This window comes from Pelobates fuscus, chromosome 2 (assembly GCF_036172605.1).
Source record: "Pelobates fuscus isolate aPelFus1 chromosome 2, aPelFus1.pri, whole genome shotgun sequence".
NCBI lineage: Eukaryota > Metazoa > Chordata > Amphibia > Anura > Pelobatidae > Pelobates > Pelobates fuscus.
Window position 1 is genome coordinate 36,396,156 of NC_086318.1, and position 288,358 is coordinate 36,684,513.

Sequence of the window (288,358 nt, forward strand, 5' to 3'; positions counted from 1 at the left end):
GTTTTAGTCACCCTACTCTTTGCCTACCTTTTGCCAGGAGGATGACTTCCCTGTGGTCCATTGGAGATGTAGCACCGACTAAGAACTGTACTCAGGGGGCTGTCATGTGCAGTTATAATGTATCAGCCAATGTAAACTGATGCAATTTGTTTTTGTTTTTGACTCTGTGTTGTATTGAAAAATTCTCACGAGGCAAGTAAAAAAAAAAAAAGTCATGACACATTTCATTTTAATAAATAAAGAAAAAAAGTTCTAAGTACAAAACAGAGTTGAGTGAGGTAATTCAAACTTTATTAAGCTTTCTTCACTGAAAAAAAAAGATGTTTATAACACAAGGATCCTCAACATCGGACATGGTATGTCCTGATTCAGTTACAGGACATATTCTATAAATATGGAAGAAACAAGTCCTGTATGTTGCAGGTTCCTGTACAATAAACTCTTATTTTATCAATAAAGAAGGCTTTCTAAAGCTTGAAGCTTGGATTGCTTCACCTATCTTCATTTTCTACCGAGACCTTTTTTCCATATTTACAATGGTGTTTACATTGTTATGTATGCTCGTGGTGGATCTACTAAATGAAGACTTGAGCTCCAGATACAATTTCCCTATTTATGTTCCAATATGATAGATTTGTTTTGAATAGAATCAGTCCCTATGATATAATTAAAGTCCACATTTTTGTAGACATGTAATATTAAGTATTTTTGTACAGTTTGAAATTGAGACATTTTTTTGTGAACAGTTCTCTCTTTTGAAAATATTTAGGCTCTTCTAGTAACACCACTCTGAAGAAATGTACTTTCTGCATGAGTTACCTAGTTCACTGTTTATTTTTGTTTTATATTTATTTGTGGTCCTGATAATTATTTTTGCAAAGATACCATACTAGAAGTGACCACAGTAAAGCATAAATATGAGAAAACCCTCCTTAAGCAGTTTCATTATAATGTTTTATGTATCTTCATTTTTGGGTTAGTGGTTAGTGCAATATAGCTAAATGGCGTGACTTCAAACAGGAACAGTTAAACTGAATCCATTATTTTTTAAGCTTTAAAAAGAAAACAAAAAATGTGTAACTACTTATAAATAAATGTCAACACCATATATAAAAATTCCCATACACCTTAAAGGGACATTCCAGGCACCCAGACCACTTCTGCCCATTGGAGTGGTCTGGGTGCCAACTCCCACTACCCTTAACCCTGCAACTGTAATTATTGCAGTTTTTTATAAACTGCAATAATTACCTTGCAGGGTTAACTCCTCCTCTAGTGGCTGTCTTTTTGCAATAATTATAAATACAAGATGTATACAGTGAGCAAAAGTGAATAAGTGTGATAGCAAAGAATGCTGTAGACCACCTGAGTGGGGACCCCTTAGACCACTCTAACAAATACAAGAGTTAAATACATACAATGATGGATCACACGTCTTGATGCGTCTAAAAAGAAACATAAAACCATATAGTGTAATATTGTCAATTTATATAAAAATATGGATTACGTAGAGATTATGTACTCACAAGCCTCATCGGACTTCAATATACACCATCAATAGACACTATCAGCCATTTGGCTACACTGGACTTTGGACCTATTTAACCCTGCAGTCCATGTTTTTGTATTTTCTCTAATAGTCCTTTTTTTATTGGTTTTATTATATACCCTGAATAAAGCTCGTTGTGAAGAAATTCCATTTACTCAGCCCAGCTTTATTTCTATGCTGCTTGAGAACTACAAGAGCATCCAGAAGACGGACGGGGACATCCCATTTAAAAGTCCCACTGCGTTACTCATGGGAGCCATATGATATTATTTGGCTCCAGGCTTGTGAGTACATAATCTCTACGTAATCCATATTTTTATATAAATTGTCAATATTACACTATATGGTTTTATGTTTCTTTTTAGACGCATCAAGACGTGTGATCCACCATTGTATGTATTTATTTTTTTGCAATAATTACCTTGCAGGGTTAACTCCTCCTCTAGTGGCTGTCTACTAGACAGCCACTAGAGGGCACTTCCTGCATCATAGCAAAGATTTGCTAGAGCGTCGCTGGACGTCCTCACGTTGTGTGAGGACCTCCAGCGTCGCTCAATTCCCCATAGGAAAGCATTGAAAAGCATTGTCAATGCTTTCCTAAGGGGAGACCTAATGCACGTGCGCGGTATTGCTGCTCATTAGGTTTCCTCAGCCGGCGGGCGGGATCAGTTTTGCCCACCGGCTGACATAAATACTTGGAGGAGCTACGCTGACCCGAAACCACCGCCGAGGGACATCGGCCGGGTCTCAGGTAAGTGACTGAATGGGTTTTCACCCCTTCAGCTACCAGGGGACTGGCACTGGAGTTTCCCTTTAAGTGCCCTGCTAGGGTGATCATAAAACTGTGCGTGCTAGAATATTTATTAAGGCATTTGGAAAACATTACTTGTTATCTATTCCTGCTTGCTTCGGTGCAGTAGGGTAGGGTGTGGAACTGCACTCTCTCCCTTTAAGTAGTATGTAGCTGGGTGCTAGAGACCAAATGCTGAGTAACAAAATAGAAGAAATGTCCAGACACTCCAAGGTACAAACCAGGCAATTTTATTGAACCCACTCCATCACAATATTTCGACCTACACAGTCTTTGTCCGACAAAGACCGTGTAGGTCGAAATCTATTAAAAATATGAAAAGACCTGCCATATGCCTTCCTGCTGTTAACAGAAACACCAAGATGAGAGAGTTGATGCCCGTGAGTAGTTCCTTTAGTCCCAAACCCTTGTATACAATATGGCACGTTGCCATGTTGTCCGAGAAGCAACACACCATATTCCCAGACCAGCAAGCTCCCCATTTAACTGCTGCTGCCACAATTGGGTAAAGCTCAAATAACGCAGAGGTGTCCTTAAACTCGGGAATCTCAGTAAATTCCCCAGGCCATTTTCCCCACATCCATTCATTGCCAAAAATTGCGGCAAATCCAGAAGTGGCCGTGGCATCCGTCCAGACAGACACAGACCTATCCATCCACACTGGAATGAAAATGCTTTTCCCATTCCAGTGCAGCAAGAATTCCCTCCACATGCGTAGGTCAGCGGTGGCATGAACGTCTAACGTAAGGCGGGAGGAATCAGATTGTAATAGGGGAAATACGCTAAGTAAACAGGATACGAACGCTCTCCCTTGTGGAATAATTTTCATTGCAAAATTAAGTGAACCCAACAAGGATTGCAACTCCTTCCTATTACAAGAACCCCCTGCTAGGTAATGGTTAATGGCTGAAAGGATGCGTTCAATCTTCTCCCCGGGGAGGCTAGCCTGCATATGCACTGAGTCCAGCACCACCCCCAAGAAGTTAATGTTCGTATCCGGACCTTCAGTCTTTGTGGGTGAAATAGGTACTCCTAGTTGTGTGAACAGTCGTGTTGTAGAAAGGAGGCTACTGGGAGGTAACAGGTTACTTTCTACGGACAGAAAATCATCTAGCTAATGAATAACGGTGGGGCATTTACATATGTTAAGCAGCATCCAGCACAACGTCTCAGCAAATATATAAAAAATCCTGGGACTGCTCTTAGAACCAAACGTGAGACGCGTGATAAAATAATATGAGCCATGCCACTTAACACCATGTAAATGCCACATTGATGGATGGATAGGGAGCACCTTAAAAGCGTTCACTATGTCTGTTTTGCTAAGCCATGCCCCCACTCCAGCCGAGAGGATGGCCGTGATGGCATGATCTATGGTTGCATACTTGACAGAAATTTCTTCAGATGGAATAAGCGAATTAAGACTTGGGATAGGTGATGCATGGGGAGCAGAGAGGTTGAGAATCAACCTTTGCTTATTGGAGGATTTACTCGTGACCAGTCCTATGGGGTTAGTTCTCCAAACCGCGAAAGGCGGGGAGTCGAAAGGGCCAATTAAAAACCCATGGTCAATTTATTTCTGGAGAAGTAGGTCAATTGTGTCGGGAGCTGCTTGGGCCATGTGCAAGTTCCTACATTCTAAGATTCCAGTAGGCATATGAATAATACCAGTGTGAAACCCTGTCACCAGGAATTCTATGAGATGTTGAGATGGGTGACCACACAATAACTCTTTCAGCAGGGAGACATTAAGAGACTGCTTAGGATATAATTTATTTGGACACATTACTTTAGAGTGAGCCCTGAAACATTGGGAGCAGACATGAAGTAGTCTGCAGGCACTGTATCCGCAAGTGCCAGTGTTAAAGTTGTTACAAACTTGTGATTTTCCCAAAAACACTATCGCGTCCCAGCTTATCCTTCAGTACCTTGCCTGTTCTCCCAGTGGGCATCATATTGGTAGGGGGGGAATAAGGCATTCACCTCTGGTGAGTTAGGGCACAGATTCGCCGTGTGGGAGTTGGAAGAACAAATGGCACAAGCTGGAGTTTTGAGGCCTGCAAAGTGTCGTCAAAAAAGCTCCATATCAAGCACACCCCAATCAGCTTGATAATTAAACTGGGATAGAGCAGCCGACGCCTTTGTGGAAAAAGCACGGTGGTAGTCGTAAAAAGACGTGCAACTGTACTTGTGCCCCAAATCCACCAGCTTGTGGAGATAGAGATCCAATTCTTTCCTCCTATCAGGATATACAGAGCATATCACGTCTCTGTAGATCCCGAAAGCCAACACAAATGCGGGTATGGATAGTTTGCGATTCAACCTAGGGTCCCTAGATTTTAACACGACCGGCACGTCCCCATATGTATAAGTTTTGTTTTCAAGGACATCTTGAGAGGCAATGAGAAGTGATACCAGATTGATATCCTTCCCTTCCAAGATGTCCTTCTTGATGTTAGCAGGCACAATGTGTGCCGGGTTAATAATATGCAGGTCTTTCAGACCAGTTGGAATGTTACCCGGTAGGGGGTATGGGCGAACCGTAGCGACCGGATTCCCCATTGCTGAGGGTGACCGTTGCTGGCTATCTGCATCCATCTTATCAAGTTTGGCAGTAATACGACCCAAAGAGGTCAGGACTGAAGACAAAACAGTATGTAGATCAGCCAACTGGCTGCTACTAGACCCTTCACCCGCCCCTGAGTTATCAGTATTCAGCAGTCTATATAATTCGGCTTTCCTAGCCGTAGCTGGGAAAGGAATGTTCCTCTTTCTCAGTTCAGCAGTGATCCTAGGAATGGTCCATGCCCTGAGTGATGCAGGGCTTGTGGTGTCGTCACCCAGGGATGGAGTGACTGATCTAGTCGGTGTACTGGGGATGGACAATTCTTCCCCACCTTCAGGTAGTTGTGACATGCTACAAAACAAAATAACATGTTACCTGGGGCACTACCCAACTGGCTGATGCAACTAATGCCAAACGGCAAAACGATTAAGTAATAACGTGTCAGGTGAGGCCTTGCTAGTTGCCAAGTGGCTTTGAGAGGCACTATCTATGATTTGGCTCGTGTGGGGTACGTGGCCATTGACATTATGGTGGGGTGATGGCCTCTCCATGACTTGTAACAGCATAAGACAGAATGGGAGTGACAAGTGAGGCCCTCTCTATGCAACCAAGCGAGGCGGCTACCTATGTATTGGCCCGAGGGAATGCCGTACCTCCAAATGAGGATGTGTGTTGGCCTCGCGGGACCACTAACGTAAGGCGTAGAAGGCCAGAAAAATTACCTAGAGGCTCCTATTCTTACATGCCAGTATACACCTGTACTATGAACCCGAAAGGGTAGGGAGGATGGGGGAATTACCGAGATAATCATGACGTACCTGATGAGCAAATTGCAAGGTAGTAGTATAAGGTGAAACATGCGCTCTGTAGTAACCTACAAAAGTAATTGGGAGTTTTCAGGGTTATGATAATATGCAACCCTCATACCCCACTGCTAACAAGATACCTACCGGTATATATTCCAACAGTAGGAGACTGGAACCAAAACTCAAAAGGAGCAAGGATGGCCTACACCTAGTAATGCAGAAAATACACATGAGTACCCTGGCCTTGTGAGAACATGAGAGGATAATAAATCGTGATTACCAGGTGAAAAGTTGGTAGAGTAGCAGCACACTGTGGATGCTGTCGAGACTGAAGCATAAGAGGTTTATAATCACTGAAATGCTATAAATCACCCAACACTTGAATATCTGCCCTGTACACAACGGCAGACATTTGATACTTCTAGCTGGGTACATATAAGGTACGTGTTTGGACATGAATGAACTAGAGACAGGAAAGTGAACACAGAAAAGCAAAGGTATTCCACCTCTTGTTACCACCATCCTGATTAATAGAATTATTTAAGATCTTACAAAACTACCATATAAGTGCCACACACCTACAGATGCCCATTCAACCCCACCAGCCAGAACCATCAGTACCAGTAGTGGTTTGTGATCTATCTTTATCTATCTTGTGATAATGCCCAGAAACCAAGCCATAACCATTATGACCACCAGGGGTCAGTCAGACATTCTAACTTAAATACAATATTAAAATGTAACTACAAACTGCCGAAAGAAATAAGATCACCAGCTATAATAATCCAGCCACCAGAGGTCGCCCTAACACCTAAATCATACCAACTAAATAGGACAGTGTTTGGCAAACGAACGGCCTAAGAAAGCAAGAATTCATAACCTACCCCAACCGAATGAACCCTGTACCCTAACGGTTCGTCAGACCCCATTAACCGAATAACTTTGCCAATGCGAGCATTCAAATAATTGCTATCAGAAACGGTATACTGCATGCGCCCGTCGACCCCCAATGACGTCATCGGCCGTGCCGTTATTGCAACAGCCGTAACTTACGATTTGCGACAGGATGCCGAGCCTAGAAGCCCCACGATACTGCTTGTCTGATTTCAAAGTCAGACAGCCGCGACCGGCAGAACGGGAACTGTTGTAACCTAGGAGGCTGCCCACGAGCTGAAGATAAGTAAAATGGGGTTTGGGTCAGACCGGAAGTGACGACCACACACACACACAAATCACCAGACCTAAGACGGTAGTGAGGTAAGGGCTGGTGCTCCTTAAGAAGGGGAACCAAGCCCCTCCCACAACATCAGGCCCTGCCTTATATATATATATATATATATATATATATATAGTGTGTGTGTGCTTATGTATTACTCAATCATTAGACTGACAGGTCTCCCTCCGGCCGCCAGCAGCCTAATTGCGGCCGCACCAGCTCCTCCCTCTTTACTCCACTCGGACTGACACAGGCTGGTACAGTCGGAGGGGAAAATCATTTAAATGAAATTAGCCTCATGATTTGGGCTGTCAGCCCAGCCCCAGGTGCCGCGGTCCACCGGGAAATGTCCTGGTATCCCGGTGGGTCAGTCCGGCCCTGATAGTAATCATCATGTTGATGATTAGTGCTATCATTGTAGCGGAGAGCCGATCTTGCACAGCTATTCTCCACTAGAGATCCCAGTGAGGCTCAGGAACAAGGTGATGTTACGTCCACAGGCAAGGTTTCCAGCAGGTAAAATAATACAGCAGTATCCCCATCGCAATCCCAATAACTGGAAGACACACAGTTTCAGGAGTAGTCTGACAAGCTTTATTCCACAGTTCCTTATCAAGCCCTCTCCCATGCAAGGGAGGAGGTTCTAACACTTAAGACATTATCCAATCTCTAAGTAGTAACCTCCCACAGATCTCCTCCCCTCCTCTAGCATCATAATCCCCTTATTGTGTACACAGTTTTCCCCGAGTTTTGGATGTACCCTAAATACTTGGGGTACATCCACAAATCCAACATCCCCAGATAGCTCTATTCTGGGGGACCAACATACTTAAAAATTAGCCCATTCGGATGAATGGTTCGTGAGATATGGGGTTCCAAAGATTTGACCGACCGCATGGGTAAAGTATCCGAAAACAGTTCCATGCATTTTGGCCCTGCGGTCGGTCACAAACAAGGGAATGAAAACAGGCGAATTGCCTGTGTTATAGAGCCTGGAGAGGGTCTGAATGAATTCCCTTGTTTATGGGGCTCTTTCTACCGAACGGCGGGTCATTCGGTAGTTTCCATACGAATTTCTGGAAGTATGGAGGTCTCAGCGGTGTTTGCCTAGTCAAGTGTCCGATTTTAGTTCCAGACACTCGACGGCAAAACACCGCTGTTCGGTAGTTTAAGATGGCCGCCGCCACGTGTTTGTTTCCCGAATGGCGGCCACCCAGAGGACAAAGACCACACTGCACTGATTGCCAATTACCTGTTTGCAACATTGTTGCAAACGGCAATTGGAGGCACACTCATTCCTGGGTGGTCTGGTTGTTCGGTAGTTTCATTCCCTTGTTTTATTTGAATGATTCTACCGAACAACTAGAGGAATACAATTCTTTACATACATTTAACTGTCATTATACCCGGATACCATGCTTTCTATACATGTACATACACATTAAACCAGCCATATGACCAAATACACTTATTCTCATACATGTCGTGGGACAGCCCGGTACCAATCCGCTACACTGCTCCCCCTTGCCCACAAGCCGGCATACACAGTCTGATCCAACACGGATCGGCTTGGGGATGTCCGGGGGCTCACGGATCATTTCTCTAAGTCAGTTTGTCTTGACAACCCGTCAGCATTTCCATTCTGCTTACCCGGCCGGTACTGGATATTAAAGTCAAAAGGCTGTAGCGCCAAACTCCAGCGCAGCAGCCTGGCGTTGTCTCCAGCCACCCGGTTCAGCCAGACTAACGGGTTGTGATCCGTGAGCAAGGAAAAGGGCTGTCCATATAAATAGGGTTGTAGCTTCTTTAGGGCCCACACCACAGCCAGGCATTCCTTTTCGATGGCGGCGTAGCTTACTTCTCGAGGTAACAGTTTGCGACTGATGTAAGCCACTGGATGTTCTCCGCCATCGGCCCCGACTTGACTCAGTACTGCCCCCAATCCAAACATAGAAGCGTCTGTGTGAACAAGAAAACGTTTAGTTGGATTGGGAGCTGCCAAGACAGGGGCATTTATCAGTGCATTTTTCAATTGTTGGAATGCCTGCTCACACTCCGGGGTCCAGTTTACTTGGCGGGGAAGGTTCTTACGGGTCAGGTCAGTGAGGGGTTTGGCCAGGGCGCTATAATTGGGAACAAACTTCCGGTAATACCCTGCTGTCCCTAGAAACGCTAAAACCTGGGTCTTAGTCCTAGGGGTGGGCCACTGGGCTACAGCCTCTACTTTGGCGGGTTCGGGTTTTTGTTTACCGCACCCTACTCTATGTCCCAGGTATTGTACCTCAGCCATGCCGATACTACACTTGGCCGGCTTCAAGGTCAGACCTGCTTCCCTTATCCTATCTAGTACAGCTCCGATGTGAGCTAAGTGTTCCTGCCACGTATTGCTAAAAATAGCAATATCGTCCAGGTAGGCACATGTATAGTCCTGGAATCCATCTAGGAGTCGATCCACCATCCTTTGGAAGGTGGCTGGGGCGTTTTTCATCCCAAATGGCATGACCTTAAACTGGTACAAGCCAAATGGGGTGACAAAGGCCGACTTCGGGATGGCGTCTGGGGCCAGGGGGATTTGCCAATACCCTTTACACAAGTCAATAGTGGTGAGGTATTGGCCCCTGGCCATTCTGTCCAGTAACTCGTCTATCCGGGGCATCGGATAGGCGTCAGATACAGTCTTCTCGTTCAATCTCCTATAGTCCACGCAGAAGCGGGTCGTACCGTCTCGCTTTGGTACGAGGACTACAGGAGATGCCCAAGGACTGTCTGAGGGTTCAATCACCCCCAGTTGGAGCATTTCGTCGATCTCCTTACGCATGTTTGCCCGTACCGCTTCTGGAATGCGGTATGGCGTCTGGCGCATGGGTAGTTGCCCTGGGGTCTCGACCCGGTGAGTTGCCAGAGGCGTGTATCCAGGTACATTAGAGAACGTGTCGCGTTTCTCTTCCAATAGTTGCTGTACCTCGATCCGCTCCTGTGGGCTCAGCCGATCTCCCAGCGTAACCTCCCCTAAATCTCCGGACAGCTGCCCATCCCCCAGCAAATCGGGGAGGGGTAAGCTGTCAAACTCTTCCGTGTTAGGGGCACAGATGGCGGTTACCTCCTCAGTACGCTCGTGGTAGGGCTTCAGCATGTTCACATGGAGCATGCGTCGCCCCCCAGTCCCTGTGCAGGGGCCGATAATATAGGTGGTATCGCATCTTTGCTCCACCACCTTATATGGGCCCTGCCAGGCGGCCTGTAACTTATCATGTCGGACAGGTTTTTAAATTAGTACCTTCTGCCCGACCTGAAAGCTACGGTCCCTGGCTCCCCGATCATACCATGTACGCTGGCGGGTCTGGGCCTCCTGAAGGTTTTCCCGTACCGTCTTGGTCAACGCTTTTAGGCGGTCCCGAAAGGCTAACACATATGGTAGGATGGGAGTGCCATCTGTGCTCCGGTCTCCCTCCCAATGCTCTCTAATAAGATCCAATGGGCCTCGGACCCTCCTTCCAAACAATAATTCAAACGGGGAGAACCCTGTGGATTCCTGCGGCACCTCCCGGTATGCAAATAGGAGGTGCGGCAGGAATCGTTCCCAGTCCTTGTGGGTCTCTGCGAAGGTTCGGAGCATCTGCTTCAAGGTACCATTGAATCGTTCGCAGAGCCCGTTCGTCTGGGGGTGGTAAGGGGCGCTGATAATAGGCTTAATGCCACAGATCCTCCAGAGGTGTTGGGTGAATTCTGCGGTAAACTGGGTACCCTGATCCGAGATAATCTCCCTGGGTAATCCCATCCGGGAGAATATCCGCATGAGGGCATCCGCGACCGTCTCAGCGTGGATGTTGGTCAGAGCCACTGCTTCTGGATACCTGGTGGCATAATCTACGACCGTTAAAATATACCGTTTTCCTGACGGGCTAACTTTATTGAGGGGGCCTATCAGATCCACCACTATTCGGCTAAAAGGTTCCTCTATTATGGGTAAGGGGTGAAGTTTAGCCTTCCTGCGATCCCCCCTTTTTCCCACTCTCTGGCAGGTATCGCAAGTCGTGCAATATCTGCGTACTTCCTGGCTAATCCCTGGCCAGAAGAAACTCTGGGTTAGTCTGTACCTGGTGCGACTAACCCCTAGATGTCCGGATAGCGGAATATCATGCGCTATCCGGAGTAATTCAGCCCGGTACCGCTGTGGTACCACTAATTGTCTCCTCGCTATCGGGTCTAACCCCGTAATCTGTTTGGTTGTTTCCCTGTATAAAAGTTGTTTATCCCAGATAAACTTCTCTCCCTCCGCCCCGGGGGAACCCGTGCCAACCTTGTCCCTATACACCTGAAGCGTGGGGTCTGTTGCGACTTCAGCTACAAATTCATTAGGTGGAGCCCAGGGGACACATTCTAGAGGGGGGGTAGGGTTGCTTACCTGGACCTCCGGCAGTGTGTTGTGGTCCTGGGTGCGGGCCTGTTGTCGGGTGACTACAGGGTTGACCTCTCCTGTGGTGGGTGACTGGGGCTCAAAAGCAGAAGTGAGCCTCCCCAGATCGTTCCCCAATAAAACCTCCGCCGGTAAATGTGGCATCAACCCCACCTCCACTTCCCCTGCCCCCGCTCCCCAATGTAAATGTACCCTTGCTGTAGGTAGCCGGTACACTGCTCCCCCAGCTACCCAGACGGCAACAGTTTTGTTCAGTTTTGCCTGATCTGAAATCAGGTGGCTCTGTACCAAAGTGATGGTGGCTCCCGAATCTCGTAATCCCCGGACTGCTGTACCATTCAGATATACCGTCTGTCGATGGTGCCGTAGATTATCCACATTGGCCTGGACCGGATCTGCCTCGTGCAGTACCTCCCATTGTTCCACAGTAGTAATGGGGACTGCGGAACCATACGGGGTGGTGACTAGGTCCTGGTAGTGGTGGGCTGCGGCCGCCCTGGGTGGAGGTGGGCCTGGACGAATCCAGGTGGAACGGTCCCGTAGCTGTGGGCATTCCCTTTTATAATGTCCCCACTTCTGGCAGTGATGACAGGGGCCAGCGGTGGGTTGTCGGAACCGGGGCTGTGCAGCGGGTGGTGGTGGTGGTGGTAGCGGTCTCGGTGGAGCTGGGGTGTAGGTGTTTCCCCCGAATGTTTTGAAGGTTGCTTTTGGAGCTGCAGGTTTTTGTGACCTGCGTGCATCCAGGTAGTCATCCGCTTTCCTAGCAGCCTCGGTAAGGGAAGTAGGGTTTCTGTCCCTTACCCATTCCTGGACCTCATTGGTTACTCCCGCATAGAACTGCTCCATCAGCAACATCTGTATTACATCCTCCATAGAACGTGCCTTGCTAGCTTGCACCCACCCGAGCGCTGCCCCCTGTAATCGGCATGCCCACTCTGCGTGCGAGTCCTTCTCTGCTTTCTTTAGATCCCGGAACCTCCGCCGGTATGCCTCGGGTGTTATAGCATACCTGGCGAGTATAATTTCTTTCACTTTATTGTAATTCCTTATTTCGTCATTAGGTACAGTCCGATATGCCTCTGCTGCCCTCCCGGTTAACCTTCCGGCCAAAATAGGTACCCAGTCCTCTGCGTTAATTTTATGCAGTGCACACAGTCTTTCAAAGTCTTGCAGGAAAGCGTCTATATCTTCCTCTGCCTCCACATATGTTTTAAAAGCCTGGTATGGTATTTTAGGCTTACCTTCCTGTGGCACATTAATTGCAGAGCTTTGTTCTGGTGCTTGGGTCCTTAGGATGAATTCTTGTACCTCGGCCATTGTCCTGGTAACAATTTCTGTTGGGGGGTTTTCCCCATAAAAGGATAGCCTGAACTGAACCTGCCTCTGGAATTCCGATCCTTGTGGTGTTCCTCTCGGCTCCCTCTGTGCCGGAACTGAATCGCCCTCCATTCTGTACTCTGCCATGAGTTCTGTAACAAGTACTGCTTTCTTCTTATTGCTGGCTTGTATACCCCTTGCCTCTAGGAGGTCCTTTAGCGTGGAGCGTTTTAGCGCAGAAAAATCAATCTCCATCCGTACTCCATTTACGCTTGTTCCTCTGTGAGTTTGGATCCCAGCGCTGCCAACCAATGTAGCGGAGAGCCGATCTTGCACAGCTATTCTCCACTAGAGATCCCAGTGAGGCTCAGGAACAAGGTGATGTTACGTCCACAGGCAAGGTTTCCAGCAGGTAAAATAATACAGCAGTATCCCCATCGCAATCCCAATAACTGGACGACACACAGTTTCAGGAGTAGTCTGACAAGCTTTATTCCACAGTTCCTTATCAAGCCCTCTCCCATGCAAGGGAGGAGGTTCTAACACTTAAGACATTATCCAATCTCTAAGTAGTAACCTCCCACAGATCTCCTCCCCTCCTCTAGCATCATAATCCCCTTATTGTGTACACAGTTTTCCCCGAGTTTTGGATGTACCCTAAATACTTGGGGTACATCCACAAATCCAACATCCCCAGATAGCTCTATTCTGGGGGACCAACATACTTAAAAATTAGCCCATTCGGATGAATGGTTCGTGAGATATGGGGTTCCAAAGATTTGACCGACCGCATGGGTAAAGTATCCGAAAACAGTTCCATGCATTTTGGCCCTGCGGTCGGTCACAAACAAGGGAATGAAAACAGGCGAATTGCCTGTGTTATAGAGCCTGGAGAGGGTCTGAATGAATTCCCTTGTTTATGGGGCTCTTTCTACCGAACGGCGGGTCATTCGGTAGTTTCCATACGAATTTCTGGAAGTATGGAGGTCTCAGCGGTGTTTGCCTAGTCAAGTGTCCGATTTTAGTTCCAGACACTCGACGGCAAAACACCGCTGTTCGGTAGTTTAAGATGGCCGCCGCCACGTGTTTGTTTCCCGAATGGCGGCCACCCAGAGGACAAAGACCACACTGCACTGATTGCCAATTACCTGTTTGCAACATTGTTGCAAACGGCAATTGGAGGCACACTCATTCCTGGGTGGTCTGGTTGTTCGGTAGTTTCATTCCCTTGTTTTATTTGAATGATTCTACCGAACAACTAGAGGAATACAATTCTTTACATACATTTAACTGTCATTATACCCGGATACCATGCTTTCTATACATGTACATACACATTAAACCAGCCATATGACCAAATACACTTATTCTCATACATGTCGTGGGACAGCCCGGTACCAATCCGCTACAATCATGATACAGCAAAATTTGGAGTCATCGATGAGGGAGAGGGCACTCCTTTCTCATCTGCCTCTTTTGCCTGGGTTTCCAGTTGGTTTGGTGCTTTCTTGATCTTGCTCGCATGGATCCATGTTGGGGTTTGATTTTTAGCACAGCCGTGTGGGTAACAGCAATCACAGTGGATGGAGGTCTTCGTCTTATTAGCTTCTTGATCAGAACCTGGTCTCCTGGATTGAACAGGTGCATAGGAGTGTCACATGGGACAGGAAGAGACTAAGATACAATGCCTGTGCATACACTCAAGAGCCCCCTATACACACAGAAAACAGCCCCTGTGCATACACTCTAAAGCCCCCTGTACATACACCTTAAAGTCCCCTACACACACAAAACAGCCCCTAACTACACACTGTAGTTTACACATACACACACACACACAGAGTACAGCCTATGTTAATATACACACACGTTACAGTCCATATATATTCACATGACGACCTCTAGATATGTATGCATATGTATATGTAGATGTACATGCTCACTGCAGCCCCTATTAAATATATGCACACTACAGCCACACACACCATAGACAAATGCATACACTACATCCTCCTGACACACTAACACTTTCTACAGCCCCTAGACACATAAACACACTGAAGCCCCTACTGAAGCCTGAATACACGCATGCACACAGCAGTCCCTATACAAACACACACTACCCTGTACACACAAATTACAGCCTGTATTCATTAACACATGCACTACTTCCCCTGTACACACACAAGCACACAACAGTCCCTATGCACACAGAACACCCTCTGCATACACTGGCCCCCACAGACAAATGCACACATATGCTCTCTCTTTTGACAACCCCTTGACATACAGACATAAACACAATATTTCCAGCCCTTAGATGCACACACTTTACCGCCACTGGAAACACATACACACTACAATTCCTAACCATACCTCAATACGCTTTCCTAGCCCTTTTGTCCTCTGGTGTCACAAGCAAACACAGCGCAAGCTTGTTAATAAATTTGCTTGCGTTGCGCAGAACAAATACAGGGCATATGGGCTGCCCTGGAAGAGCATTGAACCAACATGCTCACTGTGAGAGGGGGTGTGCTTGTCATTGGTGATGACAAAACATCCCCCTCTAGCCCCACCCCCTTCTCACTGGCCGCTGGGAATAAAAAATGCCTGAACCAAGTTTCTTTCCTAGGTTGGCCCTGCTTGTGTGACTTGCCGGGTGTCGTCCTTCTTACAAAGGAAAGCTTTAGGATATTTACTAAACTGGTCCACAATGACCAGCAAGCCTTTTGCTTTTGCCTTATGTGTAAAGTCAATCTATAGTTGCGGCATAGACCCATCTGGCAGAGGTAGGTGCTCAGGTTTGCCATACATAGTGCCACCAGGGTTGTTCATGGCACATGTAAGATGTCTGAATGGAGTCTCAACCAAAACTGGTAAGTCTTGTATTACATACCTGGCTTGCAGCACCTTCAATGTATGATCTGCCCATATGACCAAAACCATGAAAATGTAGAATGGACAATGTGGCTGCGGCCTTAAGTATACCTATGATGGTCTGACCAGAGACCATATTGGTCACGAGTCAGACCATGAGATGTTCAGAAATCAAGATTCGAGGCTGAGGTGGCCTCCAAGGGACAGGTATCTTGTGTCCTCACGTTGTCCCCTGGATGCCCTGAAGTGGCGTGACTTATGATCTGCCTTTCCACAATTGTAACGTACCTGTGGATTTCCTCCAGGAGTAGGATTCTGCTTTCTGTCCTTTAATTAGGGGCATTCGCTTATGCAATGACCTGCTTTGTTACAATGCCAACATACTTGCAGTATTTTAGAGACTATCTGCTAATTGTTCAGTGACACAGCCCTGAAGGTTTTTGGAGAGCCAAAGCACTCTGCTGCATCAAACTCAATGCTCTTCTATACCAACTTTTTAATGCTTGGGGCATCCCATTAAGTGTTCGCTCTGTTAAAAGCCTGTGTTGCCTCAGGTGACATGTTGTCAAGCAACATATTAGATAAACATACCTCTCATGTCATCTGTTGCAGGACACTCATACCTACTGGCAGACATACACTCAGTCACTGACAGACACACAAACATATACTCACTGACACACTGAGAAACAAACACACACACTCACAACAGACACCCACACACTCACTGACAGAACCACACAAACAGACAGACACTCACTGACATAAATACACTCACTCACTGACAGACATACACACAGGCAGACACTCACTGACACACACACACACACTGACTGACAGACACACATGCACAAACAGGCAGGCTCTCACTGACATACATACACTCATTCACTGACAGACAAACACACTGGCAGGCACTCACTGACATACATACATACATACATACACTCACTGACAGACAAACACACAGGCAGACAATCATTGACTGGCAGACACACACACACTCATTGACACAAAGTCACCCAATTTTATTTTTTGAGGACCATCGAGCCTCCCTACGTCCATGGGGTCCAGGACAGCTCCTCACTCCTCCAGTGCACTGTTTAGTATGCCAGGGCCGGAATTATGTCATATTCCACCTCCCAGCATCACAGAGGGTGTGCGAGGGAGGAGTGAGAGGCTGCAAGAAGAATCACCGCCTGTCTTCTCTTCCCCCTCTCCTCCGGTCATGGGCATTTGTTGGCAGAGCAGGCACCTTCTCTGCCTTACCTAGCACAGATCTGGGGGTGCCCTGAGGTCGCCAGATGGCCACCTCCTGGCCCCCCTGTAACCTCTTTGCGCCCCCACCTTCAGGCACCTTGAGGATCACTTGGCACGTCTGGGGGCGGCTCAAGAGTGGCTCACGCAGCGCTGTGGCTCCAGACAGGAGCAGCCCACCAGGGAACATCCCAGTGGTCACACCCAGCAGGTTGGTGCCCTAAGTGAATGTCTAGTTCGCCTAACTGTTACACTGGCTCTGCTTATGAACAACCTCTTTATCAGGGTCCAATCAACTCTATGTGATGGTTTTCCAGTCCATGTCATCTGTCCCAATATCCTGCAGTTGCCCTCTTAAAATATGCAATGGCTGGATTTGGCAGTTTTTAGCAACCCTTTGCCCAGGTGGACATTTGATTAATGTCAGGAAGTTTAACAACTTATAGGGGGCCTTTACACTCTGCCTTTGTTGTCACCGTCCTGTTCTCAAATTCTGCCTTATTTTTTACATTCTCTGCACTTTTCTCCTGTATTTCTAGTGGGGGTATATCAGCCCACACATCCTTACTATCTCTATTGCCTGCTGACTGTAATGAACGATTTTGCTGGTTAGTCACAAACTTCCTCATCATTTTTCTGTAAACGTACAAAATCCTTTAAACGGTGGTACCCTCCCTGTAAGGGCTGAGTTATGAGGTGCTCCGGAGCCACCTTTATGGTTCCTGTAGTGACATCTGTGCCTACAGTGGAATCATAGAGTTGTGGTGGGGTAACTGGGTCAATTTTTGTTGGGTTTTGGATCTGTCAGACCCCCTGCCTATAAAAGGCAAGCTTGGCAAACACTTTTTCACATTTTTTAATGTAGTTTTTGTCCCACGATGGGTTTGGGCTGTACTATTGTTCGAGCAGCCAGTTTATAAAGTGTAAAACAAAGAAAAGGAATATTGCCTAAATATGGGTATATCAAAAGTAAAACAAATTCAATTTCATCATATATTTAATAAATAATGCACCCTGTTGTCATCAAACCTTCTAGTGAAAAACTTCTAGTGAAAAGGTCTCCAGGTGGACATCTGCTGCCTCTCCATCTGAGCATGAGCTATTGCAAAAGTGGTGTTGGTGAAAGACAGAGTGTAAGCTGATCTAAAAGGTTGCCATTCCACTACAATAGGCCTTTTTTTTCCTAATTTTTTTCTTTTTTTATTATGGATGCATCCTGTGTGTGCCTGGACATTTCTCTTTTTATCTATTCATTTACATAACAACTAATGTATTTGTTTGAGATGTGTTAACATGGGTGTGGACTGCAAAGTAAGCCTCTTAAATTATGTAAAAATCAAGTAAAAGCCATGGAGAATATAGTTTTATTTTATATCGATTTTATTTTAAATATATATTCAAAACAGATTTTTTGATGTCGTGCATTAAAAAAAAAAAAAAATACCACTAAAAATTGTCAAATCTATTTTTATAGTTTTATTATTCTTTTAAATTAACATATTTGCACATTGCACTGGGAACACTAACATGGTGGATAACGCAATTAAAAGGCTGTCTTTATTTGGGGCCAGAGAACATAGAAAAACACCAATCAGCGCTGTAACGTTTCAGACATAGCTTTAATCATAGAGTTACAATATGAAAGTGCCACATATCTATAAAAATCCATAGTGCTTAACTACCAGTATACCCATAGTGTTTAATTAACATTATCAAATGATCATACGGTACACCCACAAATGCAAATGAGCACAGGTATACACTGTGTTTCAGACTTCACACTGAACTTCTGCGGGTGGATGCTGTGCTAAAGATACCATCAGAAATCCATTCACATAAGTAATCAAACCCGTGATATTGCACAAATTCTATAACGCACAGGAGGTGTCACAATTCCAATTTCAGGGGTAAGATTGACATCGGTTACCCCAGGAGGCAGATGGAAATAAAATTTTTGTAGAAGATTTGTAAAAAAGAGGAACAGCTCCATTTGTGCAAGATTTTCACCAGCACAGACTCTACGACCTGCAATAAATATAAATAAATTAGAAAAAGCATTTTGCAAGTTTTTATATTCACCTAACCATAGTTAGGTATATTATTCGGATATGTTTTAGAGTCATGTGGTCATTGCTGTATTACAAAAACAAAAACAAAACAAAAAAAAACATTAAGGAACAGCGCACACAAAACTACAGTTTGACATTTTAAAATTTTACAAGGCTTCTTAAATTCATCTCAACAAACAAACTCAGTTCCACCATATGGCCATATCATGTTAAGCCCACCATTGCATCACAGTACCCAAATATTGCTATGTCCTGCGCTAATTTTAACATGGGAGACAAACAGGTTAAATAGTGCTAGTGTGTAATGATTATGACGAGCTAAAGAGCATTCAATTAATCAGTTGTAAGGCCATTGTGAATATATATCATGTGAAATTAATGTGATAAACACAATTAGAAAGATATATACAGTACCATAGCTAAATAATTAAAATGATGGTGCTTTTATGCATTTATTCAAAATGCATATCATGTCTGCTCTATGTCAAAAAAATATTGTTAAAGTGACATTTCTATCCAAAATCTCCTCAAATGTATACTTTCCAAAGGGGCATCTGAAGTAGAGGGATGAGGGGAGGTGCTCATCCCAAAAATAATCTGGTCTGGACTCCAAACATACAAAAATATGAAATAGGGGTACACCTGGAACATGCATTTCTCATCGGAGATGCAACCGTAAAGAACAAAACTTATACAAAATACAGTTTTATGGAAACGCACACGAACACAAATATACAGGAGTAGAGGGAATATATACAAGTCATCAAATTAAAATATGACAGGTACCCCGCCCCTTTTCCAATGAAGCTACACCCACAGATGTGTTGCCATGCCCAATGATAGAAATCTGGAAAGTATATAAGTTTTAAGATACCGTGATAAATATATATTTAGTTGATGTCTGATATATCAATATAAACCTGTGTAGCGTGAAATTATGAGTGTACATTGGTGTACTATGCACTCACTTTTTACTCATCATTTATATAGTTTCAAAATTGTCTAAGACACGGAGACATGCACCTGAAGCTGTATCGCAAAAAGCCGCAAAAATTCATACCAACGAAAATCAAGACCCAGAGACAACTAAGCTATCCGTTACACGTGTGAATACATAAAAAAAAGCAGCGCTTATTGAGGCACCCAAAAATTCTGCGTGTGTGAGGACCCCAAACAAAACAGTGTGTGGAGAGCGCAAAAACGTACCGGGTAAGTCAACAAATATAAAACCAAAACAATCAGTTTTGCAACAAATCAAAAATGTGTCTATGAAACGACCTGCTACAACTGTAGATACAGCGTTGCAACCCTTAAATAAGAGAAATAGATCACACAAGACATCAAAACATGACCTAAACATGCAATTTGTTAATGACGTATATGCTCCTGGCTCCAATCGATTTACAGTGTTCAAAAAAATATCGTGTTTTGGCATAAGGTGAAAGCAGCCATACAGGATGTCATCTTTGATTTAGCCAAATCAGCAAACGTTGGTGAATTCAATGAAGTTGTGCTCTCAGCTTAAAAATTGATAGTGTGAGCGTGGCCTTTAGGCACGGTTATAGCATATTAGCACAAGCTAGGCACGGCAACACCTGTACATCAGAGAATGATAGCACAAGTTTACAACGGGACTTTGTATGCGGTTCATTAGAGTGGTGGTCAAATGAGATGTGGTTTTGGCCAAGCTTATTGACTGTCATTATCTTGTCTATAAACAAGCTTCGGGAGCTAATGGGTGTGAATGTTGTGACTGATGCGATATGGTCAAATCTCATACTCAAGATAACAATGATGGACAGTGCTGCTGATGATTAAGAGGGGCCTAATTTTGTTGAAGATGAACTGACTAGGCATGACTGGCTGTGGTTTAGTACGCAATTCAAAATTCCATAGTTTGAAAATAGGTACCAGGCCAAGATCAGTGCCTGATTACAGAACTAGATCTGTTAGGCGGGCTGTGAAAATACTGAGATGTGTAATGAGGTCTACAACAAACCATGGCTCGCACGGTAGTATGTGTACGCCAGCAAATGGTTCTGTGACTAACAAAGCTACAACAACAATGTCACACCCCTCAAATGCTGTTGTGACTAGTACAACCGGGGGTTCCAAACTCTGAGCATAATTCCCCTGTGGATATGCGGCCACATTTGCTAAATCCCAATAATGATGACAATCTGGTACACCAAGGGCCTCCAAGTCCTAAGAGTAGCCTTGATGTAGATGTGCAACAAGAAATGAAGAATCCCCTTGATGATGTTGTTGCTCCAGTATTTTTAGAGCATGTTGAACAACATCGAAGGGATCTAAACAATTTTAATGCTGTGGAGTTTTATGATCATTTTTGTATTGTGAATTTAGAGAGATTGCCCTCATTTGTTGCAGCAATAGAGTTGATGCATGATGCTATTGAAGGGACTTTAGACAGAATTTTACCCGGTATAGGGCAAATTATTTTGTTCAATTAAGATTGACTGCTGATGGCCTCTGTAGACCTTTGTATTCTATTAGAAGGTCTAAGGAGGGCATAAATGCGGTGGATTTTTTAAATGATCTTGCAAATTTGCTTCAAAAAAATGCAGAGATTATTGGTTGCGGTTCTTTACGATTTTGTGTTATCATTGTTAGGAATAGAGCTGGGGGTGTAATGACATGTAGACGTCTCAGATCAACACCCTATAGTCGCATTGTACAGACTAAAAGACAATGGCTGTTTGATTTTAATAATAACAATAATAACTTGTGTCTGGCAGCTAGTTGTTAAGACACTACCAGCCTAAAGGAGTGAAACCGCCGCTTAGTAGAGCTTCCCCTTTACAGAAATGCAGGCACGGCTGTTTTAGAACTCCAAACTCCCGAACGGAATCAGGGGAATGCGCCTATCTCCCGGACAGCATACTTACTAATAATCCAAACTCCCGAACTGTATTCCCATTAACTGCTGCTAACCGACGAATCAATATAGCATCCAAGCGGCTTACGTTCCCAGCAGTCAGTCTCTATCCGTGTATAGTAAATCCCCCCAAACACGAGACCAAGCTCCATAGTTGAGGGTAAAACAAGATCTGCTTTAATGAGGGCTACCTGCCCGGTATTTATGCAGGTCTCCCACCTGGTGGACACTCCCCTAGGGGACCAGATGGAAGACTGGGACACATATTGGACAGTAGCCAATCGCAGTGGCTCAGGGTTAAGCACCCCCCTTTACATACATAAATCCCTCCTCTCTATCCTGGAGATAATTGGGAAGGAATCTAATTATCTCCAGGGATAGAGGCAAATCACCATTTTAAATACAACTGTAAAAACACATACAAATATATAATTATACAAATACCGAATGCTTCGTGTAACGTATCCCCAGATAGCCTGGATCTGAGTGCATATTTATACCGAATAGCGCTCAGATCCAATGCGCATAGTTCAATCGCCATGAAGTCAAAGTCTTTCATATGTCTTTCGGTATACGATTGACTCCATGGGATGGCTATCTGGGTTAAGTTCATGCGTATGATCCAAACTCCCGAACGGACCGGTGTTCGTATGCCTCAACGAAAACGAAGGGCGACCGGTAGCTTCAGCGGTGTTCGGTAGATAAAGTGTCCGTTTATAGTTCCATAGAATCTTCGCCGAACACCGCTGGTCCTTCGCGTGTTTTAAATGGCCGCCACCTCGTGGTCGGCATACGAATGACGACCACCCTGAATACGGTTAGAATGGAGAGGTGTCTGCGGTTAACCACAACATTCTAATTGGGGCCAAGAAGTTAACCAGCAGCACACTTCTCTCCTGCGTGGCCGTCCGTTCTGTAGTTTTAATCGGTATCTTCTGAAACACACGAACAGGGGCATACGGACAGGTAAATTGACGAAAAAAGGGGCAAACAGACGAACCAGCAATCTCAGTCTATACAGATGGATCTGTCACACTAGTCTACGTGCCCTTATAGATAAAGAAATACCCGCTGATGCTGTGTTGTTGGAGCAAGCCCAAAGTATTCATAAAGCTCTGAGTATCCCTGATGATCACTTAGTCAGCTTTAGCGATATACCGGCTTTTGAGAATCATTTGGATGTCACCATTAAGATTCTCTATCACAACCATGGTGCATGGGGGTATTTTCAGTCAGATGCTATTGTCAAGAAGAAAGTATTGTTCATCTATCACGAAGGAGAACATTATTATAGCATAAAAAAAGATTAAAGCATTTATCGGGGCCTCTTACTTTTGTGATTACGGTCATACCCCTTTTTATCACAAAAATGTTCATTCCTGCCGTTACTTTTGCAAGGCGTGTCACAGACAGAATTGTGTGGATTTTACAAGTGAGCTCCCCAGATGCCCCTGCTGTTGCACATTTTGTCATTCTAAACAGTGTTTAGAGCTACACAATGAGCTTGCCAACTCTGGTAAAATATCCTGTAAAAACAAAACATATTGTGATTCGTGTGGGCGTTATGTTGTGATGGAAAATCATGAGTGTGAAGGTCTTAAGTGTCAGGTGTGTTATCAGCCAGTGGCCATATTGATGATCATGTTTGTTACATGCAAAAATGCAAAACTGATGATACCATAGACAAATACATTTTTAACGATTTTGAATGCATGCAGAAGACAGGCATACACATACCAAATTTTATCTATGCGGCCCACTTATGGTAAATGGTAAATTACTCTGTGTTACTGTGTTACTGTATCTGATTTTGGTATCCGGTTTATGGACTCGTTAAATTTCCTACCCATGAAATTGAGCAAGCTACCGCAGGCCATGGGTTTCGAAGGTTGCAAAGGTTATTTTCCACACTTTTTTAACACAGTGGAGAATCAAAATTATATCAGCCCAATGCCCTCTGTTGACTATTATGGTATTGAACAGATGATGCCTGATGAAAAAAGTCATTTCATGGACTGGTATAAGTCAAACCAGCACTGTGAATTCAACATTCCAATTGAACTTAAATATTGTATTGAGGGTGTTAATATCCTGAGAGAGGCATGCACCTGCTACAGAGCAAGTGTTATGGAAATGACAAGAAAATAAAAAACTATTAAGGGTGCTATTAAAGGTGCTCGTGGTCCTGAAGTGGTCATAGATTATATGACCCTTTCCAACTCACTACCCTAGCCTCTGTATGCATAGCCATGTACAGATTCAAATTTATGCCTAAGAACACCATCGCCATTATCCCCTCTGACAATTACCATAAAACTCAGAAGGGGTTTTCTACAGCATCTATCCAGTGGCTGATGTATGTTGAACATACAGAGAAGGTCACCATACAACACACCTTATAGGGTGGTGAAAAAGTTGTTGGTAATTGTAGATTATGCTAGCTTTAGTGTACCTATAATCTTAATTTTATTAATGACAGAAGTCTCTCTTTACTAGAACTCCACAGCAGCACAGAAAAACAACCAATCAGAAAAAAGTTAGGCACTATAAAACTCCCCTCCCCATGCATCATTTCCTCTTTCAAGCTGCGACAAAACAGAATAAAAGGCAGAAAAACATCATGGGGAAGAAACGAAGTCCTAGATACAACGATGTCCACCTTCCGAGAAGAGTCGTCAAACCAGATAACGTTGATGGACTGTAAACTGAAACGAGAGAAAAACAGAATCAAACAGGATGATTAGCCAATGAAATGTACTCTGAATAAACATGCAGGTACCCAATGTGGCAACCAAAATTAACCTTAATATGTAGATATCCCAACCCTATTATGAAAACAGACATAAGAAACAAGCAACAGGTAGCAGAGACAACAAACAGTTGCATACGTACCTGATAATCTAAACTATAACATTAAACAAGGGAGGGATAAGAAAGGGTGGGAAATACTCGCCTCCTGTCATTAATAAAATTAAGATTATAGGTACACTAAAGCTAGCATAATCTACAATTTTATAACATGACAGGAGGCTTCGTATTTGCTGTTTTAACGCTCAGTTCACCAATCCAACGCTGTTTGTGTCGCTGGTACCTATTCCAGGAAATAGAGTAATCCTAATTGGACATCCAAGTACGATAAATGACAGACGGATCAAAGAAGATGCCAGCCAACGAAGCATCTCAAATACGGAAAAAAAAAAAAACACCATCCATTGATGGATCCATTGTACGTGGTGTTGTGACCTGTTTCCTAGTAGTCTGTCCACGAGCTGGCAAACTGACCTATCAGCCATATCCCTGTAGTTATGTGTAGTTATGTCTCAACTCATGATCCATAAGGTGGCTCCTCCGCTCGTGCCAGGGTCAATATTCCAAATGGACTGTGTAATCCTCGGACGCAGTAGAGAAAAAGGCTCCAAAGGAAATCCATTCAGGGTTCCGAACTGAACTTGTGTGGAGGAACGGTGGTCGACTATTCTGGGAAAGGGAATCCCAGAAATCTGCAAAGGAATGGGAAATGCAAACAGGAACGCAGATTTCCATCCAGAAATGCCCTCGTCCAAGAGTGAAAGATGTCTGTGTAGGAGTCGGGGCACACCAGGTACCTCCATAAAGTCTCGTAGGTCTCCTCGACGATAGTGGGCAAGTAGGTTAGCGCGAATCCAACAAAACGGCTCCCGTGAAGGATAAATAGAATATAGACGGAGGGTCCTCCATCTCCGAACCATGATCACCAGGTATGCGCTCCAAGGAGAGGGGGCTGTCCTGCCCTCTTATCCCAAGATCTGATGACCGGGGAGGGCAAGACAACCAGGGTTTCCGGTCTTACCATGTGATCCATACGTACGGTTCTACCTTCAGACTGGGTAATAGGCCTTCCTTAATCTTGTGACCCAAGCAAGGCAGAGCCCGTTTGCTCCATGAAGGTCTCCGTATCTCCTGATATCTTGACATGGGAGAAAACAGAAAGCAATTCCCTGTATTATATGGTGCAGAATATACCAAAAACCTGCATTCTCTCAATACCGGAGGACCATCCATTAGCCGAACCATCTCCAGGAGTGTGTGTAAATTAGTGGGGGTCTCCCCCCGTTATACCTCTATGCAAATTTCTTGCGTGTGTCACAGCGGTCCGGATCCAGTAGATCCATTACCGGAGATAGAATAGAGGGATCCAGTCTAAATAATGATATCTAGCATGACCAGGCAGTCCTCTAGAACAAAGTCAGTAGCATGGATGACATCTCTAATTGAATGCAGGAGGGACGCCCCTCTATGTAGTCATGTCCTGCACAGGAACAAGCCCGTGTGATGAACAAATGGCCAGCGCTCGAGTGTATGAGAGAGCCGCGCTCTCTACTAATGTGATTGCATACCGAGGTAGCGTCTGACTGCTAGCCTGAGCGGGCCGCACCCGTTAACAACCAACAGCAGAGTCTACATCCATGACTCTCTATGAGAATGTTCCTCCAAACCTGTCCTCTGTATCCAGCCCAGTATCTGGTTGAGGTCGAGGGAGGGGCTGCGCCCTCTAATAACAGACAGTATCCGGTTCTGTATCTAAGAGTGTTCGCCCTCTGTTCCTGAAAATAAACATACTTGTATCGAGATGATGGAGGGCCGCACCCTCATGTGATGCAAACTAGAGTCCCTAGCGACTCAGGGCGGCCAAACAGCAGGGCACACCTCTATAAATGTCAGCATAAGGCTGAGGGCAATCTTCGGAAACAACGATGGAAAACTATCAACCAACTATCCGGATCCCATGCGTGCGCGCGGGGTCCAGGAAGACCGTTGTAGTCTGAGGAAAGCTGGAGACGTTCTCCGCAATCCACGAGTGCCCGGGAGGTCGGAGGAGGTCAAGTCAGGCCTCTCGACGACCCGAGCGAAAAGGGAAAGGAAGTCCTGAAAGAACAAAAAGGCAACAATAAAACGTAGATAAGAGTAAATACACCAATTCTATCTCAGATAGAAGGCAAATAGCAGGCCGGAAGGTAATAAAAGCAAGTCCCACTGGACAGGGCCAGGAGCTAACCGAACGCGGGGGAAAAAAATACAGACACCTATAAGGGTTCCGGGAGGCAGAAGCAATATATATAGACAATATAATATGATATCAAAAAATAATATGACTAAATGCAAAATACATAATATAGATATAACTGAATACTATAAACAAAAAATATATAAATATAGATATAATGATAACATCATGATTAAATTAAATAAATATGTATCCTAAAGAAATCCTAATAAAACCCAAAGCCACCCACAATAAGCAGGAGGCAGTGGTACTCTGACCTGTACTGATGCACACATACAGTATGAGGAATGCTCTTTGATAGGCACTTGGTGTAATAACGAAATGCAAATGTCTTTGGATAAAGGATACATATTGGGCAAAATCTTTGAAATTTGGCATTTTCCTATATCCACTAAAACATTGTTTGACAAGTACATCAAAGTTCATCTCAGAGATAAGCAGGAGGCATCAGGCTATCCTAATTGGTGTACCACTGATGAAAACAAAATAAGTATGTTCATTACTATTATGTCAAAGACGGGGTTATGTTAAGACCTGAAAGGATAGAGGTAAACCCTGCAAAAAGGCAAATTACTAAATTATTTCTAAATTCTTTATGGGGTAAATTTGGACAGAAACCTAATTTGCAAACCACTAGTCTGGTGTCTGACCCTGATGAACTTTTTGGCTATGTATTTTAACCACAATATGAAGTATCATCTTTAGATTTCATAGATGACTCCACAGCCATGCTTAGCTGGAAAAATGCAAAAGGTTTGGAAGGCATGGCTCGTAACATTAATATTTTTATTGCGTGCTTTACCACAGCCTACGCCCGTCTTGAACTGTATAATATCTTCAACCGTCTAAAGGAAAGATGTTTGTACTATGACACTGACTCTGTTATTTTTGTTAGCAAAGACGGAGACTGGAACCCACCTCTAGGTGACTATCTAGGTGAACTAACTAGTGAGTTACCGACTGACACATACATTACAGAGTTTGTGTCTGCAGGGCCTAAAACCTATGACTACAAGTTGACGACTGACAAAACAACTCTTAAGGTGAAAGGTATAACACTGAATGCTAGCAATGCTATGCTGATTAACTTTGACAGTTTGAAAGACCTGGTACTGGACTATCCACTATACCCAGGGCCTGATGACGGAAAGGTATTATAATACAACAAACAGGAATCATCAGAAACAAATTGTGTTGGCGGATAGAAACACACCCACTTCGCAAAACCGTGTGTATAACAGTGTGTATACACTAAAAGACTATTGACAGACAACTTTACAACCCATCCATTTGGAAACTAATTACACACAATGGACACACCCCTGCAACATCCTTTTTCATGTATCTTAGCGGGACCTTCTAGCTCAGGAAAAAGTTATTTTTTTAAACAACTTTTACATCATGCTAACAATCTTTTGTCGCAGAATCCTGATAACATTGTTTGGTTTTATGCTTGTTGGCAGGGTCTTTATGATGATTTATTGCATACAATCCCTAATATTCGTTTTGAAGAGGGTTTACCCATTACATTTAACAATGATGATATGATGATATGCATTCACCAAGTACGTCCATCACAGGAATCTCAGTATCGGGTCCAAAATGTATTCTGTCAAGGTAAAAAAAGCAGAACAATAACTTTAAACACTAACTATATGGTACTTTTTAAGAACCCTAGAGATAAGCTGCAAATTAACACTCTAGCACGCCAAATGTATCCTGGAAAATCACAATTCTAGAATCTTTTGAAAATGCTACTAGTAGATCATATGGCTACTTGTAGATTTGAAACCAACAATCCCTGAAGAGTACTGTTTAAGAACAGGTCTTTTCCCACCTGCCCTGCCGGCGGTATACATTTATAAAAAAACATCTAAAAAGATATATAAAGTTATGCGTGTTTCATTTTCTACAGTATCTCATCGACTGTAAACATGTTGCTGAGAATAAAGTGCCACTGGGATATATTAAAAACTTTAATCAAAGTATCTCCGGCTCAGAGAAAAGCCATTTTATGTTCAGTGTCCCATGATTTAGTCACAGCCATATGTGAAATCGTGCTCAGTACCCTCAAAGGAAGAATACCTTTATCACCGCAAAAAAAGAAAGTGGCAAAAAAATATAAAATCATTGTGTAATAAAAAAAATCTCAATTGTTAAGAAGAAACAGATGGTTAAACAGTCTGGTGGATTTATTGGTTCTCTGCTGGGTTTTGCTATACAGCTTCTTACCGGTCTTCTCTCTAACCGATAATGGAATATGCTGAAAAAAATTTATTTGGTTCCAAAAAAAGAGTTAGATCTAATACAAAAGAACACTCACAGACTCATGAGCAGAGTCAGAGTGCTAACACAAAGACTTGATGCAGATATTATGTCTCTACTTCAAAGTAAAAATGTGCCAACAGCTGAGAAGATATCCAGGTACACCACAATACTGCAAAAATATTTACTACACGCAAAGCAGAGTGACAGGGAAAAGCTGAACTTAACACTTATTACCACCGGGAGATTCCACACCTATGGACACTCATCAGCCACCAATTACTGAACCCTCTCATGTTTTGCAAATAATATTAGTAGTGAGGTACTCCATAATGTTTATGACCGCTATAAAAAGTACTCTGAACTGTTGCTTACCAGAATGACGCATGCCAAACACGTTGCAAATTGGAATGATAAGGGAGAGTTTGTTTATAAAAAGGAGGAGGTATCATTAGAAAAAGAGACACTGAATGAGCTTTGGGAGAGATAAGAGGAAAACCATGAGAGGACAAAGTCACAGAGACCAAGCGATTGAAGAGTTTGAAGAAAGAGAGCATGATCAACGGTGTCAAAGGCCGCTGAGAGGTCAAGAAGAATTAGTATGGAGTAGTAGCCTTCGGATTTAGCTGCGATTAGGTCGTTAGTAACTTTGATAAGGGCAGTCTCTGTAGAGTGGAGAGGGCGGAAGCCAGATTGAAGGGGGTCAAGGAGAGAGTTGGAATTGAGGAAATGAGACACACGGGTAAAGACAAGTCTTTCAGTGTGCCTTGTGTCCCCATGTCTCCCAATGTCCCACTGTCCCCATGTCTATGTCCCAACTGTCCCCATGTCTCCCAGTGTCCCCAAGTGTCTGTCTCCCAGCCAGTGTCCCCAGTGTTCCCTAGTCTCCCAGTGTCCCCTAGTCTCCCAGTGTCCCCTAGTCTCCCAGTGTCTGTGTTCCCATATCTCTGTGTCCCTAGTGTCTTAGTGTCCCCAAATGTTTCAGTGTCCCCATGTCTCCCAGTGTCTGTGTTCCTAGTGTCTCAGTGTGCCTAGTGTCCCCATGTCTCCCAGTGTCCCTATATGTCCCAGTGTCCCCATGTCTATGTCCCAACTGTCCCCATGTCTCCCAGTGTCCCCAAGTGTCTGTCTCCCAGCCAGTGTGCCCTAGTCTCCCAGTGTGCCCTAGTCTCCCAGTGTCCCCTAGTCTCCCAGTGTCTGTGTTTCCATGTCTCGGTGTGCCTAGTGTCTTAGTGTCCCCAAATGTTTCAGTGTCCCCATGTCTACCAGTGTCTGTGTCCCTAGTGTCAGTGTCCCCATTTCTCCCAGTTTCCCTAAATTTCTCCGTGTCCCCCTGTCTCCCAGTGTCCCCATGTCTCCCAGTTTCTCCGGTTCTCTCAGTGTCCCCATGACTCTAGTGTCCCCGTCCGCATGTCTCTAGTGTCCCCGGGTCTCTCAGTGTCCCCGGGTCTCACTGTGTCCCCAGTATCCTAGTGACATGGGGACACACTGAGACATTGGGAGAAATGGGGACACAGACACTGGGAAACTAGGGAACTGGGCGACATGGGGACTCTGACACTGTGATACATAGGGACACAGACAGTGGGTGACTTGCGAGACTGAGACACTGAGAGACAGGGAGACACTGGGAGCAATCCATCTATACAGCAGAATCAAACTGTGAGTAGTTTGTTGGTGATTTTACAGAAATTTCTCTGATGTCACTCCTTGTGATTTACATCATGTGATGTCACGCTTAACTAATTAATTATACAAATGATTAAGGCTGGTATATTTTTCCAAGAAAGGTGGCAACCTTAACTACTCTTCCCATACTCTTGCTTAAAGGAGCACTATAGGGTCAGGAACACAATCATGTATTTCTGACCCTATTATGTTAAAACCACCAACCTGGCCTCTTCTTGCCTCCCTAAATATAATAAAATATTACTTGTATTCAAGTCTGCAGCTGCTGGCTCTGCCTGTGAACAGACTGTCTGCTGACATCATCAGAAGTGGTGGTCTGAGCAAATTACAATACTTCCCCATAGGATTGGCTGAGGCTGTCAACTAGGCAGATCAGGGGCAGAGCTAGCACAAGTCCAACATAGCCCTGGCCAATCAGCATCTCCTTATAAAGATAAATTGAATCAATGCATCTCTATGAGGAAAGTTCAGTGTCTGCATGCAGAGGGTGGAGACACTGAATGACAGTGCTGCACACTAGGCAGTACTGCCCCAGGAAGCACCTCTAGCAGTCATCTAAAGAGCGACCAGTGGAGTTATTTTCTCTGAAAAGACAGTGTTTACTGCAAAAAGCTTGAATGGAATGATTCTACTTACCAGAACAAATACAATAAGCTGTAGTTGTTCTGGTGACTATAGTGTCCCTTTATGTTTGGAAGCTTGAGAGGGATGTATGGGAACAAAACTTGTGTGGACTGGCTGACAATAAAATTAGTTTAGGTAATGCAGACGTTGGTCTCTCTAACACTGTGGCATGTCCCCTTTATTCTACACTCACCTTTTCTCTGTCTCAGACTATATACCAGGAACTTCTGCCTGCTAGTAAGAAGGTAAGGAGACTAGTGGACCAGCGAGTGCTAGGGTACAGTCCTTAGAAAGCATGGAGTGAGCGCATCATTAGACACATTTATGTCAAGCTCAGGTGTGCTGCCTGCATAGTATGCCCTTAGTTGGACAGCCTGCAGGATTGGCGGGCAGCCTGACATGCATTCATGCCAGGCTGACCTTCCAATTCTTTGGACAAACATGCCCCTTTCTGGGCATGTTCACCCCTTTTGGCAGGTCTAGTCACGTGATTCGCACCAGTGGCACACCCTTTTACCGCGCCCATTGATTTCCTGCTTCACTGGACACTGCTGTTAGGGGGTATGGATTTACTTATAAGATGAACGCATAAATTAGAGGGAGATTAGCATAGAGTATGTGTTTTCTTATTGCTGCATCCTTTGAGTTTCCCTCCAGCACCATGTCCATCAGATACATAATGCTTGGGAGGTATGACTGTTTTAGTGTTTTTGGTCAATTCCGTAATTAGGCCCATCATAATTGTCAGCTCCAGGCCCACTGGGCTCTTAATCCGGCCCTGATCTTATCTCGTACCATTTAACCCCTGTATTACAATTCAACTTTGAATTATATAATATAATGTGTTGGCGTGTTTGGAAATACAAAATATATAAAAGGCATGCTGATTGCAAAAACAACTTGTTTGTATGTGGATTTGCTACTCTAACCTCTTCCCCTCAATAAAGTGAGGTTTTAGCAAGTTCTAGTCATAAGTGCCTGCATGTGTTTGAGGCAGAGTAAACAAAACCACCCAAATGAACTCAGTCCTGGAGTCTCAGAAAAAACAAAGGTATTAAGGAATAAAGACATTTGCCTAGACATCGGTCTGTCTCATACAAATCCCCTGCAAGGGCAAAATACAGTTGCCTATTAGGCTGTAATTTAACTAGATTGTATATGCTGGTATGTTGTTTGCACCTCTCTATTATAAAGAGTGGACATGCATACACCGTCTTTCTCTCGATACAGCACATTTATTACATTCAGATAAAAACATTGATATTTTCTTATTCTTTTAAGTACCTGCAGAAAATGGTATAAAAGCCTCATTCTTCACAAAATCCCCTCTTGAGTCAAGAAAATGATTTGGATTAAATTTTTCTGGTTCTGCAAACTGTGTCTTGTCACGAAGAACAGAGTATAACAAAGGGACGATATATGTTCCCTAGAAGAAAAAATATCAATATTAATGGAAGTAGAAACAGAATGTCATTGCATTAAGTGCTGGAGAAGATAATGGTTTGGATCATTGAAGGAATTTTTCATTTGTGTAAATATGGTGTAAATAAGTTGGGTTACATTGCGGTTTATAAAAAAAAAAAAAAATGTCCAAAACTACTCAAGCAATAGTTTTGAATAATAATACAAATGTGCAAATAGATGTATTTAAAATGCAATGTGCCAATTAATCATTTTCACAGTGTGTCATTCAAGAAAACCCCTTTCAAAATTCATGAAATTGCGCTCAAAATTTAAATGGCATCAGAGTGGTTAAAAAGTATATGTCTGTATATAGTTAACCTATATGTCTGTCCAAACAATGTATCTTTTTTATATTAAAGGGACTCCAATGCCAGGAAAACAAACACCACTGAATTTTTGGAAAGACCTCAAACATACAGTCACACAATTGTAGATCGACATATAGCCCTATAAAGCGATGAGGTATACCAGGTTGACGAAATTGCCTTCAAGAATGTCTTCTTTAATGGAAACTGGAACAGAGTGAGCTGGGGAAATAGTGTGTGGTGTAGCAGGGGTGGGGGGACGGAGGAAAATTGATAGTTACAGTACACATCCCCCTGTGTTTACAAGCACCCCCCCCCCCCAGTGTGTTTGGGGGTGCTTTTACTGTAACTGATGTGCCAGGTGAGTTGCCTGAAGTAGAGGGGACTGTTCTAGTTTTGACATTTGTCATTTAGAGCCTGTAAGGTCGACAGGGTAGAAGACAACGTGTCTTGCATGTCAATCAGCGGAAACGGCATAGGGAAGTAGGATATATATTTGAAAAAAATATATTTTCTTACCCCTCATGGGTTATAAATATTCCTTATTCTCTGGTCCTCTACAAGAGGCCTAGGAGTCTGAGGGTTCTGCACAGTATCTCAATTGTAAAGAGAACTGCACTCTTCTGGTTCTCAGCTGTTACGCCTGGTATCTGTTGAAGCCCCAAATAGGGAGTCAAAGCTCCAAGTGCTCCTTTCACAACTGGGACTACTACATCCTTTGTAGCTTCTCTTTAAGTCCTTGGTATTTGACCACATTCTCATGTTCCTTCTGCCTGATATTATAGTCATATAAAATATACAATCTATAAAAGAAAAGAGAACGCAATAGAGTAATACTGTAACTCCAAATAACATTGGAGAATATATTGCACTCACAAGAGTGTAATTGATTGCAGGCACACAAAAATGGCTCTAAAGATAGAACCTTATTTCTTCTCTTTACTCACATTAATATGTGTAAGGGAAGGAGAGAGACATAAACATACTGCAACAATGTTGACAAAATATACACCTTTATTTGAATTGAGATACTGTGCAGTACCCTCAGGAACCTGAAATTGCCTTTTTCTGAAGATGGCATCACAAAAGTATCTTTCAAGCAACTGAGTGTATACAACCATTCTTAATGAGAGATATCGGCTCCACTAAAGATCTCCACGAAGCAAATTCTTCTGGATCTCTCCTACAGTGATTGTGAAAAGTGGGTTTCTTGCAATAACAGATGAACACATGTCTCTGTAAACACATTTTCTCCACCATTGATAGCTGTGGACAACTGATTGCAACATGCTGTTGACTATAGCTTTCTTTGCCTTAAACCAAAGGCTATCAGAAAGATGCCATAAATTACATGATGTACTTTCAATGTCAATACTACCACAAGGAGAAGACCATTTCAGGCTCTGGGCAAATTGAGCCGTCTTGCTGTTTTGCATAGTTTAATAGTTACAATTTTATAATGAGGAGCTGTCTCCTGTTAAACTCTAGTTTGTCAATGACATTTGTGTAGAGTGTGATGTGAGTAGTAAAATAAATAAGAAAACTTACTTTTGGAATAAAATATCCCTTAAAATTGACATCTTTAGTCGTTTCATGAGGCAAATTCATGGGTACAATGCTGGCAAATCTCTGGATTTCATGTATAACAGCGTTGGTATACGGCATTTTGAAGCGGTGATCATATCTAGGAGGTGAAGTTCCTATTACCCTTGAAATCTCATCTTGAACTTTTTCTGCAAGCAATTAAAATATATAGATTTACTAATTCATAAAAAAAAGAAAAATCAAATATTTGGCAATAATTTCTACCATTGTTTGCAGTTTATTCAATAAAAATATTTCACGTAAAATTTCACGTAAAATTTGCTATATTAGATTATAGCTTAATAGTGAATAATGGACATTCTTGAGTCTCACTGAAAATAAATTAAATATATTATGTTGTAATAAAATAACATTTGGTTTAAACTCACCATTGATTTTACAAAAAATTGTTCAATTCAGTTTATGGTTTTGCATGTAACCAAATAACCAAAAAAAAAAAGTGTTAAATGTCCAGTTACAGCTGTGCTTCCCCAAAGTGACACAACAGTGACACAAAGTAATACAGAAAATAATACCAAACCAACATAGCGTGCTTAAACCGGATTGGATTGAACCTAGATTTCAGAAAGGCTTTTGACACCGTTCCACATAGAAGGCTCATCAATAAACTGCAATCTTTAAATTTGGATTCCAATAGCAAGATTTTTCAGCTTGTGCCGGTATTTCTATTTTTAGATTGATAATACACTGCAATACCGGCGTCGGCCAGCAGATACTGTGTATGGAGAGAGACGGGGTAGGTAAGAGCTGTGGCAACTGAAATTTAATGTGGATAAGTGCAAGATAATCAGGGCCGTCTTTAAAATTGATTTGGCCTGGGCAAGAATTTGATGGGGCCTCCTGACCCCCACTCCCTGACATGCAATCACGCTCTCCACTTCCCAACGCAATAGCAGAACCATTTTCCCATGCTTGCAGAGTCGTATTTAGCACTTGTGAGTTGTGTTTGTGTGTTTGAATGGAAGCATGCTTCTATGTGTATTTTTTGTTTGCTTGTTGTTACGGTTGCCTCCAGGCTGGCTGGAAGTTGGACCGTAGAAAAGGATGCTCCTAGCGCTCACCAAAGGACCATCAGCACCGCAGCCACCATAAGCACTGAAGACTCCACGAACCACCACTGCTGGGCTGGTATCTCGCCGTCTGCTCTGCGCCCTGGACCTACGACCAGGCTCCAGGTTCCAATAGGCAAACCTCTTCCTTCTGTAGAGCGAAGCAGGATCAGGTACAAGAGCTCAGTAGCTAAGGGAGTATGAAGAGCATAGCAATCCCTGTAGTGATTATAGCTGTCCCCTACAAACATGAGTCAAGGATGCAAGTTAGAGGGTCAGCAGAGGTCTGAGGTGCTGGAACACCCAGCCTGGTTTTTATTACCATTTTGTAAATACAGGACCACCCACAGGGCGGGACAAAACAACCAATCATACACGTAAATCATTAAAACCACTCCCAGTAATTACACACAAAATCCTCCCCTATGTCTGTGATATAATTATGCTACACAAGGGATTAACATAATTATCACAGACAGTAAAAATACAGTTTTCACACATACACTGTAACTTTAAAACTATACATTCAATCTCCATAAAAAAATACATATTTGAACTCAGCACACTTCAAACATAAACACTTCCAAAAATCAGCCAAATCCCTCCAGTGGATCAAAAGTTAGCTGGAGGTCCCTTTATGACCGACCGCAAACACAATTTCCTGCCCAAAACAGTTCCATAGATTTGGGCTGTGCGGTCGGTCAATTTCATGCAGAAAAACGACTAAGTCCCATTTCGAACGGGACTTAGTCTCTGGAGCTGAAAAACGAAGTGTAGGAGAAGGTAAGGGTCAGCGGTGTTCGTTAAAATGTGTCGCCGATTTCATTTCCACAGAATCTTTAGCATACACCGCTGACCGCATTCAAATGAACAAAGATGGCCGCCGCCACGTGCAATTAACCTGCAGTAACCTCACAGCCTGGGAGGTAAATTGCCTGCACACTTTAACTTCTGGGTGGTCCGCCTGTGTGGTACTTGGTTCAGTAAGCCCTATTTACTGAACCAAGTGGGAGAGAGCCAGGGGCAAGTTATTTTACAGGTCTGGGGACATAGTCTTAAAGGGGCATTGATCAGCAAAGTCACAATATGTCCCCAGACAGTTCTTAAAGGGCCATACACACCCAATAAAAGTTAAGTTTTCAGGGGCACAATCTTACAGGGGCCATAGTCATGAGGAAGGAGGCTGGCAAATAGGCTTCTCCACAATCCAGGGAAGCAGGGCAATTTTCCATTTAAAGGGCCAGTTACAAATGGCAATCTATAACACTTGTTTTTTTAAATGCTGGGGTGTGTTTATATATATTTTTGGTGTTTATGTATTGTTGACATTTCAATGCAGGACTGTGTTTGTATGTAGTGTTGAAGGTTGAATGCAGGGGTGCACTTGTGTGTAGTGTTGGTGATTTGAATGATGAGATGTATGCACATGTACACATAGATTGCCACACACACACACACACACACACTGAAACACATGCAGATACACAGACATAAAAACTGACACTCACACTAACACACATGCAGATACACACTGACACAGATACACACACTAACACATACAGACACACAGACACACAACCTGACACACATACATAGACATATATACAAACACTGACACATATGGATACTCAGACACACTGATGCATATACTGACACACATGCATACACAGATAAAAACACTGACTATATACAGATGCACACACAGATATACACACGCAGGTACACACACTGACAACATACAAATACATACAATGATAACATACAGATACACACACTGACACACATACAGACACGCGGATACGCAACCTGACACACATGCAGATACACACAGACCACATAGAGAAACAGATATACTAAATACAGATACACCGATATACATACTGACAACAGAGATACACACTGACAGACATACTGATACACACACACAGACACCCTGACACACATGTACAGTTTACATTTTTACACACTGACAGACATAATGACACACTGACATACTGACAGACAAACTGACATGCACACTGACGGACAAACTGACACGCACAGACAGACATACTGACACGCAAAGACAGACATATTGACACACAGACATACTGACACAGACAGACATACTGACACACAGAGACATACTGACACACACAAAGGCCCTGACAGACATACTGACACATGCACAGACATACTGACACACGCACAGACACATACTGACACACAAAGAGACATACTGACACACACACACACACAGACACCCTGACAGACATACTGACACACACATACATACTAAGACTCACATACTGACACACACAGACACCCTGAAAGACATACTAAGACACACACAGATATACTAAGACACACACACACACACACACATAAATGGTGACACACACAGACACCCTGACAAACATACTCACACACATACACACATACTAAGACACACAGACATACTGACACACAGACACCCTGACAGACATACTGACACACACAGAAATGGTGACACACACACACACAGACACCCTGACAGACATACTCACACACATACACACATAGTAAGACACACACACACATGCAAAGTTTACATTTATAAAGGCAGCCTCCAGCCTACCTTATGGGTTGCCTAGGGTCCAGTGGCAGGCTGAGGTTGTTGGGAGTGTGAGGCTCCTGCACTCCAGCTCCCTCCTGACGGCCTCCTCCTCCTCCATCCTGCGCGGCTTCACTCTATCTGGGAGGAAGTGACTCATGGCAGTCACTTCATACCAGCCTGCTGCGTTAAAACAAGGGGGCCCGGTTGCGCTGTTAAAGGGCCACAGCGCACAACCGGGCCCTCTTAGTGTGTGGGCTCCCGGTGCAACCACAGCTCTGGCGGGCCCAGGGGGCAAATAAAAAAAAATGTGGGCGGACAGCGGGGCCCACGGAGTAGCTGCTTTGGGCCCCCCAGGAGTGAGTGGGCCCGGGGCAGCTGCCCCGTTTGCCCCGCTTTAAAGACGGCCGTGAAGATAATGCACCTTGGACATAAAAACCCAAGGGCAGAGTGAAGGATATTTAATAGAGTCTTAACCTCAACTTCTGAGGAAAGGGATTTAGGAGTAATTATTTCAGATGACTTAAAGGTAGGAAGACAATGTAATAGAGCAGCTGGAAATGCTATCAGAATGCTTGGTTGTATAGGGAGAGGTATTAGCAGTAGAAAGAGGGAAGTACTCATGCCATTGTACAGAACACTGGTGAGACCTCACTTGGAGTACTGTACACAGTACTGGAGACCCTATCTTCAGAAGGATATTGATACCTTAGAGAGAGTTCAGAGAAGGGCTACTAAGCTGGTTCATGGATTGCAGCATAAAACTTACAAGGAAAGGTTAAATGATCTTAACATCTATAGCTTGAAGGAAAGACGAGACAAGGGGGATATGATAGAAACATTTAAATACATAAAGGGAATCAACACAGTAACGAAGGAGACTATATTTAAAAGAAGAAAAACTACCACAACAAAAGGACAGAATCTTAAATTAGAGGGGCAAATGTTTAAAAATAATATCAGGAAGTATTGCTGTACTGAGAGGGTGGTGGATGCATGGAATAGCCTTCCAGCTGAAGTGGTAGAGGTTAACACAGCGAGGGAGTTTAAGCATGTGTGGGATAGGCATAAGGCTTTCCTAACTATAAGATAAGGCCAGGGACTAATGAAAGTATTTAGAAAATGATTTGACAGACTAGATGGGCTGAATGGTTCTTATCTGCCATCACAGTCTATGTTTCTATGTTTATATGAATCTTTCAAATTATATTCTACAAAATAATAACAGAAAAAACATAGTGCTGACTATCTGGTAAAATTACAAAATTACATTTGAAATTTTATCAAACTTGTTATGGGTAGTTTTCTGGCATGCCCACCACTACTAAAGTAAGAGTTTTTAATCTTTAATTCTAATAAAGTCACTATGATATTATTCAATTGAAGGTTCCTGCCCCTCCTTTTATCTCCTACTTATATAGAGGATTTATACACCCTCATGGGCGTCTGCGTGTGGGGGGGGGGGGGGGTTAGATTTTTCAGCTTGTGCCGGTATTTCTATTTTTTTAGATTGATAATACACTGCAATACCGGCGCCGGCCAGCAGGTACTGTGTATGGAGAGAGGCAGGGAAACTACATCTTATCCCTGCTTCTCTTTCTTGACTGAATCTGCAGGGGAGCAGCACAGAGAGCAGGTAGCAACTCCGAGACTGCAGAGACAGCCTACAGTTTAGGTAAGTGAGGGATGGGGGGGGGCAGTCTACAGATCAGTTAAGGGAGGGATGGGGGGGGGAGACAGCCTATATATCAGGTAAGTGAGGGATGGGGGGAATAGACAGCCTATATATCAGGTAAGTGAGGGATGGGGGGGTGCAGCCTACAGATCAGGTAATTGATAGATGGGGGGCAGCCTACAGATCAAGTAAGTTAGAGATGGGGATATATACCTGCAGATCAGGTAAGTGAGGGATGGGCCGAGGGGGGACAGCCTACAGATCAGGTAAACAAGGGATGGGGGGACAGCCTATAGATCAGGTAAGTGAGGGATGGGGTGGCAGTCTATAGATCAGGTAAGTGAGGGATGGGGGGCAGCCGATAGATCAGGTAAGTGAGGGATGGGGGGCAGCCGATAGATCAGGTAAGTGAGGCACGGGGGAGAGAGACAGGCTATAGATCAGGTGAGTGAGGGATGGGGGAAACAGCCTACGGGAAGGGTCAGCAAGGAGCAAGAAGGTAAAGTAAGAGAAGGAGCAGAAAGGAGAAGGAACAGAAATAAGCAGGAAGGGACATCAAGGAGCAGAGCGGGGGAGCAAGAAGCAGGAAGGGGCAGCTTTAAAATGTAAAGAAAGTAAAGCAGCACAAAGGTAAAGTAGAAGGAGCAGAAAGGGTCAGCAATGAGCTGGAAAGGGTAGCAAGGAACAGGAGGAGCACAAAAGTAAAGTAGGAGAAGGAGCAGAAAGGAGAAGGAACATAAATGAGCAGGAACAGAAATGAGCAGGAAGGGACATCAAGAAGCAGAAAGGGTCAGCAATGAGCTGGAAGGGGCAGAAGGAGCATAAACATAAAATAGGAGAAGGATCAGAAATTAGCAGGAAGGATCAGCAAGGAGCAGGAAGGATCAGCAAGGAGCAGGAAGAGGCACCAAGGAGCAGGAAGGGGCAGCAAGGAGCAGAAAAGGTCTGCAATGAGAAGGAAGGATCTGCAATGAAAAGGAAGGATCTGCAATGTGAAGGAACGGTCTGCAAGGAGCAGAAAGGGACAGAAGGAGCACAAAGGTAAAGGGGCAGAAAGAATCAGAAGGAGCACAAAGGAAAAGTAGGAGAAGGAACAGAAAGGGACAGCAAGGAGCGCAAATGTAAAGTAGGAGAAGCTGCAGAATAATAGAAATGAGCAGAAAGGGTCAGCAAGAAGCAGAAAGAGTTTGCAAGGGGAAAAGACAGAAGGAGCACAAAGGTAAAGTAGGAGAAGTAGCAGAAAGAAACAGGAAGGGACAGCAAGAAGCAGAAAGGGGCAGCAAGGAGCTGGATGGGGCAGAAGGAGCACAACGCTAAAGGAGAAGAAGGTGCAGAATGGGGCACCGAGGAAGAAGGAAGGCACATCAAGGAGCAGAAAGGGTCAGCAATGAGCTGAAAGAGGCAGAAGGAGCACACAGTTTAAGTAGGATAAGGAGCAGAAATGAGCAGGAAGGGTCAGCAAGAAGCAGGAATGAGCAGCAAAAAGGAGGAAGGGTCTGCAAGGAGAAGGACGGGGCAGAAAGGGTGGCAAGGAGCTGGAAGGGGCAGAAGGAGTGCAAAGGTAAAGTAGGAGAAAGAGCAGAAAGGAACAGGAAGGGACAGCAAGGAGCAGAAAGGGCAGAAAGAGGCAGCAAGGAGCACAAAGGTAAAGTTGGAGAATGAGCAGAAAGGGTCTGAAAGGAGCAAAAAGGAATCAGAAAGAGAAAGGAGCAGAAGGATGCAAAAGAAGCAGAAAGGCAAAGGAGCAGAAGAAGCCAAGGAGGAGAGAAGACAGTATCAAAAGAAAAAGAAGACTGTCAAATTAAGGAAAAGAAAAGGAGATTGGAGCAGGAAGGACCTCCACTTTATTCTGGACACCACATTATAAGGATTTGGTACCTCGGTCTGGCAGGAAAACTTTGGACCTTCTCATCTACCCAGGTAAAAAACAAATATAAGTGCTAATGTGTTCACTTTTATTTTGTCAGGAAGCACAGAGTGCTGCTGGGTAGGGGTGTTGCTGATTGGCTAGCGCGGTCAGCTGGCACTCTAAGCCAATCAGTAGCTCCCCATTCATAAAAAAGTAAAACATTTTTATGAACCGGGAACTAGCGATTTGCTTAGAGCGTCAACTGACCACTCTAGTCAATCAGCGGTACCCATGCCTGACGTCAATCTGCACTTCCTGACACTCAGTTTCAGAAGCCGAATAACACTGAGCGACCTTGAGATCTGGAGGTGGAGGAAGCCTTTAGGGTTAAACCATTTGAGAGCAGTTTAACCCCTTAAAAGGAAAGAGAGCACCCAGGGGCTTCCTGGCATCAAAGCAATTTCAATTAGATGAAGTTGTTATGGTGACCAGAATGTTCCTTTAATTTGCTTAAGTGTCAGGAATACATGTATATCTGACAGCATAGTTGTGAAAATGCTATTACCCCTGGATTTATGCGATAATGACTATGCCCCTTCCCTTTCATGACACTGTCAAAAAGGTATCAAGCATGGATGTCATTACAATTATGTCCCCCCTTGCAAAAATTCCTGCGGCCGCCCATGTACACACTCCGTCATACCCATTCTCTGGAAACACCTATTTGAATACCACGCTGTAGGAAATATCCCTCTCCAGTGAAGCACTTCAAACCCAGAGTCAGGGGTGATGGGGCTCTGGTACATGTGAGTTTTCTCCCAGATACCCCTAAAAATTGCAGATTAAACATGCATACTGTATATTTTATGAAAAAAATGGGGTATGCAACTCCATCAGGGCATAGTGGTAAGCACATGAAGGACATGAATGTATATATGAGGTGTTTCTATGTTGCAGTCAGTTCAGCTTTCCATATTTTTGATAATTGTTTAAAATGGAAAACATGTCAAACAAAATGATAAGTATTGTTATGGATATGTAACTTTTAAATAATGTTTACGTGCCTCCAACATACAGTGATGGCTGGAGAAGTTTTAAGATGGTGGGTGCCAGACTCCTTCTCCATAAATTGTACTCCTCTTTATGCAGTGATACAATACAGAGAGCTGAGCATATATAATGACACAATACAGAGAGCTAGACACAAATAATGGCATTAATAAAATACATAGAGTTTAGTAGAATGCAAAGATAACAAACCACAAACAGAACTGAGCTGATCACAACACAAAAATACCCATACAATAGACAGACGCGGGTAGACTACAGAAATACTCAAACAGGTAGAGCTAAGTAAAATGCAGAGAAATAACACGTAGAACTGGGCACAATGAGGATACTCATATATATCCCACTATAGCTCTTTCTCTCTCTTTTCTCTCTCTCTGTCTAGCTTCCTCTCAATCTCATTTTCAGTATACTCATGCTATGATTCTTTAACCCCTTAAGGACACATGACATGTGTGACATGTCATGATTCCTTTTTATCGCAGAAGTTTGGTCCTTAAGGGGTTAAAGGACCACTATAGGCACCCAGACCACTTCAGCTCAATTAAGTGGTCTGGGTGCCAGGTCTCTCTAGTTTTAACCCGGCAGCTGAAAACAGTTTCTCTGTGGTGTATCCTGGTTTTGTGCTGCCCTAGGCATGACAAAACTCAGGCGCGCCTCCCCCCCCCACCGTCCCCCCTTCCCTGACTTCTAAATACACACACACACATTCACTGACAGACACAGACACACATACATTCACTAACAGACAAACACACACTAAGAGACATACACACACACTAACAGACAGACACACACACACACACACAATAACAGACACACACACAAAATAACAGACACACACACAATAACAGACAGTTAGGCTCCCGGCATCACTCTGAGGCGCGCAAGGGAGCTGAGCAGAGAGCTCACTAATCAGTGCTTCCTCGCCAGCGCTGCCCACACGCCCGGCTTGTTAGTTAGCCACTAGGCTAACAAGACATTTGCCTGGGCATTTGGGGGCGGCTTTTTTTGCCGCCCTCTGGAAAGTGCCGCCCAAGGCCTTGTTTGCCTCTCGGCTAATACGTCCCTGGGATACACCCCAGGCCTTGCAAACCCCTATTTGTGGGACTTATATATTAGTCATTGTACAAGCACCATTCCCTGCAAAGGACAGAGCTTATAACAATGATTGAAAGGGAATTAAGATGAAGGCACACAGTTAAAGGGTAAAGAGGTGTGGATTTCTACATTTAAATATTTTCATTCACATATAACAAAAACTTGTTCGTTAAATAAAGGTATAGGTAATCATAATATTAAAAAAAGTCTGGAAAATTACAATGTTGTAGCCTAAAATGTGAAATTCATGTTGAATTCCCAACACTCTTTAATGAATATCCAAATAAAGTTTATTAACAAAAAAATAAAATAGATTGAATTCAAAACCAAATGATCAAACTCAAATTGAAATAACTTATTTGGCAGTTTTAGCCCAAAATTAGCAATTTTGGTGTTTAGTGAATAAACCCATCTGATTTTATAATTGTGGTTACCATTACCTTGAATTTCTGTGTGTTTAACCATAAGAAGAAGACCCCAGCGAATGGTTGTAGTAGTTGTCTCCATTCCTGCAGAGAATAAGTTTCTTACGAGACTGATCAAGTTTAGATCATCAAAAAATGTTTGGGGATTCATTTCCTCCTAGAAAAGAAAGGAACACATATTTGACAGTGCAGCATTATAAAAAGTAATAATCTTTTATTTTTCGTTGACTATCGTTTGTAAAATAACATTACGAAGATGGCATATTACTGTTCATACAATTAATTTTACCAGGACTTATCAGGATTATTCACTAAAATGAGAATTCAAGATGATAGCCCTGCATAACTAACTGGGTTATTTAAAACTGTGAGAATTCAAAGTGAATTTCAAATCTAAGACCAGAGTAGCTCTGGCCCTATTCTGGCTGCTTGGCTGACATCATCAGAAGTGGTGTTCTGAGACAATCACAATGCGGTTACATAGGAAAGTAGTTATGTTGCGAACATAAAATTTCCGGTTCGCGAACGGCAAATGCGAACTTCCGCAAATGTTCGCGAACCGGGCGAACCGCCATAGATTTCAATGGGCAGGCGAATTTTAAAACCCACAGGGAAAAACCCCTTTCTGGCCACAATAGTGATGGAATTGTTGTTTAAAGGGGACTAACACCTGGACTGTGGCATGCCGGAGGGGGATCCATGGCAAAACTCCCATGGAAAATTACATAGTTGATGCAGAGTCTGGTTTTAATCCATAAAGGGCATAAATCACCTAACATTCCCAAATTGTTTGGAATAACGTGCTTTAAAACATCAGGTATGATGTTGTATCGATCAGGTAGTGTAAAGGTTACGCCCGCTTCACAGTGACAGACCGAACTCCCCGTTTAACGCACCGCAAACAACCGCAAACAGTCCATAAACATATACATAGGCAAGAAAAGGAAAATAAAAAGACAGAGCGTAAACCGGACCTTAGAATGGCCGGACTAATACGCTAGAGACAGAGAATGGTCAAAGGGAAAGCCGAGGTCAAGGAAGCCAGAAAATACACAATACCGTTTACACAAGTCAAGTCAGGGAAACCAGAATTCAGAATAACCAGGGAAAAGCCAAGACCAGGATACCAGGAAATCAGATTCACAATGATAAAGCACTCTCAGGAAACAAGGAACAGGAAACCACGACAGGGCAAGGTACTGGGGTGAGCTAGGGATTTAAATATCACGCGGTGGGCCGGCAGCCGCGACACCCTGTTACGTCCCCCTCATCAGGCCTTTTTTAGTCGAATGTATCGCCCACTGTCAGTCCCTTCGGGATCCATCCCTCATTCATCTTAATAAAGGTGAGGTAATCTAGACTTTTTTGACCTAGGCGACTTCTCTTCTCTGTGACAATACCTCCTGCTGCACTGAAGGTCCTTTCTGACAGGACACTTGAAGCGGGGCAGGCCAGAAGTTCTATCGCAAATTGGGATAGCTCAGGCCACAGGTCAAGCCTGCACACCCAGCAGTCAAGGGGTTCATCGCTCCTCAGAGTGTCGATATCTGCAGTTAAGGAGAGGTAGTCTGCTACCTGTCGGTCGAGTCGTTCTCTGAGGGTGGACCCCGAAGGGCTGTGGCGATGCGTAGGACTTAAAAAGCTCCGCATGTCCTCCATCAACAACACGTCTGTAAAGCGTCCTGTCCTTGCCGGCGTGGTCGTGGGAGGAGGAGGAGGATTACTTTCACCTCTTCCCCTGTTAGATTCCCGTTGTGCTGTGACATCACTCTTATACGCTGTGTAAAGCATACTTTTTAATTTATTTTGGAACTGCTGCATCCTTTCCGACTTGCGGTAATTTGGTAACATTTCAGGCACTTTCTGCTTATACCAGGGGTCTAGTAGCGTTGACACCCAGTACAGGTCGTTCTCCTTCACCTTTTTTATACGAGGGTCCCTCAACAGGCACAACAGCATGAAAGACCCCATTTGCACAAGGTTGGATGCCGAGCTACTCATGTCCTGTTCCTCGTCCTCAGTGATCTCACTGAAGGTATGTTCTTCCCCCCCAGCCACGTACAACACCACGGGTACCAGATAGGTGACAACGAGCACCCTGGGATGCCTGTTGTGGTTGGTCTTCCTCCTCATCCTCAAAGCCACATTCCTCCTCTGACTCCTCTTCCTCACAATCCTCTTCCAGCGTTGCCGCAGGTCCACCAAGCGATGCTGATAAGGCTGTTTCTGGTGGTGATGGTGACCACAACTCTTCCTCTTCACGCTAATCTACGGCCTGATCCAGCACTTTTCGCAGGGCACGCTCCAGGAAGAAAACAAATGGTATGATGTCGCTGATGGTGCCTTCGGTGCGACTGACTAGGTTTGTCACCTCCTCAAAGGACGCATGAGCCTACAGGCATTGTGCATGAGCGTCCAGTAATGTGACAAAAAAATTCCCAGCTCCGCAGAGGCTGTCCTAGCACCCCGGTCATACAAATTCTCGTTAATGGCTTTTTCTTGTTGGAGCAGGCGGTCAAACATTAGGAGAGTTGAATTCCATCGTGTCGGGCTTTTGCAAATCAAGCGCCTCACTGGCATGTTGTTTCGCCGCTGGATATCTGAAAAGTGCGCCATGGCCGTGTAGGAACGCCTGAAATGGCCACACACCTTCCTGGCCTGCTTACAGGACGTCCTGTAAGCCTGGGTACTTACGCACAAATCCACCTGTGCGTTCAGGGCGGACAGGAGTGCTGGTCCGGTGTGACTCTCTGCTTTCAGGCAAGTCAACCCCAAGACGGCGTGACACTGCCGTATAATAGTACCTGGGGAGCTGGGGGGGTGCCGTTGATGTGGAGCAAGACGCAGCAGCAGAAGAGGACTCAGGGAAAGGAGGTTATGGAAGAGGATGGAGTAGGAGGAGTAGAGTGTCACCAACTCCTCTGCAGAGCCACGCATTCCATGCTTGGCAGCTGTCAGCAGGTTTACCCAATGCTCAGTGTAGGTGATATACCTGCCCTGACAATGCTTTGCAGACCAGGTATCAGTGGTCAGATGGACCTTTGCCCCAATACTGTGTGCCAGACATGCCATTACTTCCTTTTGCACAATCGAGTACAGGTTGGGGATTGCCTTTTGTGCAAATAAATTTCGTCCGGGTACCTTCCACTGCGGTGTCCCAATAGCTACAGATTTTTTGAATGCCTCAGACTCCACCAGCTTGTATGGTAAAAGCTGGCAGGCTAAGAGTTCAGTCAAGCCAGCTGTCAGACGCCGGGCAAGGGGGTGACTTTGTGACTTTGGCTTCTTACGCTCAAACATGTCCTTGACAGACACCTGATTGCGGGCAGATGAGCAGGAACTGCTCAAGGCGAGAGACTGAGTGGCGGATGGTTGAGAGGGGGCAAGGAGGACAGCAGTGGTTGACGTGGCTGAAGATGCTGGACCAGGAGGAGGATGGCAGCTTTGAGTTTGTGTGCTGCTTGTACTCATGTGTTGATCCCATAGGCGTTTGTGATGTGCGATCATGTGCCTACGCAAAGCAGTTGTACCTAGGTGGGTGTTGGACTTTCCACGACTCAGTTTCTTTTGGCACAGGTTGCAAATGGCATCGCTGTTGTCAGAGGCAGACACACAAAAAAATGCCACACTGCTGAGCTCTGTAATGATGGCATTCTGGTGGTGGCAACAGCATGCGTTGATTAGCGTGCTGTCTGGCTGATCCCGGGTGCCGATGCATGCTGTCTGACTGTGCCACTAGCTCCTTGCAACGACCTCCCCCTGCTTCCAACTCGTCTCCCCCTCCTCCTCTCTGTCTCCCCATCTGAACTTTCCCCCTGTTCTTCTTCTGTTCTAGCGGGCACCCACGTGACATCCACAGACGCATCGTCATCATCAACCGCTTCACTTGTATCTGACAACATCATCATCACACCATACGTCCATGTGTGTAATGCTGCCTGACTGAGACATATCCCTGTTATCTACATCCTCTGGCAATAATGCTTGCGCATCACTCATTTCTACCAACTGATGTGTAAATAACTCCTCTGATATACCAAGTGAAGCGGCTGTGGTGCTAGTGTTGGTGGTGGCGGCAGGCGGGCGAGTGGTAACTTGAGAGCTGCCCGGAGCTATGCTGGAGGAGGATGGTGCGACAAGGTTCCGAGCGGAAGCTGTAGAAGATTGGGTGTCCTGTGTTAGCCAGTCAACTATGTCCTCAGAACTTTTCAAGTTCAGGGTACGTGGCCTCTGAACAATGGGCATTATTCTAGGGCCAAAGGGAATCACAGCACCACGAACACGACGGCCCCTGCGGAGTGGCCTGCCTCTGCCTGTCATTTTTTTTTCGATTAGTGGTACTATGCGTGCAAGCTACTGTGACAACAGATATGAGTGGCACTGTGCAGTGGCAGAAGTTGGCAGAGCAGATGATGTAGGCCTGACACACACGCTTGCAGACAACTAACTGCTATTCAATCTATTACAGTCAATTTTTTTTTTTATTTTTTTTATTGTACACTACTGTTAAACCAGATATGAGTTGCACTGGTGTGACACTGTGCCCTGGCAGGCCCTGAAACGCACACGTGTGAAGGAAACTGACTGCTATTATATTACAGTCCAAAAAGTTTTTTTTGTTAAATGCAAGTTATTGTGACACCAGACATGAGTGGTGGCACTGTGCAGGCCCTGAAACGCACACTCGTGAAGGAAACTGAATGCTATTATATTACAGTCACAAAAGTTTTTGTTTTTTTTTCAATGCAAGCTATTGTGACACCAGATATGAGTGGTGGCACTGGGCAAGTGGGCACAGTATACGCTGTGAGCCTGACACACAGGCTGGCAGGCAGGCAACTGCAATTACATTACACAGAAAAAAAATAGAAAGAGAGGAGGGGTTACACTCTTCCTGTGGGTGGGTGTAATATTTGTAAAGTACAGTGATTGGTTCTGTATATTCTGTTTCAGTCTTCCACAAGGTCCCATGTGGGAGTGTCTTGCTGGAAGACCATCATAAAAGGGCTGAGTTTGGCCATCAATAAACACATTCGTTTTACCCCTTCATGAAGTCTCGACTCATGTTTGGGGAATTGGGAGCTATAATCACTACTACACTCTTTTCAGCTTGGATTTCGGGAGACGCTACAAGGATCAGCGCTGCACGGATAGCAGGATCCTTTACACTGGTGGCAAGCAGCGGGATTTTCTCCCGAATGGATATACAGAACCGAATTAAGTAGTGAATAGCATCCTAGCGACACCGGTACCATGGATTTATAATTAGGGCAACGCTAGTATCCGTACAGTGCCCCTGGCTACAGCAGCATGGAATCAGCTAGTTCCTGGACAGCGTTCCATGAGGAGGAGCACCCGGATTACAGGGATGCAGCCCGGAAAGGCGAATGGCACGAGGCCATGGAGGACGTGCAGCGACAACGGAGCGAGAGTCTCCCCAGCGAGGAGCAGAGGTTGCGAATGGATTGTCGCTGCGAAAGCCTCTGCTGGGGGAGCAGCCCCTGAAGGAGTGGGTGTCGGAGCTCGAGACCCTGGTATGGCAGGAGACCTGGTTAGAGGCACATACCAGGCACTATGGTGGGACACAGTGCAGCAGGCTCCCTGGAGGAAGGAGTACCACAGACCCGAGGGTGAGGATTACAATGGCCCTGGTCTATTATGGGAGTCATTTGACGAAATGGATTTTGGGAGCACGGGAGAGTCCAGATTCTGGGATCTTATGGACTACAGGAGAGACCTACACAATTGGCCTCCCGAAAGGGGGGTGAGAGCAGATCTGACATTCCTCTTCAGAAGGGAATGGGAGCTGGAGCAGGACTACCAACATCTGTTCAGCTTGGTCCACTCACAGCCTAACCTGCAGCACTATCACTGGCAAGACCCAGCTGAGGTACACCCTGCCCCTCTACCAGCTGCAGAGGTAGGGGACTTCATAGACTGGTCCGGGGAGGACCCACAGTCGGCAGGTGGAGATGGGACCGAGGTCTCTCTACCAGCCCTACAGGGATGCTGGGAAACCTGCCCAGATCCCCAGTGGCAGTGTGTGGTTCAGGGAGAGGAGACAGTAGGTCTCCCTCCCCAGCGGCAGCCCATGTCACAGAGAGAGGAGACTGTCGGTCCCTCATCTCAGCAACAACAAGCATCACTGGGAGTGGAGAGGGTCGCTAACACTACCCAACACCAAGCAGCGTTACAGGGAGAGGGGACAGCCAGTCTCCCCCTCCAACATCCGGGCAGCTTACAGAGAGAGGAGACAGTTGGTCCCTCTCCCCACAGGCCGGTTGTGTCACTAAGAGAGGAGACTGTCGGTCCCTCATCGCAACAACAACCATCATCACTGGGAGTCAGGACAGTCGGTCGGACTCACCAGCGGCAGTGTATTGTAAAGGGAGAAGAGGCAACCGGTATCTCTCCCCAGCGGCAGCTTACCCTACAAAGGGGAGACAATCTCCTGGACGATGAAGGAGGGCCCATGGTCTCTACACCCAACCTACAAGGATGCTGGACGTCCTATCCAGATCCCCAACTACCCCCCCCAAGAATACCAGGAGGAGGAAGTAAGCGATGTCTCGCCTCCCCAGCCAAGTTGCGTCCAGACTACCCCAGCCGAAGCGCTGACATCGGGGCAGAGCGCAGCTGGCCTCTGCCCCCCGAGCCCCCACAGTGTCTTGCCCGGTAGCAATAGAGGGATCACCTGGCGCAGTAAAGGTGTGTTGTGGGTGGGCTACTCCTGTACTGATTTATTGTGGGTGGGCGTATCGACTAACTCAGGTACTGACCGACAGGTCAGATACCTGGTTAGTCTCCCCCCCAAAGGGGAGATGTGTGACAAAATGGCTTTTTTCACTGGGTTTGCATGTGACAAACTGCCCTGCCCCCCTGTCTCTTGGAGGAGCCGGATTGCTAGCCTCCTACCCTGGGATGCTGGCCCGTTAAGTCATGGGGTCTTAAGGCACTTGGGACAGAGCCCTCTGTCTCTGGATCACATTGTTCGCCTTACTTGCTTGGATTGTACAGTTCCCCTGTTACACTCGTATGTGGGTTCGTGCAGTTTAACTTCCATTACAGCTGGACTAAGGCTGTTCGTACCGACAAACAAACTGCCGAAGGGCCGACCAGCCGGTCTGCGGAGTGTGCTGCTTGTTAGCCACCCAGAAGCTGCGGTTAACCGCAGCTTAATTGTCAAATGCCTGGGTGGCCGGCGTTCGTTTGCCGAACACGTGGCGGCGGCCATTTTAAAATCGCCGAATACTCAGCGGTAGTTTGTCGTCGACGCTCTGGAACTCTTTTCGGGTACATTTGCACAGACAGCTGGTGAACTTAAACTTTACTCGACGTTATTGAGAACTGTGTTCGTGGGATCTGAGCGCTATTCGCCTATTATATACGCTCAGATCCAAGCTATCTGGGGGGGTGTGGAACACGGGGACTTCGTTCAGCGAAACATGAGATATTGATTTTAATACAGTTTTGTTAAAAGGTAAAAAGCACATGTTTCTCTCTGCCCGGAGATAATTAGGTTCTCTGCAACAACTTAAGTTAATTATCTTCAAGGTAGAGAGGAGGGGTAAGTTAATTATCTCCAGGATAGAGAGGAGGGGTTACACTCTTCCTGTGAGTGTGTGTAATATTTGTAAAGTACAGTGATTGGTTCTGTATATTCTGTTTCAGTCTTCCACAAGGTCCCATGTGGGAGTGTCCCTGCTGGAAGACCATCATAAAAGGGCTGAGTTTGGCCATCAATAAACACATTCGTTTTACCCCTTCATGAAGTCTCGACTCATGTTTGGGGAATTGGGAGCTATAATCACTACTTCACTCTTTTCAGCTTGGATTTCGGGAGACGCTACAAGGATCAGCGCTGCACGGATAGCAGGATCCTTTACAGATGCTGTCCAGGAGGTGGGAGGGTCTGGGAGGGAGGGTCTGCTGCTGATTGGCTGGAATGTGTCTGCTGACTGTGAGGTACAGGGTCAAAGTTTCCTCAATGATGACGAATAGGGGGCGGACCGAACATCGCATATGTTCGCCATCCGTGGCGAACGCGAACAAGCGATGTTCACCAGGAACTATTCGCCAGCGAACCACTCGCCAGCGAACCGTTCGGGACATCACTATAGGAAAGCATTGGATTGTCTGAGCTTGTCAAGAAGGCAGAACAGGGGCAAGGCCAGCAACTCCTCATAGAGATCCATTGCATAATTTTATCTCTATGAGGAACGTTCAGTGTCTCCATGCAGGAGGTACAGACACTGAATGACATGCTGCACACTGTGCGCCATTGACCCAGGAAGCCCCTCTAGTAGCAATCTGAGGAGTGGCCAGTAGAGTTATCACTAGGCTGTAATGTGAACAGTGCATTTGTTCTAAAAAAATGTTTTATCCTTTTTGAGCACGGATATTCAGTGGGATTAATTAAAACCATCAGCTTCACTCTTGACTATTCTCTCTTTCAATAATATTAATTCATGTGTTTCTTTTACTCAATAAATATCAAAAATTACTTTCCCATGTTTATCTTTTTTTACACATTGGCTTTTGTAAATGCCTTCTACTGTATCTGGAATTTCTCAGTCCAGCACTTTATTGTTTGTAAAATGCTATACACATTGTACGTTATCACACTGTTGCATTAAAGCCCTGTGTGAAATATTTCTTATTATCCCCCAGAGGAAGCCTTCACAGCTGAAACGTGGGGGTTTAATTTCTCCTGCTCTTGGTCAGTATGCCTTAATGTTCCCTGCGCGGCTTAGCAAAGGGCTGACAAATGTCTCGTCGACAATTTGTTGAGCCCTCTGTATGTATGTATGTATGAGATATATATATATATATATATATATATATATATATATTTATATACATACATATACATACACACACACACACACACACACACACATTTTATAACTACCCACCTACTTTTGTTCCCGGCCCTTTATATGCCTCCCCCAAGTATGAATCCTGGAGACGCCACTGCCAGATACACACACAAACACACAGCCAGATACACACATAAATAAATATAAATTTACATATTTTAGACACCCTCCTGTATTCTAACCTTTTGGACACAGAAGGGTGGCTTCCCTGATGTTCAGTGGGACCTGGATGGCCAAGGCTGACGTGAGTTTGAGGAACCAAGTTCCTACCTCAGTCCCTCTCGTCCTGTGTGTGTGCATCCGTGCCTCCTCCCGTCTGTGCCTCCTCCACCTCCCCATGTGGTGCTCTGTCACTTGGGAGGAAGGGATCCGGACAGGGGCCTGGTCTGGAGCAATCTTCAAGGGTCGGGGCCCCTGATTACATCAGGTGCTGCAGTCCACCGGGAAAGGTCCCAGTATCTCAGTGGAATGTCCAGTCCTGGTTGTGGGCAAGGGGCTCACAGGGCAGCTGATTTGAACCCCCAGGAGTAACTGGACCCAGTGCAGCTCCGCCATTTACCCCACGGTAAAGACAGCCCTTACTTCTTGCAATGGATGACTAAACCTAAACCTAATGCTACATTTTGTCCAAAAAGCACTCATTGATCCATTTGGCCATTTTTATTTTGCATTTACTTTGTGCCATACGGTTATCCCTTTGTTCATTCTATTCCATAAAACCTGAATTTTCAGTCTAAACAGCCACGACTTTTCAGAGTTTTACAAACAGTACTCCATTAAGGTCTGGAGCCACACACCACTGTGTGTGATTAGTATACCCTTTGAATGTGACACTTTACCCCACTCCCTCTAGCATGTAAGCTCATTGAGCAGGGCCCTCAACCCCTTTGTATCTGTGCATCAAATTTGTCTGGTCACAATTACATATTTGTTGGTTCACCCATTATAAAGCGCTACGGAATTTGATTGCGCTATATACTTATAATAATAATAGTAATAATAACTAGAAAAGCTACAATTTCTGGGGAAATTGTGTTACGTGTTTTTGCCTCCACCAGTAGTCTACAACTGGAGTGGGCGGAAAATAGGGTGGAGTGGCTTGAGTAACTGTTGTGTGGTTGGAGTGGCTGGAGTTACTGTGGAAAGATTGGACTGGGCAGAGTAACTTTATGAAGTGGGCAGAGTAACTGTGTGGAGTGCTTGGAGTAAAGTAACTATTTGGAGTGGCTCAAAATATATTTATTAAATGTGATAGTGCTCACTTTTGTGAATATATATGTGAGATAATAGTAAGTGGTCTTGCCATGCAAGAACACTTAATAATATATATGTGAGATAATAGTCTTGCCATGCAAGAACACTTAATCAAATGGGGGTAAAAATAAAGAGATTGGGGAAAAGGTGCTGATGGAGAGAACAGGAATTGAAAAAAGTTGGTAATAAAGAGAGAGGCAATCAATGGAAGATGGGGGTGGCAGAAAAAGCCTGACTAACTGGGAGACAGGAAAATGAGGTTGGTGGTTGGGAGGAATTTTGACGAAAGAGCTCTGCTGTTTAACACGTGACCTAGCCCTGAGGTAAAAATCCTATTTATAAATGAAAACCAAATATCAGGGATGTGAAGCAAGGCAGCATTGTATGAACATAGAGTGCTCCCTCTGTCATTTACTCCCGGTGTTAACAAATGCAGAGATTCTCAGGAAACATCAACAAATGCACAAAAAGTAATGATTCACAAAACACACACACAAAAAAAAAAATAACCGTCACTTCTTACAGGCAACAGGTGTTGGTTAATCTCACACAGTTATTATCTCTCCTCTAATAACATTTGGCTGCATTGGAGCTCATGTGATTGGTTTTCCCAATATGTAAATGTAGCAGTGAGTCAATGTTACACTTTGCACAGTTAGACACTGTTATTGTGGGAGCCCTCTCTCTCTCTCTCTCTCTCTCTCTCTCTCCTGGTTAGAGCACTGCTAAATGAGAGAGAGGGAGCACTCACACTGAGACCGCCACCCGGCCGGGGGAGGAAGGTGACCATTGTGAGGAAATAGGAAGCAGACAGTATGAAAAGTGTCCAGCCGGGAGCGAGCACTGGAAGATTGGGGAGAGCAGTCCAAGAGCGCACCGGGAGACTGTTGAGAGCGGACCAGGAGCGCGCATTGGGAGACTGGTGAGAGCAGGCTCACAGTTATAGGAGAAAGGAGGAGAGAGCAGGGGCACGCAAGCAGCTGTGGGTCCGATCTCTGCTGCTGCCGGTAAGTGCCCGGGTCACTGTGTATACATAGACTGGGAGTGGGGTACATGTTACATGTGGTGATTGGGGAGTGACATGTATGTGGGTCCAGCACGGGGGGTAGCTGTGGAAAGGTTGGACTGGGCAGAGTAACTTTATGGATTGGGCAGAGTAACTGTGTGGAGGGTTTGGAGTGAGTAAAGTAACTATTTGAAGTGGCTCTGCTGGCTGCTCACACACCTGAGTTCCTATGGCAACTCACTCTACAGCAAGCAGTGGCATCTCTAGGATTCATTTTTCGGGGGGGGGCGGCGCTCATGGTGGGCCAGGGACAAAATAAGGGGGACACATTTAACCCCGCCTCGCTGCAGTTTGACCCTGCCCATGCCGCCTGTTAAGCTCTGCCCCCGACACAATGTGTGTGTTTTTTTTTTTTTATAATCACTGCCATATAGTGCCATAGAAACATTCTCCCATTCAGCTGCACTATTTCAACCATGATATAATACACACAGCCCTGTATTATACAGAGAGCAGCACTATACAGGGAGCACTGACTGTCCCAGGATATTATACACACAGACCTGTATAATACAGAGAGCAGCAATTTTAATTTAAATTTTTGTTAGACTGCTGAGTACATACACACAGTACACTAAATACGAACACGGAGAGACTGTTGAATACACACACACACAGATTTCTGAATGCACACAGGCTGATTTATACACGTACACACACACAGACTGTTGAGTCCATACACACACACACAGAGACACACACAGACTGCTGAGTCCATACACACACACGCAGACTGCTAAATCCATACACACCACAGACTGCTGAGTCCATACACACAGACACACATACACACACACACACAGAGACTGCTGAGTCCATACATACACATGCAGACTGCTAAATCCATACATACACACAGACAGACTGCTGAGTCCACACACACACACACACACACACACACACAGACTGCTGAGTCCATACGCACACAGACTGCTGAGTCCATACACACACAGACTGCTGAGTCCATACACACACACACACAGGCTGCTGAGTCCATACACACACAGGCTGCTGAGTCCATACACACACACACACAGACTGCTGAATTCATACAGACACATGGACTGCTGAATCCATACAGACACACAGACACAGACTGCTGAGTTCATACACTCACAGACAGCTGAGTCCATACACTCACAGACAGCTGAGTCCATACACACAAAGATGGCTGAGTCCATACACACAAACACAGAGATACTGCTAAGTCCATATACACACACAGACACACAAACTGCTGAGTCTATACACACACACACACAGACTGCTGAGTCATTACACACACACAAACTGCTAAGTCCATACACACACAGACTGCTGAATCCATACACACACACAGCCTGCTGAGTCCATACACACACACAGCCTGCTGAGTCCATACACACACAGACACACAGAAACACAGACTGCCGAGTCCATACACACACACAGATACATAGACTGCTGAGTCCATACACACACACACACAGACTGCTGAGTCCATACACACACACACACAGACTGCTGAGTCCATATATACACACAGACACACAGACTGCTGAGTCTATACACATACATAGACACACAGACTGCTAAATACACACACACAGACAGACACACAGACTACTGATTCCATACACACACACACACACACACCCACAGACTGCTGAGTCCATACACACACACACAGACACACCGACTGCTGAGTCCACACACACAGATACACAGACTGCTGAGTCCACACACACAGACACACAGACTGCTGAATCCACACACACACACACACATACTGCTGAGTCCACACACACACAGCTGAGTCCATACACACACAGACTGCTGAGTCCATTCACACACACACACACACAGCTGAGTCCATATACACACACACACACACACACACACACACATAAATACAGACTGCTGAGTCCACACACACACACACACACACACACACAGACTGCTGAGTCCTCACACACACACTGCTAAGTCTATACACACACTGCTGAATCCATACACACACACACAGACACACATACTGCTGAGTCCATACACACAGACACAGACACACAGACTGCTGAGTCCATACACACACACAGAGATACACACAGACTGCCAAGCCCATACACACAGAGACTGCTGAGTCCATATACACACACAGACACACACACTGCTGAGTCCATACACACACATACTGCTGAGTCCATACACACACAGACACACACAGGCTGCTAAATCCATACACAGACACACACACACAGTTTACTGTGCACACACACACACACACACACACAGAGACTGCTGAGTCCACACACACACACAGACTGCTGAGTCCATACACACACACAGACTGCTGAGTCCACACACACTGCTGAGTCCATATATACACAGACACACACTGCTGAGTCCATACACACACACACACAGACTGCTGAGTCCATACACACACACAGACTGCTGAGCTCATACACACACAGACACACATACTGCTGAGTCCATACACACACAGATACATAGACTGCTGAGGCCATACACACTGAGACTGCTGAGTCCATACACACACACACACACACACACACAGACTGCCGAGTCCATACACACACATAGACGCACAGACTGCTGAGTCCATACACACACACAGACTGCTGAGTCCATACACACACACAGACTGCTGAGTCCATACACACACACAGACTGCTGAGTCCATACACACACACAGACTGCTGAGTCCATACACACACACACACACAGACTGCTGAGTCCATACACAAACACACACACAGACTGCTGAGTCCTTACACACATGCAGACTGCTGAGTCCATACACACGCAGACTGCTGAGTCCATACACACGCAGACTGCTGAGTCCATACACACGCAGACTGCTGAGTCCATACACACACAGAGACTGCTGAGTCCATACACACACAGAGACTGCTGAGTCCATACACACACAGACTGCTGAGACCATACACACGCACACACATAGACAGCTGAGTCCTTACACACACACAGACTGCTGAGTCAATACACACACAGACACACAGACTGCTAAGTCCATACACACAGACACACAGACTGATGAGTCCATACACACACACACACAAGCTTCCTCACTAGCAGGCAGACAGACAGACACACACATACACACACACACACACACCTGAGCATATTAAGCCTGTCACTGGAGGCTGTTGCTGGGGGTCAGACAGCCATCTTCTTGCCTTTCCAGCAGTAGCGAGGTCTGCTGCTTAACGGCGGGGGTGGGTCTTATGTGTGGGAGGTGGGGCTTTGTTTGGGGGCGGGGCCTCCTCTGTCCTGCATTCCCTCGGGCTGTAACACACTGTTACAGTCCAGGGAATATAATTTAAGCACATGGCCAGCAAGTTGCCGGCATTTGGGAGGGCACAAGGGGGGGGCACAGCATGATGTAGGGGGGCCATGACCCCCTTTGCCCCCCCCTCCCTTAGCGATGCCACTGCAAGAGCAGAGAAGAGCGGTTAAACACAAACTGCTCCAAATTGCTCACTTCACTGGTGGTTGCCAGCTTTAAACGGTCGTAGTTTTAAAAGGATTTATAAATCCTACAGCAAAGAGCTTTATAGTGTGAGAATCACAAGACCCAACCCTACATTTTGATGCATAGTATGTCTCTGAAATATTAAAAATGAAGGCACAGTCGCAGTTTAGAAATTGCCCTTCAAATTTGAGGTGGCTAGAGTGGAGTTTCAGTGAATGTCAATGGACGGCGTGAGTTGCAAACAAATGGTCATATTGTGAAAACTATCAGTACTTTCTTTTGTGCCAGCAGGGATAGCTGAACATTTTGATATCAGATTTGTGTAGGTGGGCTTGAAAATGAGGGAGTGGTAGCAGTTTAGAAATCATGTCCTGATTTTTCAGCTCCCACTCTAGCTTTTGTCAGCTCCCACTCTAGTTTTGAACATTCCGCCATTCATTCCTATGGGACCAATTTCGTCACAAAAGCGACAATATTTCGTGAACCATTCGGCAAAACGTTCCACAAAGTAATAGCACGCTGATCAAGCCGCACGTTTCGGTATATTACTGTCTATGTAGTGTAAAACTGTGGGAGGAGTTAGGGTGGTAAATTTGGCTATAATAATAAGAATAATATATATGTGAGATAATAGTAAGTGCTCTTGCCATGCAAGAACACTTAACAATAAACCATGAATTACAAAAACGAATTTTTTTAAAGTCAATTTTTCTCACATACTATAAATATCAAAGTGTAACATACCTCTTTTTGTTGAACAAGATATGCATCAATAAAACTCCTCTGATCATTTGCATCTAATTCTTTCACATGCTCGATAAATGTCTTCCTTATAAAAGCATGTATCTCTTCTATGTTCTTCACAAGGGTTTTATGACTTCCAGGAAATAGATTAAAAAAACTGGGAGACAAATTATACATCTGGAGAAGGAAAACAATATATTTAAAAATATCTATCTTTCTCTGTCTGTCTGTCTGTATATTTTTCTACAACCAATATATCCTTGGTAATTTATATTATTTATAACTTACCCATTTACATATGGAAACACTGCCTTTACCAGAGATGTGCCAAACTATTATATGTATAGTCAATGTACTATAAATAAATGGAAGGGAAAATTCCAGAACAAGGCACTTGCCCCATCTTGTGGACACCTATGACTCTCTGGTAATCACTATTGCTCTTTTTGTGATATTTATACCAGGTCTTCCAAATCTGCAGATTTTGGCTGGTCAGTCCCTATTTCAGGGTCCTGTCCCACCATCTGGGTTTGTTCCCTTGTGTCCTGCAAATTACTAATTATGTATCATTAGATGTTAGGAGCACTGCAACTGCATGAATTGCATAGTCCTCCCTTACTGACACTGGTCTGCATAATTAACAGTCAACCTGGTGTACATTCATGCCTATTCTTTGGATGGACTTCCCTCATTTACAGGATATCAATGTTAGAGGATATGTTATAGTACAAATAACTAAACAAGAAAAGAACCTCTCTTAAATCTAAGCACATACATATACTATTGTACAGGATGAATTAGGTTTATCAACACTACAAAAAACACTGTTAAAAAGCATTGTAATAAACTGCACTGTCTTTAATTTTGGGCCCCTCTATTGCAAGGATGGAAAAAAGCAGATCTCAATCTGTTGTACAAGTACCACAATACTTTGTCAGCTGGGGATCTACTATTTGCTCATCATTACAAGTTTGTATTTAGCACGGAGCAGTATTTGTATGTTTGCATTTAAGCATTTTTTTGTATTGAGTACCGTGTTTCTCTGAAAATAAGACCGGGTCTTATATTAATTTTAATCACAAAAAACACACTAGGGCTTATTTTCAGGGTAGGGCTTAGAGCCAGTCTGTCAGCCGGTGTCCGCGCTGTGTAACCCCCCCAGAGACCCTCACCTCCCCCTCCCTGTAATATTCTCCCCTCCCTCCCTCCCTGTAATACTCTCCCTCCTCCCTCCCTGTAATACTCCTCCCTCCCTGTAATACTCCCCCCTCCCTCCCTCCCTCCCTGTAATACTCCCCCCTCCCTCCCTCCCTCCCTGTAATACTCCCCCCTCCCTCCCTCCCTCCCTGTAATACTCCCCCCTCCCTCCCTCCCTCCCTCCCTGTAATACTCCCCCCTCCCTCCCTCCCTCCCTCCCTGTAATACTCCCCCCTCCCTCCCTGTAATACTCCCCCCTCCCTCCCTCCCTCCCTGTAATACTCCCCCCTCCCTCCCTCCCTCCCTGTAATACTCCCCCCTCCCTCCCTGTAATACTCCCCCCTCCCACCCTGTAATACCCTCCTCGTCCCTCCCCCCTCCCCGTCCCACCCCCTCCAATCTTCTCCTCACATCCCCTGTAGCGTGGCTGAGCTCCTCTCCGGTCTGCGAACCGGCCGGACTGACAGGAAGTGCACACTCAGTGTGCACTTCCTGTCAGTCCGGGCAGGTCGCGGACCGGAGAGGAGCTCGGCCACGCTACAGGGAAGGGGAGGTGAGGCAGTGCGGCAGCCGTCTGAGCGCTTTCTATAGAGCGCTCAGGCGGCTGAGGCATTTAAAGGGCCGGCAGGCGCCGGCCCTCCCTAGGTCTTATTTTCGGGGTAGGGCTTATATTGCAGCCCACCCCGAAAATTCAGCTAAGGCTTATTTTCGGGGTAGGGCGTATTTTCGGGGAAACACGGTATGTGTGTGTGATTGTAGGTGTGTATTTGTGTGTAGTGTGTGTTTTTATGTATTGTTGCCAATTGAAAGTAGTAGCTTACTTGTGTGTAGTGTTTTCCTTTGAATGTAGAGGTGTGTTTTTAGTGTTAATGTTTGAATGCAGGGTTGCATTTGTGCGTTGTGTTGGATTTGGAATGTTGAGATGTATGCACATATACATATACACTGCAACACATCTGGATACACACACTGACACATATATCCACTGACACATGCAGATACAGACACACACAAATACATACAAGTACACAGACACACATTCAGGCACACACTAATACACATACAGATACACAGGAGCTGACATTTTTTTTTTATTACTCTTTATTTTTTGTTTGTGCATGAAAGTACAATCTGGCCAGCTGCGCCCCAATAGCTACAGCCAGCCGTTCATTAAACATAGGATGATATGGTATAACAAATACAGTGCATTACGTAAAGTATTATAAAAATTAACAAGATTAACATCATATACAAGTAGTGTGAACAGATTATGATGTGAAGTCTAGTTTTTCCATTCTTGTTGTGGCAATATTGTCTTATTGGGGAGTTGCAGGTATAAGACCTATCAGGCTAATGAGGGCCATCTATTCGACATGACTAGGTACATTTATGATACTAGGTACATTTATGATGCTGGAAGGAGTTGTTTTGCCTTAACTCAAGTCCGTAAGATGTAAAATATATCATGTATGACCTACAATCTGGCGCCCTGTCTAAGTTGCAAGAGTCACTCAAATATATTGAACCTGCGTGCAGAGCACATCACGAATACGGTGGGACTGTTCCCCCGAGTGACCCGCGGAGGTGACTGATTTATGCATATTTCCCCAGGTGCGTCAAATACTGAAGGGGGCAAAAAAGGGTATGCGTTCAAGACTAGGTAAAAGTAACAGCCGCCATTGCGCGCCAAAGGGATTACAGAAAATCAAAACATGGCAGGAGTTTTGGTGACCGCCATGCCGTAGCATGAATTGCCAGTCTACCAGGCTGTCAAAACCGCACCACAATTATAAACTTATGGAGAACAGTATAAGTTATAAAATATTATAGAATGGCCACTCAGGTCCCTCCAGATTTGCTATATGATGAGGTGCATCACATTACACTAGTTAGGAACCTAGTTCCATCGAAGGTACTTTACTATGCGATCGGAGCAGCTGGTCATGTAGGGAAGTATTTATTGCATGCGCATCATTTGAGTTAGTTTCCACTAAATAAGCATAAGCACAATTTTAAGGAAATCTTGCACTCTACAAAACAATATGCCTAATACCAGTCAAGTGGATATATATCACATACATTTTCTAAGATCAGGATTACTAGATGCCCAGCGATTTCACTTTGCTAGGTTGGCAGGTGATCGGAAGGTAAAGATTAAACAGATACTACTGCTATTCATAACAGGTTAAGTAACAAGCTCCCTGGTTCATTTTTTAGTGAGTTCTCACTGTGGGGTACTAAAGGAGTCAGGAGTGGACCCCTGAGTACGTGACACAAAGGCTTAGGTGGGCATAAAGAGGTCATAAAGCCATCCAGCCAGTAGGTTCTCCTTCCAAATCTTGGAGGTAGTCATTTGTTTTAGAAAAAATGACGGCCTCTGAGGAATCCTCCGTGTGCAGACGTAGGGGGTGGGTGCACGCTTCTAAGAGCGTGGAGACATCGTCTTTCCACAACCTAATGGCTATTCTATCAAGATTTATGTTCAACCAGGGAGCCACAAAAACAGTGAGCTGCTTCCCATTCTTTATCGAAAAATTGAGAATATTATACAATTTAGAGGGCGACTGGTGTAAAAAAAAAAAAAAAAAAAAAGATAAATAAGAGATATAATAACATAAAAGTAAAAGTATATGAGTGTGGCGATGTGGACTGTTCACTGCTGTAGGGAAAGTCTTGGTGTAGTCGTGGTGTGTGATTAAGGTTAAGTCCTGGACAGGGGGTCAGTGTGGGCGTCCGTGGATCCCCTGGGGTAGTTAAAGTCTCGCTTACCGCCCATTACTCCGATCTGTGGTGGGTGCAGGGCTCTGTTCTTTTGCTGCGTGTGGTCGGCCTCTGTGGTCTGTTTCCGGGCCCGGCTGGGTCCCTCTGGCGTGATGCTGGCGTTTTCCCTCCCTGTAGCGGGGGATTGCATCTGCAGGTGTAGCGCCCTCAGGAATTTCGCAGGGTCCTCATGTGCCGATAAAGTGAGCACCGCTTCTCCCTGTTGCACTATGAGGGTGCCCGATGCGCCCCACCTGTACCTTATCCCCTTGTCACGGCGTTCCCGTGTCACGGGCATGAACCTCCGCCTCTCCAGGAGCACCGTAAAAGGCAGGTCGTTATAGATCTGGACGGGGTTGCCTTTCACCAAGGTTGTAGGGTTGTTTCTGGAGCGGGCTAGGATTGCACTTTTCACGGAGATATCCCACGTTACTGCTATGATGTCCCTTGAGGCGTCTGCCGGTGCCGTCGGGGCCTTTCTAATTCGGAATGCCGCCGTAATAGGTGAGGCTCCTGTTGTGGGACGCACTCCTAATATTTCTGCGACCGTGTTGGCAAAACCCAGTACCTCCTCCACACCTCCACATTTGAGAAAGCTTCGGCGAAACGCGTCAAGTGAGGAAGAATTTTGGACTTGTATACAGGACTGGTTTTATAGTGTATTATTCACTTTTTATTTATTGTATTAAAGTATATATAATTTTTAAACCATCCAGTCATTTTTTTTTTTTGTCCTCCTTCCTATTTAATACTGCTTTGCTGCTATACCTGGGTCCACTATATCCCGAGGTGGGGATTATTCCACCTGAAATTCTCCAAACTAGAGCAGGTCGTTGCTGTAGTATATGTAAGTAGGATCATCTACTCTTACTACAATATTTTATATTTACGTACTATACCATGTGGCGTATTCTACTCTTGTTTTTCATATAACGAATACTTACACCTATAAACTCACCAATGATCTGGAACCTCAAGAAATCCATAGACGAGGATTATTCCGTCCAAGCTCTTAACACCGAGCTGATATAGCTCCTCAAAGTGTGAGTGTGAATATAACACCTTTGTTCTTGTGGAATTATATCGTTCATACATACTGTACCATTATTTGTATCTTTGTTTCTCCTTTTTTTTTAAGTTACTCCGCTGGTCAGTATTTCTACTAAACGTATGTACAATTTCTGATCTTTAGCGCTGTTCACCTTTCTATTTTATCTGTCCATTTATCACAAGGTAGAGGGAACACCTTGTTGGTGAACTGCTGCTCACCCTTGAGAAGAGAGCGCTTATTACCCTTTTGCATTGCAAACATGTGAGAGGCCTACTAAAGGCCTATACACCGGACATACCGAAAGAGATGTTACTCCTGGACCGAGTACACAGAATCCCAAAACCACGGCACCTGCCATACACCATACCAAGGGATGTACTCACAAGAGTACATTACTTTCATATTAAAGAGTTAATTTCACGCATGAGCAGGAACAAATCTACACCACATCCAGATTATCCCATGGTGAAGCTGTTTGCCGACCTATCTGCTACAACTCTGAAAAGAAGAAAAGATCTTTTGCATATTGCTGATAGTTTGCGGGCAAATGGTATGCGATTTAATTGGGGATACCCCACAAAAATGATTATTTCGAGAGAAGGAAAACTGCACACAATCTCCTCACCAGAAGAAGGAACAAAGTTGCTGCAAACATGGGGCATAGCAGGCAATGTGGCGGAGAAAACAACAGCATCTTCCCGTAGGCTGCAAGTGGAATGGTACACAATACCTGCAAGGCGAAATGATCACAATCATTGATAAGTGAAGTAGGCGACCCGAATGACAAGCGATAGCAAGCTACACAGGCATACGACATGCCTCAAACCTCTGGAGAGAGGCTTTGATGAAACGACCATCTAATACCCGAACCAAGACAACGAACACAGCAGGCAAGGACAACTGACACTCGAGACACGAGGGACATGTGTATTAAGAACATTTCAAGATCATCAACAACTAACGAAGACTACGCTGTTTTCTCCCAAGAACACAGCGAATATTGATATGGAACTGACCAAAAGAATGAAGATGCACACTGAACAAATCAGAAACAGGGACATTGACTGCTTAGAGGCTCAGGTATCGCACTAGCACACATCTAGACGTACACCCATCAAATACCCTATACTATATATATATATATATATATATAAAGTAATCTAAATATAAATTTTCTAACCCCACACATATACACATATACGGGAAATTAGGGATGCCCCAGACACAAAGGGGAGTTGACACACAGGAGCTAAGATGGAAGTCCGTCCAGAGAGGAGAGGTCACTAACAAATTATCCTCTGAATGGCAAGGTAGGGAATATTATGACATAAAACCCCAGAGAAATTAGCATAACCGCATCAGGCACCACACAATGAACCAGAGATCTCAGATACCAGAAAGGGCAATGTAGATAAATGGTCAGCACCGGTCAGATGAAAACGGGCTACCTAACCCACACAGCTACTAAGATGATGCATAGCCAGGTGACATCAGATGATTAGGACAAAAGTAACAAGGTACATACATAAGCGGTAACATGAGAAACTTAAGAATATATATATATATATTAATCCATGTATGCTGTCATATTAACAGAGAATAGGATCGAAATCTATGTGTGGGCTGTCGGAGCTATGATAAATAGTTCTGACAACTATAGGTCATGGAAATACATATGTTCGCTAAAATGTTAAAGGTTATGATTGTAAAATGTTAAATATTATGATTGTACTATTATACTATAATCATCTCAAGAGGAGATGTAAATTAGAGGTCTCAGGTCACAACATGTCCACTGGTTATCTCTCAGAGACCATAGTATGACATGCATGGGTCACTACTCACATCACCAGGTCCTAAAATACATAAATACAACATTGAGGCCGTTAGCCACCCGAACAGATGTCTCGATATCTACCCCCCATGGCACCGCAGCTAGGCGCCATGACCCCAAAAGGGGTAAGTTGTAAAGATCCAAGTTATATCCCCTCCGGTCGTCCGCTGTTTTCATATACCCTCCAACTTCCCGGCACACACATTGCTCCTAACTTTGGAGCGCTATGTAACAAAAACTTAAGAACACCATCTCAGACACATTTATGGGATGATAATTTAAAGAAGATAACATTCCAGAGAAACACAGTAAAAGGATGTAGTCAAATTAAGAACCTCATAGGCGCTACTTTACTACTAACAAATGAGTATGAACATACAATCTCATAATGTAAGGGGACTTAACACCCCGCACAAAAGAAGAGTACTTCTGGAGGCCGCGAAATGAGCACACATTGATGTAATGTGCATACAGGAGACACACTTCAAACACAACAACATCCCAGATTTTGGCACCAAAGATTTTCCCACTCAATATCACGCGACCCACTCCTCCAAATCTAGGGGAGTATCTTTCCTCTTCCACAAATCCCTCACGTTTGAATTATTGCAAGTTAAAAAAGATCCACAAGGATGCTATCTCATAATTTACTGCAGTTTTAATTCAGTTAAATACACACTAGTGGGGATTTATAGCCCAAATGTGAATCAGAGGAACTTTCTACCTAAAGTCCTCAATAAAATCCCATCCACACAAAACACATCAATGATACTATGTGGAGATGTGAATCATGTATTGCACCCAGTAGCAGACATATCACTCGCCCATGGAACTCCCGGGACAAAACTCCTTACACAGCAATGCAAAACACTAAATAAGCTACTATTAGAACACAATCTATATGATTTGTGGAGGATACACCACCCAACTGAAAAGGGATACACATACTTTTCACAAGCCCATAAATCCTACTCCAGAATAGACTTGATCCTAGTCACTACCGACATTCTACAAAGAGCAACAAATAGTGAAATTGGGGATATTGTGTGGTCTGACCACGCCCCAATGTCTGTATCACTACAGGCCAAATTTGACCATAGAGGAAAAGCCCCATGGAGATTAGATGATACTTTGACCAACCATCAGGACTTCTGCACACAACTAAACCGTGACATAAGTGAATACTTCAATAACAATACACTACCTGAATTAACACCCACAACGACATGGCAAGCTCATAAAGCAGTAGTTAGAGGAATTTTCATTAGTAGGGCATCCTACCTTAAAAAAAATTAGAGAACAAAAATATCTTGAATTACTGAAAAAACTAAGATCTACAAAGCGCCCAACACTCCAACCCTAAAAACAGAACAAGCGAGGGAAATAGTCCAAACCACAAAACAAATCAACGAGATACTATTAGAAAAAACAACACACACACTTCAAAAACTAAAAATATGCAATTATACGCAAGGCAATAAGGCCGGAAAGGCTTTGGCATCTCTCCTGAGGCATAAACAAGCCCAATCAAAAATCCCTACCTGCATAATCGTATAGGGGGAAAAAATATATGACCCACAGGAAATCCTTGCAGAGATGGCTAACTTTTATAACTCCCTATACAACATACCGCAGGACTCCCAGACACACCAGCCATCCACGCAGGAAATCCAAGGCTTCTTATCAAAAATATCCCTACCTAGCCTAAGAGAGGTTCAAAAAAGGGAACTCAGTGACCCCATCACCCTGCCTGAAATTCTACAAGTAATAAAATCACTGCCTCACGGCAAATCGCCAGGCCCAGATGGTCTAACTAACTCTTACTATAAAACATTTAGCCACATCATAGGACCACATCTAGTGGACACATTTAACCATATAGTACCTACAGGAACTATGCCGCAAGACATGCTGATGACACATATAGTTATGTTGCCAAAGCCTGGCAAACCACCAAATAAACCACAAAATCTACAGCCCATATCCCTGTTAAATACAGACACCAAAATATTGGCCAAACTATATGCCACACGAATCACAGACATAATACCCACAATAATCAAACAAGACCAAGTGGGCTTTGTAAGAGGCAGACAGGGGGCAGAAGGTACAATAAATTTATATAACCTACTATACACAAAGCAACAACAAGGGGAGCAGTGTATTCCTGTCGTTAGACGCGGAAAAAAGCATTTGACAGGCTGATCTGGTGCTTTCTAAGAGAAACACTGCAGAAATTTAACTTCCCACAACAATTTTTAAAATTGATAGCGGCACTGTATTCCAAACCCTCGGCTAGAGTAACAAATAGCGGATTTGTATCACCGCCCTTTAATATTACTAACGGAACCAGGCAAGGATGCCCACTGACGCCACTCCTTTATATCCTAGCCCTGGAGCCACTGTTGCAGGCCATCAGGGACGAAACACTAATCACAGGCATCACAAGAGGGGGGGAGGGAATACAAAGTAACAGCATTTGCTGACTATGTAATGTTATCATTAACTAACCTGATAACTTCCATCTCAACCTTTAATAATATCCTAATGAAATACAGCGCTTGCTCATATTACAAGTTAAATGTGACTAAAACACAAGCAATGTGCCTACATACAACACCAGAAGCAGCTAAAACACAACAACAAACCAGCACCTTTGAGTGGAGACAAGACCACCTTACATTCTTGGGCATCAAATTCACGACCCATGCACACAAACTGCTCAAAGCCAACTACACCACACTATTAAAAATCAACTCACAAGCTGGAAAAATAAATACATCTCATGGACTGGCAGAGTGGCTGCTGTGAAAATGATGATTCTCCGCAAACTCCAATATTTATTCTGCACCCTACCCATACAATTACCCACAGCATACATTAGTGACGCACAGAAAACACTTAACTCCTTTGTATGGGCCCATAAATGACCTAGAGTCGCGGCAAATATACTTTATCTAACACATACAAAAGGAGGTATGGGACTTCCAAACCTAGATCTATACTATAAAACGGCAATTGTAAGCACATTAGTAGCAGCGTTTCACTCACACGCCACGCCCCCAGCGTGGGTACACCTAGAAGCGTCGAAACACAGAGGGCTATAAAATTACGACAATAGCAGGAATAACCAAAATACATAGAAGAAGATTCCATAATATCCTTCCCATAACTTCCTTGACCCTGAAAGAATGGGATAAATACACAAAATTCCTCAACTTTAATAAAGACCTACTTCCAATAATGCTACTACGTTCTTTCGAAATCCTGATCCCACAACTAAATATTCGACGATGGGCCAACTTAGGCCTAACACATACACACCAGCTCATACACAAAGATGAATACATTACCTTTACCTCACTACAAAAGGAGTATAAATTTCCACCCACGGCTGAATTTGCATATAGACGGATAATTTCATGGATCAAAAGACATAGTGGGCCAACACACAAAGCAACTACAAAAGGGAATATGATAGCATTGGGACAACTATGTAAAAAGGCTAAAAAAACGCCTGGCATACTTTCCAAAATATACAGCAGTTATTTACCCATAAAAGAAATACGAGATATGACTTTCGTAAAAAAGTGGGAAAAATATATAGGAAGGCAATTACCAGAAGAAGAATGGCAAACAAACTTTGTAGCCCACAAACACTTAACACTATGCACATCCCAGATAGAAATGTCTAGAAAAATGCTTTACAGATGGCATATGGTGCCCACCAGGTTGAAACACATTGACCCGACGCAAACAGGAGCTTGTTGGCAATGTGGTCACGACACAGGTGATGTTCTACATATCTGGTGGACATGCCAAGTCATCACCAAATTGTGGGAAGATACAAAGTCCCTTATACAGAAAATAGGGAATATAGACATACCATTGAACCCAGAGGTATTTCTTCTGCAACACATACCACAGAACTTACCTAGATCCCAAAAATATCGCATTTTCCACATCACCATAGCAGTCATTACAGCCATAGCCAAGGCATGGCTACAAAAAGACCCACCAATATTAGACACAATTATACCACAACTAGATACCACCAAACTCTATGTAGGCTCCACCAGAGCATATAGAGCGCCACAAAATTTTTGGGTGTGGGACGCATATAGATATCCCACGAAATGAAACACACAGAAATTGAAAGACGCAATAAGGACGAGAGCCGCAGAAAAGACATAGGAGACCAGGCCTGTTATAAAACCAAACCAGCCTGCAAGAAAGCATAAACAGCAATCATACATACTCTAAACACAAGATCATCCAAAGCTTAAACAAAAAATACCGGGAAACTGTTACCCCTCCCTCTCCCATTCTCCCACCCCACCTAGCACCACCCCTCCCCCAAAGTTTTACGTTTTTTTACGGTTTTGTACATATAAGGTAAAAACGGGTGCGGACAGACGGACAGACATAAGCAAGATTATCTAGGTGCATCAACAATGCCCCAGGTCAATGAACAATATACACACAACAGGCAAAGACACAATAGAACAATATACTAAGAAAGGAATGTCCACTAAAGTTACAATTTACATACATATCACGGGATTCCATTTGTATGGAGATATGGCTCAGTAATGCAATACAAACACTACTACGATTGGTGATAACACGTTACTATGCCTAGACCAACATTTAAGGTAAAAGGTTGCTCCGCACAATTTATGTACCCTGTGTACTTGGAAAAAATTGTAAATGCTGTGACGAGTGTAGAAACTAGGAAAACTAACTGCTTGTTTGTATAATAGAAACCACGGGCAATGTGGAGTGAAATGGAAATTGTATATGCCAACAATGTATGTCTGATGTTTGTACCTTATAAACTGCAATAAAAAAAAAAAAAAAAATTGGATACAGGGTGAAGAAATTACAGTATTGTCTTCATCATTCTCTGAATTGTTACGCTTTTCCAGTGTCTGGCTATAGTTATTTTAGCAGCAAGGAGTATATGAATAATCATTATTATGGACTCCACATGCTGCCAGTACACTTTTAATTTTAGACAATCCCTGTTTGTTTGTTTTTTTGCATTTTATTACGGTTTGTACAGTAGTACACTCCTTTATCATTGTATGATTGTAACATGAGCAAAAATAAACAAATAGGGTATGCATACATGGTAGTACAGGCTTGGCGCAGGACGCAGTGGAAAATGGTATATGCAACCGTGGAACTCCATACATCTAGTAAATGGTGTTGCATCTTAGGGTAGCATATACACAAGGTCACTGTCGACTATGTAATGTGGGGATATCCCGAGGTGCAGCTTACCTAAAGTCGCATTGGGGTCTCGTGGTCACTGGGTCAGTCATCGTGTCTGTGGGGCCCCTCTAGAGTGACCCATAGCTCGTTGTCTCTGTCTCTGGTGCTACTGTTATGTCGTCATGTCAGCTGACCCCCCCCCCCCCTGTCGTAGTCATAGATAGTGTTTGTGCATGGGCACATTGGTCTGTGGGTTTAGGGCACAGGCAGTGGATTACCCCATCTCTGTCATGTAGTCCCATTGCTGGAACTATGTCCCATTTGGTCGGATATCCCAACCTTACCCGCTTAGAATTTGTCCCCCAGCCTGAGGTGTAGACACTAGCCTCAGATTATCTCCCCCTATAAGGGCAATGATGTAGAGTCATCTATTGCTGTCAACTGTATGCCGTCAAACAATCCCTGCTGCCTCATATGTAGATGCTGTATTCTTACGTTCACTAGGACTCAGATATAGGTCCCCCAAGTCCTACATACATATCTTTTCATACCAGTGTAGTAAGCTTTGGTGTCTTTTGTTGGAGATACTTCCACATACTGGCTCTTTTTAAACTAGGATTCGTAACATGAGATGAAGAACCAGTAACCTGAAGCAACGTAAAATGAACATAGTGAATCTCCAGCTGGAGCTGATCTTAGACCTGTTGGTCGCAGTCTTATTGGTCATCAGGTTACAGTTCCTTTGTCCCGAGCTTCTGTTCCTTCTTTTTACCCAGCTGGCAGCTGCAGTTGTCACAGGAATGCCTCTTTGTCCCCGGAGGATGTCAGGGTCAGGTTGGTGTCTCCATGTGTGACAATCAGCGAGCTGTCTCCTTCCTCAGTCATCCAGCTATTGGGTTTAGGAGCCTTTTTTCCAGCAGTGCAGGGAATGGTAGGTTGCTAAACACTGCTACTGTGCAGCCTTCAAATATGAACTTCCCTTTGTCTCTGGAGCGGGCCAGGACAGCAGTGCGAACCGCGACATCTCTGGTTACCACTATTGTGTCTCTTGGCGCTCCGGCTGGCGCTGTCGCTGCCTTGTGGATCCAGAATGCGCTGGAGATCATTGTGGGGTCAGCGCCCCCCTTGAGGCCCATGAAGGCGATTAGTCTCCGTATAAAGGGCATCAGCACCTCTTCCCTTATCTTTTCTGGGATGCCGCACATGCGGAGGTTCCGGCGCCTGTGGCGGGGGTCTATCGTTGAGACCATCCTGTTGAGTCTCTGTACTTGTTGGGCCAGGTTCTCCACTTGCCCTGTGGTGACCTGTAGCAGTGCATCCCGGGTGCTCTTCCTGGATTCCACCACCTGGACTTTCTGTCGGAGGGCTCCCATTTCCTCTTGCATCCCCCTTAGGTCGGCCTTCCACACGTCCCGTAGATTCACCAGGAGTCTTTTACCATCTCCTTTAGTGTCCGGGGAGGCATCCTCATCCGATTCTACCTCCTGGGAGTCCCCTCCCGGTCTCAGGGAGGTGAGTTCTTCCTCATCTTCATATGACTCCTCTGAGACTTTATCCTCCTTCCAAGGGTCCTGTGCCATCTTGGGAGGATCCGGCGGAGCAGGCCTCTCGAAGGAAAGCCTGATATCGGGCATTTTAGGACTTTCTCGGATAGGAAACTTGCGGTGTCTGCGCCCCATTTTGTCATCTGTTGGGGGTATCAATTGTGTGTCCCCCTGAAGCTCAAAAGGTGTTTAATCATCGAGTTTTAGAGTTTCTGGTGCAGAGCTCAATAGGGACACGTCCATACTGCTGCTCTGTCGGTCACGCCACCCATGATAACAGTTTTAATAAAGTCAACTTTTGGATTTAGAAATCTGTTTTAAAAAATTGTTTAAAGATTAGTAAATGTAAGTAATTATATTAAAGGGACACTATAGGGTCAGGAACACATACATGTATTTCTGACCCTATAATGTTGAAACCACCATTAAGCCCCCCCCCATGCCCTTCTTGCCACCCTAAATATAGCAAAATGTTACCTTTATTCCAGTTTGATGCTGCTGGCTCTGCCCCTGACCTGCCTGCTTGGCTGAAATCATCAGAAGTTGTGTTCTGAGCCAATCACAATACTTTAAAACTGTGCTTGTCAAGGAGGCAGATCAGGAGCAGAGCCGGCACAAGCCAAACACAGCTGGCAAGGTTTGGCTTTTCTGCTGGCTCTGCTCCTGATCTGCCTTCTTGCCAGTAAGCATCTTCTCATAGAGAGAGCATTAAATCAATGCATCTTTATATGGAAAGTCCAGAGGGTGGAGACACTGAATGGTAGTGCAGCACTGACCCAGAAAGCACCTCTAGCAGCCATCTGAGGAGTGATCAGTGGAGGTATCCCTAGGCTGTAAAGTAAACATTACCTTTTCTCGACCCCCTCCCCCCCGCCAAAAAAAAAACAAAATAAAAAAACTGTGTTTACTGCAAAAATGCTGAAAGGAATGATTATACTCCCCAGAACAAATACAATAAGCTTCAGTTGTTTTGGTGACTATATTATAGTGTCCCTTTAATATAGAAAGCTGCCACTTTTGCCCCGGCTAAGGAATATTTCTTAGACGATCACATAATTGTAGAGAAGAAGAGATGGTTAATTAGTAAATGGATATTTAACAAAACAAAACCAGTTTTATAAAAAGGGACATGATAGGTAGAATAATGCAAGTTTTGTGAAGTTAATCTCAAAGTCAAGAAATATTTATTAATATACAAGATTAATGAGTTAAGATGAGATGACTTAGAAACATAGAAACATAGAAACATAGAATGTGACGGCAGATAAGAACCATTCGGCCCATCTAGTCTGCCCAATTTTCTAAATACTTTCATTAGTCCCTGGCCTTATCTTATAGTTAGGAAAGCCTTATGCCTATCCCACACATGCTTAAACTCCTTTACTGTGTTAACCTCTACCACTTCAGCTGGAAGGCTATTCCATGCATCCGCTACCCTCTCAGTAAAGTAATACTTCCTGATATTATTTTTAAACCTTTGTCCCTCTAATTTTAGACTATGTCCTCTGGTTGTGGTAGTTTTTCTTCTTTTAAATATAGTCTCCTCCTTTACTGTGTTTACTGACTTAAAATCTGAACAGATCCCAATGGTTTGTCATTTTAATTTCCCAAAGTTATTTTTAAAATATCGGCACATTATAAAATCAGAATGTTATTTGGCACAATTTGTTGAAGAAAAGCCAAGTATTATTGTGACAAAACTTGTATATTTATTAGTTATAGTCTCAGCTGTATTGTATGCCCTATGAAAAAATCCAGAGGATTAAGGCAATTCAAACATGTGTTTACGGACAATAGGTCTGGTGCTGTATGCCTAACTTTTGTTTGAAGTGTTTGGTGATCTGGATGAGAGGGAGAACTAGCCTTTCCCTTGGAATTTACAATGGTATTGTGTCCTGCTATAAGAACACAGAACTCCTGGGGATAATTAGCTCAACCAAGTTTTCATTCTCCAGTCATAACTCTGGTTTCCCAACCCAGTTTGTATTCTAATTGGTGTAAATAATCTGTAAATACATTTCTGTAAACAAAAAAATCCAATTAATCCCCATCTATGTTGGAGGCCAGCTTGAGTAAGAGCCTGAAATAACAGAGTAGAGCCTTACACTGCTGCAGGGTGTTCCAGGACAGATCTTGAAAGAGAGTTAACTCCTGGGCCTCAAAGAGAATCTGTGGCATACTTCATGCCTGGTACATGATAGCTTTCTTTTCTATAAAGCTGAGCAGGCAGTATTTCAAATCTCTGGGGGAGAGGTATCGGGTGGCTTCCCACCTAAAGTTGGGTGAGACTATCAAATTATATTGGTATATCTAAGGGACACCCCAACATAGTGTTAAAGAGTAATGTCAGTGTGGAGACTAGGGCTTGATGTAGGATGTTCTTCAATCTTTCCCAATTCTCCAGGTTGCCCAAGCATGGCCAACTGTGTATCAGACTCTGCCAGGAAAGAGTCAGTGCTGGACAGCCAGGCCTGCACTTGGCTTTATTTCTCCTCCAGTAAGGCCACTCTCTCCCCAATCTGTAAAGTGGGATGTAGGATATTTGTGATTCTAGGTTTGCTTTTGTGGGAACAGTGCAATGTCTGATCAAAGAGCCTGCAGGTTATTGGCCATACATTATTAGATATCACACTCCAAGATATAGAGACAACACACAGGACTTGAGGCAGGCTCCTGATATATTTAATTTTGACTGGCTGTTATTCTCTTCCTTTGGAGGATCACAGAGGAGGACACATGATATACATGTAATACTGGAGTCACTAATTAATTCACACTGAGAGGGTAAATTTGCATGTATTTAGTGTGCTCTTTAACTTTTTTGTTTAGTGTGTTTTGTATTTTTAGGTGTGATTAATAGATAATCTCTTGAGTGGTTATATTTGCTTGTACGTATATGTTTATACTTATTGTGGGTGTATAAATTGGAAGTATAATTTTAAATTGTGAAGGTTATCCAGTTTACTACTAAAGACATTGTAACATACTACATTACCAAAACCATTGGTGATCCCACCAGCCTGACATTGTCATTTGTCAGACTCAAAAGTCTCATAAACATTGGATCTTCATACTCCATGCGATATCCAAGGGTTATTGACACGATTATGTTTGCAATCGCTGCATTTGTGACCACAGAGCAATCAAATGGCTTGCCTAAAAACAAGATATAGGTGTTAAGCATACTTTAGATAGCTTGGACTTGTGTTTGTGAATAGTCACCAGTCTGTATGAGCAGATGGTCATCTAATTTTTTTAGTTAACATTTTTCTCTAAATTCTCCTCTACATTTCAGCATAATGCTTACATACAGCAAGTACACCAAAATCATACATTTATAAAATGAAGGTACATAGAAAGCATAAGAGAAATACCATTCATTCGTCCCCATTCCTTAACTGTTATAAGAGGTAAGATTGCCTTTTTCAGGACAATTACAGACATCAAATTAGTGATATAGGATCCAGGCCAATAGATGTGATTCTCTTTAAGCCGGTATTTAAGGCTTAATTAACTAAATTTTGTTTTGTAAAGCAAGACTCTGACATTCCTGTTAACTGCAAACATATTTAAAGGGACACTACAGTCACCAGAACAACTACCGCTTAATCCCTTAAGGACGGAGGCAATTGTACACGTTCAAAACAAACCCTAGAGTTTAACTATATATGACTGTTTATCCATAATTTATCTCACTCATATTACTAAGTGCTCCCACCCTTAATATATATATATATATATATATATATATATATATATATATATATATATTTATATTAAGGGTGGGAATTTCAATATTTTATGGATTGTAGAAGATGCAAAAGTTGGTTGAGGTGTGCCGAAACCAACGAACGAGTAGGTCTGTAATAAAAGAGTGCCCACCAAGGTGAAATGTAATATATAGATGGGTGTAGGTGGGTGGGGTCAATCAGCTTGAACGGCAGAGGTGAGTAGGGGCTAGGGGTTTAAGTAGGGGCCTTAACTCCTCCCACAAATTCAGGCCTAATGGCCTTTTAACTTGTGCTCGGAATTTCAATCGGTTATGGATTGTAGAAGATGCAAAAGTTGGTTGAGTTGTGCCGAAACCAACGTACGAGTATAGAACATAGAAACATAGAACGTGACGGCAGATTAAAACCATTCAGCCCATCTGCCCAATTTTCTAAATACTTTCATTAGTCTCTAACCTTATCTTATAGTTAGGATAGCCTTAAGCCTATCCCACGCATACTTAAACTCCTTTACTGTGTTAACCTCTACCACTTCAGCTGGAAGGCTATTCCATGCATCCACTACCCTCTGAGTAAAGTAATACTTCCTGATATTTTTAAACCTTTGCCCCTCTAATTTAAGACTATGTCCTCTTGTTGTGGTAGTTTTTATTCTTTTATAAAGAGGGCAAAAGGAGGATACAAGTAACCACACTTTATTGCAAGTTTACAAAGCTAGACTTCTGAAAGCTTGACGTCGACGAAGCCCTCTCTCTGGTCGTGGTATGTAAGTATTGTAAATGGATGATTTCCAGCGGCCCAGTCACTTGATGATGTGTGTTTGAGCTTGATGTGGAAGAAGCTGCGCCTATACGGAAGGAGTAACCGGAGAAGGAAGCTGTGTTGTAGCCCAACCTTGACAGTAGAGTCCTAACGTGAGAAGTGAATTTCATGTGGTGAGCGGGTGCCCTTGGAGTAGCAATAGAGGAGTGTCTGGTGAATGTGTGTGGTAGGATACAAGAAATAAGTCAAGTACTTTGACTGGACACCAGGCATTCTCAATAGGAAAGAGAGGAATGATAGTGGGATGATTGGTGTGGTTAGTCTTAGTGGAAGGTAAATAAATGACATACAGTTGCAAGAAAAAGTATGTGAACCCTTTGGAATGATATGGATTTCTGCACAAATTGATCATAAAATGTGATCTGATCATCATCATCATCTAAGTCACAACAATAGACAACCACAGTCTGCTTAAACTAATAACACACAAAGAATGAAATGTTGCCATGTTTTTATTGAACACACCATGTAAACATTCACAGTGCAGGTAGAAAAAGTATGTGAACCCCTAGACTAATGGCATCTCCAAGAGCTAGTTGGAGTGAGATGTCAGCCAACTGGAGTCCAATCAATGAGATGAGATTGGAGGTGTAGGTTACAGCTGCCCTGCCCTATAAAAAACACACACCAGTTCTGCTTTTCACAAGAAGCATTGCCTGATGTGAATGATGCCTCGCACAAAAGAGCTCTCAGAAGACCTACGATTAAGAATTGTTGACTTGCATAAAGCTGGAAAGGGTTATAAACAGGCCCGGACTGGCCATCGGGCACACCGGGCAAATGCCCGGTGGGCTGCGGTGGCCATGGGCCGAGGCCGGCAGGGGAAGGTCCCAGGATCTCCCCTGCCGGTCTATGCAGGGCCGGCACTATCCGAGCGCCGGCCCCGCTGTTTTCAATGAAGGGCCGGTGAGGAGATCATAGATCTCCCTCACCGGCCCCCTTGGAGACACATGCAGCTGGGGAGGGAGGTAGAGGACCCGGCGGAGCTCTATCTTGCAGCTCCGCCGGGTTCCTCTCGCGAGATCCGGCGCGTTGCCATGGCAACGACCGGATCTCGCGAGAGTGAACTCTAGCCCTCAGGCTAGAGTTCACTCACCACTGGACCACCAGGGATGGTGTCGGAGTGCCGGTCCCCCCCACCCACTCACCAGCATGCCGGTCCCCCCCTCCCAGGCTAAAGGTAAGAAGGGAGGGGGGGGACATAATGCCTACTCTTTTTTATTTTATTTTACCCCCCCAACACTCAATCCCTTCTAACATTCACACACAGCACACACATCACTATCACACACAGCACTCTCACTCCCATCACACACAGCACTCTCACTCCCATCACACACAGCACTCTCACTCCCATCACACACAGCACTCTCACTCCCATCACACACAGCACTCTCACACGCAGAACTCTCACACACATCACACTCAGCACTCACACACATCATCCACAGCACTATCACACTCGGCACTCTCACACACATCACATTTAGGACTCACACACACATCACACTCAGCACTATCACAAAACACATCATACACAGCACTCTCACACACATCACACTCAGCACTATCACACTCGGCACTCTCACACACATCACATTTAGGACTCACACACACATCACACTCAGCACTATCACAAAACACATCATACACAGCACTCTCACACACATCACACTCAGCACTCACGCACATCATCCACAGCACTATCACACTCGGCACTCTCACACACAGCACTCTCACACACATCACATTTAGGACTCACACACACATCACACTCAGCACTATCACAAAACACCTCATACACAGCACTCTCACACACATCACACACAGCACTATCACACATCATCCACAGCACTATCACACTCGGCACTCTCACACACAGCACCCTCACACACATCATCCACAGCACTATCACACTCAGCACTCTCACACACATCACACTCAGGACTCACACACATCACACTCAGCACTATCACAAAACACATCATACACAGCACTCTCACACACATCATACACAGCACCCTCATACACAGTACCCTCACACACATCACACACAGCATCCATCATACACACATACTGCACCCCTCACATACACACCGAACCTCCCCAACACACTGCACCACACACATACACAATACTTCCAAATATATATATATATATATATACATATATACACACACACGCACACCCCTATACACACACTAGATTCCTTGTAAGCAAACACATACTACACCCCTAAACACACACTCTCTACAAACACTACATCACATATACACACACGCACACACTATAGCCTGTATGCACACACTTGCTACATCCCCTATACACACACATTCTCTACAGCCCCTAGCCACATATGCATTACATTACACCACAAACACAACACGACTAAAACCGACCTTATTACACAATACCACACCACAATCAGCTCACTCTATACACACACACACACAATCCCACAAGCAGGCTCCAAACACAGCACGATACTCTTTCCTGGCATTTTTGTCTCCTGGTATCCATTTATAGAGACACCAGAGACAAGTTGCAAGGAAACACAGTGCAAGCATGTTATTAAATTTGCTTGCACTGTGCAGAACAAATACAGGGCTTTTTTCTCATGCAAGAGCTCTTTATCAGAGCTCTGCGCATGGTCTGCCCTGGCCTGCACTTTGAGAAGGGGGCGTTTTCTTAGTGGGCCGCTGTGATAAAAAAATGCCCGGGCCGAATTTTTATCCCAGTCCGGCCCTGGTTATAAAAGTATCTCCAAAAGCCTTGCTGTTCATCAGTCCACGGTAAGACAAATTGTCTATAAATGGAGAAAGTTCAGCACTGCTGCTACTCTCTCTAGGAGTGGCTGTCCTGTAAAGATGACTGCAAGAGCACAGCGCAGACTGCTCAATGAGGTGAAGAATAATCCTAAAGTGTCAGCTAAAGACTTACAAAAGTCACTGGCAAATACTAACATCCCTGTTAGCGAATCTACGATACGTAAAACACTAAACAAGAATGGATTTCATGGGATGATTCCACAGGGATGTTAGCATTTTACCATGGACTGATGAACAGCAAGGCTTTTGGAGATACTTTTATAACCCTTTACAGCTTCATGCAAGTCAACAATTCTTAATCGTAGGTCTTCTGAGAGCTCTTTTGTGCGAGGCATCATTCACGAAAAGCAAACCCAGAACTGGTGTGTGTTTATTATAGGGCAGGGCAGCTGTTACCAACCTCCAATCTCATCTCATTGATTGGACTCCAGTTGGCTGACATCTCACTCCAATTAGCTCTTGGAGATGTCATTAGCCTAGGGGTCCACATACTTTTTCCACCTGCACTGTGAATGTTTACATGGTGTGTTCAATAAAAACATGGCAACATTTCATTCTTTGTGTGTTATTAGTTTAAGCAGACTGTGATTGTCTATTTTTGTGACTTAGATGATGATCAGATAACATTTTATGACCAATTTGTGCAGAATTCCATATCATTCCAAAGGGTTCACATACTTTTTCTTGCAACAATATACAGTATCTCACAAAAGTGAGTACACCCTTCACATTGTTGTAAATATTTTATTATATCTTTTCATGTGACAACACTGAAGAAATTATACTTTGCTTCAATGTAAAGTAGTAAGTGTACAGCCTGTATAACAGTGTAAATTGCCAATGGTTTAGACATTAATCGCAGTGTGTTGAGTTATTTTAAGGGAACCTACCCAACACTATATCCCGGGTTGGGATTATCTCACCCAAGTGCTTACATCTGAGCAGGATCTACTACTCTACTAAATGTGAGTAAAATACTCTTATCTTTATAATAATTACTGCATTTATAACAGTGAACACTATTGTTTGCCATTTTTATCTTTTCTATATCAATTTATATATTGAGACACCAACCCCCAGATCTACATATCCTTCAGTGGGGATTATATCTCTGCATGCCCAAGAGGGCTGCACTCACCTGAAAATGCATATTTGTAAGGGTGCCGTTATGGCCAATTCATACAACATACAAAATCCAGCGCACTCGCTCATTTACTAAACAGCAATTTCAAGTCTCACAGAATGTAATAGTTTTATTAAAAAACACCTAACTTAGGCAAAAAAGGTATTTTGAAATAAAATGTTTTACATTGAAGGACGACTGCACCCAGACCACTTCAATGAGATAAAATGGTCTGTATACCAAGAAGAGTAAGTGGTATGAGTGCCAATAGTAATCATTTAAAAGGAAAGCTCACTGGAATACATCGTAAACAATCACACTACTATCTTAATAGTGTATCCTATCACATCTTCTGTTACAAGAAATTATTTACTGTACCTTTAAATGATTGAAATTGCTGAATCAACTTATCACATTCATCAACAATTTTTACTTCTATACTGCTCTTTCCCATTCCAAAGTCACGTAAGGTGGTAATAGTAAATCGCCTCATAACTTTCCAGTTTTCTCCATGTGAGAAAATAAGACCTGTAATTAGAACTATTATTAATACACAACAATCACTCTGCTGAACACAATACATGAAGGACTAAAGAAAGAAGAGAACAGAAAGATGTCTATTCCCAAAGTTCTGGCTCAAGACAAGCTACATGCAGTCTTCTTTAAAAGGGACACTGTAGGCACCCAGGCCACTTCAGATCATTACCCTTAGTGCTGCAATGTTAAACATTGCAGTTCCAGAGAAACTGCAATGTTTACATTGCAGCTCTAAGTGAGCCTCCAGTGGCTACCAGCCAGCCTACGCATTAAAGCCCATCCATCACGAGAGGGAATAGGGGGGGCAGAGCATCAGCTTAGAGCTGAGGGATAAAGGTAAGTTAAAGTTTTTAACCATTTATTTACCGGGGGAGGGGGAGCGATAAGACCTGGAATACAACTTTGTATTTCTTGCACTACAGTATCCCTTTAAAGACAGTATAAATAAATATATATAAACACACACAGACACGAGATTGAATTACAGGAAACAAAATAGCAGGTCTCAGAGTTTTTGCTTTAAGTCAAGTCTGTAAATTATTTAGAATTTTTTATATGTTCTGTTTAATTAAATAGTTTTCCTAACTGCTAAATTATATTGTAATCAAATTATATTGTATTGAATTATTTCATTAAAATCCAAACATGTCAATATTTTGTCATTGAAAAAAAAAAAAGATAGTTTTTCTTGCCTTTTCCATTATCCACATGTTTAAATATCGGAAGAGTGGCCCTCCCACCAAACTCCTCTGCATGGTTCACCAGTGCATCTTTTACAGTCTTGTAACCGGTCAAAACCACCATTTTCTTTGTTCCCAGTTGTATAGAGAATATTGAGCCGTAATCTTTGGACAGCTAAAATAGAAAACAAATTACTAGGCAGTTATTAGGCAGTAAATAGAATGATCCACACACTGTGTAAAAAAAAAAAAAAAGAGCTGGCCCGTCCATAGAACATTGTCCATAGACCCCAGGCGGCACTCTGTCATCATCCAAGGAGCTGCACCGCACAGGTTGGGAACCTGTGTGAAGGTCCTTCAGATGGCCCATGCACTTAGGGTCACCCGATGAACATATGCAATGAGGGGCCTGGTCGTGCACTGCGGTGCTCTAACAGCGCAACCAGGTCCTTTTTATCCGCATGGAGAGCTGGGTGGAAGTGACGTCGAGCTGAGCGGGAGCCACGAGGATGGGGCTGGACAAGGAGAGCAGGCCCCCAACTCACACCAGCCACAGCCAGCAGAAGGTAAGAAATTGCTGGGTGGCTTAATTTTTTAATGTATCTATGTGTTTGTTTGTATGTGTGTAGTATGTGTGTGTGTAGTGTATGTATCTCCTATGTGTAGTGTGTGTATTTGTAGGTCTGTGTGTAAATCTGTATGGATGTCAATATATGCATGTGTGTCAGTGTTTTATACATATATTGACACACATGCAGATACACAGACACACATACAAACACTCAGGGCCGGCCTATCCATTGGCAGCAGTGGAGCACTGAAACTGGGCTGCCTGCAGGGTGAGCCCTCATTGGACTGGCCTGCATGATGGCCAGGCAGTCTGGTGTGTATTCATGCCAGGCTGCCCTGCCATTAACTAGGGCGGACCTGCCAACTTTACACAGGCCCTGCCCCTTGAAGGTGTAGCTCCTTGCCTGATTCGAAGTACGCCTGAGTCAGGAGGTATAATAATGTCCTTTTATTTTACAAAAAGTTCAGATTGCAATAGAAATGGGCACTTTTATAAACTAACCTTGATAAACACTCCTGGTTGTTAATCAGGAAAGCAATCCTGTTACTTCCTGGTTGTTTAGCTCAGTGGAGCTAAACTCAAGAGACAGCAATTGCCCATAGCACCTGCCTTGCAAAAACATCTCATTGACCTGCAGTGGGAAGTCTGTGATTGAACAGCCACAGAAAGTCTGGCTGGGTAAGAAAAGATCTGTAGCTCTGCAAGCTGTTTTTAGGTATACCCCAATTAAAAAAAAAAAAAAAAAATGCATGCATGTTTTCATTAGGAGTATATCTATTTAAAGGTTGATATGCAGTGGAATATATATTTTATAAATCATCTACATAGTAGACACTCCAAGCACCATAACCACTACAGCCCACTACAGTGGTTATACTGCCAGGATGCCCTAACATCATTCCAAAGTAAATAGTCAATAAAAGGTGACTCACTAAAGAGGGAATTTCAAATGTAAGGTCAAAAAAGCTAAGCTGTCTTTAAATTTTATATTCACTTTAAATTCTCTTTTTAGTAAATAACCCTGTAAATGAGAATAGTCAGGAATTGAGAGTGAATTCAAAGTGTATTTCTCAATTAAGCCCAAGATATCCAAACTAGAAAAAAAAAAAAAAAAAAAAAATCAGATATGCTTCCAGTTATTTTGATCTTAAAATGTTACATTCACTTTGAAATCCCAAGAATTGCGTATAAGAAAATCTCAAATGACAACATTATTCAAAGTATTTTAAACACAGGCAAGTCATAGGGACTTCCATAAGGTACAAGCTATTCCCCATATAACATTAAGAGAAATTGGATTATTCCCCACCATGAGGTACTTGCAGATTAATAGCTTTATTTTACATTGACTGGTAATATACAGCTATATAGGTATGTAGGTGCACCAAGGCAGTCATTTTTAGAAGTCTCAGCTACAGTTGTGTTTCATAATTGTCTTTGCCTAACTTGTGCAATTCTGCTTTCTATTTACAAACATTCAGTGAATACAATTGTGTGACAATCTGACTTTTTGTGCATGTTCATAATTTTTGTATTTACCTCCATTAATGTTAGATATGGTCTCTTTAAATCCAGGATGTGTAGATTTCCAATCAGAGGTAAAGGCGTGGGTCCAGGAGGGAAATTTCCTTTTGTAGACATCCATCTCCTCGAGGTGTTGTAAATAAAGATAACTGCTATAGCAAGCAGAAAATACAATATTATAGAATACATAGCATCCATACTTTTTAGCAGGGTCAGTAGCAGCTTATAATTAGAGCTGGTTAGACAAGTACGAGTACCTCCAGTACCTGTAAGTCTAAACTTTTCCACACCCCCATCTCATCTTTCACATACCTCCCATTCCTCATAATTAACAGTATTCTGCCTCTAGAGCTGGAATTGTAATATAACCCCTTAATGAGAAGGAATTTTCACGTTTCTACACACAAGTCATATTGTACCTGTTGCAATATGTTCTGGTTCAGCTGTGACTTTCCTCTTGAATTTAGTACCTTGTATATATTTTATTCTGGTGTTAAAGTGATGGAAGATCATTCTATAATCAGAAGTCGTACCTAAAACCAATTAGTTACAATAATTCAAACAACTGATTACAAGAGGGTAGAGAACACAGTTTTTAATACATTTTTCTAACCTTTTTACAAAACATTTCCCAATTTCAATTAAAATTTTAACAAGATTTTCAAAAGTCAAAATGTCATTTAGCAATCAATTATTAAAACTTGGCACCCAGTAAAAACTAGGTAAGTAGCAAATCATTGTAAAAAAAAAAAACAAGTTTATCCCCCTTACTGGGGAACAAGGCAGGGTTTCTGCAGGCAGCATCAAAGGCTGTAGTAGTTATGAATATTATTAATAAATAAATGGCAAAATCATATAAATGAACCAAACAAACTGGGCCAAATAATTTTTTGTACAAGTCTAATAACAAGAGAGGGTGTTATCCGTTAAGCAGTCAGAGCCAGGTATTAAGTCCAGAAAGAGCTTAAAACATAAACAGGTTTTTAACAAACAAAAGATTAACGTTATGGAAAGGATCTGTGGAAACAATTGATTGGTTTTAAATAGGGAGGATTGGCTCTGATCTTTGGGTGAATATGAACTCAACAGCAGCACCTGTGAATGCAGCACATTAAACAATTAATGTAAACTCGGCAAGTAACTGCTAATGAGCATTGATGGATTCCTCTCAATAGAGTAAGTTCATTGGTGGCACAGCAAGTTAGAGTATGGCCTTTAAAAGTGGGACATAGGGTTTCAAGTTCCTACTAGTGTCAGTCTGGGATTGGTTCTTCTTGGTCTTCCCAGGTTGGTTTGGTCAGGGGGCTTAGTTCCTAAATTCCCACTATTAATTTCAGGTGTAGTTATATATCACTTATAAATATGTTTTATACCAACTATAAGGAGATAACTTGTAAATAAAGGATACATCAAAATAATTTAAAGAATTAAGTAAAAAAAAATGACAAAAATAAAGAGTGGTGATTTAACCCCTTCAGGACGGGTGACGGCCGAGGTCCGTCATCCTGGGAATGCCCTTAACGACGGGTGACGGACCTCGTCCGTCACGCGGTAAAATTAACGCAGCGATCGCGCAGTGCCGGCGATCGCGGGGTTAACGCTGTTGCTGGGTCCCTCTGAGTCAGGGGCAGACCAGCAACAGCAAATTGCGATGTCCCAGCACATGTGATCGCTGTGACAGCCAGTCACAGCAGTCACAATACTGCTGGGATATCTGATCCGCCTCCCTCCACCTCTTGTGGGTTTGTGAAGTGGAGAGAGACAGATCGTTGCAACATTGTGTCCCAGAAGAATAGTGAATATCTTTTAAAGGTTCCTAATCCCTTTCCCCTTCCTTTAAAAAAAATATTAACCCTTTCCCTGCTGCTTGATCACTGCTAGCAGTGATCAATATACAGGTCACAGTACTTTACTGTGATCTATTTTTTTTTTTACACTTACACAGGGTTAAATGTATTTTTTTTTGTAACCCTAAGGGGTTCAATTTTATTATTTTATTTTATTAATTTGTGATTTAGTTAGTTGGGTGGGTGGATTTAGTGGTAATTGGGGAATTTAGTTAGGGGTTAAAAAAAAAAAAAAGTTTAGTTATTTAGTTAAAGTTTTCTTAGCTGTGTTAACTGTATTAAAATGTTGCACAAGTATAGCGCAGAGATGGCTTATGCCCTGTTAGCCGCCGACTCAGAGGCGACCGACACTGCCTCAGAGAGTGACGCAGGGAGTGATGCAGGGGACAGGGACTATGTGCCAGATACTGCAGTAACATCAGAGGAAATTGCTGATTCCCCTAATGTTCATTATGGCGAAGATGACTGGGTACCCCCTAATAATTTTTCGCCAGACATCCCAGTGTTCACTGCCAATCCTGGCATACAGGCTGACCTGTCTGGCTATAATGCGCTGGATTGTATGGAGCTGTTTTGGGGGGATGATTTTTTTGGGGCGGTAGTTACCCAGACGAATCTGTATGCGGAGCAATATCTTGCACGCAACCAAGACTCCCGAATCGCCAGGACAGAGAGATGGTACCCAACCAGTGTGCCAGAAATTAAACAATTCTGGGCACTGACCATGTTAATGGGGATAGTTAAAAAGCCCACAATTAGAATGTACTGGACTAAAAATCCTATTTTTAATACCCCCATTTTTTTTCCCAGACTATGCATATGGAGAGATATGAGGACATACTGCGTTTTATGCACTTTAATGACAATATGAAGTGCCCCCCAAAAGGTCATCCGCAGTATGAATTTCTTTATAAAATACGCCCTCTAATTTCCCACTTGAATGAAAAATTTGCCACTATTTACACCCCCAAAAAACAAATTTCAATTGATGAGTCCCTCATGAAATATAAGGGAAGACTGGGATTTAGACAATATATCCCATCCAAAAGATCCCAGTATGGGATCAAATTGTATAAATTATGTGAAAGTAGCAGTGTCTCTGTATACACCTTCCGTGTATATGAAGGAAGGGATAGCCACCTTGATCCCCCAGGTTGCCCAGATATAATAGGGACAAGTGGGAAAATTGTCTGGGACTTAATAATGCCATTACTCAACAAAGGTTATCACTTATACATCGATAACTTTTATAACAGCATCCCACTCTTACAAATGCTGTACTGTTTTGAGACTGTGGCCTGTGGCACTATCAGGAAGAGTCGCACAGGTTTCCCAAAGGCTCTAGCAGAAAAAAAAATAAAGGGGGAAACAGCAGCTCTCTGCCAGAATGAACTGCTGGCACTCAAGTACCGCGATAAAAAGGAGGTTTTCATCCTAACTACCATCCATGGGGAAAACACTCACAGGGTCGCAGTTCGTGGCAGAGAGGAATATAAACGGCTGCCAGTCTGCATACAGCAATATAATCGGCATATGGGGGGAGTTGATCTGTCCGATCAACTAATGCAGCCGTATCTAATCATGCGCAAAACCAGGGCATGGTATAAAAAAGTGGGCATATATATAATGCAGACGGCAGTCCACAATGCCTTTATTATTTTTAAAAAGGCAAATGCTGAGCTGAAATGCACCTTCCTTTCATTTCAATTTCAGCTCATTTCTGGGTTACTTGAGTGCCACAGAGGGGGACCATCAGTGGAGCCTAGCAGAAGAATGGAGGCAGGTCACTTCTGCTTCAAGATTCCATCAACCCCCAGAAAGAAAACCCCCCAGAAAAGATGCAGGGTGTGTTACAAGAGGGGCGTAAGAGTTGAGACCAGCTATTACTGCCCTGATTGCCCCTCTCAGCCCGGCCTATGTATTGGCCACTGTTTTAAAGTTTTCCACACCCAGGCCGAATAAGCAGACCAGTTTTGGGGTGTGATTTTAGTTAACTGTCTGGTTACCAAATCTTGGCTTTGTCTCCCGTTTATCCTGTCTTCTCTGATCCTTGACCTCGGCTTGTCCTATCGTTGTTCCATTTCTCTTTACCCCTTTGACCTCGGCTTGTACCTTGACTATTCTCTGCTTGTATAGCCCGGCCATTCTAAGGACCGGTATTACAAGTGTCTGTCTCTGTGTTCTCTCTCTTTGTAGTCTGTCTGTGTTTTGGAATCCGTGACAGCGTTGCCCGTGACACAGATTACTGGGTACTACCTCCAGATAGGTTTAAGCCAACTATTCCCCCTTTTCACAGCAAATAGTATGCACTTGTTCATAATTTGAATTGATGAGCTGCTTATACTTAAAAATATATGTGGTCTTTGAGAGGTAATTTGCAGTCCTGGGCTGCTAAAATAACACTTTGGCCCAGCATCCACTTTTGAAAAATATGAAAGTGGTGTGTCTCCAAGGTGCCCCTTCAACATCCACATAACCCTGAAAAAGGTAGACATGGGGGTATTGTTGCACTAAGAGGACATAGCTGAGCAACATATTAGGTGTTATACTGCCATAGAACACATAAGGATTGCAAAACATACAGTAACATCTCCAAGTGTGTGTCAAAAAGGCAGAAAAAAATGCTAATTGCAACTAGACTTGGTACAAACTAACAAAAAAATGATCCTACGCTAAGGTTTAAAATATGCCTTTTGAAATGCCCTGGGGTGTCTACTTTAAGAAATGGTAGGCCTTTGTGGGGTAGCTTGAACTTAAAACCTGCTAAGATGCTTGGAAATTGCACATGGGCCGAGCATCAAAATTCAAAGTTCGGTAAAAACTGATATGGCTTGGTCTCCAATGTGCCCCTTCAACATCCACATATCCCCGAAAAGGGTACACATGGGGGTATTGCTGCACTAAGAGGACATAGCTGAGCAACATATTAGGTGTTCTACTGCCATAGCACACATAAGGATTACAAAATATACAGTAACATCTCCAAGTGTGTGTCAAAAAGCAGAAAAAATGCTAATTGTAACTAGACTTGGTACAAACTAACAAAAAAAAATGATCCAACGCTAAGGTTTAAAATATGCCTTTTAAAATGCCCTGGGGTGTCTGCTTTAAGAAATGGTAGGCCTTTGTGGGGTAATTTGAACTTAAAACCTGCTAAGATGCTTGGAATTTGCACATGGGCCGAGCATCAAAATTCAAAGTTCGGTAAAAACTGATATGGCTTGGTCTCCAATGTGCCCCTTCAACATACACATATCCCCGAAAAGGGTACACATGGGGGTATTGCTGCACTAAGAGGACATAGCTGAGCAACATATTAGGTGTTCTACTGCCATAGCACACATAAGGATTACAAAATATACAGTAACATCTCCAAGTGTGTGTCAAAAAGGCAGAAAAAATGCTAATTGTAACTAGACTTGGTACAAACTAAGAAAAAAATGATCCAACGCTAAGGTTTAAAATATGCCTTTTGAAATACCCTGGGGTGTCTACTTTAGGAAATGGTAGGCCTTCGTGTTTTTTTTCTTTTAACTTTCCAACTGCAATAATGCCCCAAATTGAAGCATAGGCCAATTAAATCCATTTCTCAAAATTGTACTATAAATACTGAAATGGATAGGTCTCCTATATGGCACTGTAGCTTCACAAAATAGTGCCAAAGACATACAATGGGGGTGTCATTTTACTCAGAAGACTTAGCTGAGCATAATTTGGGGGGTTTGAACTTAGTGGAACATGTGAAATATACAAAATGCCTAGCAAAAATGCAATCCATATGTAAAAAACGCACAAAATAATTTTTTACCACATAATTTGGCATATATTGGTGAAAAAATGGGGGCATGTTAAGGCACAATGTGCACTTTATGAGATACCCTGGAGTGTCTACTTTTACAAATGGTAGGCCTTTGTGGTTTTTTTTTGAACAGTCAAACTGTTATAATCAGAGGCGGCTCTCTAATTAGGCGGTTTAGGCGGCCGCCTAAGGCCTCGCGCTGGCTGGGGCCTCGCGGCCGCCTAAACCGCCTGTGGGCAGAGTGTGTCAGGTCCTCGGTCAGTGACCGAGGACCTGACACCAGGAGGGGGCCCGGCGGCTTGCCCGGTATGCCGCCGGGTGCGAGGCCCCTCCTGGCTGCCCGGCCACCATCGCAGACACTGGTCTGCAGCTCCGCAGTGTGCAGAGCTGCAGACCATGTGACTCGCGAGAATTGGCCAATCAGAGCGTTGCCGCGGGTTACTACGGCAACGTTCTGAAATCTCGCGAGACTACATGGTCTGCAGCTCTGCGGAGCTGCAGACCGGGAGCAGTGGCCACCGGACCACCAGGGAGCCCACTGGACCACCAGGGAAATCAAGGTAGACTCACCATCACCCCCCACAACACTCAGCCTCACCCCCCCAGTCACCATCACCACACTCAGCCTCACCCCCAGCCTCGCCACCCCCACCACCCTCAGCCTCACCACCCCTAGCCCCCACCACCCTCACCATCACCACCCCTAGCCCCCACCACCCTCAGCATCACAGCCCTCAGTCTCACCCCCAGCCCCCCTCAGCCTCACCCCCACCCCCCTCAGCATCACCCCCCTCAGCCTCACCCCCACCACCCTCACCACCCCCACCACCCTCACCACCCTCACCATCACCCCACCACCCTCACCATCACCCCACCACCCTCAGCATCACCCCCTCACCACCCTCAGCATCACCCCTCACCCCCCTCAGCATCACCCCTCACCCCCCTCAGCCTCACCCCCCACCACCCTCAGCCTCACCCCCCACCAACCTCACCACCCCCCACCATCCTCACCCCCCTCACCATCAAGATTATAATATGGACAATAATAGTTAGTTTGAGGCTTATGGCATAAAACCTTTGCAGAAAACACATTGTCTGTTCTTGTTAGTTAATTAATAAATGATTGCTGCCAGGAGAAGGCTGGCAAGGAAGGTGGGGTGCAGTTGCACCCAAGCATTTAGCATTTAGGGATTCTGTAATGCAATGTCACAGTTAAGTCCTTCTGCTGATTAAAAGTTGCAGTAAGTGCTTTGGTATCTTTATGATCAGTGCACTGCAGGAGAAAGACAGTTTGCAGAAACTGAATAAGCGCTATATCTAAAGTCCACTATCTTAATTGCATGCATGACAATAAGGACCCACAGACCAAGTTGCCATCAAAAAGGGAGGGCAAAATCTCAAAGTTAAACACATCAAAGAGAATATCTTGTCCAGAGCAAACTTAAAGGAACACTATAGCATTAGTACTTATGTGTATTCCTAACTCTATAGTGTCGTGTGGCCATTTAGGACCCCAGCTTCAATTATAGGAAGAAGTAGTATCCTTTTCTCCCTCAATGCACCAGTATCCCCAGGAAAGCTCCACTTCCCTGGCTAAAATTATTGAGATTGTTGATCTCCGCTAGTCCAGTAATTTCCCAAAGTAAAGCATTGGTATGCTAGTGTGTATGCATGGCAAAATTGTGTTTTGTGCCAACCAGATGGTCTCTCTGAGCTCAGCTAATAAACAAAAGCAGGGTTTTACTCTATTTCATCAGAAGCCCCTCTAGTGGCTGTCAATAGCAAGAAATCAGCACACCATTGTCTTGTAGACTCCTTGCAATAGCCACCAATACAGCAAAAAACAGCAAATGTAGGAGATTTAATCCACTACAGTGGACCAGGCAACATTTTTACCTAATATGGTCTTTGTTGAGCCTAAGCTAACTGCAGAGTGCGCATTTCAAATACCCTTAATTACCAAATTGTAATTACAAAAGCCACCCAAAAGGTGAGAGGAAAACAGTGTAACTTAGAATTTAACCCTTTATAAATGAATTAACAATATATAAATGAAATACAAAATACAAAAATGGGGTTTGCAGATTTGTTCATTAAATGATCCCTTCAAAGGGAATGTAGCAATAAAGTATATAGATATGGTTTAGTGCTACATTTCCCTTGAAGGGAAAGTCCACTACACAAATAAAAAAAATAAAAAATATTGCATGCATTTAATTATGCATATCAAAATTAGTAGAAAAAAGTGTTCTGTGAGTAGAAAAGGTGCTACAAATAGGAATATTTTGCAGTGCTTCTACACCTCCCACATATATACATGCATACAAAAACACGATTGTTGGAAGGCCAAGCTGCCATCTATCTATAGAGTGGAGCACATCTAACGGTGGGTGTGTACAATAAAACACCTACCCCTATTTGGGGAACAGCAAATATTTTTGGGTGTCCTAAAAAAAAAAGATCTCTTTTGCGCAGATAACTTTAAATTTGTAAGATCCCTATGTAAAGTAGTGATGGTTCAACTCAGGTGGTTCTTGTAGTAGTGTACTTAGGTGACACAATACCCCTTCCAAATTATGTGATACATACTCTCAAAGAGACAAAAAATTGAAAAATAGGAGATAATGCTCCTAGTGTTATACAGTTGACTTTCAGGTAGATTGCATATACCATAAATGACTGCTCACATTTGCTAGAGCCCAAGGGACCTGGCTCTAGGTATATTCACTTGTGTGCCTATTATGGTGGCACAACCCTTCTTTTGGAAGCAGACAGTTGGGTAGCTTGAGGGACCTTTATAGAAATTTATTGAACACTAAAATCACAAGTAACATGACAAATAATGACAAATTGTCAAAGTGCTTCAAAGTCCTCAGGCTCTTAGTCTCCTGAGATGTGTTTCACCCGTCCACCGGGCTTTCTCAATCAGTGTTATGCTGCTTCCTCTTCCTGGTTTAAAAACCCTCCTCATACTTTCCCATTGGTTAACAGTACGTTACGATGTCCAATCGGATTAGGGGCATGTGAATGTTAATCTTGTTTCCTACAATTGCCTGATTGCATATTTGAAGTGATGGACCGTATCTATTCATGTCACTTCATTATTACGTTCCACCATTTTTATTGAGGGCAAATTCTCTATCTCTGCGCTGACAACATATAAATTAAATGTCATGCTGAGAACAGAATATTCTCAGCTCTATTGTGAGGATCAGTATTACATAAGAGTTTTAGTTTCCCCACCATATTTGCCAGTGCAAAACATATAAGGTAAAAAAATGGGGGTGGGGGTGGGGGAGTGGGGAGGTGAATAAAGATTTAAAAAAGAGAATAGGTTACATTCCTTTTATAGTTCTCGGAGGGGACTGCTTGCCAGCCTCTTACCTCAGGACTATGGGCCAGGTCAGCAACTATAAAGACCCATATTTTATTCCCCCTGGTTCGGCACTTTCCATAGAACCGAACTCTAGCTCACTGGCAGCCATTTTCATGAACCAAAACCGTGACTAAACTTCAGGACGACTTAGCCGCGAATGCCCTGGAACTATTTTGGGCATGGGATAATGCGTGTGGTCGGAATACAGGAAATTCTTAAACCCCTGAACTGATCTGGGTGATTTTTGGATATGTTGGTCACTCAGGTGAGGACTATCAGGGGATGTAACTTTTGTGGGGGATTTGTGTGTTTTAAGTTATTTTGGGAGGTTGTAAAAATTTGTGGGTTTTTTTGTGTTTGGAGATAATTGAGTTTAGCATAGTGCTTGACTCAATTACCTCCCAGGCATAAGTGAGGGATTTACCTATTTTGTATGGGAGTGTCCTAGACCTGAGAGCCAATGTGGATTGTGGATTTATTTCTACTGTGGTTTACTCTCCGGTCCAGGGGGGAGTGCCCCTTGCATGGGGACTGTCATAAAAGGCCAGTTGTGGCTACCATTAAACGAGATTCGTTTTACCCTTGATGAAGTCTAGGCTCATGTTTGTGGGATTGGAGCGCTATATTCACACTCTGGGGATTGCTATAATCACTATACTCCCTTCGATCACAACACTTGCTCTTTTAAGAACAGCCTGCTTCGTTCTTCGTGGAATAGGAGAGGTCTACCCACTGGAAGACGGAGGTACACGGTCGGGTTGCGAGGCGGTCAGTTACAGATTGCATTCTATTTTTAAAAAAAGTTTTTAGCATATGAAGGAATATGTGGCAAACCCCTATATAGGGCTGTTTGGAAGATGTATTTTTATAAATCAAAACATTTAAAATGTTTATCAATTAAAAATATACCAAAATGTAAAAAATATTAAAGAAGGTATATAACTAAAATATGGCAATTTTCATTTGTTGTTGATCACAATTCCCTCCTATGTTAGACATGCTTATGATAACAAACCCATGGCCATTTCTCTCTCGAAACGCCAAAACATGTTCATGGAGGTGGGCCAAGTTTTGTGTATTTTTTCCGATACCAAGTACCAACGATATAATATTTTCCTTTGTATTTGTAAGTGTTGGGCGCACGATGTTATGCCTTTATGTGCTGTGTAAGCTCTTTTCCACTGCGCCGGGCTCAACTCGGTGCCTAATTCTTTGTGCCAAGCTTCTTTGTAGTGATCAAGTGTTATTGGTTGGCTGTGTAGGATCAAGTGGTAGCATATAGAGAGAGGTTTTATGTTGGGCTTATTTGATAGGCATATATTTTTGAACTTTGAGGTTGGTTCGCTTAACGCTTTCTCGGGATTCATGGGTGGGTTGTTTGTTAGTAATGATTTTACTTGGAGGTAAGGAAATAGGAATTTTGTGGGTAGAGTAAATTGTTCCTGTAGGCATGGGGAGGTTTAGAGGAGTCCCCCTTGGTATAGGTGGAGTATATGGGTAATGCCTTTTTCTGTCCACAGCTTCTAGTTAAAAGTGGGGATTATCAAGCTTATAGATTGTAGGGGTGCTGCCATCTTTATTTTGGGGTGGTTAACCAATGTTTTCCTCACCCCGTCCCAGGCAGGGCCGGACTGGTCCACCGGGATATCGGGAAATTTCCCGGTGGGCCGCGGCACCTGGGGGCTGCACTGACCATGTATGTGCCACCGGGTGGCTGGTCCGGTGGCACAAACTCTGAGGGGGCAGGCCGGCGGCCGCATTCCACGCTGGAGCCGCCGGACCGGGTGGCAGCCTCGCCGGTCCAGCGGCACTCCAATCAGGCTGTCACTAGTGCTGACTCGCTAGGGGCTGAAGGAGGAGGGAGGAGCATGTCTCTGTACCATGCTCCCTCGTGGTTCCCACAATTCCCAGCACAGAAACCGCGAGGGAGCATGGTACAGAGACATGCTCCTCCCTCCTCCTTCAGCCCCCAGCGAGTCAGAACTAGTGAAAGCCTGACAGGAGTGCCGCCGGACCGGCGAGGCTGCCACCCGGTCTGGCGGCTCCAGCAAAAAACCCTACTCACTACTCGCAGGTAAATGGGAGGGGAAGACAGGAATAAAGAGACACAAGGGGGGGGGGCAAATAAAATAGAGGGGCACAGGGAAAGGATGGGGGAAAGAGACACAGAGGGAGAAAAAGTGGGAATAGAGAGATGGTGGAGGGAGGAAAAAGAAACAGGGGGAGAGAGAGAGGAAGGGGGGAGAGAGAGAGGAAGGGGGAGAGAGAGAGGAAGGGGGAGAGAGAGAGGAAGGGGGAGAGAGATGTGGGGGAGATAGAGAGAGGGGAAGAGAGATGTGGGGGTGAGAGAGACAGAGAGGAAGAGAGATGTGGGGGAGAGAGACACAGGGAAAGGGGGGAAAGGGGAAAGGGGGGAGAAAGCCTGACAGGAGTGCCGCCGGACCGGCGAGGCTGCCACCCGGTCTGGCGGCTCCAGCAAAAAACCCTACTCACTACTCGCAGGTAAATGGGAGGGGAAGACAGGAATAAAGAGACACAAGGGGGGGGGGGGCAAATAAAATAGAGGGGCACAGGGAAAGGATGGGGGAAAGAGACACAGAGGGAGAAAAAGTGGGAATAGAGAGATGGTGGAGGGAGGAAAAAGAAACAGGGGGGAGAAAGATGTGGGGGAGAGAGAGACAGAGGGGAAGAGAGATGTGGGGGAGAGAGAGACAGACAGGGAAAGGGGGGAGAAAGAGACAGAGGGGAAGAGAGATGTGGGGGAGAGAGATACAGGGAAAGGGGGAGAAAGAGACAGAGGGGAAGAGAGAAACAGAGGGAGAAAGGAGAGAGACACACAAGGGGAGGGGGAGAAAGAGCCCCGCCCCCACGAGGCTCTCCCCTGCTCAATAATGTCGCTTTATGGTATATATGCAAATTTGGGACACCCAGACCACCGTCTGCCACCAGCCTGTATAAGATTTTAGCGGCTACACAGCATTTTTATTGTTGCCATGTGAATTTCAGGAGTAGTGAGGTGACTGATTTGAGGTAAGTTTGGGGTAGGGGTATTTGTAGTGTTCTGAAAAGTTATAGTAATTTTGATAGCAATGACATTTTGATTGCCGCTATGCGCCCCAGCCATGAGAGGAATTTTCCCTCCCATGATTTCATGGTATTTTCAAAATCTTTCAGGAGCCTTACATAGTTTGCGTGGAAGAGTCCTGCAGGTTTTTTTGTGAGTTTAATTTCTAAATATGTTAAATGGTCTGACCTCCAATCTAGGGGAAATGTCTTTTAACCTGTTTCTAGCTTCCTTCTCCACTCCTATTGTTAGACATTTAATTTATAGTAAGAGTAGTGGCCAAAGAGAATAATTTGTCGCATTAAATTGGGCATGGTTATGAGCGGTTGTGTTAGAGTGAGAAGAATATCATCTGCAAAGATGATTTATATTCTTTGACGCCCAGGGGATTTCCATGGATGTTCGGATCCGATCTAATTTTGGAGGCCAGTGGCTCCAAGGCCAGTACAAAGAGCAGAGGAGAGAGAAGGCATCCCTGTCTGGAGCCATTGGTAACGTTTATTTTCCGAGAGGGGAATCCTGCATATAGGAACTGTGCGGTTGGCATGCTGTATAGGGCATCTACTGCTGCTATGAATTGCGAAGGGAAGCCGAATTTGTGCAGTACTCTATTTAGAAATGTCCAGTTTAGTCTATCGAAGGCCTTCTCCGCATCTAGGGACACGAAGAGGCCCTCCACTCCTAGTTTTCTAGAGCTGTGCATGAGGTCTAGTACCTTGCAGGTATTATCTGAGCCTTGTCTGCCCTTTACGAACCCTACTTGGTCGTCATGTATTAGGTCTGGTAGGATATTGTCTTGAAGATTTGCAAATAGTTTGGCATCTCTATTGAGTAGGGAGATCGGGCGGAAATTTGGGCATGTGATTGGAGGTTTCCCTGGTTTGGGGAGGGTGGTAATATGTACCTGCAGGAGTTCTGTGGGTAATTAATGTTTATCTATGGGGTTATTGAATAAGGTAGTTAGTGCAGGGGATAAAATATCTGCGTACAGATGGTAGTATGTGTTTGCGAATCCGTCAGGACCCGGGCTTTGCCTGTGGGGAGGGTTTTTATTGTGTCCTTTACCTCTTGTTGAGTGATGGGGACTGAGAGGGCATCCCCTTTTGTGAGAGGGTTGGTAAGTGGGCATCCTTTAAGTAGTCATCAATAGATGCGGGGGATGTTAAGGGCGTTAGTGGGTCATTTTTAAGGTTGTATAAGGTTTCATAGTATGTGGTGAATTCGTCGCTTATGGCTTTTGTAGCAACTATTCTGTCTCCATTTGGTGCCTCTATGTGTGCTATTTTGGACATGGCCTGTCTGTCTCGAAGTCTTTGAGCTAGTATCTTGCTCGCTCTATTACCCTGAGAGTAGTGTGTGGCTTTTAATTTTCTTAGTGAGTATCCTACTTTGGTACGTGCTAGAGTCTGTATCTTGTTCTGTGTTTCTGAGTTTTGGCTTTTTAACTCTGGGGTTGGGTTTGTTTGGTTTAGTTTATTAAGATCATGCAGTTGTTTGCACCAGGTGACCTGTTGGGTTTGGGACGTCTGTTTGAGGTAGTGGGCTCTTTTTATCAGTTCCCCATGGATAACCGGTTTGTGGGTTAGCCAGGTGGATTCCGCAGCAATCTCTGGTGTGGTATTTTCTTTAAAATAGTTTGTGAGCGTGTCTTTTATGTGTTTCGTGAATGTTTTATCGTGTAATAGTGTTTCGTTCAAAGGTCAAGGGCTTCTATTGTGGCTTTCAAATTTGTCTTTTAGTTCCATGGTGATGGGCGCGTGGTCCGACCACGTAATTGTCGCTATGAAACAATGGAATACCTGCGTTAAGTGTTTTCCCTCAGTGAGGAACCTGTCGATGCGGGTGTAGGAGTTGTGGACTGAGGAGAAGAATGTAAAGTCTTTCTCTGTGGGGTGTAGGACCCTCCATGCGTCATAAAGGTTATGTTCATCTAGTATTTTCTGATATGTTTTGCATTGTCTCCTGGCTGGGGTTCCTCCCTGTGTATTTGGTCCTTTTGATGAGTCTAAGCTGGGGTCTAGAGTGTGGTTAAAATCTCCACATATTATCAACTTTCCCTTCTGGATAGGCGCTATTTTAGCTAGTGTTCTGTGTAGGAAGTTGCGTTGTTCTAAGTTGGGTGCGTATACGTTTACTATGGTGTAGGTGATATCATTAATGGTGCAGATTAGTATGATATAGCGGCCTTCCCCATCTATGACTAGGTCGTGTTCTGTAAATGCTACTCAGTTGCTTATTAACACAGAGACCCCTTTCATTTTGGATTTTGCCGTAGCGTGATATTGATGTGGGTACGCGAGGGGATTAAGGTAGGGTGATTTGGTGAAGTGTGTCTCTTGGAGACACACTACATCATGTTGGGATTTTTGAAGGTCTTGTAATAGGAGGTGTCGTTTAACAGGGATGTTTAGACCCCTGACATTGTGACTATATATTTTCATAAAGGGAAGGCCTGGGTGAGGTGCTGTTCATGTTGCTGGAAGCATAAGGTTTGTATTTCCCCTGAATATTTCTGTATGGCCTAGGAGGTGAGTCTGTCGTGATGTATGTAACTAGTGGTGCAGTGGGGTGTATACTTGCAGTTAAGGCATACACAAGCTGTGGAATTTCCGTGTGGATTGTATCCGTGGTGAGTCGTGTCCTTCCTCTACACATCTGTAACGGTTCTGAAGCTCACTTGGAGACATCCCCTCATAGGGTCTAGGTTGGTCTAGGTGAGGGAGGGAAGGTAAAAAGGTTATAAAAGTGAAGAGAAGAAACAGTGCAGTTAGTACCGCGGAGCCCAAATTGGGCTGAGTACACTGAGTAGGTACTATGGAGGTTGGCAACTTCAAAGACATAAACAAAATATAGTAGGCGACTAGCCCTAAAACATTTCTAAACAATTCTGCAAATCCTTTTTTTTTTTTTTTTATATTACAAACCTAAATCACAGACTTGAAGAGGTGTTGAGCTTATAAGTCAAGTCAGGTTGTATAATACATTCATCCTGACTTGTGTTAACTTTGGCAAATAGGAGGGTGGTAGACCTTTAGTGACATGGTCATTGGCCAAATTTATCTGGTGGCTAAAGGAGTGTCTGGTGAGTGTCTAGCGTGTGTGCAATTATTCAGGTGCTTGGCTCGTCTGCATCCTCCTTGATCTTAAATGCTAAGAGTAACAAGACAGCCCTTTTTTTTTAGTTAATATAAACATATGTAATGAATCTGTGTGTGTTTTTTGAGGGGGTTTTCTCTGTGCTTGCAGGTGTGAGTGTGAGGTGTGTGGGATGTGTTGTATGGGATGGGGAATTGTATACTGATACCAGATGAATATGTCCACAATCAGGAAGCATCGCTTCTCAGTCCTTAATCTGTAACACCCATGTCTGGATATAATAAATTGATGGATGAGTTATTTTTTTGCTTTCTTCCACTATTGTTCTATCTGCTGCGGTGAGGTTGCATGACCAGGCTGTTTGCGGATAGGTAAACCCCATTGCCTTTAATCCTTCTTCTAATGTTGTCGCGTGGGTGAAGGCTCCATTACGCTGTATAATCAGGCTTAGCGGGTGCCCCCATCTATAGGGTATATTGTCAGTGATCTCCTTAAAGTCCCTTCTCCATTGTAGGGTGGCTGCTGATAGGTCTGCATGTATCTATAAATGGTTATATTGTGGTGGAAGGTTTGTGCGGTTTCTTGCAGCTTTCAGTATGATGTGATAGTAATGTAGGTGAGTCAGTGTGTCCCTTGCTGTGTCTGTGGGTAGGAACTTCGGCTTGGCTACACGGTGAGCCCGGTCAAGAAGTATCATATCCGTCGGCATGTCTGGTATAAGGCTCTTGAAAAACCCTGTTAAGAATTCAGGTATGTCCGCTTGTGTTACTGATTCCAGGATTCCCCGCACTCTCAAGTTTTGCCGCTGTGATCTATTTTCAAGATCAAATAGTTTAAGTTGGGCTGAGGTGAGTTGCTTTTCCAGGGCTTGAACATGGTCTGTTAGATCATTGTGGGCTTCTGCGTATTCGCCCATGCGGTGCTCCACGTGGGCTGTTCTTTCGCCCGGCTCCTGGATGTCTTTACTGAGTGCAGTGACCAATGCTTGAATATTATTCAGCAGTTTATCAGACATTTCTTCCAGGCATGCTCTCAGGATTTCTTGTGTCACAGGGAGATTCCCTGGGTCGGATGAGTTTTGCAGGGGGAGAGTGTCGTCTCCGCAGCCATCTTGGTCTGCCTCATGCTGGCCTTGGGTTTTGTTTGGCGCCGATCGCGCTGTGAAAAAGCCTGATTTATCCCCCATTCAGGAATTTTCTTACCCTTTTGTTGTGCCATGCCTGTGGGGCAAGTGGAGGTAGGTGTTTAGTCACTGTTGCTGGTTTAAGTCGCTTTGTGGGCTAATCTCGGAGCGGAGTGCTAGTGCAGTGCAACCATCCGCTTCAGCGTTCAGGCCATGGACCCCCCCATTGCTTTATTTAAAAATGTATCCTTTATTTAGAAGTGTAACCCTTCTGTTAAAAAATATTTTTTAATCCTAAGTGCCTGTGTTTTAAAATCTTGATTGTCTGAGCAATTTCTCTTGATCCTCGGCATTTGAGCTTTAGGGGGTTAAGTAGTCACAGAGAAAACTGACAGCTACTCTCTTCTATGTAGCTGTTTAAATCAACTTGTTTGAAATACGTTTTGGTTTGTATTGCATGCCCCCCAATATAAATATCTAAGTCCAAAAAATTTGCGGAAGTTATGTCTAAATTAGTTTGTAAAAGCTGCAAATCTCTTGTCTGCCGCCTTTGCAATCCATCCTATTCTTCCCCCACCTAGACTTTATGTGGTTGGCCAATCTCAGACATCCCATTGCAGCTCAAAGAGAGTACCACCATGTCACAGTCATTGCACACATTAACTCCTCACCCACAATCACACAACTCACTTACCCCTCACACCCAGTCACACTGCCAAAATTCACCCTGTCACACTTACTCTGTTAAGTCAACCTTTCCCACTCACTCGGTCACTCAACCTGTCATACTCACTCTGTTGCAACCATGTTGCCATAGTCAGCCTTGTAAACACACAGGCACCCATAGGCACCACCCCACATCACAGACAGTAATTATTATACTTATACAATCACCCCTCACAAACACCACAAAACCTGACTGTGAACACAATGCACACAGCAAGACCACATGCACACAACACACTGCAAGCAGCTCCCTCCACACATACACAACCAGACACATATATACTCGCGTTGTGCCCTATTTATTTTGTTTGTTCTATATGTTTTCATTATTTCAATAAATGTCTTATCTGCCTTCCTTGTGGTTTGAGCGGTTCTTGGAAACTACCATGATGAGGAGTGGGAGTAGACTCTGGTCTCGAGGTCCCTGTTTTGCAGTATACAATATATTCCTGTGCCAGAGCTGACTTATAATAGGCTCTAAAAAGACTGAGTAATCCATTAGGAGTGATATGTATTTTGTATTATAGGTACAAAATACATGTCTATGATGTGCCTTTTTTGTCAATTTGTTTAGATTTTTACTTTTTTCAACAATATAGGAAATGTGGTAAATATATATCTATTGTTTGTACTCTCACTAACAGTTGTGGACACATTCTATATATCTTTGATTGCTCAGGTGAGATAAACAGCACTGTGTTTATGTTAATAGCACCTTGGATTCCCTTTATTTATTGCTAATTTTGGTACCAAGAAGATGCCCCGTCTTCTGTTCCCCTTTAATAAAACTACTGACTACATAGGAAACTTGTGCAAAGTTGGCAAAAAAATAATAATAATTTATTATTTTATTTATATTTGATTGTATTTTATGATCAGAGCAGTGGACTTTCTCACAACCCTAATGATATTTTAAAAACAAGTTATTTCTTTATCTTATTTATTTATTGTGCCCCTTCTTATGTGTGATTTATTGAATAATGCCTGTTTTAGTTTCTCACCCAGTACAGGATTTCCCATTAGGCAAGCCTCTTAAATAGGCTGGTGTGGAGAGATAACTACCAGGAGCCCGGACCAGTGTCCTCTGTAGTCCAGTCAGCCTTAATAGCTGCCCTGCAGGAACAGTTACAGTGAGTGTAAAACTCAATGCTGTTCCAGCTTTTCTGTCTGTGTGTGAGGCTGGTAGTATACACAAAAATGTCCCGCACTCTTTCACACAATCCAGATACTTCTGGCCCAGGGTTGGTAAATCCCAATTTAGCAGATATGAAGAATGTCAGGTACAGGTACTCAGGATATCACACAAAGCAGATTTATTGGAACAAAGAGCAACGTTTTGGCCTGCACAGAAGCCTTGTCAAGCGTGTGTGTGAGGCTGGACAGGAGGTGGAAGGGATCACTTCCTATTTGCCCACCAGCAGCCTCTCTGATATCATCAATCTGACTTGTCTACAGAAGACATAGGAAGGTGAGTACTTTACAAGTAATTCTTCAAAAACAGGCGTTAAACTACAACTTTAACCCCAGTAAAGCTGGTCATTTTCTTAACACTAAACACCCTGTGTAATTTAAACCTAATATTAATCCTTCTATAATCTTAAACTCTCCTTTACCCTAACCACTTCTAACATTATGTTTAACCTTGCATGTATTTACACAGCTGCATAAACTCACTATACAGTCAGATTCAAACACAATATATTATGAGCAGAAATATACACATACATACATTTATACATATGCAGTTGCCAAATATGAATATGCAATATCCAGTCTGTTAATTGGGATGTGCATGCACCATATCTCTCAAGTGTCCTCAACATAGCTGGATTAATCATATGTTGATCTATGGTGGCTGCTTAGGCTCCTAAGGGACAGACAGTAGCTTCAGAATCCATCAAGATACTTGACCAAGCTGAGTCCCATTTGCCATATTGATACAAAGAATGAAGAGGACCCCAAAATAGTAACCTGCATAGGGCCCTGTGGGTTCCTAATCCTTCCCTGGTCCACAGTTAGAAAGCTCCATCCTGAATTAGGGATTCTGTTTAGTCATATCAAGTTTGTTTCCTTTGTGTAAAAGATCTTGTGACAACAAGAGTAATGACACCCTTTTCCCTAACTGATTGGCGGTAGTCGAAGCCCTCTTTTGCCCCACCCACCTATTTGTACCTTTTCCATATCTTCCATTGTTGGACGGCATTAAATATATCCAAGAACACTATGATTATGGTGCAATCTCACAATGCTTCCGGTGATTTAGCTGTGAGAATTGTGAAACACATTTATATATGCATGCCTTTTACTAGCCAGTGTAACTGTAGTTAAATGTATATATATTTAACATAAACACAATTTATGTTTAATAAATATATATATATATATATATATATATATATATATATTGCTAACAAATTAGTAAGCATAAAGCAGAAGTAAAACTTTATTGTTGATAAAGTGTATACATTTCACTTTTATGTGTCAGATGCAATTTAATGGTTTTGGTTTCCTTGTGAGCGAGATATAATACAGATCTTTTGAGCTACTGGAGGGGTAGTAAATCCAATTGCTGGCTTGATTTCAGTTATAGAATCCCCAGGAGCTGGATGAAAACTGAAACTTTGCATGAGACTGGTAAAAAAGAGGAATAACTCCATTTTTGCAAGTGTTTCTCCTATGCAGACTCTCTTTCCTGAAAATTGATGAAAAGGGTATTTTAATGAAAATAAATATGATTACGTACTCATTATATATATATATATATATATATTTTGTATGTATATATTATATGTATCTATATATTTTAAATGTATATATATTGGGATAATATGTTCCTAATATTCCTGTGCATTGCAAACAAATTTGATTTGGTCAAATCAATTCTCGATTCATCCAAACAATATCTGGTGGTTTGAAATTCGTCCTAATTATATTTTTGGCTCTGATTAATGTTTCCTATGCAAAGAATTTGAGAAAGAAACAAACCAGAGATCAACAGGACTAAACACTTAATATAAGCTATTGAATGCTCAAAAGTAACCAAATGCTCATAATTATGAATATTCAAACTACTTGGTTGGAATTTAGTCAACTGAATGCCGACTGGAATTAGGTTCATTTAAAGGCTGTGGAAATGAGCGTATCACTGTACTGCCAAATGTATATGTTTGGAAGTATAAGCAAGTTTTTTGCACTCTTTTGGTTCATCTGAAAAGGCTTTCCTGAATTGTCTGCATAGATGAAATTCAGACGAGCCAAACTGCCATGTTGGTTAAATTCAGATGAGCCAAAATGCTGTGCCTGTTGAATTGAATCAGATGCACAAGTCTACTAATAAGTTACACTGAGTTTATAAAAGTGTAACTTGCTATTTTGTAATGTGAAGCAAACATGAAAACCATATAAAATGTAGACCTGTGCACCACCAGAAAATTCTATGTGGCCGTATGTCAATACAGCTCAGCAGAACTTCAGTACCAAAAAACGGATCCGATAACCGAACCAAATGAACCAAAAGAGAAAGAGGGAAAGAAAATGGGCCAGTCAGTGTACTGCAATATATATATATATATATATATACAATGAGGGAAAAAGTGCTAACTTTGACCGTTTTCCAGCTGACAAAGAAACGATCAGTCTATAATTTTAATAGTAGCTGTATTTTAACAGTGAGAGACAGCATAACAACAAAAAAACCAACAGAAAAACGCATGTCAAAAAAGGTATAAATTGATTTGCATGTCAATGAGTAAAATAAGTATTTGACCCCTTCGACTTAGTACTTGGTGGCAAAACCCTTGTTGGCAATCATAGAGATCAGACGTTTCTTGTAATTGGCCACCAGGTTTGCACACATCTCAGGAGGGATTTTGTGCTACTCCTCTTTGCAGATCCTCTCCAAGTTATTAAGGTTTCGAGGCTGAGGTTTGGCAACTCGGACCTTCAGCTCCCTCCACAGATTTTCTATGGGATTAAGGTCTGTAGACTGGCTAGGCCACTCCAGGACCTTAATGTACTTCTTCTTGAGTGTGTTTTGGGTTATTGTCATGCTGGAATACCCATTCACAACCCATTTTCAATGCTTTGGCTGAAGAAAGGAGGTTCTCACCCAAGATTTGACAGTACATGGCCTCATTCATCGCCGCTTTGATGCGGTGCAGTTGTCCTGTCCACTTAGCAGAAAAACACCCCCAAAGCATAATGTTTCCACCTCTGTGTTTGATGGTGGGAATGGTGTTCTTGGGGTCATACGCAGCATTCCTCTTCCTCCAAACACAGTGAGTTGAGATGATGCCAAAAAGCTCATCTGACCACAACACTTTCACCCAGTTCTCCTCTAAATCATTCAAAAGTTCATTGGCAAACTTCAGACAGGCGTGTACACATGCTTTCTTGAGCAGGGGGACCTTGTGGGTGAATAAGAAGTAGATTAGTAGTGGAACCTTGCGCCGCTGCAGGGTTTCAGTCCTTCACAGCGTAGTGTGTTACCAATTGTTTTCTTGGTGACTATGGTCCAAGCTGCCTTGAGATCATTAACAAGATTATCCCATTTAGTTCTGGGCTGATTCCTCATCGTTCTCATGATCAACTGAAACTCCAAAAGGTGAGATCTTGCATGGAGCACCAGACTGTGGGAGACTGAAAGTTATTTTGAGTTTCTTCCATTTGCGAATAATCGCATCATCGTCACCTTCTCACCAAGATACTTAGCGATGGTCTTGTAGCCCATTCCAGCCTTGTGTACATCTACAATCTTGTCCCTGACATCTTTGGACAGCTCTTTGGTCGTGGCCATGGTGGAGAGTTTGGAATCTGATTGATTGATTGCTTCTGTGGACAGGTGTCTTTTATACAGGAAACAAGCTGAGATTAGGAGCACTCCCTTTAAGAGAGTGCTCCTAATCTCATCTCGTTACCTGTATAAAAGATACCTGGGAGCCAGAAATCTTGCTGATTGATAGGGGATCAAATACTTATTTTACTCATTGACATGCAAATCAATGTATAACTTTTTTGACATTCAATTTTTTTTGTTATTCTGTCTCTCACTGTTAAAATACACCTACCATTAAAATTATGGACTGATCATTTCTTTGTCAGTGGGCAAATGTTCAAAGTCAGCAGGGGATCAAATATTTTTTTCCCCTCACTGTAATAAAATCAACATTGTGTTGCTGTCTCCTAACAATCATTTCATCTTTTTCCCATCAATCATCTCTTTTTTGGCGCCATGGGAAGAACTCTAATTAACAAAACTGTCCAACCGTTGTTTGGACGGATCGTAATTTGTTTGAAACTGAATGCACAATTCTATTCCTATCATATATTATGTGTACCCTCTATGGGATAATAGAAAATATATATCACCACGTATGTCACCATCAAAGTGTGACATACGAAGCATGGATAATATTTGTTGGCCTTTCTGCTTTTTTCTGTTGCTGGTTTTGTTTCTGAGCCAAACATTTAAAATTTCGATTACTACTGTGAGAATTATCAGGAATTTAAAGCTACTTAAATTTAAAGTAAACATTACGAGACCTGCCTTCATCCAACAAACCATCAGCCGAAACTAAAAATGGAAACTTATTCTTCACTAAGCACTCCTTATCTTTGTTCTGATGGTAAATAACCATTTATGTGTTTTGTTTTGTGTTCTATCAGTTCTTGCATTCTGTTAAATTTAATGATGAATAATACCTGCTGAGAATGGCATAAAAGCAGAATTCTTGACAAATCTTCCATCTGAGTCCAGGAAATGTTCAGGGCAGAAAGATTCAGGATTTTCAAACTGAGTCTTGTCATACAAAACCGATTCAAGCAATGGAATAATATAGGTTCCCTAAATAAAACATGGTTAATTGTAAATTCTCATGCTTTGTTTGATATAAAATCTCTTACTGATTAATTTTCTTTAATGCACAATTGAACAAATGTCAGAGTATATCCTAATTTTATTTCTGCATTATTTGTTTCACACAGCAGGGCTTTACAAGGGGAAAACTAGACACACAAAGGGGCTGGGAGGAGTAAGATACACAAAATGTGGGAGGATGTAAGAGTCATACAAAAAGGGGAGATAAGAGACACACAAGGTGGGTTGTAAGAGATACACAAGGGAGGTGTAAGGCACACAAGGTGGAAAATATGAAATAAGATACACTAAAGGAGATAAGTCATTTACAAGAGGGGATAAGAAACACAAAAGGGAGGTTAAGAGGCACACAGGTGAAGATGTTATTTGTTTAAGGGGGAGGCAGCGGAAAAATGCATCTTTGCCTATGTACACAAAAATCCTTGCACCGCCCCTGCTTATGATTAATCATGTATGATCTTCTCACTCAAAACACATGGATAATGGGAAGATAAAAACCATAATGCATGTTTACCCCTTAGTTAAATCAATTGTATGCCTCCCCATTAAGGCTTATAATTTTAAGTCTTACGCTTCTAGCCAGGATTTAAATATGACTCCCCACTACAAACCTGAAGAATCCATGTCACACTCACTAGGGTAAATTGCTTCTTACTGGGGCAAAATTTGCACTTGCCAATGGGTTTTGGCTAGTGGATATTTTGTCCTTGTCTCCATCCCATAGTTTTTTGTGAGAGCTGTGTTGTCCACCTTTCACCCACTACACATTAGGTGAAGTAACTAAAAAGGACCAAAAAGCTGGTCCTTCCCTGAAATAATGTACTTTCATCCCTTGAAACTGAGGTTCAGACAGGAATGGGAGTGCGTGGACTGCCAAGCATTGTTTAACGTATACACTGTTGATTGTGGTGTGAGAAACAAGGAGGGACAATATTGCCAGATTCATCCAAGTTAAAAGGAAATATGAGTGGCTCCTATTTATTTAATTTATATACTTTAACGATTTGTTCTCAATGAAAATAGATGAGGATGTATCTATCGGTTGCATTCCTAAGCACTTATTGTGATATTTAGAGTCATTAGGAATAATCCAGATCAATTCAAAGGTAATTTAGTATATTTGAAAAGATAGTAATTTAGCGAACTGAACATTCTAGTAAACCAATATAAACAGACAATGGTAACTAGATGTTGAAAAAAATCAAGCCACCTAATTTGACAACTCAAAATGTAAATATTTTTCTACATTGAAAGAGTTTGCCCCAATAGCAGATCATCCCGATCTTTTGCCAAAGCATACAGGGTTATTTACTGAAGTAAGTATGCAAAAGGATATTTCAAATTTAAGGCCAGAGTAACTGTGCGTAACGCATAGTTGACTTTTTTCAGTTTAGCTATTTTGACGCTTAATTTAAAAATAACTTTGAATGCTCACATTTGTGAATAGTCTTATTAGTCACATTTTCACGTATGTACACTGCATCACAATGGATAATGACTCAATTTATGTTACTATATATTCTTACCCGTTGTAGGTGGTAACCTTGAAACATTATGTCTTTTGTAGTTTCTCGAGGAAGGTTCATTGGCACAATATTTGCACGGCGCTGTGTTTCGTGTATGACAGCGCTGGTGTAAGGCATGTTAACTCGATGCTCATATTTGGGTAAGGATGTCCCAATCACGTTGTCAATTTCTTCATGTACACGCTCTAATAAAAGTTTAAAAGGCTAGTGATAAGTGTAATCAACCATAATATTATTAATGGTCTAAAAACAAGACTTTTTATATTCCCATTTTAAACTTCATTTTCCTCCTATATTTAGTCAACTGAATTAGGAAGAATGTAAAATAAATTACATAGTTACTAAAGTACAGTTGAACCTGAAGCTTGATTGAGAATTCTGGGAAATGTATCTCACCAGCATCTGCAGTGATAAGAGTAGCCACCAATTTTACAGATCAGTAGTTCTTTATGAACATAACTATTATTATACTTATAACTTCCAAATTTTAAAATGCATATTTTTTACAAACTCCAAATATTTTTACTAAAAAGATCCATGAATATATTTGAAACATGGGGTGAACAGTACAGAAATAGAATAAAACATACATTTTAATTTTTCTATGTTTTTTTCACTGTAGTCTCACTTTTTGTACATTTGTTTGATATTGCTATTGTTTTATGTATGTTGGCTTATTTTCCTCTCTCTTATCCTCTTTTCACAAGTAAGAAAGAAATGCAATCACAGGTCTTACCAACAAGTGCTAAGTAACCAATAATCAGTGTATTAAATATATACTGTTTATATATATATATATATATATATATATATATATATTTATTTTTTGTGGTCGGAAACATAATAGTAATATATGTGATTTGGGTTAATGCAAAGCTGGTTGGGGTGTGCCGTAACCAATGTGTGGGTAGGTTTGTAATAAAAGAGGCCCCACCAAGAGTAATGGTATTAATAAATAAAGTATTAGGGATTAGGTGGGTGGGATGACCTGAACGAGAACTGCCCATGTAAGAGTGTAATTGGGTTTTTTATAGGATAACATAGATTAAAACTCCTCACACAAATGCAGGCCTAATAGTGCTCAGAAACATAATAATAGTGATATACGTGATTCGGGTTAATGCAAAGTTGGTTAGGGTGTACCGTAACCAACGTACGGGTAGGCCTGTAATAAAAGAGGGCAAAAAGGTATCAGAGAAGAACACTTTATTGCATCAAATTTACAATGCCAAACGTTTAAAAGCTTTCCTCATATCTTTCTCGGGATAAGGTATATACCGATTGTTGACTGAGGATTTCCATCTCCCCAATATTTTAATAATATGCACTGGAGTGTCAGTGCTGAAAGCTGTTGAAACTGCCCCTATTTTAAATGAATGACCTGAAAATTATGCCGTATCGAAACCCAATCTCAGGAGTAGTGTTCTAATGTAGAATATGAATTTAGAAGTAATCAGAAGGATTCCTTGCAGTGAGAGTAGTGGTGATTTGTGTGTCACATGACTGGGTGTGGGTAAGTAGGAGTCGAGTATTTTTTACTGGGCACCACTGGTTCTCAATTAAATAGTATAGCGAATGGATGAGTAGTTCGGTGAGTTTTAGAGGTCTATAGAGAAAGTATATAGTGATCTTGATGTTTAGTGATCTCTGATATTTTTAAGCTGGAGATGATGTCTGTCTATTTAGCTACTGTAAACTCTCGGGTCTCAAAAAAAACGTAGAATGCTATATAAATAGCGGTTTTAATTACTTGATTTGTAGGACTGTCGAATAGTCGTGTGTCAAGTAATTCAGAGCGGGCTCGGAATATCTGGTCATTGATCGGTAACCTGGATGAAGGGGTTATATCTGTTTTATTGATACCCCATAATATACTTTTAAATGGGATAGGACATGAGAAAAGGTGTGTGATTGGTATAAGTGGTGAGTATGGGATGTTGAATCCCTGTGAGATAAATTTTGATCGTGTTGTGTACTAATTTAAGGTGAAGGTGGCAAAAAGAAGAAAAGCTATGGAGAAATGCTCCTGGACGTGAAATTCAATGGCAAACCTTTGATAAACTGACAAAGCCCTATCATAAGCAATCTTTGTGTTATCAGAGACTGCAGAGCGTGATAATGACCAAGAGTAAGACAGAAGACTGGCTAACCCTTCACAAGCTGTTGGAATAGCTGAGCTCTGGACAGGAGCCTGTCTGATGTGAGGTGAATCTGAAAGAACACCTGAAATTGAGAGCATGAAAGTGCATCTGCCAATTTATTATTAATGTCTGAAATATGCTCACAGAACAAATAAAATTGGTACAAGGCGGCAAGCCAAGTCAAAGTTCGGACTAACTTCATAATGGTCAAATGCATCCTTGTTGATGATTGTGCATGCCGCAACGTTGTTGCAGAGACATCTAATGGCCTTTCCTGTCCAAAGCTGACCCCAAGTGTGCGCAGCTGCAACTATGGGGTAAATTTTAAACAGGGCAGAGGTTTCCTTGAAGGCCATCTCAGCAGGCCAAGGCCAATAGGGATACCTAATGTGGTAAAAAAAAAAAGGCATTTGTGCTGAAAATACTTTGAGATGTCTGTGTACAAGTTTCTACCAGGAGAAGTCGTTGAGGTAGTGAATCACCGTGTGACATCGAACGACATTAAGGAGCAGCAAAAAGAGTGTTTCTGTAAAAATAACAGTTTTGGGCTGCTCCTGGAACCAAAAGTAAGTCTAGTTCAAAAGTAATAATTATCCCTCCACTTAACACCGTGAAACTTAACGCCACAGGGACGGGTGGATTGAGAGCAGCTTGAAAGCAATAGAGATGTCAGTTTTGCTAAGCCAAGAGTGCCTACCAATGTGTAAAATGGCCTGTATAGCGTTATCGACAATGGTGTAATGGAGGGAGAATTCTTCTGCAGGGATGAGAGAATTTATGGTTGATGTATGTGAAGAATAAGGAGCCAAAATATTAATATTAAGTCTTTTTATCAGAAGATTTGAGAAACAATGGGGTTCGTGCGCCATGCCTGAAAATGTGGTTGGGAGAAGAGGCTTAATACAAAACCTAGATTGACTTCTTTGTCCAGTAGAGTATCTACTGCTGAGGGATCGGAATAGGCTGACAACAGATTGGAGAATTCCAGTGTGCCTGAGAGGAGTCCCATGAGACCTGTGTGAAAACCTTTCGAAAAACCATACACCAAGAATTCCACCAAGTGCGGTGAGGGGTATGAGCGTAAGTGATATCTGAGATTGTCCAAATTAACCTCCGTAAGTCATTTCTTTGGAAAAATCTTGGAGGGGCACATAGATTTTGCATGTGCCCTTAGACATATTGAGCAGATGTGCAACAATCGACAGGCACTGTAATTGCAGGTACCAGCATTAAAATTGTTGTACAACTGTGCTTTCCCCAAGAAAGTGATGGGTATGTGCAGGGGTTGTGGATGTGAATGGATCGGCTTTGGAGGGGCACAAGTTTGAGGAGTGGGAGGAAGATGAACAAACTGCACAAGCAAGGGGCTTCAAGTCGGCAAAATGCCTGCAAAACAGCTCTGTATCCAAGTTACTCCAGTCGGTTTTAACATTAAACTGGGTCAAAGCTGCCATGGCTTTGGCAGACACCGATTTGTGATAGTCATAAAAAGAAAAACTCCTTCACTTGTGCCCTATATCCACCAACTTGAGTAGGTAGAAATCCAGTTTCTCCTGCCTCTGAGGGTACACGGAACATATGACGTCCCTGTAAAGCCCAAAGGCGAGTATGAAAGTGAGTATGAAAGTTTCTTATTAAGTCTAGGGCCCATAGCCTTAAACACCACTGATACATCCCCATAGTTTTAAGTCCTGTTCTCTACAATGTCATGCAAAGCAATTAGCAGTGAGACTAAGTTAACATCCTTACCCTCAAGAATGTCTTACCTGATGGAGGTGGGGATCAAATGTGCAGGTGTGACAATGTGAGAAGTAGAGGCCAGGGGAGAATCCGTGCTCAAACTACTCTGTAAGACTGCCACGGTGGGGGAAGTAACCTCCGCTGGAATAGCTGCGGAGGCCTGGGGAATAGGGTGAGCCATTTCCAGCACTGTCAACCGATCATTAATGGAGGCCCTGCACTTCCCCTATGCCATCAAAACTACCGCCGTGAGAACTCGTACAGGGTCTGGGGTCATTGGACTGGGTGAATAGGAGCCTAATGAGTTCTACCTTCCTTGCAGTGGCTGGGAAGGGGATGCAACTTCTGCACAGCTCAGTGGTTAGTTTAGGTACAGTCCATGACCTCAAGAACCCGGTAGTAGCAGGGCTGAGTGACTCAGCAGGGGAACTGGGATGTGTGGGAGTGCAGGGGCTAGCTGGGTTTTCAGGAAGAGTCTTCATGTTCAGAAGCTTGAGACATGCTAAAAAGTGACAAAATAAATAATCAATGACCCATACAACTGAATATCAACGTGTAGAACTGGTTGGTTTATTTAGTGCCGTTAGGCGAAGAATTAATTTACCCCATGATAGATGAGGCCCTGTTAATTGCCAAGTCGCAGAGAGAGGCTCTAGCCACCAAAACATTGTGGTGGGGAGTTGGCCTCTCAGTGACGTTAAAAGAATCAACATGCATGCCCATGAAAGGTGTATCCCTACTAGGACCCTAAAGAAGGGTGTGCAGGGCTATAACTATGAAGTAGGGCCATGGGCAAACCTCTGTGGTCAGGTAGGTATTTTGGACTCGCTGGTTTGTAAGTTTAACAGACACAAAACTAGAGGCCAGCACCTGAACCTATCAGTCAGTTCTCTATCTCTGTACATGGGCTTGACCCTGCAAGGGCTAAAGTGAGTGGAGAAGGCACATACCGTAATAAGTAAAAGCGTAGTCCATGACAGAAAAGTATAGATGCAGGAAAAGTATACATCTATAGGAGTAAATACAGAAATTACTAATTGAAGTAAGTAGTGGAATATCAAGAGAGAAAAATAGGAGAAGATAATCCACATACCAAAAGTGGTCAGCAGAATACTTCTCCGTAGAATTCTCCTATGTTTATTCTTTTAGAGATCCATGGTAAAATTAATATGTATACCTATGAGTAGTGATGTCCCGAACGGTTCGCTGGCGAATAGTTCCTGGCGAACATAGCGTGTTCGCGTTCGCCACGGATGGCGAACATATGCGATGTTCGGTCCACCCCCTATTTTTTTTTGTGGCCAAATTTAATAATACTAAGTAAAAATTACTTAGTATTAGTAAATTGTGCCCCTACTCGCAATACCGCGAGTAGGGGCATGTCTATTAAACAGTGAGCAGCCTGTGGATGCTCACTGATAAAAAAAAAAAATTGTCCCCCCTCCCTGAGCGGGTGGGGGCCCTAAATACCAATGGGGGGACCTATTGTCCTTCCTCCCGGCCCCCACCCCTGAGCGGTGGGTGGGGGCCCTAAAATTAAAAATAAGGGGGGACCTACTGTCCCCCCCCAGCCCCCACCCCTGAGCGGCGGGTGGGGGCCCTAAAATTAACAATAAGGGGGACCTACTGTCCCCCCCCAGCCCCCACCCCTGAGCGGCGGGTGGGGGCCCTAAAATTAACAATAGGGGGGACCTGCCTAGCCTAGTGAAGTCTATGGCGGTTCGCCCGGTTCGCGAACATTTGCAGAAGTTCGCGTTCGCGTTATGGCTTACAGTTTATGAAAACCCCAAATCCACAATCTCAGTAAATTAGAATATTACATGCAATCAATAAAACAAGGAGTGTACATAGAACAATATCGGACCTCTGAAAAGTATAAGCATGCATATGGACTTGGTACTTGGTTTGGGCCCCTTTTGCAGCTATTACTGCCTCAATGCAGCATGGCATGGAAGCTATCAGCCACGCCGCAAGACCAGAATGCTTCAATAGCGGCCTTCAGCTCTTCTGCATTGTTCGGTCTCATGTCTCTCATCTTTCTCTTGGCAATGCCCCATAGGCGAGTTTGCTGGCCAATCAAGCACAGTAATCCCACGGTCATTGAACCAGGCTTTGGTGCTTTTGGCAGTGTGGGCAGGAGGTCCTGCTGGAAAATGAAGTCAGCATCCCCATAAAACTTGTCTGCGGAAGGAAGCATGAAGTGCTCCAAAATCTCCTGGTAGCCGGCTGCGTTTACCCTGGACTTAATGAAGCACAGTGGACCAACATTTGGCTCCCCAAATCAACACAGACTGTGGAAACTTCACACTGTACTTCAAGCATTTTGCAGTGTGTGCCTCTCCATTCTTCCTCCAGACTCTGGGTTCTTGGTTTCCAAATGAGATGCAAAAATTGCTCTAATCAGAAAAGAGGACTTTGGACCACTGAGCAACAGCCCAGGTAAGACGCTTCTGACGTTATTTGTTGTTCAGGAGCGGCTTGACAAGAGGAAATCGACATCTGAAGCCCATGTCCAGGATCCGTCTGTGTGTGGTGGCTTTTGATGCACTGACTCCAGCCTCAGTCCACTCCTTGTGAAAGTCCCCCACATTTGAATGGCCTTTTCCTGACAATCCTCTCCAGGCTGCGGTCATCCCTGCTGCTTGTGCACCTTTTTCTTCCACACTTTTCCCTTCCACATAACATTCTATTAATGTGCTTTGGTACAGGACTTTGGGAACATCCAACTTGCTTTCCCTCTTTATGGAGGGTGTCAATGATGGTTTTCTGCACAACTGTCAGGTCAGCAGTCTTCCCCATGATTGTGATTCCTACTGAACCAGACTGAGAGACCATTTAAAGGCTCAGAAACCCTTTGCAGGTGTTATGGCTTACTTAGCTGATTAGAGTAGGACACTGTGAGCCTATAATATTGCACCTTTTCACAAAATTCGAATTTACTGAGATTGTGGATTGGGGTTTTCATGAGCTGTAAGCCATAATCATTGCACTTATGACAAATCACGGCTTGAACTATCTTGCTTTGCAGGTAATGCGTCTATCTCATATATTAGTTTCCCCTTTTACGTTGCATTACTGAAATAAATGAACTTTTGCATTATATTCTAATTTTTCGAGTATCACCTGTAAATAATAAAGAACGTAGAAAACTGTTGTGTAAGCATACCCCATTAATATGCAATTTATAAGCCAGCCAGGAAACCTATTTTAATAGATAAGCCCCTGAAAATAGGTGAATTGATCTATCAACGAATATAAACCAGGCACCCAAAATGAAGAGAACAAGACTTCTGAACTATGCGAAATGAAAATCAGGAGAACCCCAGCATACCAATTTGTCCCCTAGAAAAGTACAGATTCAATATATAGCAAAAAAGTACCAGATAAACATACTTTACAATTATCTGAAGAACTGAGAGTTTCTCACGAACTGAGCAATGCTCAACCGTTCAGAAGGAACATACTGAATGGCAAATAAAACACATGAATAGTCTAAAGTTCCCCTTCACCAGAGCCCAAAATAACTTGAATGCCAAGGGGAAACAAAAACAAATATCTGAACAAGAAACATAATTATAATTATGCATATATTAGGACTTAAGTATATGAATGCAAGAGGCAAAGTGCTGAATAATTAGAACCCTTAGAAAAGTGAAATGGCTAAGCGAATGTTCGGTTATACGAATTACGGGGAAATCCAAAAAATCCTCAGACCAGCGAATGCCGGTAAGACATGAAAGCTCCAAAAGGAGCCAAACAGAACACCTCGTGTTACCTTGCTAAACAGCAAGACTGGACTCAGGAAGCAACCGGCAGCTGGAGGCAGCTGTTGGTACGGAGAGCAGTCGATTTCATGGAGGCAAGTAATACAACCCTGGAGCAAGGTGAGTTCAGGAAATTTTGGCATAAAAGAGCCGAACCGGAAGTCCAAGTGGTAACCTAGGTAACATATCACTTAAATGAGAATGGTCCAGGTAAGAAGGTAAAATAATAATAATTATATATATATATTATATATATATTTTTTCCTGTTTGGTTTTATGTAGGTAGATTTTGAACTTGCTCAGTGTTATTTCTTGTATAGACCTTTTAAGGAGCCATCTCCACTCTACTCTGTCTCCAAAATGCCAGCTCTTGGCGATATGAAAACAATCCTTATAAAGTGCTTAATGTCCAAATTGTTGTGCTAAAGTGTAAATGCAATATACCCGCCGTGGTTAAAGTGCATATGTTATAATAGATATTTTCAAGCACACTATACCGGTGTTGTGACACCGTAAATAGTAAATATTCTGCACACATCTTTTACATTTTTTGTATTTTTAAGCGCTACACTATAATTCTATATTTTTTTGATGTTTTCAAAGTGTTTTTTTGGTTTACACAAGATAGTGGTTAACAGCTCAAAGATTTAAGGTATACTGACACCAAAATATTTTTTTTATTTAAGCGCCTTCTATATACTATATCATTAGTATCTTGGAGATATGAGGCCATGCTGAGAAGAGAATATCTGTTGAATTTGACATATAGCTATTTGGTAATATATGTAAACGTTTTAGAGACCCAGGTTTAGCCAGTCTGCTCTACAGTGGTAAGGTGCACCTGTAGACATCAAGCTCAGTTATTTTTTTTTCAGCACAAATGGATAATCACATAACTGTATCAGTGTTTTCTTTTGGAATTTCTTGAATTGCAAAAACTGTTTCCATCAGTTATGGAGTTGTGCAAAAAAGGTATTGATAAAGACAGAAAATCGTAGCCTTACTTTGTATATCAGGGTATTTTGTCATGAACAAAAGGACCCATCGTATTGTGGAAGCTGTAGTCTCTGTTCCTGCAGTAAATAAAGTTACGATGATACTTAGTAAATTAGCTTCATGGTAAAAGGAGTTGGGATTGGCTTCCTCCTAAAATAAACAAGAAGGATGAAATGATAATTAGTCATCAAAATATATTAGTTCAAATTGGATAAGTTATTAAGACATGCAATGGTGTATAAATACCTTTTCAAAATGTGATACATATTTATTGTGCCTATGCCACGTGCTCCTGGAGGAGCTTGCTAGCTAGCCTCCTGCCCTAGGACTATGGGCCGAATTCAAAGACCCTGTTTGGGAGTTAAACCTCCCCAGCCACCTTTCACTGGGTGCCCCTGATTTGGAACTTTCCCTTTTTTTTAATGGAACTGAACACTAGCTCCCTTGCATGAAGAAACCCACGAATTGTCATCAGCGGTACTTAGCTGCAATTGTCATGGAACTAAATTCATCATGAGGACTTCATGGGTTCTCGGTCACCTCAGCGGGACTAAGCCGTGAATGTTATTGAACTATTTTTGGCAAGAGGTGACCGTGCGGCTATCGGACAACTTGATCCAGGATTTTGAATGACTTTGCAAACCACCAGGAGAGCATTTTTTGGAAGGAAGGTGTCAGGGCTCCGCGGGCAGCTGTGAGGGGAGGCTGCAATCCTCTCGCAGCACTCACCCTCGGTCCGTCGCCGCCTGCGGTCCCCTCTCCCCTTACCGGTCAACGAGCGGCGTCCTCTCCTCTTGACAAGCCACTCGCGTCCTCCTCTCCTCCTCCCAGTGGCAGCATGTCTAACGCTGCACGCTGGGAGCCGGCACTGTTATCTGAACGCCGGGGTCACTTACGTGACTCGGCGTTAAAGCTACAGTGCAACAATCACAGTGGGGGGTATAGATATCCCCCACGTGTGATTGTTAATTCTGATTGGAAGTTATCCAATCAGAATTAAGATAAGGATATATATACTTACTTACCTTTCCTGTCTCTCAGTGCCCTGTTGTGGTCTTTGCTTACTAGTATTGATACCAAACTTGTGTTTCTGGCTTGTTAAAGGGACACTATAGTCACCTGAACAACTTTAGCTTAATGAAGCAGTTTTGGTGTATAGAACATGCCCCTGCAGCCTCACTGCTCAATCCTCTGCCATTTAGGAGTTAAAACCCTTTGTTTATGAACCCTAGTCACACCTCCCTGCATGTGACTTGCACAGCCTTCCATAAACACTTCCTGTAAAGAGAGCCCTATTTAGGCTTTCTTTATTACAAGTTCTGTTTAATTAAGATTTTCTTATCCCCTGCTATGTTAATAGCTTGCTAGACCCTGCAAGAGCCTCCTGTATGTGATTAAAGTTCAATTTAGAGATTGAGATACAATTATTTAAGGTAAATTACATCTGTTTGAAAGTGAAACCAGTTTTTGTTTTTTCATGCAGGCTCTGTCAATCATAGCCAGGGGAGGTGTGGCTAGGGCTGCATAAACAGAAACAAAGTGATTTAACTCCTAACTGACAGTGAATTGAGCAGTGAAATTGCAGGGGAATGATCTATACACTAAAACAGCTTTATTTAGCTAAAGTAATTTAGGTGATTATAGTGTTCCTTTAATCTGACTTTGTGACTTTCTCCTCCCCTTTGACCTCGGCTTGTTTCTCGTTATTCTGTCTTCTGGTTCCCCTTACTCGGCTTGTCTCCTTACTATTCTGTGTGTGCTTAGCCCGGCCACTCTAAGGTCCGGTACTGCACCTTTTCTGAGTGTGTGTGTGTGTGTTAGCGTGTTGGGTTCCCCGAATCGTGACAGAAGGAGCCTGAGACTAAGGGGCACAAATGCTACATAAGAACCAGTCGGAGCACACTATATTTCAGACTCAGGAGCTCCCGAAAGTTGACTGGCCAAAGCACCAAATACCCTGGAACTGTTTTGGGCATAGAACCCTGTGTGTAGCCAGTCATAATTTTAACACAGTGACGTTTCCCCTAGACTGCATGGATGTGAGCGCTATTGTGTGGTTATTATATATTTTATGATGTTTTGGGGTATTTTTATGTTTGTTTGCCTCTCTGTTCCTGGGAGATAATTAGTTTACAAGGATTTAATGTAATTATCTCCTGGGCAAAGAGATTTATTGGAGGGGCTTGTCTTGCATTGAATGGAGACCCCATGCTGGGGGCTGTTTATAAAAGCAGGCAACTTGGCCATAATAAACCAGTTCCTTCACACCCTTTACTCAGTCTCGACTAGTGTTTGGGTGTACCAGCTATACAGCTATACTCTCTGCAGGAGAGCTTTAATCACTAGAAGCTGGATCCAGGACCCTGTTCCAGGGTGGGAAGTGACGGCGAGACCCCGGCCAAGTTGCGGCGGCTAAAGGGTTGGACTGCTGACGGTGTCCCGGCGAAAGCTAGGGAGCGTGCTTGGTGGAGGTACCCAGTCTGGGTACCATGTGGTCCGCCACATTTATATATTAAAAACATGACTTAATATGAAACACAGACCCCATATCAAGTTCAAGATGCATTTGAATTTTAGGGGAAAAAAATAACATAACTGTATTATACCTAATGTTTTTGAAACACTAGTTTGTATTCATTAAACAGTGAGTTCAGTTCAGTTCGGTACATAAATAACTCAGAAACCAGAACAGCAGGTAAAAAGGATTATGACTGTGCTGATAATCCATGCACAATAACCACTACTGCTCTGTGTAGTGGGTATGGTGCCAGGAGTGCCGGGACCCGCTCCCCGAGTAAGTAGTCAAACCGTTTAAGTACAGTTTGACAACTTACCTGGGGTCTGCTGGGATATGGGGCTGTAGTAGGGTATAGGAGCAGTGGTGCAATGTGTGAGGGGTGCAATGTGTGTGAAAGGTTCAGGGTGTAGGGTGCGTGGGGCAATGTGTGTATGGGTGGCTGTGTGTGTAGGGGAATGTGTGTATGGGGGTCTGTGTGTGTGTATGGGGGGGGCAGTGTGTGAATGTGTATGGTGTGTGTGGGCAGTGTTTGTATGGGGCTAGAGTTCACTCTCACCACTTGGACCACCAGGAATCCCTGGTGGTAACAGTGGTGAGAGTGAACACTAGCCCGTAGCTCCAGGGCTAGAGTTTCCCTGTGGCACTCTCCCTCACCCTCTGTCTCTCTCTATTCACCCCTCTTTCTCCCCTTGTGTCTCACTCTCCCCCCTCTGTCTCTTTCTCCCTCCTTTCCCTGTGGCACTCCCCCTCTGTCTCTCTCTATTTACGCCTCTTTCTCACCTTGTGTCTCATTCTCCCCCTCTGTCTCTTTCTCCCTCCTTTCCCTGTGGCACTCTCCCAACCCATCTGTCTCTCTCTATTCACTCCTCTTTCTCCCCTTGTGTCTCACTCTCCCCCCTCTGTCTCTTTCTCCCCCCTTTCCCTGTGGCACTCTCCCTCCCCCTCTGTCTCTCTCTATTCGCCCCTCTTTCTCCCCTTGTGTCTCACTCTCCCCCCTCTGTCTCTTTATCCCTCCTTTCCCTGTGGCACTCTCCCTTCCCCTCTGTCTCTCTCTATTCGCCCCTCTCTCCCCCTTGTGTCTCACTCTCCCCCCTCTCCCTGTGGCACTCTCCCCCGCCTGTCTCTCTCTCTATTCACCCCACTCTGTCTCTCTCTCTATTCACCCCCCTCTGTCTCTCTCTCTCTATTCACCCCCCTGTCTCTCTCTCTCTCTATTCACCCCCCTCTGTCTCTCTCTCTATTCACCCCCTCTGCCTCTCTCTCTTCACCCCCCTGTCTCTCTCTCTATTCCCCCCTCTGTCACTCTCTCTCTATTCACCCCCTATGTCTCTCTCTCTCTATTCACCCCCTCTGCCTCTCTCTCTCTATTCACCCCCCTCTGTCTCTCTCTCTATTCACCCCCTCTCTCTCTCTCTCTATTCACCACCTCTGTCTCTCTCTCTCTCTATTCACCCCCTCTGTCTCTCTCTCTCTCTCTCTCTCTCTCTCTCTCTATTCACTCCCCCCTCTGTCTCTCTCTATTCACCCCCTCTGTCTCTCTCTCTTCACCCCCCTCTGTCTCTCTCTCTCTTCACCCCCCCTCTGTCTCTCTCTCTCTTCACCCCCCGTCTCTCTCTCTCTTCACCCCCCTCTGTCTCTCTCTCTTCACCCCCCTCTGTCTCTCTCTCTCTCTTCACCCCCCCGTCTCTCTCTCTTCACCCCCCTCTGTCTCTCTCTCTCTTCACCCCCCTCTGTCTCTCTCTTCACCCCACCCCCTCTGTCTCTCTCTCTCTCTTTTCACCCCCCCTCTGTCTCTCTCTCTATTCACCCCCCCTCTGTCTCTCTCTCTATTCACCCCCCCACTTCCATCCCCCCCACCCACCTGAGAGGAGTCAGGGGGCAGGCCGCATTGCACGCTGCAGCCTCGCCGGTCCGGCAGCACTGTTAATGCTGAGGGCTGAAGGGGGAGGGAGGAGCATGTCTCTCTACCATGCTCCCTCGCGGTTCCCACAATCCCCAGCACGGATGCTGCTGGGGATTGTGGGAACCGCAAGGGAGCATGGTAGATGTCAGGATCGGGACAGGGATCCAACACGCAGAGTACAAACAGGAGCTAGGTACGTATACCAGACCTTAGAATGGCCGGACTAACGTAAGGAGTAAGCAAAGAATGGTCAGAGGCAAGCCGAGGTCGAGGGAACGAGAGAGCAGGTAAGCGAGAGACAAGCCGAGTCAAAAGGATAATAGAGGTAAGCAGAGTAGAACAATACAAGCCGGGTCAGAACCAAAGAGACAAATAGTAATAAGAGCACTGAGTGACTAGACTAACTAGAACCACGACAGGGCAATGAACCAATACACAAAATCCTATTTTATACCCTGGTTCTAAATTGATGATCCCGCCCCCGACGAGTCCTGATTGGTGCTCGGGACTTGATTGACAGGTCGGAACGGACTGACGTCATGACGTCGGCCACTGAGCGCCACGTCACAAAAGGAGGCGGGTAGATCGCGGCCGGCGTGCAAACGGCCGAGAGGACCGCGAGGAACGAGTGATTCAACCCCTCTGAGAGGGCGGATGTCTAAGTCTCTCACCTCCTCCGAGGTAGAGACAACAGGTACCCTGACAGTACCCCCCCTCTCAGAAACGCCCACCGGGCGGAAGGAACTGGGGCAAGACGGAAAACGAGCATGAAAAGCCCTGCGGAGGCGAGGAGCATGCACATCCTCCTGAGCCACCCAAGACCTCTCCACAGGACCATATCCCTTCCAGTCAACAAGATATTGTAACTTCCCCCGAGAGATTCGAGAATCAAGGATGGAGTTGATCTCATACTCCTCCTGGCCCTCAACCTGAACAGAGCGAGGAGAGAACACAGCGGAGGAAAATCTGTTACAAACTAAAGGCTTCAACAAGGAAACATGAAAAGAGTTAGGGATGCGCAAGGCAGATGGAAGAGCAAGGCGATACGTAACCGGGTTAATTCGAGTAAGAACCTTGTAAGGGCCAATGTAACGCGGAGCAAATTTCATAGAAGGCACCTTCAAGCGAATGTTTCTGGTACTCAACCATACCCTATCCCCTGGAGCAAACACCGGAGCCGCCCTTCTACGCTTGTCTGCGTGTTGTTTGAACAACGTGGAATTATGAAGGAGAATTTGTCGAGTCTGATCCCACAACTTCCTCAAATTGGCAACATGAACATCAACCGACGGTACCCCTTGGGAAGAGGAAACAGACGGAAGAATGGAAGGATGAAAGCCATAATTCATGAAAAAGGGACTAGAGCGAGTAGAATCGCAAACAAGATTGTTATGTGCAAACTCCGCCCAAGGAATCAGACCGACCCAATCGTCCTGGTGTTCGGAAACAAAACAACGCAAATATTGTTCAATCTTTTGGTTGGTGCGTTCAGCAGCTCCGTTAGACTGGGGATGATAGGCAGAAGAGAAATTCAATTTGATGCCCAATTGAGAACAAAAGGATTTCCAAAAACGGGAAACAAATTGGGGACCTCTATCAGAAACAATTTCGGATGGTATACCATGTAAACGAAAGATTTCTCTCGCGAATATCTCAGCCAATTCGGGAAAAGATGGAAGTTTAGGTAAGGGCACAAAATGAGCCATCTTAGTAAACCTGTCAATCACCGTGAGAATAACAGTCTGTTTTTTAGAGGCAGGCAAATCGACAATGAAGTCCATAGCCAAACAGGACCATGGTCTCTCGGGAATTTCCATGGGGTGCAAAAGCCCACATGGAAGCGTATGGGGTTGCTTAGTCTTCATACAGACCTCACATGCCCCGACGAAATCCCTAATGTCCTTACGTAATGAAGACCACCAGAAATCTTTAGAAATCAAGGAACACGTCTTGCGTATGCCAGGGTGCCCAGCCACCTTACTGTTGTGAAAGCACTGCAACAGTTCCAGTTGTAGTTCAGGAGGAACGAAGTACCGTGCCCCAGGGACCTGTCTGGGAGCAAGATGCTGTACCTTCATGATCTCGGCAAGCAACGGAGAGTGTATCCTGAGACTCGTGTTGGCGATAATATTACACTTGGGGACTACAGAAGACAAAACCGCATCAGATATAGTAGAAGGTTCATGTTGGCGAGACAAAGCATCGGCCTTAGAGTTCTTAGAACCAGGTCTATAAGTGAGCACGTAATTGAAATGAGTGAGGAACAAGGACCAACGAGCTTGCCTGGCGGACAAGCGCTTGACCTCCCCAATATAGGATAAGTTCTTGTGATCTGTCAAAATAGTAACAGGGTGCAAGGTCCCTTCCAATAAATGTCTCCACCCCTTTAAAGCCATAATAACCGCTAATAGTTCCCTGTCACCAATGTCATATCTGCTTTCAGGCCCAGATAATTTCTTGGAAAAAAAACCACATGGATGTAACGGTTTATCCACACCTAACCTTTGGGACAAGATAGCGCCTATACCTGTCTCCGAGGCGTCAACCTCGAGTAGAAAAGGCAAAGACGTATCAGGATGAACTAAAATCGGTGCTGATGCAAAAAGCTCCTTGAGTGTCTTGAAAGCAACGAGAGCTTCAGTAGACCAAGTCTTAGTGTCAGCACCCTGTCTAGTCATATTAGTAATAGGAGCAATAATAGAAGAGTACCCTTTAATGAAGCGCCTATAATAATTGGAGAATCCAATAAACCTCTAAATGGCCTTGAGTCCCCTGGGCCAATCTAAAATAGACTGGAGTTTAACCGGATCCATCTTAAACCCGTCTCCAGAAATAACGTACCCAAGAAAGTTTATCTGAGATTGGTCAAAACTACATTTCTCCAATTTGCAGTACAATTGTCAGGATCAGGACAGGGATCCAACACGCAGAGTACAAACAGTAGCCAGATACGTATACCGGACCTTAGAATGGCCGGACTAACGTAAGTAGTACAGTAGAGAATGGTCAAAGACAAGCCGAGGTCGAGGGTAACAGAAGACAGGTAAGCGATAGACAAGCCGAATCAAGGGTAACAGAGATAAGCAGAGTAGAGCAAACAAGCCGGGTCAAAACCAAAAGGGATAACTAGAAAACACGAGCACTGAGTGACTAGAACAAGCTAGAACCACGACAGGGCAATGAGCTAACGAAAGAAGCACTGTTAAATGCCCTGTTCAGATAAGTAGACACACCTCCGACGAGTCCTGATTGGTCCTGAACTAATTGAGTGACAGGTCGTTCCGGGTTGACGTCCTGACGTCGACTTCCGGACGTCATGCTATAAAAGGGAGTCACTCCCTCGCGGCCGGCTTTGCATGACCGGATGGACCGCGAGGAAGAGGGAAATCAGGCCGTCCGGATGGATGAACGACTAAGTCTCTACCTCTCTCGGAGGTAGAGACCTCAGGTACCCTGGCAACAATCCATGTTGTAGAAGTTTGCGCAGTACCCTTCTGACCTGTCCGTGGTGAGTCTCAATCTCTTTAGAGTGTATTAGTATATCATCCAGGTATACAATAACACAGTCATGTTGAAATTCCCTAAGAACCTCATTAATAAGGTCCTGAAATACAGCAGGAGCATTACAGAGCCCAAAGGGCATTACCGTGTACTCATAATGCCCATAACGGGTATTGAAAGCTGTTTTCCACTCGTCTCCCTGTTGAATTCTCACCAAGTTATACGCCCCTCTGAGATCTAACTTGGTGAAAATCTTGGAACCTTTGAGACGATCAAAGAGCTCAGTAATCAAAGGAATCGGGTAGGCATTTCTAATAGTTATTTTATTCAAGCCACGATAATCAATGCAAGGCCTTAAAGTACCATCTTTCTTGTTCACAAAAAAAAACCCGGCCCCGGCAGGGGAGGAGGATCTCCTAATGAATCCCTTGTCTAGGTTCTCACGAATATACTCCTCTAAGACCAAGTTCTCCTTAGTGGATAAAGGATATACCGTGCCCCTCGGAGGCATGGTACCAGGCAGGAGTCTGATCTTGCAGTCAAAGGGCCTGTGTTCAGGTAAAGTGTCAGCATTCTTTTTGTCAAAAACTGCCTTTAAATCTAGGTACAGAGACGGTATTTGTAAATCTGTAGAATGGGTAGGAGTAGCCGGTGCGTCAACTACGCAAACCGGTGAGACCTTCTGTAAGCACCTGCTCTGGCAACCCTGACCCCAAGAGGCTATCTCACCCAGTTCCCAATCAATAATAGGGTTATGTTTCTTAAGCCAAGGATACCCCAAGACTATTGGAACAGAAGGGGATGAAATAAGCATAAGGGATATACCCTCCTCGTGTAAGATACCCACAGTTAAGTTAACAGGTATGGTTTCACGAAAAATAACAGGTTCAGATAAAGGTCTACCATCTATGGCCTCAACGGCCAAGGGTGTATCCCTTAGCTGGGATGGGATAGAGTGGTTAGTGACAAAGGCTTGGTCAATAAAGCTTTCAGCTGCTCCGGAATCTATCAAAGCTAAGGAAACAGGTAGCAGAAGCCTATGATCTTTATAATCGTGTATAGAGGACAAGATAGAAACACCCAAGGCCTGTCCTCTAGAGAAACTTAGGTGCGAGCATTTCCCGGGCGGTTAGGACAGTTTAGACGTAAATGGCCTCTTACTCCACAATACATACACAGCCCCTCCCTTCTCCTGTACTGTCTCTCATCTTCTGAGAGACGAGTATTGCCTATCTGCATAGGTTCTGGAAGAGCTAAAGTTGTAGATTCAGGACTTTGGAATGAGGGAGCTAGTCGAAAGGAAGGTCTACGGGTTCTATCTCGAGTGTTCTGCCTCTGTCTTAAACGTTCATCAATTCGAGAAATAAAAGAAATTAAATCTTCCAAATTTTCAGGAAGCTCTCTTGTGGCAATCTCATCTAGAATTTCGTCTGATAGTCCGTTTAGAAATACGTCCATATAAGCCTGTTCATTCCACTTGACTTCTGCTGCCAAGGATCTGAACTCTAAGGCATAATCTACAAGGGTTCGGTTATGTTGTCTAAGACGTAACAGTAGTCTAGCTGCATTGACCTTTCTTCCTGGAGGATCAAAAGTCCTTCTAAAAGCAGCGACAAAGGCATTATAATTATAGACTAACGGATTATCATTCTCCCACAGAGGATTAGCCCATCTCAGAGCTTTATCAATGAGTAGAGTGATTATGAATCCAACCTTCGCCCTATCTGTAGGGTAGGAGCGGGGTTGTAATTCGAAATGAATACCTATCTGGTTTAAAAAACCTCGACAAGTCTCCGGAGAGCCACCATAACGTACAGGAGGAGTAATACGGGAGGAAGCACCTACTGTGGCTACCTCTAGGCCTGAACTTACAGGAGCGATGGAAGTAGTACGCATCTCTTCTGATTGATTACTAGAACGAGATAGTAACGCTTGCAGCGCTAGAGCCATCTGGTCCATTCTATGATCCATGGCCTCAAATCTAGAGTCAGGAGAACCGACCTGAGCGTTAGTACCTGCAGGATCCATTGGCCCTGTCGTAATGTCAGGATCGGGACAGGGATTCAGCACGCAGAGTACAAACAGGAGCTAGGTACGTATACCGGACCTTAGAATGGCCGGACTAACGTAAGGAGTAAGCAAAGAATGGTCAGAGGCAAGCCGAGGTCGAGGGAACGAGAGAGCAGGTAAGCGAGAGACAAGCCGAGTCAAAAGGATAATAGAGGTAAGCAGAGTAGAACAATACAAGCCGGGTCAGAACCAAAGAGACAAATAGTAATAAGAGCACTGAGTGACTAGACTAACTAGAACCACGACAGGGCAATGAACCAATACACAAAATCCTATTTTATACCCTGGTTCTAAATTGATGATCCCGCCCCCGACGAGTCCTGATTGGTGTCGGGACTTGATTGACAGGTCGGAACGGACTGACGTCATGACGTCGGCCACTGAGCGCCGCGTCACAAAAGGAGGCGGGTAGATCGTGGCCGGCGTGCAAACGGCCGAGAGGACCGCGAGGAACGAGTGATTCAACCCCTCTGAGAGGGCGGACGTCTAAGTCTCTCACCTCCTCCGAGGTAGAGACAACAGGTACCCTGACAGTAGAGAGACATGCTCCTCCCTCAGCCCTCATCATTAGGTGTGCCGCTGGACCGGTGAGGCTGCAGCGTGCAATGCGGCCGCCTGCCGGCCGGCCCCCTCAAAGTGTGTGCCACCGGACCGGCCACCCGGTGGCACATATATTGCCAGAGCAGCCCCCAGGTGCCGCGGCCCACGAGGAAATTTCCCGGTATCCCGGTGGGCCAGTCCGGCCCTGGCAGTGGTGGAGGAAGAGGTGACAGAGGCATTTGAACTCTGAGAAACCATGGCACTATTGCTGATGGTGGGTTATGGAAATATGAATTGATGATGGTGAATCTTTTCTAATTACAATAAATTAGTTATATGAGTGATTGTATATTGTGTAAACTAACAGGACTTTATTCTGGAAATATATGGGTTAGTGCTTGGTGCTCAAACTATTAAAAGGCACTAGTGATGTACCGAACTGTCCGCCGGCGGACAGTTCCCGGCGAAATTAGCTTGTTCGTGTTCGCCGCGGCAGGCGGACACATGCGCAGTTCGATCCGCCCCCTATTCGTCATCATTGGGCAAACTTTGACCCTGTGCCTCTCGGTCAGCAGACACATTCCAGCCAATCAGCAGCACTCCCTCCCTTCCACACCCTCCAACCTCCCTCCCAGCATCAATTTTAGATTCATTCGGAAGATGCATGCTTAGTGAGAGGAGGGAAAGTTAAGCTGCTGCTGATTAGATAGGGAAATTGATAGCTAGGCTAGGGTATTCAGTGTCCACTACATCCACTACAATGAAGGACTCATCTGATCTCTGCTGTAAGGACAGCACCCCAAAACTATAACATCAGGCTGCTTTTTTTTTTTTTTCCTGTGTAATGTAATTGCAGGTGCCTGCCTGCCAGCTTCTGTGTGAGGTTCACATTGGATACTGTGCCTACTTGCCCAGTGCCACCACTCATATCTGTTTTAACAATAGGTTAAGCTTTACATTTAAAATAAATATTTTTTTCCACTGTAATAGAAGAGCAGTTGCCTGCCTGCCAGCTTCTGTGTGAGGTTCACATTGGATACTGTGCCCACTTGCCCAGTGCCACCACTCATATCTGTTTTAACAATTGGTTAAGCTTTAGATTTAAAATAAATATTTTTTTTCACTGTAATAGAAGAGCAGTTGCCTGCCTGCCAGCTTCTGTGTGAGGTTCACATTGGATACTGTGCCCACTTGCCCAGTGCCACCACTCATATCTGTTTTAACAATTGGTTAAGCTTTAGATTTTAAATAAATAATTTTTTTCACTGTAGTAGAAGAGCAGTTGCCTGCCTGCCAGCTTCTGTGTGAGGTTCACATTGGATACTGTGCCTACTTGCCCAGTGCCACCACTCATATCTGTTTTAACAATAGCTTAAGCTTTAGATTTTAAAGAAATCATTTTTTTTCACTGTAATAGAAGATCAGTTAGTTGTCTGCAAGCGTCTGGGTGTCAGGCCTACTTCAGCGTGTGCTCTGTAGACCTGTTCCAGCGTGCTTTGACAGTTGCCAATCATATTTGGTGTCTCTATAGCGTGCTTTTAAAACCAAAATTTGTTTTTCACTGTTATAGATTGAATAGCAGTTACTTGTCTTCAAGCGGGTGTCTCAGGCCTACAGTGTGTGCTCTGCAGAACTGTTACAGTTCACATTGCCAATCATATCTGGTGTCTCTATAGCGTGCTTTTAAAACCAAAATTAGTTTTTCACTGTTATAGATTGAATAGCAGTTACTTGTCTTCAAGCGGGTGTCTCAGGCCTACAGTGTGTGCTCTGCAGAACTGTTACAGTTCACATTGCCAATCATATCTGGTCTCACAGTAGCTTGCACGCATAGTACCACTAATCCCCCAAAAAATGACAGGCAGAGGCAGGCCACCCCGCAGGGGGCGTCGTGGTCGTGGTGCTGTGATTCCCTTTTGCCCTAGAATAATGACCAGTTTTCAGAAGCCACGTACCCTGAACTTGAAAAGTTCTGAGGACTTAGTTGACTGGCTAACACAGGACACCCAATCTTGTACAGCCTCCGCTCGGAACCTTGACGCACCATCCTCCTCCAGCTTAGCTTCAGGCACCTCTCAAGATAGCACTCACCCGCCTGCCGCCACCACCAAAACTAGCACCACAGCCGCTTTACTTGGTATGTCAGAGGAGTTATTCACACACCCGTTTGAAGAAATGAGTGATGCGCAACCATTATTGCTAGAGGATGTAGATAACAGGGATATGTCTCAGGCAGGCAGCATTAAACACATGGAGGTACGGTGTGATGATGATGATGTTGTACCCGCTGCTGCTTCCTTTTCTGAGTTGTCAGATACAAGCGAAGCGGTTGATGATGACGATGCATCCATGGATGTCACGTGGGTGCCCGCTCGGCAAGAAGAAGAACAGGGCGAAAGTTCAGATGGGGAGACAGAGAGGAGGAGGAGACGAGTTGGAAGCAGGGGGGGGTCGTCACAAGGAGCAATTGGCACAGTCAGACAGCATGCATTGGCACCCGGGGTCAGCCCGACAGCACGCCAATCAACGCATGCTGTGTCCACCACCAGAATGCCGTCATTGCAGAGCTCAGCAGTGTGGCATTTTTTTTGTGTGTCTGCCTCTGACAACAGCGATGCCATTTGCAACCTGTGACAAACGCCTATGGGATCAACACATGAGTACAAGCAGCACGCCTACTCTAAGCCGCCATCCTCCTCCTGGTCTAGCATCTTCAGCCACGTCAACCACTGCTGTCCTTCTTGCCCCCTCTCAACCATCCGCCACTCCGTCTCCCGCCTTGAGCAGTTCCCGCTCATCTTCCCACAGTCATGTGTCTGTCAAGGACATGTTTGAGCATAAGAAGCCAATGTCACCAAGTCACCCCCTTGCCCAGTGTCTGACAGCTGGCTTGTCCGAACTATTAGCCCGCCAGCTTTTACCATACAATCTGGTTGAGTCTGAGGCGTTCAAAAAATTTGTAGCTATTGGGACACCGCAGTGGAAGGTACCCGGCCGGAATTTCTTTTCACAAAAGGCAATCCCCAACTTGTACTCGATTGTGCAAAAGGAAGTCATGGCATGTCTGGCACACAGTGTTGGGGCAAGGGTCCATCTGACCACTGATACCTGGTCTGCAAAGCATTGTCAGGGCAGGTATATCACCTACACTGCGCATTGGGTAAACCTGCTGACGGCTGACAAGCAAGGAATGCGTGGCATTGCAGAGGAGTTGGTGACACCGCCACGAATTGCAGGCAGTCCTGCTGCCACCTCCTCTACTCCTCCTACTCCATCCTCTTCCATAACCTCCTCGGCTGAGTCCTCTTGTGCTGCTGCATCTTGCTCCACATCAACGGCACCCCCCCAGCTCCCCAGGTACTATTCCACATCCCGGATACGGCAGTGTCACGCCGTCTTGGGTTTGACTTGCTTGAAAGCAGAGAGTCACACCGGACAAGCACACCTGTCCGCCCTGAACGCACAGGTGGAAAAGTGGCTTACTCCGCAGCAACTGGATATCGGCAAAGTGGTGTGTGACAACGGAAAAAATTTGATAGCGGCATTGAAGTTGGGCAAGTTGACACATGTGCCGTGCATGGCACATGTGTGTAATCTGATCGTACAACGCTTTGTGCATAAGTACACAGGCTTACAGGACGTCCTGAAGCAGGCCAGGAAGGTGTGTGGCCATTTCAGGCGTTCCTACACGGCCATGGCTCACTTTGCCGATATCCAGCGGCGAAACAGCATGCCAGTGAGGCGCTTGATTTGCGACAGCCCTACACGTTGGAATTCAACACTCCTAATGTTCGACCGCCTGCTCCAACAAGAAAAAGCTGTTAATGAATATTTGTATGACCGGGGTGCTAGGACAGCCTCTGGGGAGCTGGGAATTTTTTGCCACGTTACTGGATGCTCATGCGCAATGCCTTTAGGCTCATGCGTCCTTTTGAGGAGGTGACAAACCTAGTCAGTCGCAGTTGTGTGTGTGCGTGTGTATGGCTGTCTGCCTGTGTGTGTGTGTGTGTGTGACAGGGTGAAGATTTCTTGCACATGGGTGTGACAGGGTGAAGATTTCTTGCACAGGGCGCCCAAAGGCCTAAGGCTGGCCCTGCGCATGGGTCAGTGGCTCTGCACCAGACTTCCCTCCAATTGATCAAAGTTAAAGGATTTCAAGTGGACTGATTACAATTACAGGGCCTCTAAAGAGTCCTGTATTGTTATTTGTCGTCACTACCTTCCCGCGTCGGGAGTGGGTCATTTGCGCCCCTGCTGCCTTCCTTGCATGTGGTAGCTGTTTGTCAGGGATTTGTCAATCCATATCTGCCAAGTGACCCTATGTAGGGGTAACAGTCCCTATTCTGCTCTGTGTCAGTGTGTATCAGGGGTTTTGAGGACAGGTGTCAACCCATATCTGCCAAGTGACCCTATGTAGGGGGAACAGTCCCTATTCTGCTCTGTGTCAGTGTGTATCAGGGGTTTTGAGGACAGGTGTCAATTCATATCTGCCAAGTGACCCTATGTAGGGGGAACAGTCCCTATTCTGCTCTGTGTCAGTGTGTATCAGGGGTTTTGAGGACAGGTGTCAATCCATATCTGCCAAGTGACCCTATGTAGGGGTAACAGTCCCTATTCTGCTCTGTGTCAGTGTGTATCAGGGGTTTTGAGGACAGGTGTCAATCCATATCTGCCAAGTGACCCTATGTAGGGGGAACAGTCTCTATTCTGCTCTGTGTCAGTGTGTATCAGGGATCATTAGGATAGGTGTCAATCCATATCTGCCAAGTGACCCTATGTAGGGGTAACAGTCCCTATTCTGCTCTGCGTCAGTGTGTATCAGGGGTTTTGAGGACAGGTTTCAATCCATATCTGCCAAGTGACCCTATGTAGGGGGAACAGTCCCTATTCTGCTCTGTGTCAGTGTGTATCAGGGGTTTTGAGGACAGGTGTCAATCCATATCTGCCAAGTGACCCTATGTAGGGGGAACAGTCCCTATTCTGCTCTGTGTCAGTGTGTATCAGGGGTTTTGAGGACAGGTGTCAATCCATATCTGCCAAGTGACCCTATGTAGGGGGAACAGTCCCTATTCTGCTCTGTGTCAGTGTGTATCAGGGGTTTTGAGGACAGGTGTCAATCCATATCTGCCAAGTGACCCTATGTAGGGGGAACAGTCTCTATTCTGCTCTGTGTCAGTGTGTATCAGGGATCATTAGGATAGGTGTCAATCCATATCTGCCAAGTGACCCTATGTAGGGGGAACAGTCCCTATTCTGCTCTGTGTCAGTGTGTATCAGGGGTTTTGAGGACAGGTGTCAATCCATATCTGCCAAGTGACCCTATGTAGGGGGAACAGTCTCTATTCTGCTCTGTGTCAGTGTGTATCAGGGCTGGGCTTTGAGGACAGGTGTCAATGTTAGGTGATTTCTGCCCTTTATGGATTAAAAGCAGACTCTGCATCAACTGTGCAATTTTCCATGGGAGTTTTGCCATGGATCCCCCTCTGGCATGCCACAGTCCAGGTGTTAGTCCCCTTGAAACAACTTTTCCATCACTATTGTGGCCAGAAAGAGTCCCTGTTTTTTTTAAAATTCGCCTGCCCATTGAAGTCAATGGCGGTTCGCGCGGTTCGCCGGTTCGCGAACATTTGCGGAAGTTCGCGTTCGCCGTTCGCGAACCGAAAATTTCGGGTTCGCGACAACACTAAAAGGCACACATCAAACTGAACTCTTGCAGCAGCTGCTAGCTAGATACAGCAGAAAGCTTAACCTAATCTCACACTTCAATGACCCAGGCTAGCAAGGAGAAAGTTTTTTTTTTCCATGATCACTGAAAACCCCACTCACCCAAAGAAGGATTTTCTTTCCTCCAAACAGTTAGCAAACAAGAATGAAAAAAAAATTAACAACTGTTTATTGGTAACAGGTTCTCACACTAGGATTAATGGCAAATTACTAACTTCTGATCTTCTATCTCCCATTCAAAATTGTTGCCGCTATAAAGTTGCTAACCAGGTACAGCAGAAAGCAAACCTAGTCTTACACTAGTATCACTGACCCAGGCTATCTCCTACTCCTACACAGGCACACCAACCTCCTTGTACCCCTGTATTGGTAACTTCACTTGATCTGTAAATAAAATCAATATGTAGTGACTGTCCCCTAACCATCAATCATATTTTTTTTTTTATTTTTTTTACTACTGCTTGTGGATAGGAGATCAAGCCCACATGATTAGGCAGCCATCTTGTCCATAATGGTAAACTAAGCTGCAACCCACAAGAAAACAGCCTCTTCTCTATTGCGTTTCAATTTTTTCTGGATAAAAAAACAAACTGAACATATTCAAACTTGCGTGAGTCATTTCCCCAAAATTCTGCCATCTGGTAGCTTGGATATTTAGCTGATCAGTCGAATGGCCTGAATTTGGCCAAAATACAGTTTGGGCCCAAAATATATCTACAAATCTAGTAGAAACTAGTAAATACAATTTTTGCATAACTTTTATCTGGAATCACACAATTTTAATGACAGTCTCTAGTAAATTAAAGGTTTTGTGGATACCAAATCTCATACACACAACTTGCACCAATATACAGAAAGACACTTATTTGCTTCTATCCATGCATTGCCACTCCCACTGGTCATTACACCCAGATCCCATATTTTGGATTAAAAGGTCATCTTTGATGTTACCTCTTGCTGTCTGACAAGGAAAGCATCAATAAAGCTTCTTTTGTCATCTCTATCCAGTTCCTTAAGATGCTGTAGGAAGGTTTTCTGAAGAAAAGAGTGAAGCTCTGAAATATTTTTTTTAACTTTTAGATGGTCGCCAGGAAGGTATCGTAACAGTGGGAACACATTATATCTCTAAAAATATAGAGCAGCATGTATTAGGAAATTTACAGTAGTGAAGTTCTTTATGTTACAATATTGTAAAGCACTGCAGAATAAGTTGGTGCTATATAAATGCCAATAATAATAATAATAATAACTCAAACATACTTCCTTCATTATATTGAGTTATAAAAATGACACACATATTCACATTCATCTAGGTTCTTGACAAAATCATAAATAATTCTTGTTATGTACACCAAGAATAACATTTGGAATAGCTAAAATCTTGTTTTAAATACACACACACACACACACACATATATATATAAAAAAAAAAAATATATATATATATTTATTTTTTTTATTTATTTTTTTGTTACATTAAAGAAACAATTTAGGCATCAATGATCTCTACACCTTAATGTTGTGGATATGATTCCAGGGATGCCTTGGCACTCTTTTAAGGTAAGTAGTTAAACTATTTGAGAATAGTTTATTAACTGATCTGGGGAGCAATGAGTGCTGTCTGTTACCTTCTCTCTAGATGGAAGCTCCTGAATTTAGCTAAGCCTTGCAATACAGAGAGGAGATCATTGACTTAGAGAAACAGTCTTGACTCATGAGGCAGCCTTCAACAGCTGGGCTTACCTCAGTAGAGCTCATGGAAGCTCTTGGTATGATGGCACAAGGCAGACCCCAGTTCACTTGTCAAATCATTCCCAAATGGTTTGACAATTTACATTTGGAAGGCACAAGGGCTCTCCTAGCACTATGAGAAAAAAAAAAGTTACCTGTACTGAAGGACTTCCAATCAGTCTCATATTTTCATTTACAAGATGCATAAGTCTACGTAATGTGGGGTCCTTGTAGTCAAAACGGTGCCCCAGCACAATTGATGTAATGATGTTTCCAACTGCCAAGTTTATTATTATAGCTAGGTCAGTGGGCTTTCCTGCCAATAAAAAACATAAATGTTAATATAATTAATATTATTTACAATTTAAATATTAACAGTACTAGTTAGACAAAACTAATTTCCAAACAATGCTTGTACCACATGATACAGAGCATTCAACAATTTCACATTGGTGACACGTGTAGACACGTGTACCTTATGTCCACAAACATGTAGGACTTTTTAATTAAACATATACATTATTTTAAACATCATACCTAAAAAAAACACAAGAGCAAGATGGTTATTTTTGCTGTTCACATATGTCAGAAATACCTAAACAATATAATTAAAAGTGAAAATCAATATAGTTTTTGTAATTTTCTACTTGTTATACCCTTTTCTTCTCCTTTAATTTCTATCTTGCTTGCTGAGTTCGCTCTTGTTGCCCTCAGGTTTCTGCAATCCCCACATTATAATGCTGGATTGGCCCACTCCTATTTAACATAACTACTAAAATAATATCCCTAAACATCAAGGGCCTAAACTCCCCGCAGAAGTGGAGAGTACTATTCAGGGACCTCAAGCCAACACACGCTGACAAAGCATTTCTACAGGAGGCGCACCTCAATTGAGCCCACATCACACTACTGAGAGACAGACACTTAGAATATACACTGTACCAGCAGTAAGCAAACACAATGGAGTACTGCTTCACAAACATTGCCAAGTACAGGTGACTAACATGCTAACCAATGGAGAGGGACAATATCTTCTGGTTTCAGGCTCCATGTGTAGCGGATGACCCTAGGCTGTCCTATAAATTTCATGTGAATAACTGTATTCGTGTACATTGCCAATTTCTATGTGTTTTAAAAGAAGTGTATTCCTCTGATTGTTCGGTAGAATCATTCGAATAAAGTAAGGGAATGAAACTACCGAACAACCAGACCTCCCTTGTGTGAAGTGTGCCTTCAATTACTCAGGGCAACAATGTTGCAAAAGGGTAATTGACCATCAGTGCAGTGTGGTCTTTGTCCTCTGGGTGGCCGCCATTCGAGAAACGAACACGTGGCGGTGGCCATCTTAAACTCCCGAACAGCGGTGTTTTGCCGTTGAGTGTCTGGAACTAAAATCGGACACTCGACTAGGCAAACACCGCTGAGACCTCCAGGTTTCCAGTATTTCGTGTAGAAACTATCGAACGGCTAACCGTTCGGTAGAAAGAACCCCTCGAACTAGGGGATTCATTCGAATCCTCCTCAGGCTCCATAACCCAGACAATTCGTATGTTTTATTCCCTTTTTTTTGACCGACCGCAGGGCCAAAATGCATAGAACTATTTTCGGATGCTTTTGCCATGCGGTCGGTTAAAACTTTAACCCTCCATAATTCCCGAACCCCTGGTCCGATCTGGGTGATTTTTGGATATGTGCCTCACCCAGATCAGGGCTACCAGGGGATGTAACATTTAAAGGGGTAACCCTATGTTTAGGGGTACATCCAGAAACCCAGGGAATTTGTGTCTGTAATAAGGGGATTATGATGTAAGCTGAGGGGAGGAGATGTGTGGGAGGTTACTAATCCCAGATTGGATACTGTAGTAATTGTTGAAAACCCCTCCCTTGCATGGGAGCATGCTTTATAAGGCACTGTGGAATAAAGATTGTCAGTTCTGCTCCTAAAACTGTGTGTCGTCCAGTTATTGGGATTGCGGTTGGGATATTGCTTTGCCTGCTGGAAACCTTGCCTGTGGATTTACAATTGCATTGTTCCTGAGCCTCACTTGGATTTTAAGCGGAGATAACTAGGAGAATATTGTACCTCCGCTACTTTGGTTGGCAGCGCTGGGATCCAGACTCACAGAGGAACAAGCATAAATGAAGTACGGATGGAGATTGATTTTACTACGCTAAAACGCTCCACGCTAAAGGACCTCCTAGAGGCGAGGGGTATACAAACCAGCAACAAGAAGAAAGCGGTACTCATTACTGAACTTATGGCAGAGTACAGAATGGATGGCGATTCGGTTCCCGAACAGAGGGATCCGGGAGAAACACAGGAACAGATGGAGTTCCAGAGGCAGGTTCGATTCAGGCTGTCTTTTTATGGGGAAAACCCCTCAGAGGAAATTATTTCAAAGACTATGACAGTACAGGAATTCATCTTAAGGAAACAGACGACAACAGCTCCAGAACACAGCTCTGCAAGAAATGTACCACAAGAAGGTAAGCCTAAGATACCATACCAGGCTTTTAAAACGTATGTGGAGGCAGAGGAAGATATAGACGCTTTTCTGCAAGACTTTGAGAGACTGTGTGCACTGCATAAAATCAGCGCAGAGGACTGGGTACCCATTTTGGCTGGAAAGTTAACTGGGAGGGCAGCAGAGGCCTATCGTACTGTACCTAATGAGGAAATACGGAATTACAACAAAGTGAAAGAAATTATACTGACCAGGTATGCTATAACACCGGAAGCATACCGGCGGAGATTCAGGGATTTAAAGAAGGTGGAGAAAGACTCACACGCAGAGTGGGCATGCAGATTACAAAGGGCAGCACTCGGGTGGGTGCAAGCTAGCAAGGCACGGTCCATGGAGGATGTAATCCAGATGATGCTGATGGAGCAGTTCTATGAGGGAGTAACCAGCGAGGTCCAGGAATGGGTACGGGGCAGAAACCCTACATCCCTCACCGAAGCTGCCAGGAAGGCAGATGAGTATCTGGATGCACGCAGGCAACAAAAACCTGCAGCTTCAAAAGCCACATTTAAAACCTTTGGGGGAACCACTTACACCCCAGCCCCACTAAGACCACCACCACCACCACCCGCTGCACAGCCACGGTTCCATCAGCCCACTTCTGGCCCCTGTCATCACTGCCAGAAGTGGGGACATTATAAAACGGAATTCCCACAGCTGCGGGACCATTCCACCTGGATCCGTCCGGGCCCACCACCACCAAGAGCAGCAACAGCCCACCACTACCAGGATATCGTGGCCACACCATATGGTTCAGCCGCTCCCGTTACCACCGTGGAACAGTGGGAGGTACTGCACGAGGCGGATCCTGTCCAGGCCAATACTGATAATCTACAACATCACAGACAGACCGTATACCTGGAGGATAAAGTCAGTCGGGGGCTACGGGACTCGGGAGCTACTATCATCCTGGTACATAGCCACCTGGTGTCAGATCAGGCCAAGCTAAGTAAAACTGTGGCCGTCAGGGTAGCCGGCTACCTACAGCAAGGGTACATTTACATTGGGGAGCGGGGTCGGGACACATGGAGGTGGGGTTGATGCCGCAGTTACCGGCGGAGGTGTTATTGGGGAACGATCTGGGGAGACTCACATCTACTTTTGAGCCCCAGACGCCCACCACAGGAGAAGTGCACCCTGTGGTCACCCGACAACAGGCCCGCACCCAGGACTACAACACACTGCCGGAGGTCCAGGTAAGAGACCCTTCCCCTTCCTTAGAATGTGTTCCCTGGGCCCCACCTAATGAATTTGCAGCCGAAGTAGTAACAGACCCTACACTTCAAGTATATAGGGATAAGGTTGTCACAGACTCACCCGGGGGGGAGGGAGAGAGATTTGTCTGGGATAAGCAGCTTCTATACAGAGAAACAGACAAGCAGATTGTTGGGTCAGACCCGATAGTGATGAGGCAGCTAGTGGTGCCGCAGCGGTACCGAGCTGATTTACTCCGGATAGCGCATGATATTCCGCTATCCGGGCATCTGGGGGTCAGTCGCACCAGGTACAGACTGACCCAAAATTTCTTCTGGCCAGGGATCAGCCAGGAAGTACGCAGATATTGCACTATGTGCGATACCTGCCAGAGGGTAGGGAAAAGGGGAGACCGAAGGAAGGCAAAGCTACACCCCCTACCCATAATTGAGGAACCCTTTAGCCGAATACCGGTAGATTTTATAGGCCCCCTCAAGAAAGCTAGCCCGTCAGGCAAAAGGTATATCTTAACGGTAGTAGATTATGCCACTAGATATCCAGAGGCAGTGGCTCTGACTAACATCCACGCTGAAACGGTCGCGGATGCCCTCATGCGGATATTCTCCCGGATGGGATTACCCAGGGAAATTATCTCGGATCAGGGTACCCAATTTCCGCAGAGTTCACCCAACACCTCTGGAAGATCTGTGGCATTAAGCCTATTATCAGTGCCCCTTACCACCCCCAGACTAATGGGCTCTGTGAACGGTTCAATGGTACCTTGAAGCAGATGCTCCGAACCTTCGCAGAGACCCACAAGGACTGGGAGCGATTCCTGCCGCATCTCCTCTTCGCATACCGGGAGGTGCCGCAGGAATCCACAGGGTTTTCCTCATTTGAACTGCTGTTTGGGAGGAGGGTCAGAGGTCCCTTAGATCTTATTAGAGAGCATTGGGAGGGAGACCGGAGTGCAGATGGTACTCCCATCATACCATACATGCTGGCCTTCCGGGACCGCCTGGAAGCGTTGACTAGGACGGTAAGGGAAAACCTGCAGGCGGCCCAGACCCGCCAGCGCACATGGTATGATCGGGGAGCCAGGGACCGTAGCTTACAAGTCGGGCAGAAAGTGCTAATTTTAAAACCTGTCCGACATGACAAGCTACAGGCCGCCTGGCAGGGACCATATAGGGTTGTAGAGCAGAGATGTGACACCACCTATATCATAGGCCCCTGCACAGGGAATGGAGGGCGATGCATGCTCCATGTGAACATGATGAAGCCCTACCAGGAGCGCGCCGAGGAGGTAACCGCCATATGTGCGCCCAACTCTGAGGAGTTTGACAGCTTACCACTTCCTGATTTGCTGGGAGATGGGCAGTTATCTGGGGATTTAGGGGAGGTTGCACTGGGAGATCGGCTGAGCCCACAGGAGCAGATCGAGGTACAGCGGCTATTAGAGGAGAAACGAGAGACGTTCTCTAATGTACCTGGATACACCCCTCTGGCCACTCACCGGGTCGAGACCCCAGGACAACTACCCATGCGCCAGACCCCCTACCGCATCCCAGAAGCGGTGAGGGAAAACATGCGCAAGGAGATCGATGAGATGCTCCAACTGGGGGTGATTGAGCCCTCAGATAGTCCATGGGCTTCTCCTGTAGTCCTTGTGCCGAAGCGCGATGGTACGACTCGCTTCTGCGTGGACTACAGGAGATTGAACGAGAAAACCGTGTCAGATGCCTATCCTATGCCACGGATAGACGAACTACTGGACAGGATGGCCAGGGGCCAATACCTCACTACTATTGACTTAGGGGCCAATACCTCACTACTATTGACTTTACCAAGGATATTGGTAAATTCCCCTGGCCCCAAACGCCATCCCGAAGTTGGCCTTTGTCACCCCATTTGGCTTCTATTTTTAGCAATACGTGGCAGGAACACTTGGCCCATATAGGAGCTGTACTAGACAGGATTAGGGAAGTTGGTTTGACCCTGAAACCGGCCAAGTGTAGTATAGGGATGGCTGAGGTACAGTACCTGGGACATAGAGTGGGGTGTGGCAAACAGAAGCCCGAACCCGCCAAAGTAGAGGCCGTAGCCCAGTGGCCCACCCCTAGGACTAAGACCCAAGTTTTTGCATTTCTGGGGACCGTGGGGTATTACAGAAAATTTGTCCCTAACTATAGTGCCCTGGCCAAACCCCTCACTGACCTGACCCGGAAAAATCTGCCCCGTCAAGTAACCTGGACCCCGGAGTGTGAGCAGGCATTCCAACATCTGAAAAATGCACTGATAAATGCCCCTGTCTTGGCAGCTCCCAATCCAACTAAACGATTTCTTGTTCACACAGACGCTTCTATGTTTGGATTGGGGCAGTACTGAGCCAAGTCATGGCCAATGGCGGAGAACATCCCGTGGCTTACATCAGTCGCAAACTGTTACCTCGAGAAGTAAGCTACGCCGCCATCGAAAAGGAATGCCTGGCTGTGGTGTGGACCCTAAAGAAACTGCAGCCCTATCTGTATGGACAGCCCTTTTCCTTGCTCACGGATCACAACCAGTTGGTATGGCTGAACCGGGTGGCTGGGGACAATGCTAGGCTGCTGCGCTGGAGCTTGGCACTGCAGCCCTTTGATTTTAATATTCAGTACCGCCCGGGTAAGCAGAATGGAAATGCTGACGGGTTGTCAAGACAAACTGACCTAGAAAAATGATCCGTGAGCCCCCGGACATCCCCAAGCCGATCCGTGTTGGATCAGACTGTGTATGCCGGCTTGTGGGCAAGGGGGAGCAGTGTAGCGGATGACCCTGGGCTGTCCTACAAATTTCATGTGAATAACTGTATTCGTGTACATTGCCAGTTTCTATGTGTTTTAAAAGAAGTGTATTCCTCTGATTGTTCAGTAGAATCATTCGAATAAAGTAAGGGAATGAAACTACCGAACAACCAGACCTCCCTTGTGTGAAGTGTGCCTTCAATTACTCGTGGCAACAATGTTGCAAATGGGTAATTGACCATCCGTGCAGTGTGGTCTTTGTCCTCTGGGTGGCTGCCATTCGATAAACGAACACGTGGCAGCAGCCATCTTAAACTCCCGAACAGCAGTGTTTTGCCGTTGAGTGTCTGGAACTAAAATCGGACACTCGACTAGGCAAACACCGCTGAGACCTCCAGGTTTCCATTATTTCGTGTAGAAACTACCGAACCCGCCGTTCGGTAGAAAGAACCCCTCGAACTAGGGGATTCAATCGAATCCTCCTCAGGCTCCATAACCCAGACAATTCGTATGTTTTATTCCCTTTTTTGTGACCGACCGCTGGGCCAAAATGCATAGAACTATTTTCGGATGCTTTTGCCATGCGGTCGGTCAAAACTTTAACCCTCCATAATTCCCGAACCCCTGGTCTGATCTGGGTGATTTTTGGATATGTGCCTCACCCAGATCAGGGCTACCAGTGGATGTAACATTTAAAGGGGTAACCCTATGTTTAGGGGTACATGCAGAAAACCAGGGAATTTGTGTCTGTAATAAGGGGATTATGATGTAAGTTGAGGGGAGGAGATGTGTGGGAGGTTACTAATCCCAGATTGGATACTGTAGTAATTGTTGAAACCCCCTCCCTTGCATGGGAGCATGCTTTATAAGGCACTGTGGAATAAAGATTGTCAGTTCTGCTCCTAAAACTGTGTGTCGTCCAGTTATTGGGATTGCGGTTGGGATATTGCTGTATTATTTTGCCTGCTGGAAACCTTGCCTGTGGATTTACAATTGCCTTGTTCCTGAGCCTCACTTGGATTTTAAGCAGAGATAACTAGGAGAATATTGTACCTCCGCTACACCATGGGTTCTCGGACCATTCACTTGCTTAACCTTTACGCCACTAACATACTAGATTCAGGGTTTTGGGTTGCCATCGTGGACATAATCGGCCCTCTATTATCTGACATGATCTTCATAGGTGGGGACTTATATGCAGTCTCATGCCCGGCAGTGGATAGAAGCACTAAACCAGGGGAAATTACATCACAAGGTAGAGGAAGTCAGGACAGACTGTTCAAAAAGTTCATGGAAACTTATAAATTAGTCGACATCTGGAGAGCACATCACCTCAGGTGATCGACACTACACCTTTTACTCGTCCCTGCATGATACTTATTCTACAATAGATAAGTTTCTAACCAACTTAAAGCTCATTCCTAACACCTGCAGTTCAGAACTTAACAAAATCACATGGTCTGACCATGCAGACACAGCCTGTGGTTATGAAGACTAAATTCATCCCTGTTGCTGGACGAGGCAGTTTGGGAGGATATATTTTTTAGCTATCATCAACTACTTCCAAGAAAACAACACCTTGAAGCACTGCACATAAAGCAGTCCTTCAAGGCACTTTTATTAAAATAACATCCCATAAAAAGTATATTAAAACCGAAAAGTTATTTGCACTACAAAAATTGCTTAGAAAACTAGAAGATGAAAGAATCTTTATTGTCCACATACGGTGAACTATAAGATGTATGTCTATAAGATCAATTTTGTCAATTGCTCCGCCATACCTTTTCATATGCCAAATACAGACCTAGCAAGTATTCAAGCAACGTATAACTTGAAACTCACAACAAGGGGGGATTGGGACTATATCACTATGCGGCCCAAATGGTCATGTGTCATGCCTCACTTGGAGAACACAGACAGACATTAAAGCAAGCCTACTAAAACACAATATCCCTGAATTATACATGTGGCTTGACAAGCCCAATAGAGCCCTCCTCAACACCGATTGCCCAGTCGATCTTAAATTCCTTAGACATATGGGGCTACCTGCAAAGCAGATATTCCTTAGCCATCAAAAAATGCAGGGTAGGGGAAACAGCACTAGAGAAACCAAAACTATAAAGATGTAAGAGGTAGCAAACCAGCTGTAGGGCCCCATCTAAGCCCTACTGACAAATGTAATAGAATAAATAGAGAAAGGTTGCCCCAAATAACAAACTATATAGAAAGATACAGGAAAAAGGTTAAAATATATAGAAATATATAAGATATATCAAAAGAGTCCAATAGCAATGATGATAGTCAACAATCACAATCAAATACAAAAGAGTCCTAATGTGCAACTTGCCAGGACGATAACCAACAGTCTGTGGGGAAGAATGTTCTTAAGAGGAGCCGGATGGGGACAACTAGAGATGTACCGAACTGTCCGCCGGCGAACAGTTCCCGGCGAACTTAGCATGTTCGCGTTCGCCGCGGCGGGCGGACACATGCGCAGTTCGATCCGCCCCCTATTCGTCATCATTGGGCAAACTTTGACCCTGTGCCTCTCGGTCAGCAGACACATTCCAGCCAATTAGCAGCACTCCCTCCCTTCCACACTCTCCAACCTCCCTCCCAGCATCCATTTTCGATTCATTCGGAAGATGCATGCTTAGTGAGAGGAGGGAAAGTTTAGCTGCTGCTGATTAGATAGGGAAATTGATAGCTAGGCTAGGGTATTCAGTGTCCACTACAATCCTGAAGGACTCATCTGATCTCTGCTGTAAGGACAGCACCCCAAAAAGCCCTTTTTAGGGCTATAACATCAGGCTGCTTTTTTTTTTTTTTTCCTGTGTAATGTAATTGCAGGTGCCTGCCTGCCAGCTTCTGTGTGAGGTTCACATTGGATACTGTGCCTATTTGCCCAGTGCCACCACTCATATCTGTTTTAAAAATAGGTTAAGCTTTACATTTAAAATAAATTATTTTTTTTCACTGTAATAGAAGAGCAGTTGCCTGCCTGACAGCTTCTGTGTCAGGTTGGATGCCTTGCCCATTTGCACAGTCAGTGCCACCACTCATATCTGTTTTAACAATTGGTTAAGCTTTAGATTTTAAATAAAAAATTTTTTTTCACTGTAATAGAAGAGCAGTTGCCTGCCTGCCAGCTTCTGTGTCAGGTTGGATGCCTTGCCCATTTGCACAGTCAGTGCCACCACTCATATCTGTTTTAACAATTGGTTAAGCTTTAGATTTTAAATAAATCATTTTTTTCACTGTAATAGAAGAGCAGTTGCCTGCCTGCCAGCTTCTGTGTGAGGTTCACATTGGATACTGTGCCCACTAGCCCGGTGCCACCACTCATATCTGTTTTAACAATTGGTTAAGCTTTAGATTTAAAATAAATATTATTTTTTCACTGTAATAGAAGAGCAGTTGCCTGCCTGCCAGCTTCTGTGTCAGGTTGGATGCCTTGCCCATTTGCACAGTCAGTGCCACCACTCATATCTGTTTTAACAATAGCTTAAGCTTTAGATTTTAAAGAAATCATTTTTTTTCACTGTAATAGAAGATCAGTTAGTTGTCTGCAAGCGTCTGGGTGTCAGGCCTACTTCAGCGTGTGCTCTGCAGACCTGTGCCAGCGTGCTTTGACAGTTGCCAATCATATCTGGTGTATCTTTAGCGTGCTTTTACAAAGAAAAAAGGTTTCCAGTGTAAGCTAATAGCAGACAGTCAGTGTCCTTCAAGCGGCTCTGTCAGGCCTTCCTTCAGCGTGTGCACTGCACAACCCTGCCAGCGTGCTTTGACAGTTGCCACTCATATCTTGTGTCTCTATAGCGTGCTTTTACAACCAAAATTTTGTTTCCACTGTAATAGAAGAGCAGTTGCCTGCCTGCCAGCTTCTGTGTGAGGTTCACATTGGATACTGTGCCCACTAGCCCAGTGCCACCACTCATATCTGTTTTAACAATTGGTTAAGCTTTAGATTTAAAATAAATCATTTTTTTTCACTGTAATAGAAGATCAGTTAGTTGTCTGCAAGCATCTGGGTGTCAGGCCTACTTCAGCGTGTGCTCTGCAGACCTGTGCCAGCGTGCTTTGACAGTTGCCAATCATATCTGGTGTCTGTTTAGCGTGCTTTTACAAAGAAAAAAAGTTTCCAGTGTAAGCTAATAGCAGACAGTCAGTGTCCTTCAAGCGGCTCTGTCAGGCCTTCCTTCAGCGTGTGCCCTGCACAACCCTGCCAGCGTACTTTGACAGTTGCCACTCATATCTTGTGTCTCTATAGCGTGCTTTTACAACCAAAATTTTGTTTCTACTGTAATAGAAGAGCAGTTGCCTGCCTGCCAGCTTCTGTGTGAGGTTCACATTAGATACTGTGCCTACTTGCCCAGTGCCACCACTCATATCTGTTTTAACAATTGGTTAAGCTTTACATTTAAAATAAATCATTTTTTTTCACTGTAATAGAAGAGCAGTTAGTTGTCTGCAAGCGTCTGGGTGTCAGGCCTACTTCAGCGTGTGCTCTGCAGACCTGTGCCAGCGTGCTTTGACAGTTGCCAATCATATCTGGTGTCTCTTTAGCGTGCTTTTACAAAGAAAAAAGGTTTCCAGTGTAAGCTAATAGCAGACAGTCAGTGTCCTTCAAGCGGCTCTGTCAGGCCTTCCTTCAGCGTGTGCCCTGCACAACCCTGCCAGCGTGCTTTGACAGTTGCCACTCATATCTTGTGTCTCTATAGCGTGCTTTTACAACCAAAATTTTGTTTCCACTGTAATAGAAGAGCAGTTGCCTGCCTGCCAGCTTCTGTGTGAGGTTCACATTGGATACTGTGCCTACTTGCCCAGTGCCACCACTCATATCTGTTTTAACAATTGGTTAAGCTTTAGATTTTAAAGAAATCATTTTTTTTCACTGTAATAGAAGATCAGTTAGTTGTCTGCAAGCATCTGGGTTTCAGGCCTACTTCAGCGTGTGCTCTGCAGACCTTTGCCAGCGTGCTTTGACAGTTGCCAATCATATCTGGTGTCTCTTTAGCGTGCTTTTACAAAGAAAAAAAGTTTCCAGTGTAAGCTAATAGCAGACAGTCAGTGTCCTTCAAGCGGCTCTGTCAGGCCTTCCTTCAGCGTGTGCCCTGCACAACCCTGCCAGCGTGCTTTGACAGTTGCCACTCATATCTTGTGTCTCTATAGCGTGCTTTTACAACCAAAATTTTGTTTCCACTGTAATAGAAGAGCAGTTGCCTGCCTGCCAGCTTCTGTGTGAGGTTCACATTGGATACTGTGCCCACTAGCCCAGTGCCACCACTCATATCTGTTTTAACAATTGGTTAAGCTTTAGATTTAAAATAAATAATTTTTTTTCACTGTAATAGAAGAGCAGTTGCCTGCCTGCCAGCTTCTGTGTGAGGTTCACATTGGATACTGTGCCTACTTGCCCAGTGCCACCACTCATATCTGTTTTAACAATTGGTTAAGCTTTAGATTTTAAAGAAATCTTTTTTTTCACTGTAATAGAAGATCAGTTAGTTGTCTGCAAGCATCTGGGTGTCAGGCCTACTTCAGCGTGTGCTCTGCAGACCTGTGCCAGCTGGCTTTGACAGTTGCCAATCATATCTGGTGTCTCTTTAGCGTGCTTTTACAAAGAAAAAAAGTTTCCAGTGTAAGCTAATAGCAGACAGTCAGTGTCCTTCAAGCGGGTCTGTCAGGCCTTCCTTCAGCGTGTGCCCTGCACAACCCTGCCAGCGTACTTTGACAGTTGCCACTCATATCTTGTGTCTCTATAGCGTGCTTTTACAACCAAAAATTTTGTTTCCACTGTAATAGAAGAGCAGTTGCCTGCCTGCCAGCTTCTGTGTGAGTTTCACATTGGATACTGTGCCTACTTGCCCAGTGCCACCACTCATATCTGTTTTAACAATTGGTTAAGCTTTAGATTTTAAAGAAATCATTTTTTTTCACTGTAATAGAAGATCAGTTTGTTGTCTGCAAGTATCTGGGTGTCAGGCCTACTTCAGCGTGTGCTCTGCAGACCTGTGCCAGCGTGCTTTGACAGTTGCCAATCATATCTGGTGTCTCTTTAGCGTGCTTTTACAAAGAAAAAAGGTTTCCAGTGTAAGCTAATAGCAGACAGTCAGTGTCCTTCAAGCGGCTCTGTCAGGCCTTCCTTCAGCGTGTGCCCTGCACAACCCTGCCAGCGTGCTTTGACAGTTGCCACTCATATCTTGTGTCTCTATAGCGTGCTTTTACAACCAAAATTGTGTTTCCTCTGTAATAGAAGAGCAGTTGCCTGCCTGCCAGCTTCTGTGTGAGTTTCACATTGGATACTGTGCCTACTTGCCCAGTGCCACCACTCATATCTGTTTTAACAATTGGTTAAGCTTTAGATTTTAAAGAAATCATTTTTTTTCACTGTAATAGAAGATCAGTTTGTTGTCTGCAAGCATCTGGGTGTCAGGCCTACTTCAGCGTGTGCTCTGCAGACCTTTGCCAGCGTGCTTTGACAGTTGCCAATCATATCTGGTGTCTCTTTAGCGTGCTTTTACAAAGAAAAAAAGTTTCCAGTGTAAGCTAATAGCAGACAGTCAGTGTCCTTCAAGCGGCTCTGTCAGGCCTTCCTTCAGCGTGTGCCCTGCACAACCCTGCCAGCGTACTTTGACAGTTGCCACTCATATCTTGTGTCTCTATAGCGTGCTTTTACAACCAAAATTTTGTTTCCACTGTAATAGAAGAGCAGTTGCCTGCCTGCCAGCTTCTGTGTGAGGTTCACATTAGATACTGTGCCTACTTGCCCAGTGCCACCACTCATATCTGTTTTAACAATTGGTTAAGCTTTACATTTAAAATAAATCATTTTTTTCACTGTAATAGAAGAGCAGTTAGTTGTCTGCAAGCGTCTGGGTGTCAGGCCTACTTCAGCGTGTGCTCTGCAGACCTGTGCCAGCGTGCTTTGACAGTTGCCAATCATATCTGGTGTCTCTTTAGCGTGCTTTTACAAAGAAAAAAGGTTTCCAGTTTAAGCTAATAGCAGACAGTCAGTGTCCTTCAAGCGGCTCTGTCAGGCCTTCCTTCAGCGTGTGCCCTGTACAACCCTGCCAGCGTGCTTTGACATTTGCCACTCATATCTTGTGTCTCTATAGCGTGCTTTTACAACCAAAATTTTGTTTCCACTGTAATAGAAGAGCAGTTGCCTGCCTGCCAGCTTCTGTGTGAGGTTCACATTGGATACTGTGCCCACTAGCCCAGTGCCACCACTCATATCTATTTTAACAATTGGTTAAGCTTTAGATTTAAAATAAATATTTTTTTTCCACTGTAATAGAAGAGCAGTTGCCTGCCTGCCAGCTTCTGTGTGAGGTTCACATTGGATACTGTGCCTACTTGCCCAGTGCCACCACTCATATCTGTTTTAACAATTGGTTAAGCTTTAGATTTTAAAGAAATCATTTTTTTTCACTGTAATAGAAGATCAGTTAGTTGTCTGCAAGCATCTGGGTGTCAGGCCTACTTCAGCGTGTGCTCTGCAGACCTGTGCCAGCGTGCTTTGACAGTTGCCAATCATATCTGGTGTCTCTTTAGCGTGCTTTTACAAAGAAAAAGGTTTCCAGTGTAAGCTAATAGCAGACAGTCAGTGTCCTTCAAGCGGCTCTGTCAGGCCTTCCTTCAGCGTGTGCCCTGCACAACCCTGCCAGCGTACTTTGACAGTTGCCACTCATATCTTGTGTCTCTATAGCGTGCTTTTACAACCAAAATTTTGTTTCCACTGTAATAGAAGAGCAGTTGCCTGCCTGCCAGCTTCTGTGTGAGGTTCACATTGGATACTGTGCCTACTTGCCCAGTGCCACCACTCATATCTGTTTTAACAATTGGTTAAGCTTTACATTTAAAATAAATCATTTTTTTTCACTGTAATAGAAGAGCAGTTAGTTGTCTGCAAGCGTCTGGGTGTCAGGCCTACTTCAGCGTGTGCTCTGCAGACCTGTGCCAGCGTGCTTTGACAGTTGCCAATCATATCTGGTGTCTCTTTAGCGTGCTTTTACAAAGAAAAAAGGTTTCCAGTGTAAGCTAATAGCAGACAGTCAGTGTCCTTCAAGCGGCTCTGTCAGGCCTTCCTTCAGCGTGTGCCCTGCACAACCCTGCCAGCGTGCTTTGACAGTTGCCACTCATATCTTGTGTCTCTATAGCGTGCTTTTACAACCAAAATTTTGTTTCCACTGTAATAGAAGAGCAGTTGCCTGCCTGCCAGCTTCTGTGTGAGGTTCACATTGGATACTGTGCCTACTTGCCCAGTGCCACCACTCATATCTGTTTTAACAATTGGTTAAGCTTTAGATTTTAAAGAAATCATTTTTTTTCACTGTAATAGAAGATCAATTAGTTGTCTGCAAGCATCTGGGTGTCAGGCCTACTTCAGCGTGTGCTCTGCAGACCTGTGCCAGCGTGCTTTGACAGTTGCCAATCATATCTGGTGTCTCTTTAGCGTGCTTTTACAAAGAAAAAAAGTTTCCAGTGTAAGCTAATAGCAGACAGTCAGTGTCCTTCAAGCGGCTCTGTCAGGCCTTCCTTCAGCGTGTGCCCTGCACAACCCTGCCAGCGTGCTTTGACAGTTGCCACTCATATCTTGTGTCTCTATAGCGTGCTTTTACAACCAAAATTTTGTTTCCACTGTAATAGAAGAGCAGTTGCCTGCCTGCCAGCTTCTGTGTGAGGTTCACATTGGATACTGTGCCCACTAGCCCAGTGCCACCACTCATATCTGTTTTAACAATTGGTTAAGCTTTAGATTTAAAATAAATATTTTATTTTCACTGTAATAGAAGAGCAGTTGCCTGCCAGCCAGCTTCTGTGTGAGGTTCACATTGGATACTGTGCCTACTTGCCCAGTGCCACCACTCATATCTGTTTTAACAATTGGTTAAGCTTTAGATTTTAAAGAAATCTTTTTTTTCACTGTAATAGAAGATCAGTTAGTTGTCTGCAAGCATCTGGGTGTCAGGCCTACTTCAGCGTGTGCTCTGCAGACCTGTGCCAGCGTGCTTTGACAGTTGCCAATCATATCTGGTGTCTCTTTAGCGTGCTTTTACAAAGAAAAAAAGTTTCCAGTGTAAGCTAATAGCAGACAGTCAGTGTCCTTCAAGCGGGTCTGTCAGGCCTTCCTTCAGCGTGTGCCCTGCACAACCCTGCCAGCGTACTTTGACAGTTGCCACTCATATCTTGTGTCTCTATAGCGTGCTTTTACAACCAAAATTTTGTTTCCACTGTAATAGAAGAGCAGTTGCCTGCCTGCCAGCTTCTGTGTGAGGTTCACATTAGATACTGTGCCTACTTGCCCAGTGCCACCACTCATATCTGTTTCAACAATTGGTTAAGCTTTACATTTAAATTAAATCATTTTTTTTCACTGTAATAGAAGAGCAGTTAGTTGTCTGCAAGCGTCTGGGTGTCAGGCCTACTTCAGCGTGTGCTCTGCAGACCTGTGCCAGCGTGCTTTGACAGTTGCCAATCATATCTGGTGTCTCTTTAGCGTGCTTTTACAAAGAAAAAAGGTTTCCAGTGTAAGCTAATAGCAGACAGTCAGTGTCCTTCAAGCGGCTCTGTCAGGCCTTCCTTCAGCGTGTGCCCTGCACAACCCTGCCAGCGTGCTTTGACAGTTGCCACTCATATCTTGTGTCTCTATAGCGTGCTTTTACAACCAAAATTTTGTTTCCTCTGTAATAGAAGAGCAGTTGCCTGCCTGCCAGCTTCTGTGTGAGGTTCACATTGGATACTGTGCCCACTAGCCCAGTGCCACCACTCATATCTGTTTTAACAATTGGTTAAGCTTTAGATTTAAAATAAATATTTTTTTTCCACTGTAATAGAAGAGCAGTTGCCTGCCTGCCAGCTTCTGTGTGAGGTTCACATTGGATACTGTGCCTACTTGCCCAGTGCCACCACTCATATCTGTTTTAACAATTGGTTAAGCTTTAGATTTTAAAGAAATCATTTTTTTTCACTGTAATAGAAGATCAGTTAGTTGTCTACAAGCATCTGGGTGTCAGGCCTACTTCAGCGTGTGCTCTGCAGACCTGTGCCAGCGTGCTTTGACAGTTGCCAATCATATCTGGTGTCTCTTTAGCGTGCTTTTACAAAGAAAAAAGGTTTCCAGTGTAAGCTAATAGCAGACAGTCAGTGTCCTTCAAGCGGCTCTGTCAGGCCTTCCTTCAGCGTGTGCCCTGCACAACCCTGCCAGCGTACTTTGACAGTTGCCACTCATATCTTGTGTCTCTATAGCGTGCTTTTACAACCAAAATTTTGTTTCCACTGTAATAGAAGAGCAGTTGCCTGCCTGCCAGCTTCTGTGTGAGGTTCACATTGGATACTGTGCCTACTTGCCCAGTGCCACCACTCATATCTGTTTTAACAATTGGTTGAGCTTTAGATTTTAAAGAAATCATTTTTTTTCACTGTAATAGAAGATCAGTTAGTTGTCTGCAAGCATCTGGGTGTCAGGCCTACTTCAGCGTGTGCTCTGCAGACCTGTGCCAGCGTGCTTTGACAGTTGCAAATCATATCTGGTGTCTTTAGCGTGCTTTTACAAAGAAAAAAGGTTTCCAGTGTAAGCTAATAGCAGACAGTCAGTGTCCTTCAAGCGGCTCTGTCAGGCCTTCCTTCAGCGTGTGCCCTGCACAACCCTGCCAGCGTGCTTTGACAGTTGCCACTCATATCTTGTGTCTCTATAGCGTGCTTTTACAACCAAAATTTTGTTTCCACTGTAATAGAAGAGCAGTTGCCTGCCTGCCAGCTTCTGTGTGAGGTTCACATTGGATACTGTGCCCACTAGCCCAGTGCCACCACTCATATCTGTTTTAACAATTGGTTAAGCTTTAGATTTAAAATAAATAATTTTTTTCCACTGTAATAGAAGAGCAGTTGCCTGCCTGCCAGCTTCTGTGTGAGGTTCACATTGGATACTGTGCCTACTTGCCCAGTGCCACCACTCATATCTGTTTTAACAATTGGTTAAGCTTTAGATTTTAAAGAAATCATTTTTTTTCACTGTAATAGAAGATCAGTTAGTTGTCTGCAAGCATCTGGGTGTCAGGCCTACTTCAGCGTGTGCTCTGCAGACCTGTGCCAGCGTGCTTTGACAGTTGCCAATCATATTTGGTGTCTCTATAGCGTGCTTTTAAAACCAAAATTTGTTTTTCACTGTTATAGATTGAATAGCAGTTACTTGTCTTCAAGCGGGTGTCTCAGGCCTACAGTGTGTGCTCTGCAGAACTGTTCCAGTGCACATTGCCAATCATATCTGGTGTCTCTATAGCGTGCTTTTAAAACCAAAATTAGTTTTTCACTGTTATAGATTGAATAGCAGTTACTTGTCTTCAAGCGGCTCTGTCAGTCCTTCCTTCAGCGTGTGCTCTGCAGAACTGTTCCAGTGCACATTGCCAATCATATCTGGTCTCACAGTAGCTTGCACGCATAGTACCACTAATCCCAAAAAAAATGACAGGCAGAGGCAGGCCACCCCACAGGGGCCGTCGTGGTCGTGGTGCTGTGATTCCCTTTTGCCCTAGAATAATGCCCAGTTTTCAGAAGCCACGTACCCTGAACTTGAAAAGTTCTGAGGACTTAGTTGACTGGCTAACACAGGACACCCAATCTTGTACAGCCTCCGCTCGGAACCTTGACGCACCATCCTCCTCCAGCTTAGCTTCAGGCACCTCTCAAGATAGCACTTACCTGCCTGCCGCCACCACCAAAAGTAGCACCACAGCCGCTTTACTTGGTATGTCAGAGGAGTTATTCACACACCCGTTTGAAGAAATGAGTGATGCGCAACCATTATTGCTAGAGGATGTAGATAACAGGGATATGTCTCAGGCAGGCAGCATTAAACACATGGAGGTACGGTGTGATGATGATGATATTGTACCCGCTGCTGCTTCCTTTTCTGAGTTGTCAGATACAAGCGAAGCAGTTGATGATGACGATGCGTCCATGGATGTCACGTGGGTGCCCGCTCGGCAAGAAGAAGAACAGGGCAAAAGTTCAGATGGGGAGACAGAGAGGAGGAGGAGGAGGATACGAGTTGGAAGCAGGGGGGGGTCGTCGCAAGGAGCTAGTGGCACAGTCAGACAGCATGCATCGGCACCCGGGGTCAGCCCGACAGCACGCCAATCAACGCATGCTGTGTCCACCACCAGAATGCCATCATTGCAGAGCTCAGCAGTGTGGCATTTTTTTGTGTGTCTGCCTCTGACAACAGCGATGCCATTTGCAACCTGTGCCAAAGGAAACTGAGTCGTGGGAGGTCCAACACCCACCTAGGTACAACTGCTTTGCGTAGGCACATGATCTCACATCACAAACGCCTATGGGATCAACACATGAGTACAAGCAGCACGCCTACTCTAAGCCGCCATCCTCCTCCTGGTCCAGCATCTTCAGCCACGTCAACCACTGCTGTCCTTCTTGCCCCCTCTCAACCATCCGCCACTCCGTCTCCCGCCTTGAGCAGTTCCCGCTCATCTGCCCACAGTCATGTGTTTCTGTCAAGGACATGTTTGAGCGTAAGAAGCCAATGTCACCAAGTCACCCCCTTGCCCAGCGTCTGACAGCTGGCTTGTCCGAACTATTAGCCCGCCAGCTTTTACCATACAATCTGGTTGAGTCTGAGGCGTTCAAAAAATTTGTAGCTATTGGGACACCGCAGTGGAAGGTACCCGGACGGAATTTCTTTTCACAAAAGGCAATCCCCAACTTGTACTCGATTGTGCAAAAGGAAGTCATGGCATGTCTGGCACACAGTGTTGGGGCAAGGGTCCATCTGACCACTGATACCTGGTCTGCAAAGCATGGTCAGGGCAGGTATATCACCTACACTGCGCATTGGGTAAACCTGCTGACGGCTGACAAGCAAGGAATGCGTGAGTTGGTGACACCGCCACGAATTGCAGGCAGTCCTGCTGCCACCTCCTCTACTCCTCCTACTCCATCCTCTTCCATAACCTCCTCGGCTGAGTCCTCTTGTGCCGCTGCTTCTTGCTCCACATCAACGGCACCCCCCCAGCTCCCCAGGTACTATTCCACATCCCGGATACGGCAGTGTCACGCCGTCTTGGGTTTGACTTGCTTGAAAGCAGAGAGTCACACCGGACAAGCACTCCTGTCCGCCCTGAACGCACAGGTGGAAAAGTGGCTGACTCCGCAGCAACTGGATATCGGCAAAGTGGTGTGTGACAACGGAAAAAATTTGATAGCGGCATTGAAGTTGGGCAAGTTGACACATGTGCCGTGCATGGCACATGTGTGTAATCTGATCGTACAACACTTTGTGCATAAGTACACAGGCTTACAGGACATCCTGAAGCAGGCCAGGAAGGTGTGTGGCCATTTCAGGCGTTCCTACACGGCCATGGCTCACTTTGCCGATATCCAGCCCCGAAACAACATGCCAGTGAGGCGCTTGATTTGCGACAGCCCTACACGTTGGAATTCAACACTCCTAATGTTCGACCGCCTGCTCCAACAAGAAAAAGCTGTTAATGAATATTTGTATGACCGGGGTGCTAGGACAGCCTCTGGGGAGCTGGGAATTTTTTGCCACGTTACTGGACGCTCATGCGCAATGCCTGTAGGCTCATGCGTCCTTTTGAGGAGGTGACAAACCTAGTCAGTCGCAGTTGTGTGTGTGCGTGTGTATGGCTGTCTGCCTGTGTGTGTGTGACAGGGTGAAGATTTCTTGCACATGGGTGTGACAGGGTGAAGATTTCTTGCACAGGGCGCCAAAAGGCCTAAGGCTGGCACTGAGCATGGGTCAGTGGCTCTGCACCAGACTTCCCTCCAATTGATCAAAGTTAAAGGATTTCAAGTGGACTGATTACAATTACAGGGCCTCTAAAGAGTCCTGTATTGTTATTTGTCGTCACTACCTTCCCGCGTCGGGAGTGGGTCATTTGCGCCCCTGCTGCCTTCCTTGCATGTAGTAGCTGTTTGTCAGGGATTTGTCAATCCATATCTGCCAAGTGACCCTATGACAGGGTGAAGATTTATTGCACATGGGTGTGACAGGGTGAAGATTTCTTGCACAGGGCGCCCAAAGGCCTAAGGCTGGCCCTGCGCATGGGTCAGTGGCTCTGCACCAGACTTCCCTCCAATTGATCAAAGTTAAAGGATTTCAAGTGGACTGATTACAATTACAGGGCCTCTAAAGAGTCCTGTATTGTTATTTGTCGTCACTACCTTCCCGCGTCGGGAGTGGGTCATTTGCGCCCCTGCTGCCTTCCTTGCATGTGGTAGCTGTTTGTCAGGGATTTGTCAATCCATATCTGCCAAGTGACCCTATGACAGGGTGAAGATTTATTGCACATGGGTGTGACAGGGTGAAGATTTCTTGCACAGGGCGCCCAAAGGCCTAAGGCTGGCCCTGCGCATGGGTCAGTGGCTCTGCACCAGACTTCCCTCCAATTGATCAAAGTTAAAGGATTTCAAGTGGACTGATTACAATTACAGGGCCTCTAAAGAGTCCTGTATTGTTATTTGTCGTCACTACCTTCCCGCGTCGGGAGTGGGTCATTTGCGCCCCTGCTGCCTTCCTTGCATGTGGTAGCTGTTTGTCAGGGATTTGTCAATCCATATCTGCCAAGTGACCCTATGACAGGGTGAAGATTTCTTGCACATGGGTGTGACAGGGTGAAGATTTCTTGCACAGGGCGCCCAAAGGCCTAAGGCTGGCCCTGCGCATGGGTCAGTGGCTCTGCACCAGACTTCCCTCCAATTGATCAAAGTTAAAGGATTTCAAGTGGACTGATTACAATTACAGGGCTTCTAAAGAGTCCTGTATTGTTATTTGTCGACACTACCTTCCCGCGTCGGGAGTGGGTCATTTGCGCCCCTGCTGCCTTCCTTGCATGTGGTAGCTGTTTGTCAGGGATTTGTCAATCCATATCTGCCAAGTGACCCTATGTAGGGGTAACAGTCCCTATTCTGCTCTGTGTCAGTGTGTATCATGGTCTCTGTGGACAGGGAACAGTCTCTATTCTGCTCTGTGTCAGTGTGTATCAGGGGTTTTGAGGACAGGTGTCAATCCATATCTGCCAAGTGACCCTATGTATATCTGCTGTCAGTACACAGGAAAAGTTTAAATATTTCTTGTTCTACGTTCTCTGCAACTCCACGCACCGACTCATCCAATACGTGAAGATCTGGGGTTTCTCTGACTCTCCTCAGTAGTGTAACAAACAGAGTCTGCACTGTGGTAACACGGACATCTTCAGGACATAAATCAACTATTTGCAGATAGGCAGTCTGCAGCTTCTCTTTTTCACCTGTTCTCTTCTTTCTCTTATGCGTATTCTTGTCTATATGCAGGTGGTCTCTTGCCTTTCTTTTAACCAATTCGTTCCTTCCATATGGTTTCAAAAGATCTCTGGCATCATTACTTTCAACGCAAATAACATCATCATAGTTAGTCTCCTCATTATTCACCGGGAAGAGAGTGTTTGCACTGACTACCCACAGCATGCTCTTGCCATTGCCTACTCCCCCTTCCACGACAGGGTGCAAGTCCCAAGGAGAAGGATCATTCACTTTATTATCTGTCTTTATTTCACAAGTAGTGCCTGGAACATCCTCATGGGTCACAAGATGTAAATCTGGACTAATGTCAACCCCAGGGTCTGGAAAATCATCAATTTGAAATTTTTCGAATAATCCCAGTGGGCTGCCACATTCTTCCTCCTCTGATGGTATTAAAGTTTGCAGAGATTCACTATGGGGTGGTGTCAAGCATTTTGGAGAACAATTAAGCATCTCCATCCCAATACGTTTCAGATGTCCTATCAGCTCTTCCACCCTATGCGATACTATGGGCAGGCTACCCGTGACGTCATTACTCACGGCCCTATTTCACGCGGACACTCTGTGTCAGTGTGTATCATGGTGTCTGTGGACAGGGAACAGTCTCTATTCTGCTCTGTGTCAGTGTGTATCATGGTCTCTGTGGACGGTGAACAGTCTCTATTCTGCTCTGTGTCAGTGTGTATCATGGTCTCTGTGGACAGGGAACAGTCTCTATTCTGCTCTGTGTCAGTGTGTATCAGGGGTTTTGAGGACAGGTGTCAATCCATATCTGCCAAGTGACCCTATGTAGGGGGAACAGTCCCTATTCTGCTCTGTGTCAGTGTGTATCATGGTCTCTGTGGACGGTGAACAGTCTCTATTCTGCTCTGTGTCAGTGTGTATCATGGTCTCTGTGGACAGGGAACAGTCTCTATTCTGCTCTGTGTCAGTGTGTATCAGGGATCATTAGGATAGGTGTCAATCCATATCTGCCAAGTGACCCTATGTAGGGGGAACAGTCTCTATTCTGCTCTGTGTCAGTGTGTATCAGGGCTGGGCTTTGAGGACAGGTGTCAATGTTAGGTGATTTCTGCCCTTTATGGATTAAAAGCAGACTCTGCATCAACTGTGCAATTTTCCATGGGAGTTTTGCCATGGATCACCCTCTGGCATGCCACAGTCCAGGTGTTAGTCCCCTTGAAACAACTTTTCCATCACTATTGTGGCCAGAAAGAGTCCCTGTTGGTTTTAAAATTCGCCTGCCCATTGAAGTCAATGGCGGTTCGCGCGGTTCGCCGGTTCGCGAACATTTGCGGAAGTTCGCGTTCGCCGTTCGCGAACCGAAAATTTCGGGTTCGCGACAACACTAGGGACAACTTTTGGCAATCCGTATGTGGAAACAGAGAGAAGATAATAGTGCAATAAGTCCTATAAAAATCAGTATTAAAGATGTGGTCCTACTCACGTCTGCCTTTTTAAAAATTGGAAACCCTGGCTGGAATATAAACAATCTCAACAATTTCAAGATCAGAGACAACATGGGTTTACTTCAGGGAGATCATGCTAAACTAATCTTATTGATTCTTTTGATTGGGTAACTAAAATTATAGATCAGGGTGGTGCAGTAGACATTGCTTACCTAGATTTCAGTAAGACTTTTGACACTGTTGCACATAGAAGGCTTATCCAGGGCCGGTGCCACCTGTAAGGCGACCTAGGCAGCTGCCTAGGGCGCAACTTAGCAGGGGGTGCCGGATCCCTGCACCCGGTCATCACCGGTGCGTCTCCTCATGCTGCGCCGCTTGGGCGCTTTAGCAAGCCCCAGGCGGTGCAGCACTGCTGTGTGGGGGCGGACGGATTTGAGTGACCGGCAGGAGGGAAGCGCAGAGCGGGGGGACTAAAGACCACAAGGGTGGTGGAGGGGACTAAGGACCACTGGGGGAGAAGGAGGGACTAAGGACCACAAGGGTGGTGGAGGGGACTAAGGACCACTGGGGGAGGAGGGAGGGGGGACACTAAGGACCACTGGGGAGGAGGAGGGGGGACAAAGGACCACTGGGGGAGGAGGGGGGGAACTAAGGGCCACTGGGGGGGAGGAGGAGGGACTAAGGACCACTGGGGGAAAACGGGGGACTAAGGACCACAAGGGTGGTGGAGGGGACTAAGGACCACTGGGGGAGGAGGGGGAGGGGACACTAAGGATCACTAGGGATGGGGGGGACTAAGGACCACTGGGGGAGAAGGAGGGGGGACTAAGGACCACTGGGGGAAGGGGGGGGACTAAGGACCACTAAGGGGGGAGGGGGCTAAGGACCACTGGTGGAGGAGGGGGAGGGGACACTAAGGATCACTGGGCAAGGAGGGGGGAACTAAGGGCCACTGGGGAAGAGGGGGGGAGTAAGGGCCACTGAAGGAGGGGGGAAGGTCCACTAGGGGTTTGCCAGAGGGAGGACCACCAAAGGGGAGGGAGGACCACTAAGAGGGGGAGGGGGGAGTGAGAAGACCACCAAGGGGGGACTGCAGAGGGACAGGGGGCCAAGGGAGAACACTGAGGGACAGGAGGGAAGGGAAAATCACTAATTGACAGGAGGGGAGAGCACTATGACTTTAAAAAAATAAATAAAGAGCTGCTCCACTCTCAGTCCCTATCCTACCCCACAAACCCTTTCTTTTACACTACACACATACACAATTCATCCCCCCCACACACACAGAAACATACAATGCATCCTTACACAAAGACACACCCGAAACACACAATTCATCCCTTACGCTCACACAAACACTCATTCTCTTACACACAGAAACAAAATGCATCTCTTACACACTCAATGCACCCCTTACAGACACACACTGCATTCAATTACATACACAGAAACACACCTTGCATCCCTTACACACACACACACACACACACACACACACACACACAGAAACATACAATGCATTCCTTACACTCAAACACACACTGCATCCACTATACACACACTACATCCCTTACACAAATTGGTATCCCTATACACTACATTCTATAAGAACACACACATTACATCATCTACAATAACACATAAAACATCCCCTACACACATACACTCCACTACCTGTGAGATAACTCATGGGTGGGCCATGTAGGTGGATTTATCTGTGGGCATTGTAAGCATACTCATGGTCCTGGGGGCCCAGACCTTGAGCTGTGTAATGGGTGAAGCAGTGGCTGAGTGACAGTCAACAGAGGGTTGTTGTCAATGGAGTATATTCGAAGCTTGGGCTTGTCACCAGTGGGGTACCTCAGGGATCTGTACTTGGACCTGTCCTCTTTAATATTTTTATTAGTGATATTGCAGAAGGTCTTGATGGTAAGGTATGTCTTTTTGCTGATGATACTAAGATATGTAGCAGGGTTGATGTTCCAGGAGGGATAAGCCAAATGGCTAATGATTTAGGTAAACTAGAAAAATGGTCAGAGTTGTGGCAACTGATATTTAATGTGAATAAGTGCAAGATAATGCAGAACACTGGTGAGACCTCACTTGGAGTATTGTACGCAGTACTGGAGACCATATCTTCAGAAGGATATTGATACCTTAGAGAGAGTTCAGAGAAGGGTTACTAAACTGGTTCATGGATTGCAGGATAAAACTTACCAGGAAACGTTAAAGGATCTTAACATGTATAGCTTGGAGGAAAGACGAGACAGGGGGGGTATGATAGAAACATTTAAATACATAAAGGGAATCAACAGAGTAAAGGAGGAGACTATATTTAAAAGAAGAAGAACTACCACAACAAGAGGACATAGTCTTAAATTAGAGGGACAAAGGTTTAAAAATAATACCAGGAAGTATTACTTTACTGAGGGGGTAGTGGATGCATGGAATAGCCTTCCAGCTGAAGTGGTAGAGGTTAACACAGTAAAGGAGTTTAAGCATGCGTGGGATAGGCATAAGGCTATCCTAACTATAAGGTAAGGCCAGGGACTAATGAAAGTATTTAGAAAATTGGGCAGACTAGATGTGCTGAATGGTTCTTATCTGCCGTCACATTCTATGTTTCTATGTTTCTATGCCTGAAGCTTCTTCTCAAATATATATGATGTTAAGGATGTCCTGGTCCTGCTTCAGTTAAAACACCCTGTGCTTTCTAGAAATTGAATGCAGTCCTTCCAATACATACCCAGGTTTTGTCAGTACTCCTGGGAAATAACTAACTCATAGACAGCGATTTGCCTTAAGGAATAATTTGGAATCACTGCTCTAGGTCACAAATCAAATGAATAGAACCTTATATTCCTTGTTTTGTTCCAAATACCTTGATGAACTTTAGGAACATTCTGAGAAACTAAGCAGTTCCAGAAATGTAAAAACTGCTGAAAAGTGTACAAATATAACATTTTCATATTTATATAGCAAACCTTATAGGTACCTTTTTCTAATTCAAGTTCTTTAATCAGCAAACAAAATTCCTCAACAATTTTATCTTCTATTGTGCTCCTTCCCATGCCGAAATCCCTTAAGGTGGAAAGGGTAAACCGTCTCATTTCTTTCCAATTCTCACCATGAGAGAAAGGAACGCCTATAGTAGATTGCAAATACATGTATTAGTTAGTATTAAAAATGTTTCCTGTACAATGCTGCAGGATATATTGGTGCTATATAAATAATTGTAATTATGATATGTATTTATATTATGCAAGCACTTTTTTATTAAACATTTTTTTTATATAAATAGAGAAGTATGGCAATGGAGAAGCATTTATTGCTGTTGACATGCCATGCATTCATCACCCCTTTGGTAAAAAGTTGCATCCTTCTAATCAATTTGTTTAAATACATTACTTTTATTATAATTAAAAGTGCAGTGCTTTAAACAAACCCTTAGATAGGTCAAATTATGCTTAGAGAAAAAAATCTTATGCAACAGTACAACTGAAAGCTGTACGTGTAAAATCATGTATTTACCCCATCCTTGGTTAATGTCTTCAAATATTGGGACAAAAGGCCTTTCAGCAAAGTCATCTGCATTGTCCACGAGAGCGCTCTTCACCGTTTCATATCCTGAGAGAACCACCATTTTCACACTCCCCATTTGAATTCTAAAAATCGTACCATATTGCTTTGAAAGCTAAAAATAAATAAAAATATATTATTGTCACCAAAATGTATACATTTTTTTCAAAAAAGTGGTTGATCATTCTAAATGCATAACCCAGTTAGAAAGACTAGAAACAGCCCCTCCAAATGCATAAAGGACAACATCATGGGGATCAGGCCGAGATCCATGGTCCTGAAGGCTTGGGGCCGTCCAGCTTGTCAGTGGGGTGGGACTGCTATTTTTGAGGGCAAACGCTAGTGACAATGCTTTCCTATGGGGAATTGACTGACACTGGATGTCCTCATGTAGAGTGTGAGGACTTCTAGTATCAGTTAGATTACTAAAAGTCGCCTAACCACCCAAAAGTGCCTCTAGTCTTATTGACAACCAATAAAGGGGACACTATAGTCACTAAAACAACTTTAGCTTTATGAAGCAGTTTTTGTTATGGTGTATAGACCATGCCCCTGTAGTCTCACTGCTCAATTCTCTGCCAATCAGGCGTTAAATCACTCTGTTTGTGCAGCCCTAGGCACACCTCCCAACATGTGACTTACACAGCCTTTCTAAACACTTCCGGTAAAGAGTAATCTAATGTTTACACTTCCTTTATTGCAAATTCTGTTTTATTTAAACATTTTGGTGACTATAGCATCCCTTTAAACACTATATTGAATTATGTTTTTTGCACAGCATTTCTTGGAGTTTGGGCAAAAGCTATGAAAGATTGTGTTCAGGTCGCAACATTTTTTCCTAAAGACAGTCACCTTACTCTGCAAAGGTTTATTGTCCCAGAGTAATTTGTGAAACTTACCTGGGCTCCACCAGAGGAGTATTTTAAGTTTTTTCCTTAAAATACCATTGCCAGAAAGTATTTCATTGGAGGCATTACATCTATTTCAGTATTATAGCAAATTCAAGGCTAACAATTAAACTAAGCCACAAATAAACCTGGAGACTTCAGGATCACAAACAGGGTATCACCCCGGGTCAGCTCCAAAGGAATGTCCCTGCAAAAAGACTTCTTACCCTCTGCGCCTCCTATCCTCCTTCCATGCCACAAAACACATTCTCCGTAATATAGGTTGCTCTTTAATCTCCACACAGAACCATCCACCAAATAGCTTTGATTGGATTAAATAATTGCAATGTAATGAACTAGTAATGATGACTGCTTTGCCTCTTATTCCTTCTGTTTTTTTTTTTAACATATATTTAAAATATAACATTTTATTTACCACAAGGGAAAACAATAAATGGATCTGCAGCAATTATTCTTCAAGGGATATCTTTGTAACGTTTACATAGGTTGAAATGGAGCACAACTGCAGATTTCTTAGGGCTTAGATTGTTGATTAGGATACTTAGAGAATAGAATAGGAACTGTGTATTCAATAATGGAAAATACAGGTACTGTATCTTTAATTACTTTGCTGATGGTTTAATTGGAGTAAGCAGCTTCCGATATACATGCAATCTAGCACATTGGTGTTTGCAAGTTTTAAGGAAATGGAGGAAGTTAGAAATGAAGTTGTAACAGGAGTGATTCGTTTTGGAGTTAGAGATAGCAGGCCTGGGAGCAGCTGTAGCCTGAATGCTTAACGGACTTGAGAGCAGGCTGTAGCAGAAATGCTTGGCAAACTTGAGAGCAGACTATGGCAGGAATGCTTAGCGGTTTTGAGAGAAGGTAAGCTCTTATCACAGATATAACAATTTACTTAGCTTCCAAAGGGTGAAAAATCAGGTTCCCGGAGTTCTCCTCTGGGGAGGGTTGTTTCTCAGGCAGGATGAGGAAAGTCCAGATACTAGCCGTGGTCGAGGAGAGGAGAAGGAGGGTAAGTAGAATTCCAGTCTGGTTCGGTACACAAGTAGAGTTCGCAGAGAAACTTTTAGCCGGGTTGATATTGCGGTAACGCTGTTCAATAATCCAGCATCTTGTATCTGGCGCGGTCGCATTATGTAGCGTGGGGAGACCGCGTCAGAGAAGGGGTGTGGCTAAACTCCGTCAACCCGGAAGAGACAAGGAATTACCGGTAGTTGAGGCATGAAAGTACCCAGGGCCGGCTTTAGGGGTGTGCGAGCTGTGCGGCCGCACAGGGCGCCATGGAGCAGGGGGCGCCTTGCGGCCGCACAGCTCACACATGGCAGGGATAAAAAAATAAATAAAAATTGCGTCGGGGCTTAGCGTGCGGCGGGGGCGGGACTTAGCGTGCGGCGGGGGCGGAGCTAAAATGCCATCTAACTGCTGCAGGGGAAGCAGGAAGGAGTCCCTGCTTCCCCGAACAACCAGAATCCAGGAGCTGCACTGCCTGTCTGCCTCCACAAGGAACAGAGGTAACTATGTGATTGTCTGCTTGTGTGTTTGTGTGTGTGTGTGTGTGTGTGTCTGTCTATGTGTGACTGTCTATGTGTGTGTGTGTGACTGTCTGCCTGTGTGTGTGTGTGTGTGTGTGTGTGTGTGTGACTGTCTGCCTGTGTGTGTGTGTGTGTGTGTGTGTGTGTGTGTGTGTGACTGTCTGCCTGTGTGTGTGTGTGTGACTGTCTGCCTGTGTGTGTGTGTGTGTGTGTGTGTGACTGTCTGCCTGTGTGTGTGTGTGTGTGACTGTCTGTCTGTGTGTGTGACTGTCTGCCTGTGTGTGTGTGTGTGTGTGTGTGTGTGTGTGTGACTGTCTATATGTGTGTGTGTGTGTGTGTGTGTGTGACTGTCTGCCTGTGTGTGTGCCTGCCTATGTGTGACTGACTGGGCAGACTAGATGGGCCAAATGGTTCTTATCTGCCGTCACATTCTATGTCTGTGTGTGTGTTTGTGTGTGGCTGTCTGTGTGTGACTGCCTGCGTGTGTTTGTGTGTGTGCGTGTGTATGGCTGTCTGCCTGTGTGTGTGTGTGTGTGACAGGGTGCGTGGGAAGGGGGAAGGAGGGAGGGAAGGAGTGGGGGAGGGGGGGACGGGAAGGGGGGCGCTGTGAAGATTTCTCGCACAGGGCACCCAAAGGCCTAAGGCCGGCCCTGACAGTACCCTCCCTGTAAGGAGCACCCACAGGGTGCTATCAACATGGTTTAGAAGGATAGCGTTTGTGGAATGCGGCAATTAACCTGTTTGCATGGATCACAGAGGAGTTTTCCCATGTTTCTTCATCAATTCCGTAACCCTTCCATCTAATGAGGTACTGTAGAGAGCCACGATGGATCCGTGAATCCAGAATCTTTTGGATCTCGTATTCTTCTTCACCTTGTACCAAAACAGGATCAGGAGTAGTAATTACATCTCTATGGAAAGGGTCAGGAAGATGGGGTTTGAGCAAGGAAAACATCAAAGACAGGATGAAGTTTTAAAGTAGGTGGAAGCTTCAATTTCACAACGTTACGGTTGATAATTGACAATATTTGAAAAGGTCCAAGAAAAAGGGAACTTAGCTTCTTTGAAGGACGGTTGGTGGATATGTTTTTTGAGGAGAGCCAGACAAGATCACCAATTTTATAAGCGGGAGGAGGTTGTCTTTTAGTATCAAAAAACTTCTTTTGATTGGAGGATGCTAATTCAAGATTTTCATGTAATTTTCGAAATAGGAAAGACATGTGAGAGATTTGATTTGAAACGGTGGGGCTAGATGAAGGAATTGTATGAGCAGGAAACGAAGAGGGATGAAACCCATAATTGGAGAAGAAGGGAGTCATTTTGCTACTGGTATGAACTGAGTTGTTGTATGCAAATTCGGCCATGGGCAACCATGTCATCCAATCATCTTGTAAGTGGGAACAATAACATTGTAAATATTGCTCTAAGCATTGGTTAACTCTTTCAGTTTGCCCATTGGTTTGGGGATGATAAACGGAAGATAGTTTACGTTGAATACGAAGAGAAGCACACAATGCGTTCCAGAATTTGGAGGTAAACTGGGTTCCTCGGTCTGATATGATTTCATCTGGAAGTCCATGAAGTTTCACTATATTATCGAGGAATACTTTTGAGAGTTCAGATGATGAGGGTAATTTCTTCAAGGGGATAAAATGGGACATTTTTGTGAAGCGGTCCACTACTACTAAAATGGTGGTATGATGTTGAGAAGGGGGAAGTTCCAACAAGAAGTCCATAGAAATGGATTGCCAAGGCCTCTCCGGAATCGGTAGATTCAACAATTGACCAAATGGGTTATGATGTTCAGATTTGGATCTTTGGCAGGTTGAACAAGTTTTCACATAGGATTCGATGGTGGTGTCCTGGCGAGGCCACCAATAATATCTTTTGGATAATTCTAGGGTCTTTTTTATACCAGCCAGAGGAGAATCATGAATAAATTTGAGTACTTTATTTCTGAATGCGGGAGGAATGTAAATCCTGTCATTGAAATAATAGAGACCATCTTTCTTTGATAACTTAATTGATTTAGGAAGTTCAAGAGCATCTTTACTTAGGCCTTTTATGTCATCTATAAGGGACGTTAAGATTCCGATGACTGTATGCGGAGGAGGTTCCAATTCAAGATCTTGGTGAATTCTGGAAAGGGCATCCGCTTTTTTGTTCCTAGATCCGGGTCTAAAAACAATTTGAAAATTAAGCCGGGAGAAGAAAAGATTCCATCTTACTTGCCTAGCAGAGAGAGTCTTGTTGGAGTGAAGATATTTAAGGTTTTTATGGTCAGTATAAACCATTATAGGAGTTTGTGTTCCTTCAAGAAGATGTCGCCAGGTTTCTAAGGCTGCTTTTATACTCAATAATTCTCACGTGTTTTTTGTGTTCCTCAGGAGTGTTAGAATATATAAGAATGTCATCTAAATAAATGATAACACAGACATCTAGAAGATCCCTGAAGATGTCATTTATAAAATGTTGAAAGATTGCGGGGGCGTTGCAGAGGCCGAAAGGCATCACAAGATACTCGTAGAGGCCATATCTTGTTCAGAAAGCAGTTTTCCATTCATCGTTAGCCTTGATTCTAATGAGGTTATATGCCCCACGAAGGTCAAGCTTGGTGTAGATAGTAGCAGTTTTTAACCGTTCAATCAATTCATTTATCAGGGGAAGAGGGTAACAATTTTTAACTGTTATTTTGTTTAAAGCTCTGTAATCTATGATGGGACGTATAGTCTGGTCTTTATTTCTCACAAAAAACATACTGGAGGCAGCAGGTGAGCTGGAAGGTCTAATGAACCCTTTATGGAGGTTTTCATCCAAGTATTCTTTGAGGATTTTTAATTCAGATTCAGAGAGAGGATAGATGTGCCCAAAAGGTATGGGGGCACCAGGTATGAGGTCTATGGGACAGTCGTAGGGACGATGAGGTGGGAGTGTTTCAGCTTCCTTTTTACTGAATACGTCTGAGAACTCAGAATAACAGGAAGGTATAGTTGGTTCTTCAATAATCTGAAAAATTGGAATATGTTGTAAGCATGTTTCTTTACAATAAGCAGAGTTAAAGGTGAGAGAGAAGGGAGACCAAGTAATTTGTGGGTTGTGGTTCCTTAACCAGTTGATTCCTAGTATGACAGGATAAAGAGGTGATGAGATAATATCGAATATAAGATATTCAGTATGAGTATGATTGGTGGTTACTCTTACAGGAATAGTTTCATTTAGTATAGAGCCCGAGGATATGAGGGAGCCGTCAATCACTCTGACAGAAACAGAAGTGCATTTGCGAACACAAGGAGAGGAGAAGGAGGGTAAGTAGAATTCCTGTCTGGTTCGGTACACAAGTAGAGGTCACAGAGAAACTTTTAGCCGGGTTGATATCGCGGTAACGCTGTTCAATAATCCAGCGTCTTGTATCTGGCGCGGTCGCATTATGTAGCGTGGGGAGACCGAGTCAGAGAAGGGGTGTGGCTAAACTCCGTCAACCTGGAAGAGACAAGGAATTACCGGTAGTTGAGGCATGACAATCTTCCCCTTTTACTCTTTATTGTTTTTTACAAATTGCAAAAAAAGTTTAACAATAATTTGACCAATGTCAATCAATTGACAAATTAATCTACATTTGTGGGTAAAAGCACATCTACTCCTTTCAATATATATACAATACATCAACGTCTTATCACAAGTATCCTTAATTCAAGCATTTCATGAATGCCATCTTGTGAATAATTCAAAATGAGTGAACTGTGTGGGTCCATGAATATAATTGTGAAATTAAAAATACCATTTCTATTTAATAAAAATGACATAAGAATTGCCAAAGTGCAATGCTTTCACTTTCACTGGTCCGACTGAGCAATCAGATACCTAGTGACTTGGATACCCCAAGACCTCACTCAATTGTATCAAATCAACTTCACCTAGATGCTTAATAACTTCAAGAAGAATCTGGAGGAGTGGATGCTACCTCACCTGTCCTGGCTCGGACACATCGCTCGGATAAAAATAAACCTCCTCGTCTTCTATATTTGTTTCAAACACATCCCATTCAGATCTGAGCAGCATACTTCACGTCACTGAGGTTGTTAATGATTAAATATATATGGGGCCAGCGCACACCAAGACTGAAATACGAAACACTAATGGGACCGCAAATTGAAGGTGGACTGGCGGTCCCTGACTTCCAACTCTACTACCAGGCCTGTCACCTACAAATAACATTAGAGTGGGTTAAGGATGATGTAGTTAAGCCGTGGAAGAAGATTGAGCAAGTTCAAACAGGCGGCTCCCGGAAAGCAATAACATGGATGAACTCAACAGAAGGAAGGTGTATTTCACATGAGCAACCTTTGGTGAAGGCCACCATGGACGTCTGGCTTAGAACGTCCTCGAAGATGGGCTTCTCTTCCTTTCCCTCTCCCCTATACCCACTCACGAATAATCCACTTCAGAACTTCTGGTTCTAGTCCTGTTTACCTTGTATTGTCTGCAGCACTGGGGGCTGTGCTTCACCTGTGGTTGATGTCTATCACTCTAACTTCACCTGAGGCAGATCGCTAATCAGCTGGGCAGAAAACACTGCCCCTCCCTGAGTCAGTTTGTTGTGTGTTGTTTTATTTTCCTGTTGCTTCAAGACTGGTTTGGATTGTGACCCCTGCTTCTGGATCTTCGTTATTGCCTGTTTGCTTCCTGCCCTGACCTTTGGAACCATGTCTGACTACTCTTCTGGATTTCCCTTGTCTGTTCTGCAAATTGGAACATCTTTCATGCACATCCCCTGTGCACAGATTCACAGTCCTGGTGGTTTCTAACCTTATCACCTTAGACTGTGTATATCTGCAAGGGTGAGCACAAATCTCTGCCTATCGGACTCCCAACTAAGGTAAGCCCTGACAGGCCGGGGACAAACTCAAACCCTTTAGCGGCTTTACAGACAGTCCACACCCTACCTTCCTACACAGACAGAAATACGAACATATAGAGAGATACGGAATTTGTTGGTGCTATATAAATAATAAAATAATAATAATAGGACAATTCAAAAGCAGCATCCCACAGAAACCTGACCGATCAGGAGGGTTTTACAAACGTTCTCTGACAACCGTCCCCCCCATTAAAACCTGCTGCATACCTCCTGCATCACACCACAACACCAACAGCCAAACAAGAAATCTTTAACCGTTAGGATACTGAACCCTATTCACAAAATACTAATTACTAATTACATTAGGACATACCAATCCCATCTTACTCTCCCTCGTAGTCTGTTTTGTGGTCTATATTAATGTGCCAGATGCAAAAAATGCATATGGCAATTACTAATGTAATTGATCTACATCAAATAAATGTGCACATTCCCCACCTATTTTAATTATTTCTTTTTTTTCCTTCTGTGTATAGTTAAGAATATATTGGTTCCAGGTCCATGTCCATGTATATCCATGTAATTAAAATTTTAATTAATTGTAAGATTGTTTGAGCAGGGCCTTCCTTACCTCTAAATGCCCCTTTCTATAATTGTAAAGTGCTGTGGACTATATTGCCACTATATTAATAATAGTTCAATATAATGGTGCCTTGGCCTATTGTTACTATCCTTTGCAACTTAACTTCTGCATTTCTCACTGAGATATACCAAAGTGTTAACTAACTACTCTTTCCCAAAGCTATCATGGATGATATAATGAAAGATTCTCAAGTGAAAAATGTTTTCACCAATTACATTAGATCCATGGATCCACTCAAAATTACAAAACTGACATCTGTTCTTTCAAAACATATAGGTACACAGAACTAGAGAAATGAAATTACAATCGAGCAAAAACATAGCATAATGTCAAAAATGTTTCAGTCATTACTTGGTGGCAATATTCAAATCCCATTTGTTGCAATATTTAAATCCAGTTATTACAAAGTTAAACAGGCACTGGAGATGAAAACATCTTTTGTTTAAACACCCAAATATTTTTATGTGTGTGTGTATATATACAAAATAAAAGACTGATATAAAAGGTTACCTCCATAAGTGAGTGGGATGGCCTCATTAGGTTTATCATGTGCAGATTTCCTATTAACGGTAAAGCTCTGGGTCCAGGAGGGAGATTTTTTCCAATGTTTTGAATCCATAATTTTAGTATATGAACAAGGTACAAAACAGCCAAGGCAAGCAGGACACCTGTTGTTGAGAAATATGTAGAACTCATCCCTTAGCAGCTTGTATGAGTGTTTCACTTGACAGTGTTGTGATTGTAGACTATAGTTGGTTCTCTGTTAAAAACAGAAATTATTAACCAGTGTAAATATGTTCCTCTTCCCACAAGATTCTAAAAGATACAGCAATTGGGAATTTTTTATTTTATTAAAATTGATTGAGAGGTTGTATGATCCACAAAGATGGTTCATAAATAGAGTTGAGCGAACCCGAACCGCAAAGTTCGGGTTCGTACCGAACATTACGTTTTGTGGACCCCGTTTTTTGGAGTTCAGTGTTCAGCGATTTAATGACTCGTTTTGAAAGGCTGTTTTAAAGCGTTTGACTTGTGTGCCCTTTGAAGCCATCACAGCCATGCCTACTAATGGCATGGCTGTGATTGGCCAGTGCAGCATGTGACCCAGCCTCTATATAAGCTGGTTAATTAGTATTATACAATTTTGCCCCTACTTGCTATACCGCGAGTAGGGGCATGTCGATTAAACAGTGAGCAGCCTATTAACCCCTCGACCCCTCCCCCTTGAGCTGTGGGTGGAAGCCCTAAATACAAATAAGGGGGAGGGAACTATTGTCCACCCCCCCCTCCCCCACCCCTGAGCGGATTCTTTGGAATTTTCCCACGCTGTGTAAAATGACACAGATCACTCTGATTGGTTAGCTTGAAATCCAGCCAATCAGAGTACTCTGTGTCATTTTACACAGTGTGGGAAAGTTATTTGGTATTGGTGGATTAAGTAACCAATTAGAGTGTTATGAGTTAAATTACACAGCGTGGGAAAATGACACAGAGCACTTTGATTGGTGGATTTCAAGCCATCCAATCAGAGTGCTGTGACAGGTAAATATAGAGACTTACCTGTCAGTCTCTTCATTTACCTGTCAGAGCAGTCTTATTGGATGGCTTAAACCCACAAATCAGAGTGCTCTGAGCCTATTTGCAGGGCAGGGCAAGGCTTTATAAGCCTTCCCCCGCCCTGCAGAGCTCAGTCTCAGATTATTTTTTTTTGCACTCATTTTTTTTTTTTTTGAAGTGCGTCGGTTATTATGACCCTTAGTCACCTGGGGGGCTGTTTAAATTTTGATTTAGGGCCCGCACTTGCCGCTCAGGGGTGGGGGCCAGGGGGGAGGACAGTAGGTCCACCCCCCTTATTGTTATATAGGGTTGCGCAGTGGTGGGGGCCAGGGGGAGGACATTAGGTCCCCCCCCAATTTTTATTTATGGCCCCCACCCACCTCTCAGGGGTGGGGGCCAGGGGGGAGGACAGTAGGTCCCCCCCACATTCTTATTTATGGCCCCCACTCACCGCTCAGGGGTGCGGACCGGGGCGAGGACAGTAGGTCCCACCCCCTTATTGTTATTTAGGGCACCCACCCGCTGCCCAGGGGTGGGGGCTGGGGGGAGGAAAGTAGGTGGGATGATGTGGACCAAATCAGAAAGTATGTTAGCCTATATAAAGTTGATTTGGGCTTGTTTTCATTGCCCTTTTGTGGTTTCTGCCCTACTACACGTTAGGGCTCTTAGCAAGTCTCATTTTATCTTGATATTGACCTTGGCTTGTATTGGACTTTGTTTAATTCTGGTACCCTGACCCGGCTTGAGTATTTCTTAAGTAGGTCCCACCCCCTTATTGTTATTTAGGGCCCCCTCCCGCTGCCCAGGGGTGGGGGCCGGGGAGAGGACAGCAGGTCTCCCCCTTATTGTTATTTAGGGCCCCCACCTCCACATTCTTATTTAGGACCCCCACCTGTCACACAGGGGTAGGGGCAATAGTTTTTTTTTTTTTTTTACATTGAGCTGCCACTGGCTGCTCACTGTTTACTAGACATGCCCCTACTCACGGTATAGCGAGTAGGGGCTAAATTTACTAATACTAAGAAATCTTTACTTAGTATTAGTAAATTTGGCTGAAAGACCAATTTAGGTCTTTCAGCCTTTTGGTAGATAGCTCCCTAATACCGTGGGAATTAGGGAGTTATCTACTAAGCAGCTGCTTATTTTATGTATTTAATGTTATTTTAAGTGATTTCCCTATCCACATTTGTTTGCAGGGCACTTGTCCTACTCTTACCTCCATTTTACTTCCTTTTGCAGCCCTCTAGCCCTTTCCAGGACTTTTTTAGAGGCATTTTAGTGCTCAAAAGTTCGGGTCCCCATTGACTTCAATGGGGTTCGGGTTCGGGGTCAAGTGCGAGGTCAAGTTCGAGCCCGAACCCGGACTTTTTTTCAAAGTTCGCCCGAACCCGCCGGATCCGAACATCCAGGTGTCCGCTCAACTCATTCATAAAACAAACTATAATGTTTGATTGAAAATAGAATTGGTTGATCTTAGGCCAACACAAATCATTTTAAGATGTCTCCCAACCATCTATATTTCATATTTGCTTGTTCTGGCTTCAATTTTTCCAAACAGGATTTATATTTAACACACTTTACTTTTAATTAACGTTCACTCACATTTCATTATGAGATGTTTCTAGGGAATGTGGAACCTATTATCTGAAAATAAGGCAATAGGATTGGAATCACCTTTTTAAATTAGCAGAAAAAGCTGTCTAATTCCAAGCTGGCATTAAGAATTGGTCCAATTTAGTGATTGGTACAGGCTCCCTTCCTATATTATGCTATAGTATCATCCAAAGAGCATTGTCACAGACCTACGTGCACCAGGCACCTGTGCTACTCCTCTCCTTGGGCCACACGATCAGAACACACCGCAGTGGTCCTATCCTCAGGCCACATGGACTAAAAAAAGGAATAGAGTACACCTACCTTCGGTCCCATGAACGACTCCCTCAGTGCTTCTCTGCAAATAGTATAGACACTGCCTGATACTATAGACACTGCGTCTTTTATAGAATTAAATTGGGTGGTGTAACGCATGAATTTAAAGTGACCATATCATCTAGGCAACATAGTATTGTATTAATTTGGCGTTGCAGAGATGATGTGGACCAAATCAGAAAGTGTGCCTATATAAAGTTGATTTGGGATTGTTTTCATTGCTCTTTCGTGGTTTCTGCCCTACTACACGTTAGGGCTCTTAGCAAGTCTCATTATATCTTGATATTGACCTTGGCTTGTATTGGACTTTGTTTAATTCTGGTACCCTGACCCGGCTTGTTTCTGACCTTGAGTATTTCTGGTATCCTGACCGAGCTTGTAATTTTGTTTATCCATATTTCTTTATCCCTGAACTTTTTTTATTTTTGACTCTGTCTTTATCTGTATTTATGTGAAGTCCGGCCACTCTAGGGTCCTGTAATACGTCTATCTAGAACATATGTTTGTGGGGTTTGCCATTCCTGGTTACGACCCCCGTGAAAAGAATCTACTGCAACATTTCTCTGTAATATAACAAGTATACACAGTGGGTTGTGTCAAGATTTGTCCGTGCTTTAAAATACTTAGTTGAATCCTCTACCACCTTCATAAAAACAATAAGTCATACATACAAGTGGTAGAGCACTGGAATTACAAATAGTACACAAATCTAGGAAATTAAAATATAGGCAATGATAGTGCAATAACGTCTACGGAATTTGTAATGTGCTATAATCATATAGAAGAGACACTCAGAAGCCTGGAGCCAAAAAGGATACTTAGCTCGGGTCTGTGGTGCAGTAGTACCAGTAATGGGGGTTCTTAACCCTTCTTTGGCGGAAAAGTATCTATGGGGTCCCCTACTTGAAAATGCCTGGTTTTGGGGTGTCCTTTGAGCCAGGAGCTGGGCTGGCTGTGCTGTTGCTCCAGAGTTGCTAATTATGTAGAGGCCGGGCTTGGAGGCTGTCATTATACAGAGGCTGGGCTGAGGTAATGCTCCACCTCTCCTCGGTAAGAAGTGAAGCGCTATAATATTATAGCACATTACAAATTCCACAGACGTTATTGTACTGTCATTGCTTATATTTACATTTCCTAGATTTGTGTACCATTTGTACTTCGAGTTATCTACCTCTTGTATGTATGATTTATTTCTCTGTAATAGTCTATTGCTTTAACTCTAATTTGGCTTATTTATTGTGAGGTGCTGGGAACAGGGCCGGACTGGGGATTCCAAAGCAGCCCTGGAAAACAAATCTATGCCAGCCCCATAAGTCATTGCGCCATATATTGTCGCATGTAATATGTAAGGCTATGTCTTGCCACCCTAGATGATATAAAATATTGGTCCTTTCAGAGTAAGTACTCACATGCAGACACAGACACAGACAATCTCACTGACACAAGTTGATTGATACACAGCCTCACAGACAAACAATCTCACTGACATACATAAGGTCATTGACATAAAAACACAAGCTCACTCAGTAGAAGGCGCACACACACACACACACACAAGCAAGCCCACTCACTAGCAGGCGCGCGCACACACACACACACAGAGCTTAATGTAGTGGTTCTGGTGTCTATAGCTTGTCCCTGCAGGCTTTTCAATATAAACACTGACTTTTTATAGAAAAGGCAGTGTTTACATTGCTTCCTAGTGACAGACACTCAGACGGTCACTAGAGGTGCTTCCTGTGTGAGTGCGGATTGGCTGAGATCATCAAGCTTGATGATCTCAGCCATAGAGGCAGGGCCAGTCGAGGGGAGACCAGCGCGACGTGGGGGAAAAAAAAGGTGAGTAAAAACACACATACACACACATACCATGACAGACACACACCATGACACAGACAGACCGTGACACAGACACACACACACACACCATGACACAAACAGAAACACACACACACCGTGACACAGACAGAAACACAGACATACCATGACAGACAGACACACCATGACACAGACAGACACACACACACACACCATGACAGAGACACACATACCATGACAGACACACACCTTAAAAAACACACACACACACCATAACACAGACAGACCATGACACAAACACACACACACTGTGACACAGACACACATTACATGACACAGACAGACACACACACACCATGACACACAGACACACACACCGCGACACAGAGAGACCGTGACACAGACACACACACACACACCGTGACACAGACAGACACACATTACATGACACAGGCAGACACACACACACCATGACAAACACACACCATGACACAAGCAGACCGTGACACAGACAGGCACACACACCATGACAGATAGAGACACACACACACCATGACAGACAGACAGACACACACACACCATGACACAGAGACACACACACACATCATGACAGACAGACACACACACACACCATGACACAGAAAGACCGTGACACAAACACACACACACTGTGACACAGACACACATTACATGACACAGACACACACACACACCATGACACACAGACACACACACACCACGACATAGAGAGACCGTGACACAGGCACACACACCGTGACACAGACAGACACACACACACACCATGACAAACACACACACCATGACACAGGCAGACCGTGACACAGACAGACACACACACAATGACACAGACACACATTGCATGACACGGACAGGCACACAGACCATGACAGATAGAGACACACACACACCATGACAGACAGACAGACACACACAATGACACAGACAGACAAACACACACACACACCATGACACTGACAGACACACACCATGACACAGACAGACACACACACCATGACACAGACAGACACACACACACAATGGCACAGACACACACACACACACACACCATGACACAGACAGACACACACAATGACACAGACAGACACACACACACCATGACACAGACACACACACACTCACACTGACACATAATTTCTACCTGTGTGCTGGCGGCCGCATGGGGGAGCTCAGTCTGATGGTGGCCATGGGGGAGCTGGCTCTTCTGGCAGATGCAGAGGGAGCCCTTCTGGCGGCCGCTGGCTGAGGAAGCTCTTCTGGTGGCCGCTGGGGGAGCAGGTTGTTCTGTCTCTGCTCCCCCTCCCTCGCATGCAGCTTAATGAGACCGGGGCCGGAATATGACGTCATATTCCGGCCCCGGTCTCTTTCTAGTGCGCGAGGGAGGGGGAGCAGAGACAGAACAGCCTGCTCCCCCAGCGGCCGCCAGAAGAGCTTCCCCAGCCAGCGGCCGCCAGAAGGGCTATACTTCCCTCCCGTACATCTCTGGGGTGTCCCATCTCTGGGGTGTCCCAGCCTAAGGGTGCCTGATCTAAGGTGCAAGTAGGGGTAGATGGTGGCCATGGGGGAGCATGCTCTTGCAGGTCTCCTGGGTCTCAGCAGCAGGTGGTCCGGTTTCTGCGGCACGTGTCTGGGCACGGGTCATCACAGCATTGACTTCAGCAGGACCTATGGGAGCGTATGCGGAGACAAGAGGGGCCAGGTCATTTCCAAGGAGGACATCAGCTGGTAAATCCTTCATAATCCCCACATTAACGGGAGCAGAGACAGAACAGCCTGCTCCCCCAGCGGCCGCCAGAAGAGCTTCCCCAGCCAGCGGCCGCCAGAAGGGCTATACTTCCCTCCCGTACATCTCTGGGGTGTCCCATCTCTGGGGTGTCCCAGCCTAAGGGTGCCTGATCTAAGGTGCAAGTAGGGGTAGATGGTGGCCATGGGGGAGCTGGCTCTTGCAGGTCTCCTGGGTCTCAGCAGCAGGTGGTCCGGTTTCTGCGGCACGTGTCTGGGCACGGGTCATCACAGCATTGACTTCAGCAGGACCTATGGGAGCGTATGCGGAGACAAGAGGGGCCAGGTCATTTCCAAGGAGGACATCAGCTGGTAAATCCTTCATAATCCCCACATTAACGTGTCTAGCGCCCACTCCCCAATCCAAATGTACCCGGGCAACGGCCCACCGGGAAATTTCCCGGTATCCCGGTGGGCCAGTCCGGCCCTGGCTGGGAACCAGGGCCGGACTTGGAAAAAAATTTGGCCCGGGCATTTTTTTACCACAGCGGCCCACTAAGAAGGGGGCGGGCAGAGAGGGTGTGTTTTGTCATCACTAATGACAAACACGCCCCCTCTCAAAGTGAGCATGTTGGTTCAATGCTCTTCCAGGGCAGACCATGCTGCACAGCGCAAGCACATTTAATAAAATGCTTGCACTGTGTTTCCTTGCAACTTGTCTCTGGTGTCTCTATAAATGGATACCAGGAGACAAAAATGCAAGGAAAGAGTATTGTGCATGTGTTTGGAGCCTGCTTGTGGTATTGTGTGTGTGCAGAGTGAGCTGATTGTGGTGTGGTATTGTGTTATAAGGTCGGTTTTAGACGTGTTGTGTTTGTGGTGTAATGTAATGCATATGTGGCTAGGGGCTGTAGAGAATGTGTGTATAGGGGATGTAGCAAGAGTGTGCATGCAGGCTATAGTGTGTGTGTGTGTATAGTGTTTGTAGAGAGTGTATGTTTAGGAGTGTAGTATGTGTTTGCTTACAAGGAATCTAGTGTATATATATATATATATATATATATATAAATATGTTTGGAAGTATTGTGTATGTGTGTGGTGCGGAGTTTGTCGGGGGGTTCTGTGTGTATGTGAGTGGTGCAGTGTGTGTGTGTGAGGTGTGATGTGTGTGAGGGTGCTGTGTGTGATTGATTTGTGTGAGGGTGCTGTGTGATCCGTGTGTGGGTGCTGTGGGTGATTTGTGTGTGTGGGTGCTGTGGATGATGTGTGTGTGAGAGTGCTGTGGATGATGTGTGTGTGAGAGTGCTGTGTGTGATGTGTGTTTGAGAGGGTGCTGTGTGTGATGTGTGTGTGTGAGAGTGCTGTGTGTGATGTGTGTGTGAGAGTGATGTGTGTGAGAGTGCTGAGTGTGATGTGTGTGAGAGTGCTGAGTGTGAGAGTGCTGTGGATGATGTGTGTGAGTGCTAAGTGTGATGTGTGTGAGAGTGCTGAGTGTAATGTGTGTGAGAGTGCTGAGTGTGAGAGTGCTGAGTGTGAGAGTGCTGTGGATGATGTGTGTGAGAGTGCTGAGTGTGATAGTGCTGTGGATGATGTGTGTGAGTTCTGAGTGTGATGTGTGTGAGAGTGCTGAGTGTGAGAGTGCTGAGTGTGAGAGTGCTGAGTGTGATAGTGCTGTGGATGATGTGTGTGAGAGTGCTGAGGATGATGTGTGTGAGAGTGCTGTGGATGATGTGTGTGAGAGTGCTCTGCATACATGTTAGAACGGATTGTGTTTGGGGGGTAAATAAAAAAAATAAGTAAGCATTATGTCCCCCCCTCCCTTCTTACCTCTTTGCCTGGGAGGGGGGGACCGGCAAGCTGGTGAGTGGGAGGGGGGGTTCAGGCACTCTGCCATCCATCCCTGGTGGTCCAGCGGTGAGTGAACTCTAGCCTGCGGGCTAGAGTTCACTCTCGCGAGATCCGGTCGTTGCCATGGCAATGCTCTGGATCTCACGAGAGGAATCCTGCGGAGCTGCAAGATAGAGCTCCGCCGGGTCCTCTCTCCAGGCAGGCTGGCTCCCTCCCTCCCTCTCTCCCCGCTGGCGGCCAAAATCCCAAATCATTTGGTATCTGAGTACCAACACACCGGAGCCACTGTGGCTGTGAGAGTAGCCGGAGACGCTGTGTTTCGCCTACCCGTTGCCCGGGTACATTTGGATTGGGGAGTGGGTGCTAGACACGTTAATGTGGGGATTATGAAGGATTTACCAGCTGATGTTCTCCTTGGAAATGACCTGGCCCCTCTTGTCTCCGCATACGCTCCCATAGGTCCTGCTGAAGTCAATGCTGTGATGACCCGTGCCCAGACACGTGCCGCAGAAACCGGACCACCTGCTGCTGAGACCCAGGAGACCTGCAAGAGCCAGCTCCCCCATGGCCACCATCTACCCCTACTTGCACCTTAGATCAGGCACCCTTAGGCTGGGACACCCCAGAGATGTACGGGAGGGAAGTATAGGGCTAGGGCAGATGCTGGGAAAGAGGGAGGAGATGAGGAGTGCTGCGAGTGGGTGGGGGACAGGCTGTATAGAATCCCTAAACCGTCCCAGAAAAAGAATACCCCTCCACAGAACCGGCAGCTGGTAGTACCTGCGAAATACCGGCAGGAGATTCTGCGGATTGGGCATGATGTACCGCTAGCTGGAAATCTAGGTTCCCGACGCACAACTCAAAGGATTGCACAGAATTTCTTTTGGCCCAATTTTAACCGAGATGCGTGGGTATACTGTAGCACTTGTGACACATGTCAACGGGTAGGTAAACGGGGGGATCACCCAAAAACTAGGCTTATGTCTATGCCTATCATTGGAGAACCCTTTTCCCACATAGCCGTTGACATTGTGGGTCCACTGGCCAGGGCTAGTCCATCAGGTAAGAAGTATATTCTCACCGTAGTGGACTATGCCACTCGTTACCCAGAGGCAGTAGCGCTGTCTAATATTGAGGCAGAGACAGTAGCTGATGCAAGATTTTTACTAGGGTAGGGTTCCCTCAGGAGATTCTCTCCGACCAGGGAACTCAGTTTACCGCTGTGCTCACCCAGCAGCTGTGGAAGGTGTGCGGCATTAAACCGCTGCTTTGCTCACCCTATCACCCACAGACTAATGGTCTCTGAGAGCGATTTAATGGTACCCTCAAGCAGATGCTGAGGACCTTTACTGACACTTGCAGAGACTGGGAGCGATTCCTGCCTCATCTGCCATTTGCATACAATGCCTCAGGAATCTACTGGGTTCTCTCCCTTTGAGCTGCTCTATGGGAGAAGGGTATGTGGACCCCTAGATCTCATTAGAGGACACTGGGAGGGAGAGACAGAGCAGGAAGGGACCCCCATAGTACCATATGTTCTGGAACTCCAGGACTGCATGGAGAAACTGTCCCTAATGGTAAGGAAGAATCTCCAGGCGGCCCAGGGGAGACTGAAGAGGTGGTACGATCGGGGTGCCTGACAGCGGGTTTTCCAGGTCAAAAAGTTCTAGTGCTCAAGCCTGTGAAGACGAACAAGATGCAAGCATCTTGACAGGATCCGTATAAAGTATTAGCTCAGGTGTGTGATACTACCTACCTTATAGCCAGCTGTGCAGATGAAAGAATTCAGCGATCCTTTCATGTGAATATGCCGAACGAGTATCAGGAGAGACCAGAGGATGTCGCTGCAGTGTGTGCCCCAGCTGCAGACGACCCAGAGAATTTACCCCTGCCTGACTTATTAGAGAAGGAACCCCAGACTGACCTCACTAGTCTTGTACAGCTAGGGGATCGGTTAAGCCCCATGGAGAAGGTACAGGCAAACAGCTTCTGTGGGAGAAGCAGGTGACGTTTTCCCAAGAACCAGGCTACACTACCCTAGCTGTACACAAGGTGGAGATGCCCGGGCAGGTAGCCCCCATTAAACAGAATCCTGTTTTACCCTCAAGACGGAGCTTGGTCTCGTGTTTGGGGGGATTGCTACTTGGGAAGACTTATTTAGTCTGTTTTAGCCGTGAAAGGAGATCGGCTGATTTTATGTTCGTGAGTTACCGCATTCCCTTACACTCGGTTCGGGAGTTTGGCGGTCGGCCGTGCAGAACTTGCATTTCTGTAAAAGGGGATTATCGGTTAAACGGCGGTTTAATCTATTTAAGCGGTGAGTGACTATATCTGTCATGACAGGTTCACTTGAACATTTTTGTTCCAGTCCGCGAATGTGTGTGAGGCATTGTACAAGAGACAAAGAAAGTTTTGTTATCATGTCTCAATCTGTGTTAGGAAAAATTACTGTATGGAGTGAGAGAAATTAGTTATCATGAAAGTAGCAAATTATGCTTTATTCTTACAAAAATGTAAATATTACATACAAAAGCGAGTGAAACTTAAAGGGTCTCCAGGGAGAATATTTTACTCACCTCATTCCAGTGCCGGGAGCCTCGTGAAGCCGCGCCCCCTATTTCGTAAAAATGACGAAAAAGGCGGGCGCGAGCAGGGAGCAATCAGACGCTTCCATTTGGAAGCGTCATTGCTCCCTTGTGCGCATGCGCGGCTTCGCCACACATGCGCACATACTTCAGAGGGCGGCATTCATGCCGCCCTCTGAAGTCCTGAGCGCACTACTGCGCATGCGTGCGGTGTGCGCGGCCGCGAGCTGAGCTGACTGACAGCTCAGCTCGCGGTCTTTGCCCGCCCCCCTCCTCTGCTGACAGGCTGGAGAGAGAAGGCGCGCACACAGTGCCTTCTCTCTCCTGCACACGTCAGACGTATTTTTGTACGTCTGACGTGTACAGGGCCTTTTTAGGGCCCTGCATGATAGGAAGTCCCTCTGGTGGCCGTCTGAGGTATTCCTATAAATCAATGTAAACACTGTATTTTCTCTGAAAATACAGTGTTTACATTAGATTGCCTGCAGGGAGCTATAGATCTCACCTGAACAAATACATTAAGCTGTAGTTGTTCAGGTGACTATAGTGTCCCTTTACATTTATTCAGTCTACATGCATATAAAAAGTAACATAATTCATAATACGGGTTAAAACAGGCAAACACAAGGTTACTTAGTCAACCTAATGATTAACAGATGTTCTAACAGACAAATACATGCTAGCTGACAGTGCTAAAAAGAGATCAGTCTTATTTATACTAGAAAGAGTTAAAAGAAAACATGATTTTACTTTTTTGTTGCTTTTACATTTTTGCTCGCTGTTCACACAAAATTTATATTACACATACTTACATTATACATTGGGGGAAATGATTGGCTCCGAATATGCATTACCTCTCTCAGCTTTAACCTTTTAGATAATGTATTTTGGTGGCCAGACAGCTAAATGTTCCAACAATGTTAAATAATAAATATGCATGACTGGTTAAGTCCATGGGAGAAACAACATAAAGTTAATTTGCATAATTAAGGTAGAAGTACCCAAGCCAATATAGAATCTAACCCTTTGACTTAAAAAAAAAAAACATTTACTGTCTTGGACTGGTTGTAAGAGCATGAGCTGAGATGTCAAATAAGTTCTGCAAGCCTAACAAACAAGGCAGCTAGACTTCAGGAACAGAGGCAAGTAAACCTCAGGGTAAAAGGGCAGAAGTCCTCAGTAGCACAAGCTGGTATTCCTCAGGGAGAGGCAGGCTGCAGGAACAGGCAGGGCTGGTTGACTACACAGATGAAGAAGCATTTTGCCGCCCCTCCACCCCCCAAAAAATGCATCTTCACCTCTGTGTCTGAGAATTCCCTTTTTAGTTTCTTACCCCCTTTATTGTTTCATATAACCTCTCTTTAATATCTTGCCCTCTTTGAACTTGTGTGTCTTACACTCCCCTTTAGTGTATTGTTTCCCCCATTTATTGTGTATCTTATAACCACCCCTTGTGTATTTCTTACTTCCCCACCAGTCTCTTGGTGTCTATTTCTTCCTACTAGTACATTTCTGTGTCTCTTTCCCCCCATATACAGGCAAAAATACCTATATGCACAAGGACATAAACATACAGACACACAACCATACAAGCACACAGACATAGTTATTCAGACACAGTCATACAATCTACGTAAACAGGTACACTTTTCTACCTCTTGGGTGTATGAGGGTAGCTTCCCTGGGCCCCCCTTCTCAATGCTTTCTCCTCTCTCCCGTATTTATCAAGTCTTTTTGTGTGGTAGTGAGGGCCCCTGTGCAGTTGCATCCCCAGCACCGGTGGTGCCAGCCAGCCAAGCTCTGTGCTACACAGAAGCAGGGATAAAGCCACACAAACTGCAAGATACACATTGTCAGTTGACTGGTCACACTACAAGAAGTGTTTAGCAGGAGAGGAGCGTAGTGCATTTTCCTCCTACCAGTCACACAAACAATCGCACAACAGGACCAATCCGCCCTAGGCTAGTTGCCTGTGCACCAGTCCATGGTACAGGGGAAGTTAAGCTGACATTTAAGACCAAGGGCAAACATAGACACAAAAAAGGAAAACATACAATGATCAGCCACAACATTAAAACTACCTGCCTAATATTCTGTAGGCTCCCTTGTGCTACCAAAATTGGTCTGATGCTTTGAGGCATGAATTCCACAAGACCTATAAACGTCTCTTGTGGTTTCGGACACCACACATTATTAACAATTCCTTTAAGTCCTGCAAGTTGCATGATTACATTTGTTATTCCAGGACATCTCACAAATGCTCAATCAGCTTGTGGTGTGATGACTTTGGAGGCTAACCCAACACCTTGAATTCTTTATCATGTTCCTCAAACATTTTTTTTTGCAGTGTGATATGGTGCATTATCCTGTTCAGTGTATGTCAATGTGTGTGTGTGTGTGTGTGTGTGCATGTGTCAGTGTGTGTATGTATGTGTTTGTGTCTGTGCCCTTGTGTGTGTCATTGAGTCTGTCAGTGTATGTATGTGAGTAGTCAGTGTGTCTGTAGATATGAGTGAGTGGTGGCACTGGGCAGGCCCTGAAACGCACACTAGTGAAGGAAACTGACTGCTATTATATTACAGTCAAAAAAGTTTAGTTTTTTTTTTAATGCAAGCTATTGGGACACCAGTGAGTGAGTGGTGGCACTGGGCAAGTGGGCACAGTATACGCTGTGAGCCTGACACACAGGCTGGCAGGCAGGCAACTGCAATTACATAACACAGATAAAAAAAAAAAGCAGACTGATGTTCTAGCCCTAAAAGGGCTTTTTGGGGTGCTGTCCTTACAGCAGAGATAAGATGAGTCCTTCAGGACTGTAGTGGACACTGAATACACTAGCCTAGCTATCAATTTCCCTAACAAATCAGCCGCAGCTACACTGTCCCTACTCTCACTAAGAATGCAGCTTCACAATGAATGTAAAATGGATGCTGTCCAGGAGGTGGGAGGGTCTGGGAGGGAGGTTCTGCTGCTGATTGGCTGGAATGTGTCTGCTGACTGTGAGGTACAGGCAGGGTCAAAGTTTACTCAATGATGACGAATAGGGGGCGACCGAACAGCACATGTGTTCGCCATCCGTGGCGAACGCGAACAAGCGATGTTCGCCTGGAACTATTCGCCAGCGAACAGTTCGGGATATCACTATACACAGCAAACTGTGATGCACTTTGTGTTCTGACATCTTTCTATCATGGCCAGCAACTTGAGTTACAGTAGCTCTTTTGTGTGATTGAACCACGTGGGCTAGCTGCTGCTCCCTACATGCATCAATGAGCTTTGGGCACCCATGGTCCTGATGCCAGTTCACTGTTTGTCCTTTCCTGCACCACATTTAGTAGATAATAACCATTGCATACCAGGAACAACACACAAGACTGCGGTTTTGGAGATGACTTACTTATCTAGCCATCACTATTTGGCCCTTGTCTACGTCACTCAGACTTTCTTGCTTGCCCATTTTTCCTGCTTCCAACATATGAAATTCCAGAACTGGCTATTCACTTGCTCCCTAATGTATCAGATTCTTTGAAAGGTGCCATTATAACAATATAATCAATTACTAATTTCAACTGTCAGTGGTTTTAATGTTGTGGCTGATCAATGTATATGAACACAAACAAAAGGACATGAGGTTAGCAGTAGGACTCAACACTGATATTTAAAGTGAGAGTATAATTACACTGAATGGTTGGCAAAGAGATGGGATGCTTGCCACCATGCCAAGGTGGATTGAAAAGTTATTTTTTTTTTTCAATTTTAATTGTGTGTGTCTGTTAGTGAGTGTGTTAGTGTGTCTGTTAGTAAGTGTGTGTTAGTGTTTGTGTCTGTTAGTGAGTGTGTGCCTGTTAGTGAATGTGTTAGTTTGTTTGTTAGTGAGTGTTAGTGTGAGTATATTAGTGTGTCTCTCAGTGAGTGGGTATATGTGTCTGTCAGTGAGTGTGTGTGTGTGTTTGTCAGTGAGTGTGTATATATCTGTGTATGTGTCACTGAGAGTGTGTGTATGCGTGTCTTTCAGTATGTGTATGCGTGTCTGCCAGTGAATGTTTTGTCTGTCAGTGTGTGTCTGCCAGCTAGTGCATGTGTCTGTCAGCTAGTGTATGTGTGTCTGTCAGTGAATGTGTGTGTCTGACACTTAGTGTGTATATGTATGTCAGTGATAGTATATGTGTGTGTGTGTGTGCCTGACACTGAGTGAGTGTGGGTCTGTCAGTGAGAGTGTATGCATTTCTGTTAGTGAGTGTGTATCTGTCAGTGTGTGTGTGTGTGTGTGTGTGTGTGTGTGTCTGTCAGTGAGTATGTATGTTTCTGTCAGTGAATGCATGTTTGTCAGTTACTGTATATATGTGTCTGTCGGTAAATCTGAGTGAGTATGTTTGTGAATGTGTGTGTTGGTTAAACTGTGTATCTGTCAGTGAGGGCATTTCAGTGCATGCATCAGTGAGGGCGTGTGTCTGTCAGGAAGAGAAATTTGAAAGGGATGGGGATGCCCGTGTTTTGTCATGCCTAGGGCAGCACAAAATCAGAATACACCACTGTATTTATACCACAAAGGAGAAAGAGATTTATGGAATAAAATTAAAAACAACAACAAAAAACACACAGTCTAGTAGTTCAGAATGGGAGGTTCCTGATTGGTAGGACTTTTTTCCTGATCTACAAATAGTCCCTCTTCTACAGACATCTGACTGTGCAAGTTTGGCATTTTTAAAAAAAATAGTTTTTACCTATTTTTTAACAAAATAAAAAGTGAGAGGCACTACAATATTTGTTTATGTTTGAGACTAATGGATTACACTCTGTACACTGTCACTGTCTCAGAATAGATAAAATAACAAGTGTTCTGAATATATTCTGGAGATCTTGGGCTCATGTGGTTTATTCTGCTGTTTCCAAAAACCTTTTAATGGCATTATTTTACCATAACATAGATTTCACTGTTGTGTATTTTAATGTCCGTAGGTGTATACCTGTGTATGTGTATATATTGTAAAAAAAAAAAAAAAAGCAAATACACAATGTTTTTTTATTAAATGACATATACAGGTAAAAATCATCTGTGCATGGGATGAGTGAATATTATTTCAATCACCTCTGATCTTCACAGCATAGCTATTATTCAAGATTACAAGACAAGACACATTTGGCATAAAATGACTAGCGTGATATTAAAAAAAAAAATCATTTTTTATGCCCATTTTGATCGTTATATTAATAAACTTTAGTAATAATACAAATGAATACAGTTTAAACTAAGAAAATGTGTAGAATGAAAGTACATTATATAAATAATAAATGCATTCATTAGAATTATATAACTTTTAATCACTGAATCAGATAGGATTGAGGTACGGTTACTATGCATGGTGACAAAAAAGATTTTTCTTATATATAAGATAAGCAGTTCAAGATTATAATTTTATTTTCCTATGTGAAAAAACAAACTTTTAAAATGTTATTGTGGAAAGTTGTTCATCCAAGTATAAAGAATATAATACATTTTAAATTAAGCATTAGAAATAATTGTATTGATTTTACCCTTATTTCATCTTAATAAACATTTCCCCAAACATTTTTTGGGGGGAGATTTATTCTATCCCGAAGCTATCTGACACAAGAAGCACACAGTGATAGTTAAAATGTGTTTGTTGCCATAGCAACATCAAAAACAAAACTAGTAGGAAGAACTATTCTTTTTAAATTGTCTGTTTTCCATTTAAGTTTTGTACAAATTTTTTTTTTAAACAAGAATACAACAAAAACACTGTGAAGTAAAAGTGAGGAACATATTAGGCTTAGGCGTCCATTTTGATTTTTCCATGTTCAGTCTGGTATTGATTATCATGTTCTTCCTCATCAAGAGGGACCTAGAAAAAATATGTCAAATAGTTAAATTTTGTATATTTAAAAAATAATTTTTTTAAAAAATAACGGTATCTGAGATTATTGCTCTATATGTCCTTTTATCTGTAGAATGCATATTTGCTTTTATTCTATCAAAGCATAAATTATATAGCATAATGGAAGATATGGCATAGAGGACTCACAGCTTATCATGGGGCCTGGTTCTGCTTCATCATTGTACAATAATACAAGACGAGTGAGATAAGAAGTTTCTATACTTTTTTTTTTTTTTTTAAATACTCATATCACTACCTATCGAGAGACAAAGGAGCTGAAGGGGTTCTACAACACATCCCTGTTCATTACAATTAACTAGCAGAACACACCGCTATGATATAGGCACAGAAGCAGGCCTTGTTCTTTTCATGTGCTATGTAAATCTATAGATTAACAGAATTTAGAACATGGGTCATATAAATAGGGATGAGCAATGAGTCTTTCTTAGTTGATAGCAGATTTGAAGAATCCATATTAATTTTCTGTGTGTCCCATTATTACTATCACTATTGTACTTGGCATGGGTGATGGGGAACTAAATCACAGCCCCCCCCCCCTTTAGAAATCCCCATGGATGCTCATTTTTATGCTTTTTTTTTTCTTTCTTAATTTTTAGCTGTTTTAGAAGTACCCAACAACAAATCTACAACCAATAAAGCTCAATGTGGATGTGTTCCTTTGAGGGGTCTTTGCATATGTCACAAAGATTCCCCAAAGTGACAAATCCGGTGTTCCAATGGCTGCAGGTTGCAGTGGAAGTACGATTTACTTACTCACAGACCTTATCCAGCTGTCATTTTTGGCTTCTGTGGATTCATTTGCAAGGATATGTGTCAGTGCTGTACTTTTGCGCATGCATGAGAGTACAGCACTGAATTATCTATTGAGAATCCCACAATACTTGGAGCCACCATAGATCAATGTCTGAACACCACAACCATCAATTGTCATGGCTGCTGGGATCGACAAAAGTTTGTTATGGGCAAATGCAAATATTACAAGTTTTAGAATGAAATGTTGTATTTCTTAAACTGTGTACTTTGTCTTTAAGAGATATTGCAAACTGACAAGGTGTTAGAAATGGAACATATTGTTTTTCATAGATGTTTCTTTAAGCAATAACCTCTTTCCTACCTTCAGTGCATAATATGTTTACGCCATTTTGTCCCAGACGAATTACAATAACAACAATAATGCATAAACAAGCTTTGTCATGTTACATGATATTGTTTTATTATAATGTACTGTTTCTTTAATGTGCATCTTAAGTTTGTCTCTTGGGCCACTCCATAGTTTGCATGATGCTTCAGATTCTCCCCTCCCCCTCTCCTGTTCTAGTGTATTCTATGCTGTACATCTATATGTGACTTGTGATATCTCTCCTACCTGAATGGAAGAATCGTTCTTTTACCTGTTGTGACTGCACATTCTACAGATCATACGACGAATAAACAGCGCCAGATCTTCTTACATGTGAGTTGTGACTGAGTAAACTATCTGGGAAGGTGATTTGGTATGGATAATCTCATCAGGGCAATGAGCGCCATGTGCTCCTGAAAACCACATTCATAGCCTTTGCAACAGTTCCAGAATAACTTCAAGGTTATGCTACGACTTTCAGTACATAATATACTCTGTTAACCCTTAGTAGATAAAGATGTTCAGACTTTAAGATGCCATCTTTACCCAAGTCAGGAAAATTTCCATGATGTATAGACCCTTTAGTAATGGCCAAGTTAAGCGAGGTGCTAAAATGAATAAAGTAAAAGAAGTGTTACTTTTTCATATATGAACTACAGTGACCCTAAAATGAAGACACCTAAGGTATAAATAGGTGTACTTTTAAATGTTAAGACAGAGGAGACACTTGGAGACAGACGCTGCTCCATCTTAAAATGACAGAGAGGCTGACATGATGACATGTTCAGGAGGATATGTTAACCTATTAATGATATTTGCAAGCATTTAGTTTAATCTTATAAACTCTGCTATAAATTATTGTAATGGATTTTATATGTCTATATTTATATTTTTATATAATAAATATCTGAAAGACAAATTTTTATTGCTTCCAAGACAATCCTTATTTTATATTGTATTCTCAATTATTTATATATGTTAAATAGAGGATCTCTTACACTAACTATATAAAATTATGGCTAAGATATCTGTATGGTTAGCCCTTCTAAGTTCTATGCTTTAAGACGTTATAGTGGTAAATAAGGGAACCAGCCGCGGTTACAAGTTAATGGTGGAACTCCACTATTTTGTCAACTTTTGTCAACCACTGATTCCAAAACTATCTTGATCATTATTTCATAAATATTGTATCTTTACAGCTGCTTTAATTTGGGAGACACCATATTCATGAAACAAAAAGGAGAATAATAGCATTATGTCCAATTATACATATAGATGATAAAAAATATCTATTCAGGTGTAAGATCTCTGGCTTTTATTGTGTTATTACATAGCAGATATTTGTGGGAATTATAGTTCAAGAGCAGAGGGCCCACAGCTCTCTCTGCATTTGTGGGTAAAAAAATCATTGTTTCCAAATGTTATAAGCTTAGGCAAAACAACATTAACACATGGTTTTGTCTATATTTAATTGAAATTTAAACTCCAACTAGCAACTAGCAGATTATGTAAGGTATAAAGTTCACTTCTCTGCAAAATAATCATTTGCATCTCTCAAATGATGTGTCCTTGTAATATTCTTTTAACTGTAAAGTCAAAGTTTACCAAATTCTCTTTTAGTGTTTACATATGTAGTATATTGTGGAGCTGATGTTTCCATTTCTTTCCTATTTGCAAATTATTTTACAGCACAGATTGTAGAAGCGGGATATTTGAATTACACAGGAGCAACTGCCCGAAGCAGGTGTCATTTTAATGATTATGGCCAAGATAAGAGGTCATTTGCCATCCTGGTGGTCGGCACAATGGGCCATCTATAATTAAAGCCCAGTGGCTGGGTCTAAAAAATGCAACAATATGATTGACAGCTCCAACTCATCCATTTGAAGTGAAGTAAGGTGTGCCAGGATGCATATAGTCTACATGTCCGTTTGATGGTGTGTGCAATCTCGGTGGTCGAGTAACTGAGATTTGTGAGTTTTTTTTGTTTTTTCTGTCAAAAATAGCATTTATCCAGAAAGAAATATAATAAATATTGTGAACAGAATAATAAACATGATAATAATGATAGAAAAACAAACAACAAACAAATTAAAACATCCTCATGGATTGCATTTGATATTCAGTCTAGTTATTGTTAAATACAGCACATCTTTATTAAAGGACCACTATAGTGCCAGGAAAACATACTCGTTTTCCTGGCACTATAGTGCCCTGAGGGTGCCCCCACCCTCAGGGACCCCCTCCCGCCGGGCTGGATGGAGAGTAAAGGGTTAAAACTTACCTTTATTCCAGCGCCGGGCGGGGAGCTCTCCTCCTCCTCTCCACCTCCGATCCTCCCTTTCGGCTGAATGCGCATGCGCGGCAAGAGCTGCGCGCGCATTCAGCCGGTCTCATAGGAAAGCATTTACAATGCTTTCCTATGGACGCTTGCGTGCTCTCACTGTGATTTTCACAGTGAGAATCACGCAAGCGCCTCTAGCGGCTGTCAGTGAGACAGCCACTAGAGGATTTGGAGGCTGGATTAACCCATTTATAAAAATAGCAGTTTCTCTGAAACTGCTATGTTTATAAAAAAAAAGGGTTAATCCTAGAGGGACCTGGCACCCAGACCACTTCATTAAGCTGAAGTGGTCTGGGTGCCTAGAGTGGTCCTTTAAGCTCTGCTAACTAAACAAAAAAAAAAGAAACCTGTCATATTATCAGTACAGACTTCGCTAGAAGTGACAGTATATTGTTCCTTCACCCCTGTAGCCACTGGTTAAGCATTTTCCCTGGGGTGAATAGTACTGTAACATACTTACCTGCACTACAATGCCTCGTTCTGGGCAACACTTTTATCGCATTATACCTCCTGTCCAGTGACACACACTTATGTTATTTAAAGAAATAACATTTGGTCACAGAATGTATAATGCTTTTAAATATTTGATTGAAATTACTTTTCACTGAGCAGGGTGATAAGTGAATAATTTTTTTTGCAACATTTTAAATCCTAAAGCGCATGTGAGCACCGCACATCCATTAGGTCTTCCCCATTGGAAAGCAATTATTCAATGCTTTCCTGTAGGGGATTTGAAGACGCTGGACATCCTCATACATATTGTGAGGATGTCCAGCATCGTCAAACTCTGTAAAACAACAGGAAACACCTCTGATGGCTGTCTGGTACCAAAATTATGCCGAGCTGAATCGACATATGGCTGTAACTTGACCTACCTGGCAAAGTTTCTGTTTTCACACAGAATGTGTCTACTTGTTATATATTATTCAAGCTTGCTTCATATAATAAAATAATAAGTTACACTTTAATAAACTTCCTCCTCTGAACTTTCTACCAGTGGCCCTATGTTATGAAGATACCGTTCAACATTAATTGTTTGCTTCATTGCCAAACAGAATTAGGCAACACATGACCAGGAATACTGTTAGTTATTAAAATATGTTCCTTTACCTTTGCTTTATCAAATGACCTTCTAACTGTTATAATAGTTGTTCATAAAGGGGACCTGTCACTTCATAGTTTTTTTTTTTTTTAATATTATGATTAAGTATCCCCTATATCAGGAGACAGAAAGCTGTGGTGTCATACAGCAAGTAGAGACTCTGGAGGTAGCTTTTAACTGTGTTATAGCAGTGATTTCGTTTGTTCCTGAGCTTCTAAAGAATAAAATGTTTTTAAGATTGAAGGTTACTCTGGCTGCTCTGTTTATTCTGGTCCACCTGTTTGCTTGCATTATATTGGAGGTGGAGAAAAGTGTTTATAGTTTGAACATACCTCCCTGCTGCTGGCTTGTGAGTTGCATTACACCTGCACTTATGAACTACACTGAACAAAATTATAAACACAACACTTTTGTTTTTGCTCCCATTTTTCATGAGCTGAACTCAAAGATCTAAGACTTTTTCTATGTACACAAAAGGCCTATTTCTCTCAAATATTGCTCACAAATCTGTCTAAATCTGTGTTAGTGAGCACTTCTCCTTTGCCGAGATAATCCATCCACCTCCCAGGTGTGGCATATCAAGATGCTGATTAGACAGCATGATTATTGCACAGGTGTACCTTAGGCTGGCTAAAATAACAGGCCACTCTAAAATGTGCAGTTTTATCACACAGCACAATGCTACAAATGTCTCAAGTTTTGAGGGAGCATGCAATTGGTATGCTGACTGCAGGAATGTCCACCAGAGCTGTTGCCTGTGAATTGAATGTCTATTTCTCTACAGTAAGCCGTCTCCGAAGGCTTTCCAGAGAATTTGGCATTATATCCAACCGGCCTCACAACCGCAGACCATGTGTAACCACACCAGCCCAGGACCTCCACATACAGCATATTCCCCTCCAAGATCATCTGAGACCAGCCACCCAGACAGCTGCTGCAACAATCGGTTTGCATAACCAAAGAATTTCTGCTCAAACTGTCAGAAACCGTCTCAGGGAAGCTCATCTGCATGCTCATCATCATCATCGACCTGACTGCAGTTCGTCGTCGTTAATGACTTAAGTTTTGTGAATCCAGGACATACTTGAAAACGAGAGAAATCTCAGTGTATCTTTCCTGGTAAAATATTTTATAAATAAATAAATAAATAAAGTTGGTGTTCTCTTCACAGATGAATCACGATTTTCATTGTACAGGGCAGATGGCAGACAGCGTGTATAGGATTTGCTGATGTCAACATTGTGGATCGAGTGGCCCATGGTGGCAGTGGGGTTATGGTATGTGAATATTATTGATGGCACTTTGAATGCACAGAGATACCGTGACGAGATCCTGAGGCCCATTGTTGTGCCATTCCTACATGACCATCACCTCATGTTGCAGCATGATAATGCACGGCCCCATGTTGCAATGATCTGTACACAATTCCTGTGTCACGATTCGGGGAACCCAACACGCTAACACACACACACACACACAGAAAATGTGCATTACCGGACCTTAGAGTGGCCGGGCTAAGCACACACAGAATAGTCAGGAGACAAGCCGAGTAAGGGGAAACAGAAGACAGAATAATGAGAAACAAGCCAAGGTCAAAGGGTAGGAGAGAGTCACAAAGTCAGATTAACAAGCCAGAGAGTACGTAACCAGAAAACACAAGTTCAGTATCAATACTAGTAAGCAAAGACCACAACAGGGCACTGAGAGACAGGAAAGGTAAGTATTTAAATACTAGCCTTAATCCTGATTGGATAACTTCCAATCAGTATTAACAAACACACGTGGGGGATATCTCTACCCCCACTGTGATTGTTGCGCTGTAGCTTTAACACCGGGTCACGTGAGTGACCCCGGCGTTCTGATATTCGTGATGGCTCCCAGCGTGCAGCGTTAGACATGCTGCCGCTGGGAGGAGGAGAGGAGGACGCGAGCGGCGTTTCAAGGGGAGAGGACGCCGCTCGCTTACCGGTAAGAGGAGGGGGGACTGCGACGGACGGGCGACGGACGTACATGAGCCACTGCGACGGGCGGCGACGGACCGAGGGTGAGTGCTGCGAGAGGATTGCAGCCTCCCTTCACAGCCGCCCGCGGAGCCCTGACATAACCCCCCCCTCGAGGACCGCCCGGAGGGCGGGAAGCCGAAGGCTTCAAAGGAAACCGCGCATGAAAGGAGCGGATCAAAGAGGGAGCATTCAAGTCAGAGACAGAAGCCCACGACCGCTCCTCAGGGCCGTAACCCTTCCAATCAACTAGATACTGCAACCGACCTCGAGAGAAACGAGAATCAAGGAGAGCAGCCACCTCGTACACGTCACTAGAGACCACGCGGAGGGCATCGGAACGCCTGAGAGACCCAGAGAATCGATTACAGAGCAAGGGAGGTGTGAAAGGTGTTAGGTATACGCATGGAAGGAGGCAAGGCCAGGGAGTAGGACACAGGATTCACCCTACGCAGGATTCACCCTACGCTTATATATATTGGGTGCGAACTTCATCGAGGGAACCCTAAGGCGGAGATTCCTAGCGGACAACCAAACCCTATCACCCGGAGCATAAGAAGGAGCCGCACACCTACGACGATCAGCAAATCTCTTTTGAGCAGCAGCCGCACGACAAAGAGCAGCATGGACCTGATCCCACATCTTCCGTAAGGAGGCGAGGTGCTCGTCCAAAGCGGGCATTCCCTTGTCGGAGAACACACCGGGAAGGACAGAGGGTTGGAACCCATAAGCCACCATAAAAGGACTTACGCCAGTAGAAGAATGAGACACAGTGTTCCTGGCAAATTCAGCCCAGGGAAGGAGATGGGACCAGTTGTCCTGGTGTGCATTCGTGAAACAGCGTAAATACAACTCCACAGACTGATTTTCCCGTTCGGCAGCTCCATTAGATTGCGGATGATAGGAGGAAGTAAACGATAAGGAGACCCCTATCTCAGCACAAAAGCCCCTCCAAAACCGAGAGACAAACTGAGGACCCCTGTCAGATACGATTTCTTGTGGTATACCATGCAAGCGGAACACTTCTTTGGCAAACACCTGAACCAACTGAACCGCAGAAGGTAGCTTCTTAAGCGGAATGAAGTGCGCCATCTTGGAGAAATCAGTTACAGTCAAAAATACTGTCTGTCCATCAGATGAAGGAAGATCCACAATAAAGTCCATGGATAAGTGTGTCCATGGTTTCTTGGGTACAGATAGGGGCATAAGGAGTCCCAGGGGTTTAACATTAGGGGACTTACACTGTGTGCAGACACGGCAAGCCTGCACATAATCTGCCACATCTTTTTTAAGTGAAGGCCACCAAAACTGTTGGAGGAGACCATTGTAAGTCTTGGTAACCCCTGGATGACCAGCAGTTTTGGCTGTGTGAAATAAAGTTAATAACTTATTTCTGTCTTTTACTTTTACATATAGCTTACCAATAGGAGTCTCAGAGGGTGCTTGGGATTGGTATGTATTGATACCATCAAGAAAAAGAGACAAAATAACCAAACGGGTAGTAGCTATTATATTAGTTGTAGGTACAATGGGCTCAGGAGTGGAGGCAATAGAATCTACAGGTTCGTACTGGCGGGAGATAGCATCAGCCTTGACATTGCGATATCCAGGCCTGTATGTGATTATGTACTGAAAACGTGAGAGAAATAAAGACCATCTAGCTTGTCGAGAGGATAACCTTTTAGCGTCTGCGATATAGGATAGATTTTTATGATCGGTTATAACCAGAATTTTGTGTCTAGCTCCTTCTAACAAGTACCTCCATTCTTTAAAAGCCATCACTATAGCTAATAATTCCCTGTTCCCGACGTCGTAATTATTTTCAGACTCAGACAAGCGTTTAGAAAAGTAACCACAGGGAAGGAGGGGTTCGTCATACGATTGTCTTTGTGACAACACTGCTCCTATACCTGATTCAGAAGCATCTACTTCCAGTACAAAGGGAAGGGAAGGATCATGATGGTGCAACACAGGGGCAGTGGCAAATGCCTTTTTAAGAGTCTCGAAGGCCACCATAGCTTTAGGAGTCCAAACCCTGGGGTGTAAACCCTTTTTTAGTCAGTTTAGTGATGGGGAAATGATGGATGAGAAGTTTTTAACAAATTTCCTATAATAATTGGCAAACCCTATAAATCGCTGTATTGCCTTAAGTCCTTGGGGAAGGGGCCAGGACAGTATAGCTTCCAATTTAGAAGGATCCATGCTGAATCCTTGTTCAGAAATGACATACCCCCGGAACTGTACAGAAGTTTGGTCGAATAAGCATTTTTCTAATTTACAATATAGACCGTTCTGCAACAACCTCTTAAGCACCATCATAACATGAGTATGATGTGTCTTCAAATCCGGAGAATATACAAGTATGTCATCAAGGTAGACTACGGCACAGACATGCAGTAGATCTCTAAGGACATCGTTTATGAGATCCTGAAATATGGCAGGAGCATTACACAATCCAAAAGGCATGACTAGATACTCGTAATGCCCACTGCGTGTATTGAACGCCGTTTTCCATTCATCGTTCTCCTTTATACGAACAAGGTTATAAGCCCCCCTGAGGTCTAGTTTTGTAAAATATTTAGAACCTTTGACACGATCAAACAACTCAGTAATGAGAGGGATCGGATAGGCATTTTTAATCGTTATATTGTTTAGAGCTCTGTAGTCTATACACGGTCTCAAATCGCCCTCCTTTTTTGCCACAAAAAATAAACCAGCACCAGCAGGAGAGGAGGACCTTCTAATAAAACCTTTACTTAAGGCTTCCCGTATGTACTCCTCCATGACCTGGTTTTCTTTCTCAGAAAGAGGGTAGACCTTACCCCTAGGAGGCATAGTACCCGGTAACAGGTTTATGGCACAGTCATAGTCACGATGTGGAGGTAGCTTATCTGCCTCCCTTTTTTCGAAAATCAAAGCAAGATCTGCATACACAGAAGGGACAGAAACAGAAAGTGGTTTAGCCGTGGGCATGTTGAGTAAACAAACAGGACGTACATGAGCCATACAGTCTTCTTGACAGGATTCCCCCCCGGAGAGTATATCTAAACAACCCCAATCAAGTATTGGGTTGTGTTTAACTAACCAGGGAAAACCCAGAACGATGGAAGCAGTAGGGGAGTCAATAATTTGGAAGGTTAACCTTTCCTTGTGTAAAGCACCCACAGACATAACTATATCTTGGGTTTCATGGGTCACCAGAGGTTTCTCAAGTGGTCTACCATCTATGGCCTCAACGGCCAAGGGTGTGGCCTTTCGGATCAAAGTCAGGGCTGCGGTTTTGGCAAAGTTCTCATCCATAAGGTTGTCTGCCGCACCTGAATCGATCAAGGCTTTAGTTGTTATAGGGGTTTTATTGACCAAAAGAGAAACCGTAATAAACGGTCTGGAGATGGACACATGAGGGGACAAAGTCATAACACCCGAGGCCGACCCCTCTCTAGGCCTTAGGTGCTGTAGTTTCCCTGTAATTTAGGGCAGGTATTACAGTGGTGCCCCCTCTTTCCACAATAAAGACATAGCCCCTCCCTTCTACGATACGCTCTTTCAGCCTCAGTTAACCCCGTAGCACCCAATTGCATGCACCAGATACTGACTGGTTTTCGGATCACCCATGAATATTCCCGCACATTTTAGAGTGGCCTTTTATTATGGTCAGCCTAAGGCACGTGTGCAATAATCATGCTGTCTAATCAGCATCTTGACATGCCACACCTGTGAGGTGGATGGATTATCTTGTCAAATGAGAAGTGCTCACTAACACAGATTTAGACAGATTGGTGAACAATATTTGAGAGAAATAGGCCTTTTTGTGTACATAGCAAAAAGTCTTAGGTCTTTGAGTTCAGCTCATGAAAAATGGGGGCAAAAACAAAAGTGCTGCGTTTAGAATTTTGTTCAGTGTACCATATATGTGTTTTATCTTTTGTGTTTATGTGCATACCAATTTTGATTGTATTATTATTACTACTGGATGCCCTATGTATGTGAGCTAAGTGTGATCCATTCTAAAATTGCACTTTAGAAAGCTTGCACTTTTGTATACATGTTATTGTAAAATGATTATCACAATTGCACAGCACAAGTCACACTTTATAATAATTATAACACAATCTATTAGAGTGAATAAGTTCACTCTTTAAGGTTTAAAGATACAGTGCACCTTTTTTTGTTGACAAAAAAGTCAGGTGCATATAGGATTTTCATTAAAGATAACACAAAGCATTATCACAATAACAGTATGTAAGGTACTGTAATGGCAAATGTAATGTAATTATATTAGTAGTGTCATCACCATGCAACTGCACATTTAAAACCAAAAATCTAGGTATAAACACAGAGAAAAGAAATGTTTATGCAATAAACTAAGTGAGTATAGCGTGGACTAGTGATTAAAGACCACCAGGCCTCATAGGAAAATTGGAAGAGGTGGTGATATATGGATCACCTCTGAATTAATGGAAGCAAACAATATGCTAAAAAGGCTCTCCCAGACCTCAGGTAGAGATCAACCAACCCCTCCCCCCCCCCCCTCCCCAACAGAGGCAGGACATTCCTGGGCACCAATATAGCCTGAGTTGCAAGGTAAGAGGTGTCCGAAGTCCAAGATTAGTGGAGATTATAATGTCATCGACAACCACAATGCATGGTATTGTCCAGCGGATAGGACAGCACTAATGTAGTGATGACCCTAAAGGATTGTGGATGTTTCTTGGTAAATGTAGGGCCCCTTTCTCAGTCAGGAGCCATCGACAACCGTGGAGCATAGTGATGTAGTAGTTGCAGTGTGGTAGGTAACTCAGTTGCCTGGTTCTGTTGTCTACTCACCAGCTTCCTCCAGAAATTGTCAACGATTTTATCAAGCCCAGCCATATTATGATATGCCAGAAGGCTTCTTGTGCATGACAGGCATATGGCACCAGCCATTTTAGATGAAATGGTGCACCCTACCTCTCTCCAATGTAGCGTGGCCAAGGGCGGTGGGCGTTGGGACTAGCCACAGAGCCACAATTTGCAAGCAGAATAAGAGTAGAGAGAGATTGACTGCTCCACCCCCACTGATGCCATCAGGATGGATGTAGTTTAATCGCAGAGTCCCCTAAATTGGATTATACTCCAATCAAGCATGAGAAAATGCCAAGAGCAAGTATGCTGAACCTACACGTTATAACCTTGCACTGGTAGCTATAGGGCTAGGATTTGTGCATAGAACATAAAACCATTTTCCAACCAATGGATGCCTCAATTGTGGATCCCAGTAGATCATTGTTGAGTCATTTGTCCTTTGCGCCTGGCAGTCAGCACAGAGGAAACATAAAAAAAAGAGAACAGAAACAATGTTTCCACTTCTGCTCCATATTTGTAACGTGCTGCCTTATCTGTGCCTGGGTTAACCTGCTTTGCAATTTCATTACTTTACATCTGTTGCACCCTATTTCATTTACTCTCATATAACTTTATTACTGCTATTTACACTGCTTGGTGAATCATCAAGTTCATATTTAAAGGGAAACTCCAGTGTCAGAAAAACAATCCGTTTTTCTGGCACTGGAGGGTCCATCTCCCTCCCACCCCCCAATCCCGGTTACTGAAGGGGTGAAAACCCCTTCAGTCACTTACCTGGGACAGCGACGATGTCCCTCGCCACTGTCTCCGCCTCCGTGACGCTCCTCCTTGTGATTACGTCGGCCGGTGGGCGAGACTAATCTTGCCCACCGGCCGAGGAGACCTAATGCGCATGCGCATTATGTCTCCCCATAGGAAAGCATTGAAAAATCATTTCAATGCTTTCCTATGGGGTTTTGAGCGACGCTGGAGGTCCTCACACAGCGTGAGGACGTCCAGCGACGCTCTAGCACAGGAAACCTGTGCTAGAAACTAGGAAGTGACCTCTAGTGGCTGTCTAGTAGATGAAAAACTTTATGAAAAACTGCAATAATTACACTTGCAGGGTTAAGGGTAGTGGGAGTTGGCACCCAGACCACTCCAATGAGCAGAAGTGGTCTGGGTGCCTGGAGTGTCCCTTTAAGGGCTGAAATTCACATGTGTGTCTTTAAACAGAGCCAGTGCTCGGTGCAATGCTGTTTTGTATTTGTGTATTAGACTTTTTTTCTTTATTTAGTTTGGGGGGCAATTGCTGTCATATATTTAGTGTAAGAAACCCTATCTCCCCTTTTAAACAAATGTATGTGTGGCTTCATTTAAAAATGACACGAGAAAGACATGTTTATTTGAATTTTCTGTTTTGTTATCAGGGTCATACTTCTTGAAATGTTTTGTATATTTCCAATAGTGTGCAAATAATATCCCATCTGCTTCTCTCTTTTTAATACCCACAGAATGAAAATGCAAATCTCTAGCCAACCATCAATTAAAACAGGATGCAAGCACACAATTAAATATTAAGATTCAGATTTAAACTGTTTTAGACAAACAGATTGCAATCAAGGCATATTGTTGACAGCACAGTCAAGGTTATTTCCATTTAACGTCACCACAAAACAGTCTAGATTCCCTGCAAGGGAAACTATATATGAACAGCCAATGACTAAATGCTGAAAGTTAGGGTTTACTCTGTTTACTGCATCTTTATTTTCCATAGATCTCAATGAAGAAACTGCTATTCAGTAGCTAAAATAATCTTAGTCTTTTTTGCAGTCAAGAAACATAGTATCTATGCAAGATGCAAACATCATTGCAACATTGTCTGAGTCCAAAATACAAAATGTTACCCTGCTAACTGTTCAAGTACAATAGGACAGTAGAGACACAAATTAATGTTTCACCAAATAGAGAGACATTTCCCTTTCCTTATTCTTTGTTAGATACATTTTTTTCCATCTATCTCTTGGTTTACTTTTAGTTGTCATGTATATGAAAGTCTGATAAGGGGAATAGGAGTCTAAATTGTTTGGCTGATAAGGAGGGTAATGAATGGGCTTACAACTGCAGTGCTTGAAATGAAAAGACCTTGATGCAGGGATGGATGATAATTTAGGGATTACAACTGCAGTGCTCAAAATGAAAAGGTATTGATGCTGGGATGGATGATTTGATCACTGCAGTTGTAAGCCTCAAATTAGACATGTGCAATTCGTTTCGGTCCGAATGTGAATTCGGACGAATTTCGGGCAATTCGGACATTTGGGTACTTCCGAATAGATGAATTGGCGAATTGGCGAAGTTCCCGAATTTCCAAAGTGTCGAAGTGCCGAAGGTCCGAAGTTGCCGAAGTCCTGAATTGCGGAAGTCCCGAATTGCGGAAGTCCCGAATTTCGGAATGCCGAACCGAACCGAAAATTTTCCCCATGCACATGCCTACCTCAAATTATCATCCATCCTTGCATCAAGGCCTTCTAATTTTGAGCACTACAGCTGTAAGGTATGAACTGAGATGGAGAAGATATTTAACCAGATTTATTTCATTTTGTTTCTAGATTATTACTTTACTATAATAATACTACCATTGTTACATATAATTTACTACTGTAATATTTTGTACTTGATGTTACATGTAGTTATTAATGTTCTGGCTGTTAAAATTTTGGTTGGTAAATACTTACTTTTTATAACAAATGGCTAACCTGCTCCATTCTCCCTCCTCCCTTCCCCCGTTTGCCACTCCAAGCTGTAAATTCCCCTTACAGTAACTTTTTTTTATCTCTCTTTCTTAGCCCCAAATCATCATCCATCCCTGCATCAAGACCTTTTAATTTTGCTCGACTCCACCCACCCACCCTGGTTCCTTCGTAATATATAGCATGCTCTTCCAGCTGTTTGGAACCACAGCCAATCACCTCCTCATTCCCTTCACATGCTATCAGCTGCTGCAGTTATACTATTAACTCTCTCTGCCATCGCATACACATCCTTCTACTACCTCTTGTCTCATCTCCCTAGTTTAACCTGTAGATTGTAAGCTCACAGGCAGGGCCCTGTCCCTGTTGTATCGGTCTGTTCCTGTTGAGTTGTCTTTCCCAATTGTACAGTGCTGTGGAATATGTTGGTGCTTTATAAATGCCAGTAATAAATATATGGGCAGTAAAATATTCGAACCAATATATTACCATCCATCTAGAAATAGAACTGCACTTTGGATGAGTGCTAGTTAATATTTTATTTTTATCACTTACCTCCCAGTAAATGGAATCATCATAGCAGTTTTGATCAGGTGGCTGTCCCCATATAGGAACTTTTAAAATGAAACCTAGTAGCAAAAGATGGAGATTGTTTAACGGAGCATAAAATGCAAAACCGAACAAGACAAAATAATGTGTAATTTCGACCAATTAACAATTTTCTATCAATAATTAAAATAGGCATCTAAGCACCATAACTACTACAGTTTACAGAGGTTGTCACGATTCGTGGAGTACCTTGGCACCATGCCACTATTAAAAACACCCTCAACATATGTTTAAATTGATATATTGTACGATTTTAGTACTTTATGGTTACCCGGCGCGTTTCTAGGATCTTATTTGCTGATTCTGAAAGCCAGTTTCTCTTTTTGACCCCTTCTGGATGTAAAATTATTGTGATGATTTAATAACTTTTACAATTTTGAGTTGAAACTACACTTTCAATACATCAATGCATTAATTTCATTATCCAACTCCTACTCACCTGTAATAACTCCACCAACAATAGCAATACCAAAGGTTGCAGCTAAAGCAGCACCTTGCATCATAGGAGAATAGCTGAAGAAAGAGAGAGGTCACTTGAAACTCTTTGTTTTTTGTTTTTGTTTTTTGGTGGTAAATATTTAAAAAAAGAAAAAAGAAATAAAGGATATTTGAAGTATGTCAAAAACAATAAACGTACATAAATAAAATGAACATTGGATTGTATTAAATATTAGCACAAAAGTTTATTTACACTCCTGTGATAGCGACAATTTTAATTTAATATTGTCAAGTGGTTTGTGAGCTTTAATTAACACTGTTAGTGTTGTAACTGGTCTTGTTGTCAATAGTTCACTAATACTGAAACATCATCTACAAACAGACTTGTTTTCTATTCAGTTAATGATCTGGATATGGAGAGCCCATCAAATTCCATAATTTACAACTGTTTACAAATGTTCCAGGCGTGTGCAGACCACATGTATTATTCCTACCTGCTCTGAATGTATCACACAACGCCTGCCTGGTTACCATGGCAATGCATTGATACGTTTACTAGCAATAGAATAAGAAATACAAGCAATGTGCACCAGGCAGAGGTGTAGCTCACTCGTTCCACCAATAGTCCCTATCTCTAAGTAAGAAGGAGGGAAGAGTAAACTTCTATTTTTCTTTTCCTTTGATTATCAATGTTTTTTTTTTTTTTTTTAAATAACACTTTCACAATCACACACATACCCACTGCATGATAAATAGCCCTTATCTATATTGTCACTAATGTATAGGATCCTAAACATATACAACCATGGTCGAATGTTTTCTATGATCTTCTATGATGGACTTGTTATTGGAAAAAAAACCTCAATATTCTGATTCACTTTCCATGCCCCAGAATGATATTTCTCAGATCCTGTCTGCTGATCATGAAAACCCAGTCAAGCACGCAGATGCAAACTACAACACAAACAGTCTAAATCAGGCCCGGACTGGCCATCGGGCACACTGGGCAAATGCCCGGTGGGCCGCGGTGGCCAGGGGCCGAGGCCGGCAGGGAGATCACAGGATCTCCTTTGCCGGTCTATGCAGGGCTGGTACTATCCGAATGCCGGCCCTGCTGTGTGCTGTCATGGGCTGGTGGGGAGACCAAAGATCTCCCTCACCGGCCCACATGCAGTATATTTCGGCCGCCGGCAGGGAGAGAGGGAGGGAGACAGCCAGGAGAGGAACCCGGTGGAGCTCTAACTTACAGTTCCTTGTGTGAGATGCCCCACAGGCTAGAGTTCACTCACCACTAGGACCACCATTGATGGATGCCAGCAGCAGGATTCCCCCCTCCCAGGCTAAAGGTAAGCAGGGAGGGGGAAATACACATCAGCCTCACTTGCTCACACATACCCTGCACACTTGGCACTCACAGCACCCTCACTCACTCACACACTATACACACACTGCACCCCTGACACTCACAGCACCCTCACTCACTCACACACTACACACACACTGCACCCTTGACACTCACAGCACCCTCACTCACACACTACACACACATTGCACCCCTGACAGTCACATCACCCTCACTCACTCACACACCACACACACACACTGCACCCCTGACACTCACAGCACCCTCACTCACTCACACACTACACACACACTGCACCCCTGACACTCATAGCACCCTCACTCACTCACACACACTGTACCCCTGACACTCACAGCACCCTCACTCACACACACTGCACCCCTGACACTGACAGCACCCACACAGACACACACTGCACCCCTGACACTGACAGCACCCACACACACACTGCTCCCCTGACACTTACAGCATCATCACTCACACACACTGTACCCCTGATGTTATTGTACTTGCTTGCGCTGTGCAGAACAAATAGCTCAGCAGAGCTCTGCGCATGATCTACTCTGGAAGAGCATTGAACCAACATGCTCACTTTGTGATGGGGTGTGCAAACACACACTATACCACAATATTCTCCTATATACACATGTTCATAGGCATGCACCACACATTACATTAGAGTGTACACCCAGAGAAAACTATATTTTAATTGTCACTAAATGAAATTGCTAATTTAGCAAAAATTGGTGCAAAACACAGTTGTTTGCTTTAGTGATAACAAGGTGTGTATATAGGTTTTCTTCAAAACAATAATAAGCTAAAACAAGTTCAAACAAGAGTGCCCACAATGACAAAACAGGGCACCTGGCATGATGCCTATGAGCGCCTATGCACATATTACATGGCAAACAGCTCCTTCTATACACAGATACTACACCCCAAAACACCCCTACACTTACAATGATGTGCCTAACTTGGGTCGAACATTTATCATTGGTAATCCGATTTGCCTTCTAATGCCTGGGCCAACCTCTGTTTCAGAACATATTGCAAATGAAATATTGTAACAGAAATCACACTTACCCTGGCTTAGCTCCCATGGCAGTTGCGACTACTGCTGCACTGCCTCCGAGGAGTCCTGGTAAGCCGTGCAAATTGTGCACTCCGCATGTATCCTGAATTTTCAACTTTGAAGCTACGATTGGCTAAAAATATAATTGAAACATGAAACACATTGTTGCCAACAATTTCTATTTAAATTTCCAGGGACACTTATGCTATTGTCCACCTTCATATACTAATATGTTCCACAGGACCCCCAGTATCTAGGGACTCCCAAACCCATAGCCAGCCCTCTAAAATAAATCAAAGTCTCTGCCTCCTCCCTTCACCCTGATAATAGTGAGGGGGTTAATTAACCTAAAACCTGTTAAAGCAATATATATATATACTCACCATAATTCTTCCATTGTTCAGCCCCCCAAAAAGTCCAAATTAAAATCCAAAATAAATGAAGCCACTAGTTAAAGTTGAAAAGGCAAGATAACAAAAAAAGAAAACTGTCGAAAAATATCAAAACTGCGCTACAATGAAAAAGCAATCTCTCAACCATGGAGGGATTTGCACAGAATAAGCTCTGAAAGCGTGGAAAGCCCATATATATGCTTTCCCACCTTATGTCAGCTATCACAAAGTATGATAACACCCCCCCCCCCCCCAGCCCCCCACAGCCAATATACTATATGGCCAAGTTATCTGACTAGATTGAGAGAAAACCAACCAATCAAATTGCCGTGACAGCCAACAATTCTTTCAAAAATTATCTCGAGACTTGGCTGTCAGAGCACTTTGATTGGTTGACTTCTAGCCAACTTTTGGTCATATTACTATTCGATAGCTGACAAAATATGGGGAATATAAAGAGCTTTCCATAGCTCATTCTGTGATGAGCCATCCATGGGTGAATATTGATTATTTTTTTAATGCAAGAGGTTTAGTAAGGAATATTTTGGCACAATAAGGATATAAAGCAGTTCAAATAGGAAAAGTAACAGATAAATGCATAAAAAAAGAAAAACATATATACTTTTTACAAATCACCCCCATACTCTTAGATGCAATTATCTTTTCCAGAGTGTGATCCCACAATGCACTGGTTGCATTAAAATATACAGACACTCCTCAATTACTGACCGGATTCCGTTCCAATGACCTGGTCGTAGAACGAATTGGTCCGTAAGTGAGGAGTTAAGGGATTCCCTGCTCTGGTGCGCTTGTCAATGTTTAGGGAAATTTCCCTGAACATGGAAGAACGCACCAGAGCAAGGAAACCCTCTAATCTATGTTCAGGGAAATTTCCCCCGAACAAAGATTTAAGGGATTCCCTGCTCTGGTGCGCATGTCTGTATTCAAGGACATTTCCCCGAACATAGACAAATGCACAAAAGCAGGGAATCCCTCTAATCTATGCTCTGGGAAATGTCACCAAACATAGATTAGAAGGATTCCCTGCTCTGTTGCATTCGTCTATATTCAGGGAAATTTCCCCAAACATAGAAGAACACAGAAGAGCAGGGAATCCTTTTAATTCCCATGACGGCTCGCACTAACCACCCCGCGACAAAGCTGGTCGTTCAAGTGCAAGCTGTCGTAAAACAGATAGGTCACAAAATGAGGACCACCTGTACTTCACTCTTGGTTTGCAAGCAGTACATTGTAGTTTCCCCTGTATACATTATTCTCCCCGGGAGCAGAAAGAAACCCAATACATTGACAAAATAAAATATAAAATATAGTTACTTAATAACATAGGCTGAAAAAAGGCATGTGTCCATCAAATTAAGCCTTTCTCACATAGGTTTTTGCTGTTGATCCAAAAGAACTTCCAATTTTGCAACAAACTAGAAGTAAATTCCTTCTTGACCCCAGAATGGCCGTCAGATTTATCCTTGGATCAAGAAGCTATTACCCCACAAATTAAAAATGATATCTCTGAATATAATGTTTTTGCAAGGATGCATCCAGTTGCTCTTTAAACATCTGTGCAGACTCTGATAAAACCCCTTCTTCAGGCAGAGAATTCCACATCCTTATTATTCTTATTGTAAAAAATCCTTTTCTTTGCCAGGCTTAGACTAAATCTATTTTTTTCCAATCTAAACGCATGATCTCATGTCTTATGTATAGTTCTGTTTTTGAGTAGATTTCCAGAAATTGGTTTGTATTGGTCTGAAATATATTTGTATAATGGGGTCATAGCTCCTATGAGGCACTAATTTTCTAAACTAAAGAATTTTAAAATATAAAATCGTACTAAATAAATAAGCAACTTTACTTTTGATTTACATGTTGTTGGAAACAAATATCTATTATATGTGAATCTGTTTTTACATGAATACTTACAGTTAAGAATTTAAAGCCGATGGTGGAAACTATCCCAGCAATGAAGCCAATTATCATAGCTCCAAATGGACCAATATTCATATCAGCACAGGTTCCTACGGCAACACCTCCTGCCAAGGTTGCATTCTGAATATGAACCTGTATTAATAATATAAAACTGTATGTTAATGAAATGGATGGTACTTAAAAAAAGGTTCCTAGCCAACAGATCAAATAATAATCATGATGATAGGTCACAAATATAATCACTATAATGATAATATAATCACTAGCATTTGTCTGGTACTTTTTATTCCAACTGTTTATCTTTTCTTTTACTAGAATGAATTCAGTACAATAAAAAGCAAGTAGGGCAAAATTTGTCTAGATCAAATAATTATCACAAAACAAATGAAGCAACTTCATTTTGTTTGTTTTGTGATTCGGTCATATTACGTAAGTTGGAGGAATAGCCTAAAAACACAAATTCGGACAAATCGCAATTAGTTTAAAACAAAATAACGTTTATTTAGTCTATTAATAATATACCGTTCTAGGATTGATACATACATGGTTATATTTAATTTATATCCCAATTTATACCATGTGGTCAAGATTTTTGTCCATTATCCACAGATCATTGTGGAATTATAGTTGTTTACTTGCCATGTCTAATTTGCCTTTGTGTTCCAACAAGCTGGAGAAAGCATATGCCGTAAGCACACAAGCTGCCAGAGAGAAGTATGTATTGATAATGGCCATCTCCTGAGGTTGTCCATGTTCAGCAATAGCAGAATTAAAACTCGGCCAGAACATCCAAAGGAAAAGGGTTCCTGTGCAAGAATAAAAACAATCATTTTAATGTTAAATTAAATGATAACATGACTTACTGCAGACCTGGCAAATTTTCTTCTCTACTTGGTACTCTTCACTTCAACTATACCTTGTCACAATTTTGCTTGAGCAGGCTTCTCTCCAAACATTTTGCTCCTAATAAACCAAATGTGTTTGTTTCTCTTTTCGACTGTGTTTACTGTATACTCATTATATCTCTGTTATATTCTTATACCCTTTGATCACAAAGCAAATTATACCTCCAGATTGCCAGCTCATGGGTTGTCTTACGTAGTACCTGGTAGAAGACACTATATGTGTTAAATTAAAGCCCAATGTGCAGGGTGATAAACTCATCTGTTTCTGGTTTTCTAATTATATAGTGCTTTTGCTATAAATCCAAAAACACTCTTGATAACAGCAGTATATATGAACTAGAAAATAAAATAACAAATTATTTGTTAGTTGCAAAGGTTAGTATAGCAAGTTAATAAACAGCTCATACATTTTAACTCTATGGAAAGGCTGACATCTAGGGGCAATTAGTGTAATTACTGCTATACGTGATCTCAATATTTTTTATTATTTTTACTGCATGCAAATAATAATACGTAGGAACCCATGATAAAGTGAGCTCTCTGGTAGTATTATTGGCATTTATATGGCATCAACATATTCCACAACGCTTTACAATTATAGATGGGGGATATGAAGATGGCCCCGATCAAACAAGCTTACAATCTACAAGGATTCAAGGTAGTATATCTTTAAGTGTCCAAGGATATGTACTGGTGAGGTGGTATGACTAAGATTTAACCATGGATTTTAAGGCAGTTACTGCTGCTCTAACCAGATGATATAGTATAGTTATAAGGTATCTGTGTAGTGTGGGGTCTTTGAAGTGGGGCTGTGAAATAACAAAAAGGTCTATGGAGATGTCTGAAACATAGAGTAGCAGGAGAAAGAAGAGCCATTTGCAAAGGAATAATAAACATTTTCAGCAATGCCACCTGAAAGATAAAATTTGGATGGAGATGAGGAGATGCAAAGGATAAGAGGCAGGCAACGAGAATAGCCAGGTCACGATACCAGAAATCAGGTGGTCAAAATACAAGCCAAGTCAAGGAGCCAGAGAAAAGGGAAGTCTAATGCCAAGCAGAGTCAATACACAGAAATAACAATACAATCACAAGGAGAACCAAATAGCACTAAGGGGAACACAAGGAACCACAATAGGGCACGGAACAAAGTAAAGTGCACCCCTTTTATACGGAAGCATCTTTTGCTTTAAGACCATACCCCCAAAATGTTCTGGGCCTGTATTGATGACGCGAGACAGTGTCACTGACATCATGATGTCTACGCATATGCGCCGTGTCATGAAAAGGGGCGTGATTCCAGCATCCAGGGTGTGACATGTCAAACACATGAGAGAAGCCGGCGTTGATGCCTGCACTACGTGGGCGTGAAGGAGTAAGGTAAGAGATTGTGACAGTGTGTCAGTGAGATTGTCTGTCAGTGAGCCTATCTGTGTGCATCAGTGAGCTTATGTGTATCAATGAGATTGGCTGTCTGTGAGCCTGTGTATCAATAAGCTTGTGTGCTTGTGCCAGTGAGATTGTCTGGGTCTGAATGTGAATATGCTTACTGTATAATTTCATTATTTACCCTGAAAGGACCAATATTTTGAATTAGAAACAAAAAAAAATATTAATTATAATTATATATACACAGACACACAAGCACATAGAATGACTTATGGGACTGGTATCAATCCTTGGTGGTCTGATGGTGGTTCAGAGGAATCCCTGGTGGTCCAGTGGACTCCCTAGTAGTCCAGTGGGCTCCTGATGAAGCCACAGATCTTCCGGTCTGGTGCTCTTGAGGGCAAAAGTTTGGAGGCTGCGAAACCCAGCACCTGCTCTCTCATTTCCTTACAGAGTGACAGAACCACCAGGGACAGCAATTTCACAATGAACAACAACCAGTGAAGCATTTCTAAAGAATTCAAGGAGATCTTTTGATCTACTTGTCAGCTCAAGGTGGGAAGGATGATCAATGCAGGTGCTCCAGTCTCATACAGGGTTGATTAATTCTCATGGGCACTCGTGTTTTTTTAAGGGATATCTCCTCCATAAACTGTTACCCAATCTTTATAGGTATGAACAACTATTTAACTAAAGATTGTCAATAGTCTCTAAACTTTACAAGTGTTCAATTATATAGATATTTGGCAAATATACATTATACGCTACATACTATACATACTATATATACACTAATTAGCCAGAACATTAAAACCACCTAATCCAAATATGCATAATATCAAGCACCTCTTGCTGCTAAAACAACTCTGATGCATTGAGGCTTTGACTTCACAAAACATTTGAACGTATCCTGTGGTATCTGGTACCAAGACATTATCAGGAGATCCTTTAAGTCCTGCAAGGTGTGGAATCCAATAATCAGACTTGTTGTTCCAGCACATCCCACAGATGCTTAATCAGATTGAGATCTAGGGAATTTGGAGGCCAAGACAACACCTTGAACTGTTTGTCATGTTCCTCAAACTATTCCTGAACAATTTTTGCAGAGTGGCAGTGTGCATTTCCCTGCATTACCCTGCTGAAAGAGCCTTTGCCATCAGGGAAAACCATTGCCACGAAGGAGTGTATGTGATCTCTAGGCAGGTGGTATGTGTCAAAGTAACATCCAAATGAATTCCAGGACCCAAGGTTTCCCAGCAGGAATATTGCCCAGAACATAACACTGCCTCCGTCGCCCTGCTTTCTACTCATAGTGCATACTGTTGCCCTACCTTCCCTAGGTAAAGGATGCAAACATACCCGTCCATGAAACTGATCTAAACGGAAATGGGATTCACCAGACCAGGCAACCTTCTTCCATTGAGAACTTCATCCATGGTCCACTCACTTGAAGGCGCTTTTAGCAATTTGAGCTACAGTAGCTTTTCTGTGTGATTGAACAAGACGGGCTATCCTTCACTCCACAGTGAGCCTTGGGCACCAATGACCCTGATGCCTGTTTACTGATTGTCCTTCCTTTCACCACTTTGATAGCTACTAACCACTGCATATTGGGAACATCCCACATGTCTTGTGATTTTAGAGATTCTCTGTCCCAGACATCTAGCAGTCACTATTTGGCCCCTATCAAATTATCTCATATATTTTTACTTGTCGCTTTTTTCTGCTTTCAACACATACAATTCAAGAGCTGACTGTTCAATTGCTGCCTAATATATTTCACCCCTTGACAGGTGCCAACAATATAATCATCAGTTAATGGTTTTAATATTGTGGCTGATCAGTGTGTGTATATGTTTATGTGTGTGTCATTATTATTATATGTTTGTTTTGCTTTTTTTTGTTGTTTTGTGTTTGGTATATGGATTATACACCAGTAAACTTTAGAATTAAAATTACATGCATTTATATTTTAATGCACAGAGTGTGATCATGATGAAGAATGGGTGCGCTCAATTCACTTTTTTGAATTAATTTTTTTAGGAGACTTGCTTTCAACTTTATATCTTATTCTACCAATTACAATAAGAATGCACCAAACAATAGTGATTTCTTACCAATCATTGCAAATAAATCAGAGTGATAAACAGATCCTTCATTGGTATGGCCATTTTTTAGGCTTGGGCGATATAAAACAGCAGCAGCTGCTAAACCAAAGTAAGCTCCAAAGGCATGGATGGTCATGGAGGCACCAATATCACTGGCCTGTGAATCAGAACACATACAAATCCATTACTTATTAAACTTATGCCCAGTTGTTCTCGTATGAAATTGAATCACACATTATGGGACATTTTGTGTTCCCCTTCAAATTCACATTCATTTACCTCACTCAGGTTGTTGCAATGCTGGAAACAAGTGAGGTAGAGCTGCTCATTCCACAATTGGAGGCTTTCCTTCCTGCACCTGTGGCTCTCCTAAATTTAACTGCTAACATTTTCAGATCAGGGTATTTTTTTAGCTGAATCCTCTGTGGGCTAAGGGTTGTGGGAGTGAGACTCATTTCTTAATGGTAGCCTTTAGTATATGATCAAAAACACTGAATGCTCTGTAATTTATTATCAGTTGGGAGGTTCCCTTTCTTGGTTTCCTCTCATTTCTTTATTCTTTTTTTCTGTTGATAAAGGGACACTATAGTCACTAAAACAATGCCAGCTTAATTAAGCAGTTTTTGTGTATCGATCATGCCACTGAAGTCTCACTGCTCAATTATCTGCCATTTAGGAGTTAAATCATTTTTGTTCCTGTCCATGCAGCCCTGGTCACACCTCCCTTGGCTGTGACTCACACAGCTTGCATGGAAACAAAATGGTTTCATTTTCAAACAGATGTAAACTTACTTTAGATGTTTTTTTATCTCCTGCTCTGTTAATTGAACTTTAATCACACACAGGAGGCTTCTGCAAGGTCTAGCAAGCTATTAACAGAGCAGGAGTTAATACATTATAAATTAAACAGAATTAATAATACAGGAAGTGTAAACATTACATCTCTCTTTACAGGAAGTGTTTAGGAAGGCTGTGTAAGTTACATGTAGGGAGGTGTGCTTAGGGCTGAATAAACAAAGTCATTTAACTCCTAAATGGCAGCTGAATGATCATTGAGACTGCAGGGGCATGCTCTATGCACCAAAACTGCTTCATTAAGCTAAAGTTGTTTCTGTGACTATAGTGTCACTTTAACTATAGGGTTATGCCCACAATAGTTTGATACTATCCACAATAACATATTATTTTTATTTACTTTAGTGTTTAGCAAAATAATCAGTTTTTCTCTCTAAATAAATATAACCTTTTCATGACATGTATACGTTAAGATTGAAAAGGGTAAATTAAAAAAAAATAGAACTTACTCCTAGGAAACTAACAAGATGTTCATTGCAAGCAAACACCGCAATTTCTATGATTGCCATGATCAGCATTTGTACTGGACTTGTCTTCCCCAGCACAGCTCCAAACGAAATCAATACAGTTGCAGTACTGAAGTCAGCATTTATCATACTGCAAAGCCAAGATAAAGAAAAGTTAGTATTGCACCTGTAACTCACCACAGCAACACCCGCATATCGTACATGACACCCACACTTCCTGCAATTTACATTAGCTACGTGACTCATTTTTTATAGTAAGACACACAAATCACCCATCTGGTACCCTCTATACATACATTATTCTAGAGTAACTCCATATTGCTTTCACATCACACAGCATCCTTTAGGCAAGGGGTGAGAAAATCCTGATGTTGTCGACTACATCTACTATAATGTTCTTACAGCCATAATGCTGGCACTGCATATGGGGAGATGTAGTTTGCAACATCTGGGGTGCCTACCCTTGTGTTTAGTCACTAATATCAATATTACATTATACAGAGCAAGACATACATGATGCTGACAACACATACAGAATGAATCTATTAACCAACTACAAGAAACACATAACATCTAAATCATCAAAACATTAAACCAATATCTTTATATGTCTTCACAATGGTACCCTCACATGAATAGTACACATTAGTTACTCCCTATCATATGTTTTACACTTATTACACCCCAATAGCACCAATCAGTCACCCTAATGACATCCACAACAAACATTCCTCTGATTCAGAACCATGACACCCACAAACCACCCACACGACATCCATAAGTTACTATATAAATGAATTCCTTATGTATTCACTATATCTCTTTTTAACTGAACTAGAGTGTATTTTTTTGTGTGCGTGTTGATAAGCTGTGGAATAATATACTTAATCAAAATGTGTAGCTGAAGAAGCCACCTCCTAAAAAGGTACTTACATTTTCCGATGTAGAAGAGGCATATTAGTGGAAATTTAATGTAAATATAAACTTTATACCTTACTGTTTACAAAAAAACATAGAATGTAACATTTATATACACATTATGGGTGATAAAACATACGTCAGTATATTAATGTTGATTTTCCCATCATGAAGATGCCACAAGCCTTGCATTAGGGTTCCCCATTGAAGACCCAAAGCCGCAATGAGCAAGTTGATGCCAACACTGCTAAATCCATATCTTTTTAAGAATGTCATTAGGAAACCAAAGCCAACAAAAATCATGACATGGACATCTTGAAATACTGCAAAAGTAAAAATTGACTGTTTAGAAGAAAGGTAGGATTGAGCAATATCAATTACACACCATAATTAGCAATGTTTCTTAGGCGATCCATCATTCATTTATGATTTTCATTGCTAACACCATTCACAGATTATGATATTATGTATTATGTAGGACTAATTTAATTAAAACAAACAGCACAATATGCACGTGTTTTTCCAAGGAAATAAAAGTTTCATGTATTTACGTTCATTTATCTTACAGTACACAGAATAGACCTAAATGTCAAAGAATTGTGTTGATATTTTCTATTAGGTGAAATACTCTTCTGAACCACTTTCTACCCACTTGAGGTATTACTTATACAGGGTTATTGACTAAAGTCTGAATGACCTTGTACTGAATGGGACAAAATTGGGTTCTACAGGGCCACTCGGACTGCAAATTCTATATATTGTTCACAACATTTAACGTCTGTATTTTGTAACTCCAAATGAGCGTTAGTCTGGTCTGGATTTCACCTAGACTGAATACAACTGGACAGTTGAAATCTGGACCCAAATGCTTCAAATCCAGGCCTGGATGCTTAAATGGCCGGATTTAAAAAAAATCAGAACAAAATAACTCCTATTAGGGTAAAGGGAAGTAGGTAGAGTTGTTATATTTAGTGTCTTAGGGACTGGGGGGAGGGGATAGAAAATGGAACCAATTTTGGGGTAATTGTATGTTTACCTCTTGAATATTTTATAAGTGTTGGTTGGGGTGGGCGGAGCACACTATTTCCCCTCTGTATTATAATAAAATCCACACCTGCTTTGGTGCTTCGTTCAAGGGCCCTATTTAGCCTTGACCTGCAGAGAGTCCTAGAGGGAAATAGTTCCCAAGTAAGGGGATTGATCTCATAAGAGCAAGCATTAGACTGCTAGAGTAGGACCTGCCAAGAATGGGGTACATTGACGTTGTGGCAGGCTTATGCAATGTATGATCATATAATGTAACTAAACCCCCTTTCTCTTTTGCCCAGGTGAGGTGTTTTTAAATAAAATTATTACAATCTGTGAGACATGAAATCGCTATTTAGTGAATGAGCGGGTGCGCTAAATTGTGTATTTTGTATGTTATATATAAAACCAATTTATCTACGTGCTGCTCATTGACATTGTTCATAACATATGATCATTTCATGAGGTTTTATTTTACTCTTGCACAGATTTTCCATGTTGACTTACTATGTTCCATAACGTTGTAATAGATTTGAATATGCAAATTCCAAACTAACTAAAATAGATTTTTCCAACATACTGTAACCTTGTCCCCATGTTTTTTTTCCACACTCTTACAGCAAGATTGACACAAGAAACACTTCAGAGATTTCAATCATAAATATATCAATTCTAAATACTTACGTTATGAATTTATTATCGAACCATAGAAACATAGAAAGAGACGGCAGATAAGAACCATTTGGCCCATGTAGTCTGCCTATTTTTTTTTCAAAATACTTTTTAGTCACTTAGCTAATCTTGTATCTAGGATAGCCTTATGCCTATCCCACACATGCTTAAACACCCTCACTGTGATAACCTCTACCACTTCATCTGTAAGGCTATTCCATGCATCCACTACCCTCTCTGTAAAGTAATACTTCCTGAAATTATTTTTAAACCTTTGCCTCTCTAATTTATAACTATGTCCTCTTGTTGTGGTAGTTTTTCTTCTTTTAAATACAGTCTCCTCCTTTACTGAGTTGATTCCCTTTAAGTATTTAAATGTTTCTATCATATCCCTCCTGTGTTGTCTTTCCTCCAAGCTATTATGAATTTAAAAAAAATATATGCAAATGTGCTAAGAATATCCTTTATGCACCAAACAGACGTGTACTTAGTTAACATGCACGCCAAAAAATCCCCCAAAACAAAATTTTTGTATCTTCCTCTGCATGACCCAAAACACCCTTTTTTAATTGAAATTACACAATAACATGCATGTACTGACAGCCATGTACACATATACTACATACTTGATATATTCATGTAAACACATGCATTCACATTAACAAGCATAGACGCATATACACAGACATACATGCTGGTATAAATACACACAGACTCATAGGTACCTGCTCTGGTGGGAGGGGCTGCACTGTGCATCCTCCTGTGGCTTGTCACCCGGGATGTACTGCACCCCCACCCATTAAGTGTGCTACTGCAACCAAGTCATACATAACCGTCCGAGAGATAGATAGATATATTCTATCTAGATAAATAGATCAAAAGATAGATAGATAGATAGATAGATAGATAGATAGATAGATAGATAGACAGGTAAGCAATATATTAACCTACATGAAATGCAAGAATCAGAGAATTACAAAAATACCCTTTCCTGCTAGTGAGTAAATAAAGATTATTATTTACCCATCTCTCTTCTTTTCTATAAGAGAGCTGTAGTAAGCATTCTCACAAATTGTTAAGAGCAGAGATTTCACACTCAAATCAATTTGTTCTGCTTCTTCATGCTCATTACACCTTTGATTGGCTTCCATTTGTAACAATCCAAGTACATGTTCAATTCCTAGTTGTTTTGACTAATGAAAACATACACAAGAATAACATCAATGCACACAAATAACATGAATACCTTACTTCAAAACCTCTAACACCAATGATCAATTGCTTAATCAGCGTTGTTCTTACTCATTACATTATGCATATTGTTAGTGGTTTCCAATCTACTCTAATAGTTCATACATGGTCTGCTTGCTACACTTCAGTGTTCGATGAAGACGGCACCATAACGTACACAAGACAATGACACTGTTAGAGCAGGTGTTTGCAGAGGTTGAGAGATATTTTTTCTTAATACCTACTGTAACGGACCGTTTCACTTACAAGAGGATAAAACCCAGTTTAGGCGATAATCCCCTTTCCAGATGCACAGGCAGCTACTGCAAACACTCCCGACTGGAGACACACGAACACTGGAACAGCTGAACAACAAAAGCATATGAATTCTCTAAAGCCTCTGAATGCTGTAGACAGTTGAATAGGAACCATACGAATAGGCTTGTACTCCTAGCAGTCAACTGGAACAGCATGCAATAAATCCTTCCCCCAATAATGAGACGACACATCACTTTGAGGGTAAAACAGGAACTCTGGACTGGGACACCCAGCCTGGCTTTTATTACAAACAGGTACATACAGGACACTCCCAGGGGGAGGATGAAATTAACCAATCACATGGATGTACCTCCCACACATTTCCTCCCCTTAGATTAACACTTAATATAATTATACCGTACACCCTTTTCCCCAATTCCTGGATGTACCCCAAATACATATGATACACCCTTATAGTCCGTATTCAGGGGGACAACATATTCAAAAATCAGGTCATTCGGATGAACGGTTCGGGAGATATGGGGTTCCAAAGATTTGACCGACCGCATGGGTAAAGTATCCGAAAACAGTTCCATGCATTTTGGCCCTGCGGTCGATCACAGAAAAGGGAACGAAACAGACGAATTGCCTGGGTTATGGAGCCTAAGGGGAATTCGCATGAATCCCCTAGTTCGTGAGTTTCTTTCTACCGAACGGCGGGACGTTCGGTAGTTTCCCCACGAAATCCTGGAAGTCTGGAGGTCTCAGCGGTGTTTGCCTAGTCGAGTGTCCGATTTCAGTTCCAGACACTCTACGGCAAAACACCGCTGTTCGGTAGTTTAAGATGGCCGCCGCCACGTGTTCGGCTCCCGAATGGTGGCCACCCAGAGGACACAGAATACATTGCATAGATTGCCAATTACCTGTTTGCAACATTGTTGCAAACGGTAATTGGAGGCACACTTATTCCTGGGTGGTCTGGTTGTTCGGTAGTTTCACTCAATATACTGAATGGAGTGATTCTACCGAACAATCAGATGAATACTGCATATCTATATCCCAGGTTAACTCAACACATAAATACATACAGGATATTAAAGGCAGGGTTAAAGAACTATGTTCCACAGTCTTAAAGGTACAGTATCACAAAAGTCCCAATAAATTCACGGATGGCCCTTAAAGGCCCAGTAGCAGTAATATAAATTATTACATGCCCAAATATAGTTTTTACAGTGCAATATGTCCAGGGGCCATAGTCGCAGGGCAGGAGGCTAGCAACCAGGCTTCTCCAGTTCACAGTGGCGAAGTTGGTTTCGCCACAATTCTCCCCTTTACCAATTAGACTAACAGGGTGCCTGACCTCCTGCCGGTTAGTGCCCTGGTTAGTCCAGCAACCCACCCACAAGACAAAACCAGCAGTACAGCCCACCCACAATAAATGGTTACTCCACCTGGGTAAGGGAGAATTTTGTCCATGTCCAGGTGCCTTACCACGGCTGTGTGGGGGACTGGTAGGCCGCCTTGGTGGGTTGCTGAGTGGGCAGAGACCAGCGGTACTCTGTCCTGGTGCCAGCACTACCACGGGAGTAGGCTGGTTGGAGCCTGGTTGCTGGAGACTGACTGTCTCCCCTGTAGGTGCATAGCTCGGCTGCCGGAGGGGGAGACCGACTGTCTCCCCTTTGGATACACCGCTCTGGGGCTGGAGAACAGGACCGACCGTCCCTACCCCTTGTGCTGTAAGTGCAGAGACTACAGTCCCATCTGCACAGTTGTGGGGCTTAACATCTCCCCTTGGTGGATTAGGCTGCCGCTGTAACAAGCTCCTCTCTCTGGACGGTGAACTGCCGCTGGGGAGAGGGGTTAGCAGGCTCCTCTCCCTGCCACTCTCTCTGCTGGTGGAAAGGGAGACCAGCTGTCTCCCCTTTCATTCTCTTGTCCCGCTGCTGGGGTGCGAGACTGACTGTCTCTGCTCCCTGGGGTACACGCTGCCGCTGGGGAGGAAGGACTGCACCTTCTGCTCCCTGGGACACACACTGCTGCTGGGGAGGGAGGACGCTGCTCTCCTCTCCCTTCACTTCACACTGCCTTCTTGGCATATCACTTTGCTGCTGGGGGGCAGGAACAACTACCTCTGCCCCCTGTAACTCAGCCTGCCGCTGGGGAGGACGGACGACACCATCAGCTCCCTGGGGTACACACTGCCGCTGGGGAGGAAGGACTGCACCTTCTGCTCCCTGGGACACACACTGCCGCTGGGGAGGAAGGATGGCACCTTCTGCTCCCTGGGGTACACACTGCCGCTGGGGAGGAAGGACGGCACCCTCTGCTCCCTGGGGTACACACTGCCGCTGGGGAGGAAGGACGGCACCTTCTGCTCCCTGAGGTACACACTGCCGCTGGGGAGGAAGGACGGCACCTTCTGCTCCCTGGGGTACACACTGCCGCTGGGGAGGAAGGACGGCACCTTCTGCTCCCTGGGACACACACTGCCGCTGGGGAGGACGGACGACACCATCAGCTCCCTGGGGTACACACTGCCGCTGGGGAGGAAGGACTGCACCTTCTGCTCCCTGGGACACACACTGCCGCTGGGGAGGATGGACGACACCATCAGCTCCCTGGGGTACAATGCGGCGAAACCAGCTTCACCACTGTGAACTGGAGAGGCCTGGTTGCTAGCCTCCTGCCCTGTGACTACGGCCCCTGGGCATATTGCTCTATAAAAACTATATTTGGGCATGTAATCATTTATATTACTACTACTGGGCCTTTAAGGGCCATCCGTGAACCTATGGGGACTTTTGGGATACTGTACCTTTAAGACTGTGGAACATAGTACCTTAACACTGCCTTTAATATCCTGTATGTATTTATGTGTTGAGATAATCTAGGATATATATATGCAGTATTCATCTGATTGTTCGGTAGAATCACTTCATTCAGTATAATGAGTGAAACTACCGAACAACCAGACCACCCAGGAATAAGTGTACCTCCAATTACTATTTGCAACAATGTTGCAAACGGGTAATTGGCAATCTATGCAGTATAGTCTTTGTCCTCTGGGTGGCCGCCATTCGGGAGCTGAACATGTGGCGGCGGCCATCTTAAACTACCGAACAGCGGTGTTTTGCCGTCGAGTGTCTGGAACTAAAAACGGACACTCGACTAGGCAAGCACCGCTGAGACCTCCAGACTTCCAGGATTTCGTGGGGAAACTACCGAACGGCCCGTCGTTCGGTAGAAAGAAACTCACGAACTAGGGGATTCATGCGAATCCCCCTTAGGCTCCATAACCCAGGCAATTCGTCTGTTTCGTTCCCTTTTCTGTGACCGACCGCAGGGCCAAAATACATGTGTAACGGATCCACTGGCACCCCGACTGGGTACCTCCGTTAATGGATGCTCCTAGCGCTTCCAGAGGACTCCAAGCACTCCACCAGACACCATAAGCACCGCAGGCTGCAGCTATCTCCCTTCAGAACGAAGCAGGAACAAGCTCTTACAAGAGCTCAGTGATTATAGCAAGGGAATATGCCTAGCATAGCAATCCCTTGTAGCAGATTACCCCAATAAGAGACAGGACTCAAGTTGAGGGTAAAAATAGAACTCTCTGGCTGCTAGCTTGCAGCCCTTTTTATTAGGTGCTCCCATGAAGGGGAGGGACACACACAGTAACGTACATTAACCAATCACACAATAGTTACATCCCACACATAGCCCTCCCCTCTACCTGTAAACTAATTATCTGTACACACAGGAAAATACAATTATCATAGGTAGGGAAAATACAGTTTTTACACAACATTCATAACTCCCAAAATATACATCACATTCGCATAAAAATACATATTCACAATCAATCCATTCAGGGGAACAACATACTCAAAAATCATACGAATTGGACCAGGGGTTCAAAAGTTAGTACAAATGTGCATTTGACCTTCTGGAAGCATGGTTTTACAGGGCCCTCTATCCTGGAGACAATGGGGGGAAGTAATCCAATTATCCAGGACTAGAGGCAGACTCCATTAACCACATGGTTGCAAAACCACATAAAACACTTTAAAATACATAAAGTCACATTTTACACATAACACACAGACATTTCACATATCCCCAGATAGCTCAGGTCTGAGTGCACATTATTAGGTGAATGGCACTCAGACCAACCGAATACAGTTTAATCGCCATGGAGCCAAAGTCTTTAATCACACAAATAGGCTCCATGGCATAGCTATCTGGGTTACCACAGCTCACACAGGGCAAGTACCAAATGACCCCACTGTATTTAAAGGGCCAGAATGAGTGACATACACTCTGGTATGGCTGAATACTGTTTTTAAAGGGCCCAATCTCCCAGGGCCATAGTCCAAAGGCAGCAGGCGGGAAGCCAGGCTTCTCCAATGCAATGTGGCGAGATTGCTCTCGTCACAACATGGAACTGTTTTCGGATACTTTACCCATGCGGTCGGTCAAAACTTTGCCTGCTCATATCTCCCGAACCGTTTATCCGAATGACCTGATTTTTGAATATGTTGTCCCCCTGAATAAAGGTGTATCATATGTATTTGGGGTACATCCAGGAATTGGGAAAAAGGGTGTACGGTATAATTATGTTAAGTGCTAATCTAGGTGGAGGAGATGTGTGGGAGGTACATCTATGCCATTGGTTGTTTTATGCCTCCCCCTGGGGGTGGCCTGTATGGGTATCATTGTAATAAAAGCCAGGCTGGATGAGCCAGTCCAGAGTTCCTGTTTAACCCTCAAAATGAAGTGTCGTCTCGTTCTTGGGGGGAATTGGATTGTAAGCTGACTGCCAGGAGTGTAAGCGGATTGTATGCTTTTCTTGTTCAGCTGTTCCAGTTCGGAGTGTTATCTTGTATCCAGTTCAGGAGTTTGGTGTTCTGCAGTAGCTGTGCCTGTCTCTCAAAAAGGGGATTATCGCCTAAACGGATTTTATTCCCTTTTATGCTGAAACGGTCAGTTACAATTGGTGGCAGCGGTGGGATCGTTCCTACAACCAGAGGGACAGCTACAGACAACACCATTTCTGGATTACAAATTGAGGGCAACGCTAGTATCCGTACAGCGACCCTATCTACAAAGGAAATCAGGAAAATGGAAGGAGACAGAGTCACAGCTGCTGCAGCACCTCCGAGGGAGGAGGAGGAATCCGAGTTTGCCAGGGAATATAGGAGCAGGATGGCTCTATTCTCACCAGCCCGAGTGGAGCAGATGGCAGTCCGGGTCTACAACGATGTACAGGCGTACCTCATGCTGCGAATGACGCAGAGGAACCAACAAGATTGGTCCTGTGAGGAACCACAACAGGCAGGTGGAGATGGGACCGAGGTCTCTCCACCGGGCCCAACGGGATGGTGGGCAGCAGGCCCAGATCCCCAGCGGCAGAGTAAGTCCCAGGGAGATGAAGGTGCCGTCCTTCTTCCCCAGCGGCAGTGTGTACCCCAGGGAGCGGATGGTGTCTTCCTCCCTCCCCAGCGGCAGGCTGAGTTACAGGGGGCAGAGGTTGTTGTTCCTGCCCCCCAGCAGCAAAGTGATATGCCAGGAAGGCAGTGTGAAGTGAAGGGAGAGGAGAGCAGCGTCCTCCCTCCCCAGCGGCAGTGTGTGTCTCAGGGAGCAGAAGGTGCAGTCCTTCCTCCCCAGCGGCAGTGTGTACCCCAGGGAGCAGAAGGTGCCATCCTTTCTCCCCAGCGGCAGTTTACCATCCAGAGAGAGGAGCTTGTTACACCCTCTCTCCCACGGCAGCCTAACCCACCAAGGGGAGATGCTAAGCCCCACAACTGTGCAGATGGGACCGTAGTCTCTGCACTTACAGCACAAGGGGTAGGGACGGTCGGTCCTGTCCCCCAGCCTCAGAGTGATGTATCCAAAGGGGAGACAGTTGATCTCTCCCTCCGACAGCCGAGATGTGCACCTAAAGGGGAGACAGTCAGTCTCCAGCAACCAGGCGCCCACCAGACTACTCCCGTGGTAGTGCTGGCAACAGGACAGAGTACCGCTGGTCTCTGCCCCCTCAGCAACCCACCAAGGCAGCCTACCAGTCTCCCACACAGCAGTGGTGAGACACCAGAACCTGGACAAAATTCTTCCTCACCCAGATGTAGTAACCGGTTAGTGTGGGTGGGCTGCTCTGTTATTTCGGTTTTGTGGGTGGGTTGCTGGACTAACCAGGGCACTGACCGGCAGAAAGTCAGGTACCCTGTTAGTCTAATTGGCAAAGGGGAGAAATGTGGCGAAACCAGCTTCGCCACTGTGAACTGGAGAGGCCTGGTTGCTAGCCTCCTGCCCTGCGACTACGGCCCCTGGACATATTGCTCTATAAAAACTATATTTGGGCATGTAATAATTTATATTACTACTACTGGGCCTTTAAGGGCCATCCGTGAACCTATGGGGACTTTTGGGATACTGTACCTTTAAGACTGTGGAACATAGTACCTTAACACTGCCTTTAATATCCTGTATGTATTTATGTGTTGAGATAATATAGGATATATATGCAGTATTCATCTGATTGTTCGGTAGAATCACTTCATTCAGTATAATGAGTGAAACTACCGAACAACCAGACCACCCAGGAATAAGTGTACCTCCAATTACCATTTGCAACAATGTTGCAAACGGGTAATTGGCAATCTATGCAGTATGGTCTTTGTCCTCTGGGTGGCCGCCATTCGGGAGCCGAACACGTGGCGGCGGCCATCTTAAACTACCGAACAGCGGTGTTTTGCCGTCGAGTGTCTGGAACTAAAAACGGACACTCGACTAGGCAAGCACCGCTGAGACCTCCAGACTTCCAGGATTTCGTGGGGAAACTACCGAACGGCCCGCCGTTCGGTAGAAAGAAACTCACGAACTAGGGGATTCATGCAAATCCCCCTTAGGCTCCATAACCCAGGCAATTCGTCTGTTTCGTTCCCTTTTCTGTGACCGACCGCAGGGCCAAAATACATGGAACTGTTTTCGGATACTTTACCCATGCGGTCGGTCAAAACTTTGCCTGCTCATATCTCCCGAACCGTTTATCCGAATGACCTGATTTTTGAATATGTTGTCCCCCTGAATAAGGGCTATCCAGCAATGCTGGATTTAAAGGTGTATCATATGTATTTGGGGTACATCCAGGAATTGGGAAAAAGGGTGTACGGTATAATTATGTTAAGTGCTAATCTAGGGGGAGGAGATGTGTGGGAGGTACATCTATGCCATTGGTTGTTTTATGCCTCCCCCTGGGGGTGGCCTGTATGTGTATCATTGTAATAAAAGCCAGGCTGGATGAGCCAGTCCAGAGTTCCTGTTTAACCCTCAAAATGAAGTGTCGTCTCGTTCTTGGGGGGAATTGGATTGTAAGCTGACTGCCAGGAGTGTAAGCGGATTGTATGCTTTTCTTGTTCAGCTGTTCCAGTTCGGAGTGTTATCTTGTATCCAGTTCGGGAGTTTGGTGTTCTGCAGTAGCTGTGCCTGTCTCTCAAAAAGGGGATTATCGCCTAAATGGATTTTATTCCCTTTTATGCTGAAACGGTCCGTTACACCCACAAAGCTGTCTCAATTGTGCTGAATCAATATTACTCAGGTGTATATGACTTTCTATGAAAAGTTATGTGATGCCTTCGGCAAAAGGCATACATTCAGTACAAAATGTTGAATGGACTCCATGTCCAGTGGACATAGAAGGATCCCTAATAGATATAATCATAATAATAATGAATGTACAACTTTATTAGAAACGAAGAACTTACAATAACCAAAAATAAACATTAAAAACAAACTAAGTAGCTCTGTAGGCGGATAGGGGGAAAGTATATGGGTTAGTACAGGGTGGGGGTAGATATGGCTGAAGGGCTGGGAGTAATAGTCAGAGGTATAGCCCTATATCAATGCAAATAATCAAACACAGTGATATTCACTATGTCTGCATAAAAAAACACTTTGGGGCACTATATCCGACAATAGAACTTGTACAGTGGGTCTTGAAAATATAGATATAGTCAATAAATAAACAAAGTATTTTGAATCTATCAGAAAGTTGCCTTTTGTAGTTAAGAGCAAAACTGTACTGGATAGGATCTGAGAGTATCTCTGCATATTGCCCTCAAAACCCTCAACAAGAGGGGTGACTTTGCAGCAGCTTTCTAATCTTACTAAAGTAGATTCAACTTCAAGGTCGCTATCTAAAAAATAATCACAGAGAGATCTGGTGCAGAGAAACATCAAGTAGGCTGTATACCCAAAGAATCTCTCAATTGTTCCCCTAATAGGTCAATTTAACCTACCACAATCAGGTCCTTGTACTAACAAAACTACTTAAGAATCCCCTTATGCCATCTGCAATAATAACACTGTAAACTGTGCTGTGCTAAGAAAATAAAAAATAAGAACAAAAAGGCATACAAGGCAACGGTGTTTAATTTTTTGATGCAAGAATAAATAGGCTTGAAAGCCAGTTTCAGTTTGTCTACTGAGTGCCTGGATTGGTATATCTTGATATATATAAAGTATCCAACGACTTAATTGCCGCTAAATCTCACGGCCAATACTCTATCCTAATCCTCCTTGATCTTTCTGCCGCATTTGACACTGTTGATCATCAACAGCTTCTTCACATTCTTCGTAACTTTGGTCTACGGGATACTGCTCTCTCCTGGTGCTCCTCCTACCTCTCCCAGCGCTCTTTCAGTGTTTCTTTCTCTGGTTCCGCCTCTACTCACCAACCCCTCTCTGTCGGCGTCCCCCAAGGATCTGTCCTCGGCCCCCTACTGTTCTCTATCTATACTGCCTCCCTTGGTAAACTCATCAGCTCCTTTGGTTTCCAATATCATTTATATGCAGATGACACGCAAATCTACCTGTCCTCCCCTGATCTCTCTCCGCCCACCTTGACTCGTGTTTCTGACTGCCTCTCTGCTATTTCCAACTGGATGGCTGCTCACTTCCTTAAACTCAACCTGTCCAAAACAGAACTTCTAGTTTTTCCTCCCTCAAGTGCTGCTACTCCTGTTGTCTCCATCCAAGTCAACGGCGCTACTATCACCTCTACCTCGCAGGCTCGCTGCCTAGGGGTTCTTTTCGATTCTGACCTCTCTTTTACTCCCCATGTCCAATCGATAGTCAAATCCTGTCGCTTCCAACTCAAGAACATAGCGCGCATCCGCCCATATCTAACGCCGGACGCGGCTAAGATATTGGTTCATGCTGTTGTTCTCTCTCGCCTCGACTACTGCAATCCCCTTCTGACCGGTCTTACATGTTCCCAGCTTGCACCGCTGCAATCTGTAATGAACGCGGCTGCGAGGCTTATTTTCCTGTCCGTTCGCACCTCCCACGCCTCCACGCTCTGTCAGTCCCTGCATTGGCTTCCAGTTAGATATAGGGCCCAATTCAAAATTCTGGCACTTGCTTATAAATCCCTACATAATGCTGCTCCAACATACCTATCCTCCCTCATACACAAGTATGTCCCGTCGAGACCCCTGCGCTCATCCCAAGACCTACGCCTATCCTCTGCCCGGATCCCCACTTCTGACGCTCGCCTTCAAGACTTCTCTAGGGCTGCACCTATTCTGTGGAACTCACTTCCCTCCTCAATCAGACTTTCACCCAGCCTCCACTCCTTCAAAAAATCTTTGAAAACTCACTTCTTCGTTAAAGCGTATCAATTAAACTGTCAGCAGGCTTCTCATCCCCCACCCCTTGACTCCTTCCCTGCAACTGTCAAAAATGACCTGCCAAGCACTCAATAAACCCTTCTCTAACAAACTATTTAATTCCCCTACTTTAACCCGTTTGTGTCACTATACCCCACTCCCTCTAGCATGTAAGCTCATTGAGCAGGGCCCTCAACCCCCTCTGTTCCTGTACGTCCAGTGGTCTGATCTCAATTATGTGTCTGTTAGTCCACCCATTGTACAGCGCTACGGAATTTGTTGGCGCTATATAAATAATAAAATAATAATAATAAAATAATAATAATAATATATATGTTATTGCCTTTGAAACCTAGCACATAAAAAACACCCAATTACACTTCAGAATAATGTCAAGTTTGGTTACAAGACTAGACCTTAAAATTTAATTTGGACTTCAAATTGATAGCCTATGGACTACACCTAAAGAAAGAATAATATCCCACTAGGCCCTAAGAAGGTTACCACTTTGCTTCCCCTTCATTCTTCGAATAGGAATGGTTGATGGGGCCAAGCATATTCATGGTTCTGGGCTCCCTGTCTAACCTCTGGGTCCTAGGAAGCTGATCTGACTTCACCTTGTCGATCTGTTAAAAGCAAATCATGGCAAGGAACTGGAATGACAAACTAATTCTAATGTATTTTATTGATATTAAGTTCCCTTTACCTTCATGCGTTAACGCACCTGTTAGCTTTGTCACCCATTTCTTAATTTACTTAAATTTTATATGGAATTTAGCTAGAATCTGCAAAATTATCCTAGACACATCCAACAATGTCACTAACTTGTACAAAGTGTTGTGATCAAACTTGGTGGTTCTTTAAGTAAATTAAATTACATTTTATATAAGTAAAATAATGATCTGATTCTATTTTTTTGCAGAAATTTCTGACACATTAGAGGGACACTCCAGGCACCCAGACCACTTCTGCTCATTGGATTGGTCTGGGTGCCAACTCCCACTACCCTTAACCCTGCAAGTGTAATTATTGCAGTTTTTCATAAACTGCAATATTTACATTGCAGGGTTAACTCCACCTCTAATGGCTGTCTATTAGACAGCCACTAGAGGTCACTTCCTGGGTTCTAGCACAGGTTTCCTGTGCTAGAGCGTCGCTGGACGTCCTCACGCTGTGTGAGGACCTCCAGCGTTGCTCAAAACCCCATAGGAAAGCATTGAAATGATTTTTCAATGCTTTCCTATGGGGAGACGTAATGCGCATGCGCGGCATTTCCGCGCATGCGCATTAGGTCTCCTCGGCCGTTGAGCGAGATTAGTCTCGCCCACCGGCCGACGTAATCATTAGGAGGAGCGTCGCGGAGGCGGAGACAGCGGCGAGGGACATCGCCGCTGTCCCAGGTAAGTGACTGAAGGGGTTTTCACCCCTTCAGTAACCGGGGATTGGTGGGTGGGAGGGAGAGGGACCCTCCAGTGCCAGAAAAACTGATCGTTTTTCTGGCACTGGAGTTTCCCTTTAAGATTATACTTTATGTGTCATTGTTAGATATTCAAGTAGATGCAGTTTTTCTTGTGCGTGCCATTCATTTGTTTATATTTTATAGTTGTTTTTCTTCAATAAGGTTTTTCTTTTCTTGTGTTTCTTCAATATTTTTTTTTTTACAGAAATGTGGATCGCTGATTTTCTCTGATAAATGTCTTGTATAAACTTATTAAAAACTTCAGCACAAAATAAGTCAAAATGTTACAAATGGAATTTCCCTCCAATTGTTGCCAAGAAGGAAAGGATAATTCACATTAAGGAAAAAAATTTTTTTTTTTAAATCAGACGTTAGCGACCCTCCCTAATGAATGTTTTATCTTTTTTACTACTGAACACACCAAGAACTCTGAAAATGACCTTTCCAGGGAAATTAAGTGTTGACATTGATTAAGCACGCAATTGTAAACAGGGCTGCTGTATTGAAAACAATGAAATAAATTGTGAATTCCATATCTTTACTGCTCTATCTGAGCAGACGCCTTTAGATAATAATGGTGAAATAATCCGTCTTCATCTTTCTATACAAATGCAATGTCCATTACAATATTTTTTTATTTTTCCAGCTAAATCAGCTAAATAGGTTTGTATGTCTGGTTTATGTGTCAGTTTTCAGTTAATGTTTTAATTAAGGGCAAGCTTCCAAGAGGTCCCGAAGAAAATATGTCACTTTCATCATATATGAATAATGTCCATCATGTATGTTAAAGGCTATCACACAAGAGCTTCATCAGATACAGTGGTAGTAGAGGATACCTATTTATTTTGCTGTCAAGTTTCCATTGCTCAAGATATTCTTTTGCAGATATATGTAGATAAATTACATTAAAGGGGCAAAAAATACAGGAACGTGAGATGGGTAAAGCATGGAGAAGAAGACCCTTATGTTCTGTATACATACTCAAATGTAGCCACAGTCTTTAATTTTATTTCAGAAACAAATATTATCTCTGAAGAAAGAAATACAGCCAGGAGATCACAAGGGTGGAGATCAGGAACGTTTGCACAAAACCACATTTGTCATAGGCTGGACCATTTATTTTTTCTCAGTTATGTGCATGTAGACACAACACAATATGATAAATAAACAGACACAACACAATATCTAGTACAAGTCTCAGAGATACTTCTGAGATTCACATTCTCTCACCAAATTCTATTTTTCTGAATATGTACATTGTTTTTTACATTTTATCTATGAACTTTTATTACTACTTTACTAATGTCTGATTTCAACATATCTCTTTGTTAAATTGTATAGGAGGAGCAGCCTGCACAATGATTATGCTAATACTGAATGATGTATTAGACCCCAGCATATTGTGTGTCCACTTTATGACCATAGTCATCTTTCCAAAAGAGCGTGATAATTCACTCATAGGAGCCCATAGGAACATTTGAACACAGTATTCAGTGAAGGAGATATGCAATACTCGAGTTGACTTTTGGAAAAAAGAATAGCATAAAGCTTCTCTAAAATGCATTTCTAGCCACAATATAAAACATCATTGACAAAAAGAGTTTGCAATATGTTACATAGAAATGCAAATTCTTAGGGTGAAAAAATCTACATAATGCTACTCCAACCTTCCTATCCTCCCTAATACACAAGTATGTCCCATCGAGGCCCCTACGCTCTGCCAAAGACCTACATATATCCTCTGTCCGTACGCCCACCTCTGATGCTCGCCTCCAAGACTTCTCCAGGACTGCACCTCTTCTGTGGAACGCCCTCCCCTTCTCCGTAAGACTTTCACCCATTCTCCACTCATTCAAAAAATCATTGAAAACTCACTTCTTTAAGAAAGCATATCAATTAAACTGTTAGCAGGTTTTTATCCCCCATCCCCATGACTCCTCTCCTGCAACTGTCAAAAATTACCTACTAAGCCTTCAATGAATACTTTTCTAACAACCTACTTCGTACCCCTACTTTTACCCTCTGTGTCACTATACCCCACTCGCTCTAGAATGTAAGCCAATTGAGCGGGGCCCTCCACATCTCTGTTCCTGTACGTCCAATTGTCTGGTTAAAATTACATGTCTGTTAGTCCACCCACTGTACAGCGCTACGGAATGTGATGGCGCTATATAAATAATAAAATAATAATAATAATTAAGCAAATTTAAAATTTAAATGTAATTAATTCATACATATTACGAATCTTTTCTATTATTTTCTCACATGGGCATTTGTCGCATTAGACTTTAAGCAAATCAATTTCTTTTAAGGTGAATCAATGCTTCCAGTAAATCCCTTTATATTTTATATGTTTTTAGATCAATCGATTTGTTTGGAGAACATGGCAAATAGCTGGGAATTCTAAGTTCGAATCACAAAACAGCAAAAATGTTTCATTCATTAAAACTAATTGAAAGGCTTTTGTTTTGGAAGAATGTATTTGTTGTTAGGTGAACTGATCCGAAAGTGTGTGCCTATTTTAATTTTCTTTCTTTATCACTGGAATTTACAATATACACAGACCAATATAAAAGGTAAAGTTAAAAAGGCAAAGAAAGAAAAAGCATTTGTCATACAATATACATTAAAACTAATTGAAAGATTTTTGTTTTGGACAAATCAATTTGTTGTTAGGTGAACTGAGTTGTTTAAAGATAAATGTACTTTATGAATGTATTTTATTTAGATTTTGTATCACAGGTATTTATTAAGTGTCAACACATTCTACAGTTGTACAAGTAGGGAGAATGTACAACACGCACAGACCAATATAAAAGGTAAAGAGGCTAAGATCTAACCTTTTAAGCTTTTTTTGTACAAAGTGCTTGGTTAGATGGCCGTGAGTTTACAATATAAAGGATATAAAGGATATAATGGGAATTTGAGACAAAAAGTCTAATTTCTCAATTTCTGCAAATTGTTTCTATTAACAGTGTATGTGTACTAACACCCTTTACCCTTGGAATGCCTCACTAACTGTACCTATTGGGTATTACATGACGCGCTAACAGAAAATTATTTGCCTACTTTCATAAGTAGTGATCAGTGGTTTGCCAAGCACATTCTACATTCAACTTTGTAATACTTCACTGAAACAATAAATTGCATGCTACAACCCACTTAAGGACTATGTGCATCCTTACACGTCATCTGCTATCTGCTGTTCACCTTCTGGTAAGTACGACAGAAATGATATCTGCAGTAAACAGAACTTATAGGGTAAAATGATATGATACACTGCACCGGGAGGACAAGATGTGAATTGTAGATAGGGGAAAATCCACATTTGATTCAAATAATATTCAACACGCCTTGAAAATAAATATTACTATATAAAAACTAAAGTTAGTACACTCATTTACTATGTTGTAGAGTGCATTTTCAGCATTTAAGGTTGAGTTCTAATACTTCTGCTCGGTTTTTACAACCATTGCTGCCAAAGCAATTAGGAATCTCTTCAGCACAATTAGCTGGTGAGAGAGAGGCACGTTTCCCAACCCTTATGAAGGGAAATCCTGTGCGGAGAACATAATAGGCTAAGTTTACAGCTAAATATCTGCAGCAATAATAGTGTCCTGTTCCTTGCCTGCTGCAGCATTTGTTATCAGTGTCACACTATGTTGGTGGATGACTGAAATTGTCACAAAGCTCAGTAGATGATGATTAAAAATACAGATGGTTTCTTAATAATGCACGGTAAATGTTTATGGATCAGAAGGTAATGCAATTAAATAACTGACCAATATAGGATGGAAACATTAAAGTTTTTAGTTTTCATAATCTTAAATAAATAAATAAAATATATTAATAAATCATGGATTAAACAGAAAGCTCTACAATGTTTTTTTTAAATTAGAAAATAATTTAGATATAATAGAAAAACAACAACAGAAAAATACAAATAAGTGTATTTACCCAAAAACAAATTTTTTTTTAAATAAACTGTTTTTGTTTTTTTAATTTCTAAATATTTTCGTTTTTTATTTCACATTGTGTCCAAATCTGCCTAGATATTTTATGCAAACCCTTTAGGTAGGTACAATAATTTCTTCAGAAAGCCCCTGAACTGTCAAGATCCAAACAGTAATGAATGACAGCCCAGACTTCCATCAGTAGGTTCCAGCATTGTTTGGACCTACAACTGATACACAGGGACAGTACTTTGTGCTCCCTCTGTGCTATTTAGGTAATATAGCAAAGATTGGCTGTGCTTCATGCTGTTTGGAGTGTTTCTCTTAAATGACTAAAATAAATAATGTCTCTGTTGTAAGGCAGTACCATTGATGCAGATAATACAGTCATCTAAAAATTGTTCCATCCAAGTAGCTGACAAGTCACTTTGATCATCATCTACAGTGACAATATTTTCTGCAATATACAGATTATTGGTTTTGTTTCATTAATACAAAATAGAGGTTATTGAGCTGTAGCACTAAATAACTGAAAGGGTTTTTGAAACACTTGCTTTGGACAGTGCAGCAAACACATTCACATCACAGCTGTCAGTGCGGCAGACAACACTACTGCAATGGCCAATACTGTACAAAACAACATTCTACATGTCAATTTATATGTATGTACAATATGGTAGGAAACTCATCACCTACATATTTGATAGCTGATCAATGAATGCAATGCAAGAGATACAAATGTAACTGCCGCTGTAATTTTGTATGATAGAGTCCTTGTATTTTAAAATATTACCTGCAAGTCAATGCATATTAAAATAATAGAAATTGTTCGAGATGTAATGTGCAGGGATATTCAAGTGAGAATTCTAAGTGAAGGTTACATTTTAGGTCACAATGGCGAAACTGGAAACATTCTCTAAGCTATCGATGCTTTCAGTTCAACTACTGTGGACTTGAATTTAAAATTCCCTTTGAATTCTCACTTTAGTGAATAACCCTGTTAGTGTTTGTAATTGTATGATGTGCCCCACACATTATTTTCTATTTTCTTGTATAATGTACCCCGTCCCTTGTTTTTTTCTTTTATAATTTGAGACAAGCACTGTATTTTTGATCTGTATCATTTACCCTATGTAACACGTCTCTGCTTTGTATAATTCACCCCATATATTGCATCACTGTCTTTAGCATCATTAAACTCATTGATTTTTTTTGTATAATTTTTCCAATACAGTTACTGTTGATGATACACTCTATACATTGTATCTTGGATTTTAGCATAATTAGCTCCATGAATTGAGTGCCTGTATTTTAAAAGATGTGCCCTATTGTTTTGTATGGCTTATCCCTTGCGATGTGCTTATGGTTTTCTATGACTTGCTTATGTTTTCTATGACTTCCTCTCTGCATTATATCTATGTTTTTTTTTTAAGATAAATTCCCATGCATTGTGTCTGTGTTTTGTATGACTTCCCCATGCATAGTGACTGTGTTTTTATAACTTGCTCCATGCATTGTTACTATATTTTATATGATTTGTTCCAAGCATTGTATTTATATTTTTGTATGAATTGCCATATTTTTATATAATTTCCCCCATGCATTGTGCCTGTAGTTTTATATGACTTGCCCCATTGTGTCTGTTTTTCTATAATTTGCCCCATGCATTGTGCCTGTAGTATTATGTGACATGCCCATGTATTGTGTCTGTATTTTTACATGACTTGCTCCATAGATTGTCTTCATGTTTTCATTTGACATGTGCCCATGTCCTGTGTATAATATCACTAAATGTGTTCTATCCTTTTTTTAAAGATATGTCACCTGTGCATAAGTATAGAAAGTAAAGGTCCTGTTGGCACCACTACATCTTAGTACCAGACAGGTAGGTGCCTGGAATTTCTCCTAAACGGGACGTGCCCCCTACTTTGTAAGATGTTAGTTTACAATAAAATAATTATATTGCACAGTGAGTAAACAATGAAAAACAACATTTGGATCACTATAGCCAAATTGTAAATAAAACTGCATCAACTGAATTGCATTTTCTTAAAATTGTAGCCTAAATGTTATACATCATTTGCTAAATTCTCACAACAAAGTGAAAACACTCAGAATAATAAATACAATATTGTAATAAATTCATGCAAAGGAAAAAAAAAAAACCAACAACAAAAATATAAACAAAAGTTATACCGACAATAAAAAACATGTATGCATAGCTAGATATATAGGCAGATATTACATAAACATATATACTTACATGGGTAGAGGTCAATAAACGTGTTTTGTGTTGAATTGTCAGGTCCTTTACTATAATGTGTATCATATCTTACAAATATCCCAAATAATATTATAATAAGGGTTTGAAGTCCAATTGCCAAAATGGAAAGTTTAAACCTCATATTAGTTTCAAATGACATGGTGACTGGGAGCTAATTGTGTTGCTGTCAGGTCCTGTGAGAGACTGATAAAGTGAAGAGTTGAAGTTTGTGTTTAATGAACTGCATGCATTTGCTGCAGATATGAATGACAGGGCAAAAAGGGTCTGGTCAGCCTGACACTCCCTCCCAGGAAGGATAAAGTATTGGAACTCTGTAGAGGATATTTGCAAAGATCAGTTTTGGTGCAGAGTTATGAAAGTAGAGCAGTTTCCGTGGAAACTAAGAGATTGCTCCCTGACGGTTGCACTTTTAAAATAGCCCTAACAAATGATAATTTAAAAAAAGCCTCCTTATGATAAAAAGGTAGTCAAAATTAAATGCACCATATGTTTAAAATAATGGAAAAACAATAATTATGCAAGGTAATAACTGTTTGTACAATCTTTCACAAATTATTTGAAATAATTTTTTTAAATTATTATGCATATTGAGCTTTAAAAAACAAATTTAGCAGGGAAGTACAAATCCGATGTATGATCATATTAACAGAACTTCTTTTGAGATGCTTTGTGATTTCTTGTATACATAACAGAACTTATTGGGGGACATTTAGCAAAGTCTCGCTGACACATTTGTGTCTACTTTCAGCAAAGTTTTGGTGCAGTGGTGCAATTTATCATATCTGTTGAATGCTCTTAATCTGTTGCTTTTTTTTTTTTTTGCATCTTAAGCTTCATTTTTTTATTATATGGCATTTTTTGTTGATGTAACTTGAATTTCTGCAATTTTTCAGACAGAAAACTGTTCTGTTTAACCTCTATGTTTCCCACGTATCTAAATTTGGCAGGAAATTTCTGAAAAAAAAAAAGCAGAACATAACTAAAAGAAAGCTTTTTAGATCACTGTTACAACACTTTAATAAAAGTGATCACATTTTAGAACACTTTGACAAATATCGCCATTTCCCCTACATAAACACGAGAAAAGCAAGACAACATGTATTAATCATTAGATATTGGGTTATAATCCATCATAAGGTGTACATTAAATACAAAATAACATGATTATTTACTATGTGGGGAATTCAAAGCTAATTCAAAAAATAATTTCAAATTTAAGGACAAAAAGTGAAAAAGCAGCTATACCTCCAGTACAGCAAATTTGATCTTAAATTTTTAAATTTTTCAATTCACTTTAAAATCCTCACAATTCTATCTATAGTAAACAGATGATAGTATATGGATTTATTTTGTTCTAGTGTTTTTATTGCATTTTTAGTTTGTGATATTATTGATGTAAAAGCCAATGGGATTATTAACTAAACAGTTGTTTGTTGTAAACGGGGAAAAAAATGTCACATTGGAAAAAGATTAGAAATTGCAGAATGTTGTTATATATCAAAGTCAGATATTTTGGCATTCAGTTTGCAAATGTGGCTTTCAATTCCTAGCAATCTATTGTTAATTTCTATATATTATTATATGTTTTGGATAGTTACTTTTTTTTCTTGGTTTAGACACACACATTTAATGTATTACTATTGCATTATTTGATATCGATTTTATATGCAGAACTGGTTAAATACAGGCCATACACAATATTTCAAGATATGGACCAGAGAATATTTACATGATATTGAACAGGGCAGGTTTAATAATAAGGCTTCCACCCAAGGCCACCTAACTTGGTTAGGACCATGGAGGATGTTAATCCATCTCTGATATTAAAAATGAGTGTTCAAAGATTTGGTTCTTGCTAGAAACGTTAACATATTTGTTTATATGATTTTCAGAAGTGCTGCCACCGAGAGGTGAAGTTTTCTGCAAATTAATGTATCTCTAAGGAACATGATGTGCACTACTGTTTTCCAACAAAGTCCTCAATTTAATCATGTTGGATACATTTTCTAAATGATTTTATATTTTTGGATAAGCTTTTAAAATGATTTAATATTATGAAAAATATTTTCATCTTGTAATATTTTTCTATTTTATGATACATTTTTTGTAAATATGAAACATTTCTAAATATGACATATTTTTGATATTTTAATATGTTGTAAAGAGTATTTTAAAATGTTATCAAAAATATTAAATAATTTGGAAACTTATGCAACGTGTAATATTTTATATTTGTAGTAGCTCGATATATTAATATATGTTTTACAAGATATATTTTCAAATATATTAAATGTATAGAAGAAATTAGATTTCTAGTGCTTGTGCAATGGATGCTCATACTTCCCAAGCCAGAGTTTCTTCCTTCTGGCTGTATATAAATGTGAAAAGGTGATGAAGGGAAGCAGCCCCTTCAGTAATGTCCTCAAATCCAATTGAGTATGAATAGATAAGAAGACAATAGAACAAAATCTGGTGCAGTATTTTCATTGCTAGTCTTGGGCAATGACATCCATGCTTGGCCCCTTTTTGACAGCATCATGAAGGGGAGGGGCATAGTCATTATCACATAAAGCCAGGGTGAATAGCGTTTTCACAGCTATGGTCTCAGGAATACACTATAGTGTTCCTTCAAGAAATTTTAACATTCTGGTCACCATAACAACTTCACCTAAATGAAAATGCTATGATGCCAGGAAGCCCCTGGGCGCTCTCTTACCTTTAAGGGGTTTAACCCTAAAGGCTTCCTCTAGCTCCAGATGGCTCAGGGGTATTCGACTTCTGAAATAAAAGTGAACACATTAACACTGATATTTGTTTTTTTTTTCCTGGGGAGATGAGAAGGTCCAAAGTTTCCCTGCCAGACCCAGGTACCAAAGACTTATGATGTGGTGTCCAGAATGAAGTGGAGGGATTACTTCACTTGTCCTTCCTGCTCCCATCTCCCTTTCTTCTCCTTCATTTGACACAGTCTTCTTTTTCTTCTGACACTGTCTTCTCTCCTCCTTGGCTCCTTCTGCTCCTTTACCTTTCTGCTACTTTCTGCTTCTTTTGCGCCCTTCTGCTCCTTTCTCTTTCTGATGCCTTTCTGCTCCTTCTCCTTCTTTACCTTTGTGCTTCTTCTGCCCCTTCCAGCTCCTTGCTGCTCTTTCCAGTTCATTGCTGCCACTTTATGTTCCTTGCTCCTGCTCATTTCTGTTCCTTCTTCTTTCTGCTCTTTCTCCTACTTTACCTTCCTGCTCCTTGCTGCCCTTTCTGTTCCTTGCTGTTCCTTTCTGCTCCTTCTCCTACTTTATCTTTGTGCTCCTTCTGATTATTTCTGCTCATTTACCTTTGTGCTCCTTCTGTCCCTTCCTGCTGCCCATTTCTGCTCCTTGTTGGCCCTTTCTGTTCCTTTCTGCTCCTTCTCCTACCTTTGTGCTCTTTCATATGCTTTCTGCTCCTTTACCTTTGTCCTCCTTCTGATTCTTTCTGCTCCTTTACCTTTGTGCTCCTTCTGCCCTGTTCTGCACCTTCTCCTCCTTGTCCTTTCAGACCCTTTCTACTCCTTGCAGACTCTTGCATCCCTTGCTGCTTCTTGCTGACCGTTCCTGCTCCTTGCAGACCCTTCCTGCTTCTTGCTGACCCTTCCTGCACATTTCTGCTCCTTCTCCTACTTTACCTTCATTGCCCCTCCCTGTAGACTGCCCCCACATCCCTCACTTACCTGATCTGTAGGCTGTCTCTGCAGTCTGGGAGTTGCTGGCTGCACTTTGTGTTGCTCCCCCAGATTTAGTCAGGAGAGAGAAGAAGGGATAAGATGTAGCTTTCTATTCCTGCCTCTCTCCACACACAGTGCCACCTACTGGCCTGCGCCGGTACTGCAGTGTATTCTAAAGCTGAAAATAAAAATACCGGCGGGTGCCCATGTTACTAATGATATTAGATGAAAAGAAAGAAATACACTTACAATTTTCTGGATCTTAAAATCAGCTCCAGATCAGCTCACATGGATGGTATGATCTCCCTCTGTGGATATGCTGGTATAGGTCCTGGTCATGTGTTGGTTGATATCCTGAGGCCTGTCAGTGGAAAAACAGGTCTTTCATTTCACATGAAATATTTATATATAAAACATAATTTTATATGCATAAAATCTAGCAAAGTGTGAGAAATTAAGAATTGTTGTTAAGAAATTAAAGTTCTGCGTGGCACTTTAACTGTGAATGTCATAATACCCCTCCAATAAAACACACATATTTGTATGTAGAGATGTCCCGAACGGTTCGCTGGCGAATAGTTCCTAGTGAACATAGCTTAGACTCAATATCCTGCCATGCTTTGCTGGTACCAGGAGGACACGCGGCTGCCGCCATATTGGGAGAGTCGCAGATGAGTATGTCAGCCTGGGCGGCTGTGCTCTGTGCGTCCATTAGCTCCAGACAGCCTCTCAGGGGTGGACCGGGATAACCCCCACCGGTCCGAGGGGAGGGGTAATGGAGCTCCTGCCGGGAAGTAGCTGCTAATGGGCCTCCCAGGATCAGGAGATCGGCCGCCTCTCCCGCCCGGTTAGCACCAGGCCACACTTGCCACGTGGAGGTAAGTAAGACTCTGTCGAGTTGCTGACCGCTATTAAGCATGTCGGGTCGGTCAGGTAGGAGCAACATTGCTTGGTCATCCCCTTCTGGGGTGAAATTTGCTTGTTGATAGCTGCTTAAAGTGAGATATTGAGGGAGCTCACACGAAGTGCGTCTTTCCTCCATGACAGCTAGGCCCCGCCCCCCGGAAGCTGCATTCTTAGTGAGAGGAGGGACAGTGTAGCTGCTGCTGATTTCATAGGGAAATCGATAGCTAGGCTAGTGTATTCAGTGTCCACTACAGTCCTGAAGGACTCATCTGATCTCTGCTGTAAGGACAGCACCCCAAAAAGCCCTTTTTAGGGCTAGAACATCAGTCTGCTTTTTTTTTCTTGTAATCTAATTGCAGTTGCCTGCCTGCCAGCGTGTGTGTCAGGCTCACAGCGTATACTGTGCCCACTTGCCCAGTGCCACCACTCATATCTGGTGTCACAATAGCTTGCATTTAAAAATAAAAAAAACTGTTTTGACTGTAATATAATAGCAGTCAGTTTCCTTCACACGTGTGCGTTTCAGGGCCTGCCAGGGCACAGTGTCACACCAGTGCAACTCATATATGGTGTAACAGTAGTGTACATAAAAAAAAAATAGAAATTTAACTGTGAAATAATAGCAGTCAGTTTCCTTCACACGTGTGCGTTTCAGGGCTTGCCAGGGCACAGTGTCACACCAGTGCAACTCATATGTGGTGTAACAGTAGTGTACATTAAAACAAAAACTAGAAATTTGACTGTGAAATAATAGCAGTCAGTTTCCTTCACACGCGTGCATTTCAGGGCCTGCCAGGGCACAGTGTCACACCAGTGCAACTCATATCTGGTGTAACAGTAGTGTACATTTAAAAAAAAAAAATTGACTGTAATAGATTGAATAGCAGTTAGTTGTCTGCAAGCGTGTGTGTCATGCCTACAGCGTCTACTCTGCCAACTTCTGCCAGTGCACAGTGCCACTCATATCTGTTGTCACAGTAGCTTGCACGCATAGTACCAGTAATCAAAAAAACAAATGACAGGCAGAGGCAGGCCACCCCGCAGGGGCCGTCGTGGTCGTGGTGCTGTGATTCCCTTTGGCCCTAGAATAATGCCCAGTGTTCAGAGGCCACGTACCCTGAACTCGAAAAGTTCTGAGGACATAGTTGACTGGCTAACACAGGACACCCAATCTTCTACAGCTTCCGCTCGGAACCTTGACGCACCATCCTCCTCCAGCTTAGCTTCGGGCACCTCTCAAGTTACCACTCACCCGCCTGCCGCCTCCACCAACACTAGCACCACAGCCGCTTCACTTGATCTGTCAGAGGAGTTATTGACACATCAGTTGGAAGAAATGAGTGATGCGCAACCATTATTGCCAGAGGATGTAGATAACAGGGATATGTCTCAGTCAGGCAGCATTACACACATGGACGAACGGTGTGATGATGATGATGTTGTACCCGCTGCTGCTTCCTTTGCTGAGTTGTCAGATACAAGTGAAGCGGTTGATGATGACGATGCATCCGTGGATGTCACGTGGGTGCCCGCTAGAAGAGAAGGGGGAAACAGGGGGAAAGTTCAGATGGGGAGACAAAGAGGAAGAGGAGGAGATGAGTTGGAAGCAGGGGGAGGTCGTTGCAAGGAGCTAGTGGCACAGTCAGACAGCGTGCATCGGCACCCGGGGTCAGCCAGACAGCACTCCAATCAACGCATGCTGTTGCCACCACCAGAATGCCGTCATTGCAGAGCTCAGGAGTGTGGCATTTTTTTGTGTGTCTGCCTCTGACAACAGTGATGCCATTTGCAACCTGTGCCAAAAGAAACTGAGTCGTGGAAAGTCCAACACCCACCTAGGTACAACTGCTTTGCGAAGGCACATGATCGCACATCACAAACACCTAAGGGATAAACACATGAGTACAAGCAGCACACAAACTAAAAGCCGCCATCCTCCTCCTGGTCCAGCATCTTCAGCCACGTCAACCACTGCTGTCCTCCTTGCCCCCTCTCAACAATGCGCCACTCCGTCTCTCACTTGAGCAGTTCCTGCTCATCTGCCCACAGTCAGGTGTCTGTCAAGGACATGTTTGAGCGTAAGAAGCCAATGTCACAAAGTCACCCCCTTGCCCGGCATCTGACAGCTAGCTTGTCTGAACTCTTAGCCTGCCAGCTTTTACCATACAAGCTGGTGGAGTCTGAGGTGTTCCAAAAATTTTTAGCTATTGGGACACGGCAGTGGAAGGCACCCGGACGAAATTTCTTTGCACAAAAGACAATCCTCAATCTGTACTCGATTGTGCAAAAGGAAGTAATGGCATGTCTGGCACACAGTGTTGGGGCAACGGTCCATCTGACCACTGATACCTGGTCTGAAAAGCCTTCAATGACATCAGTGAGGACAAGGAACGGGACATGGCTAGCTTGGTATCCAACCTTGTGCAAATGGACTGTTTGCGGTTGTTTGCGGTGCGTTAAACGGGGAGTTTGGTCTGTCACTGTGAAGCAGGCGTAACCCTTACACTACCTGATCGATACAACATCATACCTGATGTTTTAAAGCACGTTATTCCAAACAATTTAGGAATGTTAGGTGATTTATGCCCTTTATGGATTAAAACCAGACTCTGCATCAACTATGTAATTTTCCATGGGAGTTTTGCCATGGATCCCCCTCCGGCATGCCACAGTCCAGGTGTTAGTCCCCTTGAAACAACATTCCCATCACTATTGTAGCCAGAAAGAGTCCCTGTGGGTTTTTTAAAATTCGCCTGCCTATTGAAGCCTATGGCGGTTCGCCCGTTCGCGAACATTTGCGGAAATTCGCGTTCGCCGTTCGCGAACGGAAAATTTTATGTTCGCGACATCTCTATTTGTATGCTGTAATGTCCCATGAGTACAGCAATGCCACCATGTACAGGTTTCAAGGTGTTTTGAAAAACTACAGTGTCAATAAAGAATTTGCCCTCTTCAGTTTTTACATGTCGACATTTGTTACATTGGCTTATTGGGCCTTTTCAGACTGTATAGCAGCCTAGGAATGAAAATAATCCCAATCATGGCATCCATTTGCAAAAATAGACAACCCAGGGTATTCATGCTGTATGTCCCTCGTTTTAGTAGTCAATAACCAATTCTGGCCTTACATATTTGCTTTTTTGCATTTTCCACACAAAGCTGCACTTTCACGCATGATATCATCGCCATTACACGTTTTACTGTTTTTAAGCACACTGTTTTTAAGACACTAGAGGGCACTTCTGTGTCCCTAGCACAGGAAACCTGTACTAGAGCGTCGCTAGATGTCCTCACGCTGTGTGAGTACCTCCAGCGTTGCTCATTTCCCCATAGGAAAGCATTGAAAAGCATTTTCAATGCTTTACTATGGGGAGCTCTGCCACGCATGCACATTAGGTCTCCCCGGCCGGTGGGCGGGATCAGTCTCGCCCACCGGCTGACGCAATCACAGGGAGGAGCAGCAGCGGAGGAAGAAGCAGCGACGTGGGACAAGTTGCTGCCTCAAGTAAGTCACTGAAGGGGTTTTCACCCCTTCAGCAACTGGGGATTGTGGCGTGGGAGGGAGAGGGGACCTGCAGGGAGTTTCCCTTTAAACTTTATATTCTGTTTAGTTCTGTCTAGTTGAATTTTGTCTATCTCTAACCTATATTTAAATTTATAAGTTTTTCTTCTCTTTATTTATCTGTAATATCACTTATAGGTTATCCTGTTACCTAATAACTTGTCTGGGGCATATTCCCTAACTTTCTTTTCTGTTATCTCTCCTTAAACATACCTATAATTTCACTTATAGGTTCCCCTTCTACCTATTGCCTATAATTTCATTTATAGGTTATCCTTCCACCTTCTGCCTATAATTTCATTTATAGGTTTTACTGCTACTTTACAAACTGTCTGGGGCTTATTGTCTAAACTCTTTATTTTAAATCCCTCAATATACTTATCTGTAATCTTGTTTATAGGTTCTACTTTCTCCCTTTGTCTACTTTCAGGGATATTTCGGCACTCCAGATGTTGTGGACTACATCCCCCCTAATGATCTTACACACGTAATGCTGGCAAAGTATCATGAGAGGTGTAGTCCAAAACATCTGGAGTGCCGAAGGTTACCTATGCCTGGTCTATTTTGTTTCCACTTCCCTGCTACACATATTGTTTTTCTTGACTAACCATGTCAAAGTTTACTAAAGAACCTAAAGTTAACCCCAATATAGGTCTCTTATCTGACATGATCAGAAGCATGACACGAGTACAACAGTAACTCCATGTACAGGTTTATGGGGTTTTGGAAAGTTACAGGGTCAAATACAGAACTTGCCCATTTCAGTTTAGCAGATTGCTTTCCAGACTGCATGACAAGTTTTATGGGGTTTTGGAAAGTTATAGGGTAAAATATAAGATTTGCCCATTTTACTTTTTACACATTGAAATTTGCCAGAGTGGTTTGCCAGGCCTGTGTTGCCTTTGAGACTGAATGGTAGCCCAGGAATGAGAATTACCCACATCAGGCAGTGACAATGGGGCCATTGCCCCCCCCAAAAAAAAAAAAATGAAGTGAGAGGGCTTCCGATGGCCCTGCTTCGCTGCTGCCCCTTTATCTACACCACTTGTAGAAAAAGCGCATAAACAGAACTAGGCTCTGCCCCCTCACAAAGGATCCACCTCCTCATGATAGGCTTGACCTCATTAATTAGACCCCACCTCCACTCTGATACTTACCCCAGCGACTGCTGGAAGGAACTGTAAGCAGCACACCTCCCACGAAACATCAGGAAACAGGATTCCCTCCTCTTACCCAATAATAAACAATTTTTTTCTACAGCCGCCCATTGCAGCCCCTATGCCCTAATACATCCATAACCCCCCACTACAGCCCTTAACACCACCTACTAGAACCCCTTTCTACATCCCCTAACACCACCTTCTAAAACTCCTTATTACAGCCCCTAACACCACCTACTAAAACACCTTACTACAGGCTCTAACACCACCTACTAAAACCCCTTACTACAATCCTTGCCACCTACTAAAACCCTGTAATACAGCCCCTAATACCACCTTATAAAACCCCTTACTACAGTCCCTAACACCACCTACTAAATCCCTTACTAAAGCCCCTAACACCACCTACAAAAACTAAGTACTCCTTACTACAGCACCTAACATCACCTACTAAAGCCCCTCACTCCTTACTACACACCTAAACCCTGACTAGAGTGTCTAACCTCCTTTACTGCAGCCCCTAACCTCCCTTACTAAAGACTCACTACTACAACCCCTACCCCCCCCCCCCCCCCCCTCTACCTTCCCATTGGAGAGCAAGAGACTGGTGTGGATAAGTAGAAATTAGTTACTCCGGGAGACCATAAGCATTTCTGAACAGATGTGTTTTTAAGGACTTTTTAAACAATTAAAGACTAGGGAAGAGTCTGATGGGGGTAGGCAAGCTGATCTAAACAAATGGAGCTGCCCGAGAGAAGTCCTGCAAATGCGAGTTAGCAGTAAGGGTGCGAGCAACGGACAGGAGAAGGTCACCGGCAGAGCAGAGTGACCGAGAAGGGGCATATCTATGAATCAGTGAAGAAATGTAATAGGGGCTAGAGTTGTTTAAAGCTCCATAGGTAAGGATTAGTATTTTGTATTGACAGCTATAAGATACAGGAAGCCAGTGTAAGGATTGACAGAGGGGCGATGTATGAGAGGAGCGACGGGTAAGAAAGATCATGTTGGCGGCAGCATTATTCACAGATTGTAGCGGGGCAGTTCGCCTTCTTGGGAGACCAACTAGGAGATAATTACAGTAATCCATGCAAGCGAGTACCAGAGCATGAACAAGCTCCTTGTAGTAGCCACTTAGTCACAAATCCTGAGTTTGTGTTCATATCTGATTTTTCAAAATGTTTTAATTGGTCACAGCAGCACTCTTATATAGTAGGCATGATCAAGCACATTTTTTTATGGTTTTACATATCAGAACATAATAACTGTCATCTGTTCCTTAACATGTCTTAAAATTAGGTAAATACAACCTCAGATAAACAACAACACATAACATATTACACTGTGTCATGATTTATTTAACATAAATAATATTTATTTAGCTTAGTACATTTTATTTTAGTTTTCATGACTTTTTATTTAATTTTTATTAGAGTGGCACATGGTGTTTTTATTGCATTCTGTTGCTATATGAGTTATTTGTTGTATGTCTATTTCTGATATCATTTTTAACATACAATATGATAATAACTGATTGGAATGTAAGTGATTATTTCTCTATATACAAAGAAAGGAGCTTATCATGGAATGAGTGGTATTCTTGTCTTTCAGAGCTATCACCGTGGATCATCATTTTAGTTAATTCAAAGACTCAGTGGCTTCAGATTATTAAATATCTCTGTGCACCTAACACAAAGCAAAACATATATAAGGCATATCCCATGGTCTCTAAACAACCTACGCTCATCTGTCATCTTTTCATTATGTTGCTTGTATCTGTAATGGCATGCAATCGTTGCTGCAGCTATCAACCCGAGTGCGGGTGACATCATAACTTCCTCCTTGTTCTAGAAATATTATACATTGCACAGTCTGTTGCTCTACATAATTAATTTTCAGAACTTTAAGAGTGTTTAATGGTGTTATGGAGACAGGCTCAGGCATCAAGTGTAGCGGTGTTGGGAGAGCTGTGATTGCGGCCACTGGGGGAGCTGTGATGGCGGCCACAGGGAGACCTGTGATTGCAGCTGCTGGGAGAGCTGTGATGGCGGCCGCTGGGGGAGCTGTGCTGTCTCTGCTCCCCAGCGTGCAGCTTAATGAGACCGGGGCTGGAATATGACCAGTCTCATTCAGTAGCACGCGAGGGCGGAGAGCAGAAACAGCACAGCCTGCTCCCCCTGCGGCCGCCATCACAGCTCCCCAGCAGCTGCAATCACAGCTCTCCCTGCGGCCGCCATCACAGCTACCCCAGCAGCCGCCAGCACAGAAAGCTGTCTGCCCTGCACGACCCCCTGGCAGGTAGTAGTAATGTGTGTCAGTGTGAGTTTGTCTGTCTGTCTGTTATGGTGTGTGTGTGTGTGTGTGTGTGTCTGTCATGGTATGTGTCTGTCTATCTGTGCCATGGTGTGTGTCTGTCTGTCTGTGCCATGGTGTGTGTCTGTCCATGTCATGGTGTGTGTTTCTGTCTGTGTGTGTCTGTGTCATGGTGTGTGTCTGTCTGTCTGTATGGTGTGTGCGTGTGTGTCTGTCTGTGTCATGGTGTGTGTGTCTGTCCGTCTGTGTCATGGTGTGACTTAATATACTTAATATAAGCAAGCAATATAAGCAAGTGATATTTAAAGCAAAATGTGCAATATAGTGGCAAAACAAGATGCAAACTCATGGGGTGTGTGTCTGTCTGTGTCATGGGGTGTGTGTCATGGTATATGTGTGTCTGTCATGGTATATGTGTGTGTGTCTGTGTCATGGTGTGTGTGTGTGTGTCTGTTTGTGTCATGGTATGTCTGTTTCATGGTGTGTGTGTGTGTTTGTCATGGTGTGTGTGTGTCTGTCATGGTATATGTGTATTTCTGTGTCTGTCATGGTGTTTATGTGTGTTTAAAAATAGTGTTTTTACTTTTTTTCCCCCATGCGGTGTGCAGGTATACTATCGACTGGCCCTGCCTCTATGGCTGAGATCATCAAGCTTGATGATCTCAGCCAATCCAATGAGTTGCCATAGGATTGGCTGCAAAACGCTACATCAATCAGCATCTCCTCATAGAGATGCATTGAATCAATGTATCTCTATGTGGAACGTTCAGCGCCTCCAGAGTGTGGAGGCCCTGAATGTGGAGGCCCTGAACTGTGCAGCACTGACACAGGCAGCCCCTCTAGTGACCGTCTGAGTAAATGTCACTAGGGGTGTCACCTTGAAGCAATGTAAACACTGCCTTTTCTCTGAACAGCTGAAGTGGTAGAGGTTAACACAGTAAAGGAGTTTAAGCATACGTAGGATAGGCATAAGGCTATCCTAACTATAAGATAAGGCCAGGGACTAATGAAAGTATTTAGAAAATTGGGCAGACTAGATGGGCTGAATGGTTCTTATCTGCCGTCACCTTCTATGTTTCTATATATAGAAAAAGTGCTCTGTTCTGTAAGGCACTTTTATAATGACTTATAGTAAGACTAAAACAGACTATAAAATAGCTTTTACTACACACGTGTCAGTTCCCTCGAACTGCACACAGAAACATGCAAGAAAAAATAAAGTGTACTTAGTGGTATCTACACACTCACGTAAACCCTAACTAAGTTGTAAAATGTAATAGACTATATTGTCTTAACTAAGCTGTAAACATTTTTTTTTTATTTCAGACAATACCAGCCTAAAAAAAGTTTAGATAGTGCAATATTGTCTGGAACCAGTCATAAAACAAGATCTTGTTTTATAACTGGTTCCAGACAATATTGCACTACGTTTTTTTTGTCCTTTATTTTAGGTACATCAGCAAAATCCCTAAAACCCCTATCTTGTATATATCTATGCTATATGGTTACTAACTGGGAGGTAACCGTGGGATGCTGTGTACCTATAACCTAAGTTGTTTAAAACAAATGTTTTGTTTGCACTGATCACTTTAACACTGGTGGTTTGCAAATTTGTTTTCTAAAGCTAAAACAAGTTTATAGTGCTTCTTTGTTTAAGGCTTTGGTATAATTGTCATCATGAATATTATATCTGTTCCCCTCTCTTCTCTCCTCCTTCCCACCCCTCCTGTTTCTTATTCATTCGATATAACATATTCCTAGTCAACATACAGGTATAGCCATCAACCAATTATCATTATTACAATATTACAGTATATATACGGCTATTGCTATTTACTTAAAGGGACACTATAGTCACATGAACAACTTTAGGTTAATGAAGCAGTTTTGGTGTATAGAACATGCCCCTGCAGCCTCACTGCTCAATCCTCTGCCATTTAGGAGTTGATTCCCTTTGTTTATGAACCCTAGTCACACCTCCCTGCATGTGACTTGCACAGCCTTCCATAAACACTTCCTGCAAACAGAGCCCTATTTAGGCTTTCTTTATTGCAAGTTCTGTTTAATTAAGATTTTCTTATCCCCTGCTATGTTAATAGCTTGCTAGACCCTGCAAGAGCCTCCTGTATGTGATTAAAGCTCAATTTAGAGATTGGGATACAATTATTTAAGGTAAATTACATCTGTTTGAAAATGAAACCAGTTTTTTTTTTTTCATGCAGGCTCTGTCAATCATAGCCAGGGGAGGTGTGGCTAGGACTGCATAAACAGAAACAAAGTGATTTAACTCCTAAATGACAGTGAATTGAGCAGTGAAATTGCAGGGGAATGATCTATACTCTAAAACTGCTTTATTTAGCTAAAGTAATTTAGGTGACTATAGTGTTCCTTTAATTGACAGTTTAGATAGCGAGAGGGAAGGGGATGAGAAAAAAAAATATCAATATATATAAATTCATGAGACAAAGAAAGACAACATAAAAACAAAAAACCCTTCCATAACTATACACATTCGAACCGACATACATTAAACAGTTAAGTACAGTAAGTAGTTTTCCCCCTCTGCAATCTATCCTTTTCTCTTTCTTTTGTTTTTTTTTTCTTATTACTTTCTTCTCTTTTTCTCATTTCTTTTTTTCTTTCCCCTTTCCCTTCCTTTCTTTCTGTCTTAATAATCCATTTCTATCCATCGGGGAAATATATCATCGGATCTATATTTATACCTATTTTTTTCCAACTACCGTATATACTCGAGTATAAGCCGAGTTTTTCAGCCCATTTTTTGGGCTTAAAAACCCCAACTCGGCTTATACTCGAGTCAGAGTCTGTATTATGGCAATTTGCATTGCCATAATACAGACTGGGGGAGAGGGGGGCTGGCAGAGCTGTAACTTACCCGTCCTGCAGCTCCTGTCAGCTCTCTCCTCCTCTGCGCCGTCCGTTCAGCACCTTGGTCAGCTCCCAGTGTAAGTCTCGCGAGAGCCGCGGCTCTCGCGAGACTTACAGTATGAGCTGATAGAAGGAGCTGCACAGACCGCGCGGAGGAGGAGAGAGCTGACAGGAGCTGCAGGACAGGTAAGTTACAGCTCTGCCAGCCCCCCTCTCCCCCCCACTGAACTGCCACTGAACCACCAGGGAAGGAGAGCCCCCCTCCCTGCCATATATCAAGCAGGGAGGGGGGACGAAAAAAAAAAAAATATAAATATAATAAGAAATAAAATAATTAAAAAAAAATTAATAATAATAAAAAAAAAGGGGTATAAGGACCACTATGGGAGGGGTATAAGGACCACTATGGGAGGGAGGGGGGGGGGGGTATAAGGACCACTATGGGAGGGAGGGGGGGGGGGGGGGTAAGGACCACTATGGGAGGGAGGGGGCGTAAGGACCACTATGGGAGGGGGGGGGGGGGGGTAAGGACCACTATGGGAGGGAGGGAGGGGGTATAAGGACCACTATGGGAGGGAGGGGGGGGGGATAAGGACCACTATTGGAGGGAGGGGGGTATAAGGACCACTATGGGAGGGAGGGGGGGTATAAGGTCCATTATGGGAGGGAGGGGGGGGGTATATGGACCACTATGGGAGGGATGGGGGGGGATAAGGAACACTATGGGAGGGAGAAGGGGGATAAGGACCACTATGAGAGGGAGGGGGTGGGATAAGGACCACTATGGGAGGGGAGGGGGAAGTAAGGACCACTAGGGGAGGGGAGGGTAAGGACCACTAGGGGAGGGGTGAGTCAGGACCACTGGGGGAGGGGTGAGTCAGGACCACTGGGGGGGGGGAGGTAAGGACCACTGAGGGAGGAGGAGGGGAAGTCAGGACATATGGGGGGGGAGGGGGCGGCAAAAAATGTTTTTGCCTACGGCGGCAAATATCCTTGCACCGGCCCTGCACACACTGCATTCATGCACACACTGCATTCATGCACACACACGCTGCATTCATGCACACACACGCTGCACTCATACACACACGCTGCACTCATACACACACGCTGCACTCATACACACACACATACGCACACACTGCATTCATTATACACACACTGTAAATAAATATTCAATTAATATATTTTTTTTAGGATCTAATTTTATTTAGAAATGTACCAGTAGCTGCTGCATTTCCCACCCTAGTCTTATACTCGAGTCAATAAGTTTTCCCAGTTTTTTGGGGTAAAATTAGGGGCCTCGGCTTATATTCGGGTCGGCTTATACTCGAGTATATACGGTAAGCTGTAAAATTTAATACACTTTATTGTATTAACTAAGTTGTAAAATGTAATACACTTTATTATCTTAACTTTATTTTTTCTAGAAATTTTATATGCCTGTGCAATAGCTCTTCTTCATTTCAAGAGATATGTTCATGCTCAATCTCTCTGCACACCCTATCAATAATAATTGCATTATATCAATGGTTACACAAGTGCCTGGCGCATTATGTATTCTTTAATAATAAATTCAGTTGATCAATAAGGTTCCCACCCAAATTACCTTTATTAATACAGTAGACAGTTCTATTTCTGCCTCCTTCAGGGTAATTGATTAGGTGATGCCCAGCACCAGATCAATAAAAATAACTAATATAAAATAAACCAATATTGGATCTCCATGCCAAAAATTTTTTTCCTGCAATGCCTTTCTTTGTATATCCATGTAGCTTTATAATATTTATAGAAAATAAAATGTTCCCTTTCATGCTAAAATAAGATTACTATAAAATAAAGAAATATTGCAGTTATCATAAATCTCCAGCAAAGGTAAATCATATATCTGTGTCCCACTCATTGAAACACAGGCATTTTAAACTTAAACTTATTATTATTATTATTGTTATTATTATTATTATTATTATTATTATTATTATTATTATTATTATTATTATTATTATTTTAATAATTATGTAATTGGTTTATAACATTTGAAATGCAGAAGTACATTTCCCCAAAGTCTTAGCAAAACAATGAGTTCCCAGCTACACGGTTGAAGGGACTTCCCCATAATTATGTTACTCTTAGACAAGGTTATTTGGCTTTTACACATACTTTTTTCATATTAACCCCTTAAGGACACATGACATGTCTGACATGTCATGATTCCCTTTTATTCCAGAAGTTTGGTCCTTAAGGGGTTAAAAGGAGTAATCATATTACAACACACACTTATAATATGATGTGAATTGATTAGAGAACGGATAGCTGCTGAATGCCGTAAAGGAATGTATTCCCTATCCAATAGATTAGTCAAGATGTCCAATCAATGTATGAGTGGAAACTCAATGACATAAAAACAATGACGAATCTGGTCTTCTCATGGGAGTGGAGGAAGCCAAAGCCTGGTTTGTTTGTCCTTGGAATGAATTCTTGGAATGAGTTCTCGGAATATGTTCCTGATTTCAATAACGTGAGACTGAATTCATGAACAATGATTCAATAATGTCCTAATTGGGCAATACGTAGGTTATGTCTTATTTAGCAATTTTTTAATTGTATACATATTGCCTGGGGTTGGAGTTAGCATTTTTTTTAATATATAGTTCCTCAGAAAAGTAATAATAAGGGAGATTGGGACATCTAACTTTTCAAATTTTCAATAAATGGTATCTCTATTCAGCAGCCTTATTTCAAATGGATTCATTTTAATTATTGTTTTGTTTAGGTCAAATAATAGATTGACTTTATTGTACCTGTATTGACTGACTATCTCTATAAACTCATTATGTGTCCCTATTAGAACATTCTAGCACATTAGTTTGCTACCCCTTTATAATTGAAGATAGCTCAATTTAAACTAAGAGCTAGAAAGTGCTTGCTCCCAAAGCAAGTATTCCCTATCTGATTGATTGTATTTAGTGCAACTATCTTTAATGATTGAAACATTGTTAGATATGTATATGACTGAAAATACTTCAGGATATTTAGTTCCATATAATCTTGAAATGTAAAATATTCAGTTGAAAATATGCCAAGCATAACTTGGCTAATGTGTAAAGAATGTAAATTTAATTTCTACTTTTAACTTTTTAAATTAACCTTGTTACACCCTCCTGGCTGTCAGTCAGACAAGTACTCCTGTTACTTCTTGGTTGTTTAGGTCAGTGGAGCTAAATTTAAGAGTTAGAAAACTGCCCAGTGCACCTGACTTGCAAAGATGTACCATTGAGCTGTATTGGGAAGTCTGTGATTAGACAACCACAGAAATTCCTGGTTGGGTTAGAAGGAGAGGGCTTGCAAAGTATTCAGACAAAAGATCTGGAACATGTTTACGTCAGGGGTATCTATACTAAAGAGTGATAATTATTTGTTTTTGGGAAATGGGGTGTCAATTTAATGTCAAACACGATAACATTACAGTAGTAAATCCACCAATCACTAACTCATTTTGTAACTCAATCACCTATTTTTGCTGAATAAAGTTGTGTTACTTTACACAACACACAACAATACATATACCATACCGATTTTTTTGCCATATAAAAACCCAACCATCATCCATATCACACACTACTGTCAAGCAGAAATTGAGGGATGGTAGGGCAAGGGGATCTGTTCTCTAGTTTACCATCAGCAGTAGTGCCATTGATTCTAAAAACTTCAGCCTTGAGGACTGCTGCCACCTCTGTCACCATTGCCTACACCACCAACACTGCCACCACCACAATCTCTTCCACCAGCACCACTATTAGTAATATTAGTAGCAGCATGTCATTCAATTCAACACAACACCAAGGAGACAATTTTTTTAGTTCCATACTTTTCATGCTGGAACAACTTATGCGGCTACTTCTACTGGCCACAGCTCCTTCTACAACAGCTAGTTCAATCATTATCCCTTCTTGGTGCCCCTAAAGAAGCAACTAAGAGAGAGCAGCAGAGTCTAATTTGTGGGGTAATCCAAGCCATTCTTTAGTGAGGACTTACAGAGAATTACCAAAATAGTATCCCCAGCATCTGGTGTTGTCGTTACTACTACTTCTACCACCAGATAGAGCATGGTGGATGGACATGGGATGTTAGACAGAAACAGTGAGACCCCTCATCATCCAAAGAATTAAAAAAAAAAAGAAAATAAATGAAATGAAAAATTAAATAATTTAAAAGTTCATCTTTCCTAGCTGCTATTGCCAGTGCCAGTTATATCCAAATTGTTTCACTGATTTAGAATGATTTGTAATGTTTTATTTTTTATTTTATTTCTAGTAAGAGACAGATTTGATTTGCGAAGTTAAAATTAAATTACTCCTGCTGCAGCTGTCCCCCCCTTTTTCCAAATGATTATCATTGTGGTTTTGCCCTGCCTGACTGAGTCTTGCAGTGGCTGTTGTTTTAGACGGTCACTTTTTTAAAAGAAAAAAATGAGTTGTCAATGGCAATGGATGAACCAGTTACCTCTTTGACCATGATAACATCAAAGCTTTCCCACAAATCCAGTCTGTAGCATGATTGACTGTCTCTCCGTGTTGGAAAAAAATAGTACCTTGTCCTATCATCAGCTTCTCTCAACTGCACCTGAAAAAGTGAGTGGGCATTTGATGAACTAGCATTGATGGTTCTACCTGTATAGAACTACATACTACCTGCCCGGCACTCCACTGCTCACTGTGCAAGTGTGCACCTCTCGCTAAGTGCAGATAGTAGCTGAGGCTCCCTTCCACTATATCTGTATTTATAAAGGGAACCATAGGGTATTTTTATGCTGTTTATTATGTTTTATCTGCGTACTTATATGCTAGTTTTTTAACTCAGAATTTCATTAATAAATTAAAAAATAATAAGAACATTTCCACATTTAGTAAATTCAGTTTGAAAGATGCATCAATAAATCCAACTTTTAATGATTACATGATAATTTACCTGACATGCTTTAATGAAGTTAAACGGTTTAGACATGTTTTGATTAAATATGCTATTGCTTATCTATCAGCATACCAGTGTGTAATTCCAGTGATATAAACTGGCATACTTTTACACTGAACAGATGTCTTTATATTAAAAAGGATGCAAAATATTTTTAGTCTTTATAAAAAACAGAGCTAGTTTAAATGTTTTCATTTTTGTGAACACTGATTCGCGAAAGCTAATTTTCTGTAGATAGTTTGTCCCTGTTTGACAATTTTAAAGGAATACTAAAAGCACTCTAGCAACTACAACTCACTGAAGTGGTTATGGTGCCATGAATGTCCTGATACCATCTCCCCATTGAAAGTAGTCTATCTGGTTTAGAGCAGTTCTATTTTTTTACCTGCTGTCCATTAGGTGCTGCTCTGTGCCTCCACCACCATCACAGACGAGCTAAGCCTAGCTGATGCTCCCAGACAATACGCTAAGCTTTCAGCTGATATTCTCAGCCAATGAACCAAGCCCAACTTATTCTCTCTGTCAATAACCTAAGCAATCAGCTGATGATCCCAGAAAATTAGCTAAGCTCTGCATTGCATGACCTCCAGTGATGGAAGCATAGTCAGAGAGCTACACCCAACAACCCCCAGGGAAAATTTCAAACAGTTCGAAATTGTTTGAGTTCTAATGGGGCTTCTATGGTAATCTTTTTGAGCTGTAGTGGTGATGGTGCTTGAACTGTTCCTTCAAATAGTCCGTGTATAATATCTCTCATCAAGAGAGATCAACATCTCCCAAAAGAGATACATTTGGATATTTATCATTAAAATATAGACCAGGTTTCACTAGCTCCCATGGTGAGTGTATGTTATCCTACTGTTAACCTACATTGGTGAGTGTCTTTCATGACCAGATTTCCGTATTCATATGATTGTTACCCTGTTGTTACTAGTAGGCATATCATCACATTCTCTTCCTTCTCCCTATGAATAATATATTAATAATATATTGCTTTTTCCTTTGACCGAGTGCAAAGCCACCAGACTTCCTTTCATCTGAGAACATTTGCTGTTTAAGGTGTTGATGCAACATGCTTGTTAAGTAATATTCCTCAATAGTTAAAATACTTGTGAATATGAATTAACATGAATTAATGGCTGCATTCGGATGATGAGACACCTTAGAACATTTCATAAAGTGTCATGATTTACAGTTCACCACATTGGATTACTATATAATAAGTAGAGCATTATTTTATGTCACGTGTCTCTTTTAATAACAGAAAGATGAGGGATAATTAGGGATTATTCTAGCCTCGGTGAGGGAATAATCTAAATTTTATTAAAGACAGGAGGCGAATATTTGCTTTACCTTCTTTACTGAAACCTCCAGCAGCAAAGAAACAGTTAACAGAACTTTTCAAACCAACCAATCATAACTAAGCAACAGTAGTATAAAACCCCTAAGCAGGCTCTTCCACTTCCTCTTTCTTTGATGAGTTAGAGCATGTATGACTTATTGGAGGGGATTGGACATCTATTAGCTATATTGTAACAGAGTTCCCACTCGGAAATAATTAAATAATAATAAAAATAGTTTAAGAAGTGTTACCATATTTTTTCATTCAGATGCCTTCTCCCAATAAGACAATTGGGATATTTCCAAAATATAGAATACACAACCAAAAATACTAATATGTTTATTTTACATCGACATTTAGAATAAACCTTGCAAGATCATTTTCTAAATAATTCAAATAATACTTTGCTGTTAATGTATTATTTACATATTTATATGTCCTGATATTGATATCATATCTTCTGACAAGATAAACCATGTACACAGTAATCCTTTACTGACTTTGCTATATACATAAAAAATAAATGAAATTTGCCTCTGTTGTAATAACTTGGACCTGAATATGCCAGGCTACTCCTGGTCAAATTAAATCTCTTTTACCAAATGAAACCCTGGCATGTGCTCCAAATCCTTCTGTTTATAAGATATGAAGCTATCAAGACAGACTTCATGGAGCCAAGAAAAAGGTCAAAAGTGCAATGTATCACTGGTATATTAATCAAATTATAATAAAAAAAAACAAAAAATAACCATTTATTTTCTTCTATATATTATTATAGACTCTAATAATAAATGAAACATAATAAAAAAAATAAAAAATAAAATACTGTGTAGTAACCTAAAAAATGTTCCAATAACAAAGGTTTTTGTTACTCCTATAATGGCTATTAAAGTTTAGTCTCAAATCCCAAAATTAAAGTTCGTAGGTAAGTCCTGCATTACCAATTCACCTTGCTGCTTTCAGGTAAAATGTATAATCTCTAATGGGACAGAAGTAAGTGTTCATGTAAACCCCTACAAATGAATTGTTCACAGAATATGGCACACATGGGGTGCACTGCACTGTAACAAGGCTGTGGACTACAGAAGAAAATAAAAACACAGAAATGTGACCAAAAATCTCACTATTCTTGGGTGGCAGTGGCTATAATATTTATCAGGCAAAATATGTAAACAAAACAAAACACAAATTGCATGTGCACTATTCCATTTCCCTATGTCCAATTAAATTACAAGTTGTGATAATTAAACTTTATTTACTGAGCCTCTCTTAACAAGCATTAGTTTAGTGCACATTGATTTCAATGAGGATTAACTCATGTAGTGATAAATGCTCATAGCTTTCATCCAGTTAGTGTTAGTGATCCTAACTCAGCCATTAGGTGTACGGAAGATGGTTAACTATCAGGATATACTGAGTAACAAATAGTTTCTTATTTACTCTACTGACTATGATTAGGCTGCCATGTTTAACTGTCAAAAGCCTTAAGATAAAAATGGCTCCTTCTCATTGATCTGCAAACATTTTTCAGTTGTATTAAGATAAAAGCTCATCAGTCACTATTCAAAGACACACCAGCCCAGTGTTGACAATCTATAAACCTCTGCAATATTTGTGTCTTAAATGAAAGGTTGCATACACCCAGTTCAACAATAACAGGTCAACAAGGACAGGAAGCCACAACATATCTAAATAGACAAATGCTGTAATTACTGTAGCTTATAACGTTGCTATTAATAGGCAAGAAGAAAGAACAGGGTGAGCAACAGGAAATGTAATATAGAAACAATGACCAATGAGACATACAATTGAATCAACTTATGTCTATTGAAGAGATACCCATATATGGAGCAACATATGCTTTGTTTCCATCGTCAGTACTAATCAATAAAAGCAAATCTAAACAAATATATGATAAATACATTTTGAAAATGAATGTGCAAAGTCTTAAGAGGAATGGAATGAACATTAAGGAAATGGTATACAGACACCTAAAATAAAATTAGATAGTGAAGAAAAATAATAATTTTATAACATGACAGGAGGCTTCGTATTTGCTTAAGACTTTCTTTACTTAAGCTTCACAGCAGCACTTTTTTTACTTAGTAACAAGGTAACCAATCAGAAAAAAGGGATAACAAGGTATATAAGTCCCTCCCAGTGATGTTATTTCCTCTTTCTTTGCTGCTTCACACCAGTACAGGTCAGAGTGTCACTGTCTCCTACTTCTGTGGGTTTCTGTGGTTTATCTATTATTCTATCTGTCATCTGCTTTATTCATATTTTTCTGTTTTATATATATATATATATATATATATATATATATATATATATTCTACTTATCTTATGCTGTTGATTTTACTCATTTACCTTACTTTCCTAAACTCTTCTTTTATTTATTTATATATTTTTTCCTAAAATAATTATTTCGTTGCTATTTCTTTATTTATCCTGTTTATTTTGTCACTGTTATCCGTTTAATTACGTTTCACCTTGGCTCCAGCCCAGTTTTCTTCGGCGGCATTCTCGCCCCGTTTTCCCGGGCTTTTCGGACTGTGGAGAACGCCTCCAACAGTCCTCAGAGCGCACGGCGGCCATCTTGGATCTCACGCTTCCCCGCGGGATCCAAACGGCTTCTTCTCTAGTGCGCACGCGCGAGATCGCGGCGGCCATTTTCTTGGAGCCGCGATCTGCTTTTTCCTCTGGCCGTGCGGCGGCCATTATACCGCTTTACACAGCAGTCAGATACAGTTATACAAGTCTAAATTAATCAATATAATTAAAGTTATATATATTTTTTCTGCATATTCCCCTCACTAAAGAAGGGAGTTTTTTCACTACAAATAATAGTGCATCTTTGTCTCTGTCTACCTACCCCTAGGGGAGAAATTTATACTGCATACAAACTACCTTGCACATTTATTCTCAACACCATACTGTTTTACTTGGATTTACACCCATTATATTCCTATCAATAACTGGAGTCACATTTCTCTAAATATTTATTTTGAACTATTCCACATATATACTTTATGATTGATACATCTCAAATTTACACTGTACATGTGTATAAGGTTACTGAACTAATTAAATATGATTGCTGTTATTTTATACAGCCCATGATTGGCCCGCTTTGTCTGTGCCACTATACCTCTATACGGGTGTGAAAAAGTATTCCCTGAGGTGATTTATACTGGGTGACCCCCAATTAGAGCTTGCAATGTGGAATTATAACAAACTGTGATATTCCGGGACGGCCTTAAAATACATTCTAACACTGGCCTATTCTGCCCCATAGGTTTCAACACTGTTGCTATGGAGGCTTCAAATCAAGACCAAAATTTGCAAGCAATTATTAATGCAGCTGTGGCTGCTTCACTAGAAAAGGCCCTGGCGCGGGTGCTGCCCGTTGAATTAAAAGAGCCAAAAATTTCAGAAACCCCGCATTCTGCTTAAGATGCGGAGGATTCCGACTCCATAAAAAGAAACCCTTCCAAACCCAGTAAACGTTATTGGAAAGGGAATGGGCCTGAACCACTCAAACGTAAGGGGAAAGAACCGGCGAAATGCCCTAAACAGGCGGATGTTAGAGAGAAACACTCCATCCAGCCTACTCTGTCGGAAGAGGAGGAAGACTCTTTCGACTTACACCCCTTAGCCATCCTGGATGAATGGCAGGCTGACCACTCCTCAGAAGATGAGGAAGACTGGCCCGAGACATCCTTAAAAGGAGCACCTCTCACTCAATCTATCATGGGAGATCTCCCAACCGAAATTACGATACCCAGATCGAATCCATCTGGGGACGCTGAATCTTTTCTGGATGCACTTGGCCAGCCTCTGTTTGACCCGAGGCAAATTAGATATCCCCGATCATCTGAATGGTCACTACCAGACCATCTTGCCCAGTATATTCATTTTTGGATCAGAAGGCCCCTAAAGCGGGAGATCCGTAAAAAACTACGAGCAGAATGCCCTAGACCCACTCTACCGGATAAAGTCGCGGTGAGCCCGGAGTTTGATACGCTGCTCTACACATATCTGGCCAGATCGGGCCGTGACCCAAGGAAGGGCATCAAGCGCAGCCTACGCCTGACCCAAGACAAAATGCTAGATATCCTAGGACCACTAGCTAAAATTCTTCTACTGGCTGATGAAGCCCTATCTAATGAAGGCCCTCTTGACCCATTTGTGATTAGAGAATGGGCGCTACGCTCTATTTGCCTGCTGGGCAATGCTAATACATCTCTCTGTACTGAGCGTAGAAAAGCAGTGCTGCTGCGTACGGATGCCAAGTTGGCTGACTTGGGAACCAAAGAATTGGGCCCCAAAGCAAAGGGTCTATTGTTTGGAGAACCATATATTAAAGAACTACATAAGCATGTAAACCTATACGCCACACTAAACAAGGCGCAGTCATCCATGAAAAGGGTATTTCATCATCAACCCTCACGGGTTTTGGCAGGGCTGGCCGTACAAGGGGTCGTACAGTCAGCCGTTTCTGGACCACAAACCAACGCCAGAGAACCCCAACTTCATCATTTTTCCCCAACTATAAAACAAGAGGCTCTTACACCCAAAGGGCAGATAGAGGAAGAGGATACAGATCCCACGGACGCAACAGATACCCAACAGGTGAGATTTCCTACCCTTCACCTTTTTACTGTTTTTCATGCGGGCAGGTTGTCACACTGTGTAGACATGTGGAAGACTCTGTCTTCAGATACCTGGGTCCTGAACACAGTTCAGGGTTATTCCATAGAGTTTCACTCTCTCCCTTCTCAAATAGGTTATCCTCAATATCCAAAAATGTCAAAGTCTCAGAGTCTTCTTCTAGATTCAGAACTACGTTCTCTTCAAACAAAAGGAGCGATTCAACTCGCTCCTCTAGATGAAGGTTTCCTCAGCTCCATCTTCTTAGTCCAGAAGAAATCAGGGGACTTTCGCCCAGTAATCAATCTCCGTCAACTGAACTCTTTCGTTGTCTACAGACATTTCAAAATGGAAGGGATTCACCTCCTCAGAGACATTCTTCGACCAGGCGATTGGTTCACTCGTCTCGACCTCAAGGATGCTTACCTCTCGGTACCAGTACACCCATCCAGTCAGCGTTTTCTCCGCTTTCATTGGCACCACCGGATTTTCCAATTCACCTGCCTTCCATTCGGCCTGAGTTCCGCACCGTGGTGCTTCACCAAACTGCTCAAACCAGTCACCGCACATCTTAGCGAAAGGGGCATCCGTTGTTTGATCTACCTCGACGACCTCTTACTTATCTGCGAAGACGCATCCAGGCTACGTTCGCAGACGAACTATACATCTGGATTAATCGAATCCTTGGGGTTTGTCATAAACCAAGAGAAATCGTCACTGTCCCCGCCCAGAGTCATCCAATTTCTCGGCTTCGAGATCAACTCTTCAACCTGTGTTCTTCGCCTACCCCAGTCCAAGTTAACTGCGATCAGAAAGGAACTACGCAAAGTACTTCGTCAAGAGGATTTACCTCTTCGAGGTTTAGCTCGGATCGTAGGCCTACTTTCTTCTTCTATTCAAGCAATCTACCCAGGCCCCCTTCACTACCGGGCCATGCAACGCTTGAAAGCTCAATTCCTCCGGTCTCATCCATCATACGACCAGAGGGTCCCGATCACTACAGACGTGAGGAAGGAACTCTTTTGGTGGCTCCGCCACATGTCGGCCTGGAATGGCAAGGCAATTTTCGGTCCCACCCCGGACTATGTAGTGGAATCAGATGCGAGCCTCCAGGGTTGGGGTGCAACCTGTCATACGACCTCCACCGGAGGACCATGGACCACCTCAGAACACTTTCTCCACATCAATTGTCTGGAGTTAATCTCAGGCTCGTTCGCAATTCGCAGTTTGACCAATCACCCCTCGAACTGCTGTATTCTCCTTCGGATGGACAATGTCTCAGCTGTCCAATACATCAACAAATTGGGCGGGGCCAGATCCTGCATCCTCTCCGAAGTAACAAAAGACATCTACGAGTTTTGCTTCCAACGCAACATCACACTTCGGGAAGAATATCTCCCAGGGGAATCGAACATCACCGCGGATTGGTTCTCCCGACATTGGAGGGACGCCAGCGACTGGCGCCTACACAGAACAATCTTCCTCCACATCTCCAAACTCAGGGGCCCGTTTACCCTAGACCTATTCGCCTCCCGGATGAATTTTCAAGTCCCACGGTTTTTCAGCTGGCTTCCAGACCCAGAATGTTTAGCTGTAGATGCCTTCCTTCAGAGTTGGCCGACAACGGGAGCCTATGCTTTTCCTCCATTTGCGATGATTCCCAGAATCCTCCTCCAGATTCGCAGACAACAGATCACACTTGTACTACTCACCCCGCTCTGGCGGGGCCAAGCATGGTTTCCGGATCTTCTAGACCTCTCCTGCCAAGATCCCCTCCTTCTGCCTCCATGTCCCAATCTCCTAGAACACCCTCAAGGGAACCCTCATCCAATGATAACGCAAGGCCACCTCCACCATGTAGCCTGGACTCTTTCAGGGGTACCTGGCACTTCGGAGAACTATCACAGAGATCTAAGGAACTCCTCTGGGATTTGTGGGCCCCTGGAACTAGAAGATGCTATCTTTCTTCCTGGAACACTTGGTGCAATTGGTGCCTGGAACGGAATACCAATCCCCTTACGGCCCCTAGACAGTCCATTTTGAATTTCCTCTCTCATCTATTCGATCTAGGCCGTTCCTACAGATCCATCAACGTTTCTCGTTCAGCCATCTCGGCAGCCCATGTTCCTCTAGACGGAGTTCCAGTGGGCCAGGACCAGCTGGTTTGTAGACTATTGCGGGGCATCAAACTAGCTCGCCCGCCTAAACCGAAATACTCCCATCTGTGGGACGTTAATGTCATGATTCGTTTCCTTTAGACTTGGCTGGACAACGAAGATCTATCCCTCCGTCAACTCTCGGCAAAATTCACCCTATTACTTTGCTTAGTGTCCTTCCGATGAGTATCGGATGTTCAAGCATTTGACCATGACGCTATCAATTTTTCCACAGAAGGTGTCACCTTCTCTGTGTCCAGACGGACAAAATCGAACTCCTCTTCTATATTTTACCCTTACTTCCCTAACCACCGAAACTGTGTGTGGTGTCTCTTCTTTCTCGTTATTTATTTCTCACCTCCTCGCTTCGTCCTACGTCTTCCAGCCAACTATTGGTCTCATACGTCCAGCCACATAATCCAGTGTCATCCACAACTCTTGCCCGATGGGTTAGGTGGTTGCTCTCCCTAGCCGGGATTGAAGCCTCCTTCGGAGCCCACTCCATCAGAGGGGCGGCTGCATCGGGGGCATTCAACGCGGGAGTCTCGCTTCCGCAACTTCTACTTTCGTCTGGCTGTGCACGCTTCCTTGGCCCTCCTCGGGGAGCGTTAAAACAGCAAATACGAAGCCTTCTGTCATGTTATAAAATTGTAGATTATGCTAGCTTTAGTGTACCTATAATCTTAATTTTATTAATGACAGGAGGCGAGTATTTCCCACCACTTTTACCTTCGTTTTTTTCCCACCCTAGGGTCGCCCCTGTAGGTAAGTTTCTAAGACAAGAACAAACACACTATGCCTTACTACCATGGGGGTTAGGTATTATTTTCTATGATGTATAGATTAACTTTTCTAGCGAATTATAATATATGTTTCATAACAACCGGTTATCATGATTTCCAAGTCCAATTCACGGATTAATCCTTGGTTTCGACTCTGCTCTCTCGTTTCAGCGTAAAACTCCCTTAAGAGGTCAAGTCTAGTTGCTGTTCCATCACAAGCTTCACCTCTACTCTTCAAGAACTCAAGTCTACGTTCCTGTTTCCCTCTCAAGCATCTCTCTTCTCGTCTGACATCCTGAATTCCTCATCTGGTTCCTTCAGTTCCGGTTCCTATTTGTTCGCAGCCAGAAAGAGGAAATGACATCACTGGGAGGGACTTATATACCTTGTTGTCCCTTTTTTCTGATTGGTTACCTTGTTACTAAGTAAAAAAGTGCTGCTGTGAAGCTTAAGAAAAGAAAGTCTTAAGCAAATACTCGCCTCATGTCATTAATAAAATTAAGATTATAGGTACACTAAAGCTAGCATAATCTACAATATATGTGTTATTTTTTCAGTAATCTATAGAACCATCGGGCCTGGTACTGACAGTTCTGATGGGCCTAATTACAGAATCTTATCAACAGAAAACACTAAAACAGGCATACCTCCCAAGCATCAGGTATCTGGTGGAGCTGGTGCTGCAGGGAAACTCACGGGTCATAGCTGTCTGAAAACACATACCCTGTGCTAATTTCTTGCTTACATCTTAAATTTGCACAATACCCCCTAACAGCAGTGTCCGGTGAAGCAGGATTTTGGTGGGTGGGGTGAATCACGTAATCAGAACTGCCCAAATTGACAACCATGCCCAAAAAGGGGGCGTGTCTGCCGAAGAATTAGATGGTCAGCTTGGTGTGAATGCACGTCAGACTACCTGCCAATGATGTAGGATGACCAACCAAGGGCATACTGTGCAGACATCACCCTTAAGCTTAGCATAAATGTGTCTAGTGACGCACTAGCTCTATATTCTAAGTATTTTCTCCTAGCACTCGCTGGTCCATTCCTCCGCTAACTTTCTTACTAGCAGGTAGAAGCTCCTGTTATACAGTCTGGGGCAGAGAAAAAGTGTATGTAGTGAGTGTAAAAGAAAGAGAACATGCCAAAGTGTTCAAAGTGAGAGATTGAGGAAGCAAGAGCATTTGCATAGTGCGCAAAGTCAGCTTTACCTTAACTAATTTCATTGTCAGCCAGTCCACACCAGTTTTGTTCCCCTGCATCCCTCTAAAACAAGAGCATGTGAAGAGTAGTAAAAAAATAAATAAAAATAGATCATAATCATTGGCCCGGAGCTGCAGCTCCATCAGCCCCTATGTTAATTCAGCCCTTGCTTAAAGGTTCTTTGTATCATAGAAAATGTATTAGACATTTGGACTATTTAAATAAAAGGAATTAAGGAAACATTCCCAAATTGTACAGGGTTGTGGAATACAGTCTGGGACAGAGAAAAAGTGTATGTAGTGAGTGTAAAAGAAAGGGAACATGCCAAAGTGTTCAAAGTGAGAGACTGAGGCAGCAAGAGCATTTGCATAGTGTGCAAAGTCAGCTTTACCTTAACTAATTTTATTGTCAGCCAGTCCACACCAGTTTTGTTCCCCTGCATCCCTCTAACACAGGGGTTCTCAACCTTGTCCTCAAGGACCCCCTACCAGTCCAGGGTTTAGGGATTACCTGGGTGTGTCTAAGGTGTTTAGAAAAAGAAAAGCCTTAGAGTCTAAGGTGTTTTTTTCCCCTTTTTCAAAACACCTTAGACACACACAGGTAATCCCCAAATCCTGGACTGGTAGGGGGTCCCGAGGACTTGGTTGAGAACCCCTGCTCTAACACAAGAGCATGTGAAGAGTAGTAAAAAAAATAAAAAATAGATCATAATCATAGGCCCGGAGCTGCAGCTCCAACAGCCCCTATGTTAATTCGGCCATGGCTTAAAGGTTCTTTGTATCATAGAAAATGTATTAGACATTTGGACTATTTAAATAAAAGAAATTAAGGAAACATTCCCAAATTGTACAGGGTTGTGGAATATGTTGGTGCTTCATAAACACCAGTAATAATAATAATATTAAAAAAAATAATACTTTTTAATTATTTCCTCAATTATTACTATTATTTCCTCAATTAGTTTGGGGAATGAGTATCTACAGTCAATATCTCACTTCCATAAAAGTAAGAAAGAAATATTATTTTAAGTGATTTTTAAAAAGGTTAAAAAAAAAAAAAGACACTTCTCAAACTGTAATCTCTGCTGTTCTTTTTGAATATAAATAGGCTTTTTGTCTATTCATTGTTAAACCCTTTTTAAGGTGGGAAATATTGTTCTGGTAGCTTTAATACCTGAAAGCTTTAACATAGTTCCCATGCAAATTGGAGTAACCCAAAAAGCACAGTCCATCAAGGAAAGATCTATGTGTTTATTGTAGTAAGGGAGGGCACTTTATCACTTACTGCGTACATTGTCCACCTCAGCCTCAAGCTATTCACATGGGCACCCTGTTTGTCCACCCTGTCATCCCTTCATGTCAGTCTGTGACACATCATGGCTCTTGTCACATCTTTTGCATTCACATATCACAGAGGAGACCAGTGGCCACTAGAGCCATTTCTTCTATTATTCCATATGAACCTGTTACTGAGACTTCAACGAAGCCTCTAAACCCTGGCCTAGAGGCAACTTCTTTGTTCCTATATGATTGTCACGGGTGGCGGTCCGGTGCCCGGGGCCCAGACAGTGTCCGGGCGGCGGTGCAGGACCGGGACCCAGTATGCCTGATGTTCAGAGGAGGAGTCACAGTGTGGAGGTGGATTAGCAGGGTCTGGTGCAGGGTAACCGCATGCCCCCTGGTGTTGAGCACCAGCGTTTGTGCAGCCACAACCAGAACCCTGAATCAGCTTATGCGGATACCAGGAACTAGGAGCTTGGAAATTAAGCAGTCCTCCCAGGAGCTGAATAGGGAGGCTCTGCAGCAAGATTGTATCCAGTACTAGAAACAAGGCAAGACTAGAGATAGGCACCAAACATGAAAACAAGACAGAACTAATAGAACCCAGAACCAGAGAAAGATAGTAAGCTAAACCCAGAACATATACACAAGACATGAGGAAAACATGAACATAACATGGGCATGACTGGACAGGACTGTACATGGACTGGGTATACAAACTAAAACAAGACAAGATAACATAGGCAAAACAAGAGGAGAAATAACTAAGTACTACATATGGAAATCATGGGGATTTAGTGACACTATATGATCATATATTGCATAAGCCTGCCAACAACGCCAATGTACCCCATATCTGGCAGGTCCTACACTGCCTAATGTATGCTAAAACATCCAAAGAATACATATATAGCACTTACCTGCAAGAAAGGGCAGAAGCCGTGAGCAGCTGCCTGCAGGACACTGAAACAAAAAGGAATGATGGAAAACAAACTGGTGTGGCAAATAAAACAAACATTTAAATGAATCCAAGAGACTGGGAAATCCAGGGACGGACTATAGGAATGAACCCAGAAATCCCAGCATAAAGAAAACCAGACATAGAATAGAAAACCAAAAAACCAAGAAAAACTAAACAAGAATTGTAACAAGAGTACTGGATACCAGAAGCCATTGCCAGACATCTCCACAGAACAGAGCAGAATGTGACAATGATATACACATTCCCGCAGTCCTCACAGGATCTACAGTTACATATACCAGTAATACATCCTGCTCTGTCAATTAAGTCTTACCTTTTTACTCTACTTATGCCTCCAATGGCATGGTAGTATGCATGAAGTGTAGAAGTGTAAAAAAGGCACTGAAATCCATGAATACCAAAGGTTACCTCAAAGGCACAAAAAAACAATGATACTGCTTCATGGATAACAGTTGATGCTTCTTGCACCAGGATTCTAGAAAATAATAGTAATTCTCAGATACTGGTATTTTGGATTCCTGCAATAAAGAGGATTTCCTGTCTAGTGAGGAAAAGGACTATAACATGGCCACCATTTGGCCTGTTCATGTCTGGAGGGCATTTTTGAAGGGGTGTACTGTCATCGTCTCCATCTCTGCAGACTGCTAGGTGTGGTTCCCCCTTTGGGAGATCAGTCTTCAACTCTAGTGCTCATCATTTCTGGAGAGTTCCACTACCTGTGAGCCACTCAAGTTTGGCACCCATCAATCTGTTTTGCAGTTTAGCTTGCATCTCTGGTGGATAACTAACCTGTAGCTATTTGCCTCCTCTGTGACTCACTTACTGTCTTTAAATGCCTGCCTCACATCAGCTTAATGGTCTGTTTGTTTGTTGCCATTTTTTGGAAGCATTCTTTTGTTAGATTATTTATGGACTGGCATCTATGTATACTTGCTGCTGGCTTCGATACTTGGATGTGTCTTGTATCTAAACTTGCATTTGGACTTAACTGTCCTGCACTTCTGAATCAGCCCTCCTGCACTGCCCACATGCATACATTCACTCTCTAGGTGATTTATGTAACTAATTAACGTGTTACCAATATCTTTACACTCTTGACTCTGACCCCATGTAAACCCTTACAGGTACATTTCGGCTAGGAGTTCAAAAATAGGGCTGAACATCTGATTGCCTCAAATTCGACCAAATTTCAGTTTGTTTGGAAATGAACCTCCAAGTTAGTTAGGAGACTCTATGTACTTGATACTTGTTCAGTCCCAACAACTTGTGTGATATTGATGCTCCAACCAGAATAGATGGCAGTTTTATCCTCAATAATAGAAATAGGAGAAGGCAACACCAGTTAGGGAAAAATAAGTAACTTTTATTATAAAGCAGTATTACAAGTATTAAATTTAAATAGTTGGAGTGCCAGAGTTCACAGTCCACATAGATAAAAGCACACGTGTAACACCTTAGTGGTCAGGCCGTTTTTCAATTTTTTTACTGTTAAGGACCAGGGCTCTTTTTACATTTCTGCAGTGTTTGTGTTTAGCTGTAATTTTCCTCTTACTCATTTACTGTACCCACACATATTATATACCATTTGTCTCACCATTAAATGGGCTTTCTAAAGATACCATTATTTTCATCATATAATTTACTAGAAAAAAATAATATGATGAAAAAAACCCACACTTTTAGGCATGGATTCTCAGCTCCTGTTAGGTGTTACTGCCAAAGAACAACCCAATATGTGTTCAGCAACATCTACTGAGTACAGTGATACCACCCATGTATAAGTGTGTTGGGTTCTCTGGGGGCTAAAAGACCTTATTTGGAGGGTGCGCATTCCAGTTTTCCAACTTGGGATTTTCTCAGCTGATCATCATGCCCCCATGTCCTATTTGGGACATTTTTGAAGCCGGCCAATGTAATTTACCCCCATCAAACTATATATTTCTAAAAGATAGACACCCTAGGGTATTTCAAATGGTGGTATTTTAACACTTTCCATGCACTAATTCTACCACCAGTAACTGTCAAACGTTTGGGTAGTCATTTTTCTGTTATTTTTCACACACATTCTACTTTAGTCATGGATTCTCAGCTTCTGTTAGGTGTTACTGCCAAAGAACACCCCAATATGTGTTCAGCAACATCTCCTGAGTACAGTGATACCACCTATGCATAGGTTTGTTCGGTTGTTTGGGGGGTGCAAAGCCAAACGTCTGACATGTGGTTTTCACTTTTTACATATCTTCTTTGCCTATCTTCTTTTTGGGGGCCTTTTCAGATATCCCAATTTATTTTCTTGCCATGAGCGTGCCTATATTTGAAAAGTTGATACCCCATGGTATTGTATATGGAGTGTTTTGATGCCTTTGATACAATTTTTTTAGTAAATAAATTGGAGAAAGTGTGTGGTGGTCATTTTTCAATTTTCATTTTTACACACAAATTGCTTTTTAACTGTGATTTAGGAGAGCCTGTTGTTGGTTATTGCAAGAAAACACTCCAGGTTGTTTTCTGAAAGACCTCCTTAGTACACCAATGTCCCCATGCATAGGTTTGCCAGGATTTTGGGAAGGTCCAGTTACAATTGTATGACTTGTATTTTGAGCTGAAATTTAAAGTATTTCTTCTGGTAGGCCTATCTTTAGCTTAGGGCTTATTGCATACCCCAGTTTAATTTATGGCCATGAAAGTGTATATATTTGAAATGTAGACACCCCACAGTATTGTACATGGAGTGTTTTGATGCCTTTGATGCAATCGTTTTAGTAAAGAAAATTGAGAAAGTGTGTGGTGGTAATTTTTCAATTTTCATTTTTACACATTGCTTTTTGACTACGATTTATGAGAGCCTGTTGTTGGTTATTGCAAGAAAACACTCCAGGTTGTTTTCTGCAAGGCCTCCTTAGTACACCCATGCCCCCCATGTATAGGGTAAACGTAACAAAAAAAGAAAAAACGAAACTGAACGGCAAATGTTAAAAATTAAAAAAAAAATGGACCAGTGTGTGGTATCGTTTAAAGCAGTTCCCAATGCAGAGTCCAGGCTGTCCAGGGCAATCAGGACAGTGATATACAGTATATTTTCTCTGCCCCCTCCTAAAACAGACTGTAGCGGAGAGGTAGTATAATCCACAGTATCTCCGCTGGGTAACAGGAACAGCATAAAATAATCCAGGCAAATAAATACAGCATACAGTAATCCTGGTAGCATTGTAAGAATCCTTCCTTCCCAAGAACTACACGACACATAGGCTGGGGGTCAACTGAGGTCTTTATTCACAGTTCCCTCATGCAAGGGGTTTCCATACTGACATAGCAGGGGTAATACAGTAGGGGACTACATGGGGGACTTAACATTCTGAGCATTTCTCCCATCAGGCACTGCTGGACGAGAGGGATACTCCCGCTGGAATATACCGTTAAGTGGATTATCCCTCCATGCAGCAGAACCGGCATTTTACATTAAAACATATAACTTTTATAATATTCACTTTATTTAAACAAATGGACGTTCGGTAGATAGCTGGGGTCTGAGCGCACATTTCGTGAAAGTACCGCTCAGATCCCAGCATAAATAACTGAACGCCGCACGAAACCAACAATATATATAAGTTACTTTCAAACTACCGATTGACTTTAGGGAACCACTTTACCGAAGGACCGGGGCTTCTGAACGGCTTGGAAGTCCAGCGGTATTCGTGCCGTCGAGTAGCCGATTTTAGTTCCAGGCGCTCAACGACAAAATACCGCTGGGCTAACAAAGGATCCAAGATGGCCGACCGCCGCGTGGTCGGTAGCCAAACGGCGGCCACCCTGAATCCTTCTAATGTTGCAATCCTTAATGGGAGCCACACGACCTCCTGTGTGTGGTCTCCCTTCGGTAGTTTGTTCGTTTCACGAACAGTGTTGAAATTCACTGTTCGTGAAAATATTGTATGAATGCTGGCGGTTTTTCATGCCGCCAGCATATGAACGCTATTGTTCGCATGGAACCCATTAAGCATACATATACTTGGTTTTTAAAGTGGTACACACATCTTTATGAAAATACAGTAACAAGTGGCTAATTTGCCAAACAGACCCTGCATCTTTTTTGGGGATTCTGCTTTGCCGCAGTAGGGGGAATTTAAAAATAAAATGTGCAGTCCCAACTCTGCTCTCTCTCATCACTGCCCAGGGAGCAGGTGCATCACGGTACAAAATCCCCGAAATGATCTGGAGCTGAAACTGTAAAAAACTCAGTTGCGTCCCTGGGTTTGTTCTTTGAACAACAAAAAAGCGTTGTGGGTTGCAATCTACATTAGGTAGATTGCAACCTTTTTGTACCAGGCCCTTGTCTTGCATATGATTAGGTAGATACAAGGATAGATCTCTACCCTTATTGATGGGTCCAGCAAATGGAGTCCACCAACACTGGTAGAAATACACCTAGAATGGACACTCCAGGGGTGTCCTGGGGCTTAACCCCTATTTAGGAAACAGAAAAGAATTACTTGGACCATCTGGATAAAGTACCCAGGTGTCCAAAGTAAGAACTGGAATTTAGAAATAATGAAATCATCCGCTTTAAGTAATGGTCTGAACGTAAAGAATCAATTCGCAAATAAACCTTAATAGGTGGTCAAATACCCAAAAGTTGGGTAGTAAATCTAGCCTTAATGGCACACCTCAGTATGTCCCGGTCAATAGTATGCTGATAAATAAGTCTCTAGGAAGCTACAGAAGTTAGACTTTAATCATGCTAGGTCAATACTGTTAGCTTACAGACAATCAATACGCTTAGCTAAAAAATGCTAAGTGAAATATTGACTGGGATTCACTGGTCCTACGGCTGGGAGCAGTCAGATAAGAGGTCTTAATGGACCACAATGTCAACTATGGAAATATCTAGATAGAAAAAAGAGATAGGAGTGGTCTTGCCAATTGTTAACAAGACCAATCTACCACCATATCCTATGGTCACAGGCACAGTGGAGATATCTAGATAGACCCAGAGTAGATGAAGTTGTCTTTAGAGCTTATTAGCAAGACCGATCTGCAAACACATCCTTAAGTGTCAGGATTAGATAGCTGTAACGAGACCTAAGATAGATACTTTAGGCTCACAGTATATCTTACCCTACTTGTGAGAAAAAAACAGGAATAATAAAAGTTAGCAGAGAATGTGGGTCTTGTAGTATAAATAGCTGCTCCCAAACCTCATGTCCAGTGTAATGAGGTGAAAATAAGAAGGGAAAATTAAAATGATCTAATGTGTAGAACCATACTTAGATTGTTGGTTACCTACACATGGTGACAGTGCCCTAGTGAAAAAAAGATAAGTGAAAGTGAATAGAACCCGACGCACGTTTCGGTGCTTTCAGTAATGCACCTTCGTCAGGGGCTGAAGGGAGACTGACCTCTAATCTCCATTTATATGTGTGCTAGTAGCTGCTAGTGCTTGTTAAACCAATCAGAATCTGGCATGTGACATCATTTGGGCGCCAAAGATATCGGGCGTGAATATGCTAATGAGCCCTTTAATTCGGCCAATCTGTGAGCTAGCCGTCTGACGTCAACGGCTATGTATTATTAACTATTTGAGTGTCGCTATCCGTCAGAATAAGAAGGAAGCCAGCTCATGCCGAACTTAACCCAGAGGCAGTAAGCATATTACTGTACCAGAGTAGCCTAACGATCACTCAAACATTGCTACTGTTTTTCTCTCAAAGCCGAGAACAGTGTTATTTGTGTAGTGCTATTGTAACTTAGCAACACTGACAAGCCTCTGATTGAGGTCTAACTCTAGAAGCCTGCCTGAAACCCATAGAGTATATAAGTATATCCCACTGGAATGCATAGGGAAAACGAAGAAATTCGTCAGATCCAGATTGCCTCATCTTTTTGAATTTATGGTTAAAGACAATAAGCCTTTGACTTTTAGACGGTACTACCAAAGTAGGATGGCAACCCACTAAGTTGAAGACTTATTATTTATTATTTTTTTGTTCTTCAAATAACATAATAATTAATTCCACTCGACAAGATTATGGTTTCCATAACACTTTATTTGTTTTATGAATCTGAGCTCCTGACATTGCGGGTCGTGTTTCCCAGTCGTAGCCATGTCTTAAACTTTCAGCAGACTGGATAAGTAACAACAATGTTACAAAATATCGAGCCAGAACAGTGTTGCTAAGTTACAATAGCACTACACAAATAACACTGTTCTCGGCTTTGAGAGAAAAACAGTAGCAATGTTTGAGTGATCGTTAGGCTACTCTGGTACAGTAATATGCTTACTGCCTCTGGGTTAAGTTCGGCATGAGCTGGCTTCCTTCTTATTCTGACGGATAGCGGCACTCAAAGCGTTAATAATACATATCCGTTGACGTCAGACGGCTAGCTCACAGATTGGCCGAATTAAAGGGCTCATTAGCATATTCACACCCAATATCTTTGGCGCCCAAATGATGTCACATGCCAGATTCTGATTGGTTTAACAAGCACTAGCAGCTACTAGCACACATATAAAAGGAGATTAGAGGTCAGTCTCCTTTCAGCCCCTGACGAAGGTGCATTACTGAAAGCACCGAAACGCGCGTCGGGTTCTATTCACTTTCACTTATCTTTTTTTCACTAGGGCACTGTCACCATGTGTAGGTAACCAACAATCTAAGTATGGTTCTACACATTAGATCATTTTAATTTTCCCTTCTTATTTTCACCTCATTACACTGGACATGAGGTTTGGGAGCAGCTATTTATACTACAAGACCCACATTCTCTGCTAACTTTTATTATTCCTGTTTTTTTCTCACAAGTAGGGTAAGATATACTGTGAGCCTAAAGTCTAAGATGTACTGTGAGCCTAAAATCTATCTTAGGTCTTGTTACAGCTATCTAACCCTGACACTTAAGGATGTGTTTGCAGATCGTTCTTGCTAATAAGCTCTAAAGACAACTTCATCTACTCTGGGTCTATCTAGATATCTCCACTGTGCCTGTGACCATAGGATATGGTGGTAGATTGGTCTTGTTAACAATTGGCAAGACCACTCCTATCTCTTTTTTCTATCTAGATATTTCCACAGTTGTCATTGTGGTCCATTAAGACTTCTTATCTGACTGCTCCCAGCCGTAGGACCAGTGAATCCCAGTCAATATTTCACTTAGCATTTTTTAGCTAAGCTTATTGATTGTCTGTAAGCTAACAGTATTGACCTAGCATGATTAAAGTCTAACTTCTGTAGCTTCCTAGAGACTTATTTATCAGCATACTATTGACCGGGACATACTGAGGTGTGCCATTAAGGCTAGATTTACTACCCAACTTTTGGGTATTTGACCACCTATTAAGGTTTATTTGCGAATTGATTCTTTACGTTCAGACCATTACTTAAAGCGGATGATTTCATTATTTCTAAATTCCAGTTCTTACTTTGGACACCTGGGTTCTTTATCCAGATGGTCCAAGTAATTCTTTTATATAATTAGGTAGGCCTGCAGCAGCTGATCTGCCAGATCAACCCCACCCTTATGCTGGTTATAGGCCTTGATGCACATTGGCTTCCTTGTGCTCTCAGCTCTGCCACGTACAGAGACCTCCACAGTCCCCTCAGTGTGGATGGTGGTAAGACGGTACACATCCTTCTTGTCTCTGTACTTAACTGCCAACAGCTCCTCTTGGCGCAGAGCTGAGGTCTCCCCCCTTCGTAGCCGGGTGCATGCAAGTTGTCCTGGGAAACCTGCACTGTTCTTTTTGATTGTACCCCAAGCTACTGTATCAAAACAGTACAGTAGCTTGAACAAAGGGACACTTGTATAAAAATTGTCAGTATACAAGTGGTACCCTTTGTTCATCACTGGTTCCCATATGTTCTGGACAACCTGGAGGGTCAAGGTGGCTATCCTTTCCCTCGTACACCCGGAAGGCCTGAGTATACCCAGTCTCTCTATCACAGAGCTTATACATCTTTACACCATACCAAGAGCGCTTGGAAGGAATATACTGCTTGAATCCCAGCCTTCCTTTGTTCTTCATCGGGGATTCATCCATGCATATATTCTTTTCAGGTTTATAAGCCTCTGCAAACCTGGCAGTAAAGTGGGTAATCAGGGGGCGGATTTTATACAGCCTGTCAAACTGGGGATGCTCCCTAGGAGGGCACAGGCTGTTGTCGCTGTAGTGCATGAAATGCAGAATCATTTCATACCTGTTCCTCGACATACATTGGGAGTAAATGAGGGTACAGCATATGGGGCTACTGCTCCAGTAGGAGCGGATGGAGGGCTTCTTTATGATGCCCATCAGCATAGTCAATTCCCAGAATCTTTTAAATTCTGGCACATTGATGGGGGCCCATTGCTGCTTTGCCAAAAAAGAGTCAGGCTTTGCAGCACTGAACTGATCAGCATATTAATTAGTTTGGGCGACAATGTTCCCCAATACATTATCGCCCAGAAATACCTCCATAAACTGTTGAGGACTAAATCCTGCAACATTCAAATTAATGCCAGGATTTGCAGTAAAGGGTGGGATATCTGACCTCTGGCGATGTGGCACTACCCACTTCTCAGCAGTACTGCCAGCTGGAGCAGCACGTCTCCTTTTGGCAGGGGCCTAGCAGGCACAGATACAACATAACTAGATACATCACTAGCAGCAGACACTGTATCTAGTGATGATATATCTGAGCACCTGGCACGGTCAAAATCAGGGTCGGAGTCTGACATAGATGCATCAGACTCTAGTGCAAGGATGGCATACGCCTGCTCAGCGCTATATGACCTCTGTGACCCCTGTGGCATGATCACAATCACTTTCCTTAGTGATCTGTCACAAAAACCAAAATCACAAAAAAAATGAAACCCTGAAAAAATGCACAGACAATAAAATACGTGCTGCTGTGCAAGAGCCTGTGATCTATACAGTGATCACTGGCAGGACAGGGGTTAATCGTTCTGAAAAGAGCTTTTGGGTCTAACAAAAAAAAAATCACAAAAAATGAACCCCTAAAAAAATGCACAGAAAGCAAAAAAGTGCTGCTGTGCAAGAGCCAGTGATTATTAATCACTGGCAAGATAGGGGTTAATGGCTCTGAAAAGAGCCTTTGGGTCTCAAGATTTACAAATCCCTACCTAAAACTAACTAAATCTCTAAATCTCTCCAAATCGCTCTAGCTAAAACATAAATCTCTCTCCCTCTCTCACTAAAACACTAGTGAAGAGGGGGAGGGAGATCCACACTAATCAGACAAATGGGGAACACACTTGGAATAAAATTGTTATTGGGGCAAGCTGTAATTGGATGACCCTAGCCTGCCCCTATGATGAGGCAGGCTAGGGACACCCCTAGAAGCCCCATGATGCACTTTCTTTAGAAAGGCAGCGCCATCTTTGGAGCCACATGGCTGGAGGGGGAGGGATATATTATTATTATAGCTTCGCTGAGTGCCTCGACCCCTCAAGGCACTCAGCACAGGCAGAGCATCGCTACAATACTATCAGAGCTTCCATCACTCAAAATAGCCGTGGACGTATCAGATATGTCCTAGGTCATTATGGACCGTTTTTTGTCGGATGTACCCGATACGTCCGCGGTCGGGAAGGGGTTAAACACTATTTGCGTCTTTCTCAGGTGCACCTTTAATCAATCTAAGGATAAAAAGGGATATGTAAACAAAAACTATAACTTGGAAAAAAAGGGAGCTCTACTAAACGGTGCCTAGGGGATCAATTGTCTGGAGTACTAACTAGCATTTAAGTATCAGTTCCACTAGTGTCCGACTGACGGGAAGGTAGTGTAAATGAGGTTAGGGAGAGAGAAAAGGCACAGGGTGTCCAGAGAAAAAGGGACCAGGTAATCTGGTCTAAATTATTGTGTGAGAATGTGGTGGAATCTCGGTAAAAATAAATTTAGTAGGCCGAGATTACCACGTGGCATGTGTACGTGCATATGCTGACGTATCGATCAGTTGGTTACACGAGGCAAGATACGATCAGTAGTGTACGGAGCATGTGCAAGAATACAGGATGTAGTATTCCCCTCCTCCATTGTGCTGGACAAGCCATGCGGTCAAGCAGGAAGTTAATTCTTATTTGTATTGATTGGTCAAGAGAATGTGCGGGTGGAGCTTAATATGGGAGGAGTTATGTGCCTATATAAGGAGCCTGCACTATTGTCCGGGGCTCAGAACTTGTGGTATTTTGGTGACGCTAGTCCCTCTGAGTCCCGATCGGTGATCCAATAAAGAATCTCTTCCTTCCTGAAGAAACCTGTGTCCATCTCTCTGTGCTTCGCTTCCGTCAGTTTCTCCGGTATCATTTGGTGCATTGGCCGGGAAGCTCATCGTTCAACGGTAGCTGAGAGGCAGAGGCGTGAGACGGTCTATCTTTGCCCACGTTCTCTACGGCTGCACCCCTGAACTTCTGCGTGGACCTCCCTTTGTCTCGGCGCCACTGGTCTGTTGTCCAGGAGATCATCGGCCTCTACGTGAGAAGTGCTGGGGTGTCCCCGTCGATGAGTGTGAACTCAGGTTCAGGAACGAGGAGGTAAGACAACTGCTGTTTTAGACGGCAGACCCACTAGGGGTATACCGATTGTGCGGTAGGCCCATAAGGGGTTATTTGTGTATGGAATCTGCCCCCTCTGTCGGAGGGAAGGAGCGAAGGCGCACCGCTCAATCGAACGCTCTTTAGTCAGACTGTTTGATTTGGTTAGTCAGGCGGGGCTCTGGTGTAAATAGCCCTAGCCGGACACCGGTGTCTTGTCTAGACTAGCGTTCTAGGGTGTATATTACGTTCGCTAGGTCGGAGGGACCGGGAGACTAAGCGGCGCCTGTGTAAATTCGGTTCGCTAGCTCTCAACCTATCTTGGCTAAGTGGGAAGGCGTGTAAATTTGGAACCCACTAGATTTTTGATAGTAATCGACTAAGAGGCGCCTGTGTAAATTCGGTCCTCTAGCTCGCTATATGTGGTGATTGGGCAGTGTGGCTAACCAAAACGGGTGTATATAGTTTTAGGTAGTCCATCAAGGTACTGGCCAATAGTTTAGTTGGGAATTGTAAATGTGATAAAGATTGTTTAGTAAAGTGTATATCTTGTTAGATAGCGCGAGCTCAGCCGTCTAGCGAGAGTGTTAATAGTGTGTTGCTGTATTATAGTGCACGGTACCATAACCCTGTATATTTACTGACACTGTATATAAGTACTAATAATTGTCGTCCATTGCATGTTTAACACCATAACCACTAATAATCGTATTGTGACCTTAACTTGTGCTTTGACCTATGCTAACCGTACTGTAACCGCTATTTGTAAAAGACGATGTTACTGGGGTGTGTTATAAACGGGTAATTCGTATATAGAGAATTATAGCGTGGGTGACTGTATAGTTTCGCCAAAGGGCATAATATTGATTATCTAGTGACCGGTGTAACAGCTGTGTGTGTACGGGAATTCCCTGAGTGTTTATTGTGTTATTGTGTACGTTTCACTTGGTAACTGTACCACGTGGTGCTGTTGCCAGAGGAAACGGGTGTGACTGTTGAATAGTACGCGTGCATAGTATTCGTTGTCAACGACGTTCCATTGATAAGTATGGGCGCGTCGCAGTCAACGATTCCGGATCCCTTAGGTTGTATGGTGAAGAATTTTAAAAAGGGATTCAAGACATGTGATTTTGGGGTTAAAATGTCTCCTGTACGTTTGGTCACTTTGTGTACTAGGGAGTGGCCTACTTTGGTTGCGGCATGGCCGCCACGTGGCAGTTTGGATCCAACTCTGGTACAGCGCTTACACGTGGCTGTATCGGGTAGGCCTGAACTTTACGGCCAGTTTCCTTATATTGATTGTTGGAGACAGGCCGTAAATGACTCGCCAAAATGGCTTCAGACGTGCCACGAGGAGCAATGTCGCCTCATGGTAGCTAGGACTTGTTTGTCCACTAGGACTGGTGTTAGGCCCATTTTGGACACGCCCCCTGAGTCCGAGATCCCTTTGCCGCCCCCTTACTTTCCGTTAAGAGGAAGTGACGCAAATGCAGGAAGTCCTGCAACCCTCCCCTCATTACCCTCATCCACTTCCGCTTCCTCCTCCAGTACAGAACCCACCCCCTCTCGTATTAAATCTCCCCTTCCGGAATCAGAACCAACCCCCATTAAATCCGAATATCCTGATTTGGCGCCACTTCAGACTTCCGGTCAAGCTTCATCTAGCTCGACTCGAAGTGTTTTATTTACAACCTTTTCCCAAAACCAAGCTCCCACATCCCCATACCCTATTTCTCCCCGACTGGAACCTATGACTGACGCCCCTCCACGTAGCCCCATACAGACCCGACAACTGACCGGTGCCCAACAATTAAAACACTATCAGATGCCTCTTCGTCTGAATCCTGGGCCAGCCTATATCGATGCCGCAGGCCAAATGGCACGTTCACGACAACCGATCTCTTAAATTGGAAGACCCACAATTCCTCGTATACTGAGAAACCACAAGCTATGACTGATCTGTTCACCTCAATAGTACAGACACATAACCCGACATGGGCTGATTGCCAGCAGTTATTAATGACTTTGTTCAACAATGAGGAAAGGACAAGAATTAATCAAGCGGCCATTAAAGCGCTAGAGGATAAAGCCCGTACTTTAAACCAAGCCAATCCATCAGCATGGGCCGCAACACATTATCCCAACACCGATCCCGATTGGAATGTAAATGGTGCTGATATGGTTCAACTCAGAGCCTATAGAGACGCTATAATTGCTGGCATGAAAGCCGGAGGAAAGAAAGCCATTAATATGTCGAAGACAGTTGAGGTGATTCAGAAAAGTGATGAAGCGCCCAGTGTCTTTTATGACCGATTATTGGAGGCATACCGCTTGTATACCCCCTTTAATCCGGAAGACGCAGATAATTCCCGAATGGTGAACTTTGTCAGCCAAGCTTACGGAGATATTAAGCGCAAGCTACAGAAGTTAGAAGGGTTTGCGGGTATGTCCATCACCCAACTAATGGAGGTAGCGAATAAGGTATATATGAATAGGGAAACAGAAAGTAAGAAAGAGGAAGAGCGCAAGATGCGTAGAAAGGCAGACATGCTAGCGGTAGCGATCGCAGGCGTAGATAGACGGGGCCCAGATAGAGGCGATAGTAGATGGAGTAGGGAGCCCTTGAGTAGGAATCAGTGCGCGTATTGCAAGGAAGAAGGGCATTGGAGGAACGAATGTCCACAAAGAGAGCAGTACGAGAGAGACCAACCCAGGGCAGGTTACGGAAACTTTAGAGGCAGAGCGAGAGGTAGAGGAGGCCCCGGAGGGAGTAATGGTAATAGAGGGAGCAATGGGAACAGAGGAAGTGTTAGGGAAGATAGGTATATCCCAGCAGCGCAAAGGTCCCGCGATAGAGAAGGCAGGGACTTTGTAGGATTGGCTGACACGGTCATGGAGGACTATTGATACCGACCGGGCTCCATCCCCCTTGGTCGAGCGGAGCCTATGGTCGATGTATCAATCGGGGGAAAAAGAAGTGCGTTCATGATCGACACTGGTGCTGAACATTCAGTGGTGACTAATCTAGTTGCTCCTCCATCTGGAAGGACTATTACTGTAATAGGAGCAACTGGAAGAAGTGCTGAAAAACCGGTTCTTAAAAGTCGACTCTGTACATTGGGAGGCCACGTAGTAAAACATCAATTCCTTTATATGCCTGAATGTCCAGTCCAATTGCTGGGACGTGATATGCTATCAAAATTACAAGCACAGATTACGTTCCTACCAAATGGAACAACATCCCTAAAGTTTAATGGACCTTCAGGTATTATGACATTATCCGTACCAAAGGAAGAAGAGTGGCGACTTTATACAGCGTTGACTAGCCAAAACCCTAGGAGTGATGAGTCATTATTCAACATACCAGGAGTTTGGGCAGAGAACAACCCACCAGGACTGGCCCGCAATATTCCACCTATTAAAATTGAACTAAAACTTGGGGTTTATCCAGTGAGCCTAAGACAATATCACATCCCGCAGAAGGCTAAGAAGAACATCCAATCGTATCTGGATAAGTTCATACGGTATGGTATCCTAAAATTCTGTACTTCCCCCTGGAACACCCCATTGCTGCCTGTTCAAAAGCCCGGTACAGATGAGTATCGACCTGTGCAGGACTTGAGAGCAGTCAATGATGCGGTTGTTAGTATACATCCAGTTGTACCCAATACATATAACCTGCTTGCTTTAATTCCGGACGGGGCTACTTACTTTACAGTCTTAGACCTCAAAGATGCCTTCTTTTGCCTCCGAATTGCCGCAGAAAGTCAATGTATTTTCGCTTTCCAATGGGAGAACACTGTAACGGGCTCAAAACGCCAAATGACCTGGACAAGACTGCCCCAAGGGTTTAAAAATTCACCTACCCTATTTGGTTCAGCTCTAAGTCAAGATCTACTGGATTTCGAGTCCATCCCAGGAGAGTGTGTATTGTTACAATATGTAGATGACTTGTTGATAGCAGCAGTTACAAAAGAAATCTGTCAGCAAGCAACGCACGATCTACTACACATTCTATGGAAGGCAGGATACAAGGTGTCTAGAAAGAAGGCTCAGTTGTGTTTGCCAACTGTCAAATATCTGGGATTCCATATCTCTGAAGGTCAAAGAATTATGGGGCCAGAGAGAAAAGAAGCTGTGTGCCAAATACCGATACCCAAGAATAGAAGACAAGTGCGAGAATTCTTGGGGGCAGCAGGCTTCTGTAGGATATGGATTCCCAGCTACGCGATACTGGCAAAACCTCTGTACGCAGCTATCAAAGGTACAGAGCACGACCCCTTCTTATGGACCCAAGAACAGCAAACGGCATTTGAAGATGTGAAGAAGGCTTTGATGAGTGCCCCAGCATTAGGTCTACCTGATCACACACGACCATTCTACCTGTATGTACATGAGCAAAGAAGAATGGCTGTGGGAGTATTGACACAGTACTTGGGATCATGGCAAAGACCTGTTGCCTACATGTCTAAGCAATTGGATGCAGTGGCCAGCGGACTTCCACCTTGTCTAAGAGCCGTGGCTGCAGCCGCCCTGCTAGTAGCTGAAGCCGATAAACTCACTCTGGGTCAAGAACTTTATGTACGAGTCCCACATGCAGTACAGACGTTATTGGATTACAAAGGAAATCATTGGTTTAGTAACAGCCGTATGACCAAGTATCAAGCAATGTTGTGTGAAAACCCAAGAGTGCATTTAGAGACTGTAAACACCTTAAATCCAGCTACCCTTTTGCCACAATCTACTGAAAGTCAACATGATTGTTTGGAAGTAATGGATGAAGTATTCTCAAGTAGACCAGATCTTCGTGATTTTCCCATCCAGAACCCCGATGTTCAATATTATACCGACGGCAGTAGTTATGTGAAAGAAGGGATCCGCTATGCAGGATATGCAGTGACAACAATAGACAAGGTGATAGAAGCTCGGCCACTGGCGAAAGGAACATCAGCACAAAAGGCAGAATTGATAGCACTGACACGAGCGTTACAATTGGCTGAAGGTTTAAGAGTGAACATCTACACGGACTCCAAATATGCGTTTTTAACCACTCATGCCCACGGAGCTTTGTATAAAGAAAGAGGACTACTGAATTCAGAAGGCAAAGAAATCAAGTACGCAGCTGAAATCCTACAACTATTGGAAGCAGTGTGGGAGCCGAAAGAAGTCGGTATCATACATTGTCGAGCGCATCTGAGAGGAGATGGTGATGTAACCAAGGGAAATCGGATGGCAGATAGTGCAGCTAAGCGTGCTGCTGAATAAGGAAGACAGGAATATGTGGGGCATATAGCTGCTCTTATACCAACTCCACTGTCCCAATGGACTCCAGTTTATACAGCTCAAGAAGAGGAGTGGTTAAAGACTGAACCAGGAAAGTATTTGGAGAGCAAGTGGTATCAGCTAGAAGATGGAAGAATAGTCATACCAGCATCACTAGCGGTAGAAATTGTCCAAAATTATCTCAACGGGACACATTCTGGGAGAGACAGCACAGAAGAATCTCTCAGAAAACATTTCTACATACCAAGATTGTCCAACTTGACTCAGGCCATTGTACGAAGATGTGTAACATGTGCTAAAAATAATGCAAGACAAGGACCAGTAAAGCCACCAGGAGTCCAGTTTATGGGGGGACTCCCCATGTCCGATTTACAAATTGACTTTACAGTGATGCCTAAATCGGGTGGACATCGTTACCTGCTGGTAATTGTGTGCACCTATTCAGGCTGGGTAGAAGCATGTCCTACTCGTACAGAGAAAGCAGGAGAAGTTGTGAGATTCCTGCTACGAGAAATAATACCCCGATATGGACTACCCTGTTCTATAGGATCGGACAATGGTCCAGCTTTTGTTCATCAGTGCCTACAACAACTGACTCATATGCTTGGTATAAAGTGGAGGCTTCATACAGCATATAGACCCCAGAGTTCTGGTAAGGTAGAGAGAATGAATAGAACTATTAAGAATCAGTTGGCTAAAATGTGTCAGGAAACCCAACTTAAGTGGAACGTTCTCTTACCCATAGCTTTATTGCGAATCCGCAGTACCCCTACCAGAAGGATGGGCCTCTCTCCTTTTGAAATCATGTATGGGCGACCACCTCCCGTACTTGGTAACTTAAGGGGGGACTTGAGTCAGTTGGGAGAAGGAATTACCCGGCAGCAGGTTGTAGAGTTGGGTAAGACTATGGAGGAGGTACAGAAATGGGTACAAGATAGATTACCTGTGAATATTTATCCCCCAGTTCATAGTTATCATCCAGGAGACCAAGTGTGGATTAAAGAGTGGAATAATGTACCGTTAGGGCCCAAGTGGAGAGGTCCTTATGTTGTTCTTTTGTCTACCCCTACAGCGATAAAAGTAGCCGAAGTGACTCCGTGGATACATCACTCCAGGGTTAAACCAGCAGCAGTCGATTCTTGACAAGTTACAGCAGATCCAGAGAATCCCTGCAAGATCCGGTTAAAACGCACGACTCAGTCGGAGTAACGAGGAATTATTGTGGATTACAAATTTTATTATTTTTGGGATTTGGTGCGTGAGTGAGAAGGCCATAATAAAGCCTGTCCGCCCACCGACGTATAGTTTATAAGCCAGGGAAAGTCTCGAAGGGACTCCTGTGAAGACGAGCAGAACTCCATTCCCTGCAGCCCTTACATCCTGGAAGCTGAGGTGCCTTCGCACGGACGAAGACTGAGGATGACGGCGAAAGATGTGTTGATGATAGTGTTTATTTATGTGTATTTTTATATTCAGGAAGGTAGAGGTACCGACACTCCTAGCTGTGAGGTATGCATTAAGACTACAAGAACAGGTAACCATATTTCCCAAACCCTAATTTGGCATTCACAATACGAGTGTAAAGGAGATGTATCGAGATGTAGATACCTAAATATAGACTATAGTGTGTGCCATTTAGGAGTAGGAGAACCTAAGTGCTTCAGTCCAGAGTATCAACCCCGTACAATTTGGTTGACTCTCAGGAATGGAGATCCTCAGGGGACCCTAATTAATAAGACAGTGTTAGAATCCGTACATTCTTCGGGTGTTCTGCTATTTGATGCGTGTAAGGCGATATCAAGTGGTAGAAAGCCGTGGAATGTATGTGGGGATCTTAGATGGGAGAGGACGTATGGGTCTAATGATAAATATATTTGTCCCAGTAGTAAAAATAAATATGTGAGTCCTAGATGCCCAAATAAAGACTATAACTTTTGCCCATATTGGTCTTGTGTGGGGTGGGCGACTTGGGGACAGACAGTAGACAAAGACATGATAGTGACTAAGTTGCCTACCAGCCCATATTGTAAGTCTATGGAATGCAATCCCATCCATATACTTATAAATAACCCCGATAAGTTCTTAGACAAATATGGCAATTTATTTGGGTTTCAAATATACGGGACGGGTTTAGATCCTGGGACAGTATTGTTTATAGGGATAGAGACTGATACGGTATCCTCCCAAACTCATCAAGTATACCATTCCTTTTATGAAGAGATGAGTATAGATAATAAGATCCCCCATAATGCTAAAAACCTGTTCATTGACTTAGCTGAAAGTATTGCCGGTAGTCTGAATGTTACCAACTGCTATGTGTGTGGAGGTACTAACATGGGAGACCAATGGCCTTGGGAAGCAAAGGAGGTAATGTCCGGTTCTGAGGCAGTTGACCAACTAATATCTACACAAGCCGATTATCATATGAGTGTTAGAGGTAAATCTGAGTGGAGATTAAAGACCTCCATCATAGGTTATGTTTGCATAGCAAGGAAAGGAATAATGTATAATACTTCTGTAGGAGAATTAACTTGTCTAGGGCAAAAAGCTTATGATGATGATACAAAGAATACAACTTGGTGGTCGGCTTCAAATGTCTCAGAACCATCTAACCCGTTTGCTAGATACGCCGATTTAAAGGATGTGTGGTTTATCCATCACATCTACCTGGAGAGCCCCAGCAAATTTGTACTGGATCTGTGGTAAGAAAGCCTATTCGGAGTTGCCACAGGACTGGGAAGGGGCATGTGTGTTGGGTATGCTCAAACCATCCTTCTTCTTGTTACCTATTGAAACAGGTGAGACTTTGGGTGTTAAAGTGTATGATGTGAATCATAGGAAGAAAAGGGGACCCATAGAGATAGGCGCCTGGGAAGATGATGAATGGCCTCCCCAGCGTATCATAGATTATTATGGGCCAGCCACGTGGGCAGAGGATGGTACCTTTGGTTATAGAACCCCTATTTATATGCTCAACCGTATTATAAGATTACAGGCGGTGGTTGAGATTATTACTAACGAAACATCACAAGCGCTCAATCTTCTAGCGAAGCATAATACCAGGATGAGGACAGCAGTCTACCAAAATAGATTAGCCTTGGATTACCTATTGGCAGTAGAGGGAGGTGTATGTGGGAAGTTTAACCTGAGCAATTGCTGTCTTCAAATAGATGACGAAGGGCAAGCAATAGCTGAGCTTACTAGCCATATGGTTAAACTAGCGCATGTGCCTACTCAGGTATGGAAAGGGTACAATCCAAGTAGTTGGTTTGGTAGCTGGTATGAGTGGTTTGGAGGGCTTAAGGCAGTGGTAGGTGGAGTCCTACTGATTTTAATGTTGTGTCTACTCCTGCCGTGTCTTATACCCTTAGTAGTTAGGTCTGTGCAAAGCCTGATAGAAAATATAGCAGAGAGGAAGGCTGCTGCACAGATAATGGCAATTTATAAGTATAAGGCTCTAGATCAGGGAGAACCAATGCAGGAAGATGAGTGTTAAAGATTCACATCATAAGTTAAGTCTGGTTTGGTTCAAGGTAACTTGCGGTGTATGCAAACTAAGGTTAAGTGATGCCTCAAGTAATTGTGAAATATCAAGAGGCATCAAAGGGGGGAATGTGGTGGAATCTCGGTAAAAATAAATTTAGTAGGCCGAGATTACCACGTGGCATGTGTACGTGCATATGCTGACGTATCGATCAGTTGGTTGCACGAGGCAAGATACGATCAGTAGTGTACGGAGCATGTGCAAGAATACAGGATGTAGTATTCCCCTCCTCCATTGTGCTGGACAAGCCATGCGGTCAAGCAGGAAGTTAATTCTTATTTGTATTGATTGGTCAAGAAAATGTGCGGGTGGAGCTTAATATGGGAGGAGTTATGTGCCTATATAAGGAGCCTGCACTATTGTCCGGGGCTCAGAACTTGTGGTATTTTGGTGACGCTAGTCCCTCTGAGTCCCGATCGGTGATCCAATAAAGAATCTCTTCCTTCCTGAAGAAACCTGTGTCCATCTCTCTGTGCTTCGCTTCCGTCAGTTTCTCCGGTATCAAGAAGCCTTACACAATAAATAAATAAATCTTTCAATTCACCCTAAGCGTTACCTCGACACTGGGGTCTGACCACTAGTGTCTACCTGAACCAACTCTCCCTACTAAAGTTCTAAATAAATAAACACCTAAAAATCAATAACCATAGTGGTAACAAAAATAGAAAAGTGCTACCAAGTGCAGAGATAAAAATAAATAAAAAGAAAAAAGAAAGCTCTCGACGCGTGTTTTTGGCGTGTTCAAAACGCCGTCGTCAGGAGCCTGTGAACATGAGCAGCTGTAACTCCCACTAACCTCAAGTTGACCAGAACATGCAACATGCATGTCCCAGTTCTGACCTAATCTTCACTTATGCATGTACAGTATCTAATATCTGCAACACTCCATATCCACTCTCTGATCACCACCTCTTATCATTTGCTCTCACATACCCCCTCACCCAAAAACCTCAGCCTAACCCCCCTCAACTCAGGAGGGACCTTAATTCTCTTGATCTCCAACAGTTGTCAGCTGACATTGATTCACAACTGCTGTCCATCCCTTCCCTCTCCTGTCCTTCACAGGCCATCTCCATATATAACTCTACTCTTACATCTGCCTTGAACACTGCAGCGCCACTCCAAACAAGCACCTCAAGGAGGACCCGCCCCCAACCATGGCATACTAAATCAACGCGCTACCTGCAAAGATGCTCCCGTTGTGCTGAACGCTCCTGGAGGAAGTCTCGTACACAATCAGACTTTCTCCATTATAGATTCATATTGTGTTCATACAGTGCAGCCCTTGCCCTTGCCAAACAATCCTATTTTTCCACTCTCATTAGTTCATGTTCCCGCAACCCCAGGCGTCTC

At 43.3% G+C, this 288,358-nt stretch overlaps 2 protein-coding genes across 2 annotated transcripts; both read right to left on the minus strand.

Moving 5' to 3' along the window:
* Nucleotides 1–18,359: 18,359 nt before the first annotated feature.
* LOC134586132 (uncharacterized) lies at nt 18,360–171,938 on the minus strand. Its single transcript, XM_063441641.1, has 18 exons — nt 171,697–171,938; nt 163,198–163,360; nt 162,662–162,811; nt 136,593–136,753; nt 135,658–135,831; nt 118,459–118,600; nt 109,810–109,994; nt 108,109–108,250; nt 104,909–105,100; nt 98,529–99,087; nt 85,390–85,526; nt 82,441–82,590; nt 76,554–76,714; nt 59,956–60,132; nt 44,532–44,673; nt 34,721–34,905; nt 32,688–32,829; nt 18,360–18,841 (listed from the first exon to the last, which is right to left on the minus strand). Exons 1-18 carry the CDS (start codon nt 171,880–171,882, stop codon nt 18,660–18,662), a joined length of 3,330 nt encoding a protein of 1,109 aa, XP_063297711.1. The 5' UTR covers nt 171,883–171,938; the 3' UTR covers nt 18,360–18,659.
* A 15,752-nt stretch (nt 171,939–187,690) lies between these two features.
* Nucleotides 187,691–235,963, minus strand: RHAG (Rh associated glycoprotein). Its single transcript, XM_063440847.1, has 10 exons — nt 235,735–235,963; nt 215,345–215,528; nt 214,270–214,417; nt 212,975–213,122; nt 209,203–209,369; nt 208,558–208,695; nt 206,239–206,360; nt 203,794–203,867; nt 203,301–203,374; nt 187,691–188,548 (listed from the first exon to the last, which is right to left on the minus strand). The coding sequence occupies exons 1-10, from the start codon at nt 235,892–235,894 to the stop codon at nt 188,477–188,479; spliced, it is 1,287 nt and encodes a 428-aa protein (XP_063296917.1). The 5' UTR covers nt 235,895–235,963; the 3' UTR covers nt 187,691–188,476.
* Between the last annotated feature and the right edge of the window lie 52,395 nt (nt 235,964–288,358).

Coding starts and splice junctions, on each gene's coding strand:
- LOC134586132 (XM_063441641.1), bottom strand. CDS start 171,882: ATGAGTTCTACATATTTCTCAACAACAGGTGTCCTGCTTGCCTTGGCT. Junction 82,591..85,389: donor CATATCTAACATTAATGGAG/GTAAATACAAAA, acceptor TTCTAATTACAG/GTCTTATTTTCTCACATGGA. Junction 44,674..59,955: donor ATCTTGTTCAACAAAAAGAG/GTATGTTACACT, acceptor TTTCTTTTCTAG/GAGGAAATGAATCCCCAAAC.
- RHAG (XM_063440847.1), bottom strand. CDS start 235,894: ATGTCATTTGAAACTAATATGAGGTTTAAACTTTCCATTTTGGCAATT. Junction 209,370..212,974: donor TGATTTATTTGCAATGATTG/GTAAGAAATCAC, acceptor ATTCTTGCACAG/GAACCCTTTTCCTTTGGATG. Junction 208,696..209,202: donor ACAAAGGCAAATTAGACATG/GCAAGTAAACAA, acceptor TTATTAATACAG/GTTCATATTCAGAATGCAAC.